This window comes from Notechis scutatus, chromosome 5 (genome assembly GCF_049901735.1).
Source record: "Notechis scutatus isolate UNSWTSFEM ecotype Mainland chromosome 5, rNotScu1.2, whole genome shotgun sequence".
NCBI lineage: Eukaryota > Metazoa > Chordata > Lepidosauria > Squamata > Elapidae > Notechis > Notechis scutatus.
The window spans coordinates 77,693,843-77,982,200 of NC_142013.1; the positions used below are offsets into that span (position 1 = coordinate 77,693,843).

The window sequence follows — 288,358 nt, forward strand, 5'->3', positions numbered from 1 at the left end:
CTTGTGCATCTGAATTCTATACAGACTGAAAACTAATTTAAAGATTAAGGGCTAATATAAAAACAAAGGAAATGCTAGCTAGACTATTTGAGGAGGACTTGGTGTACACAAACAGATACACACAGTTGTTTAGGAGGTCTTTTTAAGCACAGATACAAAATAGTGAATATTAAACAAGTGTTGTTTATGTTTGCTGGCCAAAGTTTTAAATATTTCAAAACATTTATTAGCAGTTTGAGTATAGGCAGCAGTCAAAACACAAGAGTTTATATTTAAAAGCAAATGCTGTTAGATTTCCTAGGAAAATTTGGAAGCATTTAGTTCAGGGTTCTGAAAATGGTCAATATCAAAACTCCAAGGGTTGATGTCATGGTTTACCATTTGGAGAAGGAGTTGGAGTTGGAACCAGGACTGTTTGATGGGGATGGCACATCTCCCTGGTCAGGGACTGAGGATGATGTTGTCTCTTCAGGCATAAGGCCACTAAGTGTCCAATCAAAAGTCAAGAGATCTTTGGTGCAAAATGGAAAGGGCCCAGCTTAGAAGGCTCAGCAGGCCAGGCTTCCCTTGCAATGGGGCAGTCCCAGCCACCACATCCCACCATGTCCAAACATCTGGTAATTTGTTGCTGCTCAGCCAGAGAGCTGTGGTAGCAGAGATGGTATTCAGCAGGTTCTAACCAGTTCTGGAGAACCGGTAGCAGAAATTTTGACTAGTTCGGAGAACTGGCAAATACCAGCTCTGACTGGAGATTTTACAGTATCCTTCTCCTACTTCCCTCACCAAGCCACTCCCACAGAACTGGTACTAAAAATATTTGAATCCCACCACTGGCAGTCCAGACCATGGTAGACTCTGGGGTCACAGCAAATTTTATGGACACTGAATTTGTGGTGAGCTATTCCCACTAGGTGACCCTGCCTATCCTGGTGGAGAATGGTCATCCACTTCACTCTGGACCTGTGGTCACTGCCATGAAACTCCTTCAGATGAGGATCAGCTCGCATGTGAAGGAGCACAAGTTCTATGTGGCGACCAGCGCATCTTTGGTACTTGGATTGAAGTAGTTATAAGCCCATGATCCACAGATCTTGTGATTGTCAGGGTGTGTGGTTTTTACCAGCACATTGCCTACACACCTGTTGTGGGGGGGGGGAGATGACCAGTCATTGGATCTATCCCATGAGATCACGGACTACAACGATGTGTTGGGGGGGAAAAAAGGCAGACAGGTTGCCACTTCACTGCCCCTATGATTGTCTGATAGACCAGGTCCAAGATGCAAAATTGATGGTGGGCAGCATTGATTCCCTCTCCAAACCTGAGTTGGTAGCTCTCCAGGAGTTCCTAGACAAAAATATGCTGAAGGGGTTCTTCTGGCCCTCTATGTCACCTTTGGCTGCTCCCATGCTTTTTGTGAAGAATTTTTTTTTTGTAAAGTTAAGACTCTGTTGCTACTATCGCAAATTGAGTGCTATCACCGTGCATGAGAGAGTGCTGAAGATATGTCCATCTGGTTTTGCAGCAACTGTGAGAGCATCAACTATTTGCAAAGTTCCAAAAATGCCAATTCATGCAGACATCTATCAACTTCCTGGGCCACTGCATCTCCACCGAGGGCTTGGAAATGGATACTAAGAAGATCCCCTCTGATGAGAACAGCTGCCTCCCCCACTCAATCCAAGGGCACGGAGAGAGCAGAAGCAAGCTCAAAGAAGAGCTGTGAGGCTGCTCAGTAGAAGATCGTCCCATCTCTCCTCACAAGGAAGACCTGGCATGGGTTGATTTAAGAAGAAGCCAGGGGAGTTTGTCCTTTGTCAGGAACAATTGTGTGTTTTGACTTATGGTCCCCTGGCTTTGCAAAATCTCAGCCTTGACTCTTGTTTCTGCCTGTGCATAGCTTTATTAAAGTAATATTTATTATTTTCATGTAATAAATGTTTTTATGGGGGTCATTGAACAATATGAAATATTATGAAGGGTTTGATAAACTGAAGTATTAGAACTTCTGGTTACTTCATGGTGAAGTGAAATTCTACAGTGTTTAGGTATTGGGACGTACATGGTTTCCTTTCATTCTCAAATAATTTTGCAATGCTTAGATGTGGATCTCACAGAATCTTGTAATATAATTTTAACAGGAACAACCATCTTGTATTAAAGAGTGTATGCCCAAAACCTCCCCTTTTGTACTCTGTTGTCCCTATTCTGAATAGATTTGGGGCAACATGATGGAACTAAGCATTTACTGGCTGGATGCCGTTCCGGACACCTATGTGGAGTTCACAGCAGATATTTTCTCTTTGCATCCTAAGAGAGAAACACCTGCCAAATGGGGGGGGTGAGTGTCTTCACCACTAGGCCACTACACCACTCTACAGGAAAAAATTGTAGGTATATTAATACCCACCATCTTTCTGGAAACTTCATTTATTTCAGACATAAGCAGTGTAGCATTCTTGTGTCCAAAATGTCAGTAAATATCCCCCTGACACTTGGTAGGTTCCTTTAGTGAGAACTTGGTATGTTTTTCCTCCCAAATTCCCAACTCATCTTTATCAGAATGCCTCTTGGATCTACAGTATACTATATAACCTCTCTCTATACGGTTAAAAATGGAAAATACTGGTGGCTACAGCTTTTATAAAAACCACGTGTAATCTTTTTAAAAATAACCCATCATCTAAAATTATGATATGATAAACTTATAACAATTGTTATTTGAATTGTTCCCGATACCGCTACTTTGTCATTACTATATATGTCACATCAGGAGAGAGAAAGCCTCCCCTTATGAAAAAGAACTTTGTAATGAGACTATAGAACTCAATTTATCTACCACAGTGCATTTTTAAAATCTAGTCTGACTCCCTCTTCTCTATTTTTGGAAGTTATAATAGTAGGTTTCTCCTTCCCTTTCCACTGGAGCTTTCAAATTATATTACCTCCTCCAGAATACATTATCTTATTTTCTATTTTAAAAATAATATCATCAGTTTTTACTCTAGTCTAATTTGAGGTCAAAATTCAGCTAACAACTAATGCACAGGAAGCTGTTTTAAATCGTCTTACGGATTAAAAGTTTGGACAATATTTTGAAAGATATCATGAAAAAAACAATGGGGAAACATCCCCCTCTTTATTTTTCTTGATTTAAGATCTGAACTTTTGGGGGGGGAGGAAGGGGGGAGACCTGATCTGTTCTTTGTCTTCATTGGCCCCAATAATAAAACTGGAATACGAATGAATTATGGCTTATAACACAGTGTAAAACTCAGCTGCAATCAGGTTATAAGACATTAATGAAATAGAGCCCCTATCCAAGGACAACTAATTAGGATGATTTTTATGATGATTACATGCTTCAAAATAAAGACAAAAGTAATAGAAAACTTTGCCCCATTGTCTTTTAACCTGATTGCAACTGAGTGCTATGCTATGCTCTGCATATTAACATCTGATCTCTGTTAAAATCAAAGTGGTTAATGCAGACTAGGTGCCTGGAATGCAAATGAGAAATCTGGCCAGCATAGATTAATTCACTGCCCCCCATCCTTCATTTTTGATGGCCTCCTTCAACTCTTTTTACAATGATGATAATTGTCATAATGCAGTGAGGCATTCTGCAATAAAACAAGGCAGTTCTTTGAAGCATGCATGACCAATCACAAAGCACCTGTCAGCAGCTCTATCAAACCAACATATCCCTTCCTGACAACTTGAGGTGGCTATACAGAAGAGTCATGCAATCCCAGGAAAAGATGTAGTTTCAATAAAGGAGGTTATTTGTAACTCACAGTTGAAATGAGGGGTCCTTGGTGCTTGGTTGTTTTCTTGCAGATGTTTCATTATCCAAACTAAGTAATATCCATGCTAGTATGGATGATGTTACCTAGTTTGGGTAATAAAATATCTGCAAGAAAACAACCAAGCTCAGAGAGCACCACGAATACTTCAGCTTCAATCATAACAATACAAGAGCACACACAATAGATACAAACTCAAGGTTAACTGCACCAAACTTGATTGCAGGAAATACGAGTTCAGCAACAGAGTGGTCAATGTCTGGAATACTCTACCTGACTCTGTGGTTTCTTCCCCAAACCCCAAAAATTTTAACCTTAGACTGTCTACTATTGACCTCACACGTTTCCTAAGAGGTCTGTAGGGGGTGTGCATAAGCGCACCAACGTGCCTACCGTCCCTGTCCTATTGTTTCTTTTATTTTTCTTATATGTACCCATTTCATGTATTCATAACTATGTATATACTTATACCTATTATTTTGCAAGCAATTGACAAATCAAATAAATAAATAAATGTGGTTGCTATAAAGCATAAGCTCATAAAACATTTCTATGCCTGTTTTAGAGTTGCCATGAACAGAAAGGGAAGGGAAAAAGGAATTTGAAAGAGTAGTGCAGCAGTTTGGAATCGAAAGAGCATTCCATTCATATCTTGCAAAGATTATAACTAAGCGACTGGAGTTTCTGTCACACAAATCTCTAATTGGAGAACATGATTGATGACTCTTGGCTATGAATGTATTTTGTTGGAGAATATGAATTATGATACACCCAGAGGGGTGGGGGAAACCAGAGTCAAGGGTGACAGTGAATTATGTGTCTCAGAATCGGCTACACACAGGTCATGCCGATATGTTAGCTCCTAATAAATCCTTTGAAGTTTTTGAAGCTTTGCTCGAAGATCATGATTTAATAAAGGCCACTGCTGGAATCTTGACAGTATCACTAAGAACTATTATGTGAGTATCTCTGCATCCAGGGATAAAAGCAACTTTTGTCAAAAGAAGAACTTTTATCAGTCCTAATAAGTAGCTGTCCACATGGTCCCCTCCAATGCTGACCATCTGATCCCCGTAGACAGCCAATGCAGAGTAAATAAAGGAACTTTACAGAGAGGAAGCAGCTGGTATACTGCCTCTATTCTTACATTTCACCTCATCAGTTTCTTTTCTTTAAAAAGAAAAAAAGCCAGCTAGTATTGTATAAGGATATGAAGTGGGGGTTGGGGGAGAGGCAGAAAACCCTTGAAAGATATGGAAATCGTGGAAATAGAGAAGATTATGGAGTCTGAGAGTGACACTACTGATGTTACTTAGTTGGGTGGTGAAACATCTGCAAACAAAAAACAAAGATCAGAAAGCATAAGGAGCCCACAGTTCAACCCTGTAGTACAAATAGTCTCTTCTATTGAAAGAGAAGATTCTTTGGAATGGTTGATTATGTGCCATCCAGTCAGTGTTTGCTCTTCATAATCATATAAACTTTCTGCATAATTATCTATTCCAAACCTAATGATGCTCCCATTGTCACTGTAATTGAATCCACTCATCTTGCTGCCTGCTGTTCTCTTCCTCTCTTTTCTTCCCAGCATTATAGATTTCTCAAGGGAGATGGATTTCCAAAATATGATAATTTGAGCCTAGTTATTTGTGACTCGAGAATTCCAGATTGATTATTTCTGAAAAAATAATAATCCAGAATATAGATCCATTTGTCTGTTTTCTTCATTGTACATTATACTAGTTGGAGTCTTCTCCAACACCAACATTCAAAAGCATTAATGCTATTTCTATTCTGTTTTAAAGTACAATTTTCACTCCTATAGAATGTTAAATGGACCATTAGTTGCATTATTCTGATCTTTGTGGGAATAGATACGCCATGGCATCTGAATATTTCCCCAAGTTCTTCATTGTTACACTACCAAGTATTAATCTTCAGCATATTTCTTGACTTCTGTTTTTTTTTTAAATGCTGATAGTTGATCTTAAAACGGAGACTATACTCACCAGTGTCTTCCTAATTCTAAGCCTGGTTGCAATACCTGTTATCGTTCACTTGGCTTTTTAAATATATTTAATTATAGCACATTTTTCAGTGTGCTCTTTCAATAATATTATTGGAGTTTCCAGATTATTTTCATTTTCAGTTATCAGGATATTCAGTTATAAATATAAGCCACTGAATGTTATTTTTTCTTTTCCTTCTCTTTGTCTCCTCTTTCATAGGTATGTATGTATACACATATGTGTGTGTATCTATATCTATATCTACATCTATATCTATATCTATATCTATATCTATCTATATCTATATCTAATCTATCTCCATCTCCATCTCTCTCTCTCTCTCTCTCTCTCTCCACACATACACATACAGTATACACATAAAACCGCTCCCTTTTTATGACCTGTAATCCCCTAATTTGGGGTAGAGTCAGGGTGACTGGATGGAGCTGAGCATTTACTGGCCAAATGCCCTTCCTGGTGCCATGTGGAGTTTGCAGTAGATATTTTTTTCTTTGCTTCTAGGACAGAAATATCTGCTGCTATCTAAAACTGAATTCTCAACCCTGCAGGTGGCAGGTGAGCATCTTCACCATAAGGTCACCATGCTACTCAATAGACTCACACACACATATATTTTCCATATTTCATCTGCAATGTTTTGTTTTTCTTAAAGTTTGTCACATTTTACTGTGACTCATCCAATCTGACATCTGCTCTTCCTAAGATGTCCCCTCTTTGACTATTTTGCCATTCTACGAAGTTTTTTCTGCTATCTTGGCAGAATATTTTTAGAACTTACAAGATCCTGAATTAGGACATGACAGTTCAAGAAGGTATAAAACTCAAGTTTGTATCTTAGGTGAGGTTCATTTCCTCTAGTCTATAGAAGAGTTGTCCCAACACGTATGTAAATTTTCACTCTTTGACAAATTATGACAGGAGAATTTTGAAAATATTACTAACCACATTTTATGTGTCTCATTCAAACAATTTTGCAGGAATCAAGATACTAATTTCTATTTTTGACTTTCCTGCTTTATCTGCTTATTCATCTGTAATATATTTTAGTAAATTAAAAGGGACAGATTGAAACAGTTCAATGAAGTGTGTACTGGGGATTCATCCTATTGGAATTGTCCATCTCAAAATCTTATTTGTCCAATGAATAAAATAATTATTGTGGTTCTAATTGGACCAATTTTTTACTCAAATAGTTCCCTGTCATTTCCTTTTTGTGAACCTGTATATTATTGACAGAAGCCCTACATAATCCAGATGTCATGCCCCTGGTGGAGACTGACTATGAGGGAGAGGAAAAACAGCCAATAGGGAGTGGAAGTATGGCTCCAGAGGTGGTGGAGGAGGCTGGGGAAGGGCAGAGGCTGGCTGAGCAGTCAGAGGAGGACCCAGGCCCATCCCCATCCATCCTAGGGCACGCAGGGAGGAGAGGATCAGGGAAAAACGTGGTCTACTCAGGAGGAGAGGGCCATGATCCTCTTCATGGATTGCAGGTGTGAGATCTGCATAAGAGTTTGGACCTGCATGTTCATAAACGGAGACAAATTAGTGTTTTATTCCTGGATGAGGTTTATCTTGGTTGGTGTTCTTCCAACGGACTATACCTGGTTATCTTCTTGAAGTTTGTAATTAATTATCCTGGTCTGTCGTGGAACTTTCTTCAGTGAGGTTTGTTTTTGGTTTTTGCTTCGTTATTGGCTCTTTGAATTTGAACTGTATTTCTTTCATTTGGAATGTTATTTTGAAAATAGTTTAATCTTCAACTGTGAACAATTAAACAATGAAGCCAAGTTGAAGGCATTAAAGGACCTTTATTTACGTTTTGATTTTTGTTATATTTTTGATACACTCCGGGTCATCACACCAGATATAATAATATGCTGTTATTGGGCATTATGACACAAACTTTACTATCTGTTACAATAGCCCAAATTACTGTAAAATAATAATTTATTCAAAATCTTGCCATAACTGTTCAAATTCACAAAATTTTAGTGTCCCCAAACAAAGAAAAGTGAGATTTGGAGCAAGAATACCTAAATCTCATGAGAAGTAAAAAGAAACAGCTAATACTATTGCTAGTTGACAATATGTGATATTTCACATATCAGAGCTACCCCTATTATTTCCAAAACTTGATTTGTGCCCTGCCCATTTTGATCTGTCAGTTTTTCTATTAAGCATTTCAATGAAAAGATGTGTAATACTGGCAAAACTGTTGCTTTAAATAAGGAAAGGAAAATAACATTATTCAAAGTGTCATTTGGGTACCTTGTTTGCCTTTGGGTCTGGCTTAAAGTATTGCTCAGTGATTGCATAATCAAGCTCTTGATTGACTGAATTCTTCATCACCAATCAAACACTGCTGCCCAGGTGAATGTCCACCATGATCTGATCTAATGACATTGTTCCCTCCCCAATATTGTGGACTTGGAGGAGGGCAGGAGAAGTGTTCACATCCTCAGCTACAACTTCTAGAATAAAAAGTCAAAGTACAATAGGTGCCAACTGACGTACACACAGGTATGACTCATTCCTCATTCTCTAATTAAATACATCAGAAAGTGTGTCTGCTTATGAGTCACTAATAAAAGTTTGCCCACAATGAATAAGATCATTATGAAATGTCAAAACATCAAATGGTCTTGGAATAGGGGGGATGAACTGTGGTTGGTCGGGGGGGGAAGCAATGTGTGGATATTTCTCCAGACACATGGTTTTCTAATTCACTTGGGAGGTTATCTTACCCTGTCTCTTTCTGTCTGCCTCCATGCCTTTCTGAACCCAAGATATTGCCACAGAAACAAATTTCAGGTCATCTATTGAGGCATTATCAAGACATATTACACATTCACTACTATGTGAATGCTAAAATATTTCCAGTGCACTGACAAGATGACCCATGAATGAATAAACAATATTTCATTGCAAGACAGATTGACAGTTGCAGTAACTGCCAGGGACTATTAAGTAGCCGTAGAAGAAATTTAAAAAGAATAGAAATACATATTTTTCTTCCCATCCCTATTTCTGGAAGACCTTTTCTAAGATATCTCCAGTTGCTTGCCCTGTCTCCTTCTCTGGTAGTGTAATATGAGGAGAAACAGAATGCCAAAAGATTTTTTAATGAATTCCTCCGCTATGTTAAACAGATTTTCTTCCTGGACTGATATAGCCTTTTTCAGAACCTGCTTTCCAGATGGTCTGGATTACAACTCCCATGAGCCACAACCACTATAGGTAATGAATAATGAAAATGGTAGAATACATATTTTAGAGAAAACCTTTCTGGGGGACAGATTATTTTAGGGAGGCTTCCCTAACATGACTCCAGCTTGAATTGTGGCTTCCTGTTTCCACACTTATGAGATTTAAGAATAATCATGCATCTATTTATTTTCATAATCCTTTAAATAGCTTCTCTTAATCATCACACTCTGCAGGTGCCACAAGTAAAATTCCTGCTCTATATCAAGCAGACTATTCTTGGGGAGCTTTAAGTCTTCTTTGGTGGATTCTCCAAGTTATCACTATCATACTTCTAGTAACTGTACTTGGTTCCAAATATTTCTTTTTTTCCCCTTTTTTCCCCTCCCCAAATAACATTTAATTCATCCCAAATAGAGGCCATGCCAAATAATCCTCTATGGATTTTCAGCATTTTGCTAAGAACTTAATAAGAATATGATGGATCAGTAACACTGAGTTTTTATTACGTGACCATGGGGATGTTCCACTGATCATAAGTGTAAAAAACAATCACAAATCCTTTATATAAGTTGTAACTTTGAATGGTCACTTGAGGACTACCTGTATCAATCTAAAAGTCATAACTGACACCTAATAGAAATGCTAAGGAAAAAAATTTCTCATTATTGCAACCAAGATATCAGGTTAAAGAAAGTTGGTTGGAAGTCAGTTGATGTGGAATTGATTTCAGTCAGCTCTATGTACTTGTCTAGATAGCTTCTTTTTTTTTAAATACCCAAGGTTGTGATATAAAAATAAACCAAGTGTAATTTCTAAGGTTCACAGGCAGATCAACAACATCATTTCATTTCAGGTTTCTGTCACATCCTATTTTTCACCGCTAATAAGAACAACTCAATTTGACACAGTTTTTCTTTTACCTGGCTAACAGCTAGAAAAAAGCTGGACTCTACGGATGATATAAAGATGAAAAATAACTGATATCACTGAACAGATACAAATGATTTGCACAAGTCAAGATTTGGCATGGCTAGAAAGAATGATGTATTACTTCAAGAGGTATTTAGCAAGCTTAAGAAGAAGGGGAAAGTTGTCATCATGTTGGTTCTTTTTTTTCTTTTTCTTTTCTCCCCCAGATTTATGTCTTTATTTGCAAATAACATTATAGAGCACTATTAAATTTGCCCGGTACAAAACATCTTTAATTTGCAAACTGAGAATCTGGTCTCATTTTGCATACAACTATCATGCAGTATTGCTATATGCAACTCTGTCTCACTCTATTATTAAGTGTTGCACCTTATGATTCTTGACTCTTAATGAATGTATCTTTTCTTTTTATGTACATTGAGAGCATATGCACCAAAGACAAATTCCTTGTGTGTCCAATCACACTTGGCCAATAAAGAATTCTATCTATATTCTATTCTATTCTCTACAGAAAGAGACTGGAATGACAGAATCAGAGAATGGGGTGGTATCTCCATATAGGCACTAGGTTAAATAGAACACCAAATTTTGAAAATGAGTTTTGTTTATGGGTGGGTCAGAAAGATCAGTTGCAAGGTTTGCTTAAGGTCTTGGTTGCTGGAAAAATAATCTAGCACCGTGTTTTTCAAACTTGGCAATTTTGTGATAAAATTCCCAGACTTCAGCCAGGCTAGGAGAATTCTCGTACTCTGTCCAGTCCCAAATCTGGTTTCAAGAGAAAATACCATGATTAAGGGGAGCAAAAGAACACATTCCTCAACAGCTAGCAGCACCTGGCCAACAAACTAAATTGTAATCAGGGTCACCTTGTGACAACATCCCCTGTTAGAGTGAGCTGTTTAGTTCTTCCATTCAAAGTATAGCAATTATTTATAAAATTGAACTTCAACATCTAAATCAGCTCATGCAAAAGTTATGCTAATCTGTGTCCTCTACTGACCTCTGTTAAATCTATTTCCATTTTTCTAATGTCTCCTCAGAGCACAGAGATACACAAAGAAGCTTAAATTCAGATCTTCTTCCACTTTGCCCAGGAGTGTGACATTGGGCTAAAGGAAAGTCTCACAACTTCTGCTTAAAAGTCAGTATATTTTGCAAGAGTATAGAACTGTATGTATGTATGTATGTATGTATGTATGTATGTATGTATGTATGTATGTATGTATATGTATATATGTATATATGTATATATATATATATATATATGTTTTCTTAAGTTTTCGCGGGTACTTACATGTTTTTTCAGCTTTGTTCGGGTATTTTCCCACGTCATAGTAGTTGTGCTTTTAAAGTTGTAGCAACGTTTTGGCAGAATTCTGTACAGATGAGATTCTGCCGAAACGTTGCTACAACTTTAAAAGCACAACTACTATACCCGAACAAAGCTGAATATATATATATATATTCATCTCCTTTTCATTCTAGTTCTTCATCTCTGAATTTCAGCAGTGTGATCTTGGAAAGCTCCAAAGGCTGTAAAAATTGAGGATGGGAATGCATCAGTTGCCTAGAACCTACTTTAATCCACTGAGACCAAATTAATTTTCTTACTTTATTATTACTACTTTTTGAAGATTTAATTTGGGGGTGTTTTTAATATATACACTTTCTTTCTATCTCCTAAGCAACATATGTGCAGTCCCTGACTTCTGCAAAATGATTTCCATTGATTGCCATGGAAGCAAACTCTGAGTCAGTTACTTTTTGATCCCCAACAGATTCTCAGTCTGTTCCAGTTATTTAATTTTATAAATGGAATTATTATCTACATTTCTTTAAAAATATTATATTCTTTAGGAAAGTGTATGCACACTAAGAAAAATTATAATTCTATAATTTATATAATATATATTTCCACATTGGGTGGAAATGGTACTAAATAATATATAGTTGTAAGCATTCAAGGCCACAGGCATTTAAAAAATATCATCTTCCTAGTTAAAAATACTGTATGAAATTGTAGTGTGGAAGAAAGATCTAACTCAACATGAAAGAAATGTTCCACAGCCTCCCTTTTTCATTTGTAAATGCTACACCTACTTATGCTGAGTAAGAATTTATTCTATAGATATGAATGTGAAAATAGTGTGAGCAAATGAGTGAATAAAAGAAGATAAGTGTGAATAAACGTATAGTTTAGAGATGGCTGAAATGAGAAAGTATGAGAAATACTGGTCTTTATAATTAAAGATGAGAAGGCCATGATTTTAAGCTGGAAGTGAACAACTAATAAGTTATAGCAGTGCCTCGACCAAGAAAGCCCAACAGGAGATGGAAGACCCAAGACCAAGAGGTCTAGAATAACAATCAAAAAGGTTTTTTTCACAGATTGTGCATAAAAAATTAACAATTGAGCTTGGTCTGGCAAGCAAAGAAAAGCAAAGGTCCTGCAACTATAGTATACTGGAGGATGCTACCAAAAAGGCACAATGAAAGACTTTGGGGGAAAGTGTATGGCCATCAAGAGGTTGGGCAGGCAAGTCTTACCAAAAAAGAGCTATTTTGGTGACCCACAGAAGAGTTCCAGGGCAGAGAGAAGCTGCAGACTGCTGAACAGGATAGTTGAAAAGGTTTCTTGGGAGAGGATGATAAGAGAATTATCTGATAATTCTGTAGCTGGGGTTTTCTATAGTGGCTAGGGTTTTGGTGCCATTGAAGTCGATGCTATGACCTGTTGCTTTCATGTGTTGGACCAGTGAGGAAGTATGTTCCAGCTTTTTTACTGCATTTTTTGTTCATCCAAGCGGGTACTTATTCTTCTATTGGTCTGTCCAATGTATGTTGGACATGTATATTAGCCACTATAGAAAACCCCAGCCACAGAATCATCAGAGAAGCCATAGAAATTGAAAAAAGACCTGAAAGCATGAATAGAAGAGATGACTCCACTCTTCCAATTATTTGGAAGCCTGCGCTCACAAACAAAAATATCTCCACACCACAAGCCAGGCAAATACCTGGGCACAAACAGACGCCCCCCCTCCGATACCTCCAGCTCAAACACACCCCAGCCAGGCACCCAGATGAAACCTAGCTTCCTAATAAATGATAGCCATCCGTTTACTCGGAGTCAAGCTGCACTAAAAGCCTCCAATATAGGAAACACAATGTTGCCAGCCAATCAAGACAAAAACAAAGCTACAAAACAGACAGAAGATATTAGAAACACCAATCAAGCAGAACATAGCAAACTCCAAGACCAATAAACACAGTCCAAGACTCCCAACCAATCAGGATGAAGAAAAAAACCATTCTGGCACAGCAGTAGGCTAGCCCCAAATTTAAAACAGAAACGGCTGTGAAAGTCTGACTCACAGACGAACACAATACAGAAGCCTGATGATGGCAGATGAGATTCTGCTGAAACGTTGCCACAACTTTAAAAGCACAACTATAATGACATGGGAAAATACCCAAACAAAGCTGAATACCGAATATATATATTCTATATATGCAAGCAAGTGCTAAATCTTTTCAATCTTAGTTGAGAAAATTCTTGTGCATAGGCTTTAAGCAGTAAATCAGTTGAATTGGATCTTCATGTATGAACCTAATCTTTTGCACCTGACAAAAATTCACAAATCTATATAATTAGAAGGAGCTATTTATTTAATCAAATCTAACTTTTCCTTTATTCAAAAATGCTAATTAAAATATCCACAACTTTTGCTTTAACACATGTGTCTATAGAAGGACAGCTAGTTTCCTAGATCAGTAGTTCTCAATCTTCTGGTCCATGGACCTCGGGGGTGGGGGGCACAATGTCATCACAAGGAATCCATGAAGGCTTGAAGAAATGTTATGATTTAAATTTTGAGTTAAGTCTTCAGAGTCCATAGCCACGAACTGTGGCCACAAAAGGTACTTAAATGGTGAAAAGGTTGAGAACCACTACCGTAGATCATTAGTTCCACTACTAAATTGCTGTTAATATTTTTTCTAACTTTCAAATGGATTCAATTTAGCTTACACTAAGTTAAACCCTCAACATAAAACCAAAGGAAAATATTATTTGGAATTTTCTTGTAACATCTTATCAGGAGTTTGAAAAGTGATATCATTTCCCTAAACATATACTCCAATCTTATCCTCTTAAAGTTAAACATGTCTTGTTTGTTATGTGTTTTCATAGGGCTTATTTTTGGAATCTCTTATTGTCCTTGGTTTCGGTCTCCCTGAATTCTTCTTAAAGTGAGTGTTCCACAATGATTCATCATAGTTGAGGAAAGCACTTAAGGTCTCAAAGCAATATAATTATAAACTATTACTTCCTCCAGTTTAAAAACTATAATTCTGTTGATGCCGCTTAAAATTGCGTTTACTTTTGGGGCAGCCCACACTACATGCTGACTCAATTGCAGTCAGCATGAGGATTTCAAGGATCTTTTTCAAAAGAACTGCTACATTAGTAAATCAGGTATTCCCCATTCTAAAGCTGTGTATTTGGTTTTTATTTCCTAAATGAAGTACAGGTAGTCCTTGACTTACGACCACAGTTGAGCCCCAAATTTCTGTTGCTAAGTGAGTTTGGTTAAGTGAGTTTGCCTCATTTTATGACATTTCTTGCCACAGTTGTTAAGTCTATCACTGCAGTTGACAAGTTAGTAACCTGGTTGTGAAATGAATCTGGCCTCCCCCCTGGCTTATCAGAAGATTGCAACAGGGGATCACATGAGGGATTGCACATGATCACAGTGCAACGGTCATAAATATGAACTAGTTACCAAATGCCTGAATTTTGATGACGTGATTATGGGGATGCTGCAAAGGTTGGAATTGTGAAAAACGGTCATAAGTCTCTTTTTTCCAGTGCTGTTGTAAGTTTGAATGGTCACTAAATGAACTGTTGCAAGTTGAGGACTTGCCTCTTTTTCTGTTTTCTGAAGATCATTCTGAATTATCATTTTTTTCTTCTAAATATTAGCCTCCTCTCCCCATTTTGTCAATCTTAAAATCCATTTGTTCGGAATAGTATTTTAGGTATGATTTAATTTGGATTCTTATAGCCAACAATCTAATTGGTCATTTTCAAATCTATGATGGTATGATTCAAGTCAGTAACACAAATATTCAGAATTCTAATGCTGGAACCTCCTATTCAACCTCTCTCTCCAGTTTTGAAGAGCTGTTGATGAACCTTCTTTGAGTATCACTTTTGCATCAGTTATGAGGTCATTGAATTATATCATTTCATTCATATTTAACAGCTTAACAACTCTTCTATCAACAGTTACTGTCTTCTATTAGACCAGCAACTTCATTTATTAGTAGCTGGAAGTTCCTTATAGTTTTTTTTTTTAACTGAAAAGAAAAAGAAAGATAAAGTTGTGATTTCTGGGTTTGAAGATTAATAAATAGTTTATAGAAAGATGGGAATTATGTAACCTTAGAAAGGGAGGTGTTATATATGCATTTATAACTATTGTCAAAAATATTGTAAGCGGCTTCTTTATTATCTTTTCTATTTTCTTTCTTACTTATTTATTATTTTTTCTTATTTTCTTTGTTTCTGTTCTATCATAATGTATCTACCCTGTTTTTTTTTTTTTAATAAAAAATATTTTAAAGAATTAGCCTACTAGACTTGTTCCTGGATAATCCATGCTGACACAGTAACGGTTACCACATTTTCAATATACTTGCAGATCAGTGTTTTAATGGAATGTTCTGAATTTATATATTTCTGTCACGTAGAAGTATAATACTGCATAATATATAGTGGCTGATCATCAGGGAAATACTACTTCAGATACTTTTGTGTGTTTTCGTGACTGGACCACCACATGAACAGCCGGGGGTTGGACTAGGACATCCAAGGTCATTTCCAATTCTGATATTCTATGTTCCAAGTCAGCAGTTAGACCTTGTTCTTAGAATTTTAGATAAGATTTGGATAGAATATATTCAAGTGTTGGCTTTCTTCTTTATAACAATAATCTTAGATTACGTAGATAAATTGGCTTCAGATACTAACAAGTTATAGCGATTTATACCAAATTGTTGTAAGAAGGATAAATTCAAAAGATTACTGGCATTCATGAGACCTGAAACGACAATCTTTCTACAGGTAATTGCAACCCTTTCGTTTAAGAGACAAACTGGCCCTTATTTATAATTATAAACATGTAGGTAAATTGCATCAGTTATAGTGCTCCATATAATTGTTGGAATTGATTGGAAATAAAGTCGCAGACCTGCATGAAAATACACTGCAAAGATTTTGAACAGTTCCCAAATATCTTTTGATTTGAGACTCCTGGCATGAAAAAGTGTGCTGTGCAAGGTCAAAATAATGCCCAAGGCTTTTCATTTTGGATCTTAGTTTTCACACTCTGCAGTTTCCAATTTATCTGAGGCGTTAACGTATTTTTGGCTCTTGGAGTTTTATCTCTCTCTCTTATTCTTGATCAGAACTTTCTTGAATCATTCTGCAGTATCTTATTTCTTTTTATTGCAGTCTACCATTTTCAGAAAATTTCCTGAGTATATTATTTCCCAGTGTCTTGTGTTCATATTGCAAAAAAAGTATCAACTCTTAAGTATGTGAAATATCTGAGCACTTCCTTAATACATACCTCTAAAAACTGTTTGTGGCTATAAATACAGTTATGTTACCTTGTATAGAAAAAAAATACTTTCAGGAATAAATCGGTTCAGTAAACATTTAATGATTGCAACTAACACATAAACAAATAAATAAATTCTTCCATTTTTAAAAATACATCACAACCTTTCCAATACCAGTATTTTTTTTAAAAAAATAGCACTCCTCTCTTCAAAACTAGCACATTTTATTACCAAGATATAATAAAACAAAGAACCAATCATATAATCACCTCTGAATTCAGTGGATGAATGGAATTGAATTATGAAGCCATACCTACTTATTCATTTCATTTGAATGCTGTCTGACTCCAGCATGCCCTTTATGGAATCAGCTTAAGACACTTTCTAGTCAGAGAAAAGTTCCCTGAAGATGGGCTCCAACACAAGCCCGAAGCTTGGAAGATTAAACCTCTGATCCTGGCGACCAAGAAGGAATTGTTTGAAGCCCACCTAATGGTCAAATCGAAAAGAGCCACTGCACTAAACTGAAGACAGGGCAGTCTTTAAAAAAGATTTCCACAGTAAATCTTATTTATGAGCAGGGTTTAATATTTGACAAGTCGCTTAATTCAAGCTTAATTCAACTTCAGATATTTTTTTTAAAAAAAAGTCTTTACCATTTTGCTAATGATGACAGAGAGGAAGCGTTTAATGGTATCCCAGACAAAAGCAAAGAAAGCAACGTTCATGTTACTGATAGATTCAGAAGATCACAGATAATCCTTCACATCAAATAAAATTACCCATGTTATTTAATATGAAACATACGGATGGAAAAAATGTGACATGATTAAAATTGTAATCTGGGAAAACTAATTATTCTGTTTAAACAGACTGGTTTCATTATTTATGTGATAACATTTCATACACACAGGAAAATGTTCTATAGTAATGGAATATTTTCACTGCAGCATCAAAAAGCTGCTAGATTCCACCACCTGCTTTGCATCTGAATAACTTGACCTCAACCTGTGGAGTTCTACATGAGTAGAGGAGCATATTGCTGGAACTAGCAGCCATTGGGCTGAAGTATAGTATAACAGTGCCATCTAAGGGCCAAGGCAACATTTGTTCTGTAAAACTGTCATTAATAGAAGAATCAAATCCTGCTGCCTCAATGATTAGGCACTCTCCCTTGCATTTCATTTTATACCTTACTGCTAGCCATTTCTCTCTTTATATGACTCTGTATGTGCAGGTTTACATACAGACAAAAATATATTCCTCCCAATTCAGGACAAAGGAAATTAAATTACTAGACCAGCAAAACGCTGTGGATATAGTATACTTAGACTTCAGTAAGGCATTTGACAAAGTAGATTGCAACTTACTTCCTGAAGACAAGGGCCTGGAGACAAAAACATATGAAGAATGGTTGCAAGAATTAGATATGGCCAGTCTAGAGAAAAGAAGTAGGGGCGACATGATAGTAGTATTACAAAATTTGAGGGGCTGCCACAAAAAAACAGGAGATCAATTTATTTTCCAAAGGACCAGAGGGCAGGACAAGAAACAATGGAAGAATCTGGAACTAAGGACAAACTTCCTAACAGTGAAGACAATTAACCTGTGGAGGAGCTTGTCTTCAGAAGTTGTAGGTGTTTCACTCCTGGAGATTTTTAAGAAAACACTGGACATCCACCTATCTGAAATGTAGCAGGGAGTTGGACTAGAAGACCTGCAAGGTAGCTTCCAGCTCTATTCTGATTATTGATTACAATGTTTCAACCAATTGAAGAATTCCATAAAATTGACATCATAGATTTACAGACATCACAAGTCTAGTAAAGTTGTGTTACATTGTGATACATTGTTACCCAACAGAAACTAAAACAGAGTGGGGTGGGATGCAGTGATGGGATTCAACATTTTTTAATACTGGTTCTGCGGGGGTGGCTTGGTGGGCGTGGCTTGGCTTGGTAGGTGTGGCTTGGTGGGCGTGGCAGGGGAAGGATACTGCAAAATCTCCATTCCCACCCCACCCCACTAACCAGTCAGAGGTGGTATTCCAAACTACTCAAAATTTCCGCTACCGGTTCTCCGAACTACTCAACATTTCTGCTACCGGTTCTCCACAACTAGTCAGGACTTGCTGAATACCACCTCTGGTGGGGTGGGGATTTTTTTGGGGGGGAGTACAATAAATGTATTGAATTAATCAAATGCTTTTCTGAGGAAACCCCAGACCCAAAGTATTGTTAATTTTCTTGTTATTATGTTATTACCAAATTTCCCCTTACTTAAAATGAATGTCACACACCATTATTTCGGAACTGGGCTAGCCTAAGAAAAGGGAAAGATATTTCATTCAGCATTTTTTGGTCTTAGGATTCCACTTTTGGTTTCTGTAGTTCTGTTGCTATGGCTTAAGGGCTCTATGCAGTGTTTCCAACTAAATTTAATATTCCATAACCAACTTTCACCATCATCACATAGAGGAAATTCTAATATTACATGATATTAATAAACTTCAGAAATAGCTGAAAATGTGCATAATTTCTATTGCAAAACTGATTTAAAAGAAAAAAGTAAACAAAAAAGGCTGAACAGGTCTCTCTAGATTCTATGCTGATTTACACTGTTCATTAAGTATGTTAATAGTGGAAAAATTTATATTTTTAGACTGTTATTAATATTATAATTTCTGTTCTCTAATAGGATTTAGATCAATTGTGTTTCATTAAAACCAATTGTGTTTTCACAATTGAGGCCAAATATATAATCTCACCTTGCTTGCATTTATAATAAGGTAAAAGAAACCATTATTTTTTTCCTAAAATGGCATCATAGAGCTTTCCAGATTTCTTAATTTTGATCTCCTTGAAACCACTTGCTGTGAGGAGCTTGCTATATTCTGCAGGTGACCGTTCTTTTCCTTCAGTGTGAACGAGCATATTTAGCGAATAGAGCTGGCTTTCCAATGGGCCACGTTTATCCTCATTCAGAAGAGTTTCAATTAGTAAAACACCACCACCTAATTGGAATATTAAAAAAAATCATATCCAGTATAATCTTCCCTCATTACAGGTTTATAACTGTTTGGGACAAATTTTCTGCAACAGTTTATCCTGCATATGAAGATATTTAAGCACCAAGAAATTCCATACATGAAATAGTGTCATAGAAATATTTTTGACACACTCAAATGTATATTAAAATGTGTAACTGCATAATACACAGTCAGGATATTATCATGTACATACCAGTTTTGCAAGACTTTTGCACTTTTGTGAGAAGTTGTACACAATTCTCATCTGACCAGTCATGGAGGATCCTTGCTAAAATATACAGCTCAGCTTCCGGAAGAGGATCTTTAAAAAAATCCCCTGTTACAAAAATTGAAGGAAACAAATTCATTAGTGAATATTGATTTGCAGGATGAAGGCCTTTTCGGCATGTTTCCAACCCATACAATCTGGAGCTTTCTTTTGCCAATTGGGCCCGCAATACTTGCTGATGTCATTGATCCATCTTTTTATAGGTCTCTTTCGACTTTTTATCAAGTAAGATCTATTCCTGACTGCTGGTGTACAAACACACACACACACACACACACATGATAGGTAAGTAGGTAGGTAGGTAGGTAGGTAGGTAGGTAGGTAGAAAGATAGATAGATAGATAGATAGATAGATAGATAGATAGAGATAGATAGATAGATAGATAGATAGATAGATAGATAGATAGATAGATAGATAGATAGATAGATAGATGTGGATGTTATAAACACACACACACACACACACACACACATGAGCTAGAATGTAAGTAATTGGAACATTTGTCTTATTTATCTGAAATAACAGTTTTCTCTGTGGAAGAATTGTCAAGCTAAAGCAAAACCTCTGTGATTCTCAAGGTTGAATTATCTCTATTTGACTTTAGGAGTGAATGCCCATTATCTAAATTTTAATATTCAGAAAGAATCATAGTAATTTTTAAATATTTATGTATTCAGATTGTTCAGTGAATTCAAATACATTTACTGAATTAAAATGAAATTGAGACTAAGAAAGTAAAAGGTTCACTTTTTAAAGTACTTTTCTAGAGCATCAAGGAACCTTGAATCCGAATGTGTGATGATATGTGGTAATAACTTTGGGAGACAAGAGGAAGACCTGTTGCCTAAGCAACAGTTTTGTCTCCCAAAGTCATTCCCCCACCATCATAATATGTCACATTCAATCTATGTGACTGAGGGAAAGGCTTTTCCTTGTGTCCTGACTCCATTGACGAAATACCTCATGTTGTTTCTCTGCAGAGAAAGGAAATGCTTTGCACTCCCTGGAAGTAAAGAGAATGGACTAGGTGTCCATTTTTTGAACTTAGAAAGGAAATAAGCTGCTCTCAGGTTTCCTTCATTACCCTGTCTGTATTAGGGGCACAAGGGAATAAGAGGCAGTCATTTCCACCTAGGGCTCTGATCTCTGACTCAGAAAGCAATGCTCCTAACCTTATTCTATAGAGAAGAAAGTATTTCGTAAGAAATGCCTTTCCTCTTTCTCCAAAATAACTACACCAACCTTCACAAAAATTGATCCGATGTTTTTCTAGAGGCACAAAATGCTTCTTGGCTGTTTGAATTACTTTAGGAAGATCAAAAATAGTGACTGTGCAATCTGGATATAGTGAAACACATTCCTGGGCCAAAGCCCCAGCACCTCCTTTTGAAAGAAAATAAAATAAAAGATATTTTCAACCATACATAGCAAATATTTGTCTCAAATAGTTATTTTTGACCTTGGATGCAACAACTATCAGCAGAAGAGCACTAAATTGTACATGATTTGAAGTATTATTTCAGTATGAAGATTTTATGTGTAATTGTGTGTGTTTTTATATTTTAGAGAGAATTGCAGTTGTTTTTATTGTTTTAAATTTGTTAATGTTGTACTCTGTCTACCTGTGAAAAGATGGTGTTCCACAAAACAGAACATAACAAGATACTAATTTGCTATTTTAGAGGAGAAAGTTGTATCAGAAAGACTGAGTTTATGTTGAATATTTCATTGCTTGCAACTCAGACAAGCTGTAAAGTCAGCATCCACATTTTACTACTTTTATTAAGCCTATTATACACCTAAGAGATAAAGCTGTTCCTCCCCCCAAAAAAAAAAAAAAAAAAAAAGCAAAGGGCTAAATATTTTATGGTCTGTATTTTTAATCAGGATGGAAAGGAATTTACCACCAAGATCACAAATCATAGTGAATGGGGAGAGATCAAATGCAGCTATAACATCTCTGCCACATAGGCTCCAAATTGCATTCAATCCATACATGAATTTCAGCATTTCTTCTTCTGATCTAGATAGTAAAGATCATAAAAGCATTAGTGTCATGGAACAGAGCCACAAGAACAACTATTATAATATGCATAAATTTATTATTTTAATACTGTCGTTCTAATTAAACTCTTGGATATGCTTCAATACTCAATGGAGAAACATCTCAGATTAACCATCAGATAGATTTGTTGAGTCTTCTGCATGTCCTTTTTCAAGTGGAAGAATTCATATGAATTGATTATTCCAATCTTTAATACCAATGAATGAGCTAGATTTTCCTCAAATGCAGGATTTTTCTTAAAAAGACAATATAGTTATGAATATTTGGTTCCTAAAAACTATAAAAACACACTATAAACTAATTTGATTATTATGTTGCATATCTGATATTTTAACGGATCTTAACAGCCTTATTTTCTATAAAAAGTATAGCATTTGAGTAAACAAGAAATAAACAATACAAGGGACTATAAAATTAACAAGGGGATTTAAAAAACATTTTATCATAGACAGTACCTGCAGTTTTCCTTTTAACATTATTGTTTGGAGCTTTACCTGTACAGAGCTTCAAAAACAGCTTTCGGTGAAATGCCAAACGCTCTCTCGTACTGATTCTTGCCTTCCCTTTGGGAGAAAAACAACATCTTTGGATGTCTGGCAGCTTTTCAAGAGTCAGTTAAAATTATGTAGTTCTATTGACCTTCAGGAAAAAACTCTGTGCTGTGCCAGGAATTTTTGAAATAGGGCTCTTATAGATCATACCATTGCTTGAAGATAATGGATTGTAGGCAAGTGTATGTGGAGGGTTTTCCATTATTACACATAGCAATTTGCGGGGTCACATGATTTGACAATCACTGATGTATGTCAGTATGGGAAGTACATCGGGGACCACATACTTGCAGTGGGATATCTCTGCTTCTTCTGAGTTAAGGTTTTATATGTTGTTTATATGGACCCTCATATGGTTCTCTGGAAGCATGTTGCATTTTGGACACAAATAGATTTTCCTTCCCTGCTCCTCCAGGCAGAGATGCAAACATGTATTCATTCTGAAATCTCAAACTGGTTGAATAACCTGATTTAGATATTGCTGGGAAATATTGTTCCCAAGCGAAAATAAGGTGAGTCTCCTATGCACAGGACCATAAGTTGTGCTATTTTTTTTTTTTTTGTTTAAGGCAGAAGAAAGCTCTTAGAAAAACAGGTGCCTTTTACACATGACTGCTGAAAAACAATGTTGGCAACTGCCAAGTTTATTCTTAATTAAGCCAAAGGGAATTATCCCATCACTCACTGAAAAAGGTACTGATGAGGAGTATTTCTCTGGGATTCAAGAGTAAGAGCTACCTCTGTCAGTCATCTGTTCAGGAGTAATGGGGAAAACAGGCACAATCTTAATTTTTATTCTACTCCATCAACAGTTGCTCAAGTTGCTTTCTGCAGTGCATATAGTATGTGGACACAATTCTGTGCATCACTGGATCAAATTCAGACAAATATTAATAATGAATAGAAACTAACACTGCTGCTCTACTTGTGTAAGAAACTTGTATAAGAAACATGTAGAGGATTTTTTAAAATCCTTCTAATATTGCACATAATATGTTTCACTGTCCCACAGTTAATTAAAACCCAAGTGTATAGTCCCAAACAAACACATATGGGAACAAGCCATGTCATATACAGATGGAATTATAAGCAAGCAAGATATTTTAAGGAAGAGCTTAACTTTAAAAAATCCTACAATCATACAAATGTACCTTTGGCCTTCAAATAACTCAAGTTATGAATTGTGTGCATTACATTTACTTCCATCTAAGCTCAAATATATAGGAGTGTTAGATAAGCAATTTGTGGCCAGGCACTGAACTTTACAGTGATGAAATCTGAAGTTTGCATCTGTGCTGTTTCTGCAAGCTATTACTCTCTCTGGCTCTAGGGTGACAACATTTGCAGGTGCAAAAATACATTATCAAGCCAACCATATTTCAGAAATTGTCCATCTTTTCATACACACACACACACACACACACACACACACACACACTACTACATGCACTGTAGCTCAAGAGTGTTCAAGCCATGGTATTCTGTACCTTTTTAAAAAGAAATGCAAATTCTATATAAAACTAAAATAAAGCAAACATTCTCTTGTTGTATTTCATAAAAGAGATTGTGATTTTAGTTTTGATTTTAAAAAATTGTATAGATAGTGGAAGATTTCTTTCTATGCTTTCCTATTATTTCTCTCTCTCTTTCCCTCCTCTCCATATTAAAATTGTATCCTTCAAAATAATCTTTATCTCTTTTCTGTTAAAACAAAAAACCAAACAAAGGCACTGATGTCAATAAAGCCATTCATTTCTCACTAACTAAAAAAAATTGATCTTATTTGTTTTCCTTCAACATTAACAACATATGCTTATGTGCCAGACCCTCATCGTCAATTGTCTTAAGATTTTCTCTGCAAACTATGTTATTAAGACCAGTGATCTTAACAGGGGGTTCCTATGCACCATCATTAACCTTATCTTCTAAACTGTTAAGAATATGCTGGTTCTCCCACTTGCATGTATGGTATTGAACAGAAAGAAGTAGCCTATAATAATTCTATATAGCAATTCTGCCTATGGAGATTCTCAGTCATCCAGGTCATGGTTGTAACAAAGTTGTTTGTTTTTCAGAAGGAAACTGGAGGGTTTTTTTTCCTTGAAGAAGCTTTTTGGATGAGAAGTGAAACGTCTTCAAGGAAAACAAAATCCAATTGCCATTTGAAAAAGCACCTTTGGGATAGCAGTCCTGTGTTAACAATGAATACTACAGTGCTTCCTCCTTTAGAAACAACAGTAACCACATTTATTCGACCTTATTTTTTCTGAAGAGAATAGTCATACAAATGGGTAGGATCTGGGTTTTTTTTCATGGAGTTTTGACTGCATAAGATTTCATATTGTTCATCTCACCTTACAGCTTCTGTCAGGTACTGCCAGCAAAGATAAATTGTTTTGGAGTAATACATGCAGGTATGATACTGAGACTTTGGACTTGATTTGGTGAGAAACTGTTCAGAGATTTCTGTGTTGCAATAAAAAGCTAAAAAGAAAATTATGGAACTGGAATAACACAGGCAAAAATATTAATCTTAACAGCAAGAGCCATGTCATCACACAATTCTGTTTCAGAACGAATGTTTATTGCATTCTCTCAACAGGGTCTGCTTTGGATCAAATAAAGAAACATCTGCTTGATATACTCATTAAGTGGCTATATTTATGATGGCCTTGATTAAGGTTTTCTTGCTTGATCATTTTGATTGTATAATTATAGATGGCAAGGGGAAATTATAGGCAGTTATGAATTGCATATGGATCTCTAAAACTGCTGGAAGGTGCATGACAGAACAGGACCCAAAGGAACACTAAAAAGAAGCAAAATAGACTTTTCACATTTCTCAGCAGAAAGACTATGTCATCTCAATTTAGTGTGCCACAAGTGGTTTTTTTTTTCAAACTAAACAGTAATTTGATATTTAAGAAACCCTGATTTTTGCTTTTATTAAACATTAAGAGAAATAGTTTAAATTTCATCTCTCTTCTTTATAGATCTAGATATTTACTCACTTATATTCTCTAGGCATGGGAGAAATTCAGCAATTAGTGACTCTCTACATATATGTAATCCTCATTTATCTATATTAATTGGAAACAGAAATCCCATTGTTAAGCAATGCAGTTATAAGTTGAAAAAAACATGTGACCGTGTATATACCACTTAGTGATGGCACTTCCAGCAGCCCCAGTTATCATTGCTAAGCGAGGACCTCATAATTGCAACTTCCTGTTGGCTTACCCATTGCCTTTGCATAATGTGACCATAGCTTGCTGCAATGTCATAATCATGAGCCAGGCACACACTGCCTGCATCATGATCATGTGACCACAGGGAAACTGTGATGGCTGTTTGTACAAGGGCCACTTGTTCAGCACCATTGTAAATCTGAATGGTTACTGGAACACGAGTGAAGGCGAATTACTTACTGAACAAGCAATTGCTAAACAAATGGCCAAATGCACCATCACAAACAGTTTTCTCAGGAGAAAGCTAGAGAATGTGGAGATGCCTTGCCCCAGCACACATTGTGTTCTTGAAGGCTGCCTCCTTTCCATAAATGACTTTCTTTTCCTATGAATATTCTCATGAACACCACCTTGGGAGTCCAGTGGATTACTCTTGCATGTTGTTGTCATAACAGGTTGAATGGCTTTTTATAGGGCATCTAAGATTCCCCGCTGCAGACTTTGGAACCCATTGAATTATTGAATGGTGATAGTTTGCACTTATTATCTAGAATATTTTCAGCCTAGCCCTGTTACCTCCTTCTTTGTTCACTTCTACTTCCAGGAGCTTCAAACCCACACAGGCATCCAGCAGTGTCTCCATTCCATGGAGGCTGCTTCCCAGATGTTCTGCGATGGCTTTGGATGACAACTTTTCTTCTGATTCTTGCAACAGATCAAACACACCCAACTCACAGGCAGTAAACATCACCTCAAAGTGGGGGAAAAGGAAATAACAGCATGAATGGAAAATAGGGACACACTGCTTGCCAGCAATGATTAAATCCAAAAGGCAAGAGAAGGAAGGATAATTAAATTCAAAGCAGCAAAATATGTCAGACCTTCAATCAGGTCTTAAACTACATTTGGTGATGATGAATGCAAATGGGATTTCCCTATGGAGGCCAAGCTTATTTTGTGACATTGTAATGGGCCATTAAAAAAGAAACCTTAATATATTAAAACCACCACTGCAAACAAAATATGATTTTTTCAACACTGGGGACTATTTTTTTCTTTCTTGAAATAGGGCACTGAGATAATCAGCTAGATGTATACCAATATTTTCTTTTATTACACAGTAGTTACAAAATGATAAAAAAAATTGAAAGAAAAAAAGGACAAGTACAAAAAATGGAAAGAAGGACATACGACTATATCAGCAGATAGCCAGAATCTGCAAAGACGAAGTCAAGATAGCAAAGGCTCAGAACGAACAAAGACTTGCAACAAAAGTCAAAGATAATTAAAAAAAAAGTTTCTTCCAACATATAAATAACAAGAACAAAATCAAGGAAACAGTCGGTCCACTAAGAGAGAAGACAGCAAGGAAGTAACAGGCAACCGAGAGAAAGCAGAACTGCTTAACTCATTCTTTGCATCCGTCTTCACGCAAAAAGAAACTATAGCTCAACCCACCAAAAATGTAACTGTAAAAGACAGACCAGAAATAAAAGTTAAAACAAGCAAAAAAATAGTAAGAGAACACCTGTCTGATCTTGATGAAAACAAATCACCGGGACTTGATGGATTACATCCCAGACTTTTAAAGGAGCTGGCAGAGGTCATCTCAGAACCACTGCACCATATCTTTCAAAAATCCTGGAGCACCGGGGAACTACCAGAGGACTGGAAAAGAGCTGATGTGGTTCCCATCTTCAAAAAAAGAAAAAAAAAACAGACCCAGGAAACTATAGACCAATCAGCCTAACATCAATACCAGGGAAGATACTGGAAAAGATAATGAAAAAAAAGATCTGCCAACATCTAGAAACAAAGTAATAACTAGCAGTCAGCACAGGTTTGTGAAGAACAGATCATGCCAAACCAATCTTATTTCATTCTTCAACAAAGTGACTAAATAAGTAGACCAGCAAAATACTGTGGACATAATATACGTGTTTGCCGGCGTATAAGACGACTTTTTTGCCCTGAAAAACATGCCTCCAAGTGGGGGTCGTCTTATACGCCGGGAGGACCCGACTCCCACTTGAGCTTGAGTTGCAGCCGGGAGGAGGCTGGGGGAGCGTGTGTGTGTGTGTGTGTGTGTGTGTGTCGGGTGTCACTGCCACGCGCTGCGCAACCTTTCCCCCTCTTCCTTCCTTAGCGGTGTGGGGAGGAGAGGATTCAAGATCCTCACGTGCGGCGTACTTTTCTTTTTCTTTTTTTCTTTTTGCACGCAGGTTTTGCATGTGGGCGGCTGTAGGTTAAGGATGGGGAGCCCCGGGTGGGTTATCAGGTTTTACGGTGCTTCCAACATGTGCGAACGGTGGGAGCGGAGAAGAGAGCGAGCGAGCGCCCGCTGTGTGAAATCCTGCCGTCAAAAGCAACACTGGGGGAGGCAGGGTATAAATTTACCAGGTTAATGTAGCAATGGTGATTAATGCCCAGAACATTGTTTGCGGGTATTGGGGTGTGTGTGTGTGTGTGGTGGTGGTGAGGAGAGGTTGTCCTTTGAATGCGGAAAAGTAGGTGTGACCTTGTGTAGGAAAATAAAGAGATCCTTTTAGCGTGTTTGGCTTCTTTGCCTCCCCTCGTTCGTTTGACGTGGAGATAATGGCCTTTGGGCGGAGGGGAAGAAAACGGTAGCTGGATCATTTCAAATTTCACTTACTCTCCTGCCTCACTTCAATATGTCTCAGCGACTCCAGATACTGGAAGATTTTTGAATGAAAGTGTTACCTCCATTTTTTTTTTTAAAGAGGGCCACTTGGGAAAAAAAAAGATTCTAAGGAATTCCTTGTTTCTTGATTAAAGAGAAGGCATTGAATATACTGTTCCTTGGCAGCCTTTTCAGTGTCCGGGTTTTGGTGTGTGTGTGTGTGTGAGAGAGAGAGAGAGAGATCAGCTGTATTGAGAAGAGAACGTTTCCTGTGTTCTCATTTTATTTACAACATATTTTACGCTTAATGGTAAGCAATGAAAAATATTTTTAAAACTCATTTCTAAACTCCATAGCTATTTGCATATTCTTGGTTCAAAATTGGATTAGCTCATTTCAAAATTGTCCAAAGCAGAAAAGTGCGTCAAAAAAAAAAAAAGTGCAAAAGTGGAAGGTGTGTGGAAGAGGGGGTAGTCTTATACGGCGAGTATATAACAAACTCTATATTTTGAGTGGAAATGTTGGGGGTCGTCTTATACGCCCAGTCGTCTTATACGCCGGCAAATACGGTATTTAGATTTCAGCAAGGCATTTGACAAAGTAGACCACAATCTACTTCTTAGTAAGCTAGAAAAAAGTGGAATAGATAGCACCACCACTAGATGGACTCGCAACTGGCTGACAAACCATACTCAATGAGTACCCATTAAGTCTCATACTTAATGGGTCTAAGTCTACATGGAGGAAAGTAAGCAGTGGGGTGCCACAAGGTTCTGTCTTAGGCCCAGTACTCTTCAATATCGTCATTAACGACTTAGATGAGGGAATAGAAGGGGAACTTACCAAATTTGCAGATGATACTAAGCTGGTAGGAATAGCTAACACCCAAGAAGATAGGCTCAAGATCCAGATGGATCTTGACAGACTAGGACACTGGGCCATATCTAACAAAATGAAATTCAATGTAGAGAAAAGTAAAGTCCTACACTTAGGCAAGAAAAACCAAAAGTACACATATAGACTGGGTGAAACCAGGCTCAATAGCAATAACTGTGAGAGGGATCTTGGAGTCTCAGTGGACAACCAGCTAAATATGAGCCAGCAGTGTGCAGCAGCAGCCAAAAAAGCTAATGCAATCCTAAATTGTATTAACAGAAGGATACAATCAAGATCAAGGGAAGTACTAATACCACTCTATAAAGCCTTAGTAAGACCACACCTAGAGGACTGCATCCAGTTTTGTTCACCACATTATAAAAAAGATGTTGAGACTCTAGAAAAAGTACTGAGAAGACTAACCAGGATGATTAGGGGACTGGAGACTAAGGCATATGATGAATGGTTACAGGAACTGGGCTTGGCTAGTCTAGTAAAGAGAAGGACCAGGAGAGACATGATAGCAGTCTTCCAATATTTGAGGGGCTGCCACAGAGAGGAAGGGGTCAAGCTATTTTCTAAAGCAATGGTTGCCAACTGGTGGCCCACGGCCCACTGGTGGGCCATGAGAAAATTTGGTGGGCTGCAGAGAAATCTCACCCCCAGAGCACCCCCCCAAAGCAATTAATCCAGGCTGCGCAGAAACACAAGGCTACGCCGCCCATATGGTCCGCGGAAACCCTCCCCGCCCACTCATTCCTTACCTGGTAAACTTGCCTGCTAAATTTCTATTTTTCCTTTTTCTGACCATCATCTGTTCTGCTGTGCTGGGAGATTTAGATTAGCTAGGAAGCAGGAAATGGTTGGATTTCTTGCTTTCTAGCTAGTCTTTAGATCTTCGGCTCTGCTTTTAAGTATAGCCAAACTTCCCTTAGGACTGAAGGTTTGCTTGCAAGCAAATTTGAGAGACTGAGCTAACCGATGGCAGATAGATAGATTTCTGAATGAATGTGATTCTGTGAGCAACTCAATCTGCCTGCCTGCTTTGCCTGATTTTGGGTAAAAGTTGCTCTTTTTTATAAAAAAAGTCAATATTTATATAAATATTTATAATATTTACATACAAGCTATGCCCAGCCAGTCACATGACCAAGCCACACCCACAAATTAGGCCACACCCACAGAACCAGTTAGTGGTCCCTGAGGTCCAAAAGGTTGGCGAACCCTGTTCTAAAGCACCTGTAGACCAGACAAGGAATAATGGATGGAAACTGAACAAGGGGAGATTTAACCTGGAAATAAGGAGAAACTTTCTGACAGTGTGAACAATCAACCAATGGAACAGCTTGCCCTCGGAGGTTGTGGGAGCACCATCACTGGAGGCTTTCAAGAAGAGATTGGACTGCCATTTGTCAGAAATGGTGTAGGGTTTCCCACTTGGGTGGGGGGTTGGACTAGATGACCTACAAGGTCCCTTCCAACTCTGATTATCTGTTATCTGTTAAATAAATAAAACTGCTGGGCTGAAGAACTTTTGAAAAGCATGTTTAAAATGGCCAGGTTTTTCCAAGGTTTTGTAATAGCATATCAAGTTAGAATTCTCTTACATTATGCATTGTCCTTCTCTCTCCCCCTTCCCCTTCTATTTTCTACATGTAAATAAATAAGAAAAGTTGTGGAAAATCTGTGGTCATTTTTACATTTTTACAGATAGCTAAGAACTAGGTGTTCTTAATCCAAGAATCAAAACTCTTCATAATAATACAGTTGAGATATTTAGTCTTTGCTTCATTTTTCAGCTCATTATTCATTCATTCAGTCTGTCTGTCTGTCTATCATCTATCATCTTCAGAAATTATGGCTTTTCTTAATTCATGTATTTCAATTATGTTGATGCTGGCATTCAAGTGATATCCATTTCTACATTCTATCAATAATTGTTCAATTAAAATTAAAGCCATTACATTAGTGAGGGGAAACAAATCTCATGGGTATTATGTTTTCATTGATTGCATCATCAAGTCATTAATCTTGTGCCTTTTCTTAAATAACTATTACAGCCAACTATTTTGGAAATTAATACATTAATTTAGGTTCTTAAATGCATTATTTAAGAACACCTTATCTTATCTTACCTTAGATACTAGAAATCCATTCTGGTACTGAATTAAGATGTGAGGATAGCCGAGTTCTTTTGCAGAGCTCATTCTTCTTCTGAGACAAACAAGAGAAATGCTTTTGTGCTTTTCATTTAAATAAACTCATTCTGGGTGATCCAACTGAACTGAACACGTGTGTTCTGTACTTCCACAAATGTGCTGATGTAGGCTAATCTCCTAACAACATAGATTTATTTATCCAATTAATATAGAGTACTTGGAAATCTCATAGGACAAGAGTGAAAAGAAAATACTGACTCATTCTTAAATACATAATGGTGGATTTAAACATAATCATGCTTAAAAAAATTAAATTGAAATTGAAATTTAAAATGAGACAGGCTTATCCTGACATACGTTGCGTTCAGTAGGCTTACTCCAATTGTAAAGTAAGGCTGTGATTTTTAATCTAATATATGGTTGTCTGTTTGTTGGTTAATATTTATGTGATTCCAATCATGCAATGACATTCTGCTTTTTGTTCCGTAGCAATATATTGTAAATATTTTAGTTTACATTAAAAAAAAAAACCTACTAAGACTAACAAAGATAACTTGGTTGTTTGATCAGTAATTGGACCAATTGGCATACATTACATAGGCAATATAAAAAAAAGGGAACTGAGATGCAAAAGAGGAGAGGACAGGGATGGGGAGGGGATAGGACAGTGGGGGAGAGGGGGGGGAGGGGAGGGGAGGAGAGGGGAGGGGAGGAAGAAGGACCAGAAAACAATGGAATATTAATTTTATTCTGCAAGTTATCAGTAGAAATCAGACTTAACATAAAGCAGAATTTTGTTGTAATTTTAAAATATAAACTGCATCATTGATTAAAATCGATACAAAAGGAGATGAAATTTAAATAGCAGCTGCTTCTTGTGGATATAGAGATAATCAGCTAAAAGGATTTACTAGAATCTTACATCAAAATAGTGAAGAGGATTATATGTTCCTGTAACTAAACTGATTGAGCACATTGCAAATTCTGCACAATCACCTTGTTTTATATGATTACTAATTAAAAATTAGATAGAACTGGAATTGTTCACATTCACCAATGTTTTAATGTTGGGAAACAGACATCCTTGCTTTATTCTCCTATAAGTTGTTTCACTTCCTTTAGATGACTGTGGTATTATGTCATAGACACAAGTATTGTTACGTAATTTATATATAAAGGTAAGCATATTGATGGCCTATTGAAGAGGTATTAAATTTTACAAAATATTTTCCTTTGAAATAAAATCACCACTGTAGGAAGGCCCAATTTTGATTTTTGTTTACATTTGCCCCCAAGGGGGTGTAAAACCAATAATTTAATTTGGAGAGTCTGACCTGGAAAAAGCCTGCCTTACTAATAATGCTTAAAAAACCAACTGGTCAACAGATGGGCTATCCTTCTTAAAGGTAGGAATATAAAGGCCTAATGCCAGTCTTTTGGGATTTAAATAGACTTGTCAATTTAAAAGGAAGAATGAAGCCAGTGTTAATGTTCCTCAGATTGATTATGCTTCATCAGCTAAGGGAAAATAGATCAGATTGATTATGCTTAATCAGCTAGGGGAAAATAGATTATACAACTTTCTAGATCTTGGTTGAACAAAGTAAAAGTTCCAAACCTGAGATTGGCAAATAGGTCATCATTCCGCATCCATTCTACAGAGGTTGCATAGTTGCCATTGAACATTTAACTTAAGGCAGTTCAGAATTCAGTTATGTGGTGACTAATCTTGCTTGCAAAGTCCTTGTCTCTTATTATTATCAATTTACTGACAAATAGCTTTTAAAACATTTCACTTCAGGGAATTATTTTGTCTTTGTTTTAAGTTGCCTCTGGAAAAGAATATAAGAGAATACTCTCTTCACAGGCTCAGTAGATGCAAAACAGAACCTCTTTTTCACTTACAATTGACAAAAAAAAAGTTCTGATATATGGGAACATATTTTTTTTAACTAGGAGATGTTAGTATCTGCTAATAAATTTAAATCAGTACTTCATCTAAAAGTATTTTTATCTGGTTGATTAGTGGCAATAGAAGACTGAATCTGTAAGAATCCTCCAGAGTTGTTTCAGCTACAGACATATTCATTCTTGTAAATTTCTGTGTTTAAGCTCAGCTGAGCCAGACTGTTTAAAAAGAAGTCCCAGGAAATGAGTCTCAAAGTCACTAGTAGCAGCTGTTCTCTGATCAGCAACTCTTCAATGTAAAAGTCACCTGGAAAAAACATGACTGAACCAAGATGAAGTATGAGTTTTATAGTATATGTGGATTTGATGAGGTTTCAAATCTTAAGTCCCTGAAAAGCAAACCCAATACTCTAATTACTATATTACTCTTAACAAATATAAATCAATATATTTTGTTAATATATTATAGGAGTAACAAAGGCAAGATGCATATGGAAATTAAAAACTACAGAAACAATATTTATTCCATCTAAATATTCTATTTATAGATTTAGATCCAGCAGAAGAAAGCATACTACTGGTTCCATTTGCTAGAGAGCTACATTTGGTCAGCCTCAGAAGGCAGATCTTCTCTGTTATGGTACCTACCTTACAGATCATTTTCTTCCCCCATTCCTCCCTTCAAACTGTGGCTGGCTCTATCCCAGTTGGTTTTCTGGAAGTTTTTCAATACCTTGTAATGACATAAGTCCCGGGAGGTATGCTCCATTGTTATGAACATCTGTTGTTCTCCCTTAGTCTGTGATCTTTTAATTTTTGTAATACGGGTAGTCCTCAACGTACGACCACAACTGAGTCCAAAATTTCTGTTGCTTTTGTTAAGTGAGCTTTGCCCCATTTTACAATCTTTCTTGTTAAGTGAATCACTGCGGTTGATAAGTTAGTAACACAGTTGTGACATGAATCTGGCTTCCCCATTGACTTTGCTTGTGAGGTTACAAAAGGTTACATGATCTCAGGATGCTCCAACTGTCATAAAGATGAGTCAGTTGCCAAGCATCTGAATTTTGATCACATGACCATATGGATACTGCAATGATCATAAGTTTGAAAAAATGTCATAAGTCCCTTTTTCAGTGCACATTATAACTTTGAACAGTCATTAAACAACCTGTTATAAGTCAAGGATTACTTCTAATTATGTTTATATATTAACTGTTTTACAGTCTTGTTGTATGCTGCCCAGAGTCAATTTTTCATTAGATGGGATACTGTATAAATTTGAAAGATGTCTATGTACTGTAAATAAATGTTTCAATTCTCATGGCCTCTTCTGGGATGAAGGTAAGATGAGTTAGTTGAGAAAATATTGTTGCAGAATCAGCTTTGGACATTTACCATAAAAACCATTAAGGCAGTGCTTGTTAAATGTGCTCGCTAGGGCTGTGCAGTCTTCAATCTCCAAAAGGTGCTTAGGAGCATGCCAATATTGCACCCATGACATTAAAAGATCTGGTTCCTGGTTCCTCAGAAAAACTAGCCACTTCACCGTATTGCAGACAGGAGTCACATTTAAGCTCTAAAGCATAAAAAAGAATGAATCCATAGGCGTTGCTCAGCTCTAAAGTTTAATGGAACAAAACATGTAAATTTTAACTTCCATATGGTAGTCACAAGCTGGTAAACATTGAGATTCAAAAGTAATTTATAGTGTTGCATACTTTCAATTTGCAACTGTAGTAACCTGCGGTCCATGGCAGACCATTGGGTTCTTTGCCCTCAACCATCTTTATGTTGCTTCGTTCAAATCTGTATTATTATCAGAATAGTATTAGAATTTCTGTATCAATTAGCTTTGTAGAATTGTTTTACACAGTAGATAATTATGTGAAATAAAACTGGCATTCTGATGGTACCACTTTGGTGGGGTGACGAGCTGGTGCTCTGTGAAGGCAGTCAGAATGCTGCCCTCTGAACCTTCCCAGCTGCAACAACTATTTGCGAGATGGCTCTGGGGAAGGAGCAGGCCTGGATGACACTGCAGGAAGAGCAACTGTTTTCTTTCTGGGATGACTTCTGTAGAAGTCAATAATACTTCAAACACAAGCAAAGTCATATTTAATGTAGTATGTATAGATCTTTATTATTTCCAGACACAAAGCAGTTCGTATTCACTGGCAATGGCTTTTGCAGTTTTACCATTAAATGGTAAGAAAGCTGGTTTGCACTATGAAAATATTTTGGAGAAATTCCTGAGCTTCATTTCTCGAAGCAAAGATGTTATAAAGGGAGAAAATATAACTTTGAACCTGAACATTACACACATATATATTACTTAGCTGAAAAGCCCTTCTTTCAAATATAGATGCCTCAAAACTGCATTTAAGGGGAGGGGGAAAATCAAATATTGATACATCAGAAACGATGTAATCTACTTTCTTGGAAGTCTCTTTCCCACCCAAATCCTGAATATTTGCTTTGAAATGGAACACAGCTTCAAAACCTGTAAAACAACACGACCATTCAAGGTCAAGGAAATAATTCAGTTGGCAAAAATAGCAAAGAAGGCATTACAGCACTATATAAAAATATGGTTGCATCTAGCACCAGTCAAGATAGCAAAAAGTCCTGCATGGAATTACTGAGTTTTAACCAACCAAGTATGTAGTAACTATCAAGTTTACATTTTTATTAGAAACATATACATGCCAATTTCTAAACAAACTGCTATGATTACAGTCATTACCAACTAAAAAGAACCCAACTGGATACTGGAAATAAGTGAAACTAATCTGGCTATCACAGTTTCAATGTGAGCAAGAACAATCAAAATCAACAGCCAGGAAACCATTGACAATTAAGTCACAAAAAGATATGTTTTGAAAAGGGTGCTATGAATGTTTTAAGTCTGCAAATCATTCAAGTAAAAAATTCAGTTTCCTTTTTCTCTGCGAGGCAGACAAAGCAGATATCTTTGCAGTTTTTTTTTCCAAAATAGCCCTTAGAAAAAGATAATTCCTCTATTACCTACTCCAAGTGCTTCTTTGGTTGCTCAAAGATCTCTTCCGATGTTTCTGTTTCTTCCCAGTGCTCTTGTGGCTGTGGCTATGGCTGCGGCCTCTTTTATCCCGATCTCTGTCACTACTAATTGTCTGTCTCTGTCGGGTATATTCCAAATTTGGACTCCTCTGGTGAGGACTGCTACTCTTTCTCGAGTGTTTTTTATAAGGACGCCTTTCTTTTCTGCATTTCTCATCCTCACTGCTTAAGTCTCTTCTGTGTCTGCTTTTTTCAATTTTATTTTTGCTCTGGTGATTACAGACGTCTCTGTCTCTGTATGAATGACTTCTCCCCATGCTTAGCTCTCTGTTGCATTTGCCTTGTTCGGAGAAGGAGTTTTTATAAAGGATCTTCTCATGATCCAAGGTGCTATTGTGTTGCTGATTTGCAGGTACACTGGAAAGGACATCCAAACTACTTTTGTCAGAAACCTTATCTTTGTTGCAAATATTGATCATAGTATCTTGAAGACCTTCCTCGTGGAAGCTTCCATTTATGTACTTTGGATGAGGAAAACTTTCATTAGCTGCTATGCTGCTTTGACAAATATGAAGTGGTTGAGACAAGACGGGCTGCACTGAGGTAGGTGTGATGCAACGGGGAACACTCGCAAGGCTTTTCCAAGTGGGAGACTGCACTGTATTAGGGTCGCACTTCTTCACAGGAATTATTTCCATTTTCTTGCTCATAAGGTTGTTGAGCAATTTCTCTCGCAATTCCCTTTCTTTCCTCTGCAGTCCAAGAGCTCTTTCTTTTTCTTCCTCGACTCGTCGGAGTTCTGCCTCTTGTAATTTTCTCCTCTCTTCCAACTGCTGAAGGCGGATTTTTTCCTCACTATGTTCCTGTTCCAAAAGCTTTATTGCCTACCAATATTGAAGAAAAAGAAATATATACATTCCATAATAAAATCAACTTTGTATCAGTTAAAAAAAGAATGTAATAGACAAGTAAATCTAATAAAGTTTTTTTTAATGTGAAATGTGTAAAGTGTTAATAAAATTCAATTGCTCCTGAGATAGATCAACCTAAAGCAATGTCGAGGAATTAACATGAATCAACCTCAAATGTCAGACTAAAAGTTTATTTACTCCTTATACTTTTACATGAAGAGATTTTAAGAAATCTCCAACCAAGGGAGATCACCAATTGCCTGAGTGAATTTGTTCCCTGAAAAATTGTTAGAAGGCATTACTAGAATTTCAATACTTCATGAATACCATTACAGTATTCACATCCTAAAATAGGGACAATCTGATACAATGAAGCTGACAAATGAAACCAAAGCCCTCAGGGGTCTTCTTAACCCAAAAGTCCTTAATATAATGACAAGATTATAATATGGGTTGAACCCTTGTGTACTGCACTCAAACAAGTACTTTTGTTGACCATAGTTGAGGAAAATTTAACAATGGCTCTTGATATCCAATCCCAGTGCTGACATAAAAATCAGTAACTGGTATAGTGACTTATACAACAACTGGGAAAAACAGAAAATCAGAGGCATCTGATAAATGATACGCATATGTTTAGTAAAAGTATAAGTACATATTTCACGTATGCCACTACAAATATTCTTTTCTTGGGGTATGGAGATTTTTCTATGGAAAATTTAAAAAAAGAGCTACCTTGGCTCTGCTCAGTAGTTCAGCAATTAGTCGAATGGACTGAAGATTTCTTTGAGCTAAAAGAAGCTTCCTCTCTTCTAGTTTTATTTTTTCTTGTAATTTTTTTTGCTCTTCAGCTTGAAGTTTTTCAAGTCTTTTCTTGTTTCGACGTATTTCACGATCTTTTTGTTTCTGTTCTCTCTTCCTCAATTTTTCTTCTCTTTTCTTCTCTCTTTCTAATTCTTCAAGTTCTTTCTGTTTCCTAGAAAGGCATAACACGTTACAATTTCAGGTGTCCATGTTTACTTATATTTGAAATTCAAACATACTCATTTGAAGATTAAAGCAATGTAAAATTATTTTACCAGCCGTAATTGAATTGCCCCAAGCTTACATCTTTTTATACATTTTATATCAAACCAAATACATAATAAAGTAATTTGCCTTATTGATGTAAAATGCATATAAAAGAAAATTGCTGTATGTCTAGTCCAAGGAATACAGACTTCTTGTTTTTCTATTAAAATAAAATATGGTGAGAACCAACATATCATGACATTTCTGCAAATAACTTCAAGAATTTACATTTTTTTAATATTTGAATTTGCATTTTATTTGAATCTCTCCATTCCTAAACACGAACACTTATGTTATTTATGACAAATAGGTAAAAATTAGAGAACATGAACAATTTTCATGCCACTTACAGGATGGAATCCCAACAGAATTCTCAAAACTAGCCTTACACAAGATTGGAGGCTTCTATATTCTGAATATGTTCAACAGTACACCTTGGAGAACTTTCTAATACCTTAAATACATGCATATGAATGATAGAAATCAATCTAGATTTAATATCTCAAGTTAATTATAAGAAAATATCTAGTACACTGAGATACATTTACTTTACTGAGATAATTTACTTTATGATGTGCAAAAGCTAATAGTATATTATGCTGATAGTTGAGAGGGATGCATAGAATTGTTCTAACCAATTAAGTTGTATCTGTACTCGGCCAGATTACAACATCTGAAAATATACCTTCCTATAAATCTCATGAAATATAAATTAGTTTGGAATATCTTTATAGTTTATAAGCACAAACTCCATCCCCAATATACATATAAATGCATTTTTCCAGATTTGGCAACGGTTATAATCTAATGTTTATATTTGCTATGAAAGAATGACACCTACCTTTCTTCCTCTTTTTGTCTTTCCTCTGCTTCCTTTTCTTTACGTTTTTGCTCTTCTCTTTGTTTTTCAAGCTCTTGGAGCTTCTGTCTTTCAAGCTGACGTTTCTTAATTGATGCATCGCTCAGGTGTTTTGTGGAATCAAATGAAACCTTTTACAGACATAGGAAAAAAAAACATTTTTATTAAAGTTAGTAACCTCAGATCAGTGGAGAATCTTTCTGAATCTGGATTAAAACAGTACTACTCTGAACTAAGCCAAAGCAGGACACAGAATTTTAAACAATACAATGAAAACAATCCTTTTGCAGTGCAACTATTCAATCAATAGTTATTACATAAATGGTTAGAGATTCCCTTGATATTTATAACCCGTTAAATTAACAAATGAATTTATTTACTGTGGGAAAATAGGGACATGCAGGAAACTTTGATTTCTTAATAGAGCACTTTTTTATTCCCTTTTTAATTGCTCCATCAGCCTCCATCTATTTTAATGGTGTTCAAATTAACTGTAAAAGTTTTTAACCTAATATTTTTTTTAAAAATTGAACTATTTCTAAATGATCAATATGCCATATAAACTAGGAATTTGAAATAGAAATTTATTACATGTAGAACAAATAAACCAGCCTCAAATATAATTCCAACTAAAATTTTAAAAAACCCAGTTTTAATTAAAACATTAAACTATACAGAGTACCATTTAGAAATTTAATAATGGATTGAAATATACTGCCTTTTACAATCCATTTGAGCACAGCCAAGTCTCTAATAAAATCCTGCACCTAAGAATGAGGCCACTATAGAAAAGGCCCTGTCATGTGTGCCTGCCTCTGTGGTCTTAATATGTGGATCTATCAAATAACCTGTCTGCAAACTAAATTCTAAATTCTGTTGCATTTAGTGGGATTTGGAATTGAGCCCATATGATCCTCATTTAATGACCACTCGTTCAGCAACTGCTCAAACTTTCAGTGGCGCTGAACCATTGTCCGTTAATTACAACGGGCCTTCATATTTATGAGTATTGCAACGTTCTATGGTGTATTGCAATCTTCTCTACCAGCTTCCAACAAGAAAAGTCAATGCGGAAGCTGGCAGTAAGTCCCAAGTTGTGGGACTTACCATTTAACTATATGACAAGGACTGCCAGTCACTCAGTGTCATGGTCACATGTTTTTTAACTTATTATATCACTCAATAATGGAGCTTCCATTCCCAATTAATATTAAATGAAAACTGTGTAATTTTTTTAGACCTGCACATCATGCAAATTAATGTGTGTTAACAATCTAAACACAGAAAGGGTAACCTCTAAATCAAGTGTGATGGCTACCATAGCTGAGTTTCTCATATAAATTTTAAACTACTGGCAAGGAGTTTGGCAAGGAAGCTCTCTTGAGTTATTCTAAGGAAAATGACTATTTATGCAGTATTACTATTCATTTATTAGATCTTCTGACCATCTCATCTAGAGGCAACTCTTTGCAAAACTATTTTTGTCTACTTCCATACAGCATATATAACTCATGAATCACCCAAGAGCCAGAATACTAGAAGCATAGTATTCTTACAATAACATACTAGAAGCATAGCATTCTTACAACAATCTCAAACACATAACCTTGAATTAGGAGACAGGAAATTTTGCCTTTTCTGCAACTTTGGGAAAATTTCAGATGACAAAGTAAGTGCCTTAAGGGTGCAAAAGTTTAAAGCACCATCTTCATGTCATAAAATCTCTAGAGTCTTCGAAAAAAATTAGGTTATATATATATTTTGTGCTATGGAAGGCTTTTAGGACCAAATAAGCCTCTCCAATGCTTAAGCCACACATTTCAACTCTACCCAAAAGAGGCCAAAAAAAGTTGCTCTGACCTTCCAAAGACATTATACCATTTGCACAGCTCTCTTGCCAAATCATGAGAAGGCTAAATAAATAAGTTATGATTGCTAGTTGAAGATAGCGATCCACTTCTGATTTATGTCGTTATTGCTTTTCCCTTTTGCTTGTAAAGTATGTGCATAGAGGAAAAATATAAAAATATTCAAAGGAACAGCACATCTATTAGAAGATGGATATTTATAATAGTATTTTAAAATATCTTCCTTAAAAATGTATAGTTTTTGCTTCACTTGCATTTTCTAAACTTATAGTTAATTGGTGACTGTATTTTGGTAATATGCACTTTATTATCATTTGAATTTGGAGCATTACCATTTATAAAGTTATAAACTCCCTCTACTATCTCTTGAAAGTTAACAGATACCTGCTTAGTTATTTGTAGACATATCTGATAAGTAATTTTGAAGATTTGCTAAAATATGTTGCATTTTATTCTTTTCACCCCGAGGAGTAAAAATGGTTTCCAAATAGAAATTAGCATAATATCTGCCTCAAATTGAGTAATTTTTTTTGCAAATGAAGAAGAGTTCAGAACTACATCACCTTTATGTTGCAAGCCACTGCTTTGCCATCTTCACCTTTGTACATCAACTTCATCCCTCGCAAAGCATTCATAGCCTTGATGAAACCTGCATATTCTTCATATTGAACGTAGGCTTCAAAATTCAAATGGCCTCCAAAACTGAATGTATGAAAGTTTCTGCCAGTCATTTCTTCCCTATATGGATCCAACATTGGTATATCCACATTACGTATTTCTCCAAATTTGCTGAATACTTTAATGAGAGCTTCTTCACTTGGTTTTTCTGAGCCAGAGTCTTTTAATGCAAACCATTTGCAAGGTAAGCCCTCCAAATGCATAGTATCTGGTCTTTCCCCTGGCAAAGTTTCATTCATATCTTTTGCATCACGAAAAAAAGAATCCCAGTCATGCCGTGTAGGGAAATCAATTTTATATTCTGCAGCACGCACTTTTAAAATATCGGAAAAGCCACTAAGTTTGATAGTTTTGCCATCTAGACATGCCAGGAAGGATTTAACTAAACTCTTATTTTCTACTTCTCCTTCAAATCGGATGAAATCCATGGTGCTTTTAGAAATCCGTAGTGTTGAGAATTGATGAGTATGCACCATTCCTTTTAGCCTTTCCATTACCTCCCAGTTGGAAATGGATTTCCCTGGTTGTTTTAACTGTGGAAGTGCCACACTGATAGTCATTTTTGTAATGGGCTTAAGGTATAAGCCATATGAAGCACAAAGCTCTACAGCTTCAGAAGTATCATGAACTATTGTTGCAGCTGCCATAACTACAATAATAATAATGCTTGCAAGAAAAGTAAGCAGCTTATCTATATTGTAGGCACTGGTAAAAAATGGTCCCCTTTCTAATATAAATGTCCATTTTAATGGTTTCCTAAAAATTACATTGATGGTTATAGATCATCAGGACCATTGATGGTCCTATTTCTTCTACTGTTACAATGTCTGTCTCTCTCCAAAAATATACTTGAATATTCCAATCTCAAGAAATTTAAAATATGAATTCTCCAGATGAATTTTAAAGCTATGGGAGTAATTCGTTTTTATAAAGAGAAAAGGAAATAATTTTTCTAGAGCTATGGCCTTCAGGCAGGTTGCAGATTATAGGATGGATCACAAGTGAGATGAGTTCCAGTGTTTTCAGAAGAACCCAAATCTAAAAAAAAAAAATGAAATAGATGAATTACAGGCTTGCAGAATTTTTATCAAACATAGAATTGTTCGTGAAAATCTAGCAGACTTTTAGATGTTAGACTAACCTTTAAATCACTTTTTGAAATATTCAACTTAACCCACAATCCAAACATCCTATGAAAAATTGTACCACATAAAACAAAATATAATAAAACAAAGTAATATTTAAATAAATTAAATGTCACAACAAGCTATTTAAGGACAAAAAGGCATAGTCAAGTTATATTATATTAAGTCCCAATAACATACATATTTATCTAGAAATAAGTGAATTCAACAGAACCTGATCCTAAAATAATACATATGCATTTCCAAGCAAATATGTGGGCAAGATAAAGTATGTTCTGAATTACAGAGCAAAATTTATGTTCATATGTGCATCAAGTTACATCCTCAGCAAAATGAATTACTTAAAGGTACAAATGCTTCTTAAAAGACACTAAGTTAACTTGAGTTAATTTAATTGAGTTTAAGATTGTGCTACTAAAATTAAACATCAGAAAAATAACCAAATGATTTTTCATGCTCTCCACATCTTCTTCATAGGCTCTTCCAAAGCAAATTTCAAGAACTAAATAAGAGGGAGAAAAGAATATTCTATCTCATAATATATTAGTAAAATAGAAATAGAATAGAACTAAGATAGAAGCAATCTAAACTTTTAATTACTCCCATAATTCAGCCCTACCTAAGCCAAAGGAAAACCCAAGATAATTATTTATAGATGCCAGAAGTCAATCCCAAGTAACCATTGCTGTATAATTTTAATTAAAAAATGTTCAAATCCTGTCTTGATTTCTTTTAAGTTGGGGATCTGAACAACAGGAATTTCTACTGAGTTTATAGTTAAATTCCACTAAGCCATCACAGAATGCTTCTTCATTTTTAAAGGAAAGTAAAGGTAAGCAGAGGTTTTTCTGACTCAGATTAAAGGTCTATGAAGCCAATGCATTATATTCACCTGAGATGAACTAAATCTATTTGAAGAGCACACATCACCCATATAGATGAGAACCCTAATTTGCCCCCTTTTTTTCAGATACATGGTCTGTCTATGAAAGCTGAAAATTTATAAAAACAGTTCTAAAATGATATGTATGTATGTATGTATGTATGTATGTATGTATGTATGCATGTATGTATAGTATTTAGGTTTCTTCAGGTATTTTTCCACATCTTAATGTGCCCTGCCACATACATAGGACAAACCAATAGAAGGATAAGTACCCGCCTTGAAGAACACAAAAATGCAATAAAAAAGCTGGAACACACTTCCTCACTAGTCCAACATATGAAAGCCACAGGTCATAGCATCGACTTCAATGGCACCAAAACCCTAGCTACTATAGAAAACCCCAGCTACAGAATCATCAGAGAAGCCATAGAAATTGATAAAAGACTTAATAGCATGAATAGAAAAGATGAATCCACCAGACTATCAATCATCTGGAAGCCTGCACTCACAAACAAAAAAATCTCTATACCACAATCCAGGCAAGCACCTGGACACAAAGCCCAAACACGCCCCAGCCAGCTACCCAAATAAAACCTAGCTTCCTAATAATTATCAGCCATTCACAAGAAACCAAGCTGCACTAAGAAACCCCAATGCACAAAACACAATGTTGCCAACTAATCAAGAACACAGCAACTCGAAGACCAATAAAAACAGACCTAGACTCCCAGCCAATCAGGATGAGGGAAAAACCACTCAAATAAAGCAGAAAGCCAGCACCAAATTCGAACAAAAAACGGCTGCCAAGCCTGACACACAAGATTAAAAAAAACCCAAGACACAAGCCTGAGGATGGCAGATGAGATTCTGCAGAAATGTCGCTATAATAAAAGCACAAATATTAAGATGTGGGAAAATACCTGAAGAAACCTAAATACCATACATATAAATACCTGTGAAAACATATACATACATACATACATACATACATATTTATATTTATATATTTATATATTTATATATTTATATATATAGATGTTATTCAGCTTTGTTTGGGTATTTTCCCACGTCATTGTAGTTGTGCTTTTAAAGTTGTAGCAACGTTTCGGCAGAATCTCATCTGCCATCATCTGCCAAATTCTGCCGAAACGTTGCTACAACTTTAAAAGCACAACTACAATGACGTGGGAAAATACCCGAACAAAGCTGAATAACATACATGTAAGTACCAACAGATGAAAAGAAAACAAATAGATAGATAGATGATAGATAGATAGATAGATAGATAGATAGATAGATAGATAGATAGATAGATAGATAGATAGATAGATAGATAGATAAAGGGGCCTTATGGGCAGGATGAATTTAAAAAGCTGTCTGAGATCTCAAGAGGTAGGAGAAAAAAACCTTGCCCTGGGCCATCTTCCTAAATGTGATGCATTAGATGTATCAGATTTCAGGCCCCAGAATTCACGCCAGGATAAAAGCTGGGTTGGAGACAGCCACACTCAACTCTCCCAGAAATACAACTATTAGTCGAAGAATAATTTCAGCCAACTCTGCCTATTCTATTCCTATTGTGAGAAGAGCAAATAGGAAAAGAGATTTTTTTTTTTAAAAAAAAGAGAGAAATCAAGGTATCTTTTTTTTTTTTAATGTACACTGAGAGCATTTGCACCAAGACCAATTCCTTGTGTGTCCAATCACACTTGGCCAATAAAGAATTCTATTCTATTCTTAAGTTTGATGTAAGGCCACAGCAGGAAGCTTTACAATTAACTTGTTTTTTAAAAACAAAAAAACACGAAGAATTGCAAGAGAGCCAGCAGCTGATGCCAGGGAGGTTGGCCATGAAGAGGCAATTACCGGCCTGAGTCCCTGGGGTCACGCAGCAAGGAGCCGGGCCTCTTACTAACCTCCCCCACCCCCGGGGGAATTAGGATCTTTGAAGGCCGTTTACAACTTGAAATGTAGCGTCGTTTTTAAGACAGGGATCTGCAACCTTGGCCACTTGAAGCCTGGAGGACTTCAACTCCCAGAATTCCCAGCCAGCTTTGCTGGCTGGGGAATTCTGGGAGTTGAAGTCCTCCAGGCTTCAAGTGGCCACGGTTGGAGACCCCTGCTCCAGGCTTAAAGTAGCCAAGGTTGGAGAGCCCTGCTTTAAGAAACGGAGAGAGACAGACTCCGAGCGAGCTCCTGAGGGGCGCCGCTCCATCCATGCCCCCTCTGGATCCAGCGGGGGGGGCGGGTTGGCCAAAGGAAAGCCGAGGGAAGCCGGGCCGGCTCGCTTTCCCGCTCCCCACCCTCCAAGCAGGAAAGCTCCAGGAGGCTCCCAGACCAAGGGCAACCCCATTCAGTTCGCTCCTGGGACTACAATACCCATGAAGGCGGGCAGGGCGGAGATGGAAGCTCTCCCAATGCCGCTGAAGGGCGCCAGGCGAAGGACATACCCGCAACGTTCCGCAACGGCCCGGCTCTCCTTGCCCTTGTCCCAGGCGAGCAGGACTAGGCCACTGCCTCCCTCCGGGCCTCTCCCACCTCCAGGCTCCGGCACCGCGCGGCCCGGCGCACCGACGACACCGGCCTTCCCACACTACCCAGCGGCACCAAAACAAAAACACTTCCGCTCTCTCAGGCGATCAATGAAAGGGGGGGGGGGAGGAAGTCGTTCCTTAGACTTCCGGAAGTAGATCCGCCGGTTTAACCGTCCCCCCCACTTAATTTTCCAACAGCTTCTTGTTCCGCCGTGCATCCCGTTACCTGTCAACAGTGGTTCATGAGCTCCTATGTGTCTTTAATACACACACAAACAGAGAGAAACACATACACATATACAATATTTGAAAGGACGACGTGTTCTTTAAGTCAATAGGCTTTAAATGGCGGTAGGAGAAAACAGGGGCAGATTGTAAACTGGTCCGTTTCAAACAACGGTGCCATATATGCCTGGCGTCAAAACTTCAGACAACCACTAGGGGGCAGGATTGAGCTACATGTATTCTGAATACGTATCTTTACTACGCAGGTAGTCTTCCCATAGTGGCGAATATCTGCAGCTCTAACTCGAATGTAGGATGTGGGTGAAGAAAGTACTTCTCTGAGCTTGTGAGTTGGGTTCCGAACGTTTCGTTATCAGGCTGAGTAACATCTTTCAGCAGAGTTTAGGTAGGGGATTTAGTGTCATAAGAACTGACACAGGAAAACACTGACACTCCCCTAAACTCTACTGAAGATACTGCCTAGCCTGATAACAAAACATTTGGAAACCAATCCGAAAGCTCCGAGAAAGAACCTTCACCCTCGCACAGGCAATCCTTGATTTAGGAGCACAATTAAACTCCAAATTTCCATTGCTAAGTGAGAATTGTTCAGTGAATTTTGTTTCATTTTATGACATTTCTTACAACAGTTGTTAAATGAATCACTGCAGTTATTAATTTAGTAAATGAATCTGGCTTCCCCATTGCCTTTGTTTGTCAGATAATTGCAACAGATGATCACATGACCCCAGGACACTGCAGTCTTCATAAATGTGAGTCAGTTGCCAAATGTCTCAATTTTGATCACATGACCGTCATAAGTCAGTTTTTTTCAGGGCAATTGTAACTTTTCCACTAAATGAACGGTTAGTAAGTTAAAGACCTCCTGTATTACCTACCGTGTATCTCACAAAATAAGGCCGGGCCTTATTTTTTTTTATCCCTGGAAAAACGGCTAGGCCGTCTTTTCAGGGGTGACTTAATTCCCCCCCTTGCATCAGGTGGGTGGGCAGCGACAGCTTGGATGTTGACCTCGGTGTTGGTGGGGCACTTCGTATCGGGAGACCTTCCACCACCGTTGCTTTTCGTTCTCCCTTGCTGCCGCGGCGTTTAGAGCAACGCCATGACGTTTGGCGCAGCCATGTGCAGCCAGCCAGGGCTCCTCCCTGCAACCGGAGCCCGGCGGAGACACTCGGCTCCAGGCGCTCCTGTGGCCGCCTTCCTTTTGCCTTCGAAGATAAAGCCAATTATTTTAAAAATGACGCCCTACTACAACAAAGCCTCCCCTGCCCGAGAGGGCAGCCCAACCCCACGTGGGGAGGCGAATTTCCCGGGGCCGCAGCGCAGGATCGGCCCACCTCAGGAGAACCGCCCAGCCACCATCTCTGCCTGGTGCCGGGCAGAGCACGAAGAGCTTTGCTTGGGGCGCCCAGCACAGCTGACAGGCGGGCCCTCCTTCCCGGCAGCAGAGCTCTCACCAAGGCAGTGAGCAGCTCCCCGCCGGACCCTCCGCTCATCCCGCCAGGGCTGCGCCAGAGCCGTGCGGGCTGGGCAGAGCCAGGAAAGCGAGCCGCGGGTGCGCGCCCACCTGCCAATCAAAAGAGCCGAGGTGACCTGAGCTTGGCTTCCTTCCCAAGTCCCTCCAGCATGAACCCGAAGGGGCCACCGGGAGAGGCTGCCCAAGGCAGTGATAGCACCCACCCATCCGCAGACAGGGAGACGAGGTGATGGCAGCGCTGCTTCCCTGGCTGGCGGAGACAGCCCGAAGCCGTCCATCCTTTCCACCCCTTGCCCAGCCTTTCCCTGTCCCCACACATCTCCAAATGTGCCCACAGCTCCAAACGCTGCAGCAGAACGGGCATCAGGCAGAGGCACTGACTCGGTGGGGCTCAGCTCGGAGGAGGTTGCCTTGCCTCCCTGTCCACGGATGAGTGGGTGCTACAACTGCCTCTGGCGGCCTCTCCCGGTGGCCCCTTCAGGTTCGGGCTGGAGGGACTTGGGAAGGAAGCCAAGCTGGGGTCGGCCCAGCTCTTTCGCTTGGCAGGCGGGTGCACACCCGCGGCTTGCTTTCTCGGCTCTGCCCAGCCTGCACGGCTCTGGCGCGGCCCTGGCAGGATGAGAAGATGGTCAGCGGGGAGGCGCTCGCTGCCTTGGCGAGAGCTCCGCCGCTGGGAAGGAGGGCCCGCCTGTCAGCTGCGCTGGGCGCCCCAGGCGAAGCTCTTCGCACTCTGCCCGGCGCCAGGCAGGGATGGCGGCTGGGTGCTTCTCCTGGGGTGGGCTGATCCTGTGCTGCAGCCCCGGGAGATTCTCCTCCCCATGTGGGGTTGGGCTGCCCTCTCGGGCAGGGGAGGCTTTGTCGTACCATTAGTAGGGTGAAAAGAATTGGCTTTGCCTTTGAAGGTGAAGGGAAGGCGGCGACAGGAGTGCCTGAAGCCGAGTGTCTCCACCGGGCTTCGGTTGCAGGGAGGAGCCCTGGCTGGCTGCACGTGGCTGCACCAAACGCTGCGGCGTTGCTCTAAATGCCGCGCCAGCAAGGGAGAAGGGAAAGCAATGGTGGCGGAAGGTCTCCCGATACGAAGTGCCCCACCAATGCCGAAGTCAACGCAGGCAGCACCATATCTGGGTATGCAACAAAAGTACTTCCTAGCCCCCCTGCCATTCTCCCCACCCCATTTCACATGTTTAATATAGGCCTTAATTTGAGGGGAGGGGCTTAATTTGATTTTATGCCGATAAAACATGTTGGGCCTTCCTATTGGTGGAGGCTGTATTGTTAGCAAAACACGGTAGCAATCATCTTTTTTTTTTTTTTTTAGGAGACTTGGCAGTCAACTAGAAAGTGCTTTATATGTAGAAAATTTTCCCAGATAGCAATTCCATAGAATCAAGAGAGTGTGTATTTTTAGACATATTTTTTGGCCAGAGCCAAAATTATTAGGATGTATTTTATATTAACCAACTTGTCTGGCATTTGAGGGACATTTCAGGCAGGGGCGACATAATAGCATTGTTCCAATATTTGAAGAGCTCCTACACAGTGGAGGGGGTCAAACTATTTCCCTAGAGCCCCAATAGGCAAGACAAAAAGCATTGGTTGGAATTTATTTATTTGGTTAGCATACGGCACATGTTAACCAGGTATCACCGAGGTGGCTGGCTGCCTCTGTGAAAAGAATTTTTTTCAGACAGTGTTATCTTTTCCCATGGGATGCCTAAATGCTGGTAGGCATTCGGTGGAGTCTCCTTTCTTGTCCTTGTGCGGTTTATTCACTCATGGGAATCAAGACACCGAGACGCCAACCTCAGCAGTGCACAAGTGCAGCGTCTTACCACACAGCCCCCCAATGGTTGAAAACTAACCAAGGACAGAAGCAACCTAGTGTTGTGGTTCGCCGGCAGCCTGTGCAGACGGCAGCAAAATCAGACAGAGACCAGTCCAGGAGTCTGGGGAGAACTCGGACGAGGGTTCTGCGTCCGATATAGAGATGGAGCCAGGACCATCTGAGAGTTATGTGCTGACTCCGGAGCCTCCAGAATCTGGCAGCAGAGAGGCAGAAGAACAAGGGGAGCCTGTTCCCAGTGCATGTGTGCACAGAGCTGCCAGAAGGCAAGAGCAGCTAAGACAAGAGGGGCGACTTGGGAGTAAGGCTTGGAGATGATTGCCCCTCCCATAAGGTATAAAGGAAGTGCAAAGGAAGGAAAACCTTTGCAGGAAGCAACGTCATTAGCTCTGATCAGTTTGGACTCTGAAAGCTCGGTGGTGAATTTGTTCTCTGTTTGGTTTGGGAAAGACTAATTGGGACTTTAGTTGTTGGCAGCACTTTAAGTAAGATAAGGTGTGTTCTTATCAGACGTCTTACAAAGAATTTGACAAATGTTCCTGGGACTAATTATAACCGGTTAAGACTCATTCCGGGCTGTGAATAATGATAATTCACAACCAATGAACTAAAATAAAAGAGTTTTGGATTTTATATGTGTTTATTGGTGTCTCAGGAAGCCTTGGTCAGAACACCTAGAACTAAGGAGAAATTTCCTAACAGTGAGAGCAATTAACCTATGGAATAATTTGCCTTTAGAAGTTGTGGATGCTCCATCACCAGGGGTGGGATTCTACCAGTTCGCACCTATTCGCTAGAACCGGTTGTTAACATTCTAAGCAGTTCGGAGAACCAGTTGTTAGAAGAAATTACTGGCCTAATCCTGTAAGTAAGACAGGAAGGAAACATTCTGGTGTTGCTTACAGAAACTGCCTCTCCATTAACCCTTATTACATTCTTGGCAGGACTAGACTTCCTGTCTCAGGAACTTCTCTGGAGTCTTTTTCCCCTCCTTTGCTGGTACTTTGCTTGTGTGGAGTGACCATTCAAAGTTACAATGGCACTGAAAAAAGTGACTTATGACCATTTTTCACACTTACGACTGTTGCAGCATCCCCACAGTCATGAGAGGCCAGGCGAGGAGATGCGTGCCTCGATGTGAGTGATATTGAGTTGGCCACACCCAGCCAATAACATGACCACCAAGCCATGTCCACCCAGTCACATGACCACCAAGCCACGCCCACCAACTTAGCGACGGCCACAGAACCGGTTGTTAAAAAATTTGAATCCCACCCCTGTCCATCACTGAAGGTTTTCAAACTGAAACTGGGCAACAGTTTGTCTGAAATGATGTAGGATCTCCTGCTCGAGCAGGGCCTTAGACTAGAAAACCTCCAAGGTCCCTTCTAACTCTATTATTCTATGTTCTAAATCCCATATATAAATCATATGAAAACTAGATGGTCTATCTTTGGCTTTTACCAAAAGATTAGATTTTTAAAAGTTCAGAATAATGCAGAGAGAAACATAAAAATAGCATCATTGCTGTCCTAAATGTCAAGCCTTATTAGACTATTCTTTGAAATAATGATGTTGATAATGTTGTACTGCTTCAAATGTTTGTGTGTGAGATTTTTGTAATGAATTAGTAATACAACAATAATATAAATACAAGTAGTATTGTAAAATATTGAAAATTCTTATATAGAATATTTACAGGGTTATAAGAAAGATGTGTACATATACTGTGAGCATAAGGCAGAGGGATAGAATTATTTTTCTCAAATATGTGGTGGTCTCCCATGGAAAGAATGAGACACAAGCGTGTGTACTCGGGATGGGAGTCTAGAGCAAATTCCAGTGCTCCCTTTTATTGAGAATTTTGTACATAGTAAGCATTCACATTGTGGATTACAATAATTAGATATAGTACATAGAATTGTTTATACTTGTCTGAGCTGCTTAATTGTTTCTGGTGTTTGCTTTTAATTTCTTTGCTTTATCTCGGTGACCTTTAGGCAGACATGTATGTATAAGGTCTTAGACTAATCATTACCCAATACTCAAGTCAAAGTTTATTCCCACAAAATATTTCTGCATGAACCTAGTCTCATATTTTTACATAACTTTAGAGCAACATAGCATTTTATTAGATGATCTAATTCTGTTATAATTTTGCTTTTGATAGTTTTTTTATTAGACTTCTGCTAATTCAAGTTACGTTATTTATTGTGGGACAAATATTAGTGACTGTCCTAAAGCTCTGCCTAAGTCCTAATGATATAACTCTCTACAAACTCATGACTAAATTTTCTCTTTCAGCCCAAGTGGTTTTTTATGCTAAGTTGCTTATGTAATCAAGTCATCAGCCTTGCAAAAGCATATGTGAGGGTAGTCATTATGTTTATCAAAAAATTGTGTGTACGTAACAAAAAACTTCGGTTAACTGAGTTCATTTTGTCAAATAGGCTAATTTTTGAACAACAATATTTTGCTTGCCTGTGTTTAAAAAAATCCATGGGGTTATTTTCCATATGTGCAATTCAAAAGAATATAATCAAGAATATTTTTACAGTGCCACTGTTTCAAGAAATGATTGGTTTTAAGTACAATGGATGACCTCCAAATAGAAAGACCTTTTTGCAGAAATTTCCTTTCAGTTTATTTTTACTCTGCAAACTTGATCCAGGCCAAACTCTCTAAGCTGGCCCTTGAGCAGTGACATAAAGCTTGGTTCACCAGCCTATTGAAAATACCTCACTTCAAATCTATATATAAACGCTCCCAGTAATTTCATGTAGATACTGTATAGCCATGATGGCGAACCTATGGCACGCATGCCGGAAGTGGCACTCAGAGCCATCTCTGCAGGCACGTGAGCTGTTGCTCCAGCTCAGTTCTACTGCACATGCCCACGTGCCTCCCACCAGCCAGCTGATTTTTGGGTATCTGCTATGCATGCCTGAGGGACAGGGCGCATGTGGGAGATGCATGCACATGCGCAGGGGGCGGGGTGAGTGTGGGGGTCCATACATGCACAAGGGGGCAGGGTGAGCGGGAGGGGGTCCCGCATGCATTGCATTATGGGTGCAGGCATACTCCCATACTCCCAGCCTTTACAGGAGGTTCACAGAGGTACCTTGGTTGATGGTGAAGGCCTCTGCTGAGAGGTCTTATTGTTCAAAGGAGAGGAGCACTTCCTCCATCTAGGTCTTGACATAAGTCATCAGCCCAAGCTATTTCCATCTCAAGGCCAACTTGAATCCTATAAGGGTATAAGGGATCCAGATAATCTGCTCACATCTAACTCATCTGTGCCAGTATTTGTTTCTGCTTTGGTGGAACTGACTGTTCCTTCGGTGTCTGGTATCTGACAGGAAAAGCCATCACCAGACATGCAAACAACAGTCCCTTAATTTGAAAGACACTCATGCAGATTTCCACCATGAGACATTTTAGAATGTTTATCCTCTTTAAAGATCAATAACTATATGGCAATGTATTTATTACAGGTATTAATCGTGTATAATGACTAAAGCAAACATAAACCATATTGTAGCATGTAAAGTCTAAATGCTCAGCCGTTGTTTTTTCTTTGATGGGTAGAAACAGGAGCTGGTAGAAACAGAAGATTTATCAGCCCTTTGGAGGTGCATAGGTCTAAGTTATTTTGCCAACAAATAAACTGTTCAAAAGATATGTCTTCCCATAAGGAAAGAAAGGTAGATTAGGAGGGATGACAGATCATGTCCTCCTCTTTAAACTAAAGGGCTTCACTTTGTGTCCACAGTGACCCATGTCTTTAGATAATAGCTACCTGTCCATCTTATTCAGATCCTGATTCTTGTTCTGACTTAGGCTTCCCAAGATCATGAAGCAGACTCCTCATCCCGATAAAACTCCTTTTATTTAGATTAAAGTGAATTCCTCTCAGCAAAGTCCCGGCAAAAAGTCTTTCATGAGATTTCACAACTACAGACCTTTATCAGGCTTGGAGAGTTGCCAGACCAATATCTTCCAAATGCCACGCTGTAACAGAAATTCCTTGGCAAGAAGTCAGGAACAGATCTTCACCCCAATGAATTGAACTAATTGTCTCCTGCAAACACCACTCCCCTTTTGCTCTTCTTTATTCCATATGGGAGGGGCCATTCACCTGTCTACCTATGCCCTTACTCCCGAGTCAACCCTTGTCCTTTAACTGTTCCCTTCTCCTGGCAGCTTTGCACATGCGCACACTGGGAACAGGCTCCACCTGTTCTTCTGTCTCACTGATCTCCGACTCCAGAAGCAGCTGATAATAGCCAGAAGGCCCTGGCCTCATCTCTGCCTTCATAGCAGAGCACTCGTCAGAGCCTTCCCCAGACTCCAGGACTGGCCCATGTTCCACCCCGACTGCTGGCTGCTGGCGGGCCACAACAATTCTGGGGGAACTGTCAAGAATGAAAAATGGGCAGCTATGTACCTCTTCATTTCAACTTGACATTTGAATAAGTGCAGGAGGTGTTGACTATGAATGGGTTAGTTTGGAGAAATGAAACTTCTGCCGTTCCACAGAAGCATGTGAGAGTCTGGACACTTTTCAAGATCGTATCAATAGGTGTGAAGAAAAAGGCAGATGTTTCCCATAACAAAGAGAACTTGTTTACATGGTCTGTGTGAAAGCCTGGGGGACTGGGCTGAGAAATTCATGGTTTAATATCGTGAATTGGTGCTTTCAAAATTCAGAGTTAGTTTTACCTTGCCATTACCACCCTATGTATTCAATAAACAGTAAGCTTTTCAGAACTGAAATGATCCTGGACTTTTATTTGGATACTCAAGTTAGATCTTGACAGGAACCTCAGAAAAATGGAAGAGAGGCTCTTTAGGGTCCAATTGTCATTTTCTGGTGGGGCAAAAGTTACAGCAAGAAAGTTATTGGTGGATCCAAAGAGATGACATGACGTAAAAAATCACTTGAATTACCAGGTTATCACAGCATGAGTATGGTCTATCATTTCTCAAAGTCAGGAATGCCATTGTCTGCCTTCCCTAATCCACTGAAGGCAAACTTTATCCTTCATTACATATCCAATGTAATGTTTTTCAACACAGTATGTAGCAGCACAGTTGCTGCTGTTCAGTCTCTCTATGGCACTGCATTTCATTATGGGCAAATGCCATCACCCCAATGGGTTACTGTAACATGTGCTGTAGCAAGAACATTTTCCCCATTTCTGGTTACTGGTTGCCTTCTTCTGAATCACCTAAAATAATGAACCTCTTTTGTAGAAATCTGGGGTATTTTTTAACCAGTTGAAATGATAAACTTTCTGCCAATTTCCCTTACTAGCCCATATGACTAGAAGAATGGCAATACCATGGTCTTTTCTTATATTTTTACTGATCCAGTAATGAATGCATGAATCAAATCTATGTCAAATATGAGGGGGATTCAGCTGAAGAAGACTTGTAAAAGATCTATTGAAGGAAATCATAGATCTGAAGATTCACCAACAGAAAGGATAGTGACTGGTATTTGCTTTTCTTGATAGATGGGTGGGGTAAAGGAACAGGAAATCTACTGATCTGATGATAAGTACCATGGTAAGAGCAGTCCAGACCAAAAAACAGCGTAGAATAGAATAAGGGATTGATATCTCAAAATATATATTAAACTGGCTTCATTTCTACCTGTCTTTGGATAGGAACCAACAGCTTAAAATTGAAGTGGGGAAATGCCCTATCTAGATAATATATTAAAGTGTAAGATGTCACACTAAGAACAAAAGTAGGCATTGTCACGGCCATGATTTTTCCAGTTATAATATGATTATAAAAACTGAGTTAATGGATGGAATAAATGAGGAAAAATATTTGAATGCAAAATTGGAGAAGATGTTTAAGAACATCTTCGACCACAAGAAGAACAAATCAGCAGATACAAGGTGAAATAATTCTAGTAAGTAATGTTCAGTAGAACATTACAGTAGTAAGAAAGCAAAGCTGCTTGCTTGAAAGTCTTGAAAGGTAAGGCTTTTTGCTTGAGAGTCTATGCCTGTGATGGCGAACCTATGACATGTGTGCCACAGGTGGCACGCAGGGCCATTTGTGCCGGCACGTGAGCTGCAGGCAAACTTACCTCACTGATTTTCAGTGGGTTTGAGGCCTTTTTCGGCTTCCCAAAGGCTTGAGGAAGGCTTCTGCAGGCTTTGTAGGCCAAAAACTAGCCCTGTTTTGTCACTTCCTATTTTTCCAAAAATACTGAAAGTGATGAAACGGGGCTAGTTTTCGGCCTGCAAAGCCTGCAGAAGGCTGCAGAAGCCTTCCTCAAGCCTCTGGGAGGCCGAAAAAGGCCTCAAACCGGCCCAAAATCACCTGTGAGGCGCAGTGCAAGTAAAGGGGTGGCGGGGGGTGGGGGGATTGCATGCGCATACGTAGGGGGTGGGGGGGGACATGCATTGCCTTCTGGGTACCGGCATGTGAGTGCGAGCATGCAAGCGCGCACACAATTTTTGGCACAGGAGCCCAAAAAGGTTAGCCACCACTGGTCTATGCTGATCAACTGGCCCCCATCTTCATCCACATTTTTAATAAATCACTGGAGATGTGTTATGTCTTTTCTTGTTTCAAGTTCTCTACTATCATCCTGGTGCCCAAGAAAACTTCCATCAAGGAGCTGAACAACTACAGACCGGTTGCTATGACATCTGTAGTTATGACTATGCCTCACATTGGCCAAGCACTCTGTCAGTAGCTGCATAGAAATACTAAGGTAAGTGGAGCAATTTATGTGTGCTGCTGGGGCCTCTAACCAGCCAAGACCTCTTGGGATTGGTGGGGTGGAGTGCAGGCCTTGGTCTCCAATGCTGGGGCAGCTTTGCGTGCACCTGTAGGCTGAGTGGGTAGTTGAGATGACAGGAGAGAGAAATGCATGGGCTATTGCGGCATCCCTGTAGTCAGTTGTAAGGGCAGATGGACTATCAAATGCCTGAATTTACATCATGTGACTGTGGAAGGTGCTGCCATTGCCATTTCAATGTAGGTCATAAATCCCTTCATTCAGTACTGTTGTAAGTTTGAACCAGGGGTGGGATCCGACCGGTGTAACGACCAGTTCGGTGATTTTACATTTTGCTGAAGTGCTTCAATAAAAGGAAACAAAACCTGCACTTCATGTCTGGTATCCTTCATCAGCTTCAGCATCAGGTTCAGACCCAAACTGGGGACAATACTTTTTTATGCCACTAAAATAACAATAGCAAAGATAAAAAACAAAAAAACCCAGAATCTAAAGGTCCGATTCACGTTTTAGGATAATATAGGGGGAACTATTGAGCAACTCATTTTCCCTTTGTTATTGAAAGCAACATGAAGGCTCTAAGTACATTTCTTTAGTCTAGGACTTAATTGGCACTACTACTCTAGCTAATGGAGAAAATGACAGAAACCCTTTCCAAACTGAGCAGCAGGAAAATCAACTACCATTTTACCAATTCTAAAAATTGAGACATGAACGGAAGCCTTTAGAGCACTGCAGAGATTCTAGATTCTGTTATTCTAAGAAAATAAAACTAGTCCTGAACTATATGGAATTGATTTATTAGTCTGGTCTAACTTTTTGGGCTTACACCAATTGTACACATTTGAATGTGCTCCCCCTCCACCCTTTTACCTTCATGGAAAACATGGGAGAGATTTAGCTGAGATGTTTACTCAACTAATTTCATGGCACTGCTTAAGCCCTGCTTCTCTGACCATTGTCTTGGTAGCAGCTTTTCCTTCTTCAAAGCCATTCCCCATTCCTTCTACAGCATGGGTGTCAAACTCAATCGTGTTCACGTGACGTATTGCAAGGTGTCACAATGTTTTTTGCCATTGTGGAGCCAGGGTAGGCATGGCCTGCATCTGTCCCATCCAGCCCATGGGCCACCAGTTTAACACCCCTGTTCTACAATCACTGATTTAAAAAAAACAACCCTGTGTGTGTGTCAGTATATATTATGTCTGATATGTATTTTTTGCAGAACAGCCGCTTTTCATTGGAAAATAAAATAAAACTATCTCTTTGTCATTCCTACTCCAAATATAATCAATGTGCATAATTCTTTCCACCCATGCTAACTTAAGTTGACATTGAATACATTGTTCTTCTTATCCCTGATCTTCTCTTTTTCTCAGGCAAGAGGAGGTGATAATAACAAAGGAAAGGAAGTAGATGTTTTGCAATAAAGAACATATTGGTAATACAAGACACTTCATTGTAAAAATTTACAGAGTCAGAAGCAGATAAATAAGCAGGTGAGCTTGTTATTCTTTCAAGTGTTTAATGATTTTTTAAAAAAATATCTTAGTTTGTTACTTTTGTTTGCTAAAATGTTACATCATATAATCTACGTGTATGGCAACATTCAGTTGTGTCACACAGGCAAGCTGCTTTGGCATTGAAATATCTAAAAGGTAAGATCATGTAGTGAATATTTATATTCTTTAAAATGTGTGTTATGTGTTGCTACTAAAGCTGTTATACATGTCTAAGCCCACAGGTTTATGTGTACTTGTGTGTGTGACATTAAGTCCAACTATATCTGTCTGTCTGCTTATCTACCTATCTATCCATTGGAGGTTTCTTCAGCCAAACAACTTCAAGACATATTTGAAATTGCAACTGCCAGAATTTCAAATTCACATTTCAGTGCTAAATGTCATTGTGACAATTACTATACTCTTATTTAATAAACATTTAGAGGCATAAAACAGCTCTGTCATGTTTTGCTGATTAAGTCACACAAAGTATGCCATTTTTGCTCATTCAGAAACAGGTCTTTGTTGCATAAAACTCAGTCTGAAGAAATACTATTTCCTACAATCTTACCAGACTCCTCATTCTCTCCCTGTCCCCAATAAGTGTTGTATATTAAGGTATATATACCAATGATTATGACAGGGTTTTCTTTTCAGTATCTGATAGCTTTCTGAATTAATCAAATTTAAAACAAAACAGTAGCTAGAAACCTGGGGGTGGAAGGGAAAGGACATGAGAATCATTGCACAATTATTTTAAAGACCTGGAAAAATCGCTATGGATTTGTTAATTCTTTGGAAAGGATGGAGCTTAAGTGAAGGCAACTAATGAGAGGTGGCAGTGGTGGGAATGAACAATGACGTGAGGGAAGAGACAGATGGTGCTCTTGCTGCTGCTTCCTGTCACACCTCTGTCCATCCCTATGAGGTGAAGCATGAACTGTTTTGGAATAATGCTAAATCCATGTTCAAAAGAAATCTGAGCACCAGCTCTTATTTGGCACAAATGCTTTCAAAGGAAGCCTGATTACCAGAAGATATCAGCAGATGGCCAGACTTCTTTCAGACATGGATCAGTGCTATTCAAGAATATTGTAACCCTTTATTTATTTAATTGTTGTTAATCTTAATTTTAATGCTTTTAATATTTTTATATTTATAGTATGGTCTATATTACATAAGCCATAGAGGCACTCAAGATAGTGACATGGGCAGCATATTAATTTAATATGACAAATACATTTCATCTCTCTTGCTCTCATGTTTGGATTTCTTTGAATGTACCCACAAACAACATTTTTTCTACCCACACAATATTTTTATCATTTGACAAGCTAGGGGTGTCAAACTGGCGGCCCACAAGCCGGATGTGTCACACACAGGCCACACCTACCCCGTCTCTGCAAAAGCAAAAACATCATGATACATCATGTGACATGATCAAGTTTGACACCTGTGAGCTAGAAGGACAACAAGTTAGAAGGTTTTGAACAGCTAGAAGGAAAATACCTGCTTCACTGTCCTTAAGGTCTTGTGGGGCTAGTGAGGAGGGAAGGTTTAAGTTATTAGACCATCAGGTACAGTCATCAGGCACTGTGAAGCAGATGTTTTCCTTTTAACTGACGACGTTTGAGAAAAATGTAGGGAAACAAAGCTTAGGAGAATCTGCCAATCCCTGCCATCAATGTACCCCATATGGCACCATTTATCTGAGTTGTTTTATTTATTTATTAATCCAATTTATATAGCCGTCCATCTCATAAGAAGGGACAGTGGACAGTATATTTTTGGAAGCAGGATAAGTGGGGAAGCAAATGTTATACCAGTGTAGCTCATTCAGAAGAGCCCTGACCTATCAGTGGTAAATCAGTGGTAGCCACATGGATGTCTAGTAATCTACAGGAAGACCTCAAAGAGATCAAACCTTCATCCAGGCTGTGGTAGCTTCACAGTTTTGATGAATCTATCCAGAAAGGTACTTCAAAGCATTTTACTGAATAATTGCATGGGCCTAATCAGGCTATGGAATGGACTATGGAAGGACACCAATGTCTTAAATGCTTGTCTTTGGGCATCGGTTTCTACCTAGCTATTCCGCTAAAGATGTGATTAAGCTTGAGTTCTTTACTGCTGCTGAATTTCTTTTAGACTGTTCAAGTTGTTTTTGTAATTTGCTTTTCTAGGTCACAAAATACATTCTTTGTTAGCTCATAGCACCCAAAGGAGTGTTTTCAGCAGAAAAAACAGGATAAAAATCTTGAGGCTTCAAATGTATCACTTGAAGTGTCTTCCTGTTGATTTTGTTAGTAATCTTATCTACTAATCATCTGAGGTTTGATCGGGATGTTACTGCAATAGTGAATGTGGCATTTGTCTGAACAGGGTGTTGTTCTTCTCCTCGTACTTCAGTTTTTCCAGGGCATCCAACCATTTGGAGCTAGAGATCTTGTATAATCATGTATCAGGAGTTACTTTCAGACTTTCTGCAGGTACTGACTTATTCAGCATAATTTTGAAAATCTTTGGTTAGACAGAAGAGAAGAGAAGGGGAAGGGAAGGCTCCATCATTTTCTTTTTCTTTTTACAACCCTGTAATACCTTAATTCAGGGTAGAGCAGGGGTGAAATTCAACCGCCTCGCATCACCTCAGGAGAGGTGGTAGGGATGATTTGAATCAGTTGGCACTCAGTCCCTTTTAGAGACTGAGTCACACAAAGCCACTCCCACCAAGTTGGTAGGGAAAATTTTTGAATTTCACTCCTGGGGTAAAGTCAGGGAAATTGAATGGAGCTGAGCATTTACTGGCAGGATGTCCTTCCTGACACCCATGTAGAGTTTGCAGCAGATATTTTCTCTTTGCATCTGGAGAGTGAAAACATCTGCTGCTACTTAAGATTGAACTCTCAATTGTCATCACAGGACCACCATGCTGCTCAGGCCTATCATAACATGTTTTATTAATTTTCTGAGAAAATGTTACTGCACATAGGAATCCAAGTATTCTATTATAATTATTATAAGCAGAAAAGTGTTTCAAATCAAAAAGAAAAGAGGTCCAGTTGCTATGATTCAACTTCCGGACAGCTTTACCTGAATGACTGAGAATCTTCATCACCATATGTACTTAGGGATGTTCAAATGAGTATCAAATGAGTAAGCAGATCTTTACAAGAAAAAGGCAGGCCTGTTAAGAGAGATTTATCAAATAAATTGTTTATGCTGACTGACTTTGAGTATGGGCCCTAGTCTTTGGTATTGGGAAAATTTGGAAAGAAGTGGTCTGTAATAGGACATGAATGAGAGTGCTAATTGGCTCAATGTTTTCTCTGAAAGCTTTTGAATCCCTTGGGACAAGTAAAGCTATAGTTCACTCATAGAGGTATGGAATACTCATCCATTGTTAGTGAAATAGTGTGAGGAAAGAAGATGTCCCAATGCCATGTACATCACAACAACTTAGTTCCCATTTTTATTTTTTTTTATTTTCATTTGTTTTGCTTTTGCATGCAACAGTAACAGGAAAATTGGGTGATTTCTTAACATTTCACAATCATACTAAGCTCAGCAAATACATGGCAGAAATAAACAACAAGCCATACAAGCAATGTACCCCACTACCCTTGTTCTCACATTATATTCTAGCCTTCCTATCACATAAGTTCGAAATAAGCTCCAATAATACAAGTTACTTATTTAAAAATATACTTGGAATTTCAGTATTGGAATTAAATATTAACAGTCAATAGGGTGTCCCCAGATTTTTAATAAAATTATACATAAAAGTAATAATTTACACACAAACCCTTCTGAATTATATATGGAAAAGAAGATATGCAACATTACTTGATAAAGAAAAAGATTTTAGAATAGTTGTTAGCTGCAGCAATGAAGAAAAGTTTGTGGAGCCAAGTTACACATATGGATGGAATCGGGATTTCTATTTTAAAATTTCTTTTATTTTTATTAATAAAATTTATACAGGTAGTCTTCGTGTCAACTTTGCAATCGTTATTAAAAGCTGCCACACAGCTGCGGGGGATTGGAGTGGGCTGATGTTGTTTGAGTAGCTCTCAAGTAGACATAATAGATTCTTTATTAATTAAAGGTCATTGTGAATGGTGCAGGAAGAATTGGGACTAAAGGGGGGTTGGTTCACGTGATGTATGATGTGGGGAAAAGGGGATGGTTTGTAGTTTGTGTCCTTGTGGGAAGTCTGGTGGTGGGTGGGGAAACTTTAGTTTCATAATTCCACAGAGGTACCAAGTTTCTATTCTAATAAAAGTAATTTGAGATTATGGTTGTCTTGGAGTTACTAGTTGGAATGGATAATCTCTGGAACGCTGACACTTAGACTTACAACTGTTTATTATTAACTGTCCAAGGGCACTGAAAAAAGTGACTTATGACAGTTTTCACACCAACAACCATTGCAGCATCTCCATGGTCACATGATCAAAATTCAGGCGCTTGTCAACTGATTCATATTTATGATGGTTACAGTGTCCTAGGATCATGTGATCCCCTTTTGCGACCTTCTGACAAGTAAAATCAATGGGGAAGTCAGAGTCACTTCACAACCATGTTATTAACTTAACAACCGCCCTGATTCACTTAACTACAGTGGCAGGAAAGGTTGTAAAATGAGGCAAAATTCACTTAACAAATGTCTCAGTTAGCAACAGAAATTTGGGGATCAATTATGGTCATAAGTTGAGGACTATCTGTATTCAGTTAAATTAGGTTAAGCCTTTTTTATTTTTTTTATTTTTAAAAAAGTTACATTACATGAGGTGGTTTATAGAGAATGAATGAGAAGTGATTTACAAAACAAGTAACTTAAGGCAATGCAAATGGATTGAAAGGAGGAAGAAATAGAGGGATGCAGTTTTTGAGAATCTCTGTCATGCCCTTGTTAGAGTCAGACTCTGAGGGAAAGGAGGAACTGCCGACAGGGAGTGGAGATATGGCTCCGGAGGTTGTGGAGGAGGCTGGGGAAGGGCAGAGGCTGTCTGGGCAGTCAGAGAAAGAACCAGGCCCATCCCGTCTTCATCCTAGGACATGCAGGGAGGAACAGAGAAGGAAACAACAGCTTACGAGAGAGGAAGCAGTCATGATCCCCCTCGTTGGTTGCAGCTGGGGAGAATAGTATATAAGAGGGACGGTTAAAACACAGCGTTGCCAGAAGTAAAGCATGTGTTATTTTGGGCTGAAGTTATCTTGGTTGGTGTCCTTCCAACAGACTGTGCCTTGTTATCTCCTTGAAGTTGGTAATTACTTATCCTGGTCCGTTGTGGAAATTCCTTCATTGTAGTTTGTTTTAGTTTTTTTATTTAATCTCTATCTGCTCATTAAGTTTGGACTCTATTGCTTTCTTTTGAAGAGTATCTTTGAATAAGTTTTATCTCCAACTGAGAATTATTGAACAGTGGGGCCAAGTTGGAAGCATTAAAGGACATTTATTTACGTTTTGGATTTTGTTACATTTGTGTTACACTCAGGGTCATCACAATCTCCAAAAGAAGTAAGACCAAAAGATAAGGGTGGTATAAACTAGATGTCATTAGAAGTTTTTGCTTTGTCTCATTATTACTACTTACTATTTTGTTATGCTTTGCAACGCCCACAAAAGGTATAGCAAAGTATAAATGTAAGCTTATTTGGAGGATTATTCTACCATTACTCTATCATTTTTGTGTACTTCCTGTCTTATGATAAGAAAGGAGGGACACACAGAGATGCTGATTCATTTGCAGATTGTGCTTACAGGTAAACCTTGACTTACAACAGTTCATTTAATGATTCTACAAAGTTACAGCAGCACTGAAAAATGTGACCTAATGACTGTTTTGCATACTTAATGATTCTTGCAGCAGCCCCATGGTCATATGAGCAAAATTCAGTTGCTTGGCAACTGGTTCATATTTATGATGGCTGCGGTGTGTCAGGGCCATGTGATCAGGTTTTGTGTCCTTCTGACAGGCAAAGTCAGAGGGAAAGCCAGATTCACTCAACGACCATCCTACTAACTTTAACAACTGCAATGATTCACTTAACAACTATGGCAAAAAAGTCATAAAATGGGAACAAAACTCACTTAACAAGTGTCTCACATAAATTTTGGGCTTAATTGTGGTCGTAAGTCAAGAACTACCTCTATTATCTTTCTAATAGATAGTCCTGGATTTATGACTGCTTCCTTAACAACCATTCAGAATTACAATGGGCCTGGGACAGGTGCATTGTGGATCATAAAACACTTCTTTTTTACTATTGTAAAATTTTGTGCCCTTCCTTCCTCCCCATGGTCATGTTACCATATTTTGGGCACTTAACAATTCGGCTTGCCTTTACAACCAGTTGTAGCATCCCACAATCACATAACCATGATTTGTGATTTTTTTATGTGAGTTTCTGGCAAGAAAAAAAAAAGACCCCCACTGATTTGGGAAAATGGGTTTGCATTTATGACTGCATTGTTTGCTTAATTACACTGCAAAATAATTTGTTTAACAACCAATGCAAAAATGTGACAGAATTGGATCTGATCATGTGGGGCCTTGATTTATGACTGTAATGACTTTCAAGAAGAAATCTGGTCCCAGTTGTGGTTGTAAGTGGAGGATAACCTGTAGTTTCAAAAGTCATAGATAACATAACATCTGAGCCACCTAAGTCATTGCCCACATACTACTCAATGAACTAAAGAGTGCCACCCTGCACCTTTGTTATGAAGAAGCATTGCCTCAAAATAATTTTTCATGTTTGTGGGAAAGACCATCTGTTTTCATCCATGATGTATGAAATTTGCTCACCACAACAGATGCCGAGCAAAAGCTAAAATACATCAGATAACAGATAATACAGTCACATTTTATACATATAGAATAGAATAGAATAGAGTAGAATAGAATAGAATAGAATAGAATAGAATAGAATAGAATAGAATAGAATAGAATAGAATAGAATAGAATAGAATAGAATAGAATAGAATAGAATAGAATTCTTTATTGGCCAAGTGTGATTGGACACACAAGGAATTTGTCTTGGTGCATATGCTCTCAGTGTACATAAAAGAAAAGATACATTCATTAAGAGTCAAGAATCATCAGGTACAACACTTAATAGTAGTCATAGGGTACAAGAAGCAATCAAATCATACTAGGAATCGGTTCATATAAATCATAAGGATACAAGCGACAAAGTTATAGTCACAAGTGGGATGGGATGGGTGATAAGGAGTGATAAGAAGATTAATAGTAATAGTAGTGCAGACTTTGTAAATAGTTGGAAAGTGTTGAGGGGATTATTTGTTTAGCACAGTGATGGCATTTGGGAAAAAACTGTCCTTGTGTCTAGTAGTTCTGGTGTGCAGTGGTCTATAGCGTCGTTTTGAGGGTAGGAGTTGAAACAGTTTATATCTGAGATGTGAGGGGTCTGTAAATATTTTCAACCCTCTTTTTGACTCATGCAGTATACAGGTCCTCAGTGGAAGGGAGGTTGGTAATAACTGTTTTTTTTTTTTCTGCAGTCCTAATTATCCTGTGAAGTCTTTGTCGTGTTGGGTTGCAGAATCAAACCAGACGGTTATAGAGGTGCAGATGACAGACTCAATAATTCCTCTGTAGAACTTTATCAGCAGTTTGTTAAAGGTTGAACAGATAGCTTTTGTTTAGCACTAGTATAAGGCAGGAATCTGTGGCTCTTCAAACACTGATTCTTAGGACCTTTTCACCATTTTTGGCAACTCTGACAAAAGATGAAGAATTGCAATTAAGCAAAACTTAAATGCTACAGATTACTCATATCTAGATTAAGGGTCAGTCATCACTAACTCTCTTGCCTCGTTTTTTGCAATCATCCAGTTTCTAATTTTGTATACAGTAGGCAAGCAAGCAAATCAAAAGAGGAATACAGAATGAAGCATCTGCATCCTCATGTGAATTTTCTTTTCAGTAGTTGACAACTTATGAGTCAGCCCTGCATGAGACTATATCAGTCCTTTTTCCATCTTTTTCCGTGTAGGCATTCTTACAAAAATATTTCAATTTTTTTTATTTTTTAAAAGTATATTTCTGTTTTTATTGAAGGGTCATGGAAATCCTCCTGAAAACTAGAATGCAATCTGGGGTGGAATTAGAAAATGCCTGGCATTCTCCAAAACCTCTGACAACCACAATTGAGGCCCAAATTTTTGTTGCTAAGCAAGACGGTTGCTAAGTGACTTCTTCCCCATTTTATGAACTTTCTTGCCATAGACGTTAAGTGAATCACTGCAGTTATTCAATTAGTAACATGGTTGTTGAGTGAATCTGGCTTCCCCCTTGACTTTGCTTGTCAGAAGAAGATCACAAAGGAGGATCACATGACTCTGGGACACTGCAGCCATCATGAATATCAGTCAGTTGCCAAGTGTCCGAATTTTGATCATGTGACCAAGGAGATGCTGCAACGGTGTGAAAAACGCTCAGAAGCCACTGTTTTCAGTATCGCTGTAACTTGGAACGGTCACTAAATGTAGTGTTGTAAGTCAAGGACTATCTGAACTTCCAAAAAGTCACAGCTAGCATAGAGAGGAAATATAGGAACCCTACTTCAGAACATATGGGAACAAATATAATTCCACAGCAGTGGTGGGATTCAATTTTTTTTACTACCTGTTCTGTGGGCGTGGCTTGGTGGGTGTGGCAGGGGAAGGATACTGTAAAATCTCCAGTCAGAGGTGGTATTTGCCGGTTCTCCGAACTACTCAAAATTTCTGCTACCGGTTCTCCAGAACTGGTCAGAACCTGCTGAATACCACCTCTGTTCCACAGGCATCTAAAACTTACATAGAGGCAATAATTCACCTAGATGCATATTTCTGTGTAGTTATGCAGAAATCTCTTGATTTGCAATCTCTTGTTTAATGATGATTCAATATTATTATGGCTTTGGCAAAAAAGACTTATGACTTACATCTGTCGCATCACCCTCTGGTCACATAATCGCAGTTTGGATGTTTGGCAAAAAACCTCACATTTACAACTGGTTGCAGGATCCTAAGTCATCTAATCTCAATTTGTGGCCTTTTTTTTACTAATTTCAAGAATAAAACATTCATCATGGAAGCTGGGTTCACTAAATGACTGCACGATTTGCTTAACAACTGTAGTGATTCAGCTAATGACGCCATAAACATTTTAATAAAATCAGGTCCAACTTGACATACGATCTCAATGAGTTACAGCAGAAATTCTGGTTCTAATTCCGGTTTAAATCAATGATTATCTGTATTAGTTTCCTGTCACTCTAACTGCCAGTGTCAACTTTCTAGAAGCTGTGGTTTACCACAACTGTCCTATTACAACTTCAGTATATACAATGCTACAATAGCTATTGTGCTTTTTCCTACATCTATTGATTTTTCATAACATATAAAAAGTTGACTAATTATTCCAATTTACCTCATTTCATTTCCAAAATACCAAATGCCAAAACTCTCTGTGTAATCCATGAATTAATTCAGCAATTTAAGAAGTACAATTATATTTTGAAAAAAAGCAGGAAAAAATGCACATCATATTCTGGTAAAAATCATTCAAATGCTAAAATGCATAGCATGTCTCCTAAGTTGTTTTCCATATTTATATTTAAATTTTTTATTTTATTATATAAAATATAAAAATCCAAGAAAAAGGCTGGGGGAGAGAAAATAAGAAATTAAGGGCAGCAAAGTGACTGGGAAAAGGGGGTGTAGAATACAAGGAGGAAGAGAAAAAGAAAGAAAAGGGGGCATTAACTTCTATCTCTTCCTAGCTCAGTACAAGATAAACACACTCCAGCCTCAACTTTTTGCTTTTACATATTAATATATAAGTAGCCATTTCTATAACACCAAATCTTTCTAATCAACAAAACCAAGATCAAAGTTTCGTTTCTTTCCTTCACAAGCACAAATTACAGAAGTGATATCCAAATAAGAACATAATGTCAACTGTTATGTTCGGAAGGTCGGGCTCATTAAGACGAGAGACTTCGGTTCAGTAACAACAGCTCTTTATTTGTCGGCTAGAACACGCTCAAAGAAATAGCAGCTGCCGCGGCTCTTTTATAGAGCTTGCCGTGGCTTGGCAGCCAATGACACCGCTTCAAGTCTCCCGCGCTTGGTTTTGACCAATCGCGGCAGACTCTTAGCGAGCCAGTCATAATTGTCCTGGCTGTCCAATCAGGTAGCGGTTAAAACGGACCAATGGGAATGCAGGGTTTCAAGTCTGTGGATATGGAACATCAACGTTCCAGCAAACCTCCATTCCAATCAGTAACTCTGAGACAAACATATCTCAAAAGTACCTTTATTAACACCTGGCACATCTGTGGAATCCTGAATCTAAAAGTTTTCGGGCTTCCACAATTTCCCAAACTACAAATCCATCCCCCCTTGGTCGTCCTCACATCACACGGCCCAATCACGATCCGTCCAAAAGTAAGATCCTTATTTCATCCTGCGACATACTAAATTATCTTGAACTAACAAAAGAATTTTATTTTGTCTATTTAGAGCTACTTCATTGAAACCACCCCCTTCCCACTTTCTCAGGCTATGTGGAGTATGGAATATGGCTTCCGAAGCTGACACATATTTTCCTCTTTAAATAAGGTAATCAAGTTAACCATTCCTGCTTTGTTTTCCTTTCTATAGAAATAACACGTATTTCTATTTGCACCTAGTAATCTTTATAAATTGTCACCATTTTTATTTATTATAAGTTTATTATATTATTTCAAATTCTTTGGCTCTTTTTTCCTCTTTTACCCTCCCTTTTTCTTTCAAAGAACTAATTTAAAAAACAAAACAAAAAGGCACTTTTTTTTCTTTTTAAGTCAAAATTTTCTAATACACCTTATTCTTAACATACAAACTTTAAATTTCAATATTCCATTTAGCTTCCTCCCTCCAAACTACCCTTATAAGATAATTATTTTTTCTTTTATAAACATCCTTTCTAACATACAGAGTGTTTCTTTAAACAGATACATCATTTTATTTTACTTTGTCTTATGACAGGTACTCTCAGATACATTTTCAATAGCTTTTGCCTATTTTAAGAGTTGCTTAAGCATTATTTATATGTAAAAAAATACATTTGCAAATTTTAGGTTAAACCCTTCTTTCAGTTGCACAAATCAAGCAGAGAAAAGTACATCCTCATTCCAGGTAACTCCTTAAGTTTAAGTCACTCCTTCCAGCTTATCTTCATTGAGTAAACTTTTGTTCCCCTCTGGAAGCATCAAGGACTTTTAGTCCTTTCAATGGAAGATCTACCTGTTTTTCTGTGTATTGTGTATTGATCATAATATAGTAGCTCAATTTTTGGCTATACTTTTGGGGTGATTTATATCCATCCATCCACCCACTCCATAAATAACCTGTTTTTAAATTTTGGATTATGAACTGGTATTGAGTCTAACATCACAGTTAGACTCAAACTAATTTGATACTCAGGTGTACACCCTGAGGTTTTAGATCACCTTCCCAAGGTTTGTGGCCTTTGAAGGTTTGGAGATAATCCCACCCTCCCCAATCCTTCTTCAAATTGATCTGACATTAAAATTTCTATTTAAAAAAGCCAGAGAAAAAGCATCACATAATAAGGAATATCTAGATATTTTAATTTAAAGTAAATTAAAATGAAATTAAATGCAGGTAGCAATAGCACTTAGACTTACAAACTGCTTTACGATGCTTTACAGCCCTCTCTAAGCATTTTTACAGAGTCAGCATATTGCCCCCAACAATTTGGGCCCTCATTTTACCCACTTTGGAAGTATGGAAGGCTGAATCAACCTTGAGCTTGATGGGATTTTAACTGCCAAATTGCAGGCAGCCAGCAATCAGCAAAAGCAGCCTGAAGTACTGCACCAGGTCTCATGTTGTGCTATCTACAGAACACAGGTCAAAAGTAAAATGTGATCTTTCAAATATTTAAAAAGTCACAGTTAGGTGACTATTCTAATTCTAGATGTTACAGGTGAATATGATACTTTGACTTTGGCCATTAATTCCTGAACTGAATTATCTTTGATGTGATGATTTGTCAATACTTGGCAATAAATAATTTGGATCAATACAAATTTGATTATTGTTTTGAGTCACCTGTTTGAACCACATATCTAGAAAAGATTCATTCGGGATTTCCTTCCTTGTTTTTAAAACTATGCTTTTGTAACCAAAAATGGTTAACCAAGGCTTTGCTGTCAAAGGGCATTGTCCAATTTCCAAGAGAATAACAGAATTTGGAACATGACTTGGGACACTTAAAAGACATCTTAAAACATTCACCTGCAGTTGTGGTAGGTTGTTATTAACAAATGCCAACTAAATCAAAGTTCCACATAAAGTTTGAGATGCAATTTTGGTACTGAAAATTTCTATTGCTGCAGGAACTAATCTTCCTCCTTTTAAGTAAAAAAAAATGAAGCAAGAAGGTCATAATAGTTTTTGCTTTTAGAAGTAATCAGTAAATAGTTGAAGGAGAAATAGTTGGGTTTATTAAATATTACTATTAATTAAGAAATATTAATGTTTATATGTTGCAGCGAAGGGTTACTTCACAAGCCTGTATTTCTCCTTAAATCTAGAACTGAAGCTCCACTAATTTTCAGAAGAAAGATGGTTCAAAACGTCTCCCTTGCCATCACATCGGAGTTTGTGATGTCACATCTAAACAGTCCCAGAAATGTGACCAATGCCACACTGACTGCACTTCAGAGCCATGTGATGCAGACGATTTTGCCAGCCCTCTTCTTGCTCAACTGCTGCATCAGCATTCCTCTCAATGTAATCTCCTTGTGGTTCCTTTGTTGGTACTCAAGGCCTTGGACTCCCACCATTATGTTTTGCATTAATTTAAACATTGCAGACTTGCTCTATGGCTTCGTCCTCCCCTTTCAAATAGCCTACCATCTAAAGAAAAATAACTGGCCTTTTGGAGACGTCTTGTGTCAAATTGTCACCATTCTGTCATATGGGAACCTCCATTGTTCCATCTTAACCATGATGAGCCTTAGCATTGAGCGGTACCTAGGCATTGTTCACCCCTTGCGCTACAAAGCAGCGAAGCCAATTAGGGCCTCTTTCCTGGTGTGCATCAGCATTTGGGCCCTGGTTTTACTCACCCTTTTCCCTCTCATGCAGCATAAGCTCACCATTCATTTACAGCAGCTCCCTATCATCACCTGCTTTGATGTTTTGCCAAAAGAAATGTTTAGCTCCAAAGAAAAGTTTATTGCTTATTTTGGATCCCTGCTATTTCTATTTTTCTTCCTACCATTGATCATCATGGGGTTTTGCTACATCTCAATCATATTAACACTTCTCCATTCATCTTCTCAGTTCAGAGAGAGCAAGAGGCAGACTGTCTATTTTGTCATAGCGTTGCTATTCCTGATCACTGTTTGTTACCTCCCTCACATTGTCACATCAGTGATGCATTACATCCTCCTTTTCCAAAAGAAATCATTCTATGTGGAATACAAACTGTCACTTGCTACAGCCAGCTTTAATTGCTGCTTTGACCCATTTCTTTATTACTTTGGTTCCAAAGAGTTTCGACAAAAAATACAGAGGAAACTCTGCAGGTGCGTAGCAATAAATTTTGGTGAAAGTAGCCCAATTTTTTCACAGCATGACCTGCAAATCATTCCAGTGCAAGAAGCACCAAAGTTTTAGCAATAAACATATTTATTACAATAAATAATCAAGAAAAATATTAATTTAACAATTTATACTGATGGATCTGTTATTAACGGAGTGATTTGTTGTGTAGAAAGGAAACTTGTCAAGCCATTTTCTCAGAACATCATGGATTGCACCAAAGGATGTAGCAACTGATAGGTATGCTACATTCCTACAATACATGCTTTTTTAAAACTGAGGATAGTTAGAAAAAGCTCTGTATAGTAAATTTTGCGAATTGGTATAAAATTGACAATTGTCATAATATGACTGGTATCATTCAAAACATTGACACTCATATAGTTTAATTTTTTTAAAAAAAAGGTTTCTGGTCTTTATACTGAGATCTTAATTGAATATCCTTTATGATCATTAAATGCTATAGGGTTTTAAAAGTAATATTTAATAGGACAATAATCCATAGAAACAAGGTGCAACACTAAGTCTTTGTATGGCAGTTAGTTACTGTACAAAACAATCCCTCCAAAGTAGAAAAAAATGTGATATTGTGTTATTTTTAATATTTCTGTTATCCAAACATCAAAATAATACAACTCTGAAATAGATTTACTGTTCTAGGGAACTGTTGATTTAGAACTGCCTGTTCATTACGGGATTAAAAGACATGCTTGATGAGATAAACTTGACCAAAATGAGGTGGCATCATCATCATCATCATCATCATCATCATTATCATCAATTTAATATACAGTATATGGTGCTTGACTCCTAGCTACTCTGGTTGATTATCCCCTATGAACAATAATGTCTCATTTTAAGTATATTTGGGTGGTCTGTAGTCCAAGATCCCTTCCTACTTTGTTAGTCTGTTCTGTAATTCCACTTGGATCAGGGTAAAAGTGTTCACTAGCAGTATTGAAGAAAGCACCATCCTGAAAACAGCCAGATATTTAACTAATTAGTATTTCTTGCATTTGAATTTCTTTGGATTGTTTTTGTAATATGACGTGATTTGGTTAGATTTCTTTTAACATGCACTCTTTCTATGAGATACTTCTGTTGACAATTTTCATTGAGGGTTGATGAAATAAAGTTTGTGTTACCTAGACTTCATAGAAACCATGCATACACTGTTATATATTATTTGAATAACAATATATAAACAAATACTCTATGGGCAATAACCCTAAAGTCGTCAGTCACTATCTGAGCTCCCAAAATATATATATTAGAAGTAGGAGTCATCTACATATTGGACAACAACCCATATTTATATGGTAGGTAAAATTGATCATTAAAATCAACTTTTTATGTTTCAAATTACAAAAGAAATCATCCCAAATAGATTTGTTAGCTGTTTTATTCCATGTTAAAGAAAATTTTAGCAATATCACTTAGACTTATATACCCTTTCACAGTGCTTCACAGCCCTCTGTAAGTGATTTTACTGAGTCAGCATATTACCCCCAGAAATCTGGCTCCTCATTTTATTGTCCTCAGAAGGATGGAAAGCTGAGTCAGCCTTGAGCCTGGTCAGATTCGAACCACCAAATTGCAATCAGCCGGCAGTCGGCAGAAGTAGCCTGCAGTACTGCATTCTAACCACTGCTCTACCGTGGCTCTTAAACTGCAAATTAATAAATGCATAAACATGCTAATCCATCAATCGTGATTTTTCAAACCATAATGGCTGGGTTCACACAACTTTCTTATATCCCGTTCTACCAATAACTTTATAGTTTAGCATTTTGCATGGATAAAACCACTTTTAGTTAAAGTGATACAAGAATAGGTAAAAGCTTTGAGTTTAGATTGGATCAACTCTGCTTGGTACAAATTTTTATTTAAATTGTGGATAAGGTCCAGAGGCATTAATATCTATTGATGTTATGCCACTGATGTCTGAAATTAAGTTCAGTTTGGCATATATACTTTTGGAAAAAGTACCAGAGTATTTGGAGATCCATTTGAAATAAAATATTTCACTGTTTTCATGATTTCTGTCTCAGTACAAACATTGGATCATTTACCTGAAAATTTTATTTATAAATGTACTCTAAATATATCATATTAAGCTTGCCCTTATTTTTCAGTTGGTTATAAAGTGGAATATTTTATAAAGTTGCCTTATTTTACTACAGTGCTATCCTTGTGTTATGCTAACTAATTGTGAAAAGGTTTATTTATTAAACATTTGACAAGTTACTCTAACTTATGACTAGACATAGGCAAGCACTTTGTTCATCCAAAATAGTTCTTCCAACCATTACATACACCTGCAAATATATTGAGAATTGAATACTTCAGCAGGCGTATTAACTTGGGAAGTGAATAAGGAAGATGACATTGATGGAAATGTGTAAACACTTTCAAGGTTCTTTTCAAGTTTAGAACAATGAAATAACATTCAGAAGAGCCTCAAGCAGATGCCACCTTAATTCATTTATCCCTAGAGAAGCAGCTGCCTATAAGATAACTTTTGTTAGTGTTTGTATTACCTGAAGAAGATGACTGTGAAATGGCATTGATGAGTGAAAATTGGGTTCCTATATCACTCTTATTTTGGGCTTCTCCAGAGAACTGATAAAGAGACACCATTATATCAAGATTGCATGGTAAAGTAAGGGAAGGGAAGGAGAGGGAAGGGGAAGAGAGGGAAGGGAATGGGGAGAAAGGGAGAGAAAGAGAGAGAGAAAGAGAGAAAGAAAGAGGAAAAAAGAAAGATCAAATTAACATTTATTAGAGCAGTAGATGAACTGGTGACAAAAATGAAAATATTAAATAAAATGATCCATAAGTGAATGAATTACTGTATAATAAAAGGATTAAATAAAATGATTTAAAATTATTAAATCAAAACAATCAGAAATAAAGCATAGTCCAGGATAAGCATATTAATTCAAATTTGGTAAATATAATTAATAGAAAGACATTATAAAGAGTAAAAAAAAATTTTTACTCCACCTAAGAAAATTCAAAGAAAATAGTGCTTTTTCATCCCTGGAGAAGGAATTGAGCAGCATGTTCCATAGCTTACAAGAAAAAGAAAATAATAATTTCCTCACTTCTGTATCAGTATTTTTATAGACATTATAGTCTTACATGAAATATTGGTTAATTTAGATCCACTTAAAGCAGGCACATGGTTTGTATAAAATCTGAGGTGCTGATTGAGCACCATAAATAGATATTCAGCGTTCCATAAGTATGGTATTCTTTTTCACTTAATTACAACTTTTAGTATTTTTAATAAGCACTTATATCTACTCCTCTTCACTTGTACAAAGCCAGTATCTACTTTTTATACTTTCCCTATGTTTTCATAATTTCTATACTTTAATTTTGACTCTGTGGATTATTTCCATTTTTTAATGTATTTATTTCTTCATTTATTTATATCCCACCTTTATTATTTTTACAAATAATTCAAAGCAGGAATATATCCCTCACCTCTTCCTCCCCCTATTTTCATAACAATCACTTGTGAGGTGAGTTTAGCTGAGAGAGTAACTGGCCAAGTCCACCCAGGTAGCATTTATGGCTAAGGCAGAACTTGAACTATAATGTCTTTGCTTTCTAGCCAGATGCCTTAATCACTAGACCAAACTGACTCTCATATAATCATATATCTTCCTATCTTAATATGGTTATAAATGCTGTAGTTCTCATTGTATTGTGTTGTAAGTATACAAAATATGCATTATATTTTTTCAAATCTTGTATTGTCATGCCCTTTCTTCCATGGTTTATTTCATATGATGTCTACCAATCCCTGTGCAGAGAAGTAAACCTGAAGAAAATTTGTTATCTCCACCTATCCCTGACATATCTATATTCTGGGTTGCTGCTTGGTGGTAGTACTTTGTTCTGCTCTGGCATGAGCAAGACCTGTTAAATAAAGTCACTGCTTAATTTTCCAACTTTGTTGTCCTTCATCTATTTATTTATTTTGCTTGTTTATTTATTTTGATTGGCTGCCCAGTTCCAATGGACTCAGAAAGGTGTACAGTAAAAAAAACTAGAGAAAACAAAAACAACTAAACCCATTAATTTAAATGGGCAGCACAAATAACAGTAGCCTAATATCAACCAAACAAAACAGGGACCATTAAACAAATAATAAACATTCAACCTCAGGCATAGGGCCAAAGTCAGGTTGTCAAAGCTTACTGGAAATCCACAAGACAGAAATTCATGTTTCTCAATGTTGCCAACCAGCAGGAAACCATCTACCAACCATAACACTGCTGTGATTGGAGGATAGTTGTGACAGACCTAAGTATTTAGCAATCTTCAGAACCTAGCACTTTCCCAAGTCTGTCAAAAAGTGAATCTGTGGATGGAGAGAGCCAAGCACTTCCCATTAAGCAGGCAAGGCTCTTCAGGTTATTCACCAAATAACTCACCCTATCCTAAATATTCACTCTCTGGTTCTCCTACTGGATAACTGTTCAGAGATATGGCTGTATCCAACAAAGCAATGAAACTGGCTATGCACCCTCCACTACACAGATCAGGTATCATATGGGCTTGCAGATGGTCCATGAGTGGTGAGATACCCCCAGTGGTGGGATTAATTTTTTTTTCCCACTACCGGTTCTGTGGGCGTGGCTTGGTGGGCATGGCAGGAGAAGGATACTGTAAAATCTCCAGTCAGAGGTGGTATTTGCCGGTTCTCTGAGCTACTCAAAATTTCCACTACCAGTTCTCCAGAACTGGTCAGAACCTGCTGAATACCACCTCTGGATCTCCCTGATAAAATAGGAGAATATTTCCTTGTTTCACTGGCCAGCATCCCCACCTCTTGGATCAGATGTAGGGCAGGTCTGAAGAATAATAATCATGACAATATTTTGTGTTGATAATAGTTAATATAAATTAAAAGAAAAATATATACATTATGCCTCCTTTGATCACTGGGTCCTTCAGATAACAGTGGAGAGTCCTGGACCTTTTCCATGAAGATCTCTGAGAGCTTTGCCAGGGCATTTTATAAATAAGGACCACATGGACCACATTTTTTGTGACAAATTCGTAAATGGTGTACCAAAAGTGCATAGAGAAAAAAAGCAGTAACCATGGGAATAAAAGCATTCTATTCTATTTGTTGGAGTTCGGGGGCATATGCCCGGTTAAGAGATTATACAAAGCTGGCAACTAGGACTAATAATTTAGAGGAAAGGGATGGGGGAAATCAAAATGATCTGGACAGATTACAGCAGTTGGCTAAAATAAATAGGATGGAATTTTACAGGGATGAATGTAAAGTTCTGCATCAGGGTTGAGAAATGGAAAGCAGAGGTATAAATCGGGAAAACATGGCTTGGCAGCAGTGCAGGTTAGTAGAATGTTCTTTCTGATCCCAGGTTGAGCTAGCAATGTGATGTAGCAGTTGAAAAGATAAATGCATTTTAGGAGCATAGATCATGGGAAGTAATGGTCCCCACTCTACCCTGGCCTGGTTAGATTCCACTTGGAATACTGTATCAATTATGGACAGTCCAGTTCAAACAGGGCACTGATAAACTGGAATAAATTCAGAGGGAGGCGATCAAGAGAGTGAAGGATCTGTAAACTCAGACCTTCCAGTGTTCCCTGGAAATAAGACCCTGTCTTATATTTTTTTGCCACCCAAAAGGTACCAGGTCTTATTTTCGGGGAATGTCATCCACTGACTAACCTCACTTGTGCGTGTTGCCCCCGGCCTCCTTTTTTTCTATCAGAGGCCTTCAGGAACATCTTCTGTGACTGGCAAGGCTTTCCTGAAGGTCTCTACAGCTGATAACAGAGCTTCATATCAATCCGGAGCTTTGTTATCAGCTACAGAGGCCTTCAGGAAAGCCTTGCCAGCCTTGCTGGCTGCAGAAGAAATGGGCCAGCAAGGCAGGTGTCAGGGTGTGCATGGCCTGGCTACAACTGTCTAAAGGTAAGTAGTAGGGCAGCTCCACCCCACCCTAGCTTAATTTTTACCTGTGCACTCAGGAGTGGATGGGATCTTAATTAGGGCTTATTTTGGAGATAGGGTTATATTGGGCGCACATGTAAAAATCAAGCTAGGACTTACTTTCAGCATATTTTGGGGGAAATGGTAATGAGAAAAGATTAAAGGTTTAGCTTGTGGAAGAGAGGAGACAGGGGAGACAGGATAGCAATTTGGAAATATCTGCCATAAGAAAGGGGTACTAACTAGGTTTACACAAAGAAAGACCACAACCAATGGGCTAAAACCACAAGGCAGCATGGGTGGGATGCTACCAGTTCTGCCTGGTTCTAAAGAACAGGTAGCTCTGAAGAGCAGCAGACACCGAACCAGTTCTGTGTTTGCTGCTGTTTGGCTCACCTGTTCGCCCGGGCTCTTACCTGTCCTTTATTTCCTGCTTTTTCAACCTCAGCTGCTTTGCGCAGCACAGCTGAGGTTGAAAAAGCAGGAAAAAGCAGGAAAAAAGAGGCTTTTCTAATTCTGCACACCTGCACGCAGCGCTTTTCAGCTGTCCGGGTGGCACAACTTAAGGTATTTTTACACACACGTGCACAAAATGTATTCACCGAACCAGTAGTAACACTGGTTGAATCCCATCCCTGCAAGGCAGGTTTAAGCAATAGATACAAAAGAACATTCTAAGCATTAGAGCTATTAGCTATCACTGTTGTTCTGAGAAAGTGAGAAAATAAGGCAACTTTTTGCCACAGCTTCTTAAATACAAAGGCTACATGAAAAAGAAACTTTGTGGATCAAAATGTATTTTGTCAAGTATTTAAACATTTTATCTCATGTTCTACCTATTTCTTATTTCTCAAGATCATGACTGAAAAACAACAGAAGGAAGGAAACACCACACCCAGTAACAGAACTTAGTTTCTGAATCCGTTCTTTGAGTTACATGTATTGAAACCTCAATACTGTCACCCATTGTCCAAATATATCTTCTTCACAATAAAGCCGTTAATCAATTAACTTTAAAATACACATAATTTATAAACTCATTTTTGTGAACTACCATTTTGTTCTGACCAACCTTCATTTTATAGACTGGTGTTCATTAAGTATTTAAGATTTGCCAGTTAAATAGATGTTTTACTGAAAATGATTCCATGTACATCGATTATACAATGATGCAAATCATGAAAATTGACACAAAATATGTACATTCAGATTTAACACACATTTAGGTTTAATGGACATTCCCTTCTCCAAACTGTTCATTAAATTGATGTTTTATTATTCTGCATATTATTTTCAATCCTGCTTCTTATATACTTTACAGAAAAGATTCTAGTCTGCAGTTTATGCTTTCCGGGATACCATGTGGGGTGTTCATGCTTAAGTGATGTCATTATATATAAAGCATCAAAAGGAGAATATTTTGAAGTATGATCATTTATTTATTTATTTAGAAAATTTATAGGTCACCCATCTTACCTCAAGTACCTAAGTAAGATACTACCTAGCAAGATGTAGCAGTTAAAAAGATAAATGCATTAATAGGAGCACAGGTCATGACTAGTAATTGTTCCAATCTACTCTGATTATATGGTCTATGTCAATATAGTGCCACTAGAATATAATCCTAAACCTTACGTAGCTTTTTCTCTGGTAATATTACACTACTAACTAGAGCATACAAAACTTTTGCTAGACCAATACTCAAATACAGCTCATCAGTCTGGAACCCACATTACGTATCTGATATTAACACAGTTGAGAAAGTCCAGAAATGTTTCCAAGCAAAGTACCAAGCAAAGATGAGTATTGGAACAATATTTCCATGTCAAAATGTGTTGAGTACCAAATTCGACAAGTTTGGTAGCAGTTGATTACCAAGGTATCACTGTATATTAGGTAGATTGAACAAGGCTTTGAAAGAAGCATTGTCTACTATATGACGGGAAAACATTCTCAAAGATCTCTGGAAATATTTGAATCCATTAACCTCAAGAATAGATTCCCCCATATTAAAAGTGGAAGGGGTTTAATAAATGCCATGTTATTTGATGATGGTAAAAGACAGATTGTAAATCCCTCCTGTCTAAGCCACCATTTTCCAGTATAACACAACAAATTACAAGACCTTCTATGTCTGCTGGGTCAGTGACAAGTTGAGACAATCCTGTAATGTCAACGGATTATTTGAATTATGTGCTGTACCAAATAAAGTAGCCTCAGCATTGATCCTAAAACTCCTATATATAAGACAATGACAATTAGCCTAGGAGTGAAGACCCACATTATACCTACCAACACACAGCAGTACAAGGCGTGAGAAGAGACCTGATTCTGATACACTTGTTCTGATTTTCCAATGCAAAATACAAATATTCTAAACTGGTACTCTCACAGACTAGAACTGTAGAGACTGAAAGAATCACTACATATTTGGAATACCAAAACAATGATCAAGAACAATAGCATGTAAGATAACACTTTCTTTGTTATTGAAGAATGAATCCAATAACTCCGCTCTTCATGATAAGGGGACAGTGTGTTATAGGTAAGAGTTGTAGATTTACTTTGTGCCCATCTTTGTCAAAGAGTCTGCTAACCTTAGAATGTTTTCTACCAGCCTTTTCCCCCAAGCACACATGTGTGTTATAGATACCTCTTGTTAGGATGCAGTTGTCAGGTTGCTAGGCTTTGCCTAGCCCAATAATATTTTTCCAATAAATAAATCTCCTTTCTATTATAGCTGTAAAACCTGCTTCACTGATTTTTGCACATGTTATATTCCCATTCATTATCACACATGCAGAGAATGCTTCATCAGATATATCCAGCTTTTTGTTCCATTTAACCTTCTAAAAAGTTTTTTTTTTTAATTAAAAATGTATGGCATGGTGCAAAGTGGAGTATTCACTTCCACTATTTGATTTCAGAAATGACTGGCCCTTTAAATAAAAATGGTGGCTGCTGGAAATATTTCTTTGGCAATGTGTCCATTTCTGCGGGGGAGGGGGGGAGGGTTGGGGATGAACATTGCAGCATCAGGACTATCTAGAAGAAGGAAGGCAAAATTCACCACGGTGCCATCCAGATTATTAATATGGTAACTATTTTGTGAGAATATTCATACCATCTCATTCAAATTCACCTGCTGGCCTAAGGAAGTTCAGAAATCTTGTAACTACCTTAGAAATTCTGCTTCTTATTCCCAACACTGTACTGATACAACATATATCACCCTAAGAGTCCTGGTGAAGCTGTAAAACCGTATCTCAGAAACAAATACTAAATGAATAACTAGACTTATTGAGACATACTCCACAGTTAATGGCAACTTCATGATATTCAGGTTCATTGGTAGAGCAACCAAAGAACAAGTGGTTGGATAGAGAAGAAACTGCAATATGGCATCAGAGTTTATTTTCTCCCATTGCACAAGGGTGTTCTCTCTCTCTTTTTGCTACATTTATACATTTTGTGGTTCTATTCAGTTTTCCTATAACATCTCTTGGGCCAACTCCCTGTGATTGTTTTATTTTGACTATGAAGGGATTTAATGTATGCTCTAAAAGTCCCTAATATCAAAGAAGATATATCAAAATTATTTTTAAAATCTTGGGAAAGAAGAAGTAAGCACTTCCTTTGTTTACACTGTATGGTTCTTTATTCTGCCTGAAAAAGAATATTGAGTAAGAATGAAAGTCTCAGTGTCAGATAGTCTACACATAAAACTATTAAGGTGTAATTTGCAGAGTAGGTTTATCTAACTGAAATCTATTGGTTGTCTGGCTTGTTAACCAGGGGAGAGACTGCAGCACAATTGACTTACTAGTGCATTTGGGGGGAGGGGGGAGTTGTTGTTCTTTTTTGGGGTTGTTTTTTTTTTAGCCAGCTTATAGTCCATAAAGAAATAAGTGATGATACATTATGGCCACTAAAAGCTCTTTGCTAAAGACTTGGTGAAAATTAACATAACATAATGTCAAAAGATTGACCCCATCCTTTAGACAGATTCAAAATATCCAGATCTGTATGTCAGGTTTTAACATTGCAAAAGTTTAAATTTTCTTTGAGCAAAGGTTGTTCTTCTCTAAACTTCTTATTTTTTTCCTTTGTAACAATTAAAGTATCAAACTTTAATTTGCTTGGACCAGTCTTGGGTTATTTTTGGGGAAAAAAGAGAGTCATGATGGCTGTTTTCTAGTTCTTTGTCACTGATTGGAGAGATAAATTACATATTTTGCTAGTAAATTAGCAATTTCATATCTGATATTTTAAAGAAGAATGATGCCAATATATAGCCAAGGAGGAAAGATTCACAAAGAGATCAATTCCACACTGCATGTCAAAGCTACCAGTTTCCTATGCTGCTCCTGACTGTTTCATAAGACAATTTCAAAACTTATGATATGGGTTTTACTGGATCCTTCCCTTCCCTTTCTTTTCCTTCCCTGTTGGGATTCATTTTTTTTTTTTACTACCGGTTCTGTGGGCATGGCTTGGTGGGCGTAGCTTGGTGGGTGTGGCAGGGGAAGGATACTGTAAAATCTCATTCCCTTCCCACCCCACTAACCTGCTTTCCAGCTCCATTCTCCTGTGCAGGGCAACAAAAAAAGACCCAGCCGATCAGCTGGGACTCAGGAGGCAGAGAATACAGGGCCAGTCAGAGGTGGTATTTGCCGATTCTTCTAACTAATCAAAATTTCCACTACCGGTTCTCCAGAACTGGTCAGAACCTGCTGAATACCACCTCTCCTTCCCTTCCTTTCCCTCCCCTCCCCTTTTATTTTTGAAGGAATAGATTGTTCTTTTGTTCCTATATTCCTCTAGATTGTATGAAAAAATTGTAGTAAGGAAGAAGTGATAATCCAACCCTGGACCATTTTGCAACGTAAAGTTTTAAGAAAGAATATTCCCTTTCATTTACTGATCACAATCTGTTCTAGCAACTTTGTTGTTAAGCGAAATGGTCACTAAGCAAACACATGAATAAGAGAGAAAGAGATAGGCTTTGAAGATCACTGGCTGCTGTTATCAGATGGTTCCCTAATACAATGTTCTGTGCCTGAAATACTATTCCCTCCACTCCCAGGGCAGACAGATAGTTTAAACAAGGTGCAGTCCTGTCAAACTTCCAAGTAACCAGACAGGTAACATGATGCGATAACTTTATTGGAAGGCTACTATAACAGAGTTTTTCAAGTCTGAAAGTATAAATCTAATGCCATGTCTTTTTACTAATCTGGCACTCTAGGACAATGCCTTCCAAATTTCTTTCTCTGCTTATCATTCAGCTAGGATTCTTTTTTTTAATCTGATCATAACCTAGGCAAAACTTCTCCTTTTTTCATTACAGTATCATTACACTCCTTTTCCAAAAAGTGCTAACTGCAAGTTAAGAAGCTTGGCTCTGTGACCTTCTTTGAATATACTTTGTTGTTTATTTATTGTTTACTTATAAATATATTTAATACAGTGTAATTGTCCAGTGTAGTGCCATAAAAGAGAAGTAAAAACAGAATAACATATATACTGTTTTAAACAGTGCTAGTCTTGTACAATAGTTTCTGGCCATCATATTCTAATATGTCAACTCATCTATCATTCTAATACTTAAATTCCTGTGTCAATATTATAAATGTTATCCCTTCCATATCCCCCTCACCTGATTTTTTTTCACCTTCCAACCTCTACTTCATGTTTCTAACCATTGATAGAACTTATTCCATGTTAAATAGTATTCTATATCTCCTTTATCTTTTATTTTAGCATTAGTATGTCCATTTCCGGACATACTAACACTAAAGTATCTTCCTTATCATCTCATCTTCTGACAGGGTGTATTCGTTCTTCCACTGCTGTGCATATACAATTCTTGCTGCGGTTAAAATATGTAACATTAAATATATTGTCCCTTTGTCATAGCCCTCTGATGTGATACCTAGTAAAAACAATTCTGGTTTAAAATCTATAGGTTGTTTCGTCATTTTTCTAGTCACGTGTGTATTTGAGTCCAAAATTTCCTTGCCTTTATACAGGTCCACTACTTGTAGTATGTACTGGGTAATTGTTTACATTTCCAACAGGTTGGGGAAATATTTTTGAACATTTTAGCTAACCTGGCCAGGGGCAGATGCCACCCACAGAGCATTTTATAGAGATTTTCCTTATAACATGTGACCATTGTCAGTTTCCGATTTCTCTCCCGAAGCTTTTGCCATTTATCCAAATCTATACTATATCCAAAATTTTTGACTCATACTATCATCATCTTTTTAATTTGTTCTTCCATTTTATAATTTAACAAGTAATTGTATAAAATCTTTATCAATTTGTCATCTGTCCCCGCTAATATCTTATCCAATGTTGTTAGTTCTCTATAAAAAAAACCATGTTTTTACATCTTTCACATAACACAATTGTATCTGCAGATATGACCATCACTCTAATTCCACCCCTTGGTTTTCTAATTCTAATCTAGTTTTCAGTTCACCATTCTCATTTAATATATCTTTATAAGAAACATTTTTTTCTGTGTTTTTAGTATTTTGATCAGTGGTGGGATTCAAACAATTTAACAACCGGTTTTCTGCCCTAATGACTGGGTGTGCGTGGCTGGGTGGTCATGTGACCAGGTGACGTGTCCAATTTGATTGGTCTCATACTTAGGAAATTTCTCCTTAGCCCAACTCACAATAAAATAGCACAATAAAATAGCATTGTTCCAATATTTAGAATACAATAGAATAACAGAGTTGGAAAGGATCTTGGAGGTCTTATACTCCAACCTCTGCTTGGGCAGGAAACCCTACACCTACACGTTAGACAAATGATTATCCAATCTCTACTTAAAAACTTCCAGTGTTGGAGTATTTTACAACTTCTGGAGGCAAGTTGTTCTACTGATTAATTGTTCTGTCAGGAAATTTGAGGGGCTCCTACAAAAATGAGGAAGTCAATCTGTCAGCCTTCAAGATCTTTTCTACTTTTCTACTGCTTTGCATCTTTCGGCTGCCATGAGTAACGGGGGGAGGAGGGGTTGCATCTTGTGGGAAGAGAACTGGAGGTGTTACATTCTTGTGTTGTATAAATGAGGAGTTGGGTGGGGGTATAAATTCCTGCTCTTAAGTTTCCATTTCCTTGCTTAGCTTTCTTTCCTTTGCGCAGCTGCGAAGTTTTATCAAAATATGTCAAGGTCAACGGACAGAGGCCTCATCACCACCTGAAGATGCCCACATGATCATATTCAGAACTTTTAATTGGAAGAGTCTTTTGGACTTTGGGGGGTGGGAACAATTCCATCCCTTTGTATATGTGATCTGCGCGCCAAATTCCTTAGATTCAGAATTCTACCTGTAGCTTCCACTTTGAATTTCAGTAAAAGAAAAACTTTGCTCAAATCTATGGAGTCTGAGTATTTCTTTCTTGGATTTTGAATGGAGCACAGACTGACACAATCTATTTTCCAAAAGGCACAACAAGAAACAATGGATGGAAACTAACCAAAGAGAGAAGCAACCTAGGACTAAGGAGAAATTTCCTAAGAGTGAGATCAATCAACCAATGGAATAGATTGCCTTCAGAAGTTGTGGGTGCTCCATCACTAGAGGCTTTCAAAAAGAGTGAGGAAAGTACAGCCCAAAAGGACAGTGCCAGGAACCACTAAAACAATGCAGAAAATTTAAAACAGCCATTCCCCTTTTAAAAAAAAGTCAACCCCAAAGCAAACGTAGCAGCTGAGAGGGAAACTAAGAGCAGCCACTCATGCTAATTGAAAGCCTGGGTGTGCTGCCAAAAGCCATTAACCCTTCCAACTCTATTATTCTATATTCTCTATGTTCTTTTTAGTTGTTGCTAAGAAAATGGTTACAGGCTGGTATCACTGCTTTGTATCTTCTATAATAAATGCAGATAAAAATTAATAAAGTTTCTCTGCAATCTCCATATTTTACTTGAGTACCCCTTCAACATCTTTGTATTCTAATTGTCCAACTTCAATTGTCCAGGCTTTTTGTTTTGCTTCAAATATGCTTCTCTTTCATTATAATCCACATCAAAGGTTGTTGTTATGGGCAGTGGTGGGATTCAAATATTTTTGCCACCAATTCGGTGGGCATGGCTTGGTGGGCGTGCTTTGCGCACGTGCATGCACTTTGCGTGCACATGCGTGCCAAATGCATACTTTGCACAGGCGCAGAGGCGTTCTAACTCGCCTCCTGCAAGCCTGCACAATCCCAGTCGCTTCAGCAGCTGCTGCGCAGCACTATTCTGTGTTGCGCAAAGCAGCTGTGCTTCAAATTCAGAGGATAAAGGTGAGTAGGGGAGTTCGGGTGGGCAGGTGGGCCCAACAGCAGAGCAGAAGAGAGAATTGGTTCGGTCTCTGCTGCTCATAATTATTTAATTACTTTTCCCCAATGTTTCTAAATGCTTTTTAAAAATGTTATATTTTATCACCTTATACTTTTTCAGCCTTCCAAATTTCCTGAACACCAGCTCCCATCAACCTAACTATCATGGCCAAGTTGGAAGGGTTATAGAACACTGTACCTTATGGACTACAGGTTGGTCATTTCTAATACAGCAGAAAGATAGAATGTTAAAAAGATAAGAAATCTGCATGAAAAAGTCAGTGCTTCTCTACCTTGGTTGAAAGAAATGGTATTAATGTATTTCTTTGTGTTTGAACTTTATGTAAGTTCAGATAGCATAAAGAAGCTGGTAATTAAATCAGTTTGTTTTGCTGCGCAAAACGAGACAGGAGATTTTCCCCAAGCTCCTCCTCCTCCTCCTCCTCTCCCTAAACTAATCCATATAGGTTCTTGAGATGGAAAATACAAAGTAGAGTATTAAATCCTTTAAAAATCCATGTTATTCCCCTATATCGACTCAAATATATTGATTATCAGAGGGATCTATGTGCATGACGCAAATTCAGATAATAATTTCATTTTGTGTCTTCTTGATTTATTTACATAATATCAATGATGAAAGAGTTAAGGGTGTGTGTTCGTATGGGAGCGGGAGAGTGGATGGTCATTTCCTGAGCTATTCTGAAACAAAATCAACTTACTTCCTATTATACGTTTTTTGAATGTGGCACACACTGCAACAGGTAATTATTATACATTTGTCTTGTTTTGTTTAAATATATATACATTTAAGAACAATGTGTGATAATTCAGGATTATTATTCAATAAAAATTGTGCTATAGTTAATTATATTGTACCTACTGATAAAAGGCCATCATCGATAAATTAAACAACTATAAAATATTCTTAAAATGGATGATACACAAATTTGCAATCAGCAATGAGTTGGAGAAAAGCAGTTACTATATAATCAAAACTATTATTAGAACTACCTAAGCAGCTGATGTTCTAACATAATGTATAAGCTGACTATTATAAATCATGTTGCATTTTAGTTAAAGCCAAAAGAAATACATTAGTTACATTTCTGCATCTGAGACAGGCATTTGATAAAACAAAGCAATGTTTATGTTGCTCTTCTAGGGAAGACAAAAGTTAGGGAGAAATTCATAAACTACATAAATGTTGCAATAACTTTATTGGGGGGGATCTTTTTTTGCTCTAGCTGCTTTGGAAACAGAAACTGCAGAATTATATATTATAATAGCATTTCTTTTTTACATGCGTAAATAAACTTTGTTTCATGTAGAAGGGAGTTGATTGAAAGCGGCTTTTACAGTCTTGCCCAGATTGTTTTCTGAAATGTAAAATATTGTATAATTGCTGTTACATCAAAATGTTTGGGTATTTAAAATGTGTTTGCTTTTTACTCCTATCTTCAAATACCTATTGGCTCTTAGTTGTACTTATTTGTGCTTAGCTACCCAGTTTATTTGCCTTTAATGTGATTATTATCATTGATTCTGTATCATGTTCAGTATATTGGTTAGATATTGGACTGGGAAGCTCATGGAGTGATTGTGTCCTATTCATTTAACGGCTTAACATACTTTATAGCTAGAATCTGAGGAGAAAAGAGGGGGGGAGGTATTGTTTTAGTGATCATTATAATGAATAGATTAAAGCCTTATAAATTAAAGACAAGCACTCATACTGTATCATATTTAGAAATGTACATATGGGGTGATATTTATATATTTGGTTGACTTAACTGAAATGAACGTAAGGAGAGCATGTATATTTTTATATAATAATTTTTAGAATGCAGAACTTGCCTATAATACTAGCTTCTTCTTTTGAGACACTAAGTCACTAGGGATCTATAACTTACCAGCACCTCTGATGAAATCAGCAATGCACCAGAAATGGTTGCATATCAGTGTTACAGTGTTACATATTCAGTGGACAAGTACATTATGCCCTCTCAGAACAGTTTGAACGACAAACAGTTTACAAAATAAAATCTGAGCAAAAACTTAAAAACCAATAAAGTCATAAAACTATAACTATAAACATAAATACCTATAAAATCCATAAACTATAAATTATATCAGAAACTGATATGAAATCCACTTTGTCTTCAGCTCTGAGTATGAGGGTTTTGTTCCTTCCTTTCTCCCCTTTCACGAGGGAAGGAGGATATTTCTTTATGTGTGGGGAGGGGATGGAGGGAGGGAGAGGGAGGGAGAGGGGGAGGAGAGAGAGAGAGAGAGAGAGAAGAGGCAATATATGAAGTGATGATTATGAGAAAATAAGTTACTATTCCAAGGGCTCCTTACTATAGGTATATCAGCCAAAACTGAAAGAAAGTCAACTAGCTGTGGTCTCCATCTGCCTACTAAGCAGTAGCCATGAATCTAGAAAGATCCCAAGTCATATACCTGCTCTTTTAGGGGAATACCACTTTTCAAGAATCATCACCAAAAATGAAAAAGAAAAATTCCTTCTGCACAGAAAGCAACTCCATCTTGCTAAGGTTCAGTTTGAGACTGTTTTATCCCATTAAAAATCCAAATAATCTGACTTCACTGCATCTCCAGCTTGGTCCAGAGTAGAGATATGTAATTGGTACTGATGGCACATCACTGAATTGATGGACAATCTCTGCTAGTGGCTTCGTTTAGATGTAAAACAAGAGACGTGATAGAATAGAACTTGGCAGAAGTTGGTAGAACTCCAGAAGTCAGGAGCCACAAGGCTGATTTCTCCTTACCCACCAACAATTGGTACCAGTCACTCAAATTGAAGCGAAACAATTGAAGTACAGTGTCACCAAGCTCCAATTCTTTTAGTTATTTGAGGAATTACCATGAGCAACGAAATTAAAAATCACTCAGAGATCTAAAAGTACCAAGGGGTGAATTCCTCCTGCCTATGTCCTAACAGAAGTGATCTACCAAAGAGATCAATGCTGTTTCTGTGCCATGAATCTGATAAAAATGAGTCTAGACACTCTGATTCCTCAACGGGACTCTATAGTTGACAATATACCATTATCATTCTATTATTATTCCAGTCTGGGCATTATAATTTTCATTTCAATTTATTGTACACAATGATTTCAGACAGGGGATTCCCATTCCATTACTATTCAGACACTACAGCAATGCAGATGATAATGATGATGGCAACAACAGTGATGATAAAGATTTTCTCTTTGAAGAAGTCATTACACTGTTGCTCTGATATGCTGTTTAGTTAAAATAATGTATGGAGATTCTCAGTCATCATGGTTAAAGGTGCTTTTTCAAAAGGCAACTGGACTTTGTTTTTCCTTGAAGACTTTTCATTTATCATCCAAGAAGCTTCTTCAGTTCTGATTAAATGGTGAGCATGGACTGCAAGGAATGAAATCCTTCCATCCCCCACCATTCAGTCAGAACTGAAGAAGCTTTTTTAAATGAGAAGCAAAATGTCTTCAAGGAAAAATAAAGTCCAGTTGCCTTTTGAAAAAGCAACTTTGGGTCATTAAAATAAGAGACCACTGAAATATTTCTTCAGAAGTCATACATTTTTAAATGACATTTGGTTAGGTAATCCTCAGGTAGGAGTCATTAGCCACTCTTGGCTATAAATAACAGGAATTCTAATCCAATATTCCTGAAAGACCCTTGGATAGAAAAGTTTTCCATCAGGTATTATTTTTTAAAGTTCACTTTTTTGCATATCCATCTACTGATATTACAGGATAAACTGCTGCTTCAGGGTCCTATCATTCTTAAAATCTCTAAAGGTTTTGTTCAAATGTCATTTTTAATATGACAACAGAAAATTATTAATTATAGTGAAGGCAATTGTGTTAATTACACTGACTTAATGGAATAATAAAATCAAATTTAAGTGCAAATAAGTGACTATTACTGTCGGCTTGTTGTCAACTTACTCTTTGACCAAAATTTGGGAATGCAATGCACAATTAGAGAGCCCTTATTCCTGAAGCAATTGTGCAGTCTGATATATTACCTGGAATTGGTTAAAAGATTCGGAGGTTACCTTAAAGTTTCAGCAATGTACCCTCCGAGTCCCACAACCCTTTCACGCAAATCATTTTCACCACTTCCTCATTTCTGTTAACTGTTTACAGCACAAGTCTTTGAATGCACACAGCTGCCACATGAAAGTTACAATAAAATCATGCCACCCAGCAGTTACTTTCACATGGTAAACTGTTTGCGTGCAGTGATGCAACGTGCAGATTAGCCAAGCTGGAAACCACTAGATCTTTTTTTTTTAATGGCTTAAAGTGTGAAGGGGGAGGGGAGGCAGACTATTCTTCACTGGGCTGGCAGAAGAGATAAAAAGGTTATTATTGAGATTTGCTGATAACAATATTGCCAGAGAGACAGTTGCAAATTCATCCATTTCAATGAACACTTTTTGTTTTGCAATATTTATTCTGGTTGGTTAATCACAAGAGCTGTCCTAGAATGAAATCTTTTATCTACTTTGAAGCTAGCACCACATCACACATAAATAAACATTTTACTAACACTCTGGTGGGATATTTTTAAAAAAAGAAAAAAATGTGTCAAGAAGATTTTGAGTAGAGGCATGATTTGGGTACTGTATTTGCCGGCGTATAAGACGACTTTTTTGCCCTGAAAAACATGCCTCCAAGTGGGGGGGTCGTCTTATACGCCGGGAGGACTCCGACTCCCACTTCGAGCTTGAGTTGCAGCCGGGAGGGAGGCTGGGGGAGCGGGGTGTGTGTGTGTGTGTGTGTGTGTGTGGCGGGTGTCACTCGCCACGCTGCGCAACCTTTCCCCCTCTTCCTTCCTTAGCGGTGTGGGGAGGAGAGGATTCAAGATCCTCACGTGCGGCGTACTTTTCTTTTTCTTTTTTTCTTTTTGCACGCAGGTTTTGCATGCGGGCGGCTGTAGGTTAAGGATGGGGAGCCCCGGTGGGTTATCAGGTTTTACGGTGCTTCCAACATGTGCGAACGGTGGGAGCGGGAGAAGAGAGCGAGCGAGCGCCCTGCTGTGTGAAATCCTGCCGTCAAAGCAACACTGGGGGAGGCAGGGTATAAATTTACCAGGTTAATGTAGCAATGGTGATTAATGCCCAGAACATTGTTTGCGGGTATTGGGGTGTGTGTGTGTGTGGTGGTGGTGGTGAGGAGAGGTTGTCCTTTGAATGCGGAAAAGTAGGTGTGACCTTGTGTAGGAAAATAAAGAGATCCTTTTAGCGTGTTTGGCTTCTTTGCCTCCCCTCGTTCGTTTTGACGTGGAGATAATGGCCTTCGGGCGGGAGGGGAAGAAAACGGTAGCTGGATCATTTCAAATTTCACTTACTCTCCTGCCTCACTTCAATATGTCTGAGCGACTCCAGATACTGGAAGACTTTTTGAATGAAAGTGTTACCTCCATATTTTTTTTAAAGAGGGCCACTTGGGGAAAAAAAAAAGATTCTAAGGAATTCCTTGTTTCTTGATTAAAGAGAAGGCATTGAATATACTGTTCCTTGGCAGCCTTTTCAGTGTCCGGGTTTTTGGTGTGTGTGTGTGTGTGTGAGAGAGAGAGAGAGAGAGAGAGAGAGAGAGAGAGAGATCAGCTGTATTGAGAAGAGAATGTTTCCTGTGTTCTCATTTTATTTACAACATATTTTACGCTTAATGGTAAGCAATGAAAATATTTTTAAAACTCATTTCTAAACTCCATAGCTATTTGCATATTCTTGGTTCAAAATTGGATTAGCTCATTTCAAAATTGTCCAAAGCAGAAAAGTGCGTCAAAAAAAAAAAAAAAAAAGTGCAAAAGTGGAAGGTGTGTGGAAGAGGGGGTAGTCTTATACGGCGAGTATATAACAAACTCTATATTTTGAGTGGAAATGTTGGGGGTCGTCTTATACGCCCAGTCGTCTTATACGCCGGCAAATACGGTAGATGAGAAAAAAAAAAGTAGTAAAAATCCTTTAACAAATTTCTACTTCTATTGACTCACTTTTTAGAATGAGATGGGTAGTATATCAGTGGTTCTCAACCTGTGGTCTGTGGACCCTTAGAGTCCACAATGTCATCACAAGGGGGTCTGTGAAGGCTTGAAGAAATGTTATGATTTAAATCTCAAGTTAAATCATGGCCATGGTCCATAGCCACAAAAGGTATTTAAAGGGGGTCCGTGGTAAAGAAAAGGTTGAGAACTACTGTTTTAATGACAACTCTCACGATCCCTAACAAATGGCCATGCTATCTTAACCTTATTGGGGGTTATTCTAATGTCCCTCAGTTTCCGTGCTATAATCAACTCAGCAATTACATAATTGTTGTTTCAAGATTTGCAGTGTGATAATGTTGTGCCCTACCACAAGTTTTTTTTTTTTTTACATGTGCACATACTTCCAAAAATAAATAAAAAATACCCCTTTTTCTAAAATACAGGACTTTCCTTTTTCAGAAGACAGCTTATAGAGAAAAATGTGATGTGGTTATCTCTCCATCCTCTGACTTTACTACTACAAAGTAAATTGGCTGCATGTAAAGAAACAAATAAAATCCAGATAGGTAAGTGTGCATGCAATGTCAAGAAAAATATTTTAAAAATAGATTGATGCATAAGCATAGCTTTAAAAAGATCTGATTTTCATCATTTATTGTTGTATAAGCCCAACTTTTGTAGCTGACCTTGGCAGTTGTTATATCTATAAATGTTATCATCTCAGAAAAAATAAAAATGAAACAAAAAACAAAAATCTTTGTAAGATCTTGAAATATGATAAGACTGCAGTTAAAGATGGTATAACGAGAATTAGGATTTTATTCTAAAGATTAAAACATGGCTCCTATTTGCTTACAAAGTGATCCTACAACTTGTTTCATACATGTGTATATTACATATATGCGTATGCCTCTGTACCTGATAAATAGAAGAATGCCATGTCTCATATACAAAAGGAAATGTAACAGAAAGGAATGCAAAAATGACAGAGGGATTAGTTTATTATTGTAGCTGGGAAGGTGTTATCTAACCTTCTGATTAAAAGAGTAGACATGGTGACAGCAACATTTGGGAAGTGTAGTTTGGTTTTTAGCTAGGAAAGGATATCCAAAGCAGATTTTTGCTTCTCAAGCATATTATTGAAAATATATGAATGTGAGAATTGAATAATAATTTGGCTGATTTAAAGAGCATGTATAGAAAGGGAGTAGACTTGACGTATTAAAACATTTGAGTATCCTCAAGGCACAGACTTGCTTTATCTTTGAAATACAATCCTGAAGCACATGGGTGATCCTGATGAACAAACATCAGCTCCACCCTCCTTGGGTTCAGCTTCTGACTGGTTTGCCCCCTTCAGACCCTAGCAGCTGTCCAGAAACTGAAACAGAACTTTAACTGCTATCTCCACAGTACACAACATCCTTTCTCATACATACATTACCAGATGGGGCCAATAATACTATTTCCAAGTTGTAATCTACCCAACTTTTCTCGTTTCACCTTTTTTTTTCCTTTTTACAGAAAGTCTGTATTTATCTACTGTTGGAGTAGATAAATAATGTATTCTGATTGGTAGTCTAAGGATCTCTCCACGTTTTATTCCTAATAAAAGAAATTGCTTTTATTCATTCCTGTCTGACCTGACTTAGCAGATGCTTTCTTTATATGGTACATACTTAGAACTACACCTTGTCTAAGTGTATACCCAGTTGGATTTCTCACAATTGAGCTTGTTTTCTAAATCACTTCTGCAGTTGTGATGGTGCCAGGAGGTGATTCTTAAACTTCTCCAGTTACAGAAGTTTCTGGACTTCTAAACTTCACAGAAGGGCAACATCTGGTTTATTCTGTTCTGAACTTTCTCCGATGCCTGCTGTATAGGCATATTTTAATGTATCAAATTCTAAATAAATGGATGAATATGCTTCTTTGACTGAAAATAACTGATCTGTATCTACAACATTGCTTCTATATCTTTCACCAAAATACTCCTGAACTAAAATAATCAAATATTGGGTTGAAGCAAAGATAGAACTATTAGAACTTTGGTTGGCCTTGAAACATGTGGCCCAAAATCTGTCAGAATGAATCAGTTACAGATAGTGAATAATACTCCATGTGGCATAAGTACTACTACAACTGGCAACCTACTTTATAACTTCTCTGGCTTACAACTGCATATTCTTTTTTTTTCTGAGTTCTGCATAATCCTGAAATAGAATATTATAATCTAATGTATATTCTGTATGATCTATGCATGCCTGATGTACATACAGTATGTTGATAGTTGTAAAATGCATGGTAAGTTCTTCTTTGACATGCCATGACTTGTCTTTCTATGGCAGTCAACCATTTGTGTTTTGCTTTCAATCTTGTGATAAAAAGGGAAGTTGTCACACTTCTTAGACATTAGCAGATATATATAAATTTTCTTTTGAAATTTTTATCAGATAGTATGCACATGTTATGATTTATAAAAAAGGAAGTTCTATGCATGCTTAGTAAAAGTATTCTCTTTATCTTGTGATACATATGATATTTTAGGAATATTTTCCATTGCAATACTAAAACATTGCACTGTATACATGTACAACTTCTTGCAGTTCATCTGATGATTGCTGGATAAATGGGACTAACCCCCATATTTGTATCAGCAAAATTTTTGACCACATTATGATTATGATTGTTATTATTGTTGTTGTTGTTGTTGACTTTTTCATTTTCACTGGTTTCTATCATCCTCCAGCATAATTCAAGGTGCTGGATTTGCAGTAGATCAGGAGAAGGTGCCAATGGTACATCTAGAATTGTGAATGTATGTCTAGGGTGCAGGTTCACAAGACAACTACTACGGTGAACTTGTTCAGATACAAAACAACCATGTGCCAGAATTCAAGCTAGTCTCAACCATCCTATTAGAACTTTTGTGGAGCAAAAGGCATTCTTGTAAATAAATATAATGCAAAAAAACTATTGTCTTGTGACATATATATTTCCTATTTTTTATTTTATTTTAGTCCAATAAAATAGGAGGCTGGTATCTGAGAGCACCAAAAAAGTATTTAGGGCCACACTGATGTCCATGGACAATGATACCTAATGGAATGCCACCCACTAAATGCACATAATCTGAAGCTATCTTCAGGAAGTCTTCTTAAAATATCCATTTAATCTGAACCCGAAAGAGATACCAGAAGAATGAAAGGCTTTTTAAAAAGGAACTTCATGGGTTTGCCATGATTATCCTTATCTTACTTCTGGGGCCAGAGTTACCTCATTTATATAGTATTTTAATTTTAAAAAGTTTCATTTAAATTTCCTCCTTCCCTCTCTCCCTTCTTTCCATAGTTTGCACCTTTATAATCTATATTAATGTTTTATTATATTTTGTTGAATGCTATTGATCTGTTGCAGTTCTACTATGCTTGACAAATTTAATTTTGAGGTACTTAACAGATATACAGAATAAATTTAGTAGCAAAAGCAGTAAACGGACTAGTTACTTTAGTAAATATCTTTAAAAAGGGATATGTGATGGTCTTTAGAGAAAGTGGTACCACAGAAGAGACTATACCTACGTTTTCTTTCGCATTTTCACTGACCTCTTTTTTGTGATTTTCTACTTTATAGGGTACAAATTAAAGCTGTGAGATACACCTTTCAAATTTTCAAGAAGAAAGAAATTAAAGACAGAAAATGGTTAAAAACACATCGCTGGATGATGCAACAATTGACATGCTTAAGAATCCTTACATTATGATCACCTTACCAATTGTGTATTCACTAATTGTTATTATCAGTATCCCTGGAAATATTTTCTCCCTCTGGATTCTCTTCTTTCATATCAAACCCAAAACAACATCAATTCTTCTCATGATTAATCTTAGCCTCACGGATCTTGCACTGGCCTCCTGTCTTCCCCTTCAAATTATATACCACATGAAGAAAAACCACTGGCTTTACAGCAAACAGCTGTGCAGCTATGTCACAATAATGTTTTATGCAAACATGTACTCCTCCATACTGACTATGACTTTCATCAGCTTTGAGCGCTATTTGGGGGTGGTATACCCACTGACCTCCCAGAAATGGAGAAAAAAGAGATATGCAATTGCTACCTGCATTGTAATGTGGTTTTTTGTATTATTGTCCTTGTGCCCCTTTGCCAAAGCTGACCTTACTTATGAAGTAAAAGATCTGAACATTACAACCTGTTTTGATGTTCTTCAATGGGATATGCTTCCAGGAATTTATGCATGGGGAGCTTTCCTCCTGCTGCCCTTTTTTTTCTTTTTCTTGCTTCCATTTACAGTTACAGTTGTTTGCTACACTGCCATTATTTGGAAGCTTATTCAAGTTTCTAACAAATATGGCAATGGGCAGAAGACACGGTCAGTCTACTTGGCTATAATAGTGCTTTTGGTTTTCATCATTTGTTTTGCACCCAACAACTTTATCTTATTGGTGCACATCGTCAGTCGTCTCAAAAAAAGTGAGGGTTACTATCACATTTACAAACTCACCTTGTGCCTTAGTTGTCTCAACAACTGCATAGATCCATTCATTTACTACTTTGCATCCAAAGAGTTTTATCAGAAGTCCATGCAGGTAGTAGGACGGAAGGTGCTACTGAGTGACAGTTCAGATACTAGAAGGGAAAGTGTATTGTCTAGCAAGACATCAGCAAGAACTCTATCAAGTGGACATAAGGATGGGTTGGATGTGCTTACAAAATGTTTGCAAAGGCATGAAAGTGTTTTTTAACACTAATGCTCAAAGATGAAGAGATTATTCATTGTATTTCATGAAACAAGAAAAGAACAACTGTACAAGCAAGATTGGGAAACTCTATTCAATACCAAGAAAAATTCTTGTCTTCAACTATGGGAACTATTATACCCATTGTAATATGTAGCAACAAGTAAAATGTAAAGGAACATTACCATGCCACAAATACATAGCAGCATTCAGCAATGGCTCTGAGTTAAGTTTAAATTGTATGCTTAGAATGGACACCCGGAAATCAATGTTAACTGACTTCATTGTGCCTAACTCTACACATTACTAAACCTGAATCTACTTTCTTTGGGGAAACCCAATATATATTATAATCTTTAAATTATACCAGAAGAAAACATAAATATTTTGGCAAAGTTACAACCTTTGAACTGAACTTCATTATCTGCCCAGTATGCCTTTGGAGTTTCCTGGATATTTTATGATTAATTCATATGCAGTTGAGAATTGTTGTTCACAATTGATCTGTTTGTTTGTTTTTATACAAAATAGCTAGCCAATTGTCATTTCCTTAAACTTTTCAGCTTCATTATGTCATATATCATTATCGGTTGATCAGTCCATTTCTTTTGATTATGTAAATGCAATTTCATTTTGTAAAGTTTCCACCGCCATTCTTTTTCTCCAGTGTGCCAACTGCAGTCCTCATAATTGAATATATTTCATGGATTTATCTAAAGAGTCATTTTTATTTATAGTCTATTGAAGAGAAGGATTAGGGGGACATGATAGTTGTTTTCCAGTACCCGAGGGACTGTCACAGAAGACAGGAGATTGATTTATTCTCCAAAGCACCAAGCACTGCCTTATTATCCAAGGCAGGGCAAGAAGTAATGGGTGGAAATTTGTTAAAGACAGATCCAACCCAGAAATAAAGAGAAATTTTCTGACAATAAAAACAATTATTCAATGGAATTGCTTGCCTCATGGAGTTGTGGGAGCTCCATCATTGGAGGTTTTCAAAAATAGACTGGACAACCATTTGACTTGGATGGTATAGAGCAGTGATGGTGAACCTTTTAGGCACCAAGTACCCAAAATGTACATGGGAATGGCCAAACTGCAAGGTGCATTCGAGACCCAAGGACCAGCTGTCCAGAAGGAGGCGGGGCATCCCAACACTGGTAGCTCTGCAAGAAATGAGATCTTTTTCTTTCGTGAGCTTCTGTTTCATCATTTGCAGGGAAACCTCTGTTTCCTGCAAATGACGGAGAGAAATGCCACAGGGAAACACAGTGCAGCTGAGCTGGGGTGACGGCACACATGCCCACAGAGAGGGCTCTGTGTGCCACCTCTGGCATGTGTGCCAGAGGCTCACCACCACTGGTATAGAGTCTCCTGCTTTGAACAGGGAATTGGACTAGAACAGCGGTTGCCAACCCGTGGGCCGTGGCCCACCAGTGGGCCGCGGAAAATTTTTGGTGGGCCACAGAAGAAATGGCCCCCCCAAAGCAATTAATCTGGGCCACACAGTTCTTGCACCTCCTGGCTCTCCGAGGGACCCCGGAGTCAGGCTCCTGAGATGCATGCGCCAACCAGCTCCTACACCCGGCGCCGGCGGCAACAGCAGTCCCCTCCCACAGCGCCCACTGTCAGCTCTTCCCCATTAGTTCTCTAGCTTTGAATTGCTCCTGGCTCTCTCTCTCTTTCCTCCCCCGCCCCCCGCCCACATACAGGCAGGAAAGTAAAGGCAGATGGAGCCGTGCACAGCTCTCCCCTTTTCCAGCCCTTGCTGCCTCTCCCAACATCAAAGCCTCAGAAACGCAGGCAAAGCCGCCGCAGCGGTAGCGTCCTAAGTTGCCTTAGCATGCTCGGTTAGTTAAGAATCGCCCTACCCAGAGAAGGAAGTGGTGCTGGAGCAGGAGGAGGCAGTAGTGTAGAAGCAAGCAACTCAGGGCGCTACCACTGTGGCAGCTTTGCCTGCGTTTCCGAGGCTTTCATGCGCTGGGGGAGGGGACTGTTGTTGCCGCTGCCACCGTGTGTAGGAGCATGCATCTCAGGGACCTGAGCTGAGAGGTGCGAGAACTGCAAGTGGAAGCATTTGATGATTTCAAAGAACAACTGGAACACAGTAGATTGGTGTTTTGTAGGTCTCAGTGAAAGAGTGAGCTTTGTTTCGTCTCCTTTCCTCCCCTGGTAATGTGAGAGATGCTTTCTCTCCCCCCCGCCCCCAAATAACCACTGGCTGTGGCTGGGTTTGGCAGCAAAGTGCTAACGCGAGCAAACTACCCCCAGGGACACCTTTCCTTGCCTGTCTCCAGGTGACCCTGGAAGAGCCCCCCCCCCCAGCTTTTCCTCGGCAGTTGCCACAAGGCCCCTCAGCTCAGACACACACACACACCCACACACACCGCCCGCTCTTCTGTCTCTTTGGAAAGTGCCAGGTGGGGCGAGGCTTCCAGCCCGCAACGTTTTATTTTGTTACCATTAAGCATTTACATTTTTGTTATAATTAAATAAGTGTGTGTGTGTGCGCGCGTGTGTGTGTGTATATGTATCTGTGTGTGTGTGTATCATGTATGTATGTGTGTGTATATGTATATATATATATATACATATATATGTATATTAACATAAAAAATTAAATATATTAGGTTTTTTTTTAAAAAAAATCGTATTAGTGGTCCTCGGGATTTAAAAGTATGAGTTTGGTGGTCCCTGAGATCCAAAAGGTTGGCAATCCCTGGACTAGAAGACCCCTTCCAGCCCTAAGATTCTGTGTTTTATGTCTTGCTGTATTGAGCATTTGTCTATTCCATATTTCTTTGTATAACATTTGTCGTCTGTACTGCTTTTGCATTTTGCAACCATGTGCCAACATTGATAATATAACATCAGGAGCAGGATTTAAATTTTTTAACAACCAGTTCTATGGGTGTGGCTTAGTTGCTAGGTGTGGCTTGGTGGTCATGTTATAGTCTGGGTGTGGCCAACTCAACATCACTCACATCAAGGCACACATCTCCTCGCCTGGCCTCTCATGACTGTGGGGATGCTGCAACAGTCGTAAGTGTGAAAATGGTCATAAGTCACTTTTTTCAGTGCCATTGTAACTTTGAATGGTCACTCCACAGAAGCAAAGTACCAGCAAAGGAGGGGGAAAAAACTCCAGAGAAGTTCCGGAGACAGGGAGTCTAGTCCTCCCAACAATGTAATAAGGGTTAACGGAGAGGCAGTTTCTGTAAGCAACACCAGAATGTTTCCTTCCTGCCTTCCTTACAGGATTAGGTCAGTAATTTATTCTAACAACTGGTTCTCCGAACTGCTTAGAATGTTAACAACCGGTTCTAGTGAATAGGTGTGAACTGGTAGGATCTCACCCTTGGTATACACTGTTTAAACAATTTTCCCATAAAAAGGATGAATGTATTGCTTTTGAATTTAGATTTGAAATGACTGTCTATAGAAATATGAAGTTTATTGTGTACATTTTATATTCTGTTAAGGAAAAAATAAATACAGTGTTTCATTCGGTTTTAAAAACTTGGATGGTAAGGTTTCAAATATGAATACATCAAGGAATTACTAAACTTGGGCCATTATATATTCCATTAATCAAATTACTTCTTTTCTTTTATCGGACTCCGTTAGGTTGAAAAAGAAAATTCATCCAGTTCTCAGTACTAATCTTTAGCATTGTAGGATACGACAAGAAAAGAATATGAGCTATGTTTCAGGAGCTTTTACCTCACATATTAAATTTGGGGCTATGTGTCTATTGGGATTTATTTATTGGGATAACTAAAATGGTGTCACTTTCAATGGCATTATCATATTCTTGGAAATTTGAGTGACAGGTAAAAGAAACAGGAAAAAAAATGAGGATTCTGTGATCTCATAATAACCAATTGTATGGGACTGCAGTCCCATAACTACATAATAGGGAAGTGCACTAATAAGTTTATACAATTTATTTTCAAGTAAATATGTGAAAATTTAACTGTTGCATTATTTTTAAAAATTAAATCAGTAAAATAAGAGCTTTTTTTTTTCCCCTAGGAATTAATTTTATACTTCTTTAAGTATAGAAGCTCCTTACAAGATATGTTAAACCTGAATGTGATAATTTTTGGTTTTGTAACTGTACGGTTGGAATTTTCTCTTTGTTTCATCATTTCCTTTTGATATGCTGCATACAGTATTCCATCTAGTAAAAAGTGACATCTATTATGGTCTACTATATATAACAAAAAACATTTCTAGGATGTATACAGAAGTTTAAATCCTACAAACATTTGAAAGCTTCAGGAAAAATAAGTGTAATAGATCAAAACGTCTTGAAGGGAAGAAGTTTGTTAAATTGTTACATAGCAAACTGTATTTACATACCAAAGAATGGAACTTGTATCATTGTTTTTTTAAATAAACATTTCTTTAAAAAATATTGGAATACTTGTGGTCTTAGATTAAGGAGATTGAATTATTAATCTCCCCCAAAGAAGTTTATTAAGAATTATTACAAAAATTGAGTAGAAGAAATGTTAGCAAGACAATAGTGTTTTAAACTTACATGAGCATCCACTTCAGCTTTTGTATTAGTCTCCCCTTCCTATAAAACAGTTTTCCAGCATTTTTGTAGGCATTCCAACACTGAGGAAAAAAAAATCACTACATGCTAGTTTCATATAGCAAAATAGAATTAAAGCTACAGTTACAAGTATTTAGTAATCTGTGATTTATGTAGATTTAACCCTAGAGGTGCCTGAATAAGGGAATAATCATCTCAGTAATTGAATGTCAGACCCAGGGCTCTGAATATTTTCTCCTTGCCCTTTTTGGTGGACCCTATTTAGTATGATGTCCAGTGATGACTCCTAACAATTGCCTAGTCAAGTCCCTGAAGTTTTCTCAGCAAGATTTTGGAAGTGGTTTGCCATTGCCTGCTTCCTAGGATAGAGAGAAAGAATGGTTGGCCAAGATCACCAAGCTGACTTTGTTCCCAAGACAGGACTAGAAGTCACAATCTCCTGGTTTCTAGATGATACCCTAACCAATACAGCAAACTGGCTCCCTATCTTCTGGTAAATAAAATAACACCTCTGTATCATGCTGGCCCGAAAATTCTAGAAGTTGGAGTTTATACCCCCTAAAATTGCAGAGGTTGAAAAACAATGAGAATGTCCTAAAGATAAATAACAAGACTAACTGATTATTTGATATAAATGTTATTAAATATGGCCTGAGCTGATGAAAACGTTAATGTTTTCTATTAAATTGGTACCAAAAGGGAAAAAAGAGGAAATTACAGAGAATCTTTGACTTATGACCATAACTGAGCTCAAAATTTCTTTAGCTGGGGGCTAGACTAGAAGACCTCCAAGGTCCCTTCCAGCTCTACTCTGATTGATTCACTGATTGAACCATGGCAGTTGTTGTTAGTAGCATGGTTGTTATATGAAAATGGCTTCCCCATTGATTTTGCTTGTCAGAAGATAACAAAATCCTGGAATGCATCATGAATACATGCCAGTTGCCAAGCATCTGAATTTTTGTCATGTGACAATGGGGATGCTGCAACAGTTGTAAGTGTGAAAAGCAGTCATGTCATCTTTTTCAGTACTGTTTAAAAGTTTGAATCGTCATTAAACAAATGACTGTAAGTCGAGGACTGCCTTATAGTAAAGTAGCATAGTACTGAAGAAACTTATTGAAGGCCATTTTGCCTCTCCTCTGCCTTCTAATCAATAAAGCAATACTAATGTCCTATTTCAATTGCTCACGGTTGCCTCTTACCAGTGGTGGGATTCAAATTTTTTTTTACTACCAGTTGTGTGGGTGTGGCTTGGTGGGCGTGGCAGGGAAGGATACTGTAAAATCTCCAGTCAGAGGTGGTATTTACTAGTTCTCCGAACTACTCAAAATCTCCACTACCGGTTCTCCAGAACTGGTCAGAACCTGCTGAATACCACCTCTGCCTCTTAGGATATTATAGATCATGCTCTCACAATGTACTCTTGAAAAAAATGGGAGTACTGAAGAAGATTTCCATTCCAGCTGCAACACATAAAAGTGTAGTGCCTAGCACAATACACTGCGCAGTGTACACCATGTGGAGAATGAAGGGTGAGCTGTTACTCTATCAGTGGACAATGGTGTATTTCTGGTTTATCACTCCATAGGGAAGGTATAAAGATGGAACTTTCCAAACTCACTACCTTTACATTTGGTAAACTACTGTTCTTCTAGTCTGATCATATTCTAGAGAGATTTTGATCCGTATTAGACAAAGATCCCATATTCAGACAGCGAGTTCTAAGTCATTATCCCAGATAGTAACAATCTGGGCGGGCGGGGGAGAGATTACTGTTACTATAAGTGATTTGGAGGAAGTAAACACAGCACCCAAACATAGTAAAGATCCAGGAAAAATTCTGAACTACTGCCAAAAATTCATAAAGCTGCCCCCAAATCTCAATAGGTAAAACAGTCCATGCTGGGCTATCTCACACTCAAATCCTTCTCTTTTTCCTTCTCCTTCTTCCAACAACTGAAAATCATTCTTGTTGTAAACCATGAATATGTTTTTCCTATTTAACCTATTTTTCCAGTTTTGAAACTACAAGAAAAATTGAGCTGCTTCAGCAAATGATGACCACGGTTGTATTTTATTTCTATACACATTTAACAATGCAGCTTTCAAATAAAATTGAACTGCCAGAGGAACTTTATACTCAAAACATGCATTTTTCTTCAGGAATTTAGTTCTACCTATTATAATGCCATACAGTGGCAAAGAAGTCAGTCAGTCTTCTCAGGGGAGAACCTTTCTGTATTTGCAAAAGTCAGGTTAGATGAAAGAATTGAGCCATGGCCTTTTCAGCACAATATAACTTTAGCCAGACTTATTAAAACTTTGTGCAGCATGTACTTCAATGTATGTCAAAGCAGAATGTCACCATAAAGTATTTTTCATAGAAAAAGGGGGAAGTTTGATATTGTTATGTCATTTGACAGAAGACCAGGGGTGGGATCCTACCAGTTCGCACCTATTCACTAGAACCGGTTGTTAACATTCTAAGCAGTTCAGAGAACCGGTTGTTAGAAGAAATTACTGGCCTAATCCTGTAAGGAAGGCAGGAAGGAACCATTCTGGTGTTGCTTACAGAAACTGCTTCTCCGTTAACCCTTATTACATTCTTGGCAGGACTAGACTTCCTGTCTCAGGAACTTCTCTGGAGATTTTTCCCCCTCCTTTGTTGGTACTTTGCTTATGTGGAGTGACCATTCAAAGTTACAATGGCACTGAAAAAAGTGACTTATGACCATTTTTCACGCCTACGACTGTTGCAGTATCCCCATAGTCATGAGAGGCCAGGCGAGGAAATGTGTGCCTCAATGTGAGTGATATTGAGTTGGCCACACCCAGCCAATAACATGACCACCAAGCCATGTCCACCCAGTCACATGACCACCAAGCCATGCCCAGCAACTAAGCCACATCCACAGAACCGGTTGTTAAAAAATTTGAATCCCACATTTTGTAGAACAAACATGTTTTGCAATGGCAAGCAGATTTCTCTCCATATGCAGAACAATGAAGGCAACAGACATTGATTTTAGCAACAGTCATAATAATGAGATATGCTGTGGCTATGCAGGTATTTCTAAACATTCTCAACTCTAGAGAAGGAAAAACAGTCAAAGAGAAAACATAAAGTTATAGCTTTTATTTATTTACTGTAGAAACTGTTGTGCTGCTCTTTGTCTGATGGCTTTCAGTGTTTCCAGGATTCTCCCTAATAACCCTCCAGCATCTCTGGAAATCCTGTCATAGTGAAGAACTATACTTGAGATAATGCCCAGAGATGTAAGTACAGAGACATAAATTTAGTACCCTTTCTGCATTATAACACAAGCAACACACAAAATAGTCTGATTTCATCATATTTCATCAACAGAGACCGATTTCATCAGCACAGCCAGATTTCATCAGCTGAATTTGCAAACTTTCTACTGCCGGTAGCTTCACAGACACATAAAAAAAAGAGGAACTCACATTCATATATGGTGCCCATAACATCATTAAGCTTCCAACACATAACGGGATGGAAGGACAATCATACACACTATATCCACAAAGCTCTTCAAGAAGATTGCCTATGGAAAATATACACATAACTCTTTCCCGGTGATTAATTACTTCTACTCTTGTTCCTTGGGTTGACAGACCACTATACTGTCATATGTGGTGCGGCTCCATTGCTTCCTCCTTTTCTTTTCTCTTCGCAATATAATTCTGCAAAGTATTGTCCTGGTTGTCTAAAATATGATAGACAAAGTGATTAATTTAATCCTCCAGCTTTGCTACCCTCTTTGTTTACTACATTATCAGCCAAGACAGTGCAAGTAGCACTTTTGGTGCTATATTAAGAATGGGGAGGATTTGACTTCAAGAATCTGTCTCATTTTTCTACCCGATGCCTCCTTTTCTACTTACTTACTACTTACTATAGTAGTACTTACGACCTACTTGCTACTCTAGTATAGTACAGGTTAAATAATGGGTGAAACAGAATCATAGAATAACAGAGTTGGAAGGGACCTTGGAGATCTTCTAGTCCAACCTCCAGCTTAGGCAGGAAACCCTATATCATTTCAGACAAATGGTTTTCCAGTCTCTAGTCCTTCTTTTCATTAAACTAGACATACTCAGTTCCAGCAGTTGTTCTTTATATATTTCAGCCTCCAGTCCCCTAATCATCTTTGTTGCTCTTCTCTGCACTTTTCCTAGAGCAGCGGTGGCCAACCGGTGGGCTGTAGCCCACTGGTGGGCCGTGGAAAATTTTTGGTGGGCCACAGAAGAAATGGCCCCCAAAAGCAATTAATCTGGGCCGCTCAGTTCTTGCGCCTCCCGGCTCTCCGAGGGACCCCAGAGTCAGGCCCCTGAGATGCATGTGCCAGCCAACTCCTACACCAGGTGGTGGTGGCAACAGCAGTCCCCTCTGCCAGTGCTCACTGTCAGCTCTTCCCCATTAGTTCTCTAGTGTGAGATGGTGGCTAGAGAAAAACCACCAGGATTCAAAGTTGATCCAAGGAAAAAGGCTTTATTGGAATATACATCTGCAGATGGGTTCCTCCCTTTGGCAGCTGGGAAGAACGTAAGACAAAGTTTCTGCTCTACTCTTATACCCTAAAATTGACCCCCCCCCCCCAGTATACAAATGGCTTGATTTACAACCTATCTTTCAGGATACAAGTTACATTTTATCATCCTTTATGGTACCTAGCACATAACAGACACTTCTTTATCCGGTATCTAGCATTTCAAAGGCATTCCAAAAAGTGTGATAATTCCCAGCGCTTCAAAAACATTCCAAGATCAGTCAACATTTTAATCAGTGCTCGGCACTGCCCTTCCCCACTTCAAAAGAAAACATTCCTTTCATCATGAGTTTTGAGTCACAAAATGAATACACTTCTCACACTAGCTTTGAACTGCTCCTGGCTCTCTCTCTTTCCTCCCCCCAGCAGGCAGGAAAGGAAAGGGAGACAGAGCCGTGCACAGCTCTCCCCTTTTCCAGCCCTTGCTGCCTTTCCCAACATCGAAGCCTCGGAAACGCAGGCAAAGCCGCCGCAGCGAGTTGCCTTAGCATGTTCGGTTAGTTAAGAATCACCCTACTCAGAGAAGGAAGTGGTGAACCAGATGTTAAATTTGCAAACCAGTATTTGAACCGACAAGTTGGCCCTGCCCAACCCCCCCCCCGCCAGTCTCCACACGGACCATTTTTGATGCAGGTAAGTGCAGGGTCCACGCGGAGGCTCTGGGAGAGGGAAAAACGGGCCTTCTGGAAGTCCAGAAACCGGCCTGTTTCCGGCTTCTGGAGGGCCTCCAGAGCCTGGGGGAGGCCATTTTTGCCCTCCCAGAGGTCCGAGGGAAGCCTCTGGACTCTTGTGAAAGCGAAAACAGCCCTCCCGGAAGTTCCAGTAGGTCACTCCCACCATGGCTATGCCCACCCAGCAAACTGGGCAGCGAATTGGTTGCTGGGATTTTTGAATCCCAGTCCTGGTCTCAACATCTTTTTTACATTGTGGTGACCAAAACTGGTCCAAGTATGGCCTTACCAAGGCATTATAAAGTGGTATGAACACTTCACATGATCTTGATTCTATCCCTCTGTTTATGCAGCCTAGAATTTTTTTGACAGTTGCAGCACACTGCTGGCTCACATTTATGTGCTTGTCCACGCAGACTCCAAGATCCCTCTCATAGTTGAATCATGAAGGGAGCTGAGTCACTAGGTTTTTGAACAAGAATGGTTTTAAGATTTCTGCCCTCTTTTCCTTTTCCTACACAATGTCTATTGACTTCCAAATTTTAAATTGGGATAAAGAGGTGGGAAGAGTAATTCTGCATTTCACGGTGAAATGATTGCATTATTTCACTCTTAAGCAAACCTCAAAAAAATGAACACTTTACACTACTTTTTATTTATTTAAATTTTTATGCCACCCATTTCCTCTGCAAGATGGTTCTGGGCAGCTATAGATGTTTCTCTCTTTCAAAACAAACAAATAAATCAATTCTTCCTACTAGAATTGTGTATGTCTGTCTGCCTGTTCTCTCTTATATCTGATCAGCTATCTGATCAGCTATCCACTTAGAAATGGTTTAGGGTTAGAGTCCACCTTTTTAGCTAGTACTGTAAAAGAAAGAAGAATTATTGTTTAAGAGGTACTGAGCTGTGAATAACTACTTGGAAAATTAGGATATTTGTAGATTTGTAAGGTCCTGAGTATGTTTGAAAAAAGTTAAGAGTAACATCTGAGGGATCTTTGGTGTTCTCTCATCTTGGTTGTTTTTTTGCAGATGTTTCATTACCCAAACTAGATAACATTATCACTTTTAGTCTGTGTTGTGAATCAATAAAAAGTAACTAAGCCCAAATGCAAAGCGGGTTTTGAAAGCCTGCACACCTGATTGGTCCTTAAACAACGAACAAGGATTGGTCTGTAACTAGTCCCTGATTGGCCCATATTAGGACACTTCTTATTGGGTATTAGTTGAACTTGTTGCACATATTATTGGTTAATAAGGTAGCAGCCAACCCTATAAAAGGGTTACTGCTGCCCATAGCCTTGCTCTCTTCTGTTCTATCTACTGTTATTAAAGAGTTGAAGTCACTGGTCAGATGTCTGGTCTCCATTATTCTCCAAACTTAACACTGGCGACGAAGTGGGATGCAGAGACCGAAGAACTGACTGATCTACAGAGCAACCAACAGAGCACGTGGTCGAACACGCACTATCAATGGCAACATGGCCAGCGGTGCTGTACCACCCGCTCCATTCAACCCAGAAACCGAAGACTGGGAGTCGTACATGGATAGGTTCCAGATGTTTCTGGAGACCAACAACTTGAAAGATGCAACAGCCAGCAAAAAAGAGCTGTATTTCTAACCCACTGCGGGCCTACCGTGTTTAAAATGGCAAAATCACTTGCCAAACCAGCCAAGTAAAGCGATGGACTGGGACGTCCTCGAGCCTTTGCTACGGGCCCACTACGCACCCACCGTGCCAACCTTAGTCAGAAGGCACGAATATTACCAGAGGGTCCAGCGGAAGGCGAAAGCCTTGCCAACTACGCCGCAGACCTCCGCAACCTTGAGGCCTCTGCATGGATTCTCTAACTTAGAAGAAGCCCTCCGAGACCGCCTAGTTCTGGGCCTAGAAGACTGCACGATCCAGAGCAAAATCATGGCTAAGGGGGACATCAGCCTCACCGATGCCCTTAAAGAAGCCACTGCAGCAGAGGCAACCAAGAAGTCGGCAGCCCGAATACGCCGCACCAGCGCACCGCTACGTCAACTCGCCAATGATACCTCGCCTCGCTCAGAGAGACACCGGCATCGACTCACCACGAAGACCTAGAATCCCCGTCAGAAAGTGATGAGGAAGAGGTCAACCGACTCCGAACGGAACGAGACCAGTTCACACAACGCTCACGTCGACCATGTGCAGGATGTGGAGCGAATCACCCACGATCCAGCTGTAAATTCCTCGACGCACTCTGCCGCGTTTGCGGAGAAGAGGTCACATCGCAAAGGTTTGCAGAAGCAAACAAAACTCCAACTCAAACCCCGACAGGCCGAATGCCAGTCTTCAGGATTCATCAGCACACCCGAGACAAACTGAATCACCAATGGGGAAGCCACTCCTACAGAAACAAACCGTCCACCACTTCCACCAGGCGGAAGAAACCAGGCGGGAAGAGACCCACCAGACAATTACCATAGGCCACGCTACATCCCTAGATGCCGGGAAAATCAGAGTGAAGGTCGCTATCGAAAACAAACCTTGTGTAATGGAGGTGGACTCAGGATCATCCCTCTCGATGGTGTCCTGGAAGACGCTCCAACAGCCCGTTCCGACGATTCGCCGCAAGACCTCAACCCTCAAAGGGTTATACTCAAAGATTACCAGGGTAACTGAATTCCCGTTGTCGGGTCCCGCCGATTCAGGTCTCTTTCAAGGACCGCACCGCCGCACTGCCACTGACTGTCGTTGACCGTGACCGGCCTAGTCTTTTAGGCCTGCAATGGTTCAAACCGCTCGGAATCACTGTAGCAGGAGTCCACCGTGCGAGAGCAACGATTGGGAGGAAGCCCTCGTGCAAGAATTCCAAGACGTTTTCGCGAACGGACTAGGCAAGTACAAGGGGACCCCGATCTCATTTAACTTGAACCCTGAGGTAGCACCCATCTGCCTTAAACCGCGTCGGTGCCGTTCGCCCTGAAACCTAAAATCGACGAACAACTCAATAAGCTAATAGTACAGGGCGTGCTGGAACCCACCGACCACGCCCGGTGGGAAACCCCAATAGTGACGCCTATCAAGCCTGATGGGTCACTGAGAATTTGCGGAGACTACCGGGCCACCTAAACCACGCACTTCAGCAAAGTGCATATCCAGTGCCGGTAGTGCAACACCTGCTCCATTCCCTGGGCGGCGGGAAAGTTTTCGCTAAATTAGACCTAGCGCAGGCATATCAACAATTGCCTGTAGATCCGGCCACCGCGGGGCGCAAACTATCGTCACGCATAGGGGCGCATTTAAATGCAACCGGCTCCAGTTCGGGGTAAGCGTCGCTCCAGGAATCTTTCAGAGCTTAATGGAAAGGCTGTTACAAGGAATAAGAGGGGTCGTACCGTATTTCGACGATGTACTCATCGCCGCCCCTAACAGAGACATTCTAGAAAAAGCGACTCCGAATGGTCTTACAAAGGTTCCAAGACGCCGGCCTCAAAGTCAAAAAAATAAATGCCAGTTATGTACCGAAGGGTGGAGTTCTTGGGATACCTCTTGGACAGTCAAGGAATCCATCCCACTGAGGACAAATTAAAGGGAATTAAGAAGGCCCCCACTCCAAGGAACAAGGCAGATCTACAGGCGTTCCTTGGACTTATCAATTTTATAACGTCTTTTTACCCAATAAAGCAACGGTAGCTGAACCATTACATAGACTCTTAGACAAAAAGCAACGTGGGTTTGGGGACAACGTGAACAATACGCTTTCCAACAAGTAAAGAAATTGCTAACTTCTGATTCTGTACTTATGCAGTACAACGAGACTCTGCCGTTAACTATTACCTGTGACGCCTCACCTTTTGGGGTTGGAGCAATCTGGCCCACGTCTTACCAAACGGAGCAGAAGCTCCCGTCGCGTTTTTCGCGAACCTTAGCTAAAGCTGAAAGAAATTATAGTCAGCTGGATAAAGAAGCTTTAGCTATTGTGGCTGCAGTTAAACGATTTCATGAATATGTGTATGGGCGTGCGTTTACAATAATTACTGATCATAAACCACTACTGGGGATTATTGCGGGTAATAAACCAACCCGTATATATTGTCCCCCAGAATGACCCGCTGGTCTGAATTCTTGGCGGCGTACAACTACACCTTGCAACACCGCCCGGGAAATCAATTCTCACGCTGATGCATTGAGCAGAACACCGCTCCCAGAATCGGTTGAAGATCCAGCCCCAACCATCACAACGCTGCAAATTGAGGCTCTACACGCGCCGCCATTGACGGCGAGAGACATTGCCCTCGAAACAAAACGAGATCCGGTCCTGCAACACATCCTACGCTGGGTTGAACGTGGTTGGCCAACAGAACAACTATCACCGGAATGGGCGCCGTTCAAAGCCCGCCAAACCGAACTGTTTTCCCAAAAGGGCTGCATCTTGTGGGGCGATAGAGTCGTAATCCGGGCAAACTGCAACGAACTGTTTTAGCGGTATTGCACGACGGACATCCGGGCATCGTGCGAATGAAAGCACTCGCACGAGCTACGCCTGGTGGCCGGGAATCAACAAAAGAATCGAGGCCTGGGTCGCTACTTGTCAACGTTGCCAGGACGTCAGCAACGCCCACCTAAAGCAAGCCCAACCGAATGGGAAACTCCGAGGGGACCATGGTCCCGTATTCATATTGACTTTGCGGGGCCTACAAAAGGGCACACTTTCCTTATTACAGTCGACGCCTATTCAAATTGGCTCGAGATCCATCGAATGAACACAACTACAACGGACTCAGTTATCAACAAATTAAACAGGTTATTTGCCACACATGGTTTTCCGGACGTTCGTCTCAGACAACGACCCACAGTTCACAGCATTACCATTTGAACAATATCTTGCTGACCGGGGCATCCGCCATGCGCTAACCTCGCCCGCGCACCCTGCGGCGAACGGACGTGCAGAGCGCATGGTACAGTTTGTAAAAAGACCCTCCACAAAATGGAATTATGCGACATCGATGAAAAAATCAATCAATTTTATTGTTGCAGCACATCACGCCCCACAGCGTTACCAACAAAACGCCCGCCCGAACTTCTCATGGGGCGGAAACTACGATCGCACCTTGACCGGCTCCACCCCGCATACGCACCCGAAAAGCCTTTCGGCTCCAGCAGCAAATGCCGGGAATTTAAGGTAGCGATTTAATCTTTGCCAAAAACTTCTCCGGCGACCCTTTATGGATACCCGCAACCGTCACCCACCTCACAGGGCCGAGATCTTACCGCCTGCTAACAGACGATGGGAGGGTGTGGAAACGCCACATAGACCAACTCCGTTCGAGATTACCACCCAGCGCCCATGGCTCCCAAGTTCACCAACTGAGGGGAGGAAATATCGAGAAATTGACTTCGAGATGACAAATAGCAGGCCAACGGAAACCCTACGGCCCAGCGAAGTACCGGGAATCGAAGCAGGGAGGGAGTTGACTGTCCCATGGGACGTGAACACGGGGAAACCGAACTGCGAAACCCGAAGAAACACTGATTGGTGGGGACAACCAAAGCGAAAGCAACACGGAATTTCCGTGCAGCGAACGGAGCTTAACAGAGATCATCCAAGCGCTCCACTGGAACCGGACTTTAGGCCAAACCCGGTGGAACCACGGAAATCATCCAGACAGACCAAATGGCCTGTCTATCTTGAGGATTTTGTTACAGCTCCCCTCAAACGGAGCCCAAGGGGAGGGGTGTTGTGAATCAATAAAAGTAACTAAGCCCAAATGCAAAGCGGGTTTTGAAAGCCTGCACACCTGATTGGTCCTTAAACAACGAACAAGGATTGGTCCGTAACTAGTCCCTGATTGGCCCATATTAGGACACTTCTTATTGGGTATTAGTTGAACTTGTTGCACATATTATTGGTTAATAAGGTAGCAGCCAACCCTATAAAAGGGTTACTGCTGCCCATAGCCTGCTCTCTTCTGTTCTATCTACTGTTATTAAAGAGTTGAAGTCACTGGTCAGATGTCTGGTCTCCATTATTCTCCAAACTTAACAGTCTGCACTAGCACTGATGATGTTATCTAGTTTGGGCAATGAAACACTGCAAGAAAACTACCAAGTTCAGAACACCAAGGACCCCTCATTTCAACATGAGCTACACATATTCTCCTTTATTGGTAGAGTGATATGTATAAATGAACTCAAAGGAGCTATGAATTATTATAAGCAAACTCCATCATAAATGAAAGATATGGACAATTAGCTGTAGCTAATATCATACAGTATATGTAAGATATTCTAAGATGGTACTGTACTTTAGATTCTCCATCTGACTTTGAATGATGAGTGTGAACTTTTCAATTTAATCTGGGCAAACTATATTTCTGGAGTATTAATGCACATGTAGGTTGCTTTCGGGGAAAAGTTGAACCCAAATCAGGGAATTAAGTATACGATCCAAAGAAAATGTTAAATCCAACTTTAAGGTAGCAGCAAGACACTTGACACAAAATATCTCAGACTAAAAGTGTGGCATGAGATATCATTCTTGACATTTGCTCTGATGTGATGCTACAGTCACACAAGAGAAAATTGATGGTGTTTATCGTTCCAAAATATACAGATCTTTGTCAATCACCAAAATCTCTCAATATTGTCTAATCAGGCGCAAGGTCTTATAAGTCTTGTGGTTTGCAAAAACATCAAAATCTAACATGGTAGTAACAGAAATCTCATATAAGAATATGAAAATTACACACAAATATACTTAGACATCACTAAGCAGAGGTATTTCTCTGTAAAAGCTCACATTTCCTGGCAGAATTACTGAAAACCTTGCATAATCTGACAAACTTGTGAAATTCTGGGTGAAAGTGTTCACAGTACTACACTAAATTGTGTAATGGAATCTGGGATCAGAAAATATTGCAAACCTCTACACAAAGAAAAACGTGATTCTATACATTTTAGTGACTGAGTGCTGTATCATTAAATCATACAATCATTAAGTCATACAATTGTTGTTTTTAACTGTTTGAGCTATAGTTTCTTCTTCTATGAAAACTGATATTTTGAAACAAAGAACGTAAATTTTTAAAAAGCCCTAAAATAGCTGAAGGCCAGCTTTACAGAAGGAGTCTCTGACTTAAGATACATTTGAAGGGTAGAATAGAAATCTTCCTTGAGTAACCAACCTTTATTTAGAAAACTTTAATCAAATCGAAAGGGTGGATGCCTGCATCGCAATACTATGTGAACAGTCCAGAAAAAGAATTGTATTGAATTCCCGAATTAGATTGACCTCTTGTGGGCACTTCAGTTTGAACTTCAAAATTTAATATTTTAAAACAAGAAACACTAATCAATTTTAGATCTGAGATGTGAAATAACTTGTCACGGAACATCTCTGAAGTCTGTTTGAGATAGGTCATTTGAACCCTATGTCTCTCTCAGGCTGTTTTGATATTGTATTTGGTTTATTGTGAACCTGGGAAATACTCAGGATAGGCAGATGTGCATCTCAATCTGATCAATATTTACTTAGTAGAAATTCCTAATGGATTCAGTGGAACTTCATATGGCACACATTTATTCTGAGATTTAAAATAAAAAAAATGTTTTATACATTTTGAGACCAATTTTAGAGTATTGTTCAATTGTTTGGAATCCCCACCATATATCTGGCATCAGTACAATTGAGCGAGTTCAGAAGTACTTCAGGAGAAAAATCTTGCACTCTTCTGTACACAATAGAATTCCTTACGCTCCTGTGAACTGTGTCGCTTGTAGTCAGGCCTAGGTATTGCATACAAAATTATATGTAGTAATGTTTTACCTGTAAATGACTTTTTCTGTTTTAATCGCAATAATATGCGCACGAACAACTGCTTTAAACTCAATGTAAATCGTTCTAAACTTGACTAAAAAAATATGATTTCTGTAATAGAGTGGTCCAATTCTGGAATGCTCTACCTGATTCAGTTGTCTCAGCTACAAATTTTCCGTGGACCTTACTTCATATTTAAGTGGTCAGTAGAGGGGGCGTGCATAAGTGCACTAATGTGCCTATGATCCCTGTCATTATATTTTTATTCTCTTATTCTTGTTCCCGTTTTTGTTTGACAAATTCCAATAAATAAATAAATACATCAAACATACTGTCAAATTATTATATTTTGGTAGAAATACAGGTAGTCCTCAACTTACAACCCCAACTGAAGCCCAATTTTGTACTGCTAAGTGAGACATTCGTTAAGTGAATTTTGCCCCATGTTATGACCTTTTCTGTCATATTTGTTAAGTGAATCGTTGAAGTTGTTAAGTTGTAACATAGTTGTTAAGGCTTCCCCGTTGACTTGCTTGTAAGAAAGTCACCAGAGGTGATCATGGGATCCCGGGACACTGCAACTATCGTAAATATAAGTCAATTGCCAAGCGCCTGGATTTTATCATGTGACTATGGGATGCTTCAAAAGTCTTAAGTGTGAAAAATGGTCATAAGTCACTTTTTTCAGGGACATTGTAACTTCAAACTGTCTCTAAATGAACTGTTGTAAGTCGAAGACTACCTGTGCTTTTATATAACTTGAACAAAAGGGATATAGTATGCTTATTATTAGAAATGGGCAGGGGTGGGATGCTATCGGTTCTGCCCGGCTCTATAGAACCAGTAGCTCTGAAGAGCAGCAGACACAGAACCCGTTCTGTATCTGTTGCTGTTTGGCCCACATGCCTGTCCAGGCTCTTACCTGACCTTTATTTCCTGCTTTTCCAACCTCAGCTGCTTTGTGTGGCACAGCCGAGGTTGAAAAAGCAGTAAAAAAAGTGCTTTTTCAAACGCTGCGTACCTACGCGCAGCGCTTACCAGCTGTCCGGGCAGCACGCAAAATGTAAAATTAGCAAACTGGCAGTAATGCCGGTTGAATCTCATCCCTGGAAATGGGTATGAGGTTGACTCTTAATTAGTAAAATTATCTATGTATGGGTAACCTGCAATATGGCTATGCTTATTCATTGTCTTCTTGACATGGCAAGCAGTACATACAGGTGAAACTCGAAAAATTAGAGTATTGTGCAAAAGTTCATTTATTTCAGTAATGCAACTTAAAAGGTGAAACTAATATATGTATAAACTCATTACATGCAAAGCAAGATAGTTCAAGCCGTGATTTGTCATAATTGAGATGATTATGGCTTACAGCTCATGAAAACCCCAAATCCACAATCTCAGAAAATTAGAATATTGTGAAAAGATTCAATATTCTAGGCTCAAAGTGTCCCACTCTAATCAGCTAATGAAGCCATAACACCTGCAAAGGGTTCCTGAGCCTTTAAATGGTCTCTCAGTCTGGTTCAGTAGGAAGCACAATCACGGGAAAGACTGCTGACCTGACAGTTGCGCAGAAAACCATCATTGACACCCTCCATAAGGAGGGAAAGCCTCAAAATTGGTAATTGCAAAAGAAGTTGGATGTTCCCAAAGTGATGAATCAAAGCACATTAATAGAAAGTTATGTGGAAGGGAAAAGTGTGGAAGAAAAAGATGCACAAGCAGCAGGGATAACCACAACCTGGAGAGGATTGTCAGGAAAAGGCCATTCAAAAGTGTTGGGGACTTTCACAAGGAGTGGACTGAGGCTGGAGTCAGTGCATCAAGAGCCACCACACAGAGACAGATGCTGGACATGAGCTTCAAATGTCGTATTCCACTTGTCAAACCGCTCCTGAACAACAAACAACGTCAGATGCATCTTACCTGGGCTAAAGAAAAACAGACCTGGTCTGTTGCTCAGTGGTCCAAAGTCCTCTTTTCTGATGAGAGCAACTTTTGCATCTCATTTGGAAACCAAGGACCCAGAGTCTGGAGGAAGAATGGAGAGGCACACACTGCAAGATGCTTGAAGTCCAGTGAGAAGTTTCCACAGTCTGTGTTGATTTGGGGAGCCATGACATCAGCTGGTGTTGGTCCACTGTGCTTCATTAAATCCAGGGTCAATGCAGCAGTCTACCAGGAGATTTTGGAGCATTTCATGCTTCCTTCCACAGACAAGCTTTATGGGGATGCTAACTTCATTTTCTAGCCGGACTTGGCACCTGCCCACACTGCCAAAAGCAACAAAACCTGGTTCAATGACCGTGGGATTACTGTGCTTGATTGGCCAGCAAACTCACCTGACCCTATGGGGCATTGCCAAGAGAAAGGTGAGAGACATGAGACCGAACAATGCAGAAGAGCTGAAGGCCGCTATTGACGCATCCTGGTCTTTGGTAACACCTCAGCAGTGCCACAGGCTGATAGCTTCCATGCCACGCCGCATTGAGGCAGTAACTGCTGCAAAAGGGGCCCAAACCAAGTACTGAGTACATATGCATGCTTATACTTTTCAGAGGTCCGATATTGTTCTATGTACAATCCTTGTTTTATTGATTGCATTTAATATTCTAATTTTCTGAGATTGTAGATTTGGGGTTTTCATGAGCTGTAAGCCATAATCATCACAATTATGACACATCATGGCTTGAACTATCTTGCTTTGCATGTAATGAGTCTATCTCATATATTAGTTTCACCTTTTAAGTTGCATTACTGAAATAAATGAACTTTTGCATGATATTCTAATTTTTTTGAGTTTCACCTATAAGTGGGTTAAATAATTAGAAACATATTCTGTAATGACATTGGTAATGGCATCTATAATTCTCAAAAAGATTACTACAGAATGGAAAGGAGCAGAAAAAGGCAATGGGCAATTATAAAGGCCAATAAATTCAGTCAGATGATATGACTGAAAAATACCTTCAATGCCAACTGGTGAAACTGACTTACAATAAATTTATTATAAACTAGTAGTATGTCTTCATTGTATAGAATTAGTTATAAAAAATAACAGTCTTTTTAAAGTTTAAGATAAAGTGGAAACGTTTCCCTAACACTAATTTCTTTCAAATTAGAGGAATGTGAAACTCAAACATCTTTAGTCCATTAACAGAAGCAGAATACTAGAGTGGTCATTGCTCCCTCTAGTGGACCAAAAGAAAAATGCAAAATATCACATAATCAATATCCACTCACTGAATTGCTGCTGCTGCTGCTCTTGATATATTAAAACTCTCCTGATCTGCAGTTAAAGCATAAGAGAATGAAAAGAAGCTTCCAGAAACAATCTCCACCCAGTATTCTGTCCTTCTATATTTTTGTCAGTTTGGGAAAAAAATGCATAGCAATCTGCAGGGGAACAGGTAGGAAGCCAGTGAAATTACACCTCATAAGGTTACAAAATTATACACAGGCAGTCCCCTTACAACTACACTTGGGAGCAGCATTGCTAAGCAAGGTGGCCGTTAAATGGGTCACATCCAATTTTACAAGCAACCCCACCCCCCATGATTGTTAAATGAATCTGTTCAGCGAATCACAAAGTCTTTAGGCAAATCCAGCTTTCCCCATTGACTTTGCTTGTTGGGGGTGGGCTGGGAAGATCACAAATGGTGATCAGATTATTCTGGGATGCTGCAATGGTCATAAATATATGTTGGTTGACAAGTATCTGAATTTTGATTATGTAACTGTGGGGATGCTACAATAGTTGTAAGTTGTGAGGGTTGATTGTAAGTCACTTTTTTCATTGCCATTATAAATTTTAACAGTTGCTTCGCAAATGGTTATAAGTTGAGGACTACCTGTGTTTCATATCATTTGCACAATTAACTTGCACCGGTCAGCTTTGTTTGAAGGTTCATACTATGAACCTTCTCAATTGCAAAGCACAGTTCTCTCTCTCTCTCTGTTTAAAAGCCAAACTGCAAGAGGCTGTCACATTGTTGCAATCACATGCTTTTTACAATCGTTCTAAGTGTTCGTTTGCTGTTGTGTGTAAAATGTAGGCAGAATTGTTCTGGACTGTTTTGGTTGCTTGTTGATTCTTGCAAGTTATGGGCATTCATGGGGGGGATGTGATGTAAATCCCCCCCCCCCCTATCTATAACATGGATGATGCATGCAAGTTTGCAAGGTTTGGTGGTTGCTTTATAACAGGAGTGTCAAATTCAAGACCCGTGGTCTGAATTTGGCCCACGGGGCTGACCTGGAAACAGCGAAGGATCGGCCTATGGTGCTCTGCCAGTGAAAATGGAGGGCTGCAGGAGGTTCTCGCAGTAAAAAAGGGGGGGCGGGGTCAAACACAACCCTGATGCAACCGTCAATGAAATCAAGTTTGACAGCCCTGCTTCATAATGACAGGACACCTATTTTCTGATGCCCTTGTTGCAACTCCTCCTGGGTCACAATAACCCAGACTAAGCTGTCAAAAGTAGCCGATTGAAAAGCCTATTACAAATACCAAGTGGCTGCCCAGGGTTGTTGTTGTTTTTTTTACCCCTTTTGAAATACTTCTTCAGAGATATGTTTTAAACTGTAGCTTTGGAGTGGGCATAGGATTAATAGTTGCCTTTTTGATCAGGAGTTAACAAAAGAATAGGCCAAGAGTCCATACTAATGTATGTGTGTGGGGACGGGGGGAATTTCTGAGCTTATGTTTAAAAGTACTGCCAAAGAAAATACTAGCTTTATTGCAATTTCAAACACATTACAATGAGGTTAAAAACAAATACAGCCAGTTCTTGTACTTTATTGTTAGTGTAGAAGGTCTGCAGCCACATTCAAATTATGATGGTTAATAGAAAACTAAGTGAGTCAATAGTTTTCCTCTAATAATTAATGCAGAGCAAATAGCATGATGTAACCCATGTATTTCTCCAAAGCTTCTCACTGACCACTATTGGAAGTAAAAACTAAATTAGATGGATCCTGGGTCTGATGTGCTCCATGTGAACACTGCTGCATCAAGATGAAAAATCAAGTTCCACTTACCAAGTTTGTACTGAGGTGCCCTTTGTGAAAAAGCAACCAAAGACATCAATCACTCTAGGCCCAAATGATGGAAAGTTCTGTTATTGTCTGGGCATGTGACACAACTTTTTCATATTTCGCTGTCCTGAGTTCACTGAACCTTTAGCTCAAATGCAATTTCTAGGAGAATGGACTACTTTCTTCTACTTTATAGCCTAAAGTTCTGATTGAAAGGAATCAAGATTTTATTGGAAAGCTGCCTCTTCCTTATTCCAAGAACTGTGATTTGGTCATAGGATTTATCTTCTGAAAGTTACTTTAATGGAGACATGGCATTCTAAGTTTCCCATAGAAAGCTGACTGTGAAATTCTGAGAGTTGAAGTCTATACACCTTAAAGTTGCAGGTTTGAAAAAACACTTCCCTAGAAATATAACAGAAACAAGAAGTTGTTAGTGTTAATGTTGGTAACTTCATTTTACATTCTATTTTTGTAGAAACTAACTTAAACAATCTTGGAAAACTTGAAACATCTCACTGTCTAGAAGTAACTAAACTAAGCTTCATGCTGGCTAAGAAGTCAAGGTTGTAGTTCCAACATATTGGAGATTACCAGGATGGAGAAAGCCAGCATAATATTTGGAAGACATTTATTATCACAGGTACATGATCACATTCTTTGGGCTTCATCCTTATTGTATTATAAATGTACAAGCTTTACCTGTTTGATACATGACTGTAATACAATGGGTTACAAGATTTTATAAACCTGAAAAAATGCATAGTGCTTGTAGTTGAAGATCTGTGAGATTAATTTGCTGTCTAATTGTGCCAGAGTTAATTTTAAGTCTTTTTCATGAAATAATACAATTTGGGTATTTCCCCTAATCTATAATGTAGAAAAAAGTACACAGTACACTTGTAAAAGTCAATAACTGAACTCTGAACATAGTGATCTTTAACCTTTATTTTCTCTGTAAGCAGATATTTCCCTGATACCATCTGGTGTCATTGTTCTTCATCTCAACTATTCCTTTAGTTTCTCAAAATTTGTCATTGACTGAGTTATAATGATTACTTATTAAACATTGGAAGGTTTTTCTAGTTTACTTAGTGCCTATTCCCACAGGGATAGTTAGGTTATCCACTGATAACCTAACAAGGAAAGATCTAAATACTAATAAAATTTGATCTGCAAACATGAGAGGCAAAAGAGGAAACACCTCTGTTCCTTTAATACCATATTCCCATACCAGATCTTAATATTAAATTGGAAAATTGGCAACTGTTCACCCACATTCCCTCTCCCCCATATCCTCTCCTGCTGCTTCTCCTGCCACTGGATTGGCAGGGGGGGGGGGGGAGAGCTATTACAGGTACTTCTTTTTTTTTTAATAAAAAATTTTATTTGAGTTTTCACAAAACATAACACAAATAAAATAACCTTTTTAGAGAATAGCATGATCCCGGGTTATCCCTTTTCCATACAGACACAAACTCAATTTCATATTCATCTTTGTACTCTATTCCATATCTTATTACTATTTTAGCATTTTCTCAGTGATTTTTCCCTTCCCTTAGTTTTCTCAACCTTGTTTTTAATTATCTCATTCCTTTCTAAATTCAATTACATATTTTTTTCTAAGTTTCAATATCTTTCTGTTCATTATGTTTATACTTTTGTTTGTCCTGTTTCAATTTCATATTTTCTTTTCTCATTAAACAAGTTTTCCCCTGTAGTTACTGATTGGAGTATGACACCTTTGTATCTTTTCATTTTTGTCCATTCAGATCTTATTTAAACTTCAATTTATGCCTTTACAATTATAACATTGAATATCTAACCTCTATTTTATAACACATAACTTTTGCCAATCAAATTCTGTTTGGTACATTCTTAAAATGCACACTAAATTCTTAAAGATAATATATATATATAAAATGATAATACATAAAATACTCATTCTATTCCAATTCGGCTCAACCATGAATGTTAGTTACAATCTTCCATTAATATTAATTAATATCTTTAACATTTCTTTTCAATGAAATATCATACTTCCTTAGGAATACTTATAATATTTTTTTTTTTTCATATTTCTTTCATATTTCTCTTCACTTAAATTTTTATAAATCATTAATAACAATTAAAACATTCCCATCCTTTCCTAATTTCATTCTCTCATTCTCTTTATTTCATTTATTAACAAACATTCCGTTACAATAAGTATTTTTTCTATCACTTTAATCATACTTGTTTTATATTTTCTAAATTCATTTCTATTTCTAATATAACAATACTATCTTATGTACCCTTGCAGAATCCTCTCTTTCAATTAAATTTTCACCCATTATCTCTATGTCTTCTAAATAGGCTTATACCTTTAATCCTTGTACATTTTCCCTGTTTCTCTGTATCCTGTTTCTGTCCTTTATAAATTCTTTTCCTTTACTTCTTCCTGCTCTTCTTCCCCCTCCCCCTTTTGATCCCTTGTCTCTCTAATTCTAATTCTCTCTTCTGTAATCTTCTCTTCTGTTTCTTCCTAATATTGTAATTGCTTTTCAAACTTTTTTTTGGTTGTTTTTTCAAATCTTATTTTTTTCACTCTTTCCCCCCTTTCCTTTCCCCCCCCACATAGAATTACTTGATTATTAAAAATGGCTTCTTCTTTGTCCCACCCTTCTTGTTCTTCAAGCATTTCTTGTTGTTTCTCATAGTTCAAGATCTCCATTTCTAAAAATTGAAATACGAAGTCAAAAAAACTTCTTCCTTCTTGTGCATCTTCTTTCTGTTTTTTAAGTTCCATTTTCAGTTCTTCCAAGAGTGATACCATTTTAAACACTTTTAAACAACCACCTGATTGATTTTAGTCATTTAAATCCAATAACCAAAAATCCAAAAATCACCAAATAATCCAAATAATCCAAGGCTGTTTTTTCTTGTTTCTTTTTTCCACTTTCTCTTCGTGGGGTTCTATTATCTTGTAGGAATCTTGTTAAGGTTTCACAGTTAATTCCTTTTACTTCCAGGTGGTTGCTTCCATTTTTCCAGATCCCACCCTTTTGTTTTTTCCTTTTCTCTCCTTTCCTTCTTTTTAAATATCCAAGAAATCTTTATTATCCCTTTGGCATTTTATTTTCAGCTTGAATGCCTATTAATGTCAAAGTGAGGTTTTTTTTCAATTTCTTACTTAAGTCTCTTAGCTGTCAGTACAGGGAAGGAAAGGGGAAAAAAACCCAAATCTTTTCCCTTCTCTCTCTCCTTCACCGGTTCAGAAATCTTCTTTGGGAACAATGTTATTCTTTATAGTTCAGATTCCGGAGTACCTTATGTTGTTGCTTTTTCAGTTCAACCCGGTCAGTCAAAGCTTTCTCTTCTTATCTACCTCCTGCACAATGTTTTCCGGTCGAGTTCTTCTTTGAGGTGGCCATTTCTGACCACTGCTGCAACCGCCTTTGGGAAAGGGAGTAATGGCCAGCTGGGGAGGAGAGATGCGGCTCTCCTCAACCCTGCTGGCGGTCTTCCCCTTCTTCACCACCTCTACAGGATGGCTTTGCCCCGAATCCAGCCGGCTCAGGGTGCTCCGGCGGCGAGCACGGATCGAAACCATGCACAATTGTGGATTTTGGTCCATCGCCGAAGAAACCCAAACCGGAAGTCCATTACAGGTGCTTCTTGAGTTATAATTACAATTGGAACCAGAATTTCCATTGTAATCAAAGTGGTTGTTAAATGAGTGATGTCCAATTTTAACTTTTTTGCCATAGTTAAGAAATCACTGTAATAGTTAAGTGGCTCATGTGATCATTAAGTGACTCTGGCTTCCCTCATTGACTTGGCTGGGAAGGCCATAAATAGTGAATAAATGACTCTGGGCTGTTGCAATAATTATACAGGCAGGGGTGGGATGCTACGGGTTCTGCCCGGTTCTAAAGAACCAGTAGCTCTGAAGAGCAGCAGACATGGAACCAGTTTTGTGTTTGCTGCTGTTTGGCCCACCTGCCCGCGCAGGCTTTTACCTGTCCTTTATTTCCTGCTTTTTCAACCTCAGCTGCTTTGCGTGGCACAGCTGAGGTTGAAAAAGCAGGAAAAAAGAGGCTTTTCAAACCCTGCGCACCTGCATGCTGCGCTTTTCAGCTGTCCAGGCGGCCCCACCTAAGGTTGTTTCACACACGCGCGCAGCGTAGTCACCAAACCGGTAGTAACACTGATTGAATCCCACCTGTCTAAATGCATGCTGGTTGCCAAGTGTGGGAATGCTGCAACAGTTTTAAGTGCAAGGATCAGTTGTGTCACTTTTTTTCAGTGCCACTGGAACTTTGACAGGTGATAAATGAAAGGTTGTATATTAAGAACTACCTATACTTACATTTTCTTGCCACAGTACAGTAGAAGATGGATACAATTAGAGGAAATAGGTCTTTGGTCTCTTTCCAGTGTGGTATTGGCTGAAGAATTTTTTTCCATCACTTCTATTCCCCCATTTGATGTTTTCCACCAATCTCTCTCCTTCCCTTGCTTCTTGTGCAGGTGCCCCTATTTGGTATGAAGCAGCTCTTATTGAAGGGAAGAACAATCAGCTCATGTGCTGCTTCTCCAATGGCAGGGAAGCCATTGACTACAGAACTTCCTGCTGAAAAGCTGCTTCCCTCCCCAAATCCCAGGTTCAGCAGTGCAAGGTCGCCCTAAACTGTATATGCAGGAGCTGTTACACATGTGTACAATTATCCAAGTACTGATTCACTAAAGTTTCAGAAAGGGATCTACTCTATATGGTAAGTATTTAAACCCCATATAGGGGAGCATGACATAATGATGCAGCCATAACTCTCTGCTGGGAGGCTTAAGGGTAGGCAGATAATATATATCATTCTTGTTCTTTCCTTTCAGTCTTTTCCAATGTCTAACAAAGTACACTGTGAATTACAAAACTCATGCTGTTAAAGTAAGTCGGACTTTTCCCCAATTTTATTCAACATCAGTCACTCTTATAACTCCATAGCTTTGGTCTGCACATTAGATCTGACAGGGAAGCATTAATTAATTAATTATTAAAAACTATATAGCCTCTCAACTCACCTAGGTGACTCCAAGCAGCTCACAAAATTTAATGTTGCAAGATAATTTGTTTCATACCACTTCCAATGGAAGATAATTTAAATCCCAAAATTACTGGTCATTGTTACTTTTTAGAGCACGGTACTGCAAAAGTCATTCTATCCCATAATTACAGATTCACATCAGTTTGAGACTTTGTTTTCTTGCAATTCATACATTCCATGAATGTGGTTAAACCTCCAAAATACCATGTTCATCCATGCTATGCCAAAATAAGCAAATATGGTTCAAGAGGCCAAGATACAATAGTATCAGAGGTGGTATTCATCAGGTTCTGACCACTTCTGAAGAACCGTAGTGGAAATTTTGAGTAGTTTGGAGAATCGGTAGCAGAAATTTTGAGTAGTTTGGAAATACCACCTCTGACTGGCCCCACCCCCATCTATTCCCTGCCTCCCAAATCCCAGCTGGTCGGCTGGGTCTTCTTTTGTTGCCCTGCACAGGAGAATGGAGCTGGAAAGCAGGTTAGTGGGGTGGGGAGGGAATGGAGATTTTGCAGTATCCTTCCCCTGCCACGCCACCAAGCCATGTCCACCAAGCTATGCCCACAGAACCGGTAGTAAAAATATTTGAATCCCACCACTGAATAGTATGTCTAAACAATACACCTAGCCAGGCTAGTTGCAAGCTTTGCAAGTTGATCTTAGAGAACAATGTTGTTGTTTTTTAAGCTTAGCTAAAACTTGTACCCATTTGGATAGTTTGTGGTTCAAGGTGTTGCATAAACCCAGAACATGAGTCAGTTGTGAGGCTTCAGATCCCTGCTGCAAAAATCCAGATGCCCACTCCCAGTTAAAGATCATGTAGGGACCATTGGGATTTTGAAGCCAGGTTAAACAGGTTGAGCCTTCTAATGAAATAACTAATTTTTGTAATTGCATTTGTAAGCCGCATCCCATACTTCAGCCTGCTAGATCAACAGAGGCAGAATATAATGTAGTCCAGTTGTACAAAACTGTCAAGTGTCCTTTCAACTAAGGTCACTTGCGTTGCAATCTTTGAATTCTTTTTGAGGAAAAACCTGAAAAGTCGCGTAAGTTTACTTAGGCAAGGATTTCAAGAGCACTTTCCTCAGCATTTCTCAACTAATGTTCTCCTTCCTCGGAACGAAAAATGTGACCGAGGGAGCCGAGAAATGGAAAAGACCTTCCACCATTGCTCTTATAGGACAGAGGTGAGGAACTATATAGGTCCCTTTGTGACTTGAAGATTTCAACGTCCACAAGGGCCGTAGCTTCCCCAGCCCTGCTATCAGGGCGGCTGCTCACGTTGGCGATTCGGAGCGCAGAAGGCGGGAGGGAGGCGCCACGTCTTCTTGGGACTCCGCCCTCTCCTCCGAGGGCCTAGTGGGTTGTCCGCCGGCGGCCTGGCTTTGTTGGGTTTTTCTCGCTCCTGGGCTTTTTGCAAAGTCGCCTTCACGACGGCTGCAACCATGGTGCTCAACCCGGTCCTTAAAAAGCTGGCCGACAAAAAGGTGGTGCTGGCAAGCGGCTCCCCGCGCAGGCAGGAGATCCTCAATAACGCGGTGAGTGCGCGGACTCGTTTAAATCGCCCTGCGCGGGTTGATGGGCTCCGAAGAATTCCTTGCATTTCCCAAAAAAATAAAATAATAAAAATAAAGATTAAAAAAAAATCCGATCTAGGCAGAGCGGCAGGATTTTTAACAATTACACGAATTGTTCATTACATGAACAAATGCATTGTTCCGCACCTCTATCCTATAGGAAACGTGGTGGAAGGGCTTTTTTCCTTTTCTCGGCTCCCTCGGTCGTTTTTTAAAAAATTTTAAAAAAATTTTTTTAAATTTAATAAAAAATAATTTTCCCAATTAAAAAAAAAAATTAAAAAAATATAAAAATAAACAAAAATTATTTTTCCCTTTTTCGTTATAATCAATAAAAATCAAAATAAAAATACCAAACAACCTAAAAAAAAATAAATAATCTTTTTTATTTTAAATTTTTCATCTACCCCCCCCCCCCCATTATTTTTTTCTTTTTTTAAAAAAAAAAATAATAAAAATATATTTTTTTCTTTTTTTTTTTTATTAATTTATTTTAATAAAAATAAAAAATAAAAAAAAAAAAAAAATAAATTTTATTTTTTTTTTAAAATATTAAAAAAAATTAAAAAAAAAAAAATTTTATTCCTCTTATTTTTCTCTCCATTTTCACACCCCCCCCCCCCCCCCCACTCCACTCTTTATTTTCATATTTTTCCCATTTCTCCTTCTAATGCCTTAATGCATGATGTGCAATACAGGTAGTCCTTGACTAACAATCCCAATTAAGCCCAAAATTTCTGCTGCTAAATGAGACATTTGTTAAGTGAGTTTGCCCCATATTACAACCTTTCATGCCACACTTGTTAAGTGAATCATTACAGTTGTTAAGTTAGTAACGTGGTTGTTAAGTGAACCTGCTTTTCCTGTTGAGTTTGCTAATCAAAAAACCCCAGGACACCACAACCGTCATAAATATGAATCAGTTGCTGAACATCTGAATTTTGATCATGTGACCATAGGGATACTGCAATGGTCATAAGTGTGAAAAACGATCATAAGTCACTTTTTTCAGTGCCATTGTAACTTTGAAAGGTAATTGAACAAATGTAAATTGAGGACTACTTGTACCTTTGTGACATGTATAAAGAAGTATACCCCATCAAATCAGCTTATTGATCATATTTAAAAGATTGATTCAAGAAAAAAAAATATACGTCACAATGGCATCTACCTGTTACTGTTACACATGAGGAAAGAGATTCTGAAGGTAGTCATGCATAATGGTTATTAGCTTCTGTGTTTTTGTATTCTGTTTTGTATTCTGTATTCTGATATAGGATACTGGCTTATCAACAATAAAGTTCAGTCATGTTCAGTAAATTTAGAGTCAAACAGACCCAGTAGCTATGTTCTGCCCTAAAACGTTTAATAGTGCTGGACATAAATATCACAGTAATGAACTGTTGTAGATGTTTAGGTAGGTAAAATGTTATGCAGCATAAAAAAACGCAAACAAATGTAATGATTAGAAATGACTGCTAAGTATTATAGTAGCACAAAGACCTTAAAATTACAACAAATGGGCTTTTTAATTAATATTTATTAAGATTTAGGTGTCCAGGTGACTCTTGATGGTTTACAAATAAAAGATTTAAAAGATAATGTGAATATTTTCATTTAGCTAGATTTAAACAGATTGAACAGGGAAGCATGGCTGTTATGTGAAATTCAATTTGTCATGTGAAATTCAAGTCAGCAGTTTCTTAAACTTATTAAGATGGACAGAAAGAACATTGTGCAGACTTGGAATATGTAATTCACGGCCTCTGGTTTCCACTTTTTTGTAAGAGTTGTATTAAAGTTTTTTAATAAGCAGTAAAAAAATACAAATTAAGCTGAAAGAAAAATATTCCAAAATTGCAGAAAAAGAAAAGTATATAAGGAAATGAATTTCATAACAAGTATAATTTTAGTAATTTAACAGTTGTCATAAAATACAACAAATTATCTTTTCCCCATATCTCATCTTTTAAATAAATTTTATTGCTTTTAAAATAGTAATAGAAAAAGCAAACAACAAAAGGAACAAAATTTAAAAAATATGTACATTATAAAAATACATAAGTGCTTAAAACTAAGTGGAAAAATACAAAAAAAGTTCATTAAAGCTTACTACCACATATTTATTTTAGCCTTAGTCAAATAAGCCAAATTGTATTCCTTGTTTTTACTTGATCTTTAATCCCTTCAAGTTCTGTCGTAGAACTTGATTTCATTTTTTTCTCTGTCCCTTTTCACAAAACCCTTCAAAAGTTTAACAATGCTCTTTTGGAAATCAAATATAGAAAAGATTTTTCCAGATTGTTCTTTTGGTTTGTTATTTGGGTATCCCATGTCCATTGTTCACAAAAACCCTTCAAAACCTCTTGTACTAAAGTATTTTGATCCCTTCTGTATTAGTAAGTCAAATTTAAATATTCTTCTCTAATTATAATTAATTTCCTGAATCCTTCAAGGAACTAGCATTCAAAGTCCCAACCTATTATGCTTTTTTAAAGAACGTGTATTTTCCTACAGGAAGGTTTCCTGTAATTAATTTCAAAATCTTACTTAAAAACCACCTGGAAATTTAGTCCATTTGTAACTGTCCAAAATGAATGTTCTAATCACCCTTTTGCTGTTTATTTTAAAAAGTTTTATATTTTTTAAAAACTGAGGATGAAATATGGTGGGATTATCTCTATAGCTCTCAGGAGAAGCCTAGGTCAAAGCTGAAATAATCTCAGCAAGTAAAAAAGCTTAATAGGCATAAGCTTTTGTGAGCCATACTTTATATATTGTAATACAATTTGTTAGCTGAAAAAGGTGCAAATCAGACTTCTCAGGTTTTTTTGCCAGTGTAAGCTAACATACCTCTCCTTTTATATAAACCTCTCCTTTATATAAATTATAAAATGGATTTATAAAGATTACATGTTTAGATATGGTCCATCTTTATAAAATTATTTTATAAAGATTACATGGTTTAGATACAGTCCATTTTTTCTTCCCACTCTCTTTGCTTTAGTTATCTTGATAAAGAATTGTAGCCTAATAATCATATTGTATATTCTATTTTTTCGATAAAGCAAACATCACACAGCTACCTTTGCTGCTTATATTTCACTCAGTATGCTAAATTCACCAAGTAGTTAAGAAATCATCATTGTGAATTCATAAGGTGGATAATTCTCGTGTTTGTAACTGAAGGGCATCTAAATCAGATTTCTAGCTAGTAAGTTGTTTATTTCTCCAGTGTCTTCTATATGTAATTTGTGGGAATTAGTGAAACGATTTCCTCCTAAAACCTGAAACTTTTACCTTATTAATAATGTCTTTAAGCATGATTATGATTTGATTCAAGTTTAGCAAGAATGAGGCTTTATCATAATATTTTGTTTTTGAAGTCCCACCAGAACATTTTGTTAACTGCTGCACTTTACTCAGTCTTTCTATTCAGACAGCCCTTACTTTCTGAGAGATTAAGTTTGCCTGCAGAGTAGAAAGATGAAATAGGAAAAGCTAGTATACTATATTCTCCCGTTGCATCTGTGATGTTAGATATTCCAGATTGCAATCTGCGGTTCTGAAGAGGATAGTGTTAAGTTTATTTATATTCTATAAAATATAAATCTTGCATGATTCCACCCCCACCCACCCCAATTCATGTATTCTTTGTTTTGAACAGGGTCTCCAGTTTGAAGTTGTTCCGTCATGGTTCAAAGAAACACTTGAGAAATCAACCTTTTCAACCCCATATCAATATGCTGTAGAAACTGCAAAACAGAAGGCACTTGAAGTAGCAAATAGAATGCATGTGGTGAGCCTAATTCCATATTAAGGCTTTTTTAAAAAAAAATTATTGATGTGTCTTGTTTGTTTCTTGCATTGATTTATTTATATGTTTTTTCTTATATCCCTCTTTTGGCATCAAATAACAGGAAAACTACTAGCCACTTTAGTAGAAAGCCAATGGTTGATATAAGGATGGGTGGAATAATGGGTCTGTCATTCACTTAACATGTGTTTGATTTTATCCATAGGAAAATTGAATGTTTATAGCCAAGGAAGATATTGTTCACTATCACTATTTGTTATTAGTGCAAATGTATATTTTGCAGCCTGTTAAACATAAAACATGGAACCTTTGGATGAAACATTCAACTTGGAACAAAAGAAAATGAGCTCAAATACATGGAAGAGTTTAAGACATTGAGCCAGGATGAGGCCAAACCAACATTCAATATCCAATGTTCATTGTCACAGAGTGGCTCACCAGATTAATTTAGAAATATCATAAACATGATGATAGCCCAATTCCTTTGGAGCTTTTTAATGAGGATTAATGTTTAATCTTTGACCTGTCATCCATGAATTAATGTAGTACCCTTTTAAAACATTCAAGTAGTAATCGCCACCATATCAGAGGGCAGAAAATTGCATAATTTAACTATGTGCTATGTATATAGATGTTCTCCTTATTCACTACGTAAATCTCCCTATCTAATGTTTCAGTGGATGACCTTCAATTATAAAAGTGAGACACAAAGTTTTATGTATTTTAAAACATATTTTAAAGCCCATATTTCTTCTGAAAAGACTTCAGAAGAAAATATATACCATCCAGACTTCTAAAATTGCAGAAAATCAGCTATTTATTCCCTGCTTCCCACCATTCACCAAACACCAATCAAATGCCTGGCCAGCTTACAAGTATCCACACTCTCACATTTGATCTTCTATTAGTGATTGCACTTGAATGACATCAAGATTGCTTTTATTGAATTAAGGTTGCTTTTTCTGCTTAATTTGTTATCTGTTAACATTCAAATTTATAGGAGCATTGATAGTCATGGAGAAAATTGAATAAAATACACAGATCTTTTATGCTTTATTTTTCTTTTCTTTCAGAAACATCTTCAAACACCAGATATTGTTATTGGAGCAGACACTATAGTGGTGAGTATATGTATGCTGACAACTTTTAGGTTGGTAATAGTTGTGTAGGTCTATAGTATTCCTGGGTCCATACACATAATAGAAATTTAAAATATCAGTTTTGTCTATCCAATATTAGTACTTTTAAAATTGTATTATAACAGAGTTATTCTAGTATGGAAAATGGGTAACCATTATACATAAACAGTCTGAGGATGAAAGATGCTGCAAGCGTGGTCAGGCAACTACAGTGATTTTGAAGGTCAGTTTAGACAAATTTGGAAAGAATACTTCTCAGTGGGTTCTGAATGAAAAAGGCATGAGCAAAATGGAAGAAAGTCCAAACAATGTGGTTTCCTGTTTGGTGAAATAAATGTTTTGTGAACAATTAAACTTAACAGTCTTTCTCCCTCGAGCCGCTCGGAGCATCCAGAGACTGGGATGTGCTTCTGAGTCCTCTTCTTGCAGGCTGAGCTTTAGATGAGGAAACGCTCCGCCCCCTCACGTGGTATCGCGCAGCGTCTCCCCAGTCTTTTGCTCAGCCTCGAAGAGTCAGGCTGTGTTTTCAGAGAGCTCCTTGGCTGATCGTTCATTTCTTGCCTATTTCTTGCCTATTCCAACTTCGTCTTCATAAGGTTTGCCTTTCCTTCCTCCTCCTGCGCAAAGGGTCTGGACTTAAGGGAAAAATTTCCCCGTCCCTGGGGCGGCTGTGGGCTCGCAGCGCGATAGCGCGACCCCCCACCCTTATCAGATCGCGTCGCTGCCTCCGCGTTGCCTCGTGGCACGCATTTCTTTTATTGCTGGATTCCCCCCACCCTAAACGCCGATCGGGAGGGTCATCGCCCCTAGGGCCCTAGGAGCTGAGCTGACCAGCAAGCCCTCCTTTCCGTCCCGAAGGCGTCCCGACGGTTCAGCTTGCGGCCGCCATTTTGGCTCCGCATCGTGGTCGGGCGCCATTTTTAAATACTTTAACTGCGGTGATTTGGAGCTCCAGGCCTTGGGTTAAAGCTTAGCTGCCCATCTCTTCCACCTGGCCCGCTCCTTTATTACTTGTTGGCCTCCCGCAGCCCGTTTCGGGCGAAGTTGCAGCCCCCTCCGGTTTTATTTTTCTTGTCTGGAGGCCTGCTGCCAGAGGCCCTTTCTTCAACTCTAGGCCTCAGGCGTTTATTTGACTGATTGGCCTGTACTGAGATACAGTTCTCCCTGTTACGGTTACTGTTTCTATAGATTTCAAAAAAACAAAAACAAAACACCAGAGTTCAATTCCTGACAGAGGGTTTTAATCCCATTGGAAAAATCTGTGGCTACAATGCATATTATCCTTGATTTGCAGCAGCTTGTTTAGTGACTGTTCAAAGTTACAATGACATTAAATAATAATAATAATAATAATAATAATAATAATAATATATATGATATTTTTAAAACCAGGGGCTGTTTAGCTCCTGAAGCTAATGTATTGCATATTGTCACCTAATGTGAAATACAAATACAAAAAAAAAAAAAAAAAAAATTCTTTTGTACACCAATATTTCTCATAGATATATAGAGGTATACGTAGAACCTGTTTATTCACCTGGTATAAAACATAAAAATAAATAAAGGGAGAAGAAAAATTACAAATTAGAGTATATATATTTCTGTTATCTCCGTACATAACAAATTCCAAAAGGGGAGCGGGCCAGCTTCATCGTCACCCGGCCTCATCCAGGCCTGATCTGGGCGAGCCAACCGCCCTTGCTAGTATTTATTATCTAACATGGCAGACGACAATCCCTCTAAACGTCCTTCCTTGAAGGCTAAGGCAAAGTCCCACTACTTGCGCAGGCAGGACAAGGAACCTAAGGGCTCTAGACAGGACAAGGAACCTTCCAAGGCCTCCCAACGTGACGCCTCAAGGCGCCACAAGCGTTGGAAAAAGAGTCTGACAGGCGTTCAGGAGTCCCGCCCGGAGCCGTCAATACTTCCTCCTCCAACCACTTTAACACCCACTGCTGCTGGTCTGCGCCAGGGCGAACCCTCTACCTCCGAGGTTCCGCCTCACATCAGGGCTTGGATGGAATCAGCCATCCGCCAGAGCATTGCAGAGGGACTACAACACCAGGACATAGCGAAGTCAGTGGCTGCAGCCGAGTTCTCGGCTGGCGCCACTTACCAGTCGGTAAAATTCTCTTCCAGGGCCATCACATCGCACGTCACGGCTCGCCGCATGCTGGCTCAAACACTGGCAGACGGACGTAAGAATAAGGTCAAGCTGGCCACTGCTCCCACTAAGGGAGATAAACTGTTTGGCCCAGCTTGGAACCACTGTTGGTCGAGGACCGCAGTAAGAGAAAGTATCTACCCCCTTCCCGTCCAGATACCCTAGACCCCCTTCCTTCCGATCCCAGGACCGCACGGTCCCGGACGACAGGACCAGGCGGTGGCAGCTACAAGAGACCCTTTCGGGATCGGGAGGAAGGCCCTACCGCAGAAGGTGGAGCCTCTTCCTCCCTCCCCATTGGCGGCCGCCTCAGCCACTTCGCTGCCCAATGGGACATATCCACATCCGATGCATGGGTTAGGGACACAATCAGGTTTGGTCTCGCCCTGGAGTTCAGGTCCGCCCCCTGATTATTTCATCCCATCCCCCCCTCCTCAAGGGATCCTCCAAACGTGCACCAATGGATGCAGCCATCCATCATCTTCTTGACATCCAGGCCATGCAACCTGTCCCTCCGAATCAGGGAGAAAAGGGCTTTTACTCCCATCTCTTTGGGGTGCCCAAGCACTCTGGGGGTTGGAGAGTCATCCTGGACTTGAAACGGCTCAACCGTCACCTTATCCAACGTAGGTTCTATATGCACTCCTTGCAATCTATTCTTTTAGGCTCCAGGCGGGAGACTGGTTATCTCCCATAGATCTTTCGGAGGCATTCCTCCATATTCCAATCAGGGTCCTCCCATTACAAATTCCCCAGGTTCTGTCATAATAGCCTTCACTATCAATACGTGGCCCTACCCTTTGGACTGGCATCGGCCCCCGGACCTTCACCAAGGTCCCGGCGGCCCTGGCGACTCATCTCAGGAGCGTTCCCGTCCGCCTCCACTGCTACTTGGACGTTATCCTTATTCTATCCCCGTCCAAATCCCAGGCAGTCAGGGATACCAGGGTCTCCCTCTCGCCTTATGGGCACACGGGTTTCTAGTCAATTGGCAAAGAGCCAACTTACCCCTTCCACCCGAATCAACCTCTTGGGTGCCATAATTTATTCCGTTTCTCAAAGAGTTTTCCTCTCTCCGGGGAGGTTCCTTAGCATTCAAGCACTGGTCAAACAGAGCAGGCGTTCAAGGAGGGTGGCCTTGATGGACTTCTCTGAATTGTTGGGAAAAATGGTGTCACCCATCTCTATTATTCCTGGGCCCGTCTACACAGTAGATCCCTCCAGTGGCTCCTGCTCCCGTTCCAACGATCCGGAAGAAGCAACTCGAAGGCCAGAATCAGGGTCCCTCCAAGGGTCCTCACGTTTCTTCTCTGGTGGACCAATCCCGCCATCAACAGAGGCCACCTCTTCGAGGAACCTCAATGACTCTCCGTCACTACGGACGCTAGCCTGTCCGGTTGAGGCGCTCATCTCAACTCGCTCTCGGCACAGGGCAAATGGTCGCCCGACCGAGCAGAGGTGCAGTATCAATTGGCTAGAGCTTCACGCTGTCCATCTGGCCCTGTGCAGTTTTTCCTCAGGTCCGCAAACATCACGTTCTCGTTCTCACGGACAACGTCACGGCCAATGCCCATATCAACAGGCAAGGGCACCCAGTCCATCCAGCTAATGAGGGAAGCCGAGCGCCTTTGCCGCTGGACAGAATCCAGCCTCCTATCTCTAAAAGCCGAACACATCTCCGGAGTAGACAATACTCAGGCGGACTGGCTGAGCAGGGCCACGGTGGTCCAGGCAGAATGGAGTCTCCATCCATCCCTACTCGAGGAAGCGTCCAGAATATTCGGCCTTCCGGTGGTGGACCCTTTCGCCTCTCCGTCCAACACTCAGCTTCCACGGTTCTTCTCCCGGTATCCGTCTCACCGGTCGGAGAATCTCAACGCCATGCTTTGCCCATGGCCCCAGGGCTCCTATATGCCTCCCCTCCGCTCCCGTTAGTTCCCAGTGTAATACAGAAACGCATTCAGGAGAGGGCAGTCCTTCTCCTGGTGGCTCCCTATTGGCCCAGGCGACCGTGGTTTGCGGACCTCCGCTTTTATCGGTAACGCCTCCATGGAGGATCCCCGGACTGGGTCTCCCTCTCTCAGGGGCCCCTTCTGCATCCGGAGCATCAATGGCTCCAGTTAGCCGTCTGGAGGTTGAGCGGATCCGCCTGACTAGTGAAAAGCCCTCAGTCAAGTCATCGACACTATTTTGGCCGCCAGGCGACCTTCCACTACACGCGAATTTATGATGCCACTTGGAAGGGGTTCTGCAAGTGGTGTAGCGGGTCTCAGATTGATCCCCTCTCTCCTCTGTGGCTCAGATCCTAGAATTCTTCAGGAAGGCCTTCGCAAGGGCTCGCACCTAACACCCTGAGACTACAATTTTCTGCCCTCTCGACCGTGGTCTCCTGTGATAACTACGATTCCCTTTCTCATCACCCCCGAATTAGATCTTTCCTTGGGGCGCCACCAACCTGTGCCCTCTCACTGTTCACAGGTTCCCCTCATGGGACCTCATCAAGGCCCTCATTTATCTTACTCGTTCCCCGTTCGAGTCTTTGAGGGATTCATCCCTTCAGTTTCTCACCTTTATGGTAGTTTTTCTAGTAGTTATTACTTCTGCTCGTCGAGTTTCGGAATTAGCAGCTCTGTCAGTCAGGAGCGATCTATGCGTGTTCCATGCAGACCCGAGTGGTCCTTCGTCCCGACCCCACCTTCCTACCAAAAGTCAACTCTCCCTTCCATAGGTCACAGGATCTGGTTCTACCAAACTTTTGCCCTAGGCCCTCCAGGGCAGGGGGTCCTCTGGCACTCCTAGATGTTAGAAGGGCCTCGCGTATTCATATTAAGCGCACTCAATCCATGAGAAAGTCGAATCCCTCTTCCTATCCTTTCAACCCAGGTCACTGGGGCTTAGGTTTCTCCCTCCACCATCAGTCGCTGCATCAGGGCCACCATTGCGAGGTGCTACCTTTCCCATTCCCTGCCCGCTCCGGGTGGAATAACCGCCCATTCCACCAGAAGTGCAGCCACCTCGGCGGCCTGGGCCACGCAAGCCCCATCGCTGACATTTGTCGGGCAGCCACCTGGACCTCTCCGTCCCCGTTTATCAGACATTATAAAATAGATACGTACGCCTCAGCGGAGGCCTCTTTTGGCCGACGGGTCTTACAGAGAATCATCAGTGATCCTGAGGGGCCTTCGGGCCAGACGGAGTCCCACCCGTGGGACAGCCCAGCTTTGGTATGTCCCAGTCTCTGGATGCTCCGAGCGGCTCGAGGGAGAATGGGCGTTGGTTCTTACCTGATACGCCCCTTCTCGGCCGCGAGGAGCATCCAGCCCCACCCTAATTTCTCCGTCTGGTGGGGACTCTTGCTTCAGCCAAGGAGCCAATAGTAGATTAGAAAGAATTAATCACCTCTCTTCTCGTTATCGCAAAAAACTGGGGAGCTGCGCGATACCACGTGAGGGGCGGAGCGTTTCCTCATCTAAAGCTCAGCCTGCAAGAAGAGGACTCAGAAGCACATCCCAGTCTCTGGATGCTCCTCGCGGCTCGCCGAGAAGGGGCGTATCAGGTAAGAACCAACGCCCATTTTCCTGTGTGGTTTATCACTTTCCTTGGAAAACAAAGTTTTTATACTACCATACTTTTCTCTGAGAAAAAAATGTTTACACTTCCCATATCTTTTGTCATTCATTTGCATTGAAATGTACCATTGTTGAGAACGAGGGACATATATATAATATATACTAAAAGAGATATTATGATAGCTATGAAAAATGTGATGAAATCAATGTGTCCTTTGATTTCTTCATTATGTTTTCATTCAGAAAATTCCACCACAAAAAGCATTTTTTAAAGTTGTGCTGTGGCACTTTGTCCTAAAGAGAATCACTTTTATGTAAAAGAAAAAACATACATTTGTGTTTGCAAAAGGTCAAGTCACAATGGGGCAAAACCCCTTTTTTGCTGCTACTGCTAATGAATGTCAATAATATGTGGACCAATAGTCCAACTTGGTGTCAAGATAATTTCATAATATTTTTTAGCCAAATGAGATATACATAGTAATATGTATACTTTTCCATTTCAGAGTATAGAAGAACAAATTTTGGAAAAACCAGTGGACAAGCAGGATGCCTATAGGATGCTTTCCAGGTATATGCTTTAAAAATAAATTTTAATGCAAATAATGCTTTTATCTAGGCTTGGCCATTTGCAGTGTATTATTTTTAGATTAGACTTTTATAGACACAAAAAACTCCAATTTTTTTTGTTAAAATAACATTAGTATGAGAGAAATCTAAACTGTAGGGTAGTACATTAGAGTTTGATTTCTAATTTCTTATGCAGCATATTTATACTAATGTATTTCTATTCATTTTTATACTTTTTAATGTTCATTTTAGATATTCTATTTATTATTGACAGACCTGTGTAGATTTGAAAGTCGTTATGCTATTATACCAATGTGCTACATCATTTCCAAGAATTGAATCCTTTTTGTTGTTGTAACTGTTAATTAGTCTGAAAAAAACTACCATTACTTAGACCAGCATTTCTCAATTTCAGAAATATTAACATGTTTGGAATTCAAGTCATAAAATTTCCCAGCTGGCATGCTCAGGAGTTGAAGTCCACACATTTTAAATTGCAAGATTGAAAACACTGATTTATATCATAATTTAGCAGTCTGGATGGATGGACAGACGGATGATAGATGATACAATTCTTAATTGGCCAAATGTGATTGGATACAAAAGGAATTTGTCTCCATAAATCATAGGGTAGCAATAGCAAAAGGTAATAGGAAAGATGAGAAGAGATAAGAAATGAGAAGATGAGAAAGTGAGAAGTATAATAGCAATACAGCCCTACTACATCTTTAGGCCTACATGCAAATATTGTGTTGTCCCATGTTCTACACAATTTATACGAACGGGTGTATGTACGTACGTACGTACATACATATATATATAGAGAGAGAGAGAAAGAGAGAAGCCTTATACCATATGTGAGAATGCATTACCATTTATATCTGGTCGATAAGGCTATACTATATTATTCATAAATGATAGAGCATATCTCTTCGTAAAGTTGTTACTTTAAAGGAAATTAATCGTTATTTCAAAATATGGCAGACTAATTTTCTATTCTTTTTAATAGATTAAGTGGCAAAGAACATAGTGTTGTCACAGGTGTTGCAATTGTTCACTGCAGTAGTAAAGGTAATATAAGATATTTGTGTCAGATCAATTTTCATTATTTGTACAGTTGTCCACTCTTTAGTATCACCCTGAGTCTAGAGATTTCAGGAATTAAGCTTATCTCTATTCAGTTGAAGTTCTGAAACTTCAACCCTTGGTTGTTGGACATATGTTCTACCTTTCTTCCAGGAGTTCAAGGTGGCTTAGAACAACATTAATTCCCATTTGTAAAAAAATGATACATTGCAAGCATCCAAAACCAACAGATGACTTTTTCTAAATGGCATTATTGGGATCACTTGATATTCTCTGTTAAATCCAGGAGAAAAGGCCAACTGTCCTAGCATTTTAACTTGGGCGTAAAACATATCTATGTTCTACATGCCATTCATCATGTGATTCTTTGTTAGGGATGACATTTCCTAGTCATCTTTATTCATAGCTAAAAAGAACCAAGTAAACAGAACATAAATTCCAGATGTAGACATGTATTCCAGATGTAGACATCCCATAGATTGCTTTAACAATATTCCACTGTTGACAGTTTTATTTTTAGTACCTTTTCTAATAATTTCTAGCATGGAATCTTTTTTGTCTAGAGAGACACTCTAGAGAGTGTCTAGAGACTATGGTGTACAAGTAAATCAATGAATACATAATGAGATATTCATTCTGATATAGTGATCTTTTTCATTAATGAAACTCAATGCAGACCTCATCTGGTGGCACAGTGGTTAGAATGCAATACTGCAGGCTATTTCTGACTGCCAGCTGCCAGCAGTTTGGCAGTTTGAGTCTCACCGGCTCAAGGTTGACTCAACCTTCCATCCTTTCAATGTTGGTAAAACAAGGACCTAGATTGTTGGGAACAATATGCTGACTCTGTAAATCACTTAGAAAGGGCTGTGAAGCCTTATGAAGTGGTATATAAGTGTAAGTGCTATTATGATCTATCTGTGTCTGTAGAGAGAGAATGTGAGTGAAGTTAGATCTTGTACTCCACTTTAGCAATAGCACTTAGACTTATATACCACTTCACAGTGCTTTATAGCCCTCTCTAAGCGGGTTAACAGAATCAAGCATATTGCCCCCAACAATCTTGAGTCCACATTTTACCAACCTTGGAAGGATGGAAGGCTGAGTCAACCTTGAGCCACTGAGGATTGAACTGCTGACAGTTAGGAGAATTAGCCTGCAATTATACTGCATTCTCACCACTACGACACCATGGTTCTCTTTACACAAGGTGAACTATATTTTACCTTTGTTGATTCTTACATGATTTATTATGCTGAATTTCTTATGGTTAGAATATGTATATTTTAAATTTTCAGGAATCTTTTGACTTCAAATTATATACTTGAGTCAACTTGGAAAATATTTTAGGCTGATATTTAGAAATTGGTCTAAAGAGAAGTGGGTGGCACTTACCCTTAGGCCAAGTAAAGCATTTAAATCTACTGATTTTGGCTTAATTTTTAAGTACTTCCACTTGCAAGTTTCAGCATTCAGAACATTTCTAGTTACTGTGTGGTTAGATTTCCAGATATTTGGGAAAGGTGGACACAGTAACTTTGAATCCTTTCAAGCAAGTAACTTAGTTGGCAATAAAACAAACCTTGATATTATTGGATAATGTGTGGCATTAATGAGAATCACCGTTACTTATATAAAACAGTCCTATACAAATTATTTAAAAATACAATGCAGTGAGACATCTTGGCAAATGTATGTAGAAAATAGCTTGAATATTTGCTAAAGTATTGGGATTAACTCCAAATTTCAAAATTGGTGTTTACAGCCCACTTAAATATCATTTAACCCAAGATATACGTCTTTGTTGATTTAAATGAACAAGTAACTTGAAAAACTTAATTTGCATTTTCTATTCAAAAATTTTCTATTTTGGAGATGAAACCATTAAATGATACTATTAAATGATACTATTACCTCACTAAAGATATATTTTTTTCGGAACATGTTTCTGTATTATAGCAATTTAGTTTATTATGTTTTGCTACTGCCTTCCAAATTATAACAGTTCTGTGCTGTTGATAATGATAGGACATTATTGACTGAGAAATTATGAAACTATTTCCAACAAATTGGATCCACTCTGGAAAGAGAAAGTAATTATGAACTAGGGAATCTAGCATTTATACTCAAGCACAAACATATATCTTTATAGGATTGGTGAAAACTCATGTTTTGAAACATTTTGAATGTGAAATTTGACAAAATGTCCATTTTTAGTGCAGATATACTGCTTAAAGCTTCTTGAAAGCTTTTTCAGAATGCTTACAACATCTTGCTTTGTGGACTACAGATTGTGAAGACCAGAAGTAAGTCATCTTGAGTAGTAAGTAGCTCATCTTGATGTTATTATCCAATATATTATTGGTTTTATCCATACTTCTGCATTTTTAGATGATTATCTAGACACTGAAGTCACTGAGTTCTTTGAAGAAACAAAAGTCAAATTTGCCGAACTCTCTGAGGAACTTCTCTGGGAGTATATCCACAGCGGTGAACCAATGTAAGTGCAATATAAGCTTCACTGCATTGGTTTAAAAACTTACAGCGTTAGGAAATTCAACTTCACAATGTCAATAAATATCAATGGCACTGAAATATTGTATGAATTTGAGAATTTAGCATAATAAAATTTTCATTTCTATACTCACAAATTGAGATTATCAACGGTACCATTTTCAGAAACTGTATTAACATAACATAGTGAAGTTTATAAATCAGCTGTGAATGACAAAGTGAGACTGAAGTTCATTTGATTATTATGTTTCAAAATTGCTACAATAGTATTAGCAATTAAAATCACTTTTTATTTCTAAAAGATTTTTTTTTTCTGAGGAAAAAAAATGTTTTGAGGTATGGTGTTATGGTTCCAGTTCTTTAAAAAGAGTCTAAAGAGGACCTTAACTGAGTCTCTTAAGCTTTAACATCCTGGCTATTTATTTATTTATTTGTTTGTTTATTTATTTATTATTGCCATCTATTTGCCCATGGCGACTCGAGGTGGCTTACACAATGTAAAACCATATTTAAAACAAAAGATAAAAATAAAAAACAATAAAAAATAACAAAAATAATCAAATTAATAAAGTACAATAGAACCAAATCTGGAAAGAAAAAATATCTGGAGGAATGATATTCCAGAGAGAGGGAGCTACCACGGAGAAGGCCCTTCTTCTGGGTCCCACCAGGTATATCTCCCTCAGGGATGAAACCCACAACTTTCCCTTCCTCCTCGCTCTAATGGGCGGGTAGATGTGACCGGCAAGAGACGTTCACTCAGATAACCCTCTCCCAAGCCATGAAGGGCTTTAAAGGTGACAACCAGCACTTGAATTGCACCCGGAAGCAAATTGGCAACCAATGCAGCTCCTGCAGGAGAGGTGACACATGTGCATACCGGGGTCTGCACAAAACCATGTGGGCTGTTGCATTTTTTACCAACTGAAGTTTCCGGATTTTCTTTTATTTTTGACATCATACATTTTATTAATTTATTAACTAGTGGTTATTTTTAAGCATTTTTTAAAAGATAAATACTAACATTTTAAATTCATGCTTGAATGTGTGTGTTCATGTACATGTTTTTGTTTTCAGGGACAAAGCTGGTGGATATGGAATCCAAGCACTAGGAGGAATGTTGGTGGAATATGTTCATGGAGATTTCTTGAATGTGGTCGGGTTTCCTTTGAATCACTTCTGCAAAAAATTAGGTGAACTGTATTATCCGCCATCAAAGCACACCATACATCATATAAAATATGACTCTATCCCTTCAGTGGAGACTTTTGAGATTCTAAGTGACGGAGACTGTGATTCTTCAGATAGTACAAAAATGGAAGATGCCAAAAGGCTAACAAATGGTGGACTTGTAGAATTGGGAAAATGCAAAGAGAGCAATTGCAGTTATAAGATACCTATGGAAATTCAAAATGGAATACCAAGAAATGTAACACAGTGCCTCTCTAAACTTACACATCTTCTGGATGGATTTAAAGGCTCAAAGGTAATATATCTGTTATTTGGCCATATGGACTTAATTTTTATTATGCAGCATGGACTATAACATTTCTTTGATTTGTAGTAGCATAAATCATTTGAGCTGTGAAATTCAAAATTTCCCTTTAAATATTTTTCCTATATCTGTAGGTTTTGTTTGTGGCATGTAAGCTGAAAATATTTGATCTTCTTAAAGATAGGAGCACTGTGACCACAGAAGATGTGGCAAATCAACTGAATACTTCCCTACGTGGAACAGAAAGATTACTTGATGCCTGTGCTTCTCTTGGTCTGTTGGAAAAGAATCATCAAGGTCATATTTTATTCTAAAATTACTCTGGAAGGAAAGTGTAGAATAAATTGAGTACATGATATCCTAATGTCATCCAAATGTAATTAGAATACTAAGTAGAGTAAACCTATACATAATTTAGGGGGGGAAAGGTACATCTGGAGAAAAATGAGCTTGCAATGGCCTTAGAAAAAGCCCACCTTAGCACATAACCAGTTGTGATGCTGAATTAATTACCTGGTCTCTAGCTTCCCTTAAAATTGCAGCCATGCTGGCAGGGAAGGCAACCTTAATTTTGAGGCATGAAAAGAGTTTTCTGTTTTAAAATGGTTTCTCTCAAATGTTAGTTGTGTTCCAAATTCAAATTATCCATTTTCGGGGTATTAGCATGTTTGTAAGTGATGCTTAGCTTTTTGAGATTGTGCAGTAGGAAGTCTTTATGGATCATTCTGTCCTTTGGGGAAAAATCATTGCCACTTCCTGAATATTTTCTTGTTGGTATCTGCAGTCTATTGCATTCAAACTGTTTATAATATCTCCATTTTAAAGAACCATGCATTTTAGATTTTTAAAAAAAATTATTTAATGTTTTTTAATGGCAAGGAGATGTGCAAACTTTAATAAGCAAAGATAATTGCTTAATTACATGCAGTCATAGTACTTGATCTGTGAAGAAACAATGATAAATTTCTGGAATTTGATGCACCATTTTTTAAAAAAATATATGTTGTGTTTGTAATTCATATTTGTAATTTTTAAAAATGTCTTTGAAGGTTACAGTAATGCAGAACTAACAAATCTATGCCTGGTATCCGATAGTGAATATTCACTTCATGACTACATTCTTCATTGTAATGACCACCTGTGGCCTTTGTTTACTCATTTGGAGCAAGCAGTTAAAGAAGGAACTTCACAGATACATCAAACATCTGAGAAGAAAGTGAATGATTTGTTTCAGGTAGGGAAGAATTCTAGTTATTTTTTAATGAAGGTGAACATTTTTAAAAAGTAGAACTTAAAAATAAATATAAAGCTTACTAGGCATATTTTGCTATATTTTTGTTTTTCTTTCAACTTTTATTTTTTAATAGCAGTCGTAAAAGAAAATACAAATTGAATTAAATAGTAAAAATAAAAACAAAATAAAACATGTACAAAAAAAGAAAAAAATATTGTTCAGTCTTAAGCACAAGTGCAAACAATAATTCATCACTCTCTATAACATTACATGCAAAATACCTGTTCACATAACCCATCCTTTATCCATACATAAACCTGTACATCATTAACATTTCAGTCGTGTCAGCAAAAAAGGATCCTAGATTTATACAAACATGTCTTATTTTAAACTTGATTGAACCAACCAAATTTGTACTCCTTTCTTCTTTTAACAACATTAATCTTTAGTTTATTAAGATGTTGTAGGATTTGATCTCTTCCATTTTTCTATCTAAAAATTTCTTCAAAAACTTTAACCAATTTCTTTTGTAAGTTCAATAATGGTCAATTTCTTAATGTTATTTAAATTTCTACTTTAGTTGTATTATTTCTTCTTATATTCCTAACTTTTTTGTTTTCCAGTACTTTTGCAGATCCGTTATGTACTCATATTTCTGCATCAAGCAAAATTTGTTTCATCTCTCTATCTTGTCACTTTAATATTTTTAGACACAATCTATTTGTAGAAGCAATCATCACTGAAGTTGCTATTTTTTTGACCCCATTCTTTAAAAATCTTTTGAAGTATCTCAAATATCAAGCATTTTCTGTTATTTTGCAAGTTTCAGTGCTGACTAAAGATAAGTTTTTCACTCTTTCTGCCTGGAATCTGTAGCCCCCTCTAGTGTTCTGTTTCTGAAACCATAATCTCTCAATTTGCTATTTTTACTTAAGGTAGACTAAACAGATTGGTTCCCCTGAATGTGTTCTTCATTTATATAATTATTTCCAAACTTATAACAAAAGTCCTAATACTCCATTATTTCAAGTTTTGTTTGATCCCTTAATTCATTTATAACTTTCTTAAATCACTTTCTTATTTAGTTCTTTGCTGTTTATTTCTAATTCTTTAAGTTCTTAAGCTTATGGTCAATTTTTATTTAAGAAAAAGTGTAAACTCATCAAGTAAATTTACCAAGGACTTTTCAAACTTGTCATTTTGAAGATTTCTACCAGTAATATTAAGGTAGTAGTAGGTAATTCCCAAAAGTGAATTTGAAAGTGAGCGAGCAAATTCAGTGTCCTTAAAAGATCCAGCACGACTGAGAGCAGAATGGTTTTCTTCATCTCTCAGCATTGAAACTTTCAATCTTGCAATCTCTCATGAGTAGCATTTGGCAGGTGTACCAGTGGATGTCCCGTCTTCTCCTTAGCCGGGGTGGTTCTGTGGGATTGATCAAGACTAGTACAAGATTATCCTCCATAATAGAGACTTATCTCTTCAAGAAGGACATTCCACAATTATTATAGTCCTGCTGGAAAATACATACATTTGCCTAATTCATATCTCTGATTGGCTGGATGATAATCACAAGATCTTAAAATATTTATTCTGGTATAAGATCTTAAAATAGCTATTGTGCCCTGGGATTCGAATCATTAATTTTCTGTATGTCATAAAAATAGTGTATTGTATCTCTATTTTACTTATTCCTGATATTTTTCATACCAAATTCACTAACTTTCCCTACGGTCATTCAGAGAACAGAATATTTTTTCTGTATATAGGATATTCTAAAATGCTTTAATTAAATGTTCTGTAATTTTAAGCAATGTAATTTACTTGGGTTGTATAATTTTATCACTGCTTTACAAGTTAGCCAAAGGAGAAACCAAACTGTTTTGGGTCTTTTTACAAAATACACATTTTAACATGTCTTTATCTACTTGTTTTGTAATCTCACTTTCTTTTTTAAGGATTTCCACTGTCAGTCTGTAGAGGTAAAGCAACGTTTTATAAGAGCCATGGACAGCAGTTCCAAAGTGACAGCAAGAGACATAAGCACAGCTTTTGATCTTTCACAATTCAAAGTTGTATGTGATTTGGGAGGTATATATTATAACATTACTAGCCCTATATATTGACATAAAATGTTCTAATGTACAATTGTGATTAAATGGATAGTTTTGTAAATATTATATAACTTACCTTAAGTACAGGATTTTTTTTACTACTTCAGAGAGATAATGTACAGTCAAAAAACTGTTTTAGATTAATGTCTTTGTGTCCCTGTCTTCAAATTTAAATGTTCAAAATTACATAAGAGATGGAGGTAACTTCTTGTACAGCAAGTGCTATTGTATCTGGTCATGGTGCATAATGCCCTGATAAGATTTTTTCCCATCATGTTTCCATACTATTTTCTTCAGTCCCCTGGGAGAAAAATTTATTCCTAATTTATTCCTAACTGTACTAATATTAAAATAGTGTCCTTTCAAGGTATATAAAATCTGTCACCCATTAACTAGAATAGAAATCAAGTGATTGGGAAGAGAAACAGACAGATTAGGATCAATATAGGGTCAACAGATATAACACCAGCATAATTTTACGTCAAACGAAGAATTTGAATAGTTCTTGTAAAGCTTAACAATTGGTTTTTCTTCCATCCAACCAGTAAAAATGAATATAAATTCTATGGGAGATCTTGCAAATACAACATGCATTGTATCTGAACTTCTTTCCCATCTTTTCTACATAACGCAATGACACAGAGCGCTAAAATAAATTTCTGTATGCTCTCTGCAGGTTGCACTGGAGCTTTAGCTTATGATCTAGTCCAGATCTACCCAGAAATGCAAGTCATTGTCCTTGATCTTCCTGAAGTTATTACAGATGTCACCAGCTGTCAACTTTCAAGACAAAATGCTTGTGATGTATCCTTTGTATCAGGTAAAGGTGTTTTTGCCATTTGTAGACCAAACCAAGGCACTGGTAATCCAAAGACTACATGAGGATCTGTAGTTTTATGTGGATTAGTGATCTTTTCTGCAAAACTTTGGTAGACTTGGCCCACCTTATATTTTAGTAGTAGTGCATAAATAAGAGTTCAATAAAATTCCAATTATCTCTGCAATAAAATGTTAATGTATGTGACTGTAAATGAAGCTAACTGGATTTGTTTATTTTAACAACTTAATTCTAATGAAAATATTAACCAAAATATTTTATTTTTTCAAAACTTTTCCTTTAATTTAACCCTTTATATAAAAAAAAAAAAAATAATAACCCCAAAAACCCCCTTCCCCCCCTTTTTTTTTTCAAAAAAAAAATTTTCCCCTTTTTTACCCACCCCAAAAAAAAATAAAAAAAAAAAAAAAAACCCACACCCCCCCCCCCCCCCCCCCCCCCCCCCTTCTCTATTTTAAAAAAAAAAAAAAAAAAAAAAAAAAAAAAAAAAAAAACAAACACCAAAACCCCCCCCCCCCCCCCCCCCCCCCCACCCCCCCCCCCCAACCCCCCCCCCCCCCCCCCCCCCCCCCCCCCCCCCCCCCCCCCCCCCCCCCCCCCCCCCCCCCGCGGCCCACGCATTACATTTTTTATGTTAGTAAATTGCTTAGCCTGATTTTTGGCATCCAGAAATTCATGGGAAAATGATATGACCCGATCACTTATGTTTTTTGAATCTATGCACATTGTTAAATATAGCCCTGAGCTTTTTTAGAATATTATAAGAATAAAATCTTTTCATTCTTCCATCCAAAAAATCTGGGTCTGTTCTGCATATATTTGAAGTGTGCTTATTTATATATTTTAGTCTATTTATATCTCGTGTTTCATTTTGTTTATGAAGTTTTTCAGCTGAAAATGTAATCATTTTTGGGGAGAACTAATGAAAATATATTTTCATTAAATAGGTGATATTTTCAAAGATAATATTCCAAAAGCAGATCTTTATATTCTTTCAAGGGTTTTACATCACTGTTCTGAGGAAAAGATTTCTCTGCTGTTAAACAAACTCTCTGCTCTTTCCAAGCAAGGTAAGAGTTTAAATCTCCCTCCTCCCATATTAATTGATTTATTGGTTTTACATTTATATAACTGTATGGATGATGTTTTTCATTCAATTAAACAAGGGATTTGAAAGCTAATGTTATTAAGACAAACTGAATTGTAGCTAATCTTTAACTTGGAAGTATTTTGTTTAAAACACTTTACAAACTTCAGTCTGTAAGAATTCAGGGTACAACTAATTATTGCATCGAAAACCCATAATTTAGCAGATAAAGTTTTAACATTTTTTTAAAAAAGTAAAAACAGTAATTCTTGTTGAAAAATAACATTCTTGCCTGAAACTGAAAAGAAAATCAACTTGGGCTTAAGGAGGGTTCAAGTTTTGAAGGAATCCCACAGCAATAATTCCTGTGCTTAGAATATATACTTCTGTCTGTTGTCTAGCCTGCCTTTGATAATGCAGGCACTAGAAGAAAAGCTTCTGTAGAAAACCATAAAAGCATGAAAAGGCATTCCTTCAAGTATTTTAGTTCCAAGCCATTTAGTACTTTTTACAAAGTCTTGGGTTGAAACCAGAGCTTGCAGTCCTTGGATTTATCAGCTGATCACTGATAACCATCAGCTGAATCTTCAGAATGTATTTCCAAAATAGTTTCATATATAATATCTGGTTAGGGTAATTTATCCTGATTTTTGTTTTTGTTTTAAATATAGGAATTGCGCTGCTAATAGCAGAGATAATTCTTGATGAAAAGCGAATAAAACCTGCTAGAGCTGTTTTCCAGTCTCTTAGTATGACAGAAGGCAAGGAAAGAAGTACATTGGAATACAAACAGTTATTAGAAGAACATGGATTCAGTAATGTACAGATTAAAATAACAGGAAATCTGCTAGATGTAATTTTGTGCTCTAAGAAACTATCTTCCTAGTACACTAAATAGTATTGAATTTATTACTTCAGCCTTCCAGAATACTATGTTTCTATTTCTGATTTTGGTGTCTCTGAATTACAGTGGACAATTGCATGTAAAAGCTATTCCACTTTTTATTATTTGTTAAAAACTGCACTAGATGTAATTTCCCCCCGAAAAGTCCTGGCTGTTTTTGTAACTAATAGTAATTGATAGCATTAAATCATTTCCCCTCCCCCCCTCCTATTACATGTTCTTTCTAACTCAGGGTCTAATGTAATCCAACAATTTTTGTATGCATCAGGAGGTGTACAGGCAGGCATCAATTATAGTCCAATGGCCCTATTTTGTAACAGCAAAATCCAAGAAATATTATAAGAAAACATAAAAGGAATCTACTCTCCCACCATTTTTCTCTCCCTCCCTCTCCCAATATACACGTTTGTTGATAGTGATTACGTTTATTGCCACGTGGCAAACTACATGTGATAGAATATGCATCTGCAGAAGCAGTGGGGGAGAATTTTGGCCAGAGCTTTTCCAGAAAGAGGCTTGGATTAAGAGACTGCAGACCTCAGCTGGTGGAGGGAGAAACAAGTGATCCGTGGTAGTGCAGTGATTAGAATGCAGTATTGCAGGCGTTAGGCAGCAGTTCAACTCTCACAGGCTCTCACTGAAGCCAGTAAAATGAGGACCCAGATTTTTGGGGACAATAAGCTGAATCTAAACAGTTTAGAGCAGGGGTGGGCAAACTACGGCCCACGGGACACATCCGGCCCGTTGGTCATTTTAATATGGCCCGCCTCTGAAAAAAAAATATTCCCCTCTGAAAAAAAAATTGGGGCCGGCCAAGAGACCCCGCGCCGCGCAAAAAATTGCACACACAACACGGAGCTGGGCAGCTGCTTCCCTGCTAGCAGGGCCAAGGCCACCGCCCGGGAACGCCCACTGCTTTCCCAAGCCAGGGCTGGGCGGTGGCGTGTGCCCTGCACTGCCTGGCCCGCCTGCAGCGTGCTTCTCAGCTGGTCTCCTCCTCCTCGGCCATACAGAACAAACAGGCAGAGAAGGAGGAGACCAGCCGGCTGGTTGGGGAAGCTTTCTGCGCCGAAAGAGGCAGCTACTAATCTCCGGCTTTGCTCCGCTTCTCCAATGGTCCGGCACCACCCTGTTCTTCTTGTGCTGCAAAAGAGGCGGCTAATGATCTCGGCTCCACTCTGCTTCTCAACATCCGGCGCCACCCTGTTCTGTGTCAGGCCCAGCAAGTCCGAGCAGCCGGCGCACAGAACAGGCAGTGCCGGATGTTGGAGAAGCAGAGTGAGCCGAGATCATGCCGCCTCTTTGCAGCACAAGAAGCTCCCCCAACTGGCCAGGTGCTCTCCTCCTTCTCTGCCTCCTTCTCTGCCTCTCCCCTCTTGCTCCTCACAGTTGCCCTGAGCTGGTGCGGTTCTTTACTTGGGCAGCCAGGCGCCCGCAGCAGCAACAGGCAGTTCTGCCCGGGCTCTGCTCAGGTGTCCGGCTGGGGCTGTCAGGAGTTGCTACCGCCCGGCGCAGCTCACGCGGCTCCAGTCCCGTTGCCTTGGGAAGGAAAGGCAAAACCAGGAGCCGCTGAGCCTGAACCTCCGGTGCCGCTGCTGCTGTTGCAAAGCACCGCCGCAGCTCTTCCTTTTGCCTTTCCCTTCCCGAGGCAACGTGGGACTGGAGCCGCGTGGGAGCCGTGCCGGCAGTAGCAACTCCTGACTCAGGGGCCTCCGAGGGGAGGGGAAGGAGGAGAAGAAGGGGGGAAGGGGCGATTCCCAAAAATCTTGCGCTGACCCGGCCCGTCTGTCAAATTTTAAAAGTGAATGCGGCCCCGAGCCAAAAAGTTTGCCCACCCCTGGTTTAGAGGGTTGTAAAGCACTGTGAAGTAGTATATAAGTCTAAATGCTACCAGGATAGACACATCCTAGAATATCTCTAAGCAAATAAAGGACTGGAATTAGTTGGATCTTGTTATCTCATCTCTGGGTTTGTGCCTGATACATGTTATGACTGGAAAAATGTATTTTTTATTTACAGATTAGGAGCACTAAGACTATAGTGGTTACTATGATTCATTATCCATAGTGACTTCTGAATTAAATACAGATGTGTACAACTTCAGGAACAAATGATTGACTTCAAGCTTACTTAAACATGCCAAGATTCTGAACATATTTTCAAATGAAGGTATTAAACATTCAGATTCTCAGTCTATATTACCAGTTGTTTCTTCAGAATAAAAAACATAACTAATTCACAGGCTACTAAATTAAATACTTTACAATGCCAGCACATAATTCAACAGGCAAAAACATGCAAACTAGAGACAGTTGTGCTATAATTATTCTTTGCCGGGTTACCTAACCTATCAGATTCCAGAATCCACTATTAATCCACTTTGCCCTGAACCTCCCCTGATGGGAGATACATTTTTTGCTATATCGCCAAGAACAGCCAGAGAAGGAAGCAGCTTGCAAGCAGTGCCATTTTTAACTGGACAAAAGTTGTGGTGGAGATGAAGATGGCCTCTGGAGTCTGATTGCTAAGGAGTGCTGTTGAGGATTCTTTCATTTTCATCTCTGGTCAGATAATAAAAGAAAAGCTGGGGAAGTCTAGCCATTATTTCTATATAATGTGCATTTAAAGATTAGTAAACAAGAATATCTGAACAGTGACAATAGCACAGTACTTGGGTACAGGTAGCTATACAGTTAAGACCAGAATTGTGGACATTGAGTGAAGCAGTCATTAAATAAGATGGCCACATGCTTGCTCTCAACAAATGCAATCCCAGCACTCCTTTGTCATTGTTAAATGATCTTGTGAGTTAAGTAGATAAGAGTCTCTGGTAAAGCACAGGATGCCTCGGGGCTGGGAAGAGACCCAAGCTCAGGAATTGAAAATCTTCCCTGCCAAAATCCAAGCAGTATCCAGCTAGAGTGAAGAGACATTCACATCTGGCCTGTGCCAGGATTCCCAAGGCCTACCCACCTGCCAAGGGCACACCATGCTTCTTACTTCACTAAGCTACCTTTCACTCTGCTTTGACTTTGGCTCTCTCTTCTTGGGGGCTGGCTGAAAGAGCTGCTTTTCAAAGGACTTCGGATCCTGTCCAGATTTTCACCTGGTAAGCCTTTTCAGAATTATCCTGGCTAGAACAAAAACACCAGTGGGATTTTGGAAGATTTTGTCAGTTTATTAACAGATAATTCATATTGAATTTATGCCCATTATAAAGAATTCACAGAGTTGTGTGGATAGGACAGGTTATCTGGTTGGTCAAGGTTTTCTTTTTAGATGTAATGCCATAGAAAGTAGAATAGAATTCTGAGTTTATGAAGTGCATTTTCTTGTTTATTTAGGATTGGCATAAAGTCATCAAGAGTCAAGTTTGAAGGCGGCTATATTTCTCTCTTTGAACATGTTTAGTTTACACATTTTCCTGAGGGTGCGAAAAGACTTCCTAACCTATTTTAAGACTGGATCCAAAATCCAATTTGGAACGCCAGACATGATATTATTCGATTAAAATCGAATTCCGATTTTGGGAATCGCCCGGCAACGCGGGCGGTGGGGGGAAGTCTCTTTTGGCCGGCCCGATTTTTTTTTTCAGAGGGGAATATCATGCCTGAACGCTCTGGAAGGCCTGTTTGAGTTGGTCCTGCATCAGAGTGAGAAAACTTAATAATGGAGAAAACACACCTGAAATATGTAGGACAGCCAGTTGATTAGACAGCCATAAAACAGAGTAAATTAAACTGGATTAAGTGCAAGGTTTTGAGTTTCATATCTATAAAAACCATTTTTTAAATGCCCATATGGGCAGTGAACATATAGCTTATATGTATAATCTAGGAAAAACATAGTTTGTCTATGCAAAAAAAGTCATTACAAAACAATTAGATCAAGAATCAAACTTGTTATAAGTCTTCTCGGATGTTTCCAATGTTTAATTTTTCAGCATGTACATAGCTCAAATAAAAGGGAATACAAATTAACATTTAGCCAATAATACATGAAAATTTGAGGCCATTAACAACCCTACTCTGTAGTCTAGTCACATGGTAAGATCAGTTACACCACCGAAGGAAGCATCACAACATTAAGTACCAATGAGCCAAATTTCTCTTTAATCACTCTAAAGACTTGACTTGTGATTTGTACAAATAATAAAATCAAATAATTGTGATGAAGTACAGGTAGTCCTCAAGTTATAAGTTTGTTTAGTGACTATTTGAAGTTACAAAGGCACTGAAAAAGATGACTTACGACCATTTTTTACACTTGCAATCGTTAAGCATCCCCATGGTTACATGATCAAAATTCAGACCCTTGGCAACTGGCTTAATATTTATGATAGTTGCAGGGTCATATGTTCCCTTTTTACAACCCAAGCCAAGTCAATGGGGAAGCAGATTCACTTAACTGTGTTACCAACTTAACAGTTATAAAATGGGGGAAAACTCACTTAACTGTCTTGTTTAGCATCAGAAATTGGTTGTAAGTCAAGAACTATCTGTAGATCGTTTAGGTTAATTTTACCATGAATTTTACCATGGTAGACAATTTTCAGCGTATTTCAATAAGTGGTCTTACCAAAAAAAACTGGGTTGCAAAAAGTTACTACCATTTGTCTTAATTACCTACGGTATTATTTTCCAGCCTTGAAATCTGTTTTCAACAGGTAAACACTTATTTTAAATTGAAGACAAAGTTAAAGATGAAACTATGTTATGGTTTCAATAAATTTAAGACTTTAAACATTGGGATTCCCTTCTAATTCTTCAGCAAAACTTTGGTGCTCCTCCAGTTCCAAAATTCTTTTTGAAGAAATTGCGGATTAATTTTATTCACCAAAGGCTAAATCCTGGTAGGGGGATTTAGTATTAATTCAACCTATGGCTCTCCTGAACACTGCATTAAGATAGCACAGGAGAAAGATAAGGAAAATAAGATAAATAGGAATGATTTCTGTAAATATTACTGAATGTTTGAACTGTCCCAGTTGATGGAGAAAACAAATTCACTATCAGAGTAGAAATATATCTATGTAGCAACTAATAGCTACAAGGTAAAAAGAAAATAACCAATATTTGCAGGACTTTACAATGGACCGCAGTGGCTCACAAGCAGTACTGTAACGTTGTCACATTCCGTTACTCTTGCTATTATCCACTTTATTATTTGAGGGTTGCCTTGGGGCATAAATAACAGCAAGCAATCTAAGGATCAGCTCAGTAACTGACTCAAATCGAAGGGATCATAATGAAACCGTTAGCGGGATGACTTCAGAATCGGTTTCGATTGTAGTCACGGGATATCAAAGGCTGACCTGGAAAGCAAACCCGAATGCATCCAATGTACCGTTAAAAATAAATTAGCCGCCGCCGCTACTCGTAATGTCGCCGCAGGCGGCAAGTCTCTGGAGCTGCTTCCCGCCACCCTCCCGGATTATCTCGGCCGGGGAAAGGCGCCTCGGCTTGCCTTCCACGTGGCTCAAAATCCTCGGCTTCCTCCCGGGAATGCCTGGGGTGGAGCAGGACCGTAGAGAAACGCAGCCGGCCGGCACAGCCCGCCTCTCCTCGTCGGGCCCGCCAATGGCGCCCAGCGGGCGGAGCTTCCCTAACCGGCCATTTAGCTCCCGAACAGAGGCAGCCCTTCCCTTTCGCTGTCTTGCGCTGCGGCCGCAACGACAGAGCGCCCCGTTTCCCAGCCCCTCCCTTCGGTACCACCCGGCGGCTCCGATCTACTACTGCGGCCATGGCAGAGCAGGCCATCTCTTTCGCCAAGGACTTCCTCGCGGGCGGCGTCGCTGCGGCCATCAGCAAAACGGCGGTGGCTCCCATCGAGCGGGTCAAGCTCTTGCTTCAGGTCAGCCCGCCGAGCGCGTGGCGGGCGGGGGGAAGGGGAGAAGCTCTCGGGAGGGAGGGGGAGAACCTCCGTCCCTCCACGACCGTCGGCTATATGGAGCTCGCAGCGGCTCTGCTGTGGGGACAATGGGGGGGCGGGCACCGCTCGCTCCGCGTGGCGGGCACTGTCAAACCAGTTCCCTTCCTGGAGACTTTGAGGAAGTAGCCGGGACGGTTGGAAAACGGGTAGAGGAATCCAGGAGGGGAAGACGTCGACTCGCGTTCGCATCCCTCCCCTGCTCGGTTTCCCGCTAGCTCTCCTTTGAGTCGGAAGAAAGGGCGGGAACAAGAGAAGAGGTCGAACGAAGGAAAGTGAGAACCGGCCGCCATTTTTCTTCCGGCGACGTGTCTTTGATTGACAGGGCGGCGGGCGTATAGGTCCCGAGTAAACGGGGAGAGGATGCGGTGGGGCTTTCTCCTCTTCTATCTCGCGTGACTTGGCAGAAGCGCAAGGCTCTGCGGAGTCGGCGAGAGGAGTGACGTTTCTAATGCGGCGGTTGGATTAGCCCCGCCCCTTCGCTGCTTAGACTTTGGTTTCGGTGCCTGCTGGTCTCCGACTTGTATCTTTAAATGCTGTTATTTCCCGGTTAGGAGAGCAGAGGAAGTATGTGAGCCATAGGAAATTACAGCTATCCTCTTTCGCAGCCCATTCTTTTTTCTTGTTTACTAAGCCCACACATCGTTCCATGCAGTTTATCACTTTGAATTTATTGAGTTTGTATGGCTGCATATTCAGCAGGCGAATATGAACTGCTTCCAAGGGTCAAATACGAATGAAAAAGGATAAAATAATAAAACAATAAAATATTCTGAGTATTTTTGCAACCTGCATCAACAGGAGAATCATACATTCCTAGACCAGTGGTGGCTAACCTTTTTGGGCTCCTGTGCCAAAAATTATGTGCACGCTTGCATGCCAGCACCCAGAAGGCAATGCATGCACTCCCCCAAGGCCCCTGTGCATGTGCACACAATCCCCCCCTGCCATCCCCTTACTTGCACTGTGCCTCACAGCTGATTTTCGGCTGGTTTGAGGCCTTTTTCAGCCTCCCAGAGGCTTGAAAAAAGCCTCTGCAGGCCTAATAATAGGCCTGTTTTGTCATTTACGGTATTACAGGAAGTGATGAAACGGACCTATTATTCGGCCTGCAGAGGCTTTTTTCAAGCCTGTGGGAGGCTGAAAAAGGCCTCAAACCAGCTGAAAAGTCAGCTGTGAGGTGCGTGCATGCACAGTGAGGTAAGTTTGCCTGTAGCTTGCGTACTGGCACAAATGGCTCTGCATGCCACCTGTGGCACACATGCCACAGGTTTGCCATCATGGTCCTAGACTCTAGAAATGCATTTCAAAATTGAAATCAGGTAAATTTATTTAGATGTTGGTGTCTTTTAAAAATTCTTAAGGGAGGAATGTGCAGAGAAATTTTTAAGGGATTTGGAAAACATCTGTCCTGAAATCTTGGAAAACATTGACAGTATCAATAGCAATGGACTAGGTAGATCAATGGTTTCATTTGCTATATGGCAGCTTACTATGTGTTACTACAAAGTTACAGTTGCAAAGTTTATGGTTACTACAAAGATATTAAAATGTGACAATAGTTTTCCCAAGCAGCAATACTTCCCTAAACTCATAATGCTCCTACTCTGACCTTTTAGATTCTTGTTATGTACAGCTTCTGTCTTAATATTGTTAGTCTTTTCTCATACACACCTACATATACTTAAAGTTTTTTAATTGACTACCCTATCATTATTATTGTCTATGATTGTGATACATTTTGCTTTGATAAAATGTTAGGTAGGAATAACTTCCATCTTTGTAGTTGACCATTGTAGATTTGAGGCAAGCTTGCCTGTTCCCATTATTTTCCAAGGGAGTGTCTTTAAAAATATTACTTTTGATATAAAGTTCAAATTCTGCATTTTTGTATTGTGAAAACAATAGATGTTCATTTAAGGTTGTATATAGTCCTTTTAATATTTATAATGTGTATACAGAACACACTATAATAAATGTAATTTCATGTTATTAAAATGCTTCAGAAACAAAAACACATCTAATTCAGAGTTATTATAAAACTTTTCTTACAGGTGCAACATGCAAGTAGGCAAATTGCTGTTGATCAACAATACAAAGGAATCATTGATTGTGTAGTCCGCATTCCCAAAGAGCAAGGAATATTGTCCTTCTGGCGTGGAAATTTAGCCAATGTTATTAGATACTTCCCAACTCAGGCACTCAACTTTGCCTTCAAGGATAAGTATAAGCAAGTGTTTTTAGGAGGAGTAGACAAGCACACACAGTTCTGGAGATATTTTGCTGGTAACCTGGCCTCAGGTGGTGCAGCTGGAGCTACCTCCCTCTGTTTTGTCTATCCTTTGGATTTTGCGAGAACCCGCTTGGCAGCTGATGTTGGAAAAGCTGGTGCTGACAGAGAATTCACAGGTCTGGGAAATTGCCTCATCAAAATCTTCAGGTCTGATGGCCTGCGTGGCTTATATCAAGGCTTCAATGTCTCTGTCCAGGGCATAATCATCTATAGAGCTGCTTATTTTGGAATCTATGATACAGCAAAAGGTAAGTAAAATATTCAGGCTGATCTTTGAAATGTTGTTTCTGATTGGTAAAGGTTTATAGTTGCTAGTCGCTAGACTCAATTGCTAAAACATTATCAATTCTGTGGAATGATGTTTGGAAAGACCTTTTACATTTCAGTGGGCTAAGGTATAGGAAATGAAAGAAAGGGGGGGAAAGAAGACCAAGACCCAGAAGGGTAATGGGGATTTGTATTCAAAGAAAAAAGTTGAATGATAGCAGTAGATTATTTGAATGCTTGCATTTAGAGAAGTACATCTACTTTGGGCAGTATTTAATATCTCTTTTTATAAAATGTATCCACAATTCTGCTTAAACAAAGTTACATTTTCATAGCTATTTTATTTGACATAGAAGGCATAGAATTCAAAGATAAAGATAAATAAAAATAGTTAAAATATTCTATTGAACTGAAGAAATCTTGGAGTTCTCTGAATTTGGTAACATCATCAGTATTTATTAATGGTACTGACAATGTTACTGAATTGAATAATGAAACATCTGCAAGCACACATGTTTGGGGGGCACCAAGGACTCCACAGCTCAACCTTATTCTCTTCTACGTTTTATTAAGGTTAAAAAATGCCTGCTTAAAGAAAGTCTCGTTATCTTTCCTGAAAGCGGAAAGAATAAGACTAAACATGATTTTACCATTACTGCTAACTGTAATTGATGTGGGATGACACAACAGTCATTGTGTTGTAAATAAAATAATTGATATTGATCTTACTTTACATACCTTTGGACACTCTTAAACAATGCTTCCAAATCTTAATGCAAAGCAGTCTATATTTTCATGAGAACTTTGTTACATTACAGGTATGTTGCCAGATCCTAGGAATACTCATATTGTGATAAGCTGGATGATTGCACAAACAGTGACTTCAGTAGCTGGCGTGATCTCCTATCCCTTTGACACCGTGCGACGTCGAATGATGATGCAATCTGGGCGTAAAGCAGGTAAATAGAACTTGCTTATAAACTTTGGAGCAGAATGGGGGCTTTTTCCATTCATGCATTGTGTGCTCTGTTTAAATATAAAACCTTGCAACCTCATTCACAGTGGATGTTATTGGTTAAGACTTAAGTATGTATTAAGTCATTCAGCCCTAGCAGCTTGACAATCATGTCAGTTGAATTGCACTACAGATGCGCTGCATTCCGGTAAGGGAATTGTACTTTTGGTCCACTATTAAAAATAAATATTGCCTAGCTGAGAGATTTCTCCCCCACAACCTCCTATAATAAATGAATGTAACGGAACTATTTGGTGGATATGTTACTGAAACTATGAATTCTGGGTAGCTTCCTTATATCTTGTGATCTTGCTATGTTTGTACCTAAGTAATTCAAAAGAATCAATTTATTTTCCCCACAGCTGACATTATGTACTCTGGAACAATTGACTGTTGGAAAAAAATTGCAAGAGATGAAGGTGGAAAGGCTTTCTTCAAAGGCGCATTGTCTAATGTTCTTCGAGGCATGGGTGGTGCATTTGTGCTTGTGTTGTATGATGAGTTAAAGAAAGTCATTTAAACAAAATTTTATTAGAAATGTAAGTTAAATTGACAGATCATGTAGAATAACTTGCCATTATGGACCACTGACTTAAAAAAATTCCTACTCAGTCTTATTTATCGGGGCCAGATCATGTTTAAGAAGGACTAGAAACTGCCTTCAGTGAACTGATGTACATTACACAGGCATCAGAACAGACTGTCCACTTCATTGGATTTGTCTTGTCTTTGGTGTTGGTTATAGTAGCTACAGTTCAGGGTCCAAGGAAGCTGATCTGCTTTTGTCTGAAGATCAGCTAAAAGTTTCAAGTCCTGTCTTAAAAGGACCATAAAAACCATGTTTTGAAAAATGAAAAATATTCATTTAGCCAATCTTGTTTTTCCACTTGTACTTAAGCACTATGTACTGTTTTTGCACAGCTGAACATCTAGCATTTGTGTTCTCCAATTTGGGGCATTCTGTGAACAATAAACATAATTAACTATGTGTCAAATGTATGACTACTACATCTTGGGTTTTAGGGCCAGCCTCACCATGCAGTAAGATGTGGTTTACTGACCTTCGGCAGCATTTATGCATGTGCATATCCACCTGCACAAAAAGGGGGAGTGGGACAAAGTAAGGAAATAACAAGTACGACAAGACATTTTAAAATGCTATCCTGTGGTGTGTGTGGGGGGAGAATATTGTAGTTGGATTATTAGACATAATCACTAGATTTAAAGGCTCTTTAAATAAGATATGTTCATATAGGCCTTCAGAAGTGTTCATCATGCTTTTGTGAAAATGGTAAAATAGTTTGAAATAGCAACACATTGTGAATATGGGAAAAACATAGCTTGAAAATAGTAATGCAATGGTTAAGCTGTGTGCATATAGGGATGCTAATTATTACAGATCACCTAAGAATAAGTAGAAAGAGCTATGGGAAAATGTCATGTACATGCTTTGTAAACTAGCACATGTATGTGGCATTAGATAAAACACCTGTATGGGTCTTTGATTATTTGAAGAAAGATGTCTTACTCATGTTCCCACATGGCATTTGTATGCTTTTACACTGTGCTAATGAAAAACAAGTAGCTATTAGAAGTGTTTTTATTGATATTGATGTTTAGAGTATTGAATAAAAAAATAAATACGGTATCAGAAAAAATTAGTAGAATTTTCTACTAATTTAGATTAGTAGGTTTAAAGGATGATGGTACAATGAGAGAATTTGACTTTCCAGTTCCAGAATTTGCAAAAAAAAAAAAAAAAAAGTGAGGAGAGACATATTGCAGCAGATGTGTATTATCTAGTATTATTTTGAATGGTTCTTTTTTTTTACTTTATTGTATTTCTCCTATATACTTGTGGATAAGCACATCTATTAATAAGCCAAACCCAATTTTGAGGTGTGTTTTGGGACCCAAGATAATTACTGTATACGATATTGGTCATTATCAGAAAAAGTTATACAGCCATTAAACTGTGACATATAACAAAATTAGAAGTAAAAATGGGCCTGAAAAATTGAATTAAAAACTGACCAAATTGCTCAAAAAGTCCTTTGCGGAGATTGACAGATAAGCACACTGACAATCTGTTGTTGCAGCTAAAGTAGTTTTCATTCCAGAATTATATAATTATGTCTTGCAATGCTTTCATAATGTATCATTTGTGTCCAATTGGTAAGTGAAGTCATATGAACAGTTTTGACTTTCAGTCAAAAATGTGATAGTAGACTTTGTTGGGCAATATGTTGAAATGTATCTCCATTAACAAGGCAATTGGCAGTTGATTTTTACTAAATATTTTAAATATTAAGTAATTTTTTGCTATTCAATAGTAAAAAAGGTCTTCATTGATTTATAAAAACAATATATACAGCCTCATCCCAAAAGTTATTAAATATATCTAGTTCATCAACTCCATCATATAAAAGTGTAGTCAAGAGGCTCTGAAAAGTTCAATAAAATCAAGAAAAGAGCAGCCAAAAATGTGTTAATATAAAAATGGTGCAGGAGGAATCCCAGGACTGAACTTCAAGACTCTCAGCCAATCACACATGCATATAGCAGAATTATTGTGTAGTGTTGCACACAGACCTGGGTTGTATCTTTCTAATTTTCTGCAATAAAATTATTTACCTAATTATGTGTTTTCTTGGGAATATGAAACTGGGAAACTTTGATAGTCATGGTAGCAGGAAGCTCTGATAGTCATGGTTTTGGAGTCCCAACTGATCTTTCAAATATTTAATGTGGAGCTTGAAAGCTGCAATATTAAATAACACATTTTTATATAAATTGTCAATAATAGTCTACAATGTACATAAATTCAATAGGTCAATTTATTGCCTAAACAAGTTACCCTATTATGTGAGCCTTTGGTGTCTAAAAGGACCTACATATCACATAATTTCAAGATGTGAGGGGTCTTTGGTACTCTTAGTTAAGTTTTCTTGCAGACATTACTCACACTAGATAACATCAGTGCTAGTAAGAAGAGGTTTTTGCTCTCCTCACTGAGGAGAGCAAATTCCATTCCTTACTAGCACTGACGACATTACCTAGTTTGGGTAATAAGAGGTCTGCAAGAAAAGAACTACACTCAGAGAATACCAAAGATTGAGAATACCACTGAGCTACAAATATCCTCCTTTATTGGTTTTCAAGATGTATCTTGTACTTTTAAATGAAGGAAAAGAAAACAATTAAAATAATTTATCAACAATTCAAACATCCCAAGTATTCTACCATTAAGGCGAAGCCTCTCTGAAACGAGCATACATGTTTTCTGTATTCAGCATAATTTTCTATGTTAAAACATTGAAAATGTGAAAGCATAAAAAATATGAGAGTTTTGGAGTAGCGCTGTGGATGCCTTCACAAAATGCTTACCATGAGGTTTCCACTCTGAACTGTAGTGATGTTGGTACTTGGAAAATAACAACTTTCTTGTGAAACATCTATTCATAATAGAATGTTGCTGTTTTAAACACATACAAAAATGCTCTTGTTGAAAATTTTAAGAACCAAAATATACCTACGTATCTACCTACCTACACACACACACACACACACACAAACTAAACCAAAATACCTGTACCATAAAAAAATGTGCCACCCTTGGATAAGCCAAGTAGAAAACAAATAGTATTTATTGAAATATGAAAACAGAAAAATGGGGGAAAAGAATTTATCCATGAATGGACTTATCTGTGGGTTTTTATGGTACCTTCCCTTAACGATTGATCTGTTCAAAGTACTAACAGCATTCCACATTCAAGCTCCAAGGGGAGTGGGAAGCAAGTTGGTTCCTTTTGTACAGATGAATCTAGCATTTTATGGCTCCTGGACTACATCCAGCCCTTTGACTGCCCTCGTCTTTTATTCTGAAAGTGACTTTAAATTCAATTTATGTATGTGTGTCCATGCATGCCTATGCACTTTCACATCCCTTTTAGTTCTGCCTTCCACAACCGTCCCAGTTTCTCATGTGACACCTTGGAAAAATTAATTGCCCTAGCTCTTGTTTGACAGCCTCTAGTTTTAAGATTGTTATCCTAAATCCCACTGTCTGAATTTATGCAAATGCATTCATATTTTGAAAGAAATAGATAAGCATACACATACACAGGTTTTCTTTTACTATTTTATTAGGGTAGGTTTTTTTTGGTAGTGGACAATGCCTCATACTTTTGGGGAGACGGCAGACATTTCTTCAACCACTGTTATTGATTCACCTGCTATAGGTACTGGGGTCACCCACTTCAAAGAAAAGAAAATATCCTTGCATTAATTTTAAAGATCATGATTGTTTAATTCTCATTTCTACATCACAACTCATTGCAAATACACATAACAAAACCCTTATTTTTCTTTGTATATAAATTAGTCCCTCAACAGAGAACAGGATAGTGAAGTGATGATGAAATATTGGACTGGCACAGTGGAGGCCCATGTTCTAGTCCACCATCAGCCATGAAAACATAGTTCAGCTAGTCATTGTTAGCACAACCTATCTCATAGTACAGAAGTTGTGGAGGTTGGAAATAGGAAGAGAGAACAGGTGTGTTTTAGCCATTTGCCAAAAATCTGGGAGATTGAGGACAAAACACTCCTCTTAGGGAGAGCAATTAATTCTATGGCCTTGGACTCTACAGGAAAACTCCTGTGTGTTAGATAATTGAGTTTCTGGGAGTAGTATATCTTCAAACTAACTTCTGTTAAGGTAGATTCATAATGGAAAAGGTAATTCTTAGATTTTGGTCTTTAGACTTGGTCTTGAGTCATTTTGGATGCTAAAAGTTCATAGCTAAAAGTACATTTCTATTCTCAATTTATATTGCTACAAATAAAAGAATGACAGAACCAATTATTAAGCAGCGTTAAATTATAAAGTAGGTATGAAAAAGTTACTCATGTATACATAAAATACTTTATAGATTATTATATTTAGCATATTTCGAACTCACCTCCACATTCTTCTCATGTTGCCACATATCTTTTGGTTGGGGAACTGGGTCAGTAAGTTTTCCCCATATGTGGTTCCTGTACAAAGAAAGATTTAACAGATAACAGATAATCAGAGTTGGAAGGGACCTTGAAGGTCATCTAGTCCAACCCCCTGAAGGAGCATTATCCAACCCCCTAATTTGGAGCATTATCCCAGATTCTTCTCTTGAAATAACCCTGTTATAGGTGCCTGAAAATGTGCAACAGCATTGACACAACATACTTCTAAAGTATAAGACTAGTAACTCTTTGTGTTTAATTCTATCAATTCTACAAGGTCTGAGAGCAGAACAAAAAACTCTTTAAAAAACTACTAAGTGCATCGAATCATCTTTTACAAAACTAGATACAGAAATAAGCATAGGGTTCAGATAGATTCTGTTCCATAAAATACAAAAAGCATTCTTTTGAACCTTTATTAACCCAATTGCACCAAAGGGGGGAAAAAAGAATAAACAGGCAGTATATTAATTTTAAAAAGGTATCTGAGAACAACAGCCAAGAGGAATTCTTACAGCAGGCAATTGGAAGCCAAAGTCATTAGGAGGGGGAAAAAAGGGGGGGGGGGAATAATATAAGAAAAAGTGGAGAGAAATCAATGAAATAAAAATAAATAAAAAGACAAAGATTCAATATCTGTTACAAAAACAGGCCTAAAGCAGAAGATAGGTTTTTGTTAAGAGTTATATCCATAGCAATCAGCAAAACGTACCTTGCAATTTTTTAAAGGTACTTATTGGTTTTGTTCTGCTCTTCTTAGAAGTAAATTTAACCTAATAGTTGTGTAGCGATGCTTGTATTCAATCTATTTTTATCATTATGTTACATAAACAAGTTGTCTTTATTAAGGTAAAAACATATATTCTTACACCTTTCTCAATATCAGCCTCTTGTCTAGTTGACAAAGTGCTGATTTGCACTTGAGTTTTTTAAAGGACTAGATTTATCAGCTGCTAGGTCAAAAAGATGTTAAAGTGAAAACTGTTTTCTGTGTCTGCAAAGCAATGAAAAATAATTAAATTTTACCTTTTACAAATCAAGGTCAAAAGCACAATTATCATTATGGTTCCAAGTGCAGCAAAGATTAAAGGCAGTGTAGGGAACACATCAGGGTCAGTACCTGAAACAATAGGTTTTAGTAGTCTTATACTGATTTATTTAAAGAGACATTCAGACCCACATGATTATATTGCTCAATGAAGAAGCAGGCTTCAGAGCTCTTTTTTTGGTAGGAAAAAAATAGAAAAAGCCAAAAGATACCCTTGACCCTATAGGTACCATTATTTTAATATGTATATTTAATGAAATAATTGTAATATAGCTGTATATAAATATGGTATCATCGGTAGCAGGAAAACAAAACTAATTGACCAAATACTGATTTGTACCTTTCTATTTCGGAAATAATGTACATATTGGCCACTACTTCTTTGTAGGAGAGCAAATTTAGGTGCTCATCTAAGAAAGCCAAGTTAACCCTAAACAGAATTACAAATATGTTTATTTTCATGTTTTCAGTCAACCTGTATCAGGTATTTTATATAAATTCCTAAAATGATCCTGCAGTGGAGAAAATAAATGTAGCCCTTCAAATCTGCTGTGAACTTGGAAGATAGCAGTAGATTTTTTAGTCCAATCACTTTGTCTCAAACTCAAAATGCCATTAAAACTTGAGAGAAAAACTTATAATCCAAAAGGAGAATGTTGAATTTAGAGCTTCCTTAATCAGCAGATGTGACCAGGTAATCAAAATCCAGTTTTTGTGTGTTCATTAAATAGAGATACAATGGCTAATTCAGGAATTTTGGAAGTTGGAAGTCCACAAGTCATAGTTTCTCACCCGTGGCTAGCTGATGACTATCAATGTGGATGTGGAGCTAAGAAAATGACACAACAAATTTTGTTGTTATTCTGCTACCATCAAAGAATGTAAAAAGTATTTTTAAAAATGAATCTTTGTCTCACACATCCATTATCTTTAGAATAAAGTTGATAAGGAATTAGGAATATTCATGGCGGGAGGAAGAGTAATTTGATTTTATTGAGATAATTTGTATTTAAAAATAAAGTTATGTTTATTATTGTTTACTATGATGGGATACAGCAAATATCTCTAGCATTACAAGTGGTTATTATCAATGAACAAAAGAATATTACATCGCAAATTAAAGATGTCAAAAACAAATGGAATATCATGTTTTTTCATACTTTTTTGTCATTTTTCGTGTGTGTGTATGTATATTATTGTAATCTGTAAAGATGTTCAAGCCCATTTTACATTGGTCATTAGATCTTTTTTTATTTTTAAAATTAATGTAAAATTTTAAAGTTAGGAGGTAGGGATCCAGATTTTGTTTCAAATGATAATGCTTCTAATCTTTATCAGAATGTGTCAATCACTATTTAAACATATATATACATATACATACATATACATATATATATACATATACATACATATACATATACATATACATACATACATACATACATACATACATACATAGTGCCTTTGAGTCAATCTCAATTCCAGGCAACTGCCTGAACACGTCCCTGCAGTTTTCTTGATAAGATTTTGGAAGTCATTTTCTGTTACAATGTTTTGGTTTCTAGCCTGGTGCCTTAACCAGTTTACAAGTTTGAGTCTCTATACATACTGATAATAAGAGTGTAATAATAGTTCCAATGTGTTACAGTGGTATATTCAAGAAATAAATTTAACCATGCTAATTGTGCATTTATGACAACCTTTGGTTTTGTGATGGCACTGGCTCTTACAAATATATTGCTTTACAATTATCTTTCCACGACAGATTCTATAGGTACCATTCACCTATTCTTGCTCCAACAATTTTTTGGTGAAAATTATTTGACAGATGTACCAGTTTTACTATGAATGAGCATCTATGAAATATCTGTTACAAATTAATTTCAAATTAGTCCTTCCCAATCGTTTATGCCAGTATGGAATGGATTTATTTGTTGCCAGTTCTATTCAAACACCAGTATCAGGAACAAATAACCAGGAGGGTTTGTTAGGTTCAAAGTCATTGTCAACTAACATTCAGTGCTAAATTGGCACTAGATAAGAGTCAACAGAATTCATGGGGGACTGGATTTGGCAACACAAGGACTACAAACTGATGATGTGTTTTAGTCTGCCTTCCAGCTGTGCCTTCTCTTCTCCTACAATCACATTCTGTGACCCAATTAAGAAATGATGATCTAAATCTAAATTAATACGCTATTATACATTTTAGTTATATAGTATTTTTGAGTCTGTTAAATCAAGTATTAATTTTCACATTCCATTAATATCTTGTGCATTTGAACATCTTAGTGAAAAACAATAATAATTGCTGCCAAATGACCCATCGTAGTAGAACATGTTATTTATCATGTTCTAATTTTTTTACTTTAAATTGGAATTTTATCCACATAAACATAATTAAACTGTAATAACTTATTTATTACAAGTCTTCAATATAGTAGCAAAAATGGGGGTTGTGTTTGGAGAATTTAAATTTATTATCTCTAAGATTGTTTGCATTAAAAGCAGAACTCACAGTTTGAGGCTCTAAAAACTTTAAATCCCATAATTTTTTGAAACCTTGCTACCAAAGTATCTTGAGGAATTACCTAAATATATCAATATTATCTTATTTTTCAGTGATCATTTTGATATTAGGAAGCTCATAACGAGCTGATTATTAGAATGTTAGCATCAAGAAGAAAAAATAATTAAAGAAAAAATAAATTACCAAACTCAATAGGTTCACTCCATTCTCCATTCATTTCTTTTGAAATTGGACACGTAAAGCGTCCAACTGAGCGAATTCTCAAGATATATTTTGCAGGCTTTGCGAAATTGTATGTTTTTTCTGTTACCTAAAAGCAAAACATTTATCTACCAGTACTTAAATTTTTGCTTGATGAAATAACAATTCTCAGTATAAAAATACAATTTATCTTGAATCAATCACTTTATATTGCTAAATGACTATGGAGATTCTCAGTCATCCAGGTCATGGTTGTCCCAAAGATGGTTTTCAAGAGGCAACTGGACTTTCTGGTTTTTCTTTGAAGACATTTTGCTTCTCATCCAAGAAGCTTCTTCAGCTGTTCATTTCTTTTCCGATATTTTTAACTTACAGATTTGCTCTATCGCAGTGATGGCTAACCTTTTTGGCACCAAGTCCCCAAAATGCAACATGTGCGCACCCTGTGCATGCACTCTGCCCCAGCACATGCACGCATGACCTCTCCACCCCCATGCATGTGTGCATGACCCCCCACCCCATGCATGCACACCGCCCCATCCCACGCATGCATGTGCCCCACCCACGGACATGTGCGCACTCCCCGGGCAGGTGCACCCCCCCTCAGTGCATGCTAATTACAATGGTATTCTACCTTTGTGAGAAGTTAAATATCTTCAAAGAAAAACCAGAAAGTCCAGTTGCTTGTTGAAAAGCACCTTTGGGACAATCATATTATAGTTAATGTTTTGCTTATTAATGAAAAGAAATATTGTAAAAACTCATTTTTAATTTCAAGCCTTGCTTCCATTTCTTTGTGACTATGAAATGTTTTTTAAAATTGAATTATGCAAAGAAAACAAACTGCTATTGAATGTTAGAATATGAGGTTAAAACTTGATATTACAATAAAAAAATTAATAACTGCCCTATTTTTGCCCCTTATGCAAGAAAAGATGAGGGAATAGCATTATTATTTTGACTTATCAGAGTCGTTCTGAACTCTGATAAGTCCTATGATCTAGGATCTGGAGAATTCGTTAAAAATTACTACAATTCCCACTGGGACCAAGTGCAAGGGGTTTCTATTTTGCTCCCAATTGATTGGACAAAAAGCAAACTCAGTATTCATCTCTAAAAACAATCAATAAACCAATAATTAAATTGTAGATTTAGAATATCTTCCATCTTCCTGGTTTAAGCTACGAATTTTCCTAATTTAACAGCACATATTCATACAAGGAATGCCATAAAAACAAGGAATGACACTTTGATGCTGTGCCTGTGGAGAACAATTTTTATTTTTTTAAAACTGGGGGTAGACAACTCTTGATTGTTTCCAAAATTTAGAAGTCTGACATCTAAGGGGCTTGATGGTTACTTTTTAAATTGTATATGGTTTTCTTGGATTAAATCTGGTTCCTTCTGTACAATATCTGTTTTTCTGTATGAAGAAAATAACTGACCTTGAACTATATAGCATCCTGATCACCTAATTTTAAGACCTGTATGTCCACTTAGCAGCAGTTTCCAATGAAATTTCTTGTGGTGTGATATTAGTGTTATTCTGCCTATTTTTATTTATAAAAAAATATTTCTGATGAAAAATGAAATTCTGTCCAACTATCAATTTTGTTCATGTACCTCTTCATATTTAGAGTTCCTGGAAAATTTTCAACACTATTTTCTATTTTGGATCAAATCTGAATAGTAATAGCAAATTTAGACAGAATGAGATGATTAAACAAATGGCAATTTATTACGTGACAACACTTACATTCATGATTGTATTCCTGCGTTCATCCTTGAAAATAAAGGGGGAAAATAAAATAGTTACTAGTATTGATAATTTTGTCCTTTTCTAAACCGGTATACATTTCCCACAGTCAGTTGTTTATAATAATTATAATGGCCAAATGATAAGTATAGCGAGAAGAAAGTGTTGGGAAGGAAGAGTATTTATTTACTTTCCCTTTAAACACTTTTATTTATGTTATCTTACAGGCAACATTTCTTTGGAGACATTCCTATGTTTAATTTCTGAACTAATTATCATCTCTTGCAGCCCCTCTGGTGTTATGCTTGCTGAATGAACTATGTCCTCATTTCTTACAAATATTGTACAGGTAATCTTTGACTTACAACAGTTCATTTAGTGATAGTTCAAAGTTGCAACACCACTGAAAAAAAGACTTAAGACTATTTTAACACTTATGACAGTATCCCCATGGTCACATGATCAAAATGCAAACACTTGGCAACCGACTCATATTTATGGTGCTTGTAATGTTCCAGGGTCATGTAATTTTGCAACCTTCTGACAAGCAAAGTCAATGGGGAAGCAAGATTCACTTAACAACAATGTTAAATCTTAATCTTAAACAACTGCAGTGATTCCCGTAACAACTGTGGCCAGAAAGGTTGTAAAATGAGGCAAAATTCACTTAACCACAGTCTCACATAGCAACAGAAATTTTGGGCTCAGTTGTGGTCTTAAGTCAAGAACTATCTGTAGTAGAGAAGCACTAGCCAGTTCCTTTATGCTGTTTCTGCTAATGATTTCATGCCATGACTTTACTTCTTTGCTAACCATGCAACTGAAAAGAGAAAAAAAAATCTGTTTATATACCCCTTTTGATTTGTTGTAGGCCCAGTAGCATTTATTTTGCAATGAGTCATTTATTTTTTGAGCAGACCTTCATTTTTTTTCCCTAAATATCAGAACTCTTTTATTTTAATTACTTCTCATTTTAATTATGGAAACAGGCCTGCTACCTGGCGATAATCCTATTCAGATGAGCATTTTTGCCTTCCTGCATCCAGTTAACCTGCACCTGTAGGCAACCATATTTGATTTATACAATAGCCCCTTCTTTCTCCTTTAGCAAATACTCAAAGAAGGTAACACAATATAAATATGAAAGCTAAATAGATTACAATATTGAAATTAGAGTGAAATGAATCAAACCAGGTGAAAGAGATACCCTCTGACAAAGTTTCTATGATTCCATAGAAAACACTTCAACACACAAAACATTTCCCTCAGAACCACCAGCAAAACAAAGTTGTTATGTCTGCAGATGTACACATACAAACATAACTTAGCAAAGCCTCTTCACATGTTGTGAAGCATTGCTTCCAGTTGCTTTGCATAGTCTAGTTGGCAATCAATGCAGATCTAATACAAGCCTCCTTGTACTAATTAGTACAAGAGAGTGATTAATATTCCCAACTTACCTTGACAATAGATTTAGTTTATTGTATAGCTGAGAGTCAGAGGTGGTATTCAGCAGGTTCTGACCTGAAGCAGAAATTTTGAGTAGTTCAGAGAACCGGCAAATACCACCTCTGACTGGAGATTTTATAGTATCCTTCCACTGCCACTCCCACTAAGCCACGCCCACAGAACTGGTAGTAAAAAAATTTGAATCCCACCACTACTGGGAGTGCCTAGTGGGTAGAAAAGCCCACCTATTACCTTGAGGGTTCTCATCCTTTTCTTCACTGTGGTTCCTCTTTAACTTTTGTGGCCACAGATCATGACCATGGACCCCCAAGACTTAACTCAAGATTTAAAGCATAACATTTCTTCAAGCCTTCCTGGACTCCCTATGACGACATAGTGGACCCCCAGGGTTCCATAGGCCACAGGTTGAGAACCTGTCCTAGGGTATTTGGGACAATAAGAATCCCTTCATCCAAGTATTTCTGGGATTTTTATCCTGTCTTATTCCTGTACATGAAACCATGAAACAGCACTTCTATATTCTTTAAATCAATGACAATCTGGCAATCTTTTCAAAATTTGAAATATTTGTTTTCCTATGGATGTCATTTTCAAATCTAAAAATTGACATTAGGCTGGCAAGGAAATTTTTTGACTTGTTGGTTCTTACCTTTATTTGGAACTTAAAGCAATTACTTCCAAGTTTACGAGAGTTTGGAGGAGGTTCCCACTGGACATTATAATATAATGGTGAACTATAATCCACAGTAATATTTTGGGGAGGTCGAAACTGTTCTGGAATGAAAAAACCAGCATTATAAGTAACAGTTGAAGACTTAGGAAATCATGTACTTATGGACAAATATAAGCAATGAAATACTTTAAATAAAGAAGAGATAAACACAATGAGCACAATTTCTTTAGCTCAAATTTGGTAGATATATTTGGTTTTCTTTTTTTCATTTTTACTTCTTTCAGCCTCTAGATCATGGGTGTCAAACTTGTGGCATCACATTGCCATCACGTGACGTATTGTGATGTTTCCCCCCTTTGGGGAGCTGGGGTGGGCGTGGCCTGCAAGTGACACAACCGGCTCATGGGCCGCCAGTTTGACACCCCTGCTCTAGATCAGTGAAAATTAATATTTAAAAATGAAAGCCTTGTTTTTCTCACTTATTTCAGGTCAGAAGATGAAGTACCACATATGCTCTCTTCGTAAAAAGATGCATTCATTTTTTTTAAAAAATGAAATATTAGACCCTTACAGAAGAAAAGTCCCTTATAACCAGGGTTGGGATTCAACCGGTTCTGTCCGGTTCTATAGAACCGGATGTTATGATTCTGCGCAGTTCAGAGAACTGGCAAATCTCACCCCTAGCTGGCCTCACCCCTCCCTGTCAGCCCCGCTCCTCTTTGCCCACACAGATGACAGATGGCAGGGTGGGGAACTGGTCCTGGAAGCCCCGATGCTGCCAGAATCGCTGCCATTGCTGCCATCACCATTGCAGTCTCGCTGCTGCTTCATCCCCCCCCCACCAGGTATGGTAAGCCCTGGGCCGGGGCTCAACAGCTTGCCTTTCCTCCCCCTGCTATGCTTCCCCCTTGGGGAAGCGAGGCTGGGAAGGCTGCTTGCAGCGAGGGAAACATGGGGGGAAGCCGCGCTTCACAAATGTGGCGGCAATGGCGCTGGAATCCCCTTCTCATTTGTAAAATGCACAGTTTAAAGGTGCCATGCAGCGCAAGGCTGCTTGCAGTGAGGGAAATATGGGGTGGGGAGGCGTGCTTCACAAATGTGGTGGCAATGATGCTGGAATTCCCTCATTTGTAAAATGTGTGGAGTTTAAAGGCGCTGCGCAGCATGTGCTGATCGGTGCGTGCAGCGTGGGAAATATGGGGGGAGGGGAACACGCTTTGCAGCACCTTTAAACTTAGCATGCTTCACAAATGGCGCCACCTCATTTGTGAAGCGCGCTAAATTTGATGCTAAGTTTGGTGCTGCGTGAGGCTACTCAAGGCAAGACGGGAGGAATATGTGGGAGGGCCGCAACTTTTCTCCTGAGACACTGACTGATGCTGCTGCTCTTGCCATGGAGGAGAGAGAGAGAGAGAGAGAGAGAGAGAGATGAGAAACAGAGAGGGAGGGAAAAAGAAAGAGAAAACTATACTCCTGTAAGTATTCCAGAAGCAACATGCTCCCTTCCAGTTTCCACATCCCCAACTAATCTCCCACGCAACAGGAGCAGAAATTTCATCCATGCAAAAGCTGCATGAAATTAAGTCTTCAAGTTCCTGGATACTGTTTCTAGCCACCATTTAGCCTCAAAAAACCAATGTTCTTTTTCCCCCCTTTGGGATAATTGTGTTATTCACAATTATTTATTTATGCCTCACCTTCAAAACATGCTATGAATCTTTTAAAGAGGGCATAAATACAGGACGTTACCAGGATTTTTAAAAGATAAAGAAAATCAAGAATTTTAAAAGGTAAAGCGCGTACACACACACCCCTCCCCAACTCTGTGTCTCTCTGTGTGTGTGTGTGTGTGTGTGTTCTCTCTCTCTCCCCCTCCCTCAAATCCTCGGCTGGGCCAAGCCAGCAAGCTGTCCTTCCTTGGTGCTCTTTGCTACTTCTTTCAATTCTTCGTTTTGGAATCCAGACTGGCTGAACAATGATTGCCAGCCGCAGCCGCCCTCCCCGTGCCCGGTTCTGCTGTGCTTTGGCACTCGCTCGGTCACAAGAGGAGGAGGGGGATGAAGGGACGCTTCCACGATCAATCGTTGTTTAGCTAGTCTGAACTTGCTGCTTTGGCCCAGTCGACTTTGAGAGAGAGAGAGAGACATGGGGGGAGAGGGGAAGATAGGGAGAGGGGCAGAGAGAGAGACACACACAGAGAGAGATACAGAGGGGGAGAGAGAACCATAAAGAGACACAGAGAGAGATAGAGAGAGGGAAAGAGAGAGAAGAAAGAGCAATCTAGGGCTGGAAGGGATCTCGGAGATCATCTAGTCCAATCCCCTGCTCCACCAGGAGTGTGTGTATGTGTTTGAAAGAGTGAGAGAAGAAAGAAAGAAAGAAAGAAAGAAAGAAAGAAAGAAAGAAAGAAAGAGAGAGAGAGAAAGAAAGAAAGAAAGAAAGAAAGAAAGAAAGAAAGAAAGAAAGAAAGAAAGAAAGAAAGAAAGAAAGAAAGAAAGAGAGAGAGAGAGAGAAAGGAAGAAACAAAGAGAAATAGGAAGGAAGGAAGGAAGGAAGGAAGGAAGGAAGGAAGGAAGGAAGGAAGGAAGAAAGAAAGAAAGAAAGAAAGAAAGAAAGAAAGAAAGAAAGAAAGAAAGAAAGAAAGAAATAGGAAGGAAGAGGAGGAGAGAAAACTCTGTGCTATTATTTTTAATTGTTCCATTATTTATCATATATTACTATTTTACACTGTCCCTACACCTAGAGTGATTTTGCTGCCTTTCTTTTGCCCAGGTATTTTTCAGGGTTTACATGTCTATAGTCCAGAGCATAAATACAGGTGTGTTTAACAGAGTTGAAAGGGACTTTGGAGGTCTTCTAGTCCAACCCCATGCTCAGGAAGGAAAACTGAGGATGCCAAACTCTGAGCAGAGGTCCTAGGAAAGGTGTCAGAATAACAGAATAACACTTAGAAGGGACCTTGGGGTGAACCCTATACCATTTCAGAGAAATGGCTGTCCAGTCTCTTGTTAAAATTCTCCAGTGTTGGAGCACCCAGAACTTCTGGTGGCAAGCTGGTTAATTGTTCTCACAGCCAGGAAGTTTCTCCTCAGTCTTAGTCATTGCTTCTTGTTTGTCTTCGAGTGCTTTGGGAAATACATTGCCCGCCCCCCCTTCTTTCTGGCAGCCCCTTGAAAGCCTATTGCCTATCACCCTCTTGGGCAAAGCATGCAAGCCATTTCTTCCTTTTAGTGGTCCATGAAAGGACATCTATAGTACGTAGATCATAAAGTCAAAAAATGATGAACAACATTTTTATAGAACTATAGATAAGTTGTGGCTGGATGTGACAAGAAATGGCTGGGAGGGGAGGGGCCAGGCGAGGCACCCCTTGACGTGACATATACCCATGCTATACACACACACACACACACACACACACACAAAACCATTGCCCATTTTGAATACATAGTGGAAAGGAAGAAAGAATATTGGATACATACACACAAATGTGTGTGAAAAAAACTGCAAAGAAATAGGATTATAAAAAAACAGCTTCCAATCTTAGCAGTTGAAGATGAGAGAGAGAAAGAGAAATGAGAAACAAAGAGGGAGAAAGAGAGATGACGAAGAAAGAGAAAAAGATGACAGAGAGAGAGAGAGAGATGAGAAAGAAGGAGAAAGAAAGAAAGACAGAGACAGAGATACCTGTTTAAAAGAAAATAGAAAAATGGCTCTTTGAGTGTTAAAGATTGCAGGCCCCTGGGTTAGGCAAACGCCATGGTCATTAAGTGAACCTCGTGGTCATTAAGCAAACACTGGTTGTTAAAAAAAGTCCATTTTCCCCAATGGGCATTTTTAACCAGAAACCAGAAGGAATTGTTGGAAACTGGCAAAAAAACATAGAAAACCTCAGTCACAAGACTGTGTGGGATGTTGTAATGGGCCACAAGTGTGTGTGTGTGTGTGTGTGTGTGTGTGTGTGTGTATGTCTGTCAAAACACCAAAAACAGGCCAAGTAACTCTCTGGAGGTCAGTCGTAAATTAGAACACTTGTTAACAACTGGGCATTAAGCAAGGACCGCTTACATTTGGTTTGCCAGTCACATGGCCACCTGCTCAGGCCTCGCCCTGCCCTCTCCAAGGCTCCCCAGGCCTTGGAAACTGGCAAAAAACACTTGCTAAGCAACTGGCCATTATGCAAGGACCTGGTCATTAAGCGAGAACCACTTACATTCAGTTTGCCAGTCACATGACCACCTGGCCATGCCCACCCATCACATGACCCCCACCCACACCCAGCCAGCAAGCCACTCCCATCCCAGTCACATGACCGCCAAACTACACCCACAAATTAGGCCACGCCCACAGAACCGGTTGTTAAGAAATTTGAATCCCACCCCTGCTTATAACGCAGCTACTGGTACCATTAATTTGGGGCATATCATACTTGACTATTTTCATATTTCAGGATATCTGGTAACATGCTTCTATTATTATTAATTGAAAACAGATTCTCACTTTTTTCTCACCTTTCTCATAAAGTCGGAAATCATCAACATACGACTGAATTGGAGAGTGTTTGCTTGATCCATTTATTGTAATAACCACACGATATTGATTTGCTATAACATCAGGGAAGTAGCAACCAATGTGTCTTCCAAATGTGTTACTTATGTAATGTGGACACTCATTATCTGTAGCCCTGTTTATCCCAAAGAATTTTATTTAAAAGCCAATCAAACACAATATATTTTCAAAAAAGATTTTTTTAGTTTATTAAATGAAAATGCATTACTTGTGATATGCTAAGTACATAAAATACCAGGTGTCTGGAGGAGCATTTTTACCAGCATTCCAAGTACAATTCATAGTAGGATTCTTAAATGTATATGAGCGAACAATACAGTCAACATTTTCAACAGATGTTCCATCCATACCTAGAAATAGGTAAAATTTAAAAAGTTAAATATTCAAGACAATGAGTTATCTTATATAAGGATCAATATAAGCTTCAAACCTTTCAGTGAACTCCATACAAATCTGTGCTGTCCCAGCCAGTCTATGGGAATTGGATAGTTACTTAGGAATTATGAGCTGTCCCCTTAAGGGAATGCATCATGGTAAATGTAGTTAAAGGTATCCTGGGAAATGTAGTTCATGTCACGTGGCCACATCTGTAATCCTGATTGGTTACTAATTTGACCCTCGATGGGTTGGGGGAGTTTCCCTCACTTTTGCCTGAACTCCCTAACTCATGGGAGCTGCTTTCTATCGCTATGAGATGGGTTAGGAGATAACCATCTTTTACTAAAAGGCAGATATACAAAGGATTGGTCATTAAAGAAGAACTTCATCACAAATGTAAGTTATGAAGATACCTGATGAACCAATAAATGTACTTTGTTATGGACATCTTGTTGAGTTATCTATCTGCTTCTGTACAGCTTATAAATCCACCTCTGTACAGGATACAGAAAAGTAAAAGATGATCTCCTGAGGCCCATCTGTATAAAGACTGTTAATTTGGATTTCTGATAAAGCAAAGTAATATTGAAGCCAGGAGTGAATATGCAATGTTAATCTAAGCTTACATTTTCTCATCGTCTCTCTCTCATCTCTCTCTATGAGCAATGGAACTCTTTACATGCTGTTTGCATGGTGGGAGGTGTTGAGGTCATTCCCCGTTAGGAGAATGAGCTTACACATGGAGACGTAGTGAGAATGGTGAAGAATAACACACAACCAGCACACAGATACACTGTATAGTAAAATGTAGGTATTTACTTCCAGTAAACGGTTAAGCAAAGTCCAACAAACAGTCCAAGTCATACATGGTTATAGCAGTCAGTTTTCATTCCAGGGATAATCCAATAACAAAGTCCAGTATCAAAAACAGTTCAGTAATCAGACTCACATCAAATCCAAGAATAACGACGATCAGCAACAGTCAATAGGGAAATGCAAACCAACCAACATCGAACATCAGAACGTCTAGCAACAACAGAACAGAACTAACAACCCAGGTTTCTGGCTCCATCTTATGACCGTTCGAGGAACTACACCCAATTACAATTTTAGCATTCCCTTAAAGAGACAGTATTAAAATGTCTATCCTGGTTTATATATTTCCAATCCAACTGTTAGGTGACTTACATTCCTAACAGGAGGGGTTGGAATTCCCCCACATGCTACAAACAAAGAGAACTTTCTAACTCACCCACCCCCCTTCTCTGCTCAACTTGTCTTCCTGCTATTTCAAAGACTCATTTTACATAACAAGAGGGAAGGCAAACTTCCCATCTTTCAGGGGACAGACAAGCAGCTTCCTTTATTTCATCTCTCCCTGAACTAACTCAAAGAAAACCAATTTAGCAAACTAGTTTGTGTCCTGGAGTAAAGACAAAGGATGTGTTTTTCTCTATCCAGCATTTGCCACGAGGTGTCCAGCCATTTATAACTAAGGCTGTAAAACCTTCTCTGGCCGGTTTTATTGGGGCTATAAATCAAAGCTCCAGCAAGTAAGCTATGTGAACAAAGAACAATTTCCTTTTCCTCATGAAGCATAGAGTTTGGCCATCTTATTTCTATGCTAGAAAAATTTAAGTATAACAAGACACATTGCATATAACCCTCTGAACTGTTTTACTTGTTAGATAAATTCCATCGAGTTAGGAATAAATACCTTTCGGACCCAACCACCCCTCTCCTTAAGGGCAACATCACATCTTGGTAAAGCAGCCTACATCCCCATCTGGTGGTCAAGAAGAAATTTACAGTTAAGTCAAATAATTCTTACCATTCTTTTTTTTCCTTTTTTTCTCTCAAGAGTGGGCAAGGAAGTCCACCCCCTTTTTTTTTCTTCAGCCCACTGCTACATCTGGGGCTCAAAGAAAAATCTCCCTGAGTTTTCCACTACGTGTTTGCATTGATAATCCCTTTTTTGGAAACTATTGTGGACAATTTAATCAATTTAATTCAAATGTTCCAAGATTAACAGCAACCCAACAGACCTAAGCAAAGCAGCCCACAGCTACATCTGGGGTTCAAACAGAAATTTCCCAGAGTTTGATTTTTTTTACACAGTTTCTCAAATTTGACCAGAGTGTTTATCCAATGATAATCCCTTTTTGCAACTGTTGTGGACCATTTAATCAACTTAATTCAAGGGTCCCAAGAGTGCAACCCAACATGGGTGTAGCAACAGCTTCTTCCTGACCCTCTGCTGCCACCTTGTGAAGCAAGTGACAATTATAGGCATATTTCTGCATTCCGCCCTCAAGTCTTCAGACTACACTACGCATATTTCTGCGTTCAGCCCTCTAGTCTTCGGACTTTGCGACACAACCTCTAGTGCCCCCTAGTGTTGCAAGCTCACAATGCACCCTAGAAGCAGCCATACTGTGTGCTGTGCTAGCATCGCCCAGACTCTGCAGTGCCACCTATGTGCTCAAGTATTAAATCCAGCAGCAATTCTACTTTCTGCTACCTGCTTGCAGCGCCCCCAGTACAAAAAAAGGGAATTACACAGAAAACCACTAAAATTTTCCAAAGTTCTCCCTTTGACAATTTGAAGCATGGCAACTTCCTCAGCCATGACAGATGTCTCTGATGTACCAGAAGAACCGATTCCTCCACCCACCCTTGTTGTAAACATGGAGCCTGATTCCCGAAACCCAGTTTTAGATGTCCAACCCTTTGGAGAAGCCACGATACCTCAGAAGGCCTACAGCATAGGAAGACAGCATAGGAAGCTTACCTCACCCATGGTGAAATGCTTCAGAGAGGATTGGGAAAGGTAGTATCACCATCATGCAGATGCATGGACAGAGCTGGTCAAGATCTGTGACACCCCCAAAAGCAAGTTGCCCCTCGAGAGTCTCTTCCTGATGCAGAAGGAGTTTAGAGGAGCACCTCGCATGGTGGAGAGATCAGTGAAAATAAGCTTAAATACATACAGTCGAACCTGGAAGACCCAGAGTTCCAGGAACACATTCATTCCTTTGAGGAGGCGAACAAAGAACGTGAAGACAGTGTTCGGGAAGGCAGAAACTCCCTCCAGACTGTGCTCCTCATTGCGCTACAGAAGGAGCAAATACCGAGGGAGAAGATCACATCCAACAGAGATCTTCAATCACAAGCAGCTTCTTTCCACCACTCAAAGAAAGCCTCCTCCCTCCATCCCAAACCAGCTAGATCGCAAGCAGCTTCCAGTGTTTCTCACCATCCTTCCAGAATATCCTCCTGTCATTGCGGTGCATCTAAGGCCTCCAGAGCAGCAAGTTATGCTGAATGAGCTGTAGAAGCCCAAGTTGAAGCTGCAGCAGCAGAGGCAGATTTACGTATTACGACAGAGGTGATATGGCAGAAAGTTGAAATGGCCAAACAACAAGCAGAAATGGCCAAACAACAGGCAGAAATGGCCAAAGCTCAGGCCAATTAACAAGCAGCAAAAGCCAAAGCTCAGGCCCAAGTGGACTTACTTGAATGACAAAGAGAGATGGCAGCGAAAAAAGCAAGGGCCGCAGCATGGCAGAAGGTGGCCAACACTGCCTCCCTCAACTTCTACCTCGAAGATTTGGGAGAAGAGAGCCCAGATACACGGGTCAAGGCCTATGTGGATGAGCAGCACTCGCTTCGAAATGAGCAGATTAAACCACCTCAGTTGCCTAATAGTCTCCCACAACCAGGGAAGCACAGAGATGAATCTCAACCACAGACTCTACACATCAGTTACGCAACTGATGTTGTATGACCTAAAGTATGAGATTCACTTCCCACCAACAGCAAACCTTCCCCAATTGATGTTTTATGTACTAAGGTCTGAGATTCTCTTCCCAACACCAGCAACCCTACTGCAATGTCTCACGCCCTGCTGGCTGAGCAACGTAGCCCACCAGTGCCTACGACTTCTCCATGTGTCAACATGCCATCAGCAACAACTGCCACACTCAATCCACAGGCAGCAGCATTCCTGCCACAACCTCAATACCAATCTGGCTCCCAGGCACCACAAGGTAGCCGTGCCCAACCTACACATCAGCGTGACGCTCGACCATCGTCCCCAGTATGGGAGAACGACATCCTCCATAAGTACTGGGATGAAGACTACAACCTGTCATTGACTTACAACCCAAACCCACCCTACGAGAATCCAGGGGGAGAACCCTCTATGTCAATACCTCCCCCCAACTCAGCAAATGCTGAAGATTACTGGAGAAACTTGGCTGTACAAAGTGGAAAGATAAATTTGCACGCCAACGGAGTTCACAGATTCTCTGACAAGCCAGGTGGTGAGTATCTAGTATGGAAGAAACTTTTCCTGCACCCCGTTCAGGCGGCACCCTGATGAAATAATCGGACACTTGATAGCATGGCTAGGGCCACAGTCTGCCGACATACCGAGGGCACTTTATGCATCCCACTTGGGGATCTGGCCACTGCCCTACGGTTATCATGGAAAAGGCTTGACGAACTGTATGGCACTTCTGAAGACGTAAAAGCAACACTCTTGGATAGCCTCAACAATTTTCCTAAAATTTGTATCGACAAGCCACACTGAATCATAGGCCTCGCTAACATACTTGTCCAGCTGAGAATGGCACAACGAGATCCCAACTTACCGGCACTCGCCTGTCTCGATCATGTCGACACACAGAACAAAATTGTTCGAAAACTTCCGCAGGTGCTAATTGAAAAGTGGCTCCAGTTGTCTGACACCTTCATGGCCAAGGGTTGCCACCGCTTTATACCCTTCACACTTCTTGAAGAATTTGTGTCCCACCAGGCGACAGTGTGCAACACACACCAGGCCCATGGACTCAGAGCTGTTAGCCCTTCTAATGATAGAATATACAACTGCGACCATATATCGCCCTCAGGCCCTGTGCACACTACCAGGGAAAGACCCTTCATGGTTGTCCATAAAACAGAGATTGACTCCTCCTCCACACACAGTTGGGGAGAGACTTCATCCCATCCACCCCAAGTTAGATCTCTGAACAAAAGGAGAATACAGTTTTGTCCTATGCACCACACTCATCACTCGCTGAACAGCTGCACTGGGTTTGCAGCGAAATCACTGACCCAACGAAAATAATTGCTAAGGGAGTACCAGTACTGCTACAAGTGTTGCGAATCCAAACACCCACCCAAGTACTGCACAGCCAAGGTGCAATGCAACTTATGTCATAGTGACCAACACCTGACTGCACTGCATCCAGACTCTGAGCCACCACCACAGATACCTCGTAACCCTCCTTCGGACAAGGAGCCTCAACATAACATAGAAGCATGCAGGGGTCCTCGGCAGACTGCCAAACCTCAACCAAAACCAAGGATGAGTGTCAATTGCACAGCACTGCACTCCGATTCACTTAGCCAAAGTGTACCCTGAAGGATGCCCTGAAGATGCCGTGAAAATGTACGTGTGGATAGACACTCAAAGCACCTGCACTCTGGCCAGACCTGCATTCTTCGACCTCTTTGAGGTGCAAAAGAATGAACTTCACTTCACTGTATCAATGTGCCATGGACCAAGAAGCATGGCAGGGAGGAGAGCTACTGGACTCTGCATAGAGTCATTGGATGGAAGTTCCCGGTTCCCACTACTGCCCGTATTTGAATGCAGTGGGATACCGAACGACCGCAGTCAGATCGCAACACCTGAGGTCTCATGGCTCATTACTTTCCCGCTCTAGATCCAGAGGCTGAGATCCTACTCTTGTTGGGAAATAATGCCCCACGTGCCTTTCTCTTCTCTGAGTCAGTCGGTGGCCCTGTAGACACCCCAGGGGCCATCAAATCTCCACTAGGTTGGGGGATCATAGGAATTGTCAGTGTCGATCGGATGCAGGCTCCAACCCAGGCAAATGCCTTAGCGCCATCCATTCCAACAGCCTTCCGATGCCCTTTACCACCATCGAAAACAAGAATGCCGTTTCAGACTAAAAGGCTGCCGGCGATCAATACACTGTCGCTAGGACACCCTAAACGGCTGCCAACAACCACCAGACATCCACTAAGACACTCTACATGGGCATATGCCTACACAACACCCTTTCCAACAGCTTCCCGATGCCCTTTGACTCAATGGGTTGGGGGAGTTTCCCTCACTTTTGCCTGAACTCCCTAACTCATGGGAGCTGCTTTCTATCGCTACGAGATGGGTTAGGAGATAACTATCTTTTACTACAAAGCAGATATACAAAGGATTGGTCATTAAAGAAGAACTTCATCACAAATGTGAGTTATGAGGATACCTGATGAACCAATAAATGTACTTTGTTATGGACGTCTTGTTGAGTTATCTATCTGCTTCTGTACAGCTTATAAATCCACCTCTGTACAGGATACAGAAAAAAATCTGTCATTTTTAAATTTCTTTTGATTGATTGAAACTGGGATAATACAACTTTTTCAGGGATGCCATCTTAACTTTAGGGCCAGATCAAACCAGATTAATATTAAGGAAAAGGATTTTAGATATAGAAGGCCAAACAGAGATCACTGCTTTTTCTCACAATATAATAACCAAATTCTAGTGCCTAAACCAGTTTCACATTTACGTCATATCACAATCCTCAAATTCAGTAGAGCCTCATCTGTGGTGGATTTAATATTCTTCCCATAGCTGTGTTGGAAAGGAAATATAGGGAACCTCATATGAAACTTAATGCTGCCCCTTTGCCGTGAGTGCCATAGAAACTACAGCTCATGTCTTTCTGTGTTGTCATTTCTACAGGGATGTCTGCCAACAGTTAATTGCCCTTTTAAAGATTTTTATGGCACTCGGGTAATTTTTACTTGCATTATTTGTTAGGCAATGAGGACAACTCAATTCCTCTAAAAATAGCAAACATTTGCTACATTATGTGTTAGCTTCTCTCAAAAATGCTTGCCAATAGTTTTGATGTTAAGGGTTAATTTTGGAGCATTTTTTGGTCAATGACAAAAATAAGGTTTCTGTCTGTTCTAATTAAAATTTATTTATTTAATTTATTTAATTCATTCATTAATTTATTTTTGTCGTTGCAAATGTAGCACATGAAAGCTAGGCTTTCACTCCCAAGTAGTGACAAACCATGGGCAGAAAGTTGAAACTTGGTTCCTCTGTTAGATTTTTTATTTAAGTTGGACCTCTTCACGTCTAAGTATTAACCACCCTAAAAGTTCAGGATAGATGCCATTCCTTGATATTGTTTTTAATAATGAAAATTCATGAAGAAATGGAAATATAGGGAGAATCTGATATGACCTTCTAAAAATAACTTGAGTTTTAGATATATCAGAGAAAATTTAGTGGTCCTGGACTTTCATCAGTTATAAATCTGTTCATATCTGCTATGTAATTGTATTAAACTTGGATGAATGTCAATAAACTCCATCCCATATTCACCAAGAGCCAGACATTTCTGAACACAATTAATATTAAAGATAGTTGAAGCATGGCTAGAGCAACCAAAGCACAGAATCCTAAAGGCAGCAGTCCTTATACCATCCAGCATATACTTGGTGCAGAGAGAGAGAGAGAGAGAGAGAGAATAATATTGTTTTATCAGGTCGTCATAGCTCCTGATATTATTGGCTCAGAAAAGTGACTAGTCCATTGGACTAAAATTTACATTTAATTATAGCTTGAAAGAAAACTTTTCTGAAATGTTGCATCATTGGTACTAGCTAAATTGTACAGAGGGATTTCTAATAAGTGCTGGAAATGTAGTCAACATCCAGGTTCATTTAATCATATGTGGTAGTCTTGCAAATATGTGAAACATATTGCATAAACATAACAAAGAAAGTGCAGAAAATATTTAAGATACAAATATTTATGAAACCTGAAGCGTTTCTTTTAGGTATGATGGACAAGCCAATTGAAAAACAATTTGAGGTGTTATTCCTTCACATGGTGATGGCTGCAAGGATTGTACTTGCAAAACTTTGGAAAGAAGAAGGAATTCCAGCTGTTGAAGAATAGATTTTGAAATTGACTGAATTAGTGGAGATGGCAAAATTAACTGCTTTGATTAGAGATAATGGACTAAACAGCTTTATAAGAGGCTAGAAACTGTTTGTGGATTTTCCATGTGCTAAATACAACTGATGGTTAACAGAGGAATATAATGTTTAGCTTAACCTGTTGACTGCTCTCTCTCTCTCTCTCTCTCTCTCTCTCTCTCTCTCACACACACACACACACACACACACACACACTACACAAATGCATGTACACACATACATGCACACACAAGTGCACAAACATGCACACACACACACACGTGAATGTATGTGTGTGTAAAAGGGGCGGCAAACCTACAGCTTTTTCTTTTTTTCTCAACACCCATTGGATCCTACATTTATCAATTTTCCTCATTTTTTGCACACTATTTTTTTCTTTTTTGTTGTTTCTAGTGTTCAATGTTTGCTTTTGTTTTGTTCATTTTTCTGTTTTATATTTTACTTTTTATGATAAAACAATAAATAATATTAAAACAAGAAAACTGATTAGCAATTTCTGTTCCCTCTTTTTTAGAATAAAATTTCAATGTAAAAAAACTTGAAAATCACCTTTAAAGAACATATTTACCTTTCGCGACATGTAATGTAGAGCAGAATACAATGAGCCAGCTCATGTGACTAAATCCTAGAATGGTTTCCATTTTATTTTCTGTGTATACAGGAAAGAATTCTAGAATGGAAGAAATTAGCTGTTTATTTGTAAAAAGTTTCCAAGTCTATTCATTGTTTAATTACTTTGTTAAATATTGCATAAAACATGCAATGTTTTAATCAGTCCAAATGAAGATTTCTATGATAGACAACAGGTACTTTTCAAGGCATTAGATAATTATACCAGCAGCTCAAAAAATATATGACCCCACTATTTTATAATGTGACAAAATGTGATATAATTACTTCCAAATGATTTTTTTTTCAACAAAGAACAAAATAAAGCTTTGATAATAGCTGATTTGAAGAAATTCTACTTTTGATTTCTGGACTTTTAATGTTGCATGTCTTTAAAAAAAATGGGGAGAAAGAAGGAATTGGAAAAGGTTAGCAAGAGATTGAATTCAGCAATAGAAGCTGACCTGCAAAAAATTTGTGTTTACTTATAAAGCTTCCAGTTTGGTTAAAAGTCTGTTGTCCTATTTAGTTTGTCTCTTTACTTTCAGTTCTTTTTTTTATACTTTCTGAATCATCTAGTTTTAAAATCTGCTGTCTTCTTTCTCCATATCAGTTAAATGAGATTTATTAGCAGCTAAATAAAGCTAGGGGGAACCTTCAAACAGTTGACATTTAGTTACCGTCTACATTTCTAAAAGTACAATTCCCTAATCACTGTAGGATAGTCAGATAAATGTTATCCTGATATATTTTCTGAGACAAAAGCCCAAATTAAAGAAATTCTGTTAGAACTTTTTATATCCCTACCTCACATTTCCATAAGAAAAAAGGGTATCCTTAGCTACATAATTCTTCAAATAGGTATGGTGTCTTACAATAATATCCAGTACATATTTGAATCAGTCTCAAGGACTGAATACATCTCTACATTCACTATGAGCTATTCAAAAGTATATGATTATAGGATTGCAAAATTAAAACATAGTTTGTTCAAAGAGTTTACTTCCAAGCAAAAATGCATGGGATTTTACGTGAGCAGTGACAGCAAAGGGTATCTTAATAGAATACATACTTCAAACCCCTTGCATTACCAAAAATGTTTTGGTATGCATATAGTATAAATGTATTCTTAAATAACACAACTGCAGAAAATTCAGGAACTCTTTAGTGTCATTCCATTTCTTAATTCTGATGAATATAGCAAATAATTATAATATGTCTAATAAGAAATGGAAAAACGTTCTACTTACCATCTAATATTCGAAAATAACTATACTAAGGCAACAGTCAAACAATACACATAATTTACTGTTATGGTTTATTTTAAATAAAGTACATATAAATAATAAAGTATAGATCCAGTCACATATATGCAGTCATGGAGAAGGTAACATTTATAACATCATAGCCTTTGAAGTAAAGAGGAAAGATAGGGGAGTCTGTTTAAGGGAGAACAGTTTTTCATCGGATGGATAAAATAATATCAGGGACATTTAAGACTGACAGAAAGATAGAAGTATATGTATATTATATTGGGAGACATTTTAGGAGGTTTAGAAATCCCAGATTACTTTAGATGATAAGGGAATGAGAACTACAGTTGGTTGAGGTACGATAGCTGTCAATTACCATGCTAACAAAAAGGCAAGAAAGTCTACTTGGTAAAGCTTTTGACCATGGAGACAGTCTAACCATTAGGCTTACAGTTAAGCAATTGTTTTGGTGAAAACTTACCTGTGATATGTACTTATCTGTTGTCATCTAATTATCTTTCGGATGGAGAGTTTTACTTACCTTATTATCTTATCAGGCCTCAAGGAAAACGTTGTTTCAGGGAAATTGTAAGAACACAGTTGTAGAGAGTACAGATTCTTGTTCTCAGAATCAATCTTACATCAGTAAGTTCCTGTTTAGAAAAAAGGGGAAGTTAATTAAAGTTAGGGTTGAATTCTTTTGTTTGTTTTTTGTGGGATATGGAAATGTATATATAAATGATCCAAGAGTGAGGAATACACATACCACACATTGGGTGGAATATGTATATTATATGTATATGTATGTACAGTATATACAGTATATATTTTTCCTTAGGTGTATAAATAAATTGAAGCCTATTTTCATTTCAAATTTTGATCACAATTATATGCATACATTATGTATATGTGGATGTATACATAGATGATCCAAGACTGAGGAAGACATGTACCACCCATAGTATATCTTTTTTCTTAGGTGCATGTAACTATTAAAAATTGCCTGGATCCTTTCATAGGCCATTGTATTTATTCATAGTACATCAAATAGTAATTTATTGATGTCCTTCAGGACTGCACTGAAACAATGGGCTTCTTAATTAGCAATATGGCAACCTACTCCTTCTGGAGTAGCAGAACCATACTGATGTAGCTGATTTAGACTTGCCATTCTCTTATATTTAGTTCATAAGCAAGAAAAGAACGCTCTAATGACAAAATGTAGTGGTCACAAAAGTTTCAATGTTTTTAGTAACCCATTCGATTAAACCAAAAAATTGTACTATATTATCCACATTAAACTGACCATTACAACATTATTTACTTTTTAAAATTCTCTATCAGGGAAGGTCTCACTGTGCAAAAAGAAAACCAAAGATTCAGAATATGATAGTCAAAAAACATTTCAGGGAATTGTGATATCTATAATTGCTTCATGAAGAATACACATTTCCTCTTTTCAGAGTTCCTATTTTCACAGCACTTCAGCTAAGAAAGAAAAAGAGCATGTGCTCTGCAAAGGTCAGTTGTTAACATATAATTATGATCAAAATTTGGAATGAAAAGAGACTTCAGTTTATTAACTTTCTTTAGCCTAAAAAGGAAAAAAGAATAAAAGGAGAAGCATAATAACTACTGTATAACATATTGTTGGCAGCTCCATTTCTATTTGAAACTATTAAAGATTTATATAGCTGAATCAGATAGTTACATAGATATACGGCATAAATACTCCCTATTGAATCATGTCTACATGAATACTAATTTTGGTTTCAGGGGAATGACAAGCTTCACATCCTTATTTGGAAGTAAGTATTGTTCCACTTATTGAACAATTTGTAAAATTCACAATTCATATGCAATAGATCGTGGATTCTTAGCACATGAGATAAGACTTTACTGATTCAAGCATAACTACAATGTCCCCAATTGGGAAGAATGCTGAATACAAGAGGGAGACAGAGGGCTGACCAATCTTGATATATTGTATTATCAAGGAACTTAACTTGATATACAGCATAGACCCCAAGTTAGTAGCTTTGATATCCACCATTAGCAAGAGGATCTTGAGAACTGACATAAGAACTAACAAGCAACAGAATAAGTAGCAGAATTGTCAGAACAACTAACAAGACAAGACAAGAAACAATGGATGGAAACTAATCCAGGACAGAAGCAACCTGGAATTAAAGACAGACTTCCTAACAGTGAAAACAATTAACCAGTAGAACAGAAGTTGCCTTCAGAAGTTGTGGGTGCTCCATCACTGGAGGTTTTTTAAGAAGACACTGGACAGTCACTTATCTCAAATCAGAGGTGGTATTCATCAGGTTCTGACCAGTTCTGGAGAACCGGTAGCAGACATTTTGAGTAGTTCAGAGAGCCGGCAAATACCACCTCTGACTGGCCCCACCCTTATCTATTCTCTGCCTCCCGAGTCCCAATTGATCGGATGGGTCTTCTTTTGTTGCCCTCACAGGTGAATGGAGGTGGAAAGCAGATTAGTGGGGTGGGGAGGGAATGGGATTTTGCAGTAGCCTTCCCCCAAGAGCGGGGAGGGAATGAAGATTTTATAGTATCCTTCCCTTGACATGCCCACCAAACCACACCTATCAAGCCATGCCCATAGAACTGGTAGTAAATTTTTTTGAATCCCAGCACTGTCTCAAATGGTGCAGGGTCTTCCAGCTCTATTTTGATTGATTGATTTATTGAATCACACTGTTTTGAGAAGGAGGGGCCACTCTTGAACTTTGGGTGGGTAAATCCAGGGCAAAGAGGTTAATATGATATATATGAAATTAGACTAATTCGATATCCAACAAGATTATTTCTCATCTATTTCATACAATCATAAACTTAAAAGTTGGGGGAGCTCATGGTGCCCAACCTTCAGCCCAGTCAGGAATCTACTACCACAGTCTTTCTGACAAATGGCTTTTCAGCCTCTCTATTTTTTAAAATATAATTTTTACTGAAGAAATTTTAACTAAATAAAACAATGCAAATATCAGATAAAAAGAAACCCAAAGAAAATAAGTAAGAATATAGAATAAGAAAAAAATAGAAAAAGAAAATTGTTAGATATTTTATTTATTTATTTATTTATTTATTTGTTTGTTTGTTTGTTTGATTTGTCAATTGCTTACAAGATAATAGCTATAAGGATAAACATAGCTATGAATACATGAAATGAATACATAAGAAAAATAAAAGAAACAATAGGACAGGGACGGTAGGCATGTTGGTGTGCTTATTCTTATGCTTATGATAGAGGGTGGAATGAAGAACAGGACATGGCAGCAGTCTTTCTAGTTCTTTAATTCAGTTCTGGAAAAGCAAGGAAGAAACCGTGCTGCAGCAGCTCCTTTTAAAGGACCTGTCTGCGGACTTCAGCCACTGACACTCATTCATTTTTCCCACTCGAAAACAGACCAATGAGCGAAGCTGACATCATCTCCTGACACATATGTAATCCAGAGGGAGAGTTGAGAGAAAGAGCAAGGGATTCAGGCAGCACAAAAGATCTGATTAGGATTGTTCTATCTGCATAAACTATTTTAAATTCTATCCCACTGTATATTGCAATGTTTTCAATAAATGTACCCTTTTATATCAATAAATGAAACCATCCAGAAAAACCAGTCCATCTCTCAGGCCACTTCCTACCAAAATTCTCCAAAGTCTTTTATATTTTCTCCCTCTAAAAATCTAGGGAAATTGACATGTTTTCCTTAATGTAACAATATAGTTTTAAGGAGATCTGTCTCTTGCTACAGTGTATTGTCCCATGCAGAATCAGAGCAGGGAATTTATCAAAATATTTTCATTTATATTGTCTATAGAATTGAAATAGCCACCAATCTGAGTCTTGCAACATCAGGCAGTTGATATTACAAAATTCATCTTAAATAATCTATGGAAGGGCTCATGTGGGAAGACAACTTCCTGGACTGCATTAACTATGAAGAGCACAGCATACAATCAATTTTGTTTTTCATGCCAAACCTGAATTTTCATTTAATCATGTGTTTTTATTTACATTTCCAACTGTATTTCTACAGTTTTCAGTTTTGTTTCCCCTTTACATATTATTTACTGCTGAAGTCCCTCTTTCTATAAGAAACAAACTTACAAAAAAGTGTATTTCTTTACCTTCTTGATTATAAACTGCTTCATTATATCATTACATTAAGTTATTGCCATTTCCCCTCCACAAAAGTGCTTCTGGGTTGTTCAATTTGGCAAAGAATAGGGAAATAGAGTGACAGATCAAGCTCAAGCTATCTCTTATCTGATCTAAAGCAGCAGTGTCCAACCTTGGCAAACTTAAGGACTTCAAATCCCAGAATCCCATGTGGTTGGGGAATTCTGGAATTTGAAATTCACAAGTCTTAAAGTTGCTGAGGTTGGGCATCCCTTATTTTAAGTCTTCCCCTCTTCTCATTGGATTTCTTCTCATGGAAGAGTTGGAAAATATCTTAGAGGCCATCTAATCCAATGTTGTCCTTGATGCCACTTCTTCTACAGCATCTTTGACAAATGACTCTGCTTGAATATGTCCAATGAAGAAGACTTCATCACTTCAAAAGGCCATCTGTTCTACTGGATGTTGGCTTATACTCTCTTCCTGATTTCTAGATCGAACCTTGCAATTTATGGGTAAGGATAGTTGCAAATCCATATAATCTTTCCTAAAAGTATTCAGTATTGTACACTTCTTGTTCTCTTACTTCTCCCAGTATCTGCCACAATAGCCCTTCTTTAACCAGTAGTTTAAAATTAATATAGCCAGCTTCATAGCCTTTTCCTAGTTTGTGGTTAAGTTCACAGGGTTTGTTTTGTTTGTTGGCTTTGACTTGTTAAAGTAATGGGATCAGTAAACATTGATTTCTGGCTTAGTGTTATATGTGAATGTAATCATGGCTTGTTCTACAAACCATAGCTTTAAAAAGCTTAGTACATGGCTGTCAAACTCAATGTCATCACTTGACGTCACATGATGTATTGCAACTTTTTTGCCTTTGCAGAGCTAGGGTGGACGTGGCCTGCACGTGATGCATCTGGCCCATGGACAGCCAGTTTGACACCCCTGGCTTAATATGATACATGAACCCAGTGTATATACTGTATGTTTTTGATCCACGTTTTTCTCATTTGATTTGATATTGTATGAAATTGGATGAAAGCTAAAAAAAAAAAAAAGTAGTTTCAGGAAATGGATAATATTAAACTGTTATTTCTATATAAAGCCATAATAAAGAGCAGTATCAAACATTATGCTTACACTTGCCACATTCACCACTGGGTGGCATAGGTACTCAGTCAATAGTGTTTTCTCTTGTCTCTTCTCCTTTTCCCCTTTCCCCTTTGCCCTCCCTTCCCTCGTCTGCTTTCTTCTGCAGCTGAGGAAGCAAAAAATGAAACTGTGGAAACAGAATAAAAGTATCAGTCATCATTAACAGTTAATAGGAACATAAAAGGTTTGAAAAGACACTCCAGTCTTAACTAGTTTAAAATATGCATCTCATTCCCATTCTGCTGGAAACATTATAGTCAATATTTCACTATAATACCTTCATTATAAGAAATTAAGATTTAATATTAACAGATTTAATTTGGGGGACTGATCGTGCTAAATATTGCTAATAATACATGTTTGAAGTGTAGTTTGCGTATACCAATACAAGGGTTAACTGAATCAGAGAGAATTCTTGTTTAAGGAGAATGTGACTTCTTTGCTTGCTGGCCCAGCAAATCACCCCTTTTAATGTTCAATCTTCAAGTTTGACCTTTCTCCACAGCAGCACAAGGTCAGTGACTGGCCTAGTGTAGAACTTCTTGGTGAAAGTCTGCTGGTCACAAGAGGAGTCTAATGACCTCACTATCAGCACCTTGACCTTGCGGATTAGTCCATCTGAACTGGGCAGGGTTTGATACACAAGTCCCATAGGCCAGGCGTTGCGATGCACATCCTTGTTTTTCAGCAAGACAAGGCCTCCCTCTTCAAGGTTCGGGTCTTTGGTCTTCCATTTACAGTGATCTTGTAGGGTAGACAAGTACTCTTGCTTCCAACAGTTCCAAAAGGTGTTGGCAAGCTGTTGAACTTGTCTCCATTGTTGTTTGTACAAGTCCTTAGAATCAAATTTTCCTAAAGGTGCAGGCCAATCACCTGTCTTCTGAGTTAGCAAGGCAGCTGAAGTGAGAATGGTTGGATTCTCAGGATCTGAAGAGACTGGAACTAAAGGTCGACCATTGATGGTGGCTGCAACTTCTGCCATAAGGGTAGACAAAGTCTTGTGTGTCGATTTAGGTGTTTTTGCTAACATCAAATCAAGGATCTGACGAGATATTCCAATCATGTGTTCCCACGCTCCTCCCATGTGAGATGCATGGGGAGGATTAAATATCCACGTGCATTCGTTGGCCTTAAGGTAGCTGTCAAGTGGTGAGTCAGGGTGAATGCCATCTTCTATTTGTAGTTCTTTACAAGCGCCTACAAAGTTCGTTCCACAGTCAGATCTGAATACTTTGACTGGGCCTCTGTGGGCTTGAAACCTTTTCAGGGCGTTGATGAAGCAAGAGGTGTCCAGAGATTCGATTACTTTGATATGGACCACTCGAATGCTGAGACATGTGAAGAGTACTGCCCATCGTTTGCTGTTAGCTTGACTGCCCCTGGTCCGTCGGGCAGACACGGACCAAGGGCTGAGTACATCGAGGCCTACATTGGTGAACGGTGGGTCGGAGCTCAGGCGTTCGGGTGGTAGGTCAGCCTACATCTGGTGTAGAGTCTGGCCTCGTTGCTTGCGACAATGGAAGCAAGAATGCACAACAGTTGTAATACATCTTTTGGCGCCTACGATCCAGAATCCACTCACTCTGAGGGCACCTTCTGTGAAGTGGCAGCTTTGATGATGGATTAGGTCATGGTGGTGTTGTACTAACAACCTCGTTACATGATGGTTAGCCGGAAGGATGATGGGGTGCTTGCTGGATGAGTCCATTTCTGCTTTGTGTAGGCGACCTCCTACTCGCAGTACTTCTTGGTCGTCGAAGTAAGGGTTCAATCTCAGAAGTGGACTGGATTGCGGTATGGGCTTTCCTGCAACCAGGCACCCATATTCTGACGGATATGCTTCTTGTTGCACACTTCTCAATATTCGTCTCTCAGCATGAGTAAAGTGGTCTGGGAAGTATGACTTGAAGCCTTTCCGATGACTGAGGAGACGGACGACTGTGTGGACGAGCACAGTTATTACCAGTACGAGAGGTTTCCATCGGGAGAAGTGTATAAAGCGAGCAGGTTTCAAGGGGCCTGTCTCCTCGCGTTGGAGCATCGTTGCTAGGCAGACGACTGGAGGGACGACCGTTTCTACTTTCTTGATTAGGGGTCAAATGTCACCATCATTATCTGGATCTAGGAGTTCATACAAATCTGGTTTTTTCAGCTCCAAGGTGTCTGTACGCCACAAGAACTTGGGGCCTGTGAGCCAAGTAGAGGTTGATAACTGGGATGCAGGAATAGACCTTGTCTCATGATCTGCAGGGTTATGATCCATTGGAATGTATTGCCACTGCACTGGTTTAGAAGATCTCCTGATCCGCTTAACTCTGTTGCTTACGTAGACGTAAAAGTGTCTACTCTCATTATATATATAACCCAGTACCACTCTGCTGTCTGTAGAGAAGGTGGTGGGTTCTAAGGGAAGATCTATCATCTATCATCATTATCGTGTCTGATAGTTCCACTGCCAGTGCCTCTCCACAAAGTTCCAGCTGTGGTATAGTGTGACCTTTGTAGCTTTGCCTTTCCCATGACGAATCCGACATATACGTTGTTCTCTCCGCCATAGACTTTGAGGTATGCTATGGCTGCTACTGCCTTAGTGGAGGCGTCTGAAAAAACATGTAGTTCCTTTCTTAGTGCCGTGGTAGGCAAGATGGGAACATACGTGTGATGTAGGTGCACATCTTGGAGACAGTGGAGAGAGTTGCACCATGACTCCCATTCTTGTTTCTGTTCTGGTGGGAGTGGTTCGTCCCAATCTGTGGTGGTTTGGGAGAGCGTGTGCAGCAGGATTCTACCATGAATGGTGACAGGGGCTGCAAACCCGACAGGATCAAGCCTGGCTGTTAACTGTTGACAGTACTCCTTGCCTCGTGAAGCTGGTCTTTAGGGCTGGGGTTTTGAAGGTGAAGAAATCTTTCTTCAAATCCCAACACAAGCCAAGGCTGCATTGGATGAAGGGGGCATCGTTGCTGAAATCGAAGTCATGCAGTTCCTTGGTGTGGTACTTAGTACTTCTTCACTATTGGATGCTATCTTGTGTAGCTTGAGGTTGGCTGTCCCTAGCATTTGTTATGTATTCTTCAAGAGGTCAATGGCCTCCGCTGGGGTGGCTACGGATTTCAAGCCATAGTCCACGTAGAAGTCATGTTCTACAAAGCATTTAGCCTCTCGAGTAGTATGTTGGAGACTGTAGTTCGCAATAGCAGGGGAAGAGCCATTGCCAAATACATGCACCCTCATTGGGTATTCGGAAATCCATTGGTCGTGCTGATCATCGCTAAACCATAGGAAACGGAGGTACTTGCAGTGATCTTCCCGTACGAGGATGGAATAGAACATCTGCTGTATGTCGGCCATAACTGCTATAGCTTCTTTTCTAAAGCAGATGAGCACCCCAAGGAGACTGTTCATGAGGTCAGGTCCAGTCAAAAGGGCCTTGTTGAGAGAGTGGCCTTGGAACTGTGCACTGGCATCGAAGACTACACGTATTTGGCCTTGTTTTTTGTGGATGGCACACTCCAAAGAATGGCAGGTATCAACATTCTTTGTCATGTTCCAGGGGTGAGGCCGGCTCAGCATGTCTGTTTGTTATCATTTTGTCCAAGAACTCCACCATATGAGCTTTCATCTCTGGCTTCCGGATCATGATTCATCTGAGACTGAAAAGGCGGGAGAGCACATATTCCTGGTTGTTTGGCAGGCATAGTCTGGGAGTGTGAAAGAGTAGTGGTGCGACCCAACTACCAGTTGGGTCTTGTTGAAATTCCTCATCCATGAGCTGAAGAAATCTGTTGTCTTCAACAGACAAAGCTAAGTCGTTATCTTCTCTGGTAGTCTGGAATAGCTTCTCTCCCAAGGCAGGTTTAACTGTCGAAAGGGTGAAGTGAAGTGGCATGGCTTCAGGTGAGATGGTCTGCCATTCTTGAGAATGGAAGTAGCTAAGGCAGTGGCCTGGGTTGGGGCCTGTAGGCGATGAATACATATTATGAATACAATCCCCCAACTTAGTGGAGATTTGATGGCCACTGGGGTGTCTACAGGGCCGCCGACTGACTCGGAGACGAGAAAGGCGCATGGGGCATTAGTTCCCAGGAAGAGTAGGATATCAGCCTCCAGGTCTAGAGCGGGGAAGTGATGAGCCAGGTGCTGCAGGTGAGGCATGCTACTTACAACCTCAGGTGTTGCAATCTGACTGCAATTGTTTGGTACCCCCTCGCATTCAAATACGGGCGGTAGTGGGAACCGGGAACTTCCATCCAATGACTGTATGCAGAGTCCAGTAGATCTCCTCCCTGCTGTGCTTCTTGGTCCATGGCACATTGAGACAATGAAGTGAAGTTCATCCTGTTGCACCTCAAAGAGTTTGAAGAATGCGGGTCTGGCCAGGGTGCAGGTGCTTTGAGTGTCTAGCAGCACATACATTTTCACAGCGTCTTCTGGGCATCCTTCAGGGTATCCTTCGGCTAAGCAGATGGGAAGACACAAATGAGGTTGTGGTGAGTCGGCACACAGTGCTGTGCAATTGACATTCATGCATTGTTTTCGTTGCAGTTTGTCAGTCTGTCGAGGAGGCCTGCCTGCTTCGGTGTTACGTTGAGGCTCCTTGTCCGAAGGAGGGTTACGAGGTATCTGCTGTGGTGGCTCGGTGTCTGGATGCAGCACGGTCGGATGTTGGTCATTTTTGCAGATGTGACATTGCACTTTGGTTGTGCGATATTTGGGCGAATGTTTGGATTCGCAACACTTGTAGCAGTATTGGTATTCTCTTAGCAATTCTTTTCATTGGGACAGTGATTTTGCTGCAAACCCAGTGCAGCTGTTCAGCAAGTGACGAGTGTTGTGCATAGGACAAAACTGGTTTCTTCTTGTAGTGGGAGATCTAACTTGGGGTGGATGGGATGAAGTTTCTCCCCAACTGTGCGTGGAGGAGGAGTCAATCTTGGTGTCATGAGCAACCATGAAGGGTCTTTCTCTGGTAGTATGTATAGGGCCTGAGGGCGATATATGGTTGCTGTTGTATCTTCTGGTATTAGGAGGACTAACAGCTCTGAGTCCATGGGCTCGGTATGTGTTGCACACTGTAGCTTGGTGGGAGACGAATTCTTCAAGAAGTGTGAAGGGTACAAAGTGGTGGTGATCCTTGGCCATGAATGTGTCAGTCAACTGGAGTCACTTTTCAATTAGTACCTGCAGGAGTTTCCAAATAGTTTTGTTCTGTGTGTCAATGTGATCGAGACAGGCGAATGTCGGTAAGTTGGGATCCCATTGTGCCGTTCTCAGCTGGACAAGTATATTAGCGAGGTCTATGATTCAGTGAGGCTTGTCAATAGGAATTTTAGGGAAATTGTTGAGCCTATCTAGGACTGTTGCTTCTACGTCCTCAGGAGTGCCATACAGTTCGTCAAGCCTTTTCCATGATAACCATAGGGCAACGGCTGGGTCGTCTAAGTGGGATTGCAAAATTGCCCTCGGTATGTCGGCAGACTGTGGCCCTAGCCATGCTATCAAGTGTCCGATTATCTCATCAGGGTTCAGGCATGCTGTCTGAATGGGGCGTAGGAAAAGTTTCTTCCAAACTAGATATTCACCACCTGGCTTGTCAGAGAATCTGCGAACTCTGTTGGCGTGCAAATTTAACTTTCCACTCTGTACAACCAAGTTTCTCCAGTAATCTTCAGCATTTGCTGAGTTGGGGGGAGGTATTGACATAGAGGGTTCTCCCCCTGGATTCTTGTAGTGTGGGCCTGGGTTGTAAGTCAATGACGGGTTGTAGTCTTCTTTCCAGTACTTACGGAGGATGTCGTTCTCCCATACTGGGGACGATGGTCGAGCGTCACGCTGATGTCTAGGTTGGGCACGGCTACCTTGTGTGCCTGGGAGCTGGATTGGTATTGAGGTTGTGGCAGGAATGCTGCTGCCTGTGGATTGAGTGTGGCAGTTGTTGATGGCATATTGACACTTGAGCACATAGGTGGCACTGCAGAGTCTGGGCGATGCTAGCACAGCACATGGTATGGCTGCTTCTAGGGTGCGGTGTGAGCTTGCGACAGAAGGGGGCACTAGAGTTGCATCGCGAAGTCTGAGGACTAGAGGGCAGAACGCAAAAATATTCCTATAAGGGTCGCTTGCTTCACAAGGTGGCAGCAGAGGGTCTGAAAGATGCTGTTGCTATGCCCATATTAGGTTGCAGTTACTCTTGGGACCTTTGAATTAAGTTGATTAAATGATGCACAATAGTTTCATAATCACTTTGGTCAATATTTGAGAAATTGTGGGAAAAAAAATCACATAAGGAGAAAAAATTTTTTTTTGTTGACCACCAGAAGGAGGCAGTTGGCTGAATAGAAAAGGAGGGGGGACCCCTTGCCCACTCTTGAAAATAAAATAAAATGACTTCACTGTAAATTTCTTCTTGACCACCAGATGGAGCTGGTAGGTTGTAGGTAATCTTGGAATATTTGAAATAAATTGATTAAATGTTCACAATAATTTCAAAAGGAGTTATCAATGCAAACACGTATTGGAAACTCAGGGAGACTTTTCTTTGAGTACCAGATTCAGAAATCTTACAGAGTCCTGTTAAAGTTCCTCTTTGTAATCCAGACAGACTCCTGATCATCTGTGGGTGGATAGAGAGGGGAGGGGGAGGGATTCCTCCGAGCAGCCAAACAAGCTTTTGAAAGTTGAGCAGAGAAGAGGGGGGTGGGTTAGAAAGCTCTTTGTTTGTAGCATGTGAGGAATTCCAGCCCCTCCCACCATGCAAATAGCATGTAGAGAGTTTAGGACAAAGGGGTCTGATGAAGTATTTTAATGACTGACTTCCTGTTGAAGCTTCTGGCAAGCTGGATGCAGTCTTTGTCTCAGAAGGAAAAAAGGAAGAAAAGGATAGCAGATCATCCTCAGTTGCTAAAAATCGTAGCAGGGCAGATGGGTAAAATCTGGCTCTTCCTTTTGTTTTACAAATTGACTCTTCCAGTTGGGAGGTGTTCCTTGAGACACAGCCTTTCCTTCGCTGAAGAGAAAGGGAAGGGGGATCAGTAAAGGCTTTGTCTCCCTTCCAAATGATGCAGATAGCAAATCAGCTTCTGGTTTCCATTTAAAAATACAAGCAAGATTTCTCAAACTTTCCAACTGAGGTTTGACTATCTTTGGAGAATGGGGAATTTTCTAACTCTCCTTGTTATGCAAATAGAGTCTCTGAGATAGTAGGAAGGCAAATTGAGCAGAGAGGAGGGGTGGGTGGGTGGGTAGAAAGGTCTTTTTGTTTGTAGCATGTGGGAAACTCCAGCCCCTCCCAACATCCACAGCATGTAAAGAATTACTGCTCACAGAGAGAGAGAGAGATGACGAGACATGCAGGTTCAGATCAACATTGCACATTCACTCCTGGCTTCAATATCACGTTGCTTTATCACAAATCCAAAATTTAATACATTTATTTTGATTTTACTTTTCTGATGAGTTAGGATTCATCTTTCACTGTTCTGTCTCTTGCACAGAGGTAGATTTATAGCTGTGCAGATGCAGATAGATAACTCAACAAAGTTCATTTATTGGTATATTAGATATCTTCATAACTCACATTTGTGACAAAGTGCTTCTTTAATGACCAATCCTTTGTATATCTGCCTTGTACGTGAAAGATGGTTATCTCCTAACCCATCTCGTAGCAATAGAGGGAAGATGCCATGAGGTGGAGAGTTCAGACAAAGAATGAGGAAAACTCCCTTAACCCACCAAGGGTCAATTCAGTGACCAATCAGAATTACAGATGTAGCCACGTGAGATGAACTACATTTCCCAGGATACCTTTAACTACATTTACCATGATGCATTCCCTTAAGGGGACAGCTCATAACTTCCCTAGTTGCCAGTAGCCCTTATAAACAAACATACAAGAACAGATGAATGCATAGAGGCCTTTCCAGTTGATATGATTTCTCAATCAATTATGATCTCTTCATAGCAGATTTGGGTCAAATCTATAGTTAAGGCAGGAAGGGTGTGACTGTGTGTTGTTTTTTTTGAAGGCCACGTTCTCTTATTAATAATCTAGTCAGAAGTGGCATCAACTTCCTACCATCTAAACTCGATCCTTGCTTTAACTCAAATAAAGATATGGGATTTCAAATAAAAGTAAGAAATGGAAAGAACGTACCTAATCTCTTCTTTACTCAATGATTGCAAAGTACAGCTTCCCACTGTCTGCTGCATTTTCCTCAATTCAAATTGTTCTTTTCAGTGGAAACATTAATATCACCAAATGTACTTGGAGCACAGTTACTAGGCAGAGGAAGTGTCCTTCTTCTCTTTTGAACAAGTTAGATCTCCCCATTTTTCAAACATCAGTTTAGAGTTTTGGTTATGAGAATATGTGAATTTCCATCTCTTATTCCATTAATAATTCAGTGCACTCAGACAAAAGAACTTACACTTCTAATTTTCTGAATTGTGAAGTATTAGTTCAATTTTTAGGCTATTTCTCCGGATGCATACATAGCTCAGAGATAGGTACTTGATCATCAGAACAATCTGAAAACAGGAAAGTACAGTATGTATCACTTCCTCATGTGTTATCCTACCATGCTATCATTAAAAATTAAATTTACTCATTGATAAATAACCTAGATTATTCAAAAAATATTAACTGCTTTTTCAAAATGTACATAAATAATATACTGTAAAATAATTAAGGTACTTCATCACGATCTAGGAACCCACTCCATTATTACCCTTTTTATATATTTAATATTTTAATGCATTCGAAAGAACATAATGTTTCTTCAAAGTTTCTTCCTGAGTCTTCAAATTCAATGATTTGATTAACACAGTTGATTATCTCAGTCAATAAAGTACATTTAATTATATGCATTATAGATTAGGTTTTATGAGCTATATTAATCTTTTTTGCCTTTTGATTTAATTATAAGTTAGACAGATGATTTCCTTTTTTCATCTTTAAAAAGCCATCAACATTTCAAAGACAGATGGACAAACAGATCCTGCTACATATTTTGTTCAGTTTTTCTATTGAACTGGAAACAGATTTTTCAGACTCTCCCAGTCTTTTTAGTGACCTTTTGCTATTATTTTAATTAAATTGAGAGTAAGGTATTTTTGAAGGGATATGAGTTTAGTGACAATTGTTAATTTGTGTTTGACAGTTTGCTAGGAAGCAGTTTAATAACTGTCATATTTGTAAATTGTTCCATATGAAGTAGGCCAGATATCTACCAAAATGTTTTCCCTACACTCATAAAAATAGTAATTAAGCAAAAAAGCTGCATATAACTTACAAGTTAATTGGTACTAAGATATGTCTAAATCATACTCCTCACTCATTTCAATTGGGCTTCCAGCAGATGTATCTGCAATAGTGGACACTCCAAAGTACGTGAGATAATATCATGGTTTAATCCCAATTCAGACTTTATTCATAATTAATCAGAAGCAATCGTAATAATACTGATTTTGAGAACTGTTCAGATAGGATTGTTGAGAGGTATGTTGGTATTAGAATGTATAGATGTCAGCTCTGATAATTTTCAACAGTGGGCATGCTGGCTGGAGAATATTGAGGAAGAAATCGATATAGCAGGAAACTGCTTCATTGAGAACTATCAATAGTCTATGAAATGCATTTTCCATTTATTATTAAAAGAACCATTAGATAAACTACAGTGTTCTGTGGTTTTAACTGTAGAACAGCCAAGTATACAGTATATGTAATGGATTCTTTAAACAATTTGAGAGACTTGCGGGCCATATCTATTTTTATTTATTCCTTTATTCTACAATTGGTGTCCACAAACATAACTTCATATGAATCTGCTTATTGAATATATAATGGCAAAAGAAAAGTGTGAGAAGTAAATCCTGAATGCAAATTAAACAAGAGATCCATAATTTTTAAAACAGTGTTGTGTTCAAGTCCTTTAGCAAGTGAGTCTTAGTGCTTAAGAAATGTAAATATTCATTTTATGACAGAAAAAAATATGCATATTTTTAATAATGTTAATAGCACATATCTTCAACATTATGATGATAATAAAGATAATGATTATGATAAAACTGGAAAAGAAAAACCATCTGAAAAATTATATTATACTGTATTTACTTACAAATTTTGCTTTCTTTCCTTTCTTTCAACAATTCAGAGATTAACAGCCACCATATATCAAGAATCCACTGTTGCAAATCAGGCGTAGATTTTATTTTTTCATGCCATACACGCTTTTATAGCCGTTTCCCATGTAGCAAATGTCAAAAATTCTTGAGATTGGCAGTTTTCAAATACTAGGGATGTAGAAAATAACTCTATATGTACATTTGACTTTAGTCCAAAATATAGGCAATAAGTCAATGTAGTTATGTATTATTATTCCAACATCTGAACTGGGTGTCCAGTAAAAGAGAATTGGAATTAAAACATATTATTCATGTTTTGAAGTATCTATTCTCTAATCTATTTTTCTATGCTCTGATTATATGCCCTGGGAGATTCCTGCAAAATTAGAGTGAAGGAGTTTAGACATTATTTTTCTGTTACTACATCTATATTCTAAAATTAGAGTCAAATTCTTAGAAATTGGATCTGCATCTCTGTTGTTGACATTTTGCAACTACTAAAATAATATACAGGTGAAACTCAAAAAATTAGAATATCGTGCAAAAGTTCATTTATTTCAGTAATGCAACTTAAAAGGTGAACCTAATATATGAGATAGACTCATTACATGCAAAGCAAGATAGTTCAAGCTGTGATGGGTCATAATTGAGATGATTATGGCTTATAGCTCATGAAAACCCCAAATCCACAATCTCAGAAAATTAGAATATTGTGAAAAGGTTCAATATTCTAGGCTCAAAGTGTCCCACTCTAATCAGCTAATGAAGCCATAACACCTGCAAAGGGTTCCTGAGCCTTTAAATGGTCTCTCAGTCTGGTTCAGTAGGAAGCACAATCATGGGAAAGACTGCTGACCTGACAGTTGTGCAGAAAACCATCATTGACACCCTCCATAAGGAGGGAAAGCCTCAAAAGGTAATTGCAAAAGAAGTTGGATGTTCCCAAAGTGCTGTATCAAAGCACATTAATAGAAAGTTATGTGGAAGGGAAAAGTGTGGAAGAAAAAGGAGCACAAGCAGCAGGGATGACCGCAGCCTGGAGAGGATTGTCAGGAAAAGGCCATTCAAAAGTGTTGGGGACTTTCACAAGGAGTGGACTGAGGCTGGAGTCAGTGCATCAAGAGCCACCACACACAGACGGATCCTGGACATGGGCTTCAAATGTTGTATTTCTCTTGTCAAGCCGCTCCTGAACAACAAACGTCAGAAGCATTTTACCTGGGCTAAAGAAAAACAGAACTGCTCAGTGGTCCAAAGTCCTCTTTTCTGATGAGAGAAACTTTTGTATCTCATTTGGAAACCAAGGACCCAGAATCTGGAGGAAGAATGGAGAGGCACACACTGCAGGATGCTTGAAGTCCAGTGTGAAGTTTCCACAGTCTGTGTTGATTTGGGGAGCCATGTCATCTGCTGGTGTTGGTCCACTGTGCTTCATTAAGTCTAGGGTCAACGCAGCTGTCTACCAGGAGATTTTGGAGCACTTCATGCTTCCTTCCGCAGATGAGCTTTATGGGGATGCTGACTTCATTTTCCAGCAGGACTTGGCACCTGCCCACACTGCCAAAAGCACCAAAACCTGGTTCAATGACCGTGGGATTACTGTGCTTGATTGGCCAGCAAACTCCCCTGACCTGAACCCCATAGAGAATCTATGGGTCATTACCAAGAGAAAGATGAGAGACATGAGACCGAACAATGCAGAAGAGGTGAAGGCCACTATTGAAGCATCCTGGTCTTCCATAACACCTCAGCAGTGCCACAGGCTGATAGCTTCCATGCCATGCCGCACTGAGGCAGTAATTGCTGCAAAAGGGGCCCAAACCAAGTACTGAGTACATATGCATGCTTATACTTTTCAGAGGTCCGATATTGTTCTATGTATAATCCTTGTTTTATTGATTGCATGTAATATTCTAATTTTCTGAGATTGTGGATTTGGGGTTTTCATGAGCTGTAAGCCATAATCATCGCAATTATGGCAAATCACGGCTTGAACTATCTTGTTTTGCATGTAATGAGTCTATCTCATACATTAGTTTCACCTTTTAAGTTGCATTACTGAAATAAATGAACTTTTGAACGATATTCTAATTTTTCGAGTTTCACCTGTATTTTTGGGGAAAGCATTTTAAGCATAAAGTATCACCGCTAATTTTATTGGTTTTGGAAATGTTTATATCTGGATTGCTGACCTGTTTATTTCTTTGTTTGATTTATTGTTTGGCATTGTAAGAGTTTCTTACATTTTGTTTTTTTTATTGCACCATTAGCATTTGATTGTACTGTTCTGTAAATGTATCACTAACACCAAGAGTCTTTGTGATTACAGAGAATAAATATTCACAAATCATTTTTGTTATATTAACCTGTTTTAAGATCATAGGAAAATTATTTCATGCTATTTAAATCAAGTCTCCACAGGGTATGAAAGCTCATTATTCCAGAGGCCTTGCAAATAATTAATATAAAATTCCTCCTTCAGTATCCCATAAAAAGGGGTCACTGGATTACTGAAAGAACAGTTAATTTTTCCCCAGACTTCAACCATTGTTGAACTCCAGAAGCAGTATGTGGACCAAGTACAATGAATAACAAATGCTTTGCTAAATAAATATTAAGAGATAAAGAACTGAAGCAAGGCAGTTCCTTTTTAAATTTTATAGAATATGTCAATTCATAAAACATTTCTATGCCTGTTTTAGAGTTGCCATGAACAGAAGTGGGGAAATTCAAGAAATTTGAAAGAGCAGTGTAGCAGTTTGGAACCAAAGTGCATTCCATTCTTATCTTGCAAAGATTATAACCAAGCTACCAGAATTTCTGCCATGCAAATCTCTAATTGGAGAACATGATTGATGACTCTTGCCTAGGAACTAGTGTTTGTTGGAGATATGAATTATGATACACCCAGAGGGGTGGGGAAAAACCAGGGTCAAGGTGACAGTGAATTACATGTCTCAGAATTGGCTTTACACAGGCCATGACGACATGTTCGCTCCTAATAAATCCTTTGAAGTTTTTGAAGCTTGGCTTGAAGCTCATGATTTAATTAGGGCAACTGCCGGAATCCTGACAGCAATATATTTATATTGCAAAATATAGTATAGCCATTGAAATGTAACCTGTACAAAGAATGTCTTCATTTCTTGCAGGATTTTAGTGGTTAGATAATATCCCTAAAGCTAAAGCCCACTAAGCTTTTACTACAGTGGTAAACTAGGATGAATGCTCAATGAAATTCTAGACAATTAAATACACTTTTTTGACAGTTAACTGATTTGCATATATTAATCATTCCTATTTGTATTACTGTAATGTGCTTTACAAGGGGCTATCTTTGAAGATCACTCAAAAACTACAATTGGTCTAGGACATAATCGCATGCACAGTATTGGGTATTTTTAGGTTTGCTCCTGTTATACTTCTGTTGTGTGTGGCACTGCATCCCAGTTTCCTTCCAGGTGCAATTCAAGGAGTTGGTTATTACTTTTAAAACCCTGCTTGGTGTGGGACCAGTTCACTAGTTGGACCTCCTCTCTCCGAGAGTATCTGCCCATCCTACTGGATAGAATGGGGTAAGGAAGGATGCACTAGATCTTTTCCCTGAATTCTTGTCAAGTAATACTACCTCATCAGCATGACTTTTCTATGGCTGCTCCTTATGGAACTCTTCCTCCAGTGATTTGGCTAAAAGATTCATCCTTTTAGCCTTTTGGAAGGTGATCAAAACCTGGCTTTTTACCTAGATGTTGGGATAGAGTGAGGATGTCTGGAGTTGGTCCTGGAGTATCCAAATGGGATGCTTGAGGCATGGAATTTATTTTGGTTTATAGTTTTATTTTTTATTTTTTAATATATTTCTGGGTTTTACTGTTGTGAGCCACCCAGTGTTGTGCTTTAAGATGAGGCTGTACAAACCTTTTTCATCTGTCTGTCTTTCATATTTCAATATCTTGCAAATTCATAAGAAATGTGAAGACGTAAACACAGGAAGGACTCTCAAACTATAAATCAGCCTTGGAGTTAATTATATGCATTATCTTCATCACATTGATTGAAATCTGGACCAAGTGAATATATCTCCTCTCATTTAAATTAAATACAGATAATGGTTTCAAATTTACCAATGGAAACTTTTGTAGAGATTTTTCTACAAATATATACAAAGGGGTCAGAACACAACCTCAAACCACAATCCTTAACACTTGTCAACATGATTGCTATGATCGAACGGTATTGTTATGATCGGGAGGCTATGTATTCTACTTTATAAAGTAACCGGATGGAATAATAAAATGAGATTGGTAACAAAAAATTAGTGTTTGTTTATAAAATATAACACAACTGCTCCCCTGTAATTCCATTAAAGTTTTCAGAGTTTTTAATTTTACAGACAAGCCTTTTAAAAAAAAAAGAATGCCAGATTCCATGGTTTTTACTTTGACATAAATTTTATCTAGCAGACCATTAGTAAGAGCTAAATTGGTAGTACAATATTTGTTCTCCAAAATCAGCACTGTTTTGCCTTACTTCCAACTGCTCAAAATGTGAGATTTTATCCTCAGTCTCCAAGATAGGGATATTGTCACCACAAATGGTAAATCTTTGAATTAATTGTGAGTGGAAACTTATTTTTCTCTGATAATTCCCTGATAATTAAATAAGTTTCTTGTCACTTCAGGACATTTATATTTATTTATTTATTTATTTATTTTATTTGGTTTGTCAATTGCTTACAAGATAACAGGTATAAGTAAAAACATAGTTATGAATACATGGATACATATAAGAAAAATATAAGAAAAATAAAAGAAACAATAGGACAGGGATGGTAGGCACATTGGTGCGCTTATGCACGCCCCTACAGACCTCTTAGGAAAGCGGTGAGATTAGTAGAAAGTCTAAGGTTAAAGTTTTTGGGGTTTGGGGAAGAAACCACAGAGTCAGGTAGAGTATTCCAGACATTGATCACTCTGTTGCTAAAGTCGTATTTCCTGCAATCAAGTTTGGTGCATTTAACCTTGAGTTTGTATCTATCGTTTGCTCTTGTATTGTTATGGTTGAAGCTGAAGTATCATTGACAGGTAGGACATTGCAATGTATGATTTTATATACTATACTTAGATCAAATCGAAGACGGCATAGTTCTAGGTTGTCTAGGTCTAGAATTTCAAGTCTGGTGGCATAAGGTATTCTGCAATGAGTAGAGGAATGGAGAACTCTTCTTGTGAAATATTTCTGGACTTTCTCAACTGTGTTAATATCAGATACATAATGTGGGTTCCAGACTGATGAGCTGTATTCGAGTATTGGTCTAGCAAATGTTTTGTATTCTCTAGTTAGTAGTGTAATATTACCAGAGAAAAAGCTACGTAAGATTAGGTTAACAACTCTTAACGCCTTTTTGGCTATGTAGTTACAGTGGGCTCTAGCACTTAGATCATTAGAGATGAGTACTCCAAGGTCCTTGACAGAGTTTGGATCATCAACAAGGTTTTGACTATTCAGCCTATATTTTATTTTATTTATTTATGCTTTTTTTTGCCACTATGTAACACAGAGCATTTGTTTGTTGAGATTTGAAGTTCCCATTTCTTTGACTATTCTGATACATAGTCGAGGTCTTTTTGAAGGGTAGCAGTATTGTCTGTGGTGTTGTATAGCTTTACATCACCAGTGAAGAGGACGCAGTTGCTCTTAATATGATCACAGAGGTCATTTATGTAGAGTATGAAGAGAGTTGGTCCTAGAACACTGCCTTGGGGGGTATCACTGTTGACAGGTACAGAATTTGATAAGACGCTCCCAATTTTGACCATTTGTTGTCTGTTTGACAGGAATGCTTTTATCTAGTTATGCAGTTGTCCAGAGATACCATAAGATTTTAGTTTTAGGAGTAGTTTGTCGTGTACCACTGAATCAAAGGCTTTACAGAAGTCTATGTAGATTGCGTCTATTGCTTTGCCCTGATCGAGTTGTGTAGTCCACATGTTTTTGCAGTGTAGGAGTTGCAGATTGCAGGATAGTTTTTTTCTGAAACCAAATTGTAATGTAGTTTACATGTTGAATTATTTGGGAAAACTCTAACTGAAGCCTAGGCTGTTGTATCAAACAAAATTTTTGGAGTTCTCATAGAAGAAAATCTATATAGCTAAGGATTGAACTGTGGAGTCTTTGGTGCTCTCTGAGCTTGGTTATTTGTTTGCAAATAACATCACTGCCATGCAAGTAACTCTTCACCAATAATTATATACTCCAATCTCTGACTGCGTAAATAGTGTTTATCTTCTCAATTCATCTCAAACTTTGGCAGCTGGAGTTCTTTCATCCACACCCAATATCAGAGGTGGGATTCTACAGGTTCGCACCTATTCGCTAGAACCAGTTGTTAACATTCTAAGCAGTTCGGAGAACCGGGTGTTAGAAGAAATTACTGGCCTAATCCTGTAAGGAAGGCAGAAAGGAAACATTCTGGTGTTCCTTACAGAAACTGCCTCCCCATTAACCCTTATTACATTCTTGGCAGGACTAGACTTCCTGTCTCAGGAATGTCTCTGGAGTTTTTTTCCCCCTCCTTTGCTGGTAATTTGCTTGTGTGGAGTGACCATTCAAAGTTACAATGGCACTGAAGAAAGTGACTTATGACCATTTTTCACACTTACAACTGTTGCAGCATCCCCACAGTCATGAGAGACCAGGTGAGGAAATGCGTGCCTCGATGTGAGTGATGTTGAGTTGGCCATATCCAGCCAGTCACATGACCACCAAGCCATGCCCACCAACTAAGCCACGCCCACAGAACTGGTTGTTGAAAAATTTGAATCCCACCCGTACCCAATATATATAAAATTGCTCTGAGCAAGTTCCTATAATGATGAGAGAACCATGACTTAGTCTTATAACAACCTTAAATAAGGAAAAAGTAAGTAATGCTTTACTAATTTACTATCTAAAAACCACATATATGTCATTGGAGTACAGTTTTCAGTTATCATCTTAATTCTGCACAGGAAACTATATTAGTTTAGTAATAATAAGAAATATTATATTTAATATAATATCTATTAGCCTAATCAGTCTGAACTATCTCAGGAGGTATTTATTCCTTTCTAAGTCTTGTTAAGAAATTCCATTGAGGCAAATGGAATCTAAGTTTTAATAATAGATACTTTGTTATGCTGTTTTTCATAATCAACAGTTGTCTTCTATATCATCAACATTACACGATTTAGGTTCAGTATTCTATTTTTCAAAAAAAATAATCTATAGCATTTTCTTAATTTACATGATTTTTGCATGTGTTTGTATATTTTTTTTCCTTATCCCTCTTTTTAAAAATGCTATCCAGAAATACAATTAAGATTCTTTTGGTCAAAAAGAAGCATTCTCTGAAGGTCTCTTAATTGACCTTTTTTGTCACTTCTTCACTGGGAAGTAGTTACAAGAGATTAAAACAGACTTCCAGGGACTGAGATACTTGATAGCATCACAGGAATGGAGACAAATGAATGCAGAGTGCCTGTGGAAAAGATAAAAGGAATGCGGAGTTTAGCAAAACAGTACTCTTCTCTGTTGGTTTTTCTCTTGAAGTACGGAAAAAGTGGCAAGCAATTCCTTATCGCTGGGGATTTCAGGGAGGGAATAATTATGATAAGTATTGCTACAGTCACTTTGTTTGCTCTTGTTCATAGCTGTTGAGTGACCCAGTAGAAATCACATAAAAGAGTTAATTTATAAGGTGGTTGCCATATTTGTTTTAGAAATAACATAGCTAAACTAATATAAGTAATCTTATTTCTAATATGTCTTGAGAAGGGAGTAGTGATACCTTTTTTTCATTTTTATAGATATGAGACTACTCTGTTTTAATAAATTTAAATAATAGGTAAATAACCATATAAAGTTAAAGTTATCTGATGAATGATAAGCATAGAGACTTTGAGATAAGTTTGCATCAGAAAGATTTTTCATCCAGAGCATACCTACCTATACTTAAAATTACACATTGTGAAAGGTTTCTTTTCAATTTGCTGTACATAATAGCCTGTTTTGCATTGATTTCTGGGGAAGATATGGTAAGATCTAAGAAACAGAAGTGCTTGCTGGTGTTTTTTAAGTTGAACCACAAAACAGATTCGTTTATTATGGGATTAAACATTTTTTTGCTTATACAGTAAAAGAGATATCGACTTAGCTATTAGAATTGAAACTTTGCACCTGTAATTTAACTGATTATGTTAAATCTAAAAACAGCTTGATAAAAATGGCCAAAGTTTAAAAGTTGAAGACACCTCAGGGTAAGCACAAGGCAATGTTTATCATTAACAAAAGTAGATGTTCTGCAAGGATGATTCAAGCTTAGTGTAAACTCCATTACAGACCTCTATTTCTATAACATTTAAAATGTGATAGAACTCTTAAGCTTGTACAATCTCAGTTTTAAATGTGAAATGAACAGCAAAAGTGAGGCAAGAACTTACGATTTGTCCAACAGCAGTAGCCCAAAGAAGCCTTTTAGATGTCTGTTCACCTTAGTGCCAACCAACTCTGAATTGACAAAGATAGGGATTCTGGTTTTGAAAAATTATGTTTGAAGCCCTTTATCACTCTCTATAACAGAAGATGAAGTGCACCATTCTTTTAAGAACTTCATACCACAATTATTACAATGATTTCCTATAGTCATTTCCTCTAATTTTATTGATATAAAGATACCGAGCAAAAAATAGTTGTAGAGAAGTATTGCTGCAATTTACACGGATGAAATTTGATTATAGATTCAATTAACATTATGGGATGGACTATTCAAAATTATGTTGCTGTACTACTTTGGATCTACTTGCTAATTTCCAAGTTATGGGCACAAAGTAAGTTGCAATTTAAACACATGCACAAATGATGATTTTTCTTTTTAAACTATATACAAGAACTGAGATAAAAGTCAGAGCTAAATCAATCTTCAATATTACACTGTTTTCCAGGCTACTTTAATGTTGATGTACAATGATTTTAGATTGTTTATGTACAAAAAATGATATTTAACATAACTTCATTTAGGTTTTGAGGTAAATAATACATATAAATATTCTAATGTTTAGCATAAGCTAGATAAAACGAGCAACAATACAGACTATACTATGCAACAACTTTTTGGACAGCATCCAATTTGGGTCGGTCACCAGGATCAGAGGTTTTATCCTCTGACCTTTTGGAGTCATGGTAAAGTCCATTTTCACGAAACTTCTATCTTCTTTTTGGACAGTGATAATACATAAAGAAGATATAATTTTAAAGCGTTTTGAGTAATAGTAATGAAGTTTTACTAGAGCAATTTAATTCCAATATAATTTTGTTTGCATTTTATTTATTTTGTCATTTAATTTATTCATTTTGTTATTTTTAATAATGTTTATTTTTCAGCAGGTTTTGTGGCAGGATAATTTATTATTCATATTATATATTGATTTGAATTTTGGCTGACTTATCTTTCACAGATTGCATACACTTGTCTGTTAACTGTCAAAAATGGATTATTAATATTTTAGTGTTATCGCCCAGTGTTAGTGTTAATTTGTATCTATTATATTGTTATACACTTAATAATTATGACAGCCTGTAAGTTAATTAAAAATAAATACACATTTTTGTCTTTATGCATAATAAACCTGTTAAAACCAATGGGATTTAAATTAGTACATTAATTCAGTCAATCTACTGTGCTATGATCAAGTTTGGATTAATGCATTGCTTATAATTAAAAGACAGATATAAAATTGTAATGACTGGAATCATTGATTTCCTGGAATATCTTAAGATGTTTAAAGTTATATCAACATTGTCTTGATATCATATTATAAAATCCATTTTACAAAGCACAAATTATTATAAACAGGAAGAACAATCTATTACTGTAGGCTGTGTTTGGACATTTATATGGAAGTTGCATAGGATTTTTCTTTTTCAATCACTCTTACTTATTTCTTTTGAAGATTTATGTCCACCTGATGAGGAAGACTTCTCAGAAGGAACAGGTAGCATTTAAAATATTGATTGATACATTATCTGCCATTGTCATCTTTGACTCCTAAGGATCACATAGATAGATTTTCTTCCTGACAGACTGTCTCTTCCAACTATGCATTCATCTCTATTGTGATTGAGTCCATTCACCTTGCTGTTTGTTATCTTGTTCTCTTTCTTTTCCCCTTCCTAGCATTAGAAATGTTTCTAGAAAGCTGGGTTTTTGCATAATGTGTCTGGAGTAAGATAATTTGATATTGGTTAGTTGTGCCCCAAGTGAGAACTCTGGTTTATTTGTTGGATGATTCATTGGTTTATTTTCCTGGCCATCTACAATATTCTCAGGACTCTTCTTCAACACCAAAATTCATATACAAATATGTTCTCACAGTCTTTTCAGTTTTGCATTATACTGCATAAAAATCTTTTTTCTGACTTCCCAAATGCTTTGTCCCAAGGAAGAGGATATTTTATCTTAATTTCAGATTGATTTGGAATTTATTTTGCTGCCTTCTTCTGATTGTATTTGGAAAGTGGAGGAGACTGACAGAAAGCACTCTGGAGATTACTTACAATTGTCTTCAACTATTTGATCTCAGAAAACTGTAAATAAGAACTAAGCCACTCAAGCCATGTTATATGGTTTGACCAAATGCAGAAAAATTCTGATCAGTTTGTATGAAATGGACCTGAAACATGTCAAGGTACTTTTCTCCTTCAAAAAAAAAAAAAAAAAAAAAACTGAAATCAAGGAACCCTAGACAAGGTTCTTCCATCTGCACTAGGTAAGAGGCCTTTCTGGGTCCACTTCAATGTACTGGTAGTTAGCTATAAAGCCCTATATGGCTTGGGACCCGGTACCTGAGTCATTGCCTTTTCCATGAGTCTCTATCCATCCAACTAGGTTAAGCAGAAAGGGCATATTGCAGATCTTGTCAGCCAAAGATGCCAGCTGCTGGAAGCCAGAAGCAAAATTTTTCTGCAGTGGCCACTGCTCTAACGATCATCCTCCTTTCTGTCCCCAAGCCTGTTAGCCTTTTGTAAGGCCTTAAGAGCCTGGCTATATTTTCAAGCCTAGGGCACTGAATATGACAATGGACCTATTTCCTAGCTATATTGCTAATAGGTCAAATATTTTGCTATTGTGTAGCTTGAATGGGATGTTTTTAATCTTTTTATTCTTTTAAAATGTTTTTTTTTAAATTTTGAATTGTAGTATATTTTAGGAACTATAAGCCGCCTAGTGTCATTGACTGAGATAGGTGGCCATAGAAATTGAACAAATAAATAAGGAGGCATAGTAAAACAAATGGAAAATATAGCTATACAAAAGTTCCACAGATAAAAAGACTGTATTGTGTTCTCAACTATGTCTTCAGTGGTGGGATTCAAAATTTTTTACTACCGGTTCTATGGGCATGGCTTGGTGGGCATGGCAGGGGAAGGATACTGCAAAATCCCCTCCCCTCCCCACCCCACTAACCTGCTTTCCAGCTCTGTTCTCCTGTGTAGGGCAACAAAAGAAGACCCAGCCGATCAGCTGGGACTTGGGAGAATAGATGGGGGCGGGTCCAGTTAGAGGTGATATTTGTGAACTGATCAGAACCTGCTGAATGCCACATCTGCTTCAATAGATCAGGAATAAATCAACTCCACTCACAAACATGGTTAGTTTGAAGGATAACAAAGGTCTATACAAGATAAATGTATTTATAACTGCTATATAGAAGATTTAAATCTGCTTTTTAGTATCTTTTTCTTTTCTTTTCTTTTTTCTTTCTTTTCTTTCTTTCTTATCTTATTACTTTAAATTTTATTTTTCACTATTCTCTTTTTTCTTCTTCTCCAAGTTAAATCTCTGTTAAATCATTACTCTGTAAAAGTTTCTTTTTTAAAAGTACATGGTAGAATAGGCAAGTTTGGAGAGCATCAAGGATTCCATGGTGGAATTTATGAGAATCTTTTTATATATGATTATACATCATAACTGAGAATAAATTAAACATACACATTGGCACAAATAGAAATTATAACAACCTTACCTTGAATCCTAGAAATACAAAGTTACCCAACTATCTTCCAGTGAGAACTAAATAATGTAGAATGAGAAGTGAAGTTGATGGAGAACAGGTAAACTGTCTGAGACAAATAGATGCATAATTAAAGTCAGTTTAAACAACAACACTTTTTTACCCTATCTCTTTTTAACTCTTTAGTAAAAAATTAGGGTAGCACTAGTGGCTGCAGAAGGAGGAGAGACACTTTTGCGAACAACTTCTTGTGAATTATATGTGTTCATTTACTGCAAACAAATGATCAGTGTAAATCAGTGTTTCTCAATCTCAGCCATTTTAAAATGTGCGGATTTCAACTCCCAGAATTCCCCATTCTTAATTTCTTAATTATTTTCCAATCACAATCTTTTTCGTGCTGTCTTATAGACCTTGTTCAAAGTTTCTTGGTTATACTATTGTTAGATGACATAAGACCTGTGGTTTGAAAGATGATTTGCAAATTTAGTTGAATCCATAAACAACTTTTTGTAGCCTGACCTTACATTTTGGCTCTTCATGTTAGTAAATGCTGAGTTCTAAAAGTACACAAATGTTTCATATTGAAGCAGGTCATGAAAGAGACTTTCTAAGCAAAATCTTCAGACAGTTTTTATTACACAAATGTCATGTTTTATTTTTTATTATGATCAACAATGAAGACAAATTATGCATAAATTATATAATACAAAATATCCATAATGAGCAGATGAAGATCTCATGGGATCCTATAGAAATGTTTACTGGTGGGAACTTTACGGTGTTTTATAGGTGAGTATTATTGAAAGACTATACTCAGTGAGACGAGAGGCATACAAATTTAATAACAAATAAATAAATTTGACTTTGGTATTCAGCTTTGTTCGGGTATTTTCCCACGTCATTATAGTTGTGCTTTTAAAGTTGTAGCTACAACTTTAAAAGCACAACTATAATGACGTGGGAAAATACCCGAACAAAGCTGAATACCATACATGTAAGTACCCGCGAAAACTTAAGAAAACAAATTTGACTTTCTTCGAACTATTAAGTTTTAATGCTAGAGATTTCTTTGAATAAGTTAGGGTTTTACAAACAACGCAAATTGTGGTATTCTTCATCATTTTTCCTCATTCCTCATTTTGTTTTGTCTAGAATAATATTTTTTACTACTAGGCCTCCCTTTTTCATTCTTTTAAATCCTTGAGAGCTTTTAAACAATGACATTGATATGATGGGATTATCAGGGATTTACTGTACATTTTACCTAAAACAAAAAACTAAGCAACAGATACATCATTAATTGAATTTCAGTGCCATAATTTTGGGCTAGGACCACAGAAGGCTGACCTTGATATAGACTTGAACGGAATAAATAAAGAAATGTGATTTTAAAAAAATACTCTCAGAATGGTGATTCTAATTGGTGAATACCAATCTGACTTCTAATTCTAGTTTGAAAAAAGTCCAGATACAATTTTTATCTCATTGGCTAAACATTCTATATTTTTTGCACCTCCACTAACCTAAAACCTAAGTATGAGGAGACCAATACTTTTGAGCTCACTGGATCTTCTTTAATGCACAATTCTAACACTCTGTTCAGAACTATCTGAAAATATCTTTTTGTAAAACTAACCTACAATCTAGCAAGAGTGCAATATTTTGTACCAATGTTGGGCAAATAGATGCTGGAAGAAAATGCTACAAATGGAGCACCTTGAGTTGCAGCTTACAAACACCCATCTTGTGAGGAAAAAATGAAGACTTGCATACAGATAGTCCTTGACTTACAACCACTCATTTAGCAATAATTTAAAGTTACAACAGCAATGAAAAAGTGGCTTACAAGTGGTCTTTGTATTTACAACTTTCACAGCGTTTCCATGGTTATTTGATCAAAACTTGAGCACCCATTTTGTATTATGACCATTGCAGTATCGTGGGATGATGTGATTGTCATTTGAGACCTTCTCAGTCAACTTCTAACAAACAAAATCAATGGGAAAAACTCAATTCACTTAACAACCCCATGATTCACATACCAACTGTATTGATTTGCTTAATATCCTTGGCAAAAAAAACCCCCACATAAAATCAGGTGCAACTTAACAACCACTTTGCTTAGCAACAGAAATTCCGGGCTCAATTGTGGTTGTAAGTTGAGGAATACCTCTACAGTATTCAATTGGAGGAATGAAAGTACAGACTTATTTAGATTAAGTTAAGGAAACTGTAAATGCTGCTGAGAGAGGCAGTGAAAAAATGATCAAGTTTATCTACTGTGGCCATTATTATATCTTTAACACAACCTAATTATTGCATTGGTTTTGCACAAGGTATCGAGAGAAATGCAGGTCAAAATATATTGAGATGGCTTGAGGACATCATTTACAGAGTCAAAGCCATCACTGTATTGACAAGTTTGGACATCCCTGTAGTTGTACTTTATGTATTGTTTTTGTACTTAAATTGAAAAGCTCATTACTGCTGAATTCTTGTTGCCTTAGAAAGCAGACAAAGTAACTGTTATCCCCACTGATTTTGCCTTCACGTATTTATTGTACTGCAGATATGTAAACTTCCCTGACAGTTGGAAACACAATACTCGATTTTTGTTTTCCTTTTCCATTCCTCTCTGCAGGATCTTATTCGAAGGATAAACATTAGCAATTTGGTGTAAGAATGGTGTGCACTAAAAGGAATCTGTGTGATTGCAGTCATGTGGTTGTGTGGGTTTTCCCCACTATACTGGAGACATTATACGTCATGCAGAATGTGGTTCAAAAGGTTACCACATTCAAATGTAACCTCTGAAACATGCTTATATGGTGCTGCTGAGCAGTAAGGATTTCACTGGAAGAGAAAATTAACAGTGCCAGCTGTAACAATAAGAATATCTGCAGAACACTTTAATACCACTCTGTCTCCCTTTATGTTTTGCTGCTATTTTTTTAAAGGAGAAAACAGATGGAGACTTTTGTGAATCTAAGAAGTCCATCCTTCTCAAATATTTAAGTCAGTTTGCATTGCGTTTTGCATATTGCAAAAAGGCTGACAATAGCATTAGGAGTTGCCTTTATTTTTTGCAAGTTATATTGTTGAATCTATATTATTTCACTGTAGAAACTGAATTTATATTGATTAAATTGCTGATTTTTATATGATTTGAGCATACCAAACTGAACAAAGATTTTAATAGTAAATATTCTTTTAATAGAAGGAATGAATATGCCACACCTACACACACACATACACACACACACATGGAGAGGGAGAGAGGAGGGAGGGAGGGACGGGGAGAGAGAGAGAGAGAGAGAGAGAAACACACCTATGCAAATTCTCAGTGAATTGCTTAGTATTCTTTACTTGGCCTACAAAACCTGCCAAAATTATCTGGGCTACAAAATCTTGGCTTACAAAAACACACATAACTTTTATTTAGAAAATCTTTTCAGGGTGGGAAAAAGCCAATTCTTTCAGATGGCATGGGATTTCTAAAGTTTGTTCCTGGGACAATAAAGCAATCAACATTTGCTGCAAAATAATAGGAATATTTTGTCAGATAGGAAACAGAGTATTTTCAAAACAGGAATATTCTAAAAAATATTCATTTCTGTGATTCTCAAAAGATAATTTTGTATGATACCAGAGGCCAGCCAGGACCTCTTTCCTGTGGTCACACTTAAGCTGCAGTCATATCACTTTTTAATATTGTTGTTTCAACTTTAGATTTGATGAACAGAATTGGAAAAAGTGTGTCCACTATGTCTATGATCATGGATACGTAGTTGGTTGTATTTTTAAAATTGAAGGACGTGAATTTGATATTTCTATCAGAGATACAAATGGGACAAAGGAATTTTACCAGGATTTTAAACTATCGAGCATAAAATTCTGTAAGTCTATATATTTTTTTTCTATTAGAAATCTACTCAAGTGACCTTAAATATAATTTTGGAGTACTTGGCATTTGATATAATTGCAATTGTATGAATAGTAGCATTTATAATTTGATATCATATTTCATTGGAAAAACATAAGAATGAGACTTAATTGCTGGATTTATTCCAGGTCTTCACTGAGTTGGAGATTTCAATTGATTGAGATTTTAATGAGTTCTTGTTTTAATGAATTTGAGGAACTGTGAGAAAATTCATTAAAATCACTTTTTCTCTCTCTAAAGCAGCGGTCCCGAACCTTTCTGACAGGCGGTGTGGTGCTGAGCAGTGGTGGGGGTGGGTGGGAGAGAGCAATGATTTTGTGTGTTCAACCTAATCCCTCATATACACAAATTGTGTGCTTTACTGCCACTTGCGTGGCCCAGTTCCCAATGGGCAGCAGACCAGTAGAGGCTGGGGTTTGGGGACTCCTACTCTAAAGAATTAAGTATGTAATATCCAGATATACTATTTTTTTAAACAACCTTTGCCATAAATGTGCTGATTTGGCATTTTTGTTGAGAAAATAGCTCTCTATTCTAAAATAGAGCCACAGGAAGCTGTCTTATTCCAAGTTAGACATTGCTCCACCTCACTATTAGCAGCTTTGTAGGGCTTCAGCTGGGTTTTCTCTCAAATGTACCGTATTTATCGGCGTATAACACGCACAGGCGTATAACACGCATCTTCATTTTAAGGGGAAATTTCAGGAAAAAAAATTTAAAAAATTCTGCCTGCCTGCCTTAGTTTCTGGTTGTTTGGGAGCAGCTTCGGCTGAGAATAATAACTATTCGCCTCTTTTACTCAGCCGAAGCTGTTCCGATTCAACCATTAACGAAGGCAGGCAGGCAGGCAGAACGGAGCACTGCGGGCGGGCGGGCGGACGGACGGGGTGGGGGGGGGGAGAGCGACAGGAAAAGCCCCCCGCTTCTTTGAAGCAGTTTCTTCCTGTGCTGGTGGAGGAGCGAGAGAGCGACTGAGAGAGCTGACCCAGAGAGAAGGACAGGCTTCGGTTGCTTCCTCCCTCCCCTTCTTTCATTTGTGTCCTTGATCCCCGATCCCAGCAGCATTCACCGAAGGCTTCTTAACATTATATCGGCGTATAACACGCATACATCATTTGCCCCCTATTTTCAGGGGGAAAAAGTGCGTGTTATACGCCGATAAAATGTACCTGGGATCAGCCTAGAATATTTTGTTTTTAGACTCCAGGAAGATTGGAGACTCTAATACTTGTGTCATTTCAGTTCTTCTCTTCATCTTGAAAAGAGTGCTGAATTTTCTACCACAAGATGCAGATTACATATTTAATAGAGAGAGAATACATCTATTCTTATGACTGAACTGTCTTGCAAAGTACTGCCAGAAATGATAAACCTGACCTGAGAAATTGCGAGATCTGTCCTTTCAACAAGAAGGAAAACTGAAATCTGAATAATATATTTTCTCAGTGGCTAAAGTTTTCAAGGGCTGAAACCCACTGAAGCAGCTCAAATTCCTAAGAATGTAGGGCTCTTGAATCATGAACTAGATGAAGAAAATTCAAGTTTAATTCTTGACTGTAGAAATATATTCCTAAGTGAGACAAAATGGGAAGAAAGAATTACCAGCCACCTGAAATTCAATTTTGAAGGAAAAATTGGGAGAGAAATCTAATAATGAATATTTTCCTTGACTTCCTTTAGACACCACTCAATTTAATCTGCTACCCATCCATGCCTTACAGATAATAAAATGTGTTTTCTTCATTATATATTTCCTTTCAATACCCGAGAAAATAGTAATTTTTCAGCAGCTTTATAACATTCTGCTTCAGCATTACGACATCCTAAAAAAAGAATTTTTAAACATAACCAAGAGCATATAACCACATAGAAGCCATCAATTTTAAAAAGTTAATGAGCTGCAAATATTATTAGCCTACTTTTGCTCCTACCTTTTATTCCCTGTAGACAAAGTACTGCCCTATCAGATCACCTGCAACATTCTGGATTTTTAAATTTTATAGTAAAACCTGGTGCCTTACATATTTAAAAGATTATTATAATTCCTGTACATAAAAATGTTAATTATTAGAAAAAGGGACTTTTACAAAAATTATTAAACATTTGGTTCTTGCAATGTAATAAACATTAAAAAAATGTAAAGCAAATGTATGTGTATCTAGAAAAATTTCAATCTGTACTAATTTATTTTCATCTTTCCCAGTGAAGCCCAAATCTCCTCAAAATGTAACCTTCCTCTGGAAACATGACAAAGTGATCATAGAACATAGGCCACCTTTCGCTCTACATTGTTTTATATTGGAATATCAGTACAAAAGTGAATTTGATGAAGATTGGGTATGTGTCTGATGGAATTTTTTTGTAACATGGATTCAAAGATAAAGGGATGGAAATGTTGAAAAGCAGTTAACTTATATTTAAAAGTCTGTCATATACAACAGCTATGGAACTGTTCTCTGTTAAAATGGAGAATGGGATGTGGAGCAACATATTGAAATGAAATGGAAAGATGCATTAAGGCTGAACATTAGGAGGAATTTTGAGATGGTAAAGGTTCTGTAGAAGCAGAACAGTTTGCCTAGAACCCTGGTGGACATTCACTTTTCTGAAGAATTTCAAATGGATTGGAATTCAAATGATTGGATGACACTTGTCAGGGATGGCTTACTAGATTGCTATATTGATTAGAGCATGTGAGTTGATTACCTGGTGTTTTCCAGTTCCAAGATTCTATGAGGTTTCATACTAATGTGATTAATCTCATAATTATTATTTTTTGGTGATTACAGTGTTCATAAAAAAACATAGGCTTGCAAATTGTCACTCACATATTTCTTCTTAATTGCTAATGTAAAACTAGAAAGAGGGAAACTTAAAAAAAATGATTTGTGCTTAATTGTTTTATGGTCTATGATTCCCTTATTTTCTGAATTGTGGTGCAAGTGATTGAATTATAAATGAGACAGATAAAGAATTTAACCTTTTACTGGTATCTGACACAAAGAGTGAATCTTTCTAATAGGTCTGTGCATTTCAAAAGTCTTTACTATATAATCTTTTCCTATATTTACTAAGATAAGCTGGAAGATGAAATGTATACAGTGAACAAAATTAATAATGACTGCCACTCTTGCCATTCAGTTTAGGAAAAATGAAAGCGGCAAGTTTGAAATACAAGGTTTGGATCCAGTGAAGTGCTATTCCTTCCAGTTTAGGGTGAGATTCATATGCAGTAGATCTTCTTATCCAAGTGAATGGGGACCAAAAATGCATTGGAAAAATAGCAGTTCCATAGGTAAAAACTCCTAAATATTATTTCCCTGTCATCATAATCAATAATTATCTGATGTTTAATATTTGTTTATGTACACAAATTTATAATTACCAGGGTCATATTTTCAGTCTTGTGAGGTACTCCAGACAATAAGTACACAGAGAAATACCACTCCCAACATTATTGTAAGGTTACATTAATAGAATCACATTCCTTCTGTGGGCTCAACTGCCACTTGCCTGATCCTTTTCTAGTCTGTAGGAATTCTACCTGTATCTGAAAGTCATTCCCATGTATCATTCTATTTGGATTGTCTTCCACTGATGCAGCCTCTAGAGCAGCAGCAATAGCATTAAATCTGGTTTTGGCAGGTAATAATAATAATAATAATAATAATAATAATAATAATAATAATAATAATAATAATAATACGTGACTCACCAGTTAACCCAGTAGAGAATCAGGATGTCCCAGATAGTGTGCTCTTAGATAGGAGAATAACTCTCTTCTGCCTCTTTCCCAGGTCTATTCATGTCAGAACAATCCAGAATAAAATCTTATTCATCTCTGATTTAACTGTGAATTAGAGCAGGGGTCACCAAGTTTGGCAACTTTAAGGCTTGTGGACTTTAATTCCCATGGCTGGCTGGGAAATTCTGGGAATTGAAGTCCATAAGTCTTAAAATTGCCAAGTTTGGAGACCTCGGGATTAGAGGGCTGAGCGAGTATATAAGAGCAAGGCAGGGAAAGGGGAGAAGCTAGTGTAATGACCCAGGATATGGCACAAAGGCAATACAGTCAAATAATAAGTAAGAGTCCCTTTATTAGCTCCAACTTTGCCCCCAATGTCCTGGTTACCTTCTGGTCTGGAGAAAAACTCTCCCAGGAACAGCTTTTGGCTGCAGAGATTCAAGTCCAAAACATTGTCAACAAAAACTTTAACTATAAGTCCAATCAAGGCAAGATGAGGTAATTAATCTGGCAAAGCAAGAGAAGGAATTCCAGATGTGAAGAACGACAGTAAATCAACCCAGTTGGGAGGATTCCAGGAATTCAAATAACCACAGTCAACACAAGATAAACTCATGTTTGTTCCCAGAAAATGCCGCTCTCAGCTTGCATCTCTTTTAAACTCCCTTCCCAGGTGTGCCTAATGAATGGAATCAGGGCCCTTTTCTCTCCCATAAGCCTTGCAACCCACATTGCTCTCTTCTCATTTGTCTCTGCGTGCCCTAGGATGAAGAGGTGTTGGGCCTGTGTCTTCCTCTAAACTTCCACTCCCTTGTTCTACCTCTTCCCTGCTCTGCCCAGCCAGACTTTGCCCTTCACCAGTTTCCTCCACAGCCAACAGAGCCACACTCCCACTCCCTGTCAGCTGTTCGTCTTTCTCCTCGGATTCAGACTCTGGCAGGGGCATGACAGCTAGTCTCTTCCAATGTAATACCTTCGCAATATTAAAATAGATTTAAGGGTTAGGGAGAGAATGTTGCTTGTATCTTTTTAGGGTCTCCATCTCTTTCTTCAAGCTTTCAATTCATGTGATTGCCAATCTGGACTGGCTAGGCAATTGAAATGTATTACAAATTCTGTAGATAGGCTGCATATCTGCTGCTCCTTAGACTCCTTACTTATTCCGTCTAAACTGACTTTTCTGAATGGCAGAGGGCCTTACTCCAGAGAGAAAGAGGGCGGATCTCTCTTTCTTTTTACAAAATTAATTACAGAAACATATGTAAGATTTACTTTGACCCATATTCTATAATGAGCTGCCTTTGGTTCTTAGTTTGGAAAATCATTTTGAAAGTCTCAGTACCCAACTGCAAGCTGGTAATAAAATGCAGTTGAATATATACTCATGTTATTTGGGGAAAAAACAACCCACACATTAACAAAGAGCAAATGCTTTCAGGTTGAGGTCTTATTTTTGCCTATTCTAAATGTGTTGAGGCATCATTAAGGTCACCTCAGGTGGCTTTTCTATCAGGTATCTTTATCAGAATATTTCTAGTGAAATAAAAAAATGTATTATCATGAAACTTTATCATGACAATATTAAGACTGGTATATATTGAAGATCTTCCACAAAGCCTTTTCAGGCTTTATTCCTTTTTAGAAGACAATACCTGCAAAACATACACCTAAGTAGAACTGATATTTCTTTTGTTAATCCCTTAAAGAATACTTTCAATTTTTTGTCTCTGTGTGCCCATGTCTGCATCTGTGTGTGATTTCTCTAAGATTCCTGTGAAGCTGATGACTTCAATCCAGATTTAAATATTGTTCTCCCGTCAAGTTTGGTGATGGCTGGCCTCCTAATCATGACAGCCATTCTGCTTTATATCTGCAGGCTGAAGAAGTATGTGATGCTTATTTTTATAACTCTTTGTGAATTACTGTAACAATGACTTTTATTATGATTATAAAACCTAAGCAGTTATAGAGATAAATTTGGAGCAAAGTTCTTATTGATTCTGGTATGTTGTACTGTCTCGAATCTCCCTTTTGCATGAAATGTCACTTTTAAACTGAATGCATTATTCCACTAAGATACCCATTGTATTATACATATTTTGGATTGAGAAATGTTTGAAGGATAACCATGTCCCAATATTCATATTAGGTTACAAACTGTGAATTAGGCCAGTTTTTTAAAAAAAAGATGAAATAAAGTGATTATTGAAAGAGGAATTATTTTCAACACAGTGCAAAAAGAGGAAGTTGGTTGGAAAAAAATCCATCAGCAAAAAATGGGGGAAAGGGGGGGAGGAAGGGAGACATCTAGAGAAAGTTCAAAGAAAGCCCTATAATATTTGCAAATCAAGTAGACAAATTTGTTCACAATTTATGTACTGACAAAAGCAGGGAATTTATACAAATTCTTGTAGCTAATCAGTACCTGCTGTGACTTTTGTTCATTCTCACTGAATAAAATTAAAATACTTCATTATAACCACCACTGGTTCAGCTTCCAGTGGTAGATGGAAGTTTAAAGTTCCAAAGAACTAAAACAGAAGTGAAAGATAAGTTTGTTTTAAACAAGAATAACATATAGAGAAGTTTTATTGTCATACTTTTAAATTCAGATAAAACTTTTTCCTTTAAAGTAAACTGAAGAATTGAAAATAGATAATCTCTATTTAGATTATCAGTGGAATATTGTCTCTTTTATTGGTAATACAGTACTTTATCATAGTAAACATGTTGCAATTTTCTATAGTAGCATGCTTATTATGATGAAGTATTTGTAAAGAGATTAATTCATTTATAGAAATTCATTTATCTCCTGTTCAGTTTCAGATATGATTGCACAGCTACGCTAGCAACATCAATTGTGAACTTATAAACCAATTCTGTCCCAGATCTTTAAATTATTCAGTGAATGGCTAGATATTCCAAATATTATTAAAATTACTAGCTTTAGACTTTTTCATGTTTTCACTTTTTCAGCTGAAAGTTGTACTTCCTTTTCTTCTTACTGTAAAACTGTAGAAATATATGTAGGTGTTTTTAAATTAAAAAAAGAATTTATGCAGGAAAGGGTAGATAAATGTTAATATTTGGAAATTTATCAGAAAAAGTCTATTTTTGGAATATATTGCTCACATTTTCTCTAATCATTTTTCTTAATCAATCCTTATCTTTTAAATGGTTACAGAATTAGAAAAACTCTAATGCCAGTAATACCAGACCCTAAAAATTCTGATTTGTTCAGGGATCATAATGGAAACTTCCAGGTGAGTTATCGTGGAATGTTGCATTCATCTTCCTAATTTTTGATTCCCCTGACAACTAACTTTTCACAAGTGTATTTGAACTTGATTCATTAGATATCTCCAAGCTATTTTGCACATCTCTTGCAAAGCCCAGAGATTATTTATTTATTTGCACAACTATTTCTAGATTGTTCCTTTCTTGGAGCATTCTAGGTGGTTCATAATACCAAGCAAAGCAATTAAAACCATGACCTAACCAAAACAAATATCACAATTTATGACAAATAGAATTAAAATATGTAAAAATATATAAAACTAAATTGATTGATGATGCGCCATCAAGTTGTTTTCTAGCCCTGGTGACCTCACACAAAACGTACTAATTTTTAAGCTATCCATATTCTTAATCAGATGCACCAATACTGCGCCAAATGATATATCTCAATAGATAAAAAATAGAGGATATGTATCAGAGTGGTCTCAGATATCATAAGACAGAGCAAGTTAATTCAGAACAGATTTTTGTTTTATTTTGTTTGGATAGCTTGATCTGAATTCATTTCACTTCAGTTACTAGATTGCATGCAGCTGTTGCTCCAATCTGCTTCATAACAGTTGCACCAGCATGGGAAGGACAAAGTATTTGCAAGCTGTTGTGGACAAGAAATTAATTTTTATTTTTATTTAACATTTATTAATAGATTTATATGGACATCCAGCTCACTTAGGCAACTCTGGGTAGCATATAATAATGCAATATAACTTTACACATATAAAAACAATCATATACATATATATTAAAATGTTAAAAACTAAATATACCATCTCTTTTATGGTACTGAATTAATTCATTACTTTTCCTATTCAGTCATTGACAGGAAGAATCACTATGTTCAGGAAAGGGCATTATCAATATGAAATAACACTCCACCCCTTTGAATAAACCCATGAATTCATGTATTAAGAATTAGTATCGATGTTGCTCATCATAGGGGCAACTATCATTGTTACATAAAATATGCAAAACAAATCTGGGATCAAAAGCATGGAAAAGTCAGGGAAATTTGATATATTTTTTCTCATAAATTTCTTAATATGATAAAAAGAATTTATAAGCACCTATATTTGGTCATATTTACAAAAAATGAGAAATTGAAAGAAGCCAAAATTTACCTATTCCAGATCAGTGTGTGTGTTTCAGTGCTATCAGTCAGAATAATGTATGTTCTGAAAGTTTATTTCTAACAGTGATTAATATTTTTCTTTCTGTTAAACTTTTAACTGTACCATAAATGCAGCAGTTTTTAAATTTAATATAATTATATAAAATATTAATATTTTATTTAATATAAATATGACATATTTAATATGTCATTTTCCAAATTGTTACTATTTCCTCTGACCAAGGAGATTTCATTGGTTTTACCATACCAGAAAACTGTCAATATTCTAAACACTTTAGACTATAATTCCCATTATCTGCCCTTAGGTCCAATGTTCATAATTGTTAAGAATTGTAGTCACATGCTAAAGCCAGCTAGGTGATTTTGGGCAAGTCACTGTCTCTCAACCCAACCCACCTCACAGGGTTATTCTCAGGGGTGGGATTCAAATTTTTTAACAACCAGTTCTGTGGATGTGGCTTGGTTGGTGGGCATGGCTTGGTGGTCATGTGACTGGCTGGGCGTGGCCAACTCAACATCACTCACATCGAGGCACGCATCTCCTCACCTGGCCTCTCGTGACTGTGGGGAGGCTGCAATAGTCATAAGTGTGAAAAAAAAAATTCAGTGCCATTGTAACTTTGAATGGTCACTCCACACAAGCAAAGTACCAGCAAAGGAGGGGGAAAAACTCCAGAGAAGTTCCAGAGACAGGAAGTCTAGTCCTGCCAAGAATGTAATAAGGGTTATTGGAGAGGCAGTTTCTGTAAGCAACACCAGAATGTTCCTTCCTGCCTTCCTTATAGGATTAGGCCAGTAATTTCTTCTAACAACTGGTTCTCCGAACTTCTTAGAATGTTAACAACTGGTTCTAGCGAATAGGTGTGAACCTGTAGAATCCCACCCCTGGTTATTCTTGTGGGGAAAATAAAAGGAGAAAGGAACATGTTTGTAACCTTAAGTTATTTATAAAGGCAGGATAAAAATACATACATACATACAAAAATGATCAAAGATTAGGGAAGGCTGTGCTATCTGTTTATTTCATGTAGTAACAGCACCTTGTTGATCTTGACTCGTCTAAAAAAGCTAACCTGAATCAAATCTGGTTAGACCTTGAGTGATAGACAGGGCATACAAAGAATATAAGTTCAATCAAGAAGTCAAAAATTTATCTTGGAAGAAGACAAAGAAAGACAAATCACTTTCATCTACATAAATATGAGCATGGGCATCACTAGAATTAATTCCAAAGAAGACTTTACTTTTTATTACCAGTTAACATGCCTGGAAGATACCGTTTAAGAAATCATGGTAATCAGTTGGTGATTTTTTTTTAAAGGAGTGGATTACTAAAACTGAGAATGTGCTGCCTGAAACACAATTAGAATGTATAATTGAAGAGGAAAAAGAGGAAGATCTCCAACAAGCTAAAGTGGAGGTCAAAGGTATGTTTTAAAATCCAGTGTATGAATATGGAAGCTGAATTGGTCTATTATTGCCCTAATTGGTGGCAATTAGATATGAGCCAATTGAATAAGTTTGTATATTTAGGCATAACTTTTTCCAGGATTGGAGCTTGGGCTTGCCAACATCATCACTTAGAGAAAAAGCTTGTTTGAATTTACTGCTTAAATTAAAGAATCATAGTTACCCAGGGCCCCTAGCCCCATTAATTAAAGTATATAAAGCTAAGGTTACCCCTATGTATGGAACAGAGGTTTGGGGTCTATGCTCAACTACAGTACTAGAACAAACACAGTCCCAACACTTGAGATGTATTTTGGGTGTAGATATAACAACATCTGCTGCTGCAGTTAGAGCTGAATTGGGAATTTATACAATTCATGCACTATCCAAAATTAGAGCATATAACTACTGTAAAAAGACCAAACACTTCCTCACTAGCAATTAACAACCAGCTAAGCAGATATTAATACCAGGATTAATATCAGATCCACAATCAAGAAGTAAACAATACCCCAACCAAGAACACTCCCACCAACATTGACAGGGCAAGTGTCATGGCCCCGTCAGAGCCTGAGTCTGAGCAGGAGGATGAGACAGAGATAGGGCCAATGGAGGAATGACTGGAGGAGCAGGATGAGGCAGTCCTGGGTCCCTCTGGCCTGGGAAGGGTCACCAACGAGAGGGGGGAGTGCAGGAGGACCAGGCGAGGAAGGAGGACAGGGCAGCCAATGGGGCCGAGGAGCTGCAGAGCTCTAGTGAGGAGCAATTACCTCCCCGTGATCTCCAAGCACAAAGAATGAAAGAAGGCAGGATCAGCGCAGGGCAACCCAATGACTCAGGAGGAGGGGTGTCCCACCCCTTTTCACAAGACTCACCCAGGGAATGAGATTTAAAGGAGGCTGTTGGGAGGGGCGTTTGTCAGGAACAAACATTGCTTTTTCCAGCCTCACAGGTTGTTACCGATGCCTGGATATTTTGCTGTGCTTTGTCTTGTTTGCCTTGTTTGCCATGCTGACCTGGTACGTGCGAGGTTGCAATGACAGAGTTATACTCTGGTTGGTGCTGCAGGGAATTCTTCCTGTGACAAGGACTCTGAAATCAAACTTCTAAAACTGTGGCTGCTCTCAGAACTGTGCTTCTTCTCCGGACTAATAGCAGCCAGGACCTATTGGAGGTGCATGTTTAGGGCTTGGCTGCTGGATTTGCTGGGAATGGTGGGACTTTTAGGGGAAAGTTGGAACAATAAAGAGGAGTTAAGCCTTCTTTCTGGCTGTGTTGTTTCTGTGCCTAGCTCCGGGTCATCACAGCAGCCAGGACCTATTGGAGGTGCATGTTTAGGGCTTGGCTGCTGGACTTGCAGGGAATGATGGGACTTTTCCTATAATCACAGCAAACCTCAGTCCCTTCTAGTACTGTGGATGTTACCTAGTTGGGTAATGAAATATATCAAGAAAATGACCAATCTCAAAGAGCACAAAGGACCTCACAAAGTAGCCATGATACAGAAAAAAATGCACAGCAATATGCTCTTTTTCTTCCTTTACAATGGATTCCATAATCAATTAACCTGAATTGTGAAGGCCTTTTTCTTAAGAAAAATAAATTAGTTACGGTATAATGTTCAAACCATCAGAACTAGGTGAGATACTTGAAACAAACACTAAAGATTTATAGATTAAGAAAGTATGTGCTCTATTGCCATTATCTCAGGCACCTTGCATATTTATGAAACTTCTGGGTCCCATATTCTGTAGCATAGCATACAGGCTGCTCCATTTATTGCCTTTGCTACCAATAGGCTTCTACCTTGCATTGTCACCATTACACTATTGAACTCCATCCACAGGCATTCCCTCCTTTCTAGAAACATTTCTTGATGATGAATGCTAGCAGCACCTTTAGCCATACAATTGCTCAGCTTCAGTAAGCGTTGGCAATCACTGTATTGCTCAATGTTGACATATTTTCTGGGAAATGTAAATTTCTGGGAAGTCCCCTATTATAATTGGAATTGTGAGGCTACAAGTAATTCTCATTTAGTGACCCCAATTGGGATGGTAATTTAGTTGTTAAATGAAGCAGATCCTGTCTACGTTTTAGGCCTTCCATGTCCTCTTTTTAGAGGACAACTATTATATTTCTTGGTACACACGTGCACACACACAGAGTTGTCCATAAATGAACTGTAATATCTTTTATTCCAAATCTGTACTATGCTGGTTTGGAGACATAGCTGTTACTATATTAAACCAGCATAACTTGTTAATGGAACAGAATGAATCCTGCTTCTCTGCTACACAGGAGATTAACAATGTGAACAATGGAATCCCAATTTGTATAATTAATTCAATAAAAAAGGGAATTAGGAGAATTCTATAATGTAGATTTTCCAGATACAAATGACAATTAAATAAATACTGAAAAAGAATCCCTACCAGGTCTAGCCTACAGGGATAAATGGACACAAATAACCAGAGATCTTGGTAAACCTTCCTTCCAAAAATGTAGCAGGCATCAATTAATTTAGCTTAATTTAGTTTAGTTTTATTAGTTTAAGGATAAGCATTCTTCACAAACTGAACTTTTTAATTCTGACAAGATAATCCTATGGGTTCAGAATATATTTAAGTAAGTTATACCAAGAGACTAACTTTATGGCCCTAAGCAAAACAAAATCATTCTGCAGAGATGCATCTATAATGTGAATTTTAAGCTCCTTTTTAACCATAATGATGTCTCTGGTAAAAATAGATCTCTGAAGACCCCATTTCTGGAGTAAACAAAGTATTATTTGAACTAATATATCTCACCATATGCAGTATACTAAATTCCTGTTTCAAATGCCCTGAGACATTTTAGCCAATAAGTAAAATTATGCTGGCAAATTTTGAGAAGCGAACTGTCTGTCTGGACTGTCTTCAAAGTAAGAACAGAGTTGAAGCTTTTATAAAAGCCCTGAATACAACCATTAGCCTATTCTTCGTTATATAACCAAATTAGTAAGTGACATCAAAATACTAAATCACAAATCAAACATACCTGGGCCTTGTGCATAGGCTACCAGATATTCAATTTTTGAAGAAAAAAAGAGTGTATTGTGTGAAAGAGAAGAATCTCCCAATGAAGACAAATGTAGGAATTGAAGTGGGGGATGGGGGTGGAACTTGATGTGAAGTGAGAGCCACTTTGGTGTAGTGGTGATGTTTCTGGCTTAGAAACCAAGAGAAAGTGGGTAACTGAACCAGTTACCTCTCTCCGCCCAATTCATCCCACATGGAAAATGGGAGGAGGAAGCAGTACTATATATGCTTATTGTCTTCAATTAGTTATAAAGTAATAAAGGCAGAATAAAAACAATCTAATAAAGAAATATAAATGAATAAAGTGCTTAAGTCCATCTTGTCCCATGTGGTGAAGAGCCCTTTGCAGTTTCTTCACTATGGAAAATAACATGTGAAAGTTTGTGTTGCTTCAGAAGAAGCTGGACCTATACAGTCCTTTAATATTTATATAGTCACTAGTTCTACTCCAGTTTATTTAAACTAGGAGGAAAGTTGTTTTCCTATATAGTGCTGTGTCTCTGTAAAAAAAATGTAGGGAGTGATGTGACAGCAGTGGTATCTCACTTTATCTCTTGGCTTTGGAAGAGAAGGCATCTTTCCCTATCCACAGCCTTGGTTCTGAAGCATTGAAAAATGTATCCTTTCATGAGTTTAACTCACTTGAGTGCCATAGATAAAATATGGTTTGGTGGCTTTGCAGCTGTTTTACAACTGGTCAGATTTTTTTTCTTGAAAAATATGCATGGGACAAATATACACAAAATATATATTGAAAATATAAATGGGCAAGCAAATGGGTCAACAGCTCCTTTTGGCTTTCTATGCAGTGAAAGAATGAAGGACTTCTTATAACTTCAGACAGTGTGGCCATTCAGGAAATGGAGAGCTGTCTGAATGACTTTTTTGGCCACCTGCACAGACTACTGATAGTTTGCAAGGGATGTAGGCATGCCTGTCCCCCCAACGTCATCCATCAAAATATTTGTGTAGTGATTTTGAATAGCTTTGGAGTAGAATTGGTAGAATAAGAAGTGCTATGTGACCAGATTTCAAATCAGGCTTAGGTTAAATCTTGATTCTTCCAGAAATAAAACTGCATTCAGGAACCAGTTAACAAAGAAACTTCATAGTCTTTACTGCAGCTAGATAAGTTGGTTTAGTTATATGTAAGAAAGAAGTTTTATATATATCATATGAATAATTTGCTTTCAGAAATTGCTGCGGCTGCATATTCTTAATATACAACATGTTTTCAGCAGTTTTCAGCATTCATGATTCAGTGGTTTGCTAGCTTGAGGAAGGACAATGCCATTTGCCATTTTTAGTAATGGCAGTAAAATGGCAGTCCGTTTGTAAGTACAAGTTCTGACTTACATACAGATTTGAGTTAAAGATAAAATTGGGAGTGTTCTTGACCCGGGGATTGTCTCTAATTCTAATCTTGAGATTTGGATAGGGCTGCTCAGTGGTTTTGCCTAGCCTGAGCAGTGCCAGTTCTTTTCTCTCAAGACCTTGTCTTAAATTTGAGTACATACTTTGAAAAACAGCTTGAACTGAAATTATGATTAACTCAGACAATTAATTACTCATTTTTGTTGATATTTTTTCTCCACAGCATTCTGGTGTTAAGAATCAAGAAGTATAATTTGTCTCACAGTGCTTGATACATGACAGAATGTACCTCACAATCTCTGCCTGAAGCAACAATACATGACTCAACTGCAATCATTTCAATTTTTGTGTTCCTAAAGTTTCTTCTCTGTTGTAGACTGCTTGTCATTCCATTTTGTGAATTTTATGCCTGAAAGTTTCAGAATGTTAAATTACATCTGCCAAGTAGCCATAAGGATTACAACTGTAATAGGCACAACAATTATTATTGTAGTTGTACTAAATTGTATTTTTCTAGTCATTTTATATTTTCATCTGAATTGTTGTTAGATACTCATATGCTACATTTAATTTTATAAGTAACATTCACCAACCAGGTATGTTTAGGGGATTTCCTACTTCTTCAGGTAGGCAGTTCCCCAGAAGTGCTATTATATGTAAAAAAAAAAAAAAAAATTAAATGCTCACTATGACTCATTTAGATGATATAAAATTTGCTTTAGAAGTTTTGCAAATGTTTTTTGGCTCTGGAAATGCAAATATTATTTAGTTAGATGACTTTAAACTAGTACAATTTGAGGGTATATTTTTAATGATTTGTTCTTTTTATCACTTCAGAACATAGAATATCATTCTAACAGAAACAATATATTTTTTCTTTAAATAATGTATGATATTCTAATCAACTGTGTCTTTGTAATTATAATTTTCTGCTGTAATTTTGAACTTGAATACTCTGTCAATTCATGTGTACCACAACTGCTTGGTTCTTAATATTATCGATATTCAAAAGAGATTAAAGTGAAAGTTTACTGGACTTCTCCATCTGCTTGTGAGATTCTCCTTCATTGGCATGGGATCCATATTTCAGTAATTAAGCACATGCTTTTCATCTGGAATGCTGACAAAAATCTCATCACTATTCCAGATTAAATCTCAGCTGGGTAGATGCAATTCCTCCATGCTAAATTCATCTATTTGATGTCCTGTTCCTATCCAACATCATTGGTACTCTATATGGTACAAATTTGCAGAAGATCAGTAAACACTTGGTCTATTTCTTGAAAAGAATGAGTTAATGTAAACCCTACTTCTAATTGATATTGTTGTGAATCAATAAAAGTTACTAGCATAAATGCAAATCAGGGTTTGGAAACCTGCACACCTGATTGGTCCTTATACAACAACTGGGGATTGGTCCATGACTAGTCCCTGATTGGCCACTATTTTGACACTTCTCATTGGTTATAAGTTTGAACTTGTTGCACATGTCATTGGTTAATAAGGTAGCAGCTAACCCTATAAAAGGGTTGCTGTTGCCCATAGCCTTGCTCTGTTCTGTTCTATTTACTATTATTAAAGAGTTGAAGTCACTGGTCAGATGTCTGGTCTCCATTATTCTCCAAACTTAACAGATATCTTCATAGAAAAAAAGCAAAGGTTTATTTTCTCTTCTCCCCACCCTAGTGATCCTCAAATTTGCATTACGATAATCAAAGATCTAATGATATTCAGGAAAGTAGTAATATTAAAATATTTTAGTGATGTATTTAAAGTGAGATTCATGAATACGAAAAAAAACAACCAAAACAACCTCATTCTTGGATACCACTGAATTTTAGGAATCTTGTCTCCAGTGAATAAGTTCTGGGGTATTTGCCTTTTGATTAGAATATTTCAGTCTTATTTCACATAATGAAATATGAATGTATTTTATTTCCTTCTGGTTGCAATCCCACAATGGCTCATTAGCTGCTGGAATTATTATTTTTTCTATTTCTTGCTAATGTAAAAGTGTTTTGCCTTGCAATGAGCTCCTTCATTCTAAGGATATTGGACTGCTGTATACCTCCCCTGCTTTACTGATTTTGGGAAGCTTCAATATTTTTGAAAATCAAGAATGAACCTTGGATCCTCCTTCATTTTGTTGCTTAGAAATGAGTAATGATGTCCAAGCTTTCTTTCTTATTAGTTTGACCCAATGATCAGGTTTGAAGTTTTTAAAGCATGTTCTCTGCATTCTCCTAGACTTTGTATGACAACAATGAATCCGTTACAAACTCGCATTTATCAGAAGGCAAAGTACTGAGTTCTCTCTGCTAAATCTTCTACATTCACCTTTTACTACTACTTACCACTTTCCCTTTGTGTGTCTATATAGGGAAACAAGTGGACCAAACAGGGCACTGAAGTGCATCCTGTTTTATTTTTAAAAGTTTTTTTTTCTAAAGATGTCTATGTGCTCTTATAGCTTGCAAACACATTTCAATAACTAGAGAAAATGCTGCCATTTTGCACGATAGCAATTTTGTACAATTAAAATGTTTTTTAAAGCAATGGCCCTGGAAGCTTCTGTGGCAGTAATGAAGCATCCATGGACACATTGGATCTTATAAGCACTAGGATAAGAAGCTAAATTCCTGGCTTTGTAAGAATGAAGGTCTACAAACACGTCTGAAAACCCAATGATAAAGCAAAGTTGGCATTCTCCATTTTCAACTCACAGACCATCAGATTTGATGAAACTCAAATATATGTAAGATGCTTCAGTCAGTCTGTACTCTGCTGTGTTGCAATAAGGCCAATTTGACTGGATTTCTGAGTAAGAAATCCCATGATAGCCTTCCAAGTCAGAACTAGGAAGGTAACAACTGGTGCTGTTGTCACTTTAAGTCTCTTAGGAAATTTATTATAGAAAATTGTATTTTTTAAAGATTATGTCCAGTACAGTCTGTTCAATATTTTCATACTTATTCATAGAAAGTGATAAAGCATTCTTTTCTATAGAAAAAGTAGAGCATTGGTTTTTCTCTGTGGTTAAATTATCAGAGACATCAATGCATGTCTCTAGACTTTATACAATCATGCTATTTCGTTAACCTGTTAATGTCATTAAATATGTTATTACACACCAGAAAGTCTTCCTCTCCCCAAAACTATCCTGGTTACTTTAAAATCTATCATGATTAAGAAGTTAGACCCCCATTTCTTCAGCATGCACAGAAATGGCTGGTCAATTAGGGTTAATTCTGGATATGCTGCCACATACCTCTTTATGCAGTTCTGTTTGGGAAAGAGTGTTATTCTCATATGTAAGGATTACCCAACTGCAAGACCATCCTGAGAATTTGAAGATCATAAAGACTAATAGACAGATTTTGGCTTATGGCTTTGCTGGTAGCTTTCCTTCAATTGTTGCTGCTACTGGTAAAACTTCTCCCGATATCTTTCTAATCCAAAATTACAGCTTTGCACACCTGAGAAAGATAAATGAAGCCCTCTCAGATATGCCTCTTAAAGATGTTACACTCTGCTGTTTGGCTACTAATGCAGCAGAGAGCCAGTTTAGGATAGTGGTTAAAGGGTTAAAAGATAGAAACTGGGATATCGTGTGTTACCTTGTATATAGCTGGGTGATCTTATTTATATTGTATCAAAATGGCTAATTATGTCTGGTGATTTTTCCATAGTTTCTCCACACATAAAAGTTTATCAAATTGCTAGTTGTTCTTCATTACCATTTGTTCAGAAGGTAGATGTATGCATTTTTATCATTTTAGGAAATAGCTAAATATTTTCTCTAAGATTTTTTTTTATTTCTTGTGGTGTCCTAAAGGAACATAGGACACTCAGTTTTATAACATATAAAAGAGCCCAACAAATATGACTTCTGAAAACTGAGTGTTAATAGGCTTTAAACAAGAATTATTAACTCAGGGGTTTAATCTCAGGGTAAGGATAAATAAATCTGTTTTAGTTTCAAATTTCTTAAGCATAAACTATTTGACACCTGATATTTTTAAAGAATGAAAAGTATACATTTTTGTACCTATGAAAATTCATATAAATTTTGTTGGCCTTTTTTGCAAAATACATGCATTTGAGAATATTTTTTTAATAAACTGATGTCTTTCTGTATGCTATTTCCATTGTAAATGTGTCTGGGGTTTTCTTATATAGGTAGAAAATTTAAAAATCCTTTTTTGTAATCTTAGACATTGTCAGATAGAATTGATATTTTTTTAGGTCACTCAGTTTTATCAGTTAGTTTTACTAAAGCTCTAATATTTTCAGGAAGAAATCTTAACCACATCCATGATCTAATGATTACTTATAGACTTTTTATATGTGTAAGTGCTTCTTATTCATTTTGAGGAAAAAGTTTTATAACTTCTACAACAATATAACTGAAAAAATATGTGGGAGATCCATAACTACATGTGGAATGGATTGTCAGAAAAGAAGTAGTAAAATTGAAGCAGATTGGTTCCGTAGATTATAATAGTTACACTTCACATGGAATTTATTAAAATATTTCTTAGTGAAAGTTTATGTCTAGTAAGAAAGCAGATCATTAATATTCAATAACAAAATTCACAGAGGTTAAATTTATAGAACACAGTTGTCAAGCAAATTAATTTCAGCTTCATTTGCCAGTAATACAAAGTCAGTTTAAGATCTTAGATTATTTCTCTTACTATGTCATCTCTTTTTTCTTCATCACTTTTGACAGCAGCCAGTAAAGAAATATTAATATACATAAAAGTCAGTCTAAAATTTAGCAATAACTTTCACTTAATCATAGATTTTTGTCCATAGATAGCACTGGAGCAAAGGACTCTCATGTTCTAAAGTTGGCATGTTAAACTACATGCAATATTAGCCTGCAAAATATGAAATGCAGACTTTTTAAATTGCATAATATTATGCAAGGTTATAGTTCTTGAATACATTTGGGAAGATTGCAGAAATTAGAATAATCTGAATTAGACAACCTTTCTAAAAAATATGGTCAGTAATGTATGTTTTTGACTGGTATCATATGTGTCTTGCTAGGCAACAAGATCTGCTCATGCTGGTAGCTTTACACATACAAACACACACACATATACATACAGACAACGTTCAGATATGTATTGTGATTCTTTTTATTTGGAAAACTTTTCATAAAGTCCAATGGGATTTAAACCTCCTTTACTACATAGGGTCAGATATTTACATATAGAAATACCATTCAAAAATCGAATTTAAAAAATATGTTATTTAGGAAAATCACGCTATCAGTGGCAACATGAGCACATCTAACAGAGTTTGTTTACTAGTAAACAGATACTCTGGAAGAATTGATTCACTCTCAAATTTATCAGTGATGTTGTAGATTTGAGAACGCATGGCAATAGTAGGGGAAGAGAAGAAAGTGAAGTATGATGGTTTATGGAAATTTATCTAACTATGTGAATTCTTACACCATCTACCATCTATTCAGACCCTAAGTCTTTATCTGTGGATTTTCTTTCTAAGGTTATGGTTAGGATAAGATTCAACAAGGTGCTCTTGCCAAGTGAAGAATAGAAAAGTGGCATTCTTTTATGTACTATAAAAGTGATGGTGAGAAATGTACATTCAGATTTGCAAGTGTGATGGCAGTCTAATAATGTAGCCCAGACAGGAAACATGACTAATTTATTGTACAGCTAAAATAATAGAGTCTTGCAAGTCTGAAAATACATTTTTCCCCATCACATTTATAGCCCAAGAAACTAAGGAGAGTCCCTCTTGATATATTTCCCATGTTCATATTCCTTTTGCAAGCTAACCTGCCCCTTGTCTGAACATTCTCCTGGCTGTGACTCTTCTCTCTGTCTCCCAAGGTCTTTCCTATATACCATTATACTGTACTTTCTGTGTCCCCCCCCTCATTTTATTGAATCTCTCAATTGTGTAAAAGAAGCAACTTCTGCTTGAAAAAAATGCAATTGAACTGAAGGAGAAGAATGGCAGTGAGATCCTTCAAGTTTTATAAAAAGATAACCTTGTTTGTTTACGGTAGCAAAAGATCAGAGAGAGTAGTATCTTTTCAACTAATAAATGTTATTAAAAGACTTAAGGTTTTGTGAGCTGCAACTCACAAAAAGTAAATAAAATATGTTAGCCAGAAGAGATGCTGTAGAGTTCTAGTTTTCAAGGGTGTAATCCAAGGTCATTAACAAAATGTTTGAGATGCTATAAATCTGAGGTTAATGGAAGGCTGAATCACATGCATTTTTGAGGTGTAAACAGAAAATATGATTGCAAAGAACCTTCTGCTAAGTTTCCCATATAGTTGTTTTTAATTGATAACACTCAGAGATTTATATCTATAGTGGTGAAGCATTGTTTAGTAAAACAAACACAAGAATTTTGGAGTACAGTAAGTATAAGCTTTCCTATGTTTTATTTATTTATGTTTTATTTAACTTTATATAATCCCAGCAGCCATACATTGGTGCTTTCTTCTATATAGGTTGTGGTAAGAAAACAGAAACATTGTTTCATGAATATTTTAATGCAAATGTCACACTTTTGAAATGATTGTGTGAATTTAAATGCAATTACCTTTTGCAGGTCTTGGGATGTTGTAATGTAGATTTTGAAGAAAATATTCTCATGTTACAATGGGTGCACTTGTGAAAATGTGTAAAAGACAGCAATATTAGGAAAAATGCTTCTCAAAATATTTACATTTATTTGCATGTGAATATACACTAAAATCTTCACAATTTTCTATGCAAACTTCTTTTTAAAGTCACAGATTTTAACTTGAGAAAATAAGAAACAAAAAGAGATTGGAACTGACCGTTGAAATTTGCTATCAAAATTGCTCAGCTGCCATGAAACAAACAGAGCTGGACATTTGTAATATAGCTGTCACTCAAACGTAATAAATAGTTTCCTGTTAAGGCTCAAAGGCCCTATTTTTAAGAGCTCGTAATAATCTTTCCATCTTATTCTAGATTTTGTCAAAACAGATTCAAGACTGTAAGGCTTGATAAAGATCAGAATTACATAAAATGCGTTTAAGGTTTCCAATAGCAAGCAGAATGTTTTTCTCTCTCTTTGAACTTGTACAAGTATTTCTCAACTTACAAAAGTTCATTTAGTGGCCATTCAAAGTTACAACAGCACTGAAAAAAATTATTTACGATCATTTTTCACACTTATGACTATTATGGCATCACCATGGTCACCTGATCCAAATTTGAACAATTAACAATGACATGTATTTATGACGATTACAGAATCCTGGAGTTCCTGTGATCATCTCTGGCAACTTTCTGACAAGCGAAGTCACTGGGGAAGCCAGATTCACTTAACAACCATGTTACAAGCTTAACAGTTGCAGTGATTCACTTAACAAGTGAAACTATGCCAAGAAAGGTGTAAAATGGGACAAAACTCACTTAACAATTGTCTTCCTTAGCAACAAAAATCTTGGGCCCCATTATGGTCATAAGTCGAGAGCTACCTATTCTTTTTGCTGTGAAGTTGTCAAGATTTTGTTGAAGTGCTGGGGTCGGCTGTACTGTTAAGTAAAAGACAGCATCTACCTGGAAACAAAGGTGGTATTCAGCAGGTTCTAACCAGTTCTGGAGAACCGGTAGTGGAAATTTTGAGTAGTCCAGAGAACCAGCAAATACCACCTCTGAGTGGAGTTTTTACAGTATCCTTCCCATGCCACACCCACCAAGCCCCGCCCACAGAACCGGTAGTAAAAAAAATTGACCATTTGAAAAACCCACCACTGCTTAGGAAGTAAATGTTGATGCATCTAGGATGAAGTGGGAGCAGCCATTCCCAGGTATTTCTCCAGAACGGCTTGATTGTTCTCCTATTAGCAGAAAATGTCACAAACATTTTGCATGATTATGCTCAGTTTGACCACTCTCCCCCTTAAAAGTGACTTGAGTGTGATGTAAATGGGTGGTAGACATATAATATAGCCTTAAGTTAAATCATTTTTGTAAACAACCAGTTTTGTTTACAAAACAATTAGTCTATGGAGATTCTCAATCATCCAGGTCATGGTTATCTCAAAGGTGCTTTTTCTGAAAGACAACTGCATTTTCTTGATGTTGTCCTTTGAAAACGTTTCGCTTCCCAGTTCTGAAGAAATGAAGTCCAGTTGCCTTTTTGGAAAAAACCACCTTTGGGACAATTATGTCTCTGTGTATTTCTTTTAAATGTCTTGTCATGGCATCAGTCTACAAAGAGCAAATATCAAAATAGCAGAACAGCAGTGACAGATTCCGCCTCACTGATGGTGGAAGCGATACACTTGGCTTCTTGAGCTGAAGAAGTGATTCTTGGAACTGAACTATTGATAGAAATAAATAGTTCTGTCTAAAGAGAAATATTTTCCTTAGTTACTCCTATAACAACAACAAAATAGACTGTCTTTATAATTTGCATAGGTTTGCATAGACTTTTCATAGAGTTTCTTTGAATTGCCTTTGACAAAACTCTGAACCACACCACACTTTTCTTCAGAATGCTGAGCTGTAGAATATTATCATGTGAATCTGATGCCTTTAAAAGAAAGGGGGAAATGAAAGCATTTCAGGTTTAACAGTCTATAAGGAAAAAAAAATAGAAAGTCTGCAAGTTATTTAACAATTACTTAAGACATTAGGTTCTGGCAGTCTTTTCAAACAACTGTCAAGTGAAGACTAAAACATTAAGAAAACAGTGAGGCTTTAAACATGTGTTAGTATGTAAACTTTCCTACATTTAAATATTTGTTAGTCAGCACTTTAAACCAGTTTGTACTTCCCCCTTTTCTTTTCTTGCTAAAAGTTAGTTCCATTTTCTTAAAAAAAAGTTATTCTTATTCATGTAGACAGAAAAAGCAGTAATTTTATTTAAAAACAAACAAACCCTGAAAGCATTATGAACTTTTCATATTTGTACTTGTTGCTAGTAGAAATTCATTTTGTAATGTTCAAGAAATAGCAGCAATTGGACCATCTTCTACGGGACACATTTCTACTTTTACAATGATATCAGACGGGCTCATGCTCCACCACAGGTTCATACTGTCAGAGATAGTTCCTTACCTAAACAGAGAAAGAGAAGGACTCTGGATAAAAAAAAAACCAGTGGGAATATGAATTACTTCCAAATTCCTGCTGACAACAGTTCATTTAATGACCTTTCAAGATTACAATGGTACTGAAAAACTGACTTATGACTGTTTTTCACACTTGCAAGCATTGCAGTATCCCCATGGTCACATGATCAAAATTCAACTGCTCAAAATTCAGATGTCTAATATTTATGACAGTTGCAATGTCCTGGGGTCATGTGATCACCTTTTGTGACTTTTTGATAAGCAAAATCAATGGGGAAGCTGGATTCATTTAACAACCATGTTACTAACTTAACAACTGCAGTGATTCACTTAACAACTGTGGCAAGGTCGTAAAATGGGGAAAAATTCACATAGCAGCTGTCTCGCTTAGAATAGAATTTGTGGTCATAGGTTGGGAACTATTTGTGGTTTACAATGTTTTGTACTGCTCATAATACAATTGTAAATTCTTTGATAAACCAGTAACTATTGATAAGTATAAAATATATTTTTCCCTTTTCTTGCCTCTTCTTAGTTTTTATTTTTAGTCTGTACTTTTCTTTTTTTAATATTTTTCTGTAAGATTGTTCTTTTAAAAATAAAGAATATATTTTTAAAAAAGGCAAGTTTTAAAACTTCTTGTAGAAAATTTAACAATAGATTTTATTTTTTAATAGTGCAATAAATGTACTTTGAATAATAAATGTAAATTCGTTTTCTACAACTTTTCGCATTGATCCATTATGATTACTTCTTGGAATTTTGCATTCATTTTATCATGCAATTTTTATGTGTTCTCCTTCCATATTGTATTTCAATGTTTACAGATGCCACCTAATAAGCAGCCTTTTAAAAAATATATAAGTATTTCAGAGTCTGTTATTTTTTCCCAGGTCCCCCTTTTTATTACTTTTAATTTTCTCAATTATTTGCAGATACGTACTAACCATGGTAGTAGATTCCTTCGTTCATGAAACCATATTTATTGTGTCTTGAAACAGTTTCCTGAATCTGAAGATATCATTGGCATGTCGTTAAATCTTCCTTCCTGTATTATCCTCCATAGAGCAAAAAAGCCTGGAATGATGATGCTAATGGTGAGATTTCTGGGTTTGTCCTTGCTTTTAAAAGAATTTAGATTTTTAACATACTTTTGTTATTATATGTCCATATGTTTTTCTTCTTTTGCTTCTTTACACCATAGATATCTATGAAATCCATTAGCTGGGCCTTTGCATCAGATGTTATCACCAAACTGTTTCTTCTTTGGACTGTGAAAAGAGAAGGTGATATATTACAGCCTAATTCAGCAAACAGGGATTGCTTTCATTGTCTCTTACTCCAATAGTGATAGATTTTCCAAAGTCTCTCTTCCAAGCCTTGGGAACTGTTTCCATTACTTTTCTCAGAATTTTCTAGGTTGGGGAGTGAAATTAAACCCACAATATTAAATCCTATCACTAAAACAAGTTTAAAAATTAGTGTGAGTGAGGACTCTATGATATAATATGATCAGAATCAAGGCTCTTTATTATTTCAGGAAGGATAGTCCTTCCACTTCCAAATTTTCTGGCTTGCAACACAAATGTTGCAATTAAGATGGAATGAATTTGAGCTGAAAACATTTCCAAACCCTTTAAAACACCAGAAAATTTACATGCTTAACTTAATATATAGTTGCAGATCTTGCTTGATTCAAAGTGATTGGGGATGAAGAGGCAGAGAGGAATGTCTCCTCCCATCTCCTCTCCAGATGTTTGCTTCAGGAACGTCCAAGGGATTCCCTAAGTGACCCACAGTATTTAACAATGAAGAAAACGAAAGAAACCTGCAAGGTTTCTAATTTTTCCAATTCCTCCACCTTATGCATACTTGGCTGTCTTTTGATGGTAAAGAATCCCAGACTGCTGAACATTGAAATCATGCATGTCTTTAATGATGTATTAAATTTTGAGAAAGAAGATGAAACAGTTCCTTCCATCCACCTATCCCTAATACATAACGCAAGGCATCAAATTTATTTCATCTTTCAACAGTGAAAAATTTGAAACTGCTGTCATGATATTATATATAATATAATTCATCAATATAATCCGTAATTCTCACTTCAATAAAAGTATTTTGAATAAGTAAAACCCTGTAGAAAAAAAAAAGAATGATATGAACATGATATCCCTTTAGGTTTATTATTGGAATCAATTTAAATGAGACTTTAAGTCTTGTATAATTGCAAAATATTAAAATTACTATAGCGGAAAATGTATAATACAGTTATCAAATACCAGGGAATATATGAAATATCTTGTTTACAAACTATCAACATCAAAATCAGGTCCACTGATCATTCCAGGAGATAAAGTGTGTGGTGTTATATATAAAATATAAGTTCTTATTTTTCAGTTGATATAAAGATCTGATTGGATTTGTGATGTACAGAATACTTGGTCTTTAGTTCAGGTAGTCACAGATTTTAATGGACATTTGAAGGAGTATCTTTCTCCTTTTCATTTAGAAAGCTACAATATACATATTGACATACTTCTTATCCTCCACATTACATGGAACAAGGATGGGCAGGAAGCTGAAAAGGTGGTTTTTGCTTTTGTCCAATGCTGGGAACATGTGAATTAGTAGCAATAGCAATAGTACTTCATAATGCTTTACAGCCCTCTCTAAGTGGTCTACAAAGGCAGCATATTGCTCCCAACAATCTGGGCCCTCACTTTTCCAACTTTGGAAGGATGGAAAGCTGACACAATCTTGAGCTGGTCGGAATCAAACTCCTGACAGTGAGCAATACTGCATTCAAACCACTGTGCCACCATGGCTCTCTAAACAATATCTTGCAGTTGATTATTTAATCTTAGCAATTTAAACTATCCTTTACATGCCAAGTATTTATCCACAGTGCTAAATATAAAAGTTTTATGTAAAGTGAAGATGGCTATGACCTAGCAAATGTAGGTGCAGTGTAATTGTCTAAAATGTGTGTTCATGTATACATCAATGACAATTTATTTGTGTTGTTTTCAATAAAAGTTGCTGCTTCTATCAATGGGAAAGGAGGATAGTGTATAGCAGGGATTTCAAACTTGTGATGACACTTCGTCCTCATGTGATGTATTACAACTTTTTTCCTCTTTGCTGAACCAGGGGTGGGCATGGCCAGTGTGTGACAAACCTGGTGTAAGCATTCAGCTGAAGTGTTCAGTGCAATGTTTCCAATTTATGCATTTTTGCTGCGTATCCCTATGCCTATTCTTTCAGAATGCAGTGTAGTGTGCATTGTTATCTTGGATAACATGCTTTCCTCTGAAAACCATTGGGCGAATGACTTCTTGCTTATATACTTCCCTGCTAACATGAATCCAACCCAATTCTAAAAGGATTTGCATAACTTATCCTCTGGGGAACTCTGTTGCTTGATCTGTCTTACCTTGAGTTCAGGGGTGGGCTTCAAAGATTTTAGCAAAGGTTTCTCTGCCCGGTTGTGGGTGGGCGTGGCCATGGTGGACGTGGCTAGTCCGCCTCCTGCACCACGGCAGAAGGGGCATTTTTGCCCTCCCCGGGCTCTGGAGGCTTTCCTCAAGCCTCTTGGAGGGCAAAAACGGCTTCCCTGGGCTAAGGAGGCTCTCTGAAAGCTGGAAATGGGCCCATTTCTGGCCTTCCTGAACTTCCAGGAGGGCCTTTTTTTTTTTACCTCCCTGAGCCTCCGTGTGCGCCCTGCACTTACCCGCATTCAAAATGGGCCACATAGGGACTCCTGGGAGGGCCACGGTGGGGTGGGTGAGGCCAGCCAAGAGTGGGATTTGGGGGTTCTCCAAACTTCACAGAATCTTAGCTAGAGGCTATCCAAAAGCCCTACGAACCCCCAGCAGCCCACCCCTGCTTGAGTTGTATGTCTTACTCTGTTGATGGGATATAATTTGTAATACCCTCTTGCCTTCTTTGACTTCCCCCCTAGATGAAAAAAACAAATTCTTCTTCTCTTTGAATTACTTTAGCAGTTAGAAACATCCTAGCACTTTTCTTTTCTTTTCTTTAAAAAAAAACCCTTTCTAACTTTTATCAGCATTCTCGGCAGTTCCATTTGAATTATTTACGTTTTTCTATTTTAATAGGAGATGTAATTTGCTTTTAAAATTATGTTTAAATTCTTAAAATGCTTAGCATCTTACCCTAGCGATACAGATAACAAGCTGGTTGTTTTTCCTGAACTGAAGAATCTTTTGCCTTTGATTATGTTTTGACTTGCAATATGATAGTTTTAATCAAATATTTTGAAATTACTTTCTTTTATTATCAATTTACTAGGCTTTACACACTATGAAATATGAATTTCGTATTACATTTTCATCGTCTTGTTAGGGTTTAACATTTTTTTATTTTCTTAATACATTGTCCAATAAATATAATTTTTGCATTTATTTCCTTTACAGCATTTAATCATAGTTACCCAGGATAAAGTGTAACCCCCTTCAACCTTCCCTTGCTTCAACAAGCAGTCCCTATCCCTATCCTAGTCTTCCTGATAGTGTAAATGCTGATCTCAGCATTCATAGTGTTGTAACAGCCTTACGATATGAAAAAAAAAAGTCTTCTAATTCATGTAGAGCATTTGGGTGTACAAAAAACCCATCTGCTGAACACTATGCTGTACTCAGAGTGACAGGTTCTTTATTTACATTTTCATCATGGCTATGAAAAAAAATACAGTCGGGTTGAAAGCATAAAAGCCTCGCTTGAACAGGTCATTAATGAAGAAGGTGCCTTATCTTGGAATAGACCATTTTATTTAGTCAGGTAACCTGACTTTACCTACACTGATTCCCAGAACTTATCCAGCAGAGTTATTTCTTGTGTTATGATAGATTCAAAGAACTGTATGTCTGGAACTCTATGTAGATGATGTGTAACACCGCTGAGTTATGACTACATGGCTACAGAGATGATTTTTTTGAAATCTGTCATTCTAAGGTATTGCTCTGAAATGATTTCCAGAAACCTGGAACATCTTATAGTCTGAGTCATTTTGACCCCGGATATCTGCAATTCTTTTAACATAGACAGGTTTGAAGCAGTATTGTAAAAGAAACTTAAGATCCATACATAAATTCACGCTTTCAACCCAAGAAACAGGCTGCATTGTTAGCTAATAGACAGAAGGTGGCAGCAAAGCTCTTTCTCGTGTCTGTCCTTTAAATTGAAGTCCAAGTGTGGAAGTTTTATTATTTATAGAAGAAAAGGAAAAGAAAAAGAAAGTAAGAGTTGATGATCTCGTCAGCTTTTGGCACATATTAAATAGACAACATATACACAGAAGTCTTTACTGTTTCAGGTTTCAAAGGTAGTTTTTCAATAAACATCCTCCTCCATCTTTGGTTCACAATACTTTTTGTGTCATCTTCTGAGATTTCTGGGCTACCTGTTCAGAAAACATTTGTCTCTACAGCTTGCTCCTGCAGCAACAGTAGTGCCTCTAAACATGGATAGTTACTTGTTGTTTCCAGTTGATTTCCCTGTCCTAGGAAATATAAATTATTCAAGGGATCTCCTGCAGAATTTACAAATTAACTCTGAGAGTTGTATACCCCTCCAGTAGGATTGGATACCTCTTAAAAGTTTTATTGGATACTTGAAGGGAAAACTAAACCCACAATATGTTAATGGGGTACATTAACAAAATGTATATCAAAGCATGAGTTTTCAACCTTTTCTAAACTGTGTTGGGGTTTTTTTTAAAAAAAAAGATTACTGGAACTTTTGATCCAAAGGCAAAATTTGACTGAGTGAAAATTGCCTGTGATTTTGCATTAGAGAATCAACAAAAATAATGAAAGTGAAAAAGAAATGTTCAGACAGCATCCTTATAAAACAAATGCAATGCATAAGACCACAGCTACACAAAACACATAGAGAGCTTCTAAATATTAGTTTGGATTAATATTGAATATAAGTAATAAATTGCAGCAAATAGTATACCCCCAATATTTATCCCAAAGAAAGAGCCTTTACTTAAAATGATCTAGTGTTTCTCAGCTTTGGCAACCTTAACATGTGTGAACTTTAACTCCCAGAATCCCCCAGGCAGCCATGCTTATGCACTTAATGCACTCCTTACTAATGGAAGCATAGGTAGAAAAATAATTAAAAATATCCTACCAAATCCCCCCCACTCATCTTGCCAACATAGTATTGCTAGCTGAAGCTAAAATCAATCCTGCCAAATTGAATGTGTCCATTTTTATGCATGTGTCTATAACCACCACATCAAAGAGAAAAGGTCAGAATAGAGGAAAGGAAGAACGAGGAGAAAAGAAAAAGAGTTTAGTAACTTTTTTTAAAAAAAGTTTGTAATATAAAATACTGAATTTACAGAATTAATTGATTATACTCCACCAGCCCACCCCTCTTAGTTACAAGTGGACATAGCCACATAGGCTCCTTTCCCTCCTTCCAGTAGAAACAGCAAAAAGAAAAGTAAGAAAACAGTCAGGATAGATAGAAAGGGTATGTGAGGAAAGGATAGAAAATTTGGCTATGGAAAAAAAAATCTTCATGAATAAGAAGCGCAACTGATATAGAGGATGCAAGCAGAATGGAAAGGGTGTCTATGTTTTGTAGCAATGTCTGCGACTATTTGCAACTCTGATCTTTTGTAAGATAACTCTCCTTCAATCCAAGATAATGGAAAGAGGGAGCATATTTTCCTCTGACGTAAATATGGTCAACTAAATAGATCACAGATGTAAATTCATTCAGAAAGAATCACTCCAGCCCTAAACTTGTATTTTGCAATCTGAACATTTTTCTGTTAAAAAAACACTAATTTGTATTCACCCTAAGAGGATTATACAAGCTAGTGATGACATAAACCCCATTAATTTTATTGGTGGCAAAATTCAATTAACTTAATCTGGATACAGGCCACAGATTCCTGAGGATATTGTGCAGGTTTAAAACCAGCTCTGCTTCAAGCCCTTATGTAGAGGTACCTTTAATAAGAGGTGCTGATTTCTAAGTGTCCTTCTAATGCAATGTTCGCCCTCAGGACCTAATTCATATCTCATTATCTTGATTTGGGGGCAAATTGTCAGCTGTGCTCCTGGCAGAGCAAACAAGCAGTTTATCAATAGTTCCAAGCACATCAAAGTATATTGGAATGCTGTGCAACTAGAAGGAAGATAGGCCCTTTCACACACACACACACACACACACACACACACACACACACACACACAGCTTATAAGATTACTCTCCATTAAAATATACATACATTATTAGCAGTATGTTTGTGTATGTGTGTGTGTGTAGATATATTATGACATTAGTAGTGAAAGAAAAATAAAAGGAAGAAAAAGCCACTCCTTCCTCTCACAATTATACTCATTTTCCCCCCTCATTTATCCTGCCATAAAGCTGTTTTAGGTTCTCTAGTTCTAAAGAGGAGATATTTCCTGTAATTCCAAATCTATAAGATTTCTATGAAGAATTGCTATTGTTCAGAAAGTCTATTGTTGGGGCAGGTTGAGGAATTTGTTAAGATATAGAAGTGGAGTTAATAATCATGTTAAAAATTTCAAATCAATCATTTAGCTATCAAGGCTGAAAAAAAAAAGAAAATCAGAATAAGATTAAACAAGGAAGCCTGCTTACATGCTAGTTGTTTGAAAACATGACACTTTAATCCAACATCTATAGTATTTTAAAAAAAAATAATGAAGGAAAGGTTTGTTGTACAAGAATTCAAACAATGATAAAATCAGATATTAAAGGAGGCATGTAAACAAGTTTCAGAATAATGCATTGTTAAAATAGATAAATGTTTTGTTAAGTTTTCACAAGCTGGTTGAAGTTCTTAAGCCTGATTGTTTTCAAAAGAAAGGAAATTAATATTAATTGAATAATTATCTACAGTAGATTACTCAAGATGCTTGTACAAAGTTAAGATGTGATTAATGATTAGGTTGAGGATTACTCTCTGGCTGCTATGAATGAGACACAGAGGCAGAATAACCATCTAATATGAACAGAAAACTAGAATTTGAGCAAAGTATCTTTTGTCAAAAAAGTTACAGCAATACCATATGGAATAAAATGCATAGCACATGCTAATATCTTTAAAATGATAATATGTGAAACGTTCTCTATAACAAGAAGAGCCAAGCTATTTCATTTCAGATGTCAGTGAATCCAAAACATGCCCTGGACATATTGCAAATAATGATGGATATTGTACAATAAATTTTGTGAATCACAATTTCAAGATACAATATAAAAATATAATACAATTATATTTAAAAATAAATATTAAAACATATTAAAATTCTATTTATGGCTGAACATTTTGAACATGGTTAATTTAGTTTATTGATTAACCCATAGGCCATATCAAAATACAAAGTTCCAAACACAAATTATTAACAACATCCTATAAAAACAATTTAAAATGAAATTGGAATAAAATACAATAATTTAATATATAGACAAGTAAAATAAAATAAAATTATATTTCAGTATCACCCTGATAGTATCTACCCCTATCAGTCCCATATATGCGGATCTCAACCAAAACATTTTACTCAAGTATTGTATCATATTAAATGTTGTTTTCAAATTCTGGCTGCATATAATGTATGTTGTTTTAATATGGGGTTCCCAATGGACCACTTGTTTAATATATGTCTCTCATCCACTTATACAAACCACAATTAAATAGTATGTGAGCCAGTGGTGGGATTCAATTTTTTTTACTACCGGTTCTGTGGGTGTGGCTTGGTGGGTGTGGCAGAGGAAGGATACTGTAAAATCTCCAGTAAGAGGTGGTATTTGCTGGTTCTCCAAACTACTCAAAATTTCCGCTGCCTGTTCTCCAGAACTGGTCAGAACCTGCTGAATACCACCTCTGATGTGAGCCAAGTCTTCTACCTCTGCCACTCTGCAAATGCAGATACGTCCATTATGTGGTATAAAATGGAATCCCATATCTGATCATTGTATCAATCTGTTCAAATCTCGCTCACATAAATATCTCCCTGAGATGTTTTGGCAATTGTAACTTTAAATAGCTATCTATTTGAAAAGTACATTTATATTTACTCAGCCATTTCAAGATATAGCTTACTAAGAGTAGCCATATTATTTTGTGGTTCTAGGTCCATGATTTTTTGAGCAACTCTTTTTTTAACTTGTTCTCCTGTTACACAAGAGACAGGAAGACAAACATGATAATATTCCTGTAACTGTTCAATGCAATTTCCATATTTGCAAATTACAAAATCAAATTTAGATTTATATAATTAAAGCATTTAGAAAGAACAATTCTATAAATATGTTCTGATTTTTTTTCTTTTCTCGTCCTTCACAGCTAATGCCCATTTAATTCTATTTATGTGTATATTTTCAAATAGTCTACTCTTTAGAATAAAACATACCCCAGGGATTAAACAAATAGAAGATATTTGGACTATCTGAGAAACCAGATTGGTAGACTGGTGATCACTTGCCAAGATGAACAGGCACCAACTTGCTTTATACTTCACTAGATCCTTTCAGAATTCCCATTTCAGCACTCAAGTCCTACATTAACTGAAAACCTGCAGGCCAAAAATGGACTTGCCAGAATGCAAAATCAAGGAAAACTATAAAAAGCAGGAAATCAGGCAACATCAGCAGGCATGTTTCCAAAAGACTTAAAGGCAGACTGGAAAAGTATTCTGGTTGTTACGCTCATTTAAATTAAGGGGGGGAGAAATTAAAAGATCTTACAGATGTTTCTGCAAAAAGGGAGGATTCAGTTGCATTCATGGTATATAAACTATGAATCAAACATCTCACATAAGTCACAAAGACTTTTAGCCCCATGTGGATGGTGGGAGGATCAGAGTAAATGCTCATATCCTCAGTGTAAATGCATGTCAAAATCAGAAGGAACAAAATTTTCAATAAGTAACTGATCTGACCTTTTAGGAAAACTTAAAGATGATATTGAATGGGCATATCTTTTTAAGAGTAGTAAATGATGTCCCCGTCCTTTTGGATACTAGACTTGTCTAACCAAAAGGGAAAAAATAGAAGTCTATTCTTGATGCCAGTTAATACTGGAACTTACAGAAATGACAAAAAATGTCACAACATTAGAAACATTAAAGCAGACCTTTGGAGAATGGAATAAGAAATCAATAACTACATTACCAACACTGTCATTAATAATGTTTGCTTCCATGGACAGACTGTCCCAAATATGTTAATGAAAGAATGACAGATGTGGAACCAATTTTTTCTAATAAGCCAGAAAAATTCCAGAAGTGGAATTACAAATGACAGGCCAAGAGAATGATTTGGGAAAGAAAATTTGAGAAAGGGATCTTTCTTTTCCTTCCTTCCTTCCTTCCTTCCTTCCTTCCTTCCTTCCTTCCTTCCTTCCTTCCTTCCTTCCTTCCTTCCTTCCTTCCTTCCTTCCTTTCTCCTGAGGAGTGATGGCTCAATAGTTAAAGATGCTGAGCTTGTCAGCTGGAAAGCTGGCATCCCAGCTTCAAAACCTGAATACTGTGCAACAGGTTAGCTCCTCTTCTTTCCCCTGCACGTGTTCATCTAGTAGTATGAAAGCATTCAAATGCAAGTAGATTAATAGGTACCACTTCAGTGGGAAGGCAAGAACATGCACCTCGGCAAATGCTGGCTACACAGACAATGTCTTTGGACAAAAATGGCTCCCTCGCCTGAGAAATGAAGATGAGTACCATATCCTAGAGTTAGACATGACTTGACAGAGAAACTTTTACCTTTACCTTTATTTATATCCCATGAGTGATATTTAGGAAATTATATAAATAGTAAATTATCAAACTTTTCAACATCTTCCAACCTCAAAAAGAAATGCACACTAAATTCATTGAAAACAGAGTTTTAGGACTGATTAGCTTAGTCTGAATATATTACATCCATCTCTCTCATTAATTTCCAATACTATGTCACTCTCAAAACACCTATATTAATTTGTATTAAGTATGGACATACATACATGTTTGTGAATAAAATGCTTTGACATTTACTTTTGACTATGTACAACCAGTTTTAAAATGTCTTTTCTTTAATTATATAGTAAATAAGCTCCTTTAGAATTGATGGAGCTTATTTCTAAGAAAACAGGATTAAGTTCCCATTGCAAGCACAAATAATCTCAAATCAAAGAAGGCTAGAGGGGTTCATATCCAAAGAGCTAGTGAAATAAGTGGATTTAAGTTCATTATCGGTTACTTATTCCTATAGATTTCATTGAAACTATGAATGTAAATATGTTTTAATTCTCAATCTGTTGTTAAGATGGTGGTCCAGATTTCTTGTTAAAATGATTTCTCAAAAGTGCCGATAAGAATAAAAGCATTTTCTAGGCAGAACTGTATCCTAGAGCAGTGGTCTCCACCTTTCTGGCTTTGCAGACTGGTAGGAAAAGAGGGGATGTTCTGTGTGAGTGGTGGGTTAGTCACAAATGAAGCTGCACATGCTTGCCTGCTCACTGCATGTGAAAGCTCATCCACTGCTTCCATGGCCCGGTTCTGAATGACCAAGCTCCACATGACAGTGTCAGCTCCTGTCCTGGGCCCATCTCCTACCAAGCTAGCAGTTTGAAAGCATTCAAATGCAAGTAGATAAATCGGTACACTTTGGTGGGAAGGTAACAGAGCTCTGTGACATCATGTTGGCCACATGGCCGTGGAGATGTTTTCGGACAGCATTTGCTCAATGCCTCTATTCAATGCCTTGAAATAGAGATGAACATCATCGCCTATAGTGAGCAACTTGCATTTTTCTAATATTTTAAATAGTCTTTATAATGTGATCAGAGAACACTGGTTATTGAGCAGATTACAAACATGCAGTATATTATAAATACATATATTCCCCTCAAATGGTATCTTCTCCACATATATGTCTTTACACTCTTCCATACACCTACCCTAACATAGCATCATGGATAAAATGCTAGGACATGTGTATGGAAAAGTGTAAAGACATATATGTGGAGAAGATACCATTTGAGGGGGATATATGCATTTATAATATACTGCATGTCTGTAATCTGTTCAATAATTATGTTCTCTATGGTTTAGATGTTTATTGCTTCCTTCGATGCTATAAAAAGTGCTTCCTAACTGTAAAATAAATGTTAGAATGCTAAAATCCTTCTTTACAATCCAAACAAGAAAAAAAAAAGAATATTTTAAAATGGATTATTCTCCCACTCATATGTTGAGATATTTGTTTATCAACAGAGTACATCCAGGGGGACACATTATTTCTTCTGTACCATCAAGGCTATGGTGATCTATGTATAAAGGCTTTTCAACATCTGAAGCACATTAAAGGCTATATTGTTCATGTCTGCATCTCTTCAACTAAAAGCAACTTTTTACGGCTCGACATGGATATTTTGATGCAAGTTATGTGTTCAGATATTTATGAAGAAAATAAATGATCCAGAATTGTTTTTAGAAAGCAAAAGGAAAACTTTGAAAGGTAATGGTATTGACAGAGGGACTGACTGCAAAGAGAAGAATATTATCAACTAGTTTGCGGATGACTTTGTTCCCAGCCCTTGCCATCTCTTCTTTAAAAAAAAAAAAAAAAGCAAAGACCACATTATCCTTGTTCTCCAGCAGTGGATTTGACGCCTCCTGCACCAGGGCTGACTGATGATGATCCATGTCGTTAACACAGTGCCTTTTGTTGCAATAAATGACTCATGGCAGGGATGCTTGCTAAGGGTGACAGATTCCTTTGCAGCCTGTACAGTAAGAAGGCTGGAGCTTTTGCTTTTGAAGTTGCTGTCAATGAAATAATTAGGAAAGCAAAGAAAATTTTTATAAATGTACAGTGGAAAGAAAAATGAAATTATAATAACGGTTGGGCAGATCAAGAGTTGTCTTTCTTTCCCATTGTTATAGTTATATCTAAACAAAAAACAAAAAAAATCCACAAGCGATTACCACAACAAGAATAAAGGATACACCAGACTTACACTAAGGTAACTAGTTTAGCTCCTTTAAAGTACAAAGGGGAATGCAGAGCGTACACAGATCTATAATCCTGGAAGGCCTGATATACATTTTTCATCCAGTGTGGTCATTTTTATATAAATGGTTTAGTTTAAGTTGGGAAGATCTTATGGATATGCAGTGATCATGCTGTAATAGTTATAGGGCTACACTGTGTATACAAGTTCTGTCTTGTGATAGTGATAATGTCAATTTAGCTATGGCAAACCTTGGTGGTCCATTGTTCCAAATAAATTTCTTAAATAATTTATTAATAAAAATATTTATTTAATAGTAACATAGGAGTACTTCTAAGAATAAAAATCAAACAAGGGATTCATTTTCCCACAAGCATAAAGGAATTTTAACTCATTTATTAACAATTCAACCCTTTCTAAACACTTTAAAGGTATTTATTTCCACGTTTGGAAATATTTTGAGGTATATAAAGCTCCAAATATTTACTATAATCAGCAGAAATCACAAAACATAACCTAGCTGTATTGATATATCAGAGCTGAAGGGAAAAATACAAGATTTATCCTAATTTATCTTATAAGCAGAATACTTTTTCAAAATTCTGTATAGCCTTTATATAATTAGGCAACTTCATTTTATCAATATTCCAAGTTGGCCTTCATAGATGTGACAGCAGTAGCATCCCTCTGTGCTATGGAGATTAACTATGGTAAAACAACAGGGGTGGGATCTGACTCGTGTAACTACCGGTTCTGTGATTTTACATTTTGCGCCGTGGTCTCCCTTGGTCCTTCTCTTCACTAGACTAGCCATGCCCAGTTCCTGCAACCGTTCTTCATATGTTTTAGTCTCCAGTCCCCTAATCATCTTGGTTGCTCTTCTCTGTCCTTTTTCTAGTCTCAACATCTTTTTTATAGTGTGGTGACCACCATACTCTAGGTGTGGTCTTACTAAAGCTTAATAGAATGGTATTAGTACCTCACTTGATCTCAGTTGTATCCCTCTGTTAATACAACTTAGGATTGCATTAGCCTTTTTGGTGGCTTCTGCACACTGCTGGCTCATATTTAGTTGGTTGTCCACTAAGACTCCAAGATCCCTCTCACACTTACTGCTTTTGAGCCTGGTTTCACCCAGTCTATTTGTGTACTTTTGGTTTTTCTTGCCTAAGTAAAGTAGGACTTTACTTTTCTCTACATTGAATTTCATTTTGTTAGATACGGCCCAGTGTTCTAGTCTGTCAAGATTCATCTGGATCTTGAGCCTATCTTCTTGGGTGTTAGCTATTCCTACCAGCTTAGTATCATCTGCAAATTTGGTAAATTCCCCTTCTATCCCTCATCTAAGTCATTAATGAAGATATTGAAGAGTACTGGGCCTAAGACAGAATCTTGTGGCACCCCACTGCTTTCTTCCCTCCATGTAGACTTAGACCCATTAAGGACTACTCATTGAGTACAGACCCCTTTTTAACAGACCTCTTTTTAAATGTGAATGACATAAAATATAGAATATATCTGAGAAACCAAATTATTCATAAAAGTCTAAAGGCACTCATGTATCCAGACTACCCTATGGATGGAGTTCAGCTATAAAATAGTTATTATGATGGATTGTGTAAACTTTTAGAATAAAAAAATCCTGAACTCTTTTTATTTATCATGTGTTATAAGGTCTTTCAATACGAAACAGATTTCTCATTTCCAATAAATAAAGTTGGGGAAAAACTTTTGTCAGAATGACTACAGATTAATTAGAATATAAGTATTCTCATCCACCTATGGCTTTTGCATTAAAATATTTATATAAAATATTTATTCACATCCTGGCATTCTTACATGTATTGGGTTTGTAGATTGTGGGAAAGCTTTCCAATTGGGGAAGATTGTCTAAAACTTATATAACTCTGAGTCTGATCTTTGTCTAAGGAAACAGATACAATTTTAAATGTATAGGCCTGTTTGCTTTGCCATGTCTTCTGGAGTACTGCCACTGCATACAAATTCAATGCTATATATTGTATTTCCAGTTCAGGTTAAGTTGTATTATCATTTAATATTTTTTAAATTTTCCTTACAAATCTTACAAGGGAGACAAAATATGTCCAATATGTACATTTTATCCTTCTGGATAAAAATGGGCTTAGTCATCCTTAAAAGTGTCGTCAATCTCATCTGGGCTGCCTGGGATAGGAAGAGTCTCAGTTTTATTTTATTGGATCCTTTTATTTATGATCCTTACACTGGATTTTTTATACAATGTAATCAATTTTGATAAGAAAGTTAGAAAATAAAGTTTGTTTATTTATCCAATTTATATGGCTGCCCATCTCACCATGTGATTCTGGATGGCAAAATAAGTTAATAAATGGATTTAAAGGAAAACAGACATAGCTAAACAATCTCTATACTTTGTTTTATTTTTCAGATCACATAAACCATTTATCTTTTACTAATACAGAATAAACAATATTTACATTTTGATCCCAAGTCTTGCCTTCATCAATAATTCTTTTTTACAGTACCAAAATAAGCTCTTTTCCCCAAGGGGTTTATTTTTTTATTCATTTATCAAATTTTGAGGCTACTCAAATCCATGACGGTTCCAAGAAGCTTGCAAATAAACAATATATATGAAAAGATCAAAGCTGATCAGAAGAGCAGAACACTATTCATAAACCATATATAACTAAATATAAATATGTTGTTGGTTTGAGCTCCGAGATTGGCAATTTGGTTGCAAATATTTCATCCCCATTTAAGGGGATGAAAGGAGACATCTTCAGCACACTTAGGATTGTGCTTGTCTGGGGGATCTCTGGACCTTTCTGAGTCCTGGTCTGATTTCAAGTTGTGTGATTGATTGGCTACCTTCTTGTAGTAAGCACCCTCATTTTGAATAAGGCCCACTTCTGTTGTATCATCCACATACCTCACAATATGGTTGGTGGCAAACCTAGCACAATAGTTAGGGGTCACAGGATAAACACCAGCGAACTTAGGACATAGCCCTGAGGAGAACCTATGCTCAGGAAAATTGTATTAGAAATATTAGTCCCAACTTGCACATACTGAGGCCTACCAATAAGAAAATCAAGAATCCAGTTACACAGAGGAGTATTAAAACCGAAAAGGCTCAGTTTGTCTACTAGATGCTAAGGAAAGATTGTATTAAATGCCAAACTGAAGTTGACAAATAGCATTCACACATGACTTCTTTCCTTTAAGTGTGCCAAGCTCAGATGGAGAACAGAAGAAATAGCATCCTCTGTAGAGCTTTTTTGTCCAATTTATGTCCAGGCTGTGAGGAGTTTGTAGCCCTCTTTCTGGCTCATGTAGTATACAGGTCATAAATGGAAGGCAGGCAGGTAGCAATTGTTTTTTCTGCAGTTTTAACTATCCATTGAAGTCTGTGCCTGTCTTGTTTGGTTGCAGAGCCAAACCATACAGTTATAGAGGTGCAGATGACAGACTCAATCACTTCTTTCTAGAACTTTGTAAAACTTTGTAGAACAACAGCTCCTTGGGCAGTCTGAGCTTTCTGAGTTGGCATAGGAAGAACATTCTTTGTTCTGCTTTTTTGATGACATTTTTGATGTTAAGTATCCATTTTAAATCTTGAGATATTATAGAATCTACAAAGTTGAAGGTCTGTACTGTTGATACTGTGTTGTCTAATATTGCAAAAGGTGGTAGAATAGGAGGGCTTCTCCTAAAGCCTACTATCATTTCTACAGTTTTGAGTGTATTCAGTTCAAAATTGTTCCAGCACTACCACAAAGTTAAGTTGTTAAACTTTTTGTCTGTATGAGGATTAGTCATTGTCTCGAATGAGACCAATCACTGTTGTATCATCTGCAAACTTCAATACTTTAAAAGAGTGATCTTTTGAGATGCAGTCGTTGATATAGAGAAGTGGAGAGAGCACACAGCCCTGGGGTGGGGTGTGGGCTCTGCTAATTGTACAGATATATAATGTGATTTTTGCCTAGCTTCACCTGCTACTTCCTATCTGTTAGAAAGCATATGATCCACTTACAAGTGTGGTCAGGCATGGCTAGCTGAATCAGTTTAGTTAGAAAAATATCTGGAATGATGGTATTGAATGCTGAGCTGAAGTTAACAAAAAGGACTCTTGCATGTCTTGGAGATTCAAGATGTTGTAGGATGTAAAGTAGAGCCATAGTAACAGCATCATCTGCTGATCTATTTGCTCAGTAGGTAAAATGCAAGGTGTCTAACCAGTGGTGGGATTCAAAAATTTTTACTACTAATTCTGTGGACGTGGCTTGGTGGGCGTGGCAAGGGAAGGATACTGTAAAATTTCCAGTCAGAGGTGGTATTTGCCGGTTCTCCGAACTACTCAAAATTTCTGCTACCGGTTCTCCAGAACTGGTCAGAACCTGCTGAATACCACCTCTGGGTCTAACAGCAGATCTGTGATAGTTTTCAGGTGGGCCAGCTGTAACCTTTCAAAGGTTTTTCATAAATACGGATGTCAGAGCAATTGGTCTGTAGTCATTCAGCTCCTTGATGGAGGGTTTCTTTGGCACTAGGCTGATAGTAGAGCATTTTATTCTTACTTTGATTGTTCAGTTGGCAGGATCTGGAGTACATTCATCCTGCTTGATCATACCAGATAAGCAGAGACAATTTGAAGTGGTCCCTCTAATAGCCATATCCTACAATATATCACGAAGGGCTTAAGGATCTTGAAGTAAATCTGGAGGCCAACTGGCTATCAGTGCAGATCATGAAACACTGGGGGTCATCTGCACATAATGCAGTGCTTCTATCACTGCTTGTGCTGCTGCATTCTGGACCATCTGTAGCTTCTAGATAGTCTTCAGGCCATCTCATACAGAGTGCATCACAATAATTTAATTGTGAGGAGACCAAGGCATGAGTAACTCTCTGAATTGTCCACATTGAGGATTTTGTAAAGTCATTTACAAAGTAGAATTATGATTAATTACTTAAAGGACAAGCCAAGAGTTAAAGAAAGGTCTTTGACAAATTCTAAATCATAGAAACCCAAACCACTAAATATTTATCTGCAAGAGGATCTTGAATCATTAGTAAAGAAAGTGACTTGTTTACAGAAAGTTTCAGATTTATAAACTTCTATTACTTAGTTAAGAGGACCTTAACTTTGATATATTTAGTTATACATTTTTGATATATTTAGTTGATCAGAGGCACCATAGAACATTAGTGTGATAATACCAGACTCAGAATTTTCTTAGAGGGATGGTACTCACAATAAATATTTCCTGCATTTTTCTAAATGGTCCTTTCCATGTTTCTTTACTTTTATGGTTTTGATACTGTTGCAGATCATTAAGAAGTATAACTGATTTATCCTATTTGCATGTATGCCAAGAGATCACTCCAGCCACATCATTCCAAACTGAAAAAAACAAATATAATAATTAACCTTTCGCCCCCACTTGGGATTCTCAGCAGCTGAAATAACAATGGTTTGCTTGGCTTAACTTAATGAGGATCCTTAGAAGCCAAGGATTTTTGAAGTAGGTCAGATAGAATTATTCTCTCTCTTTTTTTGGTGTGAGAAGTGCTGTAGAACATGTAACAATTAAAATATATGCTCTTCCCCCTTTATTTTTTCTAAAAGAAAAGAAAGTACACCCTCTCCATTTATTTGTTCCTTTCTTCCTTCAAAGGGAGGTAGTAAAATGCAAATATCTTTGAGACTTTTATTCACAAGGGGCACCTGTGTTTTCTTCTGTATAAGAAAGTATTGGCTTGTTTCTCTGTGTATTTTTGCTTTAAGTTTGTGTTTATATGAGCATTGGGCAAGTTGCATACACTCTGCTTTGAATCTTATGACTAGGCTGGAGAAGGGAAGAGGATCAAAATGGAGCAGTCAACAGCATTCTTAGCCATTGTCCAATAGCTTCTTCCAATTCTCAATCCCTCCCCACCAGCCTTTTACAAAATCTACTCCACTTTCAAACATGGACCTTTTTTGCTGCTTTTTCCCAAAATACTAAATTTGGTCTTGTTCCATTTAGCTTTTGCCACCATCCTAAATCTGGTTCTGCTCAATCTCAATTGACAGTTATAGACAACACATAATGTTTTTCCAATATCCACTGGGACAGAAATGAGAAAAGGTGCTAGACCATCAGAAATGTAGAAGGCAGCTGCCAAGTCTTAATATCAAGTACAACTTACTCCCTGAGTTCCACATTCCCATGAGATATAAGGGAGTGAGATAAGTAGCTATACTATAGAGAAACTAGAAGCCATACATACAAAGAAGTTCAGCATATAGCAGCACACAACACAGGACATCTCCTCAGCCCTTGTACAAGAGTCATAGTTGATCCAACAGTTGACCTGTTGCTATTCAGAACTATAATTTCAGATGAAAAAAATCAATAAAAATCCAGACACGTGAAAATATTATCTTGGGAAAGTGGTTGGAATAACATTTTCTTTGCACTGAAAAGAAATAGCCACAAGATGTGATTAAAAATAAGTCATAACAAAGGTTACAAGAGTGCAATAAAATCTTTACCCATTTTTTATGGCTGTTACATATCTTTCCTTTTAGATCTTGCCCTGTAGGCACCCCTGATATCAAGGTTGAAATGAAATGGTTAAATAATTTTTGGTCTCCCAGCAATAGCCACGTTATTGCTTTTGAAGAAGGAGCTGGTCAGAATAGGAAACAAGAAGTGTTATCAATGCCTTTTATTATCAAAGCCTTTGGCTGACATGTCTGGCAAGCACCAACTACTGTTAGTTGTTTAGTGAGATGAAAAATCTTAAATTAGTTTCTGAATATGATGCAATTTCAGCTTCTGAATATGATGCAATTGCAGCTAAGTAAAGGATTATTCCTTTCTTGAGCATTTGTAACTTGTGAAAGTCAGCTGTTTTACTCTACATTTGTATGAATCATAGGTCTCTCTTCTCATGACATGAGTGACTCCTCTGAAGTGCTTCACTTGTACAGATGGTGTTATTACAGATCTGAAGAGAAATCAGTTAACCTATTGATTCTCTCAGCAGAAGGCATTAAACTTAGACTGATCTAACTTTGAAAATGCTAACTGGAACACCATGGCTGTAGTCTGTTATTACAAATATGAAAGAGCCTCTAAATCTGTAAAGATGAGCTTGATAGCTTGATATTTTATACTAATATCAAAAGACCTACAGTATGTTCAGAGAATCTTAATGGGCAGGAATCCCATAAAAATCCTCTCTAGCCAATCAATTTCCTGAAATTCTTCAAGATTTTCATACTTCATGATAATATTCATAACTAAAACTTGTTTAATTTCTGTATTGTGTTATTTAAACTAGAAGACATGACAGGAACTGGATTAGGATGAGTTAATTGCATATACTTTGTCATTTTACCACTGAATTTAATAAAGCTATATGCATTCAATAATGCAAACTATAATCCAGTATTATTCTATCCACCCTAATAAGAGTAAAACAAAGTGTTTATTTAATTACAGTTAGGCTTTTGATAGACATATAAAAAGACAAAGGGTGTGCTGGTTAAACAGTATATGGATAGTTGGGAATTGGGAGCTGTCCCCTTAAGGGAAATGCTTCATGGGAAATGTAGTTAATGCCTCATGGGAGATGTAGTTCATGTCATGTGGTCACATCTGTACTCCTGATTGGTCACTGAATTGACCCTTGGTTGGGTTGGGAGGAGTTTTCTTCACTCTTGCCCAACATCATGCTGGAGCATCCTTTGTTGTATCATTATGGGTTGAAGATAACCATATTTTCACACTATGAAGATGACTATGCAAAGATTGGACATTAGATGAATCTCAACATAACTGTGAGTTATACCTTGAGGATACCTAATACAGTCCAATAAACAAACTTTGTATGGAAGCCTTTGTAGTGTTTAACTCCTCATCCCAGGTATTTTGGAAAGATAAATATTGCTTGAGGTATTCCTGAGGTAAGACAAAGGGGCTTCATATAAAACTTCAGACTTACTAAAATAATTGTTATACTAAAGATAGTAAGATGTTGATAGATAGTATAATTACTATCATAGTAATTATAAATTATTTTGAGGTTGTTATCATCAATAACAAAAGCTTTGCCCAACTATCTGAATGATAGTTAGGAGCACTTGAGAAACTCAAAAACATTATGGCTACTATTATGTATACTAGGAAGTATTGTTGTCTTTTGACCCGTTGCAGCTCATGTAATTTTAAAAACGAGTGAAGCTGGAGGACAGAATTGTTGTCAACATCCTAACAGTATGTTTATAATGAGCAATTATGTTTAAATGAGTTTGTGTTGTTTCAATTCTTTCCATTGCATAACAGCTATCAAATAAGGAAAATAAAAATCTCTGTAAGTTCAAGAGAGCAACAAAAGACAATGCTATGACAGAGAGAGAAATGGACACTCTCTAAATCTGATTTAAATAAATATATAGTATCTCTTTGCTGCTATTTAGTAATCATCTAGATTTCTTTCAGCCCATATCTAGTTTGTCTAAGAAGCATGGACATTTGCATGGTGGATAAACCATTTGCAACTTTTGTGCTTTGCATACAAAAGGTAGAATACTTTCATATCAGAAGTCCTCTGTTTGCTAAGTACTACTACTTATAGAAAGGTTATTTATTTATTCAGTTTGTATGGATTCCCATTCAGCAAGTGACTCTAGACAGTAAATAATCATAAAACAATTAAAAGAATAAATTTCTATCATGAGTATAAAAGCTAAAAAACATAGCAATTGAGGCGAATGTTACATTCCATGGTTCTTAATACACATTTGGGGGTTCCAAATCTGGGCACATAACAAGGTCTTTAGACTGTTCCAAAAGGCATGGGTTTGGGCCCATTCTAATCTCTGGAGGGAGGATGTCCCATAGCTTGAGTGCATGTCCAGCTCGTAGGATTGGATGGGTAGAAACAACTGGTGAAAAAGCCCAGTCTTCAGATAAACAGGTTTAAGGTTTTTAAAACTGATAACTAGCACCTTGGATTGCACACAAAAGCACTGGCAACCAGTGGAGCTCATGGAACAGTGGTGTCACATGTGCCAAGTATCTGACATCATTTTCCATCCATGCAACTGCATTCTGCACTGATCGAAGCCTCTGAATGCTTTTCAAGGGCAGCCCCATGTATAAGGCACATTGTTCAAGATGGGAGGTCAAGAGACTATACATGATAGTTGCTAGTGCTAATTCAAATTGCTCAGTTATTATTAGAGGCAGATCAAATGGCAATTAAGTTTACATAGCATCAAGGACCTTGCACTTTTGTACCCAAGGTTATGAGCCATAACTGCTAAGGGGATTGATTTGAAGATTATATTCAGTTGATGTTTTAGAACAAGGATGTTCTAGTTGTTTCCGACTCATCTCCATTTCAAAGTTGAAGAGCCAGCGCTGTCCAAAGACGTCTCCATGGTCATATGGCTGACATGACTAAATGCCAAAGGTGCATGGAATGCTGTTATCTTCCCACAAAAGGTGGTCCCTATTTTTCTACTTGCATTTTTACATGCTTTTGAACTGCGAGGTTGGCAGAAGTTGGGACAAATAATGGGAGCTCTCTCCATTATGCAGTGCTAGGGATTTGAACTGCCGAACTGCTGACCTTTCTGATTGACAAATTCAGCATCTTAGCCATTGAGCCACCACGTCCCTATAATGATGTTCTAATAATATGCTATTGATACGTTATGATACATTCTTAGACAATTTTTAAATCTGTGAAACTATTTGCAAATGCATATTTCTATAAATTATGTGCATTTTTCAGATTTAATACCATATTACAGAAAATACCATATTATAGAATACCATAATACCATATTACAGAAAACCTCACAACTGTTTTAAAGTTAAAAAAAATGGAGAATAGCTTGTCTGTATTATTTTCCTTTCCACTGGTTAGCCTTTTCCTATGAAGGCTTGCTTCAGTAATAGTGCTGTGGATCAGGCAGATAATTAAGCTTTACTGCAAACAAAGGCCAATGGTTTAATATGACATATTAACATCACATATGACAAAATAAAATGCCCATGAACAAAAGTTAAAAAGAAGACATTTAGAGAAATGAAAAATAAAAAAGTGCAGGAGTTGAGTAAAAAAACAAAGCAAAGCACACAATCAATTACAAAATTTACAGTAAGTAAATTGCAATAAACTTCTGATGGTGATAATTATAGTGCAAACTTGGAAACTTCCTTTAATTGGTCACTTAAAAGAATGTGCACTGAGCCAACTCAAATATTTTAAAATGAAAGGAGTTAACTTTAATCCCTGTAATTTTGTATTCAAAGTTGCTAATCCTTGGTAACTCTCTTCAATGTTTTCTAGCCAATATAGGTTTTCAGATTTTCAAAAAATAGTAAGGAAAATTGTATGCTGTGAAATTGTAACTCATCTTTTCTCAACGTACTGCTATCCTTCCTCCCCTTGCAATATTCTAAGCTTTTGAAGAAGTTTGAAGTATTGATGCATGAAGTTGGAGAAGTAGAAGAAAGAGAGGAGAATAGAGGGGCGCATTTTAGAAGCAAAATAAATAAATAGAAGTCTGCTGTGTGTTTACTATTCTTTATGTGCATGTCCAGAAAATCACATATTTGCCTCTTCTAGATACATGATGTTTTATATAATTAATTAGTAACAGGACCTCCACTAAATGTACCATATAAATACAAACGTTCTTTCTCTTTTTTGTGTTACTGTTATGAGAATATAAATGAAGTTATATTTCTGACACTTCAGATTTACATATCTGTGCAACTTGATACTGCATGAATAATTTTCAGTTTATGCTTGGACCATTTGTCCATTTAGCAATGAATGTCCTTTTTAAAAAACCTGGATGATCATACTTTAGATCAAAGGTATGAATCTGTGATGCTTTATGAGTTTTGAATGCTTTGTGGGTGAGATAATCTCTTAAAAAAATTCTTAATGAAAATTCTCATACCAGTTGTACACAAATATGCACCATCCAGTAGTTGCACATAAATAATTTCTGCAAAATAATAATGTTAGCTGTCAATGGCAGTATTATGCTAGATCAGATGCACACAATATCCAAGATATTTTACAGCGGCCAAAGCAAACAGACATAGGCATTTATAGACACACATCCAACTGTGCCTAAGAATCCTGTATTATAGAATCAGGCTAAAATCTTTACTTGTCAAAGAATACTATGCATTACCCTTTTAATTATAGCTCTGCTATTCTTTATTGTGTCAGCAATTCCATATCAAAACTCCTATTTTTAGAAGCTTGAAATGCTACTGTTAAAAATTTGCTTTAGGCAGAAAACTGGCATGTAAGTTTGTATGCATGCATTATTATTTTTTAAAGTAAAAATGACAAATATTTTAGGGGTTCAGTTGTTAGCATATTTGAAAATATATAAATTCTCTTTTATGCTTTTGGTTAGGTTACAAATAAACTCTATATTCATTTTTCAGAACTTAATAGTTTGATCCTCATGCATTCATAATCCGTGGGTCTGATCTCCCGTGTCAAACAGATATATCTAGCAATCTAACAATAGATCCAGTCCTGCAGTTATAAAAAAAGAAGCCAATGTGAAGGACTTCTTCATATAAAGTTGAGCCTGATCAAGTTATCTTCAAAAGATACAACTAAGGGATGGATCTATCACATGCTACTAGGCCAGGGGAAGGGCTAACTTCAGGGGCTCACAAACCACATCATAATTTTGTCTTTACATTCAATCATTCACTCACATCTGATTCTTGGAGACTCCCTGCACAAGTCTCTGCAGATTTCTTGGTAAGGTCTTCCAAGTGGTTTGCCATTGCCCCTTTCCTGGGTCTGAGAGAAAATAACAGGTCCAAGGTCACCCAGCTGGCTTTGTGCCTAGAACTCATAGTTTTCTGGTTTCTAGCCTGATACCTTAACCACCACACCAAACTGGCTCTCATACATTTTACTTACTAGTTTACTAATAATCCCACGTTTGTAATATTATGATACCACTTGTCCAAGAAAAATCTAAAATAGACGATTTACTATCTACAAACCATCATCATTCAGTTACACAGTTACTGAATTACCATTTTTATTTAAAGCATTCTGCTTGTAAAATGGGATTATTTGGGGCCAGCTTGGGGCTACCAGTCAGCGGGATTAAATAATCAGATATGTATTTGTACTACTTAATGATTAGTGTGCAAATGAAGCATTTGTAATTTAACTGTTTGTGATTTACTGCTCTATAACTAGATGTTAGATGTCTTCACGTGTAAGTAACAATATAAAGAAATATGAAGATCCTTAAGGGGCCCCGTTTATAAATAACGAAGAAAGCTAATGTAAAAGACATCAAATGACTAGCATTTATTTGTAAGCATATCCTTCTTTTCCATAACATTTTAACATGATAAATACATTGCTTTTCTATCTCTTAGATCACTATTTTATTCTGTCAAATGAAATGAATTTTAATTATTTAATCATGAATCTAGTTGATAAATTAACCAACTGATTAAATGTGCCTACACAAATGTATATATAAACGAAATGTTCTAAATCTGAACCATATTTAAGTAACTTCAAAATCAATGGAACATAAGTTAGCTGTATTTTTTTTTATTTGAACTGGATGGAAGCTCAATAGAAGTTGAGTATAATTTCATGCAGATGTTGCAACAACAAATACCTTTGAAAATAACAGTTTTCTAAGAAATTTTACACACTGTCAAATGTGCAAAGACAGATTTTAAAACCTGGCAAAACAGATTCCCTGAAAGCAATTTGCTGTATTTTTCACTGTGTGATTCGAACTTTATGTTTGGGTGCTATTTAAGATGCTGTTTTTTTTTAACTTTTAAAGCTGGACATGGCATGGGGCCAGGTTATTTGAGGGACCATCTTTTCTCAATTACTTATATGCATCATATCATATTTGACAGGAAAGACTTGTAGTAGATACTTCCTGCTAAGAAGTTCGGTTTGACAGGATTTAGGAGATGAACGTTTTCTGCCCTGGCACCTGCCCTATGGAACATCATCACTTCCTGAGGTGAGGTTGGATCCAACCCTTATTGCCCTCAAAGTATATTTTTCATTAGACCTGGAGGCAGGGGTGGGATTCCACCGGTATAACAACTGGTTAGGTGATCGTGCACTTTGTGCGTGCACTGCACATTTAGAAAAACTCTACAGAGCCCCTGTGAATAAAACAGCTGATGTACGGCAAACTGCTCTGCCGTGCCAATCAGCTGTGCTCTAAACAAATGAAATAAAGCACAGGAAAGAGTGGATGGATGGGCCCACATGCTCGTCACAGCGAACCAATTTGCTCTCAGCTGATCTTTGGAGCAAGGGGTTCGCCTGAACTGGTCCGAACTGGTAAAATCCCATCCCTGCCTGGGGGCCTGTTCTGTTGGTTATTACTAACATCTGACAACAAGAACAAAAAAAAAAAATAATCAACATTCTGATTTTAACTTCTTGTAGTTTTATTCTTGTTTAATTCTTTAGATGTTTTAAGTGGTTTTAATTGTTCATGTTATTGTACACTGCCAAGAATCACATTGTGCAAAATGAGCAACCATATAAATTTAATAAATAAAATTGTTTTTGTCATTTGATTTCTCCCTCTATTTCTGGCAGAAGCACACACCTCTCCTTTCCTACTGTATATTATATCAGGCACAGGGAGTATTTTCTCTGGAGAAATACTACCTCACTATTCTCCCCAAAGCAACTGTTTTAGTTGAGATTTAAGAATCATCAGTTGCACTCTGTTAGTGACAACATACTTGTTCAAGTCAGTTGCTCCCAGGCCTGCATCCTCTAACAAGACAGGTGTGTCGTAAAGGTATCTTTCCCTCTAGGATTTCCTCCATCCCAGATGCTGTTTGATAAAGTTTTGGCACTTCAACTGTTTGTCTGTTACTAAGAAACAGTAGATGGGGATTCTTTCCACATCTTAACTTTAGGAAGTTTCATATTGAAGGTAAGCTCACAATTATGTTCCATTAACTTTGAGAGACAGCTAGAGCAGTGTGATAACTAAGTCTATTTGGGGGGGGGGAAAGGGAACAAAGAAGGGATGAGGATTGGTGAGATTTTGACAATGAACCAGCCAATGAATCAAATGATAAGAGGGAAAGTGCTGGTTGGCTTATGTAGATATTAAAAGTTGTTTCTCTACACCAGGGTATAGCATGCTGGCTCAAGAATTCTGGGAGTTGAAGTTCACGGGTCATAAAGGGGCCATATTTCCCCAGCCCTGGTCTACACAGTATTCTTTCTACTCAGCGGTGAAAAAGTGGGCAATATCCCACATTACCACAGATCTTTCCTTCCCACCAATGTATGGGACAAGCTGCAAGTCTTCAGGAACTGGTTAAAATTACGTTTGCTCATCACCTGTGCAAAATGAATGCCCCCCCTCCTATTGCAGTAATAGAGTACATATGGATTCAAGTGAAGCCATCTGGTCTCTATAGGTGGGTGTTTTCTCAACATATTCCTTTCATTACAATTCTGTTTTGATCAATGAAGAGAAGTCCAGCAATGCTACTTTGTCAGGATGAAACACTGGGTTTGCTGCTATGGGAAACACAATATACCAAAAGAGCTTATCTGGTGCAGTATAGAAGACAATGGATATACTATGCCCATCATAATTTAATCTTCCTTTGAAAGGTACTCCTGCTCAATACTACAACATTGCAGCTGGTCAGAACAAATGTTTTATAAGGAATGTGAAAGCATAAAATAAATGCATATACCTGATCAAGGTTATTGTTTGGGTGTGATTTGGTATACAATCTGTCAGGGAATTGTGCAACCAGTGTCCAAATAGAGTTAGAGACACTGACACAAACCAGTTTTATATAAATAAATATATATTATGTGTACCAAATATATATAAAATATATATACCAAAATTTACATTGCAGGATGAAACCATCCAATTTTATGCTGTCATTGTTGTTTCGGTACTTTTAATTTCACTAGATAATATGCATATTTAAAACAAAAACAAAGAAAAATAAATATGAGATTCGGTTTTCTGGATGAGACCCAGTTTTCTGCTATGTTAACTGGATCAAAACAAAACAGATATAAGAACTAGATGGAACAGTAGAACATCTAGGAACATTCTATAAATCATAGGCCTAAACAAACTGCAGCTTCTGGCTTCATGAATATAATAAAAAAAAATCAAAATTAATTTGAAGCTATCCTGCCAGTCAATAGTGAGGTTTTTCAATTGAAATGGTAAGTTAAATCAAATATTTATATTAGCCTGTTTAGAACAAGATTAGAAAATTTATATTTATATCTTTACCTCATTCTTATGCAAGTCGATTCTGTGCTCTGTTTTCTGAAATGTGATGGAGACTACATACCATTGTATCTTCAATGAAGCCAGATTTTTAATTTTTTCCCCATAAGTATGTATTGCATCCCTACCCTCACTCCCTGCTATCTTCAGGTTCTAGAGAAAAAGTTCTCTCATACCTCAAACATGTTTCAACAAAATCAATGTGAATTAGTTTCCTGTGAATTCATGCAAGACTAAAATGTCAATCCTTGAAGTGGTCATGAGAAAATAAATGCTAATTAGAAAGATTAGATTTTCTGCCTTGTGGTATGGAATGGAAATCCTGTTTCGATCACCAGTCAAAAAGAATCACAGATATCTGGTGAATTAATCCTGGAAGGATGAGGAGGAAGAGGCATCTTCATCTTCATCATCACCACTATCAACAACAACAACAACAATAACAACAGTGGTATATTCATTTTAAAGCCAGAGACTTTTTCCCCCTGGACTGCCCAGGGCATGGACTATTAGCTTCTGCAGTTTTCTCACTCCTTGTCCCTTTTTTTATTCCAGCCTTTAATCCCAGCCTTGGCTTGTTGCGCTTCAAATTGAAATATCCTGAACAGATGTAAAAACACATGTGAGCCACTGCTCGCAAGCTGTGCAAAGCTTTGTTTCATCTGCTGATGATGTGAGCCTAAAGGAGATCTTTTTAAAATTTCATCACTATTCAAAAGGATAATTAATACGTACCCCCAGGCTTTGATTATGCTATACCCAGTGTGTACTGCTGGTACAGAAATAATGAGGCTCTCATCAGGCCGAATGAACACTTGCAGCAAACATTCAGTTTCCATAAGAAATTTAAGATTCAGCAGGGGTACCATGTAGGTGGCTTAATCTAATTTTAATTTGTAACACAATACAATAGATAAGATCATTTGTTTGTAACCAGTGCAGGCATTTTGTTTACATGAAACCCCAGTCAGCATTCAGCAGATGGTCTTTTTAAAGGCTTAATTGAAGTTTTCTAATCTAACATTTTCCCCTTCCATTATGGAATTTTTTTAAAAAATATGAGAGAATAATAATAATAATAATAATAATAATAATAATAATAATAATAATAATAATAATAATAATAATAATAATAATAATAATAATAATAATAATATAAAACCATTGTGTGGAAAGGTACAGTATCTTGGAAAATGGCAGGCCCTTGTTACCTACACCAGATAGGAAATTGGAGGTTTTTAGTACTAAGATGCTTGCATAGAACTGCGATACAAAGGCTGACACCAAATGGTGTTTGCTTGTACGCTTGAAAGAGACTTCTAAGTATTGCCTCCCTCCTCCTCTTCCATGACCACAACTATCACAACTACTACTGTACTGTAAAACAACTTCATCTCTCTTGTATTCACACAGTGCCTCTCTTGCCAACAATTTCTGTTTCTTTTCACTCAAGACGAGCTTTTCTGCTCTGATACTAATATTTTCCCCCACTGGCTTTAATTAGCTTCTGGCAACTGTTTTGTGATAGTCACATATTTAAAAATAAGATTGAAACATGTTTCGGTGCTTTGCACATATTTAACAATTATTTTGAAAGCAAAAAAATGTAGTCAGTCTCCCTGGTTAATTGTTACGATTTGAGGATCATTATGAACAATTGGAAAGAATGGCAATGGGTTAGTTAAAATTAAGCACCTTTGTATGATATTTGTTGGGAAACCAGGGGTAACTTATATATGTTTAGCTTGGATCTCATTTAATTCTCTCAAGGGATATTACCATTCACCAACTTTCTTCAATTCTTCTTGACCATCTGTATGGGTTTCCGGTGTTTAATGAAGCTTTCACCTTAGTATGAATTGCAACACGATTTAAGGCAGGTTTAATTGATTCAATATGGCATATTGATTGAACAGATCCATGTAGCACATGTCACAGCTGAATGGCTTATAATATACTTAGCTCAAAATTCACTTTTACTGTATCTCTGGTAAAACCACTTTAGGCAATTGGGCAAATTAATGTGTCAAACTGAAAGCTCAATGTAAGAAATGAGTCACTGAACTATATATGAAACACAAATATCCTACTAATATCTTTTACTGATTAAATAATTTCCATCATTGGAATGAAGCGATGCAATTCGTCTGGCGGTGTAGCATCTTTGCACTGCCACAGAATGTGCTCTGGAGTACTCAGGATCAGCCATAGTGAGAAAGAAGAAGTTTCCATTGCATTGCAGATGTCTACTGATATAATTTTGGATTTCACTTTATGTAGAACTATCTTTAGGCATTGCTAATCCAGAGCACACAATAGTATGTGAATGATGGCTTCCAAGTGATTTGGGATCCTGACATTGGAGAATCCTGGTTTTCATGAAAGCTAAGGGCTATTCTTTTCTGTACGTATTCATGCTGGATGCACAAACGTCTATAGGAAAGCAATGTTATTTTGACTGATGTTGACAAGCCATGGAATTTAGCCAGTTCTTAGATTTAATAGCATCCAAACAAAGGTACCAATTAACATTCATTTATTGAGATTTAATTGAGCTAGGGATTGGCCATATTATTTGTGGATGTTTTTCCAAATGCATCTGGAGATTGGGGGAAGTATGGTTGTATAGGTAAATGCAATGTAGAAGAAAAAAATAAAGAGTATTGTTGGAACATGCAATTATGCATTAAAGATTATTTCATGCAGTTACTATTGTTATCCCTCTGCAGTTTAAGAGTTACATTTTATTTGCTTTATTTTATTTGTTAATATTGGTTCAACTGTTTTCTCATGAAGGAATCTTAATCACTTTCCATTGAAAACAACATTACTACATTTTACAGTCATGGGTATATTACAAGATTTGCAAAAATACAATGGATATACCATGACTTATACTGTCATCGCAAAAGGCAAGTTCCAAAAGGCAAGTTTCTTTCCCAAAAATTTAGTACAAGGTAGAAATTATTGCTGAACCACAGTTGGCAAGCTGAATATATAAACACACTTATTCCTCTGGCTATGTGAAAGAGGGGAACAGCAATATATACTGACATATAGGTTTACTCACACCAAAACTCTGGAGCAACTAGAAGCATATAAATTCAATAATCATTCCAAAATGTGGACCATGAGCCCTGCCATTTGCAATCTTCCAAGCATACAAAGCAGAAAGTGAGTCCATTTTCTATGTCTTTCATTGACTGTTGAACAGTCAGTTGGCTAGAAAGCAAAAAGCAATTTAAGTCCCCTTTCTTTTAATGCTTTTGAGTCCATGTGTAGTCCAGAAGCATTCTCAGGAAAGGATATAGAGCAGGTGGATGCCTCCATTTCCAGTCCTAGAAATATATATATATATATATATATATATATATATATATATATATATATATATATATCCGTTTATGACATAAATCAGAGATGGGGAACTATTTAGGAATTGAAGTCCACAAGTGATAAAAGGACCATAGTTCCCTATCCCTGGCATAAAAAATCCTTTTATAGCTAATTATATCAGTGTTTCCAGTCAGAGAACAAGTTTATTTTGGCATTTATTTCAGGAAAACACAGATAAGAAGCTGGACACACGTGGGTGTGCACACATACGCATACATAACACAATAATAGTTATCCATGGGATTTTGTAGCCTTAAATTGCAAAAGATTCAAAACATTGATTAGAGTTATGAATATTACATGACCCCAAAGGAAGTTAAAATTAGTGTTTGCAAATCCTTGAATTTGTTGACTTGATTAAACTAAGAAAATATAGAACTCATTTTTTTGTTTTTGCACATGGATTTTTTGTGATGTAATAATATTGATTGGATTTTTACTGTATTGCTAAACTGTTAAAATACTGAAGTTTGCAGATGACACAACAGTGATTGGTCTCATTCGAGACAACAACGAATCTGCATACAGATTGCCTCGTGGTGTAACTGGAACAATCTGGAACTGAACACATTCAAAACCATAGAAATGGTGGTAAACTTTAGAAAAAACCCTCCCATACTACCACCTCTTACAATACGAGACAACACAGTATCAACAGTGGAAACCTTCAAATTTCTAGGTTCTATTATATTACATGACATAAAATGGACCCCTAACATCAAAAACTTAATCAAAAAAGCACAACAAAGAATGTTCTTTTTGCTCCAACTCAGAAAGCTCAAACTGCCCAAGGAGCTGCTGATACAGTTCTACAGAGGAATTATTGAGTCTATCATCTGCACTTCTATAAGTTTGGTTCTGCAACCCAATAGGACAGACACAGACTTCAGAGGATAATTAGGACTGCAGAAAAAACAATTACTACCCACCTGCCTTCATTCGAGGACCTGTATACTGCATGAGTCAAAAGGAGGGCTGTGAAAATATTTACAGACCCCTCACATCCTGGACATGAACTGTTTCAACTCCTTCCCTCAAAAGACATCTAGGAATGGAAGTTGATTGTTAGCTTCTGTTTCCATGGTGAATTGTATTTTGGGGTGTAGGCTGTTGAGGTGTGTGAGGAAGTTGTTCAGTTTTTCTTTCCCGTGTGGCCAGATTATGAAGGTGTCATCTACGTATCTGAGCCAGAGTTTGGGTTTGTGATCATATTTTTCTAGAGCTTGTGTTTCAAAGTTTTCCATGTAGAGGTTTGCAATGACAGGTGAGAGGGGTGATCCCATGGGTGCTCCTTCTATTTGTTTGTATTTTTGTCCGTTGTAGGTGAAGTATGTATTGGATAGACAGTGGTTGGTCAGATCTCGGATCACCAACATCCTCTGCACTAGCAAACCACCCAAAAGCAACTTATCCAAAGAAGAACAAACTGCACTACGTAACCTGAAAGAAGACACCAGCATAATAATCCTACCAGCAGACAAGGGCAACGCGACAGTGGTTATGAACACATCTGACTACCAAACCAAGTTAACCAACCTACTCCTAGATCCCACATACAAACCCCTAAAGACAGACCCCACCACCTATCTAGAAAAAACCACCAGATCCAAAATAAAAACCTCCCCCATCAGTGAAGAAATCCAGCAAAGAATCATACCCAGAGAGAAATCATCCAGATGCCCTAAGCTTTATGGTCTCCCCAAGATACACAAAGAAGGAACTCCACTTAGACCAATAGTCAGCTCCATAGGCTCACCTCTACAAAACCTAGCCAAATTTCTCGCCAAACAACTACAGCCCTATGCAGAATCCATCAACTCACATGTAAGAAACTCATTCCAGTTCATCGAGATCATAAAGAAACAAAACTTACAACCCAGCGACCTACTAGTGAGCTTCGATGTCATATCCCTCTTCACCCAAGTGCCAATAAAAGAAGCCTTGACAGCCATCCAAAACAAATACAACCCCCCCAGCACATCCTAGATCTGACCAACCACTGTCTATCCAATACATACTTCACCTACAACGGACAAAAATACAAACAAATAGAAGGAGCACCCATGGGATCAGCCCTCTCACCTGTCATCGCAAACCTCTACATGGAACACTTTGAAACACAAGCTCTAGAAAAATATGATCACAAACCCAAACTCTGGCTCAGATACGTAGATGACACCTTCATAATCTGGCCACATGGGAAAGAAAAACTGAACAACTTCCTCACACACCTCAACAGCCTACACCCCAAAATACAATTCACCATGGAAACAGAAGCTAACAATCAACTTCCCTTCCTAGATGTCTTGGTATACAAAAACCCAATGGCTCCCTAGGACACACCATCTACCAGAAGAAAACACATACAAACCGCTATCTACATGCACTCTCACACCACCACCCAGCACAGATCAATTCCGTAGCTGAGACACTCATCTCCAGAACAAAATGCTTAGCTGATGAACAACACCTAAAAACCGAACTAAACACTCTCACCAACGTACTAACAGCCAATGGATTCCAAAGAAAGAAGATTACCCACCTAATCCAAAAAGAAACCCCAACCAAAATCCAAGACAGAGAACAAGAGAACGGCAAAGCCCTCCTCCCATATATAAAAGGCACTACAGACAAAATCAGCAAGATCCTCCAAAAACACAACATTAAAACAGCATTCTGCACAAACAGAAAATATCCACCATCCTAAGAAACCCTAAAGACAAAATCGAGTTAGAAAACCAAGGAGTATACGAAATCCCTTGCACCGCCTGCCCCACCACATACATTGGACAAACTAACAGAAGAATAAGTGCACGCGTTGAAGAACATAAGAACTCAATCAAAAAGAAGAACCGACCTCTTCCCTGGTCCAACACCTCAAAGCCACAGGACATGAGATTGACTTTAAAAATACCAGAACTATCGCCAAAACCGAACACTTCAACAACAGAATAATCAGAGAAGCCATAGAGATAGAAAAATGCCCACACAGCATGAATAAAAGAGATGACACCTCCCGCTTACCAGCCATTTGGAAACCCGCCTCATGAACAGACAAGTACCTAACATGATGAATGACACCAGACCCACACCCACGAGGGCCACAAGATGCCACCACCACACTTCCACGTAAAAAGCAGACTCATACCCACACAGAAGATGAGACACGACCACAGACCAGAAGCCGCACTGCAGCTGCATCACTACCCACTTCAAACCCCTCTGAGCCATACATGAAGCGAACTGACCCCACCATGAAGATGCAGCACGACCACAGACTCAAGCCAAACAGCAAGATCACAGCTCACCAGCTCAAATCCCCAGTAACTAAGACCAACCTGAGCACAACCAAGCCCCCACCTGAACAGAACACACCTCCAGCCAATCAGAACATGGCCAACCCCCCAACCAATCAGAACACAGCCAAACCCCCAACCAATGAGAACACCCCCCCACCCAATCAGAACACAGCCAAACCCCACCCAATCAAGTCACACCCCACTAGCAGTTAAAAGGAAGAAGCAGCTGCAAGCTCACATCACTCTGAGAAGCACAGAGCTGAAGACAGAAGCCTGAAGATGATGAATGAGACTTCATCGAAACGTTGCCTAGATACTTCCAATCTTACGCGGAGAAAACCGAATAACCAAAGATCCATATATATATATATATATATATATATATATATATATATATATATATATATATATATATATATGGAATTAGTTTGTTCGGTATTTTTCCACGTCATTATAGTTGTGCTTTTAAAGCTACAACTTTAAAAGCACAACTATAATGATGTGGGAAAATACCCAAACAAAGCTGAATACCATACATGTAAGTACCCGCAAAACTTAAGAATATATATATATATATATATATATATATATATATATATATATATATATATATATATATATATATATATATATATATATATATATATATATTTTCTGAGGTTCTCGCGGGTATTTGTATGTGGATCTTTGGTTATCTGGTTTCTCACGAAGATTGAGATCAGGCAACGTTGATGAAGTCTCATTCATCATCTCAGGCTTGTGTCTTCAGCTCTGAGAAGCACAGAGCCGAAGACACAAGCCTGAAGATGATGAATGAGACTTCATCAAAACATTGCCTAGATACTTCCAATCTTACGCGGGAGAAAACCCGAATAACGAAAGATAGATAGATAGATAGATAGATAGATATATTGCCTGAGATCACACTATATTTGCTACCTAATATTAGCAGTGCAAACATGAGAACTCCAGAGGCATCTCTGACATCTCTGACACATAATAGTTGTGTATATTCATAGCTGTAGTCAATGCAATATTCTATTATGTATTGTATACTGATAGTAAGATTGGGATGCAGAGACTACTTTCATGGTTCAAAGGACTGAAACACATAATCCTTATTTCCTGAATCAGTAGCTTAATGTAGTCAGAGGGTACCACAACCTGTTGTCCTTCAGCATCTAGATAGTTCAAATACTGGTTGCTTGGATATGTGGGAAAGTAGAGTGAGAAAAGAATAGGGTTTGTTTGAAGCTCCATTCTCACCCCTCTCCAGTCTTCAAGAGATCAGATGGAACAGTTTAAGAGTGGCTGTACTCACCATTACTGGAATTATCAACATTATTGTCATCATCATCTTCATCATTCATCATCTTCATCGTTCATAAATTCAACTAAATTTTATGTTCAGTACTAAAATGAAAGCCATTCCATTGTGTCAATAGTCTTTTCTAAAACTAAAATTTAAGGTATTAGCACAAATATAAAAATATTATTAAAATTATAAATATAATTAGGATTACAAAATCATCTATAAAAGCAATTCTATATAAATACATGTAATTAATATACTAATACACAGTATATTAATTATACTGTGCATTAATACATTAATGAGTATATGAATTAATACATATATACTAAAACTATATATTAAAATTATATATGATGGTAAAATGACAAAATCATTATACGCAAAGTTGAAAGTATAGCGTGCTGTGTGATACAGCACTCAAATAAATCCAAGTCTAGAGGCTTTCAGCTGTGCTTCAGTTCCCTTTCAGACTTCTTGCTAAACATCTGAAAGTTCTGTCCTTTTTTCCCTCCAGTTTGCACTAAAGGAAATCCCTGAACTAGACTTCAGTCCTGAATGGATTTGTGAATTGCCTTTTCTTTTTTTTTTTGGCTTCTCCTGGGTAAAACAATCGTTCAGACATTTTCTAACAAATGATGTCTAATTACCAAAGCTTTCTGCCGACTCTTGGTTCAGACCTTCAATAGTTGCTGAACAAACAAAAGAAGAGGCATAGAGGCCAGTCTCTTTTGGCTCTGTCCTCATTCACAGCTGTTATGCTCCAAGGGATTGTTTTGCTTCAGCAGCCTTCTTTCTTCAAAAATAAGGGCAAGCAATGTTGCTTCACTTGGTCTCAATGTTGCTTCACTTGGTCTCAAAAATAAGGGCAGCAATGTTGCTTCACTTGGTCTCTTCAGGTTGCATTTGTATGGTGGTGACTGGAGAAGGAAGCTGCAAAGTGACACACAACACACCACCAAGGCAAATGGCATTCTTTCTTACCTCAAGAAGGTCCATTGCATTATGCCCTTAGGGTCAAGCAGCTCATTGAGGCAAATCAAGGCTGTGTTTCGTAGACCCAATACCTATCAGGATGAGCAGTAAGAAAAGTATATTGATTTAAACTATTGATTTTTTTACAAGTTTAGATCTATTCTGAATGAAATGAGTTAAATGCACAGATGAAAAGAAAGTTTCTCTCTCATTGATGGTATTCTCAGATAGAAAAACAATTTTAAAAGTAGGCCTGCATTTTAATTTGGACACATTCTGAATCAGAACTGATGGTAGATGTCTCCTTTAACTGAAATCTTCTGTTTTTCCAGTATCAAATTAAAATCAAAATAGGGATTTTTTTTTATAATTAACTCCAAAATCTTTAAAATTTAAAATTTACTTGGACCTCTATCTATTTATAACTTTTTAAAATCAAAGTCTTAATTAGCATTTTACTGTCTAATTTTTGTTGAAAGTTCTTAAGCTTATAGTTATTTTTTCCCCATTAAGGACTGAAGACAGACTCACATAATATTTTCAGTCTTGTCAAACCAAATAATAGCTGAAAAGTAGTTAGTAAGCAATTTCCTAATGTGATTAGAAAAGGAAATATGCAAACTTAGCATCTTGTTAAACCATGATTTGAGCAAGATTGCTATTCCCTCATTTCCTAGTGCTCAGTACTGGAGACTTTTGCCTTGCAGTCACCTTATTTGTTTGTTTATTTATTAAATTGATGTTCCACCCATTTTGCTGTTTGGAGTGGTTTTTGAGGAGCAACCGTCTAAAGTATTTGTGGGTGATCTCCTTGTTGGAGCAGTTTGAAGACTGAGTCTACTTATGGTTCTTTGTTCTTTGCCACTGTTGCAGATCCATTTATCACAGAGCCATCTTCAGTCCATCATTTCTTCCTTCAAAAGTTGCCAATACCATCAAATTCTGACATAACAAACAAACATTTGCAAGAATATCAAAAGTTGCCAATACCATCAAATTCTGACATAACAAACAAACATTTGCAAGAATATCATCTTTTGAAAATCAACCAATGTTTTAAGGAATTTAGCATAAAACATTTGCAACCAGTCCTCTGAAACTGGGCAGGTATAATATTCTCAGAAAATCTATATCTTCTGCAAATTTTAAGTTTTTTAAAACTTAAAAAATGCTACATTCATCTATACATTTTCAATTATTACCCATGGGAGGTTTCTAAATCTCCTTTCATGTTTGGTTCACCTCCAAATTTGAATTAGGTTGTTTTCCAAATCAACATATCAGGTTCGAATGAAATTTTCTGTACAACAGTCACCTTTAAATTTAAAAGGAGCTTTTTCCATTATTACAACTGACTAATACTATAATGTTGAAAACTATTAAAGCCCCATAAAAGTGTCTTTTTTGCAATCAAGCCAAAGGATACTGCAATTATTCTTAACAGAAACATTAACTGATTACAGTAAATAACACAGAGAACTGTGTTTTTTTAAAACAATGAAAAAAAAATAACCTCTCCTGTGATATACAGCTCAATTGTTTTTCATCAAACCAACTGAATCCTATTAATCCTCATTAGCACTTCTGGCCTATTTTTTATTTTACGGTTGGTCAGCATAGCCAAATAATCGAAGTCATACATTCTGTAGAATAAGACCTGGGTCCCTTAATTACAAAACAAGTAAACTATAGTAGAGTTGGAAGAGAAATAAATTCCAAAGAGATAGATATTGTTGAAGGGAAACATTTAAATTATATGATTGTGCATATTATTTGGTTCCCTTTGGTGTGAATAGAATAAGTTATTTGCTTTCAGGCATGACATTCTGCATTTCCATTGCATGGATGATCTCATTTGCGCTCCCCAAACAAAAGAGCATCTTCCTTCTCCCTTCCTTCAAAATACCCTTTTGCTTTGAATGAGGGAATGACGAGGCACAATTCCCAGGTTAATGAGTGCCAATCAAAGTCCCAGCCCTGGTCTGTTTTTTTCCCCCCTCTCTCCCTGACTTGGCCACAAGTTCCCTTAGCCTTAGCAAACAATTATCATTCAGTGACTGTAAAAAAAGAAAAGAAAGAAAGAAAGAAAAAAAGAAAAATGGAATCTTGAGTTGACGTGAACAGCCCTCCCTCGGCAGGTGAGGTCCTGCCATGGGAAGCAATTACCGCAAGATGCCAGCTGACAGACTCATTCCGTGAGAAGTCAGGTTGTCTTGATCCTCAGGCACTCTCTAGGCAAATTGTATCCTCACCCTCATCTCAAACCTCTTACGATCTGTTGGCTTCTATCAGGAAAAACGGATTGTTCCCTTTGTTTCTGTGTCATTTGATAGAATAAAACTGGACACCCTGCCTACACAAGAAGGAGATTTAATTTCAAAATTCTAACTCCAAAATGTTGCTGTATCATAAAGAAAGAACAGCCCCAAAGAAATGAAGATTGCTGTCTGCCTAGGGAACATTAGGAGAACACAACTAAGTTGACAGCTCTTACATGTGTAAAAGATCCAAATTCCATTAGTGGAGGCCTGTCTATCAGGAACATAATTTCCATTTTACCCCTAATTTCTCTCAGTTTGGAGTATTGCATTCATTCCATTTTATCTGGAACATTGGATTTTCTTTTTGTTATCCCTAATATTCTGAGATAGGTGACTGAAAAGGGAAGTGGAAACATGCCTGCTAATTGTGACTCTCTGTATAAGTCTGTCTGAAAGCAATTAAGTATCCCCCAGCACAAAAAGGGGATTCACATAGTTACAGGCAGTGATGAAATGCTCCATTTTTTAAATACTCTGTAAAGAAACCCACACTGAATTATGTGCTCTTCCTGAAATGCAAATGCCCCAATAAGCTGGTGTATTAGAGAAGATCATGAAATATATGGAGTCTAGTAAAAACATTAAATAGCCTATTGAATGCACATTTGAGCCAGTCTTGAACCTGAGAGCAAGCATAAATAGAAGGAAAGTCATCCTGCTTAAACTGCCCATAAAAATCAAGATCTTTGACATTGTTAAATCAATGCTTCAGTTTAGAAGCCATAAGGTTTGACTGCATTTGATTCATTCAGTCTGTTTTACATTAGCTGAAGAGGCTTTGAACAATGAACTGAACTGTATACAACAAAACAAAACAAAGCAAATCACTACTTTCTGCTTTCAAAATTTAAATGATCCAGAATGGAGCGTGTGATTTAGGCTGACCTCTTCTGAATATGACTGTTAAATAGAATTCACTTAAAGGATATCTATTATATACATTCAAACTAAGGGCAGGTGTTACAATCCTCCTTTTCTTTCCACTGCCCTTGTACATTCTTTATAATAATTTTGTTCTTTGATGTTACAGAGGATTGGAGATTATTAAACATTTCATGCAATCAAATGATGATCTCAAAAATTTACACACAATTCTGGTAATGCTTCCAATGAACCCATTTAAAAGAAAGAATATACATGGAGAATAATGCAAAAGGCATATCCATGGTTTTTGCTTGGCTTCAATAGACTTTGCCATGTTTGAAAGGTAACATATCCAGAGTATTGTCAGTAGCATTGATTTGATCTCCCTTTCTCCTGATCCATGAGGATTTATGAAGACTATTCAAACTCTGTCTCCTGACTTGAAACCCATTCAGTATGCGTAGATTAGGGGAGCCAGGCAGACCTTGCATAGTTCCATATCTAACCATGTGCACTGGTTCTGTAGCATCATCTGACCAAGTCTTTTGGTTAGCATGGATTGTTTTGCAGTGTAGAATTTTGCAGTGAGGATTCTGCCCATAGTAGATGCAATGAAACTTGGGGCATTTTATGATAGGAAGGAAATTGCCTTGGCATGTAACCGAGTGAAGATGCTATTGTAATAAGAAGCACAGACAATCTAAATTTATGACACAGGTTTTCTCAATAACAATACACTCTGCCAAAGGGGATCATCTGGGAATGAAATAAATATATTTAATTAAGTAATGCTATAATATATTTAATATTTGAAATATGCTATCAGCCAAATGACAGGAATGTTTATTAAATGACAGTGTATCCTTGGCTAAATATTTCAATATTTTCCTGTAATTGTGCAACTTATCAGAGATGTTACTAAAAGAATTCATATGATGACTTATCACATAAAGGAAACTTTGTCTCCCTGAAACATCAAAAATTACTGTTTTCTACACTGTTCTCTTTTCATGCAAAAGTTGCTGATATCTTTTCTTTTTATTTTTTTCTAAGCATCTAGACAAAATGATTCAGAAGCAGAATGAAAAAAACTAATGGAATCATGGAAATCTGAAATATGATATTAATATTGAACTAATTCTTGATTCTGTCAAAGTGGCAAAACTATATGATGAAATTGCACTGGATATAGATAACTCAGTTTTTATCTAATATCCTATTCACATTAGATGAGAATCTGTAGGCATTTATTTGATCCTTTACAGTTTCTGACAAAGTATTCCTTAAGTATTCTTCTTAATTGTATTTTTGTTACTGTTTTATTTCCCCTGAAATATATTTTCATTTTCTCCCTTTTATTTTATTATTAGTTATTCTTCTCATTCAATGTGTGCTGTGCATACCCCCAGAAAGCCTTTTAACCTGGCTGATGAGCTACAACTCTCTAAATCTCACAAGCCTACAGGGTTTCCCACCTAAATTAATTAGTAACCCTTTCCATGTCCTCTTAAACTGGGTCATGAATTAATTTAAACCTAATTATGTATCATTACCTTTACTTCAGTGATGATTTTTCCTCCCCTCTCCCTGCTAGCCAACAGCTATAAAAGCAATCTAGTGATGATATTGCATAAAAAAAGGTAAGAACTTTCATGTGATGATATACAATGACAAACCCATTCAGATTTTCCAGTACTCCTCACTGCATCTGAAAGAAGTGAAAACTAAATACAAAAAAATCCTTACTTTATTCATAAACATGGTAAAACAAAACAATTAGATAGTAGTGAGGAAGCTGAACTGGATAATTTCCTACTGTATCCTAAAAAACTATTTCTGACACTGGGAAATGCTTCCAAATATATTTGGTAGTTTAATGTTTGAATGATAGACTAAAAATATAATGGATGTTAAAGCTAAAGTTGACTGAGCAAATAATTATTTGCTTCTATAGATCAGTAGCCCAGAGTTACACAGTTCATGCAATGCTAACCTAAGAATCAGTGTAAACAATGTCACACTTGAGCCATGCTTGCCATGGATTTCAGTTTCTGTAATTCAAAAACCAAGAAATATATTGTGACACCATGATCAGAAAGTTTTGCTAGGAACTGGTAGTTGTGTTCTGAATAAACAACTCATGTGGAAAAATATATTCAGGGAGGGATCTGTTGAGACATCTGTGTCAGCTAACTGATTATCACATATTTGATCTACTAATATGCAATTTTCAATTTAGTTCCGGTCTATTGAAAAACAATCCATACTAACCAAGTGGTCCATTACAAAAGTAACAACCCTCACAACAGATGCTGTGTAAGAATATTATTCAGATGAGTATCAGCACAGTGCAGCAACCGGGAACACCAGAAAAAGAATATAAACTGTCTATTTTCCAACAAAATACATTCCCCTGCAACTTTTTCAAAAAGTGCCTGACCAGTCAACCCACTACAGCACAACCAACGTAACCTATGAAAAGAACAACACTATCATGCATGAAAAACATCACAGAAACTGAGCCATAGCTCATTTTAATTCATCCAGGCATAGAGTTGTGAAAGAAAGAAAATTTGTGATACATGAAAATCTAGCCTTATGTAGTTTGAGATGGAATACGATGTGATTTAACATAATCGCAGTGAATCCATAAATATGCTCAGCAACTCTATCTATCTATCTATCTATCTATCTATCTATCTATCTATCTATCTATCTATCTATCTATCTCTGTATCTATATCTATATCTATATCTATATCTATATCTATATCTATATCTATATCTATATCTATATAAATACCTGCAAAAACTTAAGAAAACAACTATCTATCTATCTATCTATCTATCTATCTATCTATCTATCTATCTATCATCTACACACACACACACACACACACACACACACACACACACACACACAGGAAAATGCATTTAATCCTGGGTATCCATTAATCATAAAAAGCAGTATGACTATGTACTACCACCAAAGCCAATGTAGAAGGTAAAAAGAATATTAAAGTGAATAATGGGAACAAAGTTTCTGACTAATAAGAGTCTTTGATTTTGAATGTATTGAAAAAGAAAAACCAGAACCAGTCCTGAATAACTAAAAAAAAGTAATTTTACTGTTGTCTACCTATATCGCAAGTCTGCTTGCTTTCTCCTGGGACTGATCAGATAAGCTTTAAGGATCTAATGCTGTGATGGCGAACCTATGGCACGTGTGCCAGAAGTGGCATGCAGAGCCACTTCTGCCAGCACATGAGACGTCACCCAGAAGAGCCCCACTGCGCATGCACATGCCCCCCCACCAGCCAGCTGATTGTTGGATATTTGTTGCACATGCACGGGGGGAGACACATGTGTGGGAGATGCGCGTGCATGTGCAGAGGCATGTGGTGTGCAGGGGATCATGCGTACATGCACAGCGGGCAGGGAAGTCACATGCATTGCATCAAGAGTGCACATGCACAGAAGCATGCAGTGTGGGGGGGTCGTGCTCACATGCGCAGGGGGCGGGGGAGTCACACGCATTGCATCATGGGTGCAGGCACTTGCATGCACTTTTGGCACGCAACGTGGAAAAGGTTAGCCATGACCGATCTAGTGGGAGCTCAAACTTATTCTTGTGGTTGTGCAAGGACTCTAATTTAATCCCACACTTGGTTCCAGCCTGGCAGCTTCCCCAAAAAACCATGGGATTATTCAGAGTTCTAGAGCTCATAGCACTACAAGAGCTAGTTTTTCATCTTAGAAGTTTCAGGTGCATTATCTAAATATCCTGAGATATCACAGAATAAAACATAATTCATCATCTCCAGATCTACTAATTATTCAATTTTTCGAAATGATAACTGTGATCAAGCTGTATTTGGTGGCATTTTAGATCATTCATGTAAACATTCCCAGTGAATGTTTTGTCAATAGATGTTATCACCTTCTTATGTTGTTAACTGAATTCATATTTGTAAGAATATACCATAAATATATTTGTATCTAGGCATTATTATTTTTCTAAAATACTTATTTTATTTGTAACACTCTTGAGTGTTTTATGGTGTTTCAAAAATCAGTTTAATTTATATAATGTTCATGGAATTATTCCCAATATTAAAATACAAAATTAGAATCACATTTATATTGTCCTCTGGTGCAGATTAAAGTTATTTTGATTGATGTCTTCTATATATCTAATTTATTATTGTAATTACAATAATTTAGGAAAGAAGGATAAATGGAACTACATAAGAATTTAATAAAGAAAACTGAAATTAATATTCTTGAGATGGCTGTTTGGGAATGTACCTGGAAATATTATAACATTTATTCTACAACAGTGAGAAGAAAATAAACCACTTTTTTAATATGTGTAAACTATAAGCCAAACAAATATGTTTGCTCAATTTCATTATTATTTGAATAAAGATTTAAATATCAAGAATTCCTTAATTATTTTGAAGATATGGAGTACTAAGAATGGTTGAGAGGTGACCTAGTAATAAGGGAATGAAATATTTGCTTTCATATAGTTATCATATGTCAATATTCATTCATCACATAAAGAAGTAAGAAATAATAAACAAAAAAATTGAAACATGAAATAAAGATTTACCCCAACGCTGCTTGGTATACCTCTCCATACATTTTGCTCCTCTAAATCTTGTTTGGTTTTTCCCAGAGGCATCCATAACATATGAATTTTTGTCAAAAGGATGAAAGCAGCATAATGCTGTCACAATGCAAACTTCAACCCATTTGTACATGGTGTATCTTCACAATTCATGTACAAAAGGTGTGAAGCTTACTGTATGGCACATTATCATTATGTGACACTTTGCAACCCCCCTCCCCTGGACAGCTTTGCTTCTACTGTTTCCATAAACCAATTCATATGTCAGTCTTTGTTCTTGAAATTACTCATCTTCCTCCTTTTGAGAATCTCATCAACTGCATATATAACTTTCTCAGGTTCCACCTCATCTGATCCTATTAAATATAAGTTGTCATTTATTTATAGGATCAAACAACCCCAACATAGATCTTTCACTTTGGTCATTTGCTTTTGCATGCAAGCTATATTTATTCAGTAGCAATAGCAATATCACTTAGACTTATATACCACTTCACAGTGCTTTACAGCCCTCTCTAAGAGGTTTACAGAGTCAGCATATTGCCCCTAACAATCTGGGTCCTCATTTTACTGACCTCGGTAGGATGGAAGGCTGAGTCAACCTTGAGCCTGGTGAGATTTGAACTTGCAGCAGTTGGCAGTCAGCAGAAGTAACCTGCAGTACTGCATGCTAACCACTGTGCCACCACGGCTCTCAATAGAGCTAGTTTGGTGTAGTGGTTCCTACATTAGAAAGTGGGAGACTGTGAATTGGCAAAGCCAAGCCACTTCTCAAAAATCTTGCCAAGAAAGTTGCAGGGAATCAAGATTAACTCAAGGGGTTAAAAAATATATTAAAATCATTCAGTATTTATACATTCTTGACCTTGTATTTTGTTTCTTTGAGGGAGATGGGCAGTCCAGAAATAAACAAACAATCAAACAAATGTAACTTAAATAAATATTATCACAGAGACTTCAACATTGTCCACTCTCATAACATTCAACTTAATATTATTTTTTTGTTTTGATATTCACTCTGCCTTATATATAAAAAAGGGGGCAGAAGCACTCTCTTAAATACAGCTATTTTGTTTCTTTTACATACACTCCCTGCAAGTGTTACATATAACCCACTACTTTTCTACCAATATTTTTCCCATCATTTTTCATCTGCAGTAAATAATCTCCAAACCTACAAAATGTATGTACTTGGACTTTTTCTCTTCCACCTTCTTATTTGCCATTAATAGTTAACTTGCAATGCCTCTTTTCATTGCTATTTCAGATACAACTGGCTGTGATTTTGATACATTAATTTTATAGCTATACTCTTGTTGTATCACACAATCTGCCTAATGTTTCCTGCAAATTATTCGGTTCCTCAGACAACATGACATTTTCTGCATACAAAATAATAATCAAGTAAACAATATAGAAGCCAGGCTAGAATCAGGGCTGTTGTGTTTGTGTGTTTCTGTCTCTATGCAGGATAGAAGGGTAAATTGTTAATCATGGAGACTGACGTTTACAGCTTTTCTCCAAAGTGCCAAAATACGTCATGGTGTAATTAAAAATAATAATAAGTATGAAAAAGACAGCAGTTGCTATCACCTATTTACTGTCAAATTAATTCAGCAGCTCCTGAGTTGTCTTCTGTATCAGGAGACCAAGGGTGTCACTCACTTTATCCATCAGAAGAACTGAAAGTGGTGTTCTGTTTGATGGCTCTGATAATGGGAAGAAACTAAGCAATTGCAACAGATACATCATAGATTTTCTCATAATTACCTGACCTGTTACACTATGTCACCCTGCCACCAAACACACTGTTTCTATGTCAGAAGCTGTATGGGCATTCTTCACTTTGATCAATCTATATTCTGCAAATGTCAGCATTACTGTATTTTAATTGACTCTGGGATTGCATTAAAAATCAACTTCTATTTTGGTTGCTTTAGACCCAATGAGACTGACAACCTGGCATTATGAAGATTAGGTCTGCATGGCAACTATGTCAAGTTCTCTGTGTTTTCCTACAATCCTACAGGATATCAGAACAAAATGATGATAGTAAAATAGTTAAGGAACTGATTTTGCAATGACTATTGCTACTGTTTACTATCTATTGTATAACTATGATATTAGAAGTTTATTCAACAAACAAATATGGATCCTTTCTGTCTCCAACTTAAAAGAATTTGATGGTAGGTCACAAACAGTTCTACAGCAATTGTAGGAAAAAGATACAAGAAAATATTCCCTCCTGAGATAATAGGCAGCCTCCTGATGTGCTGTTTATTTTATCATGTTTGTTTTCTACCATGTGTAAATGTCTATAGAGATTCTCAGTCCTCCAGGTCATGATTGTCTCAAAGGTGCTTTCTTTTTCTTTCTCTTTTCTATCATGTCCACAGAAGAAACATCTAGATTAGTGTGCCTTAACTTTGGCAACTTTAAGATGGGTGGACTTCAATTCCTAGAATACCTCATCAATCATTCTAGGAATTGAAGCCTACATATATTTAAGTTGCCAAGGTTCAGAAACACTGGTCTAGATTATAAATCCTAGAAATTAGATACTATTAAAAATATGAAAAAATTCCTTCAGTGACCCTTACAGAAGGAAAGTCTACTGCTAGCTTAGCCTCTCTATGGACTCAGTCTTTCTTTATCCTGCATTGATGCAAAATCATATTACATACAATAATATTTACAGACCCCCTCACATCCCAGACATAAACCTTTTCAACTCCTTCCCTCAAAACAACACTATAGAGCACTGCACACCAGAACAACTAGACACAAGGACAGTTTTTCCCCCAAACACCATCACTCTGCTAAACAAATAATTCCCTCAACACTGTCCAACTATTT

General features: G+C 37.7%; 8 protein-coding genes across 19 annotated transcripts; 5 read left to right on the forward strand and 3 right to left on the reverse strand.

Annotated features, from left to right (window-relative positions):
* Window positions 1–4,276: 4,276 nt before the first annotated feature.
* ASMT (acetylserotonin O-methyltransferase) lies at window positions 4,277–31,536 on the reverse strand. 6 transcript variants are annotated; one of them, XM_087967080.1, is made up of 9 exons: window positions 31,375–31,536; window positions 26,299–26,473; window positions 24,889–25,018; window positions 22,478–22,546; window positions 21,823–21,941; window positions 21,161–21,301; window positions 19,843–19,965; window positions 19,368–19,613; window positions 16,791–17,089 (listed from the first exon to the last, which is right to left on the reverse strand). In XM_087967080.1, exons 1-8 carry the CDS (start codon window positions 31,444–31,446, stop codon window positions 19,402–19,404), a joined length of 1,041 nt encoding a protein of 346 aa, XP_087823206.1. In that variant the 5' UTR covers window positions 31,447–31,536; the 3' UTR covers window positions 16,791–17,089; window positions 19,368–19,401. The 6 variants fall into 6 exon arrangements, with proteins under 6 accessions (XP_087823209.1, XP_087823206.1, XP_087823208.1 ...); XM_087967083.1 differs by lacking the exons at window positions 16,791–17,089; window positions 19,368–19,613 and adding an exon at window positions 4,277–5,484; XM_087967082.1 differs by lacking the exon at window positions 19,368–19,613.
* Window positions 31,537–35,423: 3,887 nt separating this feature from the next.
* On the reverse strand, window positions 35,424–116,746 carry AKAP17A (A-kinase anchoring protein 17A). Of its 3 annotated transcripts, none has more exons than XM_087967087.1 (5): window positions 116,403–116,746; window positions 41,618–42,770; window positions 39,169–39,317; window positions 37,992–38,232; window positions 35,424–37,229 (listed from the first exon to the last, which is right to left on the reverse strand). In XM_087967087.1, exons 2-5 carry the CDS (start codon window positions 42,377–42,379, stop codon window positions 36,330–36,332), a joined length of 2,052 nt encoding a protein of 683 aa, XP_087823213.1. In that variant the 5' UTR covers window positions 42,380–42,770; window positions 116,403–116,746; the 3' UTR covers window positions 35,424–36,329. The 3 variants fall into 3 exon arrangements, with proteins under 3 accessions (XP_087823213.1, XP_026522662.1, XP_087823214.1); XM_026666877.2 differs by lacking the exon at window positions 116,403–116,746 and adding an exon at window positions 46,214–46,437; XM_087967088.1 differs by lacking the exon at window positions 116,403–116,746 and adding an exon at window positions 43,318–43,605.
* Window positions 56,441–73,941, forward strand: LOC113411742 (P2Y purinoceptor 8-like). Its single transcript, XM_087967089.1, has 4 exons — window positions 56,441–56,602; window positions 58,009–58,128; window positions 68,669–68,767; window positions 70,750–73,941. Exon 4 carries the CDS (start codon window positions 70,781–70,783, stop codon window positions 71,837–71,839), a length of 1,059 nt encoding a protein of 352 aa, XP_087823215.1. The 5' UTR covers window positions 56,441–56,602; window positions 58,009–58,128; window positions 68,669–68,767; window positions 70,750–70,780; the 3' UTR covers window positions 71,840–73,941.
* On the forward strand, window positions 86,721–97,586 carry LOC113411676 (P2Y purinoceptor 8). Of its 3 annotated transcripts, none has more exons than XM_026666875.2 (3): window positions 86,721–86,856; window positions 92,551–92,673; window positions 95,741–97,586. In XM_026666875.2, exon 3 carries the CDS (start codon window positions 95,807–95,809, stop codon window positions 96,872–96,874), a length of 1,068 nt encoding a protein of 355 aa, XP_026522660.1. In that variant the 5' UTR covers window positions 86,721–86,856; window positions 92,551–92,673; window positions 95,741–95,806; the 3' UTR covers window positions 96,875–97,586. The 3 variants fall into 3 exon arrangements, with proteins under 3 accessions (XP_026522660.1, XP_087823212.1, XP_087823210.1); XM_087967084.1 differs by having other exon boundaries at window positions 86,825–86,856; window positions 92,567–92,673; XM_087967086.1 differs by lacking the exon at window positions 92,551–92,673 and having other exon boundaries at window positions 86,748–86,856.
* A 9,182-nt stretch (window positions 116,747–125,928) lies between the features above and the next one.
* ASMTL (acetylserotonin O-methyltransferase like) lies at window positions 125,929–149,033 on the forward strand. Of its 2 annotated transcripts, none has more exons than XM_026666872.2 (13): window positions 125,929–126,138; window positions 129,845–129,976; window positions 131,068–131,115; window positions 137,373–137,437; window positions 138,446–138,507; window positions 140,914–141,022; window positions 142,114–142,522; window positions 142,666–142,828; window positions 143,581–143,765; window positions 145,724–145,856; window positions 146,556–146,699; window positions 147,665–147,787; window positions 148,476–149,033. In XM_026666872.2, exons 1-13 carry the CDS (start codon window positions 126,046–126,048, stop codon window positions 148,688–148,690), a joined length of 1,881 nt encoding a protein of 626 aa, XP_026522657.2. In that variant the 5' UTR covers window positions 125,929–126,045; the 3' UTR covers window positions 148,691–149,033. The 2 variants fall into 2 exon arrangements, with proteins under 2 accessions (XP_026522657.2, XP_026522658.2); XM_026666873.2 differs by having other exon boundaries at window positions 147,717–147,787.
* A 5,317-nt stretch (window positions 149,034–154,350) lies between these two features.
* SLC25A6 (solute carrier family 25 member 6) lies at window positions 154,351–159,199 on the forward strand. Its single transcript, XM_026666874.2, has 4 exons — window positions 154,351–154,561; window positions 156,691–157,177; window positions 158,015–158,155; window positions 158,574–159,199. The coding sequence occupies exons 1-4, from the start codon at window positions 154,451–154,453 to the stop codon at window positions 158,729–158,731; spliced, it is 897 nt and encodes a 298-aa protein (XP_026522659.1). The 5' UTR covers window positions 154,351–154,450; the 3' UTR covers window positions 158,732–159,199.
* Window positions 159,200–162,338: 3,139 nt separating this feature from the next.
* On the reverse strand, window positions 162,339–186,397 carry LOC113411673 (interleukin-5 receptor subunit alpha-like). 2 transcript variants are annotated; one of them, XM_087967090.1, is made up of 10 exons: window positions 186,293–186,397; window positions 184,458–184,559; window positions 175,698–175,812; window positions 175,405–175,577; window positions 170,870–170,994; window positions 168,751–168,777; window positions 166,977–167,103; window positions 164,242–164,335; window positions 163,176–163,251; window positions 162,339–162,468 (listed from the first exon to the last, which is right to left on the reverse strand). In XM_087967090.1, the coding sequence occupies exons 2-10, from the start codon at window positions 184,528–184,530 to the stop codon at window positions 162,391–162,393; spliced, it is 888 nt and encodes a 295-aa protein (XP_087823216.1). In that variant the 5' UTR covers window positions 184,531–184,559; window positions 186,293–186,397; the 3' UTR covers window positions 162,339–162,390. The 2 variants fall into 2 exon arrangements, with proteins under 2 accessions (XP_087823216.1, XP_026522656.1); XM_026666871.2 differs by having other exon boundaries at window positions 175,671–175,812.
* A 23,566-nt stretch (window positions 186,398–209,963) lies between these two features.
* CRLF2 (cytokine receptor like factor 2) lies at window positions 209,964–232,275 on the forward strand. The gene is made up of 10 exons (XM_087967091.1): window positions 209,964–210,039; window positions 211,162–211,203; window positions 213,906–214,014; window positions 216,955–217,121; window positions 219,372–219,505; window positions 220,310–220,463; window positions 222,681–222,798; window positions 224,098–224,176; window positions 226,661–226,766; window positions 231,466–232,275. The coding sequence occupies exons 1-10, from the start codon at window positions 209,964–209,966 to the stop codon at window positions 231,477–231,479; spliced, it is 999 nt and encodes a 332-aa protein (XP_087823217.1). The 3' UTR covers window positions 231,480–232,275.
* The last annotated feature ends 56,083 nt before the right edge of the window (window positions 232,276–288,358 follow it).

Bases quoted from the DNA above. Each gene is read 5' to 3' on its own strand.
- AKAP17A (XM_087967087.1), bottom strand. From the start codon at position 42,379: ATGGCAGCTGCAACAATAGTTCATGATACTTCTGAAGCTGTAGAGCTT. The intron at 39,318-41,617 runs GTGATGTAGTTC...TGTCTGTAAAAG, and splicing joins CAGTGGCTTGCAACATAAAG to GTTTCATTTGATTCCACAAA. The intron at 37,230-37,991 runs GTAGCTCTTTTT...CAATATTGGTAG, and splicing joins AACTACTGAGCAGAGCCAAG to GCAATAAAGCTTTTGGAACA.
- LOC113411742 (XM_087967089.1), top strand. From the start codon at position 70,781: ATGGTTCAAAACGTCTCCCTTGCCATCACATCGGAGTTTGTGATGTCA.
- LOC113411673 (XM_026666871.2), bottom strand. From the start codon at position 184,530: ATGGAAACCATTCTAGGATTTAGTCACATGAGCTGGCTCATTGTATTC. The intron at 163,252-164,241 runs GTAAAATTTAAT...TTCTTTGTACAG, and splicing joins TTGACCTTGATTTGTAAAAG to GAACCACATATGGGGAAAAC. The intron at 162,469-163,175 runs GTGAGTTCGAAA...TTTTCTTTGAAG, and splicing joins AACATGAGAAGAATGTGGAG to TGGGTGACCCCAGTACCTAT.
- ASMT (XM_087967080.1), bottom strand. From the start codon at position 31,446: ATGAGCTCTGCAAAAGAACTCGGCTATCCTCACATCTTAATTCAGTAC. The intron at 26,474-31,374 runs GTAAGATAAGAT...CCCCACTTTGAG, and splicing joins ATGGATTTCTAGTATCTAAG to GTGATGTTTACTGCCTGTGA. The intron at 21,942-22,477 runs GTAAAGCTCCAA...TTTACTATCTAG, and splicing joins GTTTTTGAAGCTCTGTACAG to ATCAGAAGAAGAAATGCTGA.
- CRLF2 (XM_087967091.1), top strand. From the start codon at position 209,964: ATGGGATGGACTATTCAAAATTATGTTGCTGTACTACTTTGGATCTAC. The intron at 210,040-211,161 runs GTAAGTTGCAAT...TTTCTTTTGAAG, and splicing joins TTCCAAGTTATGGGCACAAA to ATTTATGTCCACCTGATGAG. The intron at 222,799-224,097 runs GTATGTGATGCT...AAATGGTTACAG, and splicing joins TATATCTGCAGGCTGAAGAA to AATTAGAAAAACTCTAATGC.
- ASMTL (XM_026666872.2), top strand. From the start codon at position 126,046: ATGGTGCTCAACCCGGTCCTTAAAAAGCTGGCCGACAAAAAGGTGGTG. The intron at 131,116-137,372 runs GTGAGTATATGT...TTTCCATTTCAG, and splicing joins TTGGAGCAGACACTATAGTG to AGTATAGAAGAACAAATTTT. The intron at 145,857-146,555 runs GTATATATTATA...TGCTCTCTGCAG, and splicing joins AGTTGTATGTGATTTGGGAG to GTTGCACTGGAGCTTTAGCT.
- LOC113411676 (XM_026666875.2), top strand. From the start codon at position 95,807: ATGGTTAAAAACACATCGCTGGATGATGCAACAATTGACATGCTTAAG.
- SLC25A6 (XM_026666874.2), top strand. From the start codon at position 154,451: ATGGCAGAGCAGGCCATCTCTTTCGCCAAGGACTTCCTCGCGGGCGGC. The intron at 157,178-158,014 runs GTAAGTAAAATA...GTTACATTACAG, and splicing joins AATCTATGATACAGCAAAAG to GTATGTTGCCAGATCCTAGG. The intron at 158,156-158,573 runs GTAAATAGAACT...TTTTCCCCACAG, and splicing joins GCAATCTGGGCGTAAAGCAG to CTGACATTATGTACTCTGGA.